At 44.4% G+C, this 288,358-nt stretch overlaps 1 protein-coding gene and 1 pseudogene across 5 annotated transcripts; one reads left to right on the top strand and one right to left on the bottom strand.

Moving 5' to 3' along the window:
• Window positions 1–50,080: 50,080 nt before the first annotated feature.
• On the top strand, window positions 50,081–255,739 carry LOC147430643 (uncharacterized protein At4g17910-like). Of its 5 annotated transcripts, none has more exons than XR_015185638.1 (18): window positions 50,081–50,270; window positions 50,672–50,714; window positions 94,743–94,806; window positions 140,773–140,818; window positions 141,028–141,108; window positions 141,718–141,806; window positions 141,894–141,967; window positions 144,467–144,560; window positions 144,712–144,801; window positions 191,739–191,812; window positions 192,562–192,652; window positions 217,228–217,354; window positions 217,432–217,536; window positions 217,688–217,814; window positions 217,903–217,954; window positions 218,039–218,074; window positions 236,099–236,143; window positions 236,987–237,080. XR_015185638.1 is itself a non-coding variant. In XM_086493231.1 (18 exons), exons 2-18 carry the CDS (start codon window positions 50,677–50,679, stop codon window positions 255,345–255,347), a joined length of 1,446 nt encoding a protein of 481 aa, XP_086349357.1. In that variant the 5' UTR covers window positions 50,083–50,270; window positions 50,672–50,676; the 3' UTR covers window positions 255,348–255,739. The 5 variants fall into 5 exon arrangements, 4 of the variants coding, with proteins under 4 accessions (XP_086349359.1, XP_086349357.1, XP_086349356.1 ...); XM_086493231.1 differs by lacking the exon at window positions 218,039–218,074 and adding an exon at window positions 255,198–255,739 and having other exon boundaries at window positions 50,083–50,270; window positions 217,432–217,532; window positions 217,684–217,814; window positions 236,987–237,085; XM_086493230.1 differs by lacking the exon at window positions 218,039–218,074 and adding an exon at window positions 255,198–255,739 and having other exon boundaries at window positions 50,083–50,270; window positions 236,987–237,085.
• A 1,376-nt stretch (window positions 255,740–257,115) lies between these two features.
• LOC147430642 (protein CHLORORESPIRATORY REDUCTION 6, chloroplastic-like) lies at window positions 257,116–257,594 on the bottom strand (annotated as a pseudogene).
• Window positions 257,595–288,358: the final 30,764 nt, after the last annotated feature.

The following is a 288,358-nucleotide window of genomic DNA, read 5'->3' as shown; positions in this document are numbered from 1 at the left end:
ATCACGCCTTTTCGACATCCAAACAAATCTGGAATGCAATGAAACTTAAGGAGAGGTATCACAACACCTAAGGGCACAATCCTACCAAGTTCTGTCACCATCTAGAAAGGTACATAAATCATGATCCATCACAAAAATGTGCAGAAAACTAAAACATAACTACTCGAAAGAGTCCTCCTTAGGCATAGAAACACTTATCCATGGTCAAACCATCAGAAAACAACCATTTTAATGTCCAAATCAATGCATTTAGATCATAAGGAAAGCGTTACAAACCATATCAGACTTAAAAATGATTACACTTAGATTGTAGACCAAGAGACAAGGAACACAATGTGCTATTTGGAAATGAATTCTGATTACTAGTCCAGGAGAAAAGAGGTCCATTACATTTTGTAGCAGCAAGAAGCTCCCACATTGTACGTTTTCAAATCTTCCAAGCTAATGATATCTCTTTAGTCCAAACTAAGGGTTTTGACTTAAAAGATAAGGGAGCTTCCCCATGGCTATTCGGCCACTTACAAGGGTGTAGACTCAGAGAGGTTGAGAGGGTATTGTCAAATTACATCACAATCACAAATCATCATAGGCTAATTACACGGCTTTCTTCAAACAAAATCAAGTGAGTGTTTACAGGGTTTGGTGTGCATACGTCTGTATCCACCAAACAATGATGTTGAGGAAACTGTGTCTTATGATGAAGCACAAAATTCAAAAAATTGAATGACTGCCATACAATAAGAATATGATGCATTTATAAAAAATGGCACATGGACTTTATGTGATTTGCCTCCTGGCAAAAAGGCCATTGGTATGAAGTGGGTTTACAAGTTGAAACCTAAGCCGGAGGGTGAGATTGATCGCTATAAGACTTGACTTGTTGCAAACGGTTATGCAAAGCAAAAAGGCATAGATTATGAAGAGACTTTTCCTCCCACTTGTTGTATATTTTCTATGTGTATTGGCAACTCCTTTTGGTTGGGATGTACATCAGTCAGACATTGTTACTGCTTTCTTGAATGGTGACATATTTGAGGAAGTTTATGTAACGCAACCTTGCGGTCTTGTCAAGAAAGGACAAGAGGATAAGGTGTGCAAATATAACAAAGTTTTGTATGATTTGATGATCACTGGACCAAATGAGAGACATATTACTGAATTTAATATTGATCTGAATGCTACTTTTAAGATGAAAGATATGGGGTTGTTGTATCATTACTTGGGTATGCAGTTTAAGCACTGTGATGGTGGTATTGCCTTGTGTCAGAAAAGTTACATAGAGACATCACTATGTAAGTTTGGACTTGAGGATTGCAAACACATTGCCACTCCCATGAAAACAGGTTTGAAACTGATTCTTCATGATGCTAGGGATCATGTAGATGTCACTCTTTACCAAAATATGGTTGGATGCCTCATTTATGTATGCAACACAAGGCCGGATATTCAGTTTACAGTCTCACAAGTCAACAGATTTATGCATAGCCCATGGTCTAAGCATTGGCAGGCTATCAAGATTATTTTTTTCTACTTAAGTGGCACTTAACATCTTGGATTGTTTTATCCCAAGGGGGGATCATTGTTGCCAGACTTATATGTTTTTTTGGACTCTCATATTGGGCTCGTTGTTTTGACACACGAGTGTCCATAAGTGGTTTCTATTTCATGATTGGCAGCTCATGCATACCATGGTTGATCAAGAAGCAACCTACTGTCGTCACTTCTAGTGTTGTGAGGTTGTGACGCCTTATGGATCATTTGGGTGTTGGACAGGACATTGCCAGCACTATCTACACTAACAATCAGAGTGCATTGGAAGTTGCAAGGAGCACATATTTTCATGCTTGCACAAATCATATTGAGGTGAATTACCACTATGTCATGGAGAGGCTCTTAATAGGAGAGATCAACTTGGCTTATGTCCCTGACAACCTTATAGATATTTTCACAAAGGTATTGTCTCATGAGAAGTTTGAAGATGTTCGTAAAGCTTTGGGATTGATCCCCTTTGTAAAATGATCATGTCCTCAGGGCATGGCACTTCTGTTTACTTTATGTGCCATCTCTCATTCACTACATCACTCTAGGGGGGATTTGTTACCATATACATGTGATAGTGATGTGTGTGAACACGCTTAGGACAACCGTTGAATTTTATCCCTATGTAGGAGGTTTTTTCCCCTATGCATTGTATATACGCCCATTATTCTAGGTCTATCTATTTTTCCATTGCACACTAAGTAGAACACTCTATGGTGTGTGCCTTGAGCTTCCTTCGTCTTCTCCAAGCCGTGTGTGTTTTCCTCAACCCTAATTCCAACCATTCCCCTAGGCCTCCCACATGACAACATGGTCTATAGTTATCTTCTAGCCTTTCCTTCCCCATGACAGCTACAAGTGTTTCCAACTTATTAGGAACTTTGACAATCCTTATCATTTGAGAGCGCATTGCCAAGTAGTGATACATGTTTTCTAGGCATAACCACATCCTAAGTTGAAGTAGCTTGAGGTTGGAAAACCAATCCCTTGGGCTTTCATCAGTGTAAATAAAGAATTGGCAAAAAAGTTCTTAATGTTGAGTAAGATAACTACTATTAACACTTTTCCAACAAGTTTTGTTTCTCAGCATTGCAAAGACTCTGGTTCTGATCTCAAAGTAAAAGAGATCCCTTGCATCTCTTGATAACCATGTTTCCATATTCTTGAATGCTATGGCCAAAACCGTTTCCCTTGCTAAAGCATTCATACGTCACCTTAGGATTCATTTGTTACTACAAAACAAACATTCAAAGAATTCCTTAATACACCTGTAGAACACTTCCATCACTTACTTATAAATCAAGACCACATAATCTCATACGAGAAGATAAGTCAAGTAGGTATCATGAATCAATATCACTCATAGCTGCATCATGAATATAGTGTTCTTTCTCAAGTAGCATGCACATATATGTGCATGATGCATGACTAACCCATCTAATATCAAGCTTCTAGCTATCTCCATAACCTTAGGCTCTCATACCAAGTGAGAGATACCTCCCCCAAGGGGTCTATGCACAAATCACAATTTCCAATTTGATACAATTTTTCAATGTACAACTTTTATACACAAATTTTAATATACATTAGAGGTGTTTGACATAGAATGGAGTTTAGGTCATGATCCGGATTGCATCTAGAGGCACCTAGTGTCTAGTGATACCTTTGAATGGGTGGTATGAATGAAAGCGTACAACTTTGTATTAATGAAATAACAAAATCTGGGTATTGTCAAAGTCGACAAAATGGGAGCGTAGAGACCAAGGAGAGAGAGAGAGAGAGAGAAAGAGAGAGAGAGAGAGAGAGAGAGAGAGAGAGAGAGAGAGTCTCCTGAACCAATCAACCTTGGAAATGAATAATTGAATGTGTATACAATGGAGGAAAGGGGTTGCTTGTATAGCAATCCCACTAAATTTCCCTACCAAAAATTTTGACAAATAAGTAAAATAAATACCTAAAAGACAAACTAAATAATGGGATCACGTTGTGCAGCTCATTTGAGATGCCTAAACGTGAACACCCTCTATGCAACTCATAATGGACATCATTAGTGACACCAAGTCGATGAAGAAGCTACCATATGGGCACGTAGTGGTCACCAGCTGGATACACCTTGGTGTTGCTCTCCTTAACTTTGTACTTGAAGTTAATGCCAATCTTGAGCATCGATTGCCTTTTTAGAAACTTTGAACTGTAGACCACACTACATCCAATAATCCCCATTTGTGAACTGTGAACACATTACGTCCAAAATATAAAACTCCAAGATAATGAACTATTGGAACACATCATGTCCATGATTTGACCAACAAGAATGAATTGGTGCACCCATCCATAGTGTTTTAGACTTCTGATTGGTTCCCTGCCAGATGCATGTGCATTGAACTCCGACCTACGGGTCCAAACACCAATAAATTGAACTTCAACACAAGGGTCCAAATTAATTATAGGGAGCATTCATTGCCCCTCTCTGCCACTCACAAGCCTCTCTCTAGTTGAAGCTAGTGGTGACACCTATCATTTGACTAGAAATCTGACGTGAAGGCCACTGTGGCCACCACCACGAGTGCCATGCTGATCTCCTCTGTCAAATATTTATTGATGTAATCTCTGTCTAGCTTGCCTTTGACATTATCTTTAAGTGACTTCTTGCTTTTGCCTTTGGCTGCCAACTACCGAGCCAAACAAAGCGTCGAATCAGAATCATGACAAATGTGGCCATGCATCATGGGTACCAAGGCAGCTAAGTGAGTACTGGTACATCCATCCTTGTCCAATCGACCTTTGCCGCTATCCTCTAGCGAACTCCTTCATTTTCTTTTGACTTCACAAACTCAAGTGAGACAAGTTGTCGGGTTCCTTTAGAGCTCTGCCAATGCATAGGCTGCTAAATGGATGGTTGACAATCTGCTATCCATAGACACTTGTTGCTTTTGGTTGTTTTTGTCACGGGCTCTCAAGCAAGGGGCGGCAGCTTGAAGTTGCAAGATTTGGTAATCTTACATCTTCTTGCACTCCAAGGATGGCTGCAACAAATTCCAAGCTGCAAGATATCCCCGAGTAGGTCACCTAATAAAAATTTAACCTATCACGTGAGTTCAACAGAAGGGTATTAAAAGTTCTTGAAACTAACAAAAATATATATACAAAAGGGCATTATTTTTTCAAATTTAAAAAAAACTTACAGATTTTAAAAGAAAAGGGAACGTTATATTCTTAACAAAATTCACAGATAAGGGGTTTTACAAACATGTCTTGAACGCACGTGATATGGTATTTTTACACATAGTGAACCCCTCGAGAAGATATGTGATCAACTTTTCCACTCGACAGCCTACGCCAAACTGCTCCTTACCCTTTGATATCCCGCTCTTAAGCTCCAAACTGGTCGCCTCTCCCAAGCCACAAGATTGGCACAAAGATGCTCCCATGTACAATGCTTGCCTCACCCTTTAATTCTATTGCCTTCTCCAAACTCCAAGCTGTCCCTCTCTTAAGGCCAAACTGCTCCACAATGCGCCTTTTCCAAGCTGCTCAGCAAGGCCTCTTTATGGGTTCCATTATTCTTGCTCCCAAATTGTTGCTCAAATCTTGCGTGTCCACTTTCACATCTCCCAAAGACGATCAAGAAATGAGAGGTTCCTGAGTGGCCTCCTTTGAGTGTCACCCTACAGCAATTTTTGGGTGCCTTGAGGGTTGTGTCGCCAAGAGGGGGAGAATGGGGGGTGAAAGTCGGCAATGAAGAGGAATAAAAAAGGAATGGCATTTTAAAATGCTATGCACTAATGGGAAGACCACTAGGACATTCTAAAAGCAATGTTTCAAAACGCAGTCACTGTGTAGGGTACTGCTAGAGCCCCCAAGAGAGACAAAGAGTCTTAAAACTCTCAGCGCGGGGGTTTTCCCAAGCGGGTAGCGTTGTAGGACTTTACCATCCGCAAAAGCATTTTAAAACACTATCAAGAGAGGGGAATTTATGACAAGGAGCTACCTCGAGCAGCGTACCAAAATGTAGGAAAAAGAGAGGGCAAACGGCACCATAGTATGTGCATTTTAGCAACTAGAACAGAGAGGGAGGGGGTGAACACCGGCAACAAGAGTACTCTTCTCCTCATCTTCTTGGGAGGCTACTCCTCCATGCCAAGGGCTTCTTCATGCACGAGCTACACCAAGCTCTAATACCATGTCAAATTTGATGATGCAGAAGCATAGAGACCAAGGGGAGTGAGTATGAGAGAGAGAGAGAGAGAGAGAGAGAGAGAGAGAGAGAGCGAGAGAGAGTCTCTTGAACCAATCAACCTTGGCAATGAATAAATGAATGTGTATACAATGGAGGCAAGGGGTTTCTTACATAGTAATCTCAGTAAATTGCCCTACCCAAGACTTTGACAAATAAGTAAAATAAATATCTAAAAGCCAATCTAAATAATGGGATCACATTGGACAGCTCACTTGAGATGCCTAAACTTTAACAGGTATCCATAATATCAAAGCATAGAATGACTAGCAAATCACTGGACCTTGTGTAGGGATCAACTTGTCCATCTATCTGCTTCCTCTCTACTATAAACAAAGAGAGTTTCACTTGCCGAGAGTGAGCCAGAACACCTCCAACCTACCTCCTCCCATGAACTCAAGCTCTAAAAGGATCCCAAAAAAGACTAGCAGGTGGTAGGGTAGCAACACCAACGATACCAGTTTACGTGCCACGTCTCTTTGATGTTGAGCATTGGGTGTTTAGGCAAAGGGAAGGAAAGATTCCCGATGCATTATCCGTATAGGTCATTCAACCCCCGATGCACTAACCATATAGATAAGCCTAACAAAAAAAAAAGACATACGCAACAAACTTGATTGAGTAAAGTCCCAGGTCATCGATCCTTTTGTCTAAGGCTAAGCAATGTAGATGATCCTAGTCTTGTAGTGATGCTTCCATGAGAAACATAACACATGAGTCCAATCACACTAGCATCTTCCATTATATGCACAAACAATATTTTTCAAGAAATCACATTGTACATGATTTCTACCCTTACACATCCACTATAAACCATCAAAACCACTTCAAAATCCAATCCAGAGCCATCGTCCATAGTCCAATTGCGTCACATGGGTGAGAACTCCATCCAACTCAGGGTGATGCACAACCAATCCTACAAAACCACTTCAGAACATACTATGGCTACAAAAATCTTGGCAGCATTTCGGCAGCACAACTATATCCCAAAAACAATATCCAAGAGCCACACTAGCTTCCAGAATCAAAAACTACAACCATAATTCATGAGGGATCTCTACCCTTGACCATAAACCATATTCCATAATAAACGAGCTCCCATACTTGGAGTTTGACATATCCACTGAAATCAAACTGAGCCCACACACATGGCTCTTAAAACATGAACCTTTTATGCTCAAAAAAGTATGACCAAAAAATAAACATGATATCAAAACCCAATTTTGACAATATCCAATTATGCAAAAGTGATGCACCATATATGTAGTTCATCCCCTAGCACATAGAGCTAGTTTTGATCTAGAAAGGTGGAAAACAATCATACACATACATGTGAGGCATCCAAATTGTGAGGTTCCATATACCATATCACATTAATCCATCAACATAAAAATTATGCAAAATAGCTCTGACACTTGGGTCGACCATAAACCATAATGTCACGTAGATGTAAAAGATAACTTTTTGTCATTTTCAAGTGCATGCATAACACAAAAGTGAAAGTATCTGACCTCAAACTAATGCATCAAGCCGAGGTCCATACTATATACTAACATTTTATCACATCATTTTGCCCATATTATACTCATGCAACAAAAGATATCACAAAAAGAAAGCCACTTTATTCATATCTACATATGCGGTTCAATACGACTAATATCATAACGCCATATAAGTTTATGGACATCAAAAACACATCAAAACAAAACCTAAATCATATATAAATAGATCGACCAACTCACGGTATCATATGGTACTGAAAAGAATATATTTTACAAAACTGAACCATAGCTTCCCGAGACTCGTAGATTTAGGATCCGACCTAGTTTTTTGCAAAAAAAAGCACCAAAATGCACAAAAAACATGAAAAAGCTAAAAAAAATCGGACTTTTCCAAAACTGAACCAAACGTTTGTCTGACCTACTAGAAGATGTAAACAACTTGGCTTTTCACTTTAGAACCTTACAACACTTCCAAATAAGCATTCTAAAGCAGAATTTTACAAGACACACACTAGAATCTATTTTCTTATTATTAAAAGAGATCCAAAATTTAGGGATTTTACATTTCCCATCTCTCTCTCTCTCTCTCTCTCTCTCTCTCTCTCTCTCTCTCTCTCTCTCTCTCTCTCTCTCACACACACACACACACACACAGACTATTCCAGATTGCATTTGAAGAAGCTCTTGTGGAGAAGGGCTTACCGCAAACGACAGAGGACGCACAATCTAATTGGAAACCTAACCTACAAGTCAAGGTAAGCACATAACACCCCCCCCCCCCCCCCCCCCCCCCCCCCCCCCCCCCCCCGCCCCTTTCGCTATTGTATTATATGATACACACACACACACACATATACATACACACAAAGATTAAAAAAAAAAAAAAAAAACTAGAGATGCACGTACCTCTTTCATTTGCTTGTAAGAGTGAATTAGATTTAGGGTTTAGGGTTTTTTCTTGAAAATCGATTGGTAGAGTAGATCTAGCTTAGGGAAATCATTGTAGAAGATGCACTTTGTTTCTAAATCAACTTTCTTGAAGATTAAGCTTGCTTAAAACTTTATCCATCACTTAAATTGAAACTTGAACAAAGGTTAAAGATAGAAATTTTGTAGAAAAAAGAATAAAAAAACTAATGAAGTGTTAATTAAAAGATAAAAGAGTAGAAATAAAAAATGTAAATAGAATATAGAAATGCAAGTAAAGAGAGAGAAAACTTAAGGGAGACAAAGAGAAAAGAGAGAGAGAGGGAGAGAGAGGAATTAAGAAAAAGAGAAAAAATAGGTATAAATAGAGATGTCTATTAGAGAGAGATAGACTAGAGAAATAGAAAGTAGAGATAGAAAATCAAAATTAGAGAGAGAAATCAAAAGTAGATTTAGGGTATAAAAATTAGAGAGAAATAAAAGCAGGTTTTAAAAAAGTACAGAAAGAAAATAGAAATTAGAGAGATAAAAATAGGACTTGTACAGAGCAAGGATTTCATAAACATGATCACAGACACACAAACATGTTAATAACATTGAGTGATCATTTTTTACAACATGTGATCACACTAAATATTCATGTGGCCTTCCTATTAACCTGTAAAAATCACCCAAATACGTAGTTTCGCCTACGGCTTGCTTGCAGGTTTTTTTCATATTCAAATAGACCCACCAAGTAAAGCTTATAGCTCGACAAGCTTTTTGTGGGCTATCAAATCAGCATTCATCGCCTTAAATGTAATCACATAAAGTGTAATTATGGTCATATGATAATAACATATGATAATCACAAAAAATTCACGTGATCATGTGATTACTAAATCCCTTGTAGAGAGAGTGTGTGAGAGAATAGCGAGAGAGAGAGAGAGAGAGAGAGAGAGAGAGAGAGAGAGAGAAGGAATATAGAGAAGATAAGAGAGAGGGAATGGAAACTAAATTATGTAATATATAAAGAAAAGTATCCAACAAAAATAAGACAGAGATAGAGGAAGAAAATAGAGAGAGTAGAGAGGGGAAGAGAAGAAGAAAAAGAAGAAGAGAGCGAGAGAGAGAGAGAGAGAGAGAGAGAGAGAGAGAGAGAGAGAGAGAGAGAGAATGAGAATTGAGAAAATTAGAGAGAGGGAGAGAATAGGGAGAGAAAGAGAATAGAGAGAAAGTAGAGAGAGAGGGAGATAATGATGGCGGGTTTTTAGAGCCGGGCCACGGGAACCAACCCCAAAGGGGGAGCTTCATAATGCAAGGAGCACAATAAAAAGAAAGTTTTTTTTCTCTCTTTTTTGTGTGCAAACGACCACCACCACCACTCTCTCCCCCTCTTTGCTCACGCGCATGCAGTGGGCCACCCGCTTCTCCTTGGCACCACCCTTACTCTCGTCCACTCCATTATCTCCCTCTCTCCCTCTCTCTTCCCTCATGCGTGGCACCACCCTTTGTTCTCTCCTCCTTATCACTATGAGCCAAACTTATATCTCTCCCCCCTTGTTCAACCCGTGCAGGGTGCAAAAAAAGTCACTCTCTCACTCTCTCTCTCTCTCTCTCTCTCATTCACACCTCTCATTCACACTTACACATAGTCCCTGGCCCGCACACTCTCACCCTCTCTCTCTCACCCCTGTTTTCTCCCTCGCTCTCTCTCCCCGTCCCTGAGTCGGCAGCCAGGCATAGAATATCATTCTCTCTCGCTCTTGTTTCCCCACCCATACACACACATACTCACTTTCACACCCACACACACACACACTCTCACCCTCAGCCTCTCTCCGCATCACCCGCTCACTCACACTCCCTCTCTCCATCTCCAACTCTCTCTCTCTCTCTCTCTCTCTCTCTCTCTCTCTCTCTCTCTCTCTCTCTCTCTCTCTCTCTCTCTCTCTCTCATCGTGAATCGACGCCGGCATGTAAAAATTCTCTCCTCTCTAGTTTCTACACAAACACACACTTGCTGACACCCATACACAATCACATGCACACACACCCACATGCTTTGTGCACACATAATAGCACCTACATATGTACACAATTACATACACACAAATGCACATATTCATACAAGTACACGCATGCCATACACACGTACAAGATCAAGGAAACCCAAAAGAAAACAACAAAGACAGACGACAAGCTTCGACAAAACACACTAAAATCACGCGAAGGCAACAACAAATCACTCTTCTCTAATAACCTAGACAATGGCTAGTGAATTGTAAACAACTCCCCACCCCACTCTTACCTTCCTTCTCTCTATCTCTACCTTCTCTCCCTCTCTAGCTCTCTCACTAGAGAGGCATCTAGACTCTCTGCACTAACCAATGGGTATTTTCAAGGACCATTGCTAAGGACCACCTCTCATGCCTATATAGAGAGGCCTCCGCTAAGCACATGGTAGACAGAGAAATAACACAGTGGAGGTACCACCCAGGCTTCATGCACTCTACATTCCACAAACCACTAAGCACATAATGCACCTGACAACTAGGGATCTCACGGTGTCATGCTTGTTGTAAACATGGGCGTTCCAGTATTGGCAACATCACCACCACCACCAGTCTCCATCCACACCATCGTTGACTTACTATGAAATTGCCACCCCATGCACATAAGGTACTTGTTATCACCTCACAAGGTAGCATATGACTAACTAGGATTGAGTGCATCGACACCATGCTACCCTAGGCCACTCTTGATGCCGGTGATCATTTTGCTGGTGGCTGCATCATTTTTGGTGTTTCCCTCAGCTAACCCCCCTGCTAATGTGTGCTAACATCGCTAACTCCAAAGTTCACCATGCACCATATGGCGCTTGCATCCCATCATGCATCTTTAGTGTCAGGAGCAAGGTTGGTATCAACCAAGATCATTGTTTGTAAGTATCATCATCATCAATAAAGTGTGCAATTCTATCACAATCTTTGAGTCCATTCTCTTTTCTCCTTAGCTTTGTTCTCCCCATATCCATGGGATGAATCTTCCCTTGTATATCATTCTATTTGTATTTCATAGGTATGCCATCACCAGTAGGTCATGCTCCATTCTGACGTTTGTCACATACCTCTCTTGTGCACACACTCTTGATTGTTGACTAGGAATTCTCTCTATCCGGACGTGGCTATCTGATCATTTTATGTTGGCTACCTAGATGGAATCTCACTCCTGCCACTCTAGATCATCTATGTCTACATCCTAGTGGCATACATGCTAGGTGGTGCCCCTTAGAGTTATAGGATAGCATACTTCAGGTGCTACCCCCCCTTGAGATGATGCTTGGGGATTTCAGGCTATGTGTGGTGTAGAGGCCACCCCACCTGGAACGTCATTTCCGACTATCATTTTCTTGGCACCCCCACCAAAGATCCTTTCATGAAACCCTTTAGTTTACAATACTAAAAACCCTAACCTTTTGTGGATGAATGAGTGGTTAGCACAGTTTGCTAACTGGACAATAGAAGAAGAAGAGCTCCAAGCACATCTAGACGAACTTTGCATCTCCATCGAGGCTCGAGTGCCAGGCGTAACGATGATAGATTTGCAGTGGGAAAGACAAATGGCACGTCAGACTCAGTGGATATACATAGCTTGTGTGCCAAGGAGAAGAAGGAGGAGGTTGAGACCATGTACGCAACCTATGACCAATGTGCAACAACCAGACGAAGGGAGCTCCACACAGTAGAGAGTGAACACTATTCTACTTTGAGAATCGTGTAACGCAAGTCATCGAGGTAATTATCACATTCAGTTTCCCAGTCGCACCTGATGTTGCAGCATAGATAACGAAGGCACATGCTCACGCTCTCACTAGAGAGACTAGGGATCTACTAAGTCTGTCTCTCCCACAAGTTCTGACAACGCCTAAGTACCTCTAAGATTCACATGTGTCAGTACAACCTACCTCAAGGCAGATCACACATTTCGATACGAGTATGATCAATCAAGGTAATACTAGATTGGAAGTCTCACAACCAACACATCATCAACACTATGCTAGGAGGGGAGCGCCTCTTTGAGGTTCTAGCATCAAATCAGCCATTTGTCCTACCTTTGGTACAAGGCAATGTACCATTTGAAAGTTTAATATATGCTCTAGTATAGAAAGGGTATGCATGCCCTCCTGTTTAAAAAAAATAAAAAATAAAACATCTTTTGGTTGTAAGCTTAGCAGTGTATCTTTCTAGCCCCCTCTCTCTCTCAGTAATCATGGCAAGTGTAGTATTTCTAACATTTAAAGGGAAGAAGGGGGAGGATTTGGTAGCAGATTTCTTAGATGACTTTGAAGTAGCATGTGTAATAAGCAACAAAGACACAGATGAGTCTCGGGTTTGAATCCTTAAGCATCTCATGAAGCTAGAAGCTAGTTTGTGGTACAACACACTCCCACAAGCAACTAAGGATAAATGGGAGCTCCTACAAACTGCTTTTAGGAGGCGTTTTGGGGGAGGTACCACTTCAGAGAAGCTCTGGGACAAGTTGAGAGACTTGAAGTAGGAGGGTCTTTTAGAGTATTCCACCTATGAGTCCAAGTTCGTGGATTTGTGGGAACAATGGGTTGAGTCACTCGCAAGAAGAGAAGCTGTACTCGATTTCCTCAAAAAGGACCGGTTCACGCATGGCTTATAGTTGCCGCTCAAGGAGAAGGTGAAGGGTAGATTCCCGGCTATGTATGAGCTAGCCGTGGAGATCGCTTGCCTTAAGGACAAGAAGGTGCGGATGAAAGCCAAAGAAGCCAAGTCAACAAAAGCAGGAATATCACATCAACCTCCAACCATGACAACCACCACTCCACCTCCACCATCACTGGCTCCCGGTGTCAGGGGATTAGTATTCGAAAGGTGAGCCAGGAAGGCAAGGGGCCTCTGGCTGTGAGAGGTGGGAGGAAGAGAGTTGCAACAGACACAATTAATGGAGATAGAGCTTAAAACAGACAGCTTGATCACTAAAACTTGAATACCCAAAACAGACAATGAATAATACCACTTCTTGAATTAAATGATAATTGTGGAGCTTTAAGCTCCTTACATCGGCATCACATGCCTTAATTGGCCTACCAGGATTATCTCATTGATTTTTCTCCCCTTCATCCGTCCTTTGCCGATTTAAAGTCGAGAAGAAGAGCCTGATCTTCTTTTTGGATATGGTTATGGGAGCCTATTGCATGAGAGTTGGTTCTGGAGTTTAGGATCGTCTCAGCGTTGGTTTAGCATAGGATTAGACTGGTTTAGGGGGTTTGAATGAGATTCAAAGAGTTTTTGGCTTATAGTGCTTAGACTTAAGATGGCTAATGAGTTTTCCTGGAGATTTAGAGAGCTTAGAGAGCTTATGGTTAAGATGACTTGAGACTCAAGGTTAGGATTATGGGAGCTTGTTGCATGAGAGGTGGTTCTGGAGTTTAGGATCTGCTTAGAGTTGGTTTAGCATAGGATTAAACTGGTTTAGGAGGGTTTGAATGAGATTCTAAGAGTTTTTGGCTTATAGTGTTTAGACTTAAGATGGCTAATGAGTTTTTGCAGAGATTTAGAGAGCTTAGAGAGCTTACGGTTAAAGATGGCTTGAGACTCGAGGTTACGATTATCATGGCTTGGAGATTCGAGGAGTTTTGGATTAGAGTCCTTAAACTTAAGATCATCTAGGTTAATGAGTTTTAGAGGCTTATGGCTTAGAGCTTGCTCTTCCGGAGAGAAAAGGATGAATCCCAAAGAAGAGAGCTTTGGCTTGACTTAAGGAGATAAAATTAGGCTCGGCTTATCAAGCTTATGAAGGTTAGCTTCGGCTATGAATTCCCTTCTCTCCGGAGACAGAGAGCTTATTAGCGATGTCGCTAAGGGGTAGCTGACATGGCGGGACCCATCCCTATGACGTGGCAGCTTGATTTTCTCACCACCACCAAACTACGCAGGACCGGCACCAAATGGTGCGCCCTGGCTTCCGGGTGGATTCCCGCTTCATGCGCACAGGCGTTTGAGCCATGCCAAGCCCAACGTGAGCTTATCTTCCTTGAAGCGCTGCCACCATGCCTGCTCGCGTTGTTTTCTTCATTTCTTTTATTTGGCTTCACACCCTTAGCAAATTAGGGTGCCTTTTTTTAGTTGCGGACGGCCTTTGGCCCTTGGGCGCGGTCTTAGGCCCTTGGCGGCCTTAGGTTAAGTGGGCCGTTGGCCATGGCTAGAAGGGCATCGAATTTGGCTCACATGTTGGCAAAGCATTGCCAAGCACGACAACTTCCTTCAGTAGTCCTTGACTAACAATATTGTCGAGAAGTTTAATGCCCTTATCACCTTCTTAGTGCAAGTACGCCTTCAAGATGCAAGCATAGGTGATTGCTTTGGCCTGAGAGCACTCCCTTCACACTCGCTGAAAATAGCCCGAAGCTACTTACTGCATCCATGTTGGGCACTCCCCGTAATCATTGCATTCCAAGAGATGACATTCCAAACATGAGACTCCTCAAAGAAATTACGGGTCATGCATTCCACAACCTGGATAAAGCTCAAAAATTCCCAGATAGCACTCCGACGGAGCCGACCAGACTGGTACGAAACCGACCACTAGTGCATCTTAAACGGCCAATAACTTGGCAACTGTAACTCCGATCAGTGATCTAAAAAGATTGATGTGCTCCACAAAGCGAGCACTTCAGACCGGTGCATTCACTTCATTTTTATTCCCTCAGCTGCAGTTTCCCAATCCGGTACAGATTTGCAATCAATTCAAACTTCAAGGTGCCATAACTTCTTATTCGTAGCTCTGATTGACAAGCCGTAAAGACGGGCTGGTAGAGCACTTTGAGTACTTCAAATTTAATTAATAAAATCCCAACTATGAGGACTTTAAGCATGTTCACTGTTTAGAATTACCAAGACATCTTTTGGCCCTTAGAGCCGCATCTGGCACACTTTTAGTTTAAAAATTGACTTGTTAGCAAGGCCTTCTAACTATTGAGTAATCATGTAGGATTCAAATACACCTGATTGGCATCCCTTTGCTCATTTTCTTGTCATGGAAGTGGAGTGGCACGACATCCACCCCCTCTGAACCTGCACAGCCTCCGGTATGTGCCAACTGGTCTTCAAGCTGCATCTGCTATAAACACCTTAAGCTACTTGTCATCAAGCTCACGTAGTTGGTAAAGGCAGGTAAAACAAAATAAGGTTTAAATCATAGCATCAATAGTCTAGCTCAATTATCTGGTAGCTGTCCCATCACAAATCTTTGAACCATAGTGTATCTTCAAAGCATTCAATTATGAAAAATCTGTTTAGTGAACCTCGCCAAACTCAAGTGCTCCAGTTGCTTATGCACACAGCTTGACCATCAGCTTGCTTTAGGGAACCCTGTCAAGCTCAAGTATGCCTTAATCTGTCTGCACACGAAATGGAAAGTCCTTTACTTCAAGTTCTGGTGGCAGAACCATCTCAAAAGATGTGAAGATACTATAACAATTGTCTAAGATGTCAACTGGAAGCTAGCCATGTAAGCTTATTGATCATATAACCAAAATAAATTTTGTCTTAGCATACATCCAAAACAAATCTACTGCCAAGTGACCAGCTATAGGAAAATAAATGATATCCTTAAATCTGCAAGTTGCTCTTCAATAGCTCCTAGGATCAAATGGGATAATAAGAAATTGCCCCAATAGTGGCCAACATAATATCCACGTGAGCATACATATTCTTAATTAATCAACTTTAATCATTCCTACTCCAAATATGCTATTCCACGATCTAGCAGAAAGAAACCACAATATATACTCAAAAATATCCATCCATAGTGAACCTGCTTTTGAAGATCTGTTGAATCACCTCGATCAAATACCATTAAGATCACATACACTTGATGGGCTCCCCAATATACTAGAGCTTCACCTGAAGCATATTGAAACACCCACATCTCATAAAATTTTGGTAACTTAAGGTCGTTACCAGCAAAAATCAAAGAATTATGACTCCCTTTTACTGGTAGCCAGGACATCAGTGACATAAGAATTAGGAATAATATCCAAACCCAGCCACATTTGGCACATTGTCCAAGAAAATGAAAAACCCTGTGCACTTTATTCTGTATCAAGGATGATTTAACATCATCACCCCCTCTAGCTTTATAGCCATCACAAAAAACCTTAGGACTTTCTGGACTTGTATCATTAGAGAGATTTTTACCTGGATTTCGAGTTTGATAATGGAGAATATTATCCTGAATATCTTCATCCATAGCATCCTTGGGAAAGTCACCCTTGGAAGTCTCAACATTAATCAAAGCTATAGGAGTTGGCTCCTCTTGCAGCCCACATGTAAGCATAGATGTAAAATCCATGTCAATATCCTGTCCACAATAAACATGATCTAGGTAATCTTCAATATCATCCTCTGCTTCCTCATCTGTATCCATGCTACTTAGCAAGCCATTATAACTTTGAAAAGGTTCATCAGGCACCCCTTCTGAAGGGGTACATGCATCACAAAGCTCTTCTATACTGCTATAATCGTCTTCTTCAAATTGGGCCAAAAAACCATCAATTATGAAATTTGCTTCTGTGATAATAGAATCAACAAGCATATTGCTAGGAGAAAACATAGGTTCTTTGGCATCTTCAAGCTCATCCTGTGTTAGGTCCACAATCTCGGCCTCTTCATCAGCTATTGTGTATATAATATCTTTGGTTATGCAATCATCTGTAGTAAACCTGCTGCCCTGCTCAGCTATAGTGCTGATAGATCCATTAGAAGCATGTAGTGGCTCATCTTCCTAATAGAATTTTTAAGAGCATCCCATGCCAAGGTTAGTAGCCTGTAAAATTTTTGTCGTACAGTCTAGCTCTTCACTAGAACCACTATTCGAGGTAACTTCCATGCGAGCAATCTTTGAAAAAAATTAATACGTTTGTGTTTCAGCATTAAATTCATTATGTACCTTTGCTCGGTTGCTCAAAATATGGTCCTTTGAAGTTGAATCTGCTTCTTCCAAAGCTGTATTTGCCTTGGCTTTACTTCTTGCAAAAATATGATCCCAAAATTGATCATAATTAAGGAACTACATATGATCCCCTTCTTCTTTATAGAAAACAATCTGGCTTCGTTCAGTAATCTCCTTCATTGTTAACTCGATAATTTTTTAGCTTTCATGAACAAATCCTTCTGCAAAATAGTCCCACTATGTGGGGTATGTCTCTGCCAGTTCTCGGACCTTATCTTTAAACTGAGAGGTTACCACTTCTTCAAAGGTCGAAATCATCCAATCTTCTGGAATTCCTCGACTCTTCATCTCCACTTTATAACATGCAAGGAGTCCATATGGATCATGTCCTTGAAAAATTCCATATTGTTCATGTACGGCATCAAGTGCCATCTCCACTGCATCATCAATCTGCTCTTTCATCTTCATAGCTTTTACTTCTTGCAAATATCTCTGAACTAAGCCCAACATTATTGGCAGATCTACAGCTGCTAGATTTTTATCAAATCTATTGAAATTGTAGTCTTCAATAACTTGCATTAACTCTGCTCGAATCTCCATCTTTACCTCCCACCCCGGCTTGTTTCACGTCGGGTTCACCAAGAATGTCGGGGGATTTGTATGCGAAAGGTGAGCCACGAAGGCAGCGGGTCCCTGGCTGTGAGAGGTGCGGGGAAAAGAGTTGCAGCAGACACAATTAACGGGAACAGAGCTTAAAACAGATAGTTTACCTTAAACCAAATAATCAACAGTATCCTTGTTTTAATCAAATATTAATGGAAGAGTTTATACTCCTTACAAGGATTGTCCCGGTTTAATCCAGGTGCTAATCAAGAAAACCACACTTGAATTGCCTTGTACTATCTTCAGCTTCTTCCCGCCATGGCCTAGGAGCTTCAGCTTCCAATGGCCTTGGGTGGTCCGACACGGTTTAAGATTACCAGCTTAATTTTGGTTTAAGGGGTTTAGGGATTTTGTTTAGAGCTTGTGATAATCCGGGTTATAGATTTGTTAGGTTCCGAGAACTCGTGAATATGGTTAACAAAGCTAATGAGATTCGAGATTAGGCTTAGAGCTCATTTCATCAAGGCTTAAGCTTGGCTTGATGAGATCGGAGCTTTGGCTTAGCTTGAGAAGATTGGAAATCCTAACTTAGGCTCAAGTTGATCCGACAAGGTTCGGCTTAAGAGGGCGAGATCAAGCTTGGCTAATGAGAGCGAGAGCTTTGGATGGAGATTAGAGATTAGGCTTCCTCAATGAGATCGAGATGTGGCTTGGCTAATGAGTGTTAAGAATTTTGGCTTGGTTTAAGGAGATTAAGATTAGCTCGGCTTAAGGAGAGCTTAAGAAATTCGGGTTTAGGATTTTCTCCCCGGAGAGAGAGTTCCTCAGAAGAGAAGACCCTCCCAAAAAAATGAGAGAGTTCAATGAAAAGAGGAGAGTGTCCAAGAGAGTCCAAGAGAGCCACCTCCTTTTGCTTTTGTATTAGCCCCCTTTTGGCTGCATGGGCATGCTTTACTAATTATGGCCAACCCATTAGCGATGTCGCTAATGGGTAACCCCTAGCTGACATGGTGGGACCGGCCTCTATGACGTGGCAATGCGGTTTCTCGTCTGCACCAAATCCGGTGCTTGTTGGCTCAAATGAAGGCGCCTAGACCTGCTGAGACAAAATCGTCTCATCGTCCAGCTCATCCGAGCCCGCGCTAGCAAGCACGGGCCCTCTTCCCCTTGCACAGTCTTGCTCCTCGACATCTCCACCTCTTGCTTCACACTACTTAACTTAAATTTACCGATTGGGCGGGCAATTCTCATTGCAGGCGGCCATGCCCCTTTTCTTTTTTCTTCGTTTCACACATAATGTGTGCTTTGCCTTAAAATGGGTGGCCCTATGCTCCTTATATTGGGTGGCCAGCATTTATTACAAGGCCCTTGTTTCATCGTAAGGTCACCACACTTGGCATACATGCCGGGCAAGCACCACCAAGCACAACATCTCATTAGGAGAAATATGAACCTTGCATGGGCCTTGTAAGGAATCCTAATTTTTAGGGATTAAGGCTAATGGTGTGTAGGGTTAAGGGGACAAGGGCATTCAAGAAGCTAGTTTTGAGTAGGCTTTTTTAGCCTTTTTTTTAGACACATGTAGGATGTGGACCTAGGAGGTCACCTTCTCTCTCTAGCTTTTTGAAAGTGAAGGGAGTACAGGGGTGTGGCCACATCATCAAAAACATGGATCACTAAGAGCCAAAATTTGACTTTTTTTTAAAAAAAGTTATTTTTACTTATTTTTGACTTAAAACTCCCCCCCAACATATATCCATATCAATAAAGTATTTTTTGACTTTTTTTTAAACTTACAAGCACTAAAAGTCCAATTTTTCAAAAAAAAAACTCCCCCCCAAATAAAAAACCTTTCTTCTCTCTTCCTCCTCCCTCCTTTCTCCCTCTCCTCTCCCTCCCTACCCCTTCTCTCCTCCTCCTCCCCTCTCTCCCTCTCCCCCACTGTCCCCTTCTCTCCTCCCATGTTCCTCCCTCTCCCTCCCTGCCCCCTTCTCTCCTCCTTCTCCACTCTCTCTCTCTCTCTCTCTCTCTCTCTCTCTCTCTCTCTCTCTCTCTCTCCCCCACTACCCCACTACCCCCTTGTCTGCTCCCATGTTCCTCTCTCTCCCTCCCCCCTCTCTCTTTTCATCCTTTGCTTCCTCATGCAACAGCTACCATGGTGCTCAAGGACATCACAAATCGTATGCATACATATTTGCTTGTTCGCAATGTTTGCACCGAAGGCCGCACGTGAGAGTGAGCAGAGGTCATCCCAGGAACGTCGTACCATCGGTGAGATGAATGTTGACGATTCTTCAATATCTTGCCAATACCATCACATATTTGAATAAAACATCCCTTTATGCAAGGTAACAATATACTTTTTACTTTTGATTGTGTTCTTCTTATCATAAACTTTGAAGTCTAAAGTGTTGCCTCTACTTGTTTTGTAGTGCTTGGCACAAAGGTTGCTTTTATGCACAAATAGTGAAAGGCTGCAGGTTAGAGAGGCCAAGTGTCACCACTTTTCCTCTAAAACAGTCTTCTTTGTTACATCTTGCAGTTAGGTGCTTCAAATCCATGCTTATTAGGGGTGGTAGTCTCATCCTAATGTATATTTTTGTATTGTTTATTCCCAGCTAGATAGAAATACTTGCAAATTTGTACAACATATACTTAACAAGTGTCTTCATTATATAGCTTGCAAATGTTGAATTCATACATGTTTTTGTTATAAGGTGACCTCTTTCTATGCTAATTGAGTGGCGTTGTTTGTAAGAATGGCTCAAGGAACTGGCATAACATGAAGCTTTTACGGTGGCACAAAGCTCTCCTCAGCGGCAATGTGGCTCCCACTACACCAAAAATCATTATGCTGACATGAAGAGATCCCTGGTAGGACAATGCAAAAACTTTTCATCAGCAGCAACACACTCTTTCCTAACATGAGGGCACTCCTACCAAAGATATTTTTATGTGATAGGTCACCCCTGGAGCATACCATGTCATGGAATGGATGTAAGAACTATGACCACACTACTCCTTGGAAAGTGTTCACAGATGTATGTTTATCAAAGTTAATGAGAAGAAATTTGGACTTTTTTGTTTGTTGATGTGTAAGAGCACTCTAGGTCTACCATATTTTAGATTGTTTGATAAGTTAAATAAAATTTGTAGTCATTTAAAGTGTAAGTTTGTTTTTGTTTGGTAAGATTGTACATGAGAAGACATAATAAAGTATAAGAGATCTTGACGGAATAAGCCTCGATTAGATTCCTACCATGCACTTGTGACACCAGACCTCTTCTTGAACCTTTTGATTTCTATCATTGCGGGAAGTCCAAGCGTGGTCTATTTTCAAATTTTTAGCAATAACTTTTTTTTAAAGGAAATTTTGGTTATTTTAAAGTTTGTACACAGTCTAGGAGTTCATTCTGATTGTTTTCCTTTAGTTTCAATTTTTGATCGAGGGCACTCCTTGGAAGCCACTTTTGAAGGTGTTAGGCTGAGATTTTGAGAAAGTTTTGTATGTAGGAGATGCAGTCCTTAACACAATAAAAAACATTGGTTCTCTGAGTATTTTCAGATTCCAGGGTTTTAATGCCCGTTCGAGCCCGTAGATTAAGGAAAAAGTAAGAAATTCTATTTTACATCATTTTTTAAGAAATTGCCAACTTGCACGTTGATTTTTGGAAAATCCGAGTAGGATATGATTTTTTTGCATCACATGATGGTCGAAGAGCGCGACGAGATGAACAAATTTGTGAAACAAGCCCAGACAGATTCGGAGCCAATTGAACACTAGAAGTTCTTGAAAACAGCCTAAAAGTTCAACACTTATTAAAAATAAAAAAAACTGACCACTTGAATTATGACCATGCATTAAAAAAAATCTTGTACTTGTCATTTTAGGGCCCCAGGGACCCTCAACATGAGGGGCCACAAGGGCGCGGAAATCGGCCATCCAAAATCTTGCATGCAAATTTTGGATGGCCGATTTCCGCGCCCTTGTGGCCCCTCATGTTGAGGGTCCCTGGGGCCCTAAAATGACAAGTATAGGCTTTTTTTGATGCATAGCCATGAGATAGAATTGGGCAAATTAATGTATTCATAGCACCCCCCCCCCCCCCCAATGGCAAATAGCTAAACATTGTATCATGCCATGCATTAACAAAAAGCTGGTACTTGTCATTTTAGGGGCCCAGGGACCCTCAACAAGAGGGGCCACAAGGGCGCGCAAACTGGCCATCCAAAAATTTTGGATGGCCAGTTTGCGCGCCCTTGTGGCCCCTCTTGTTGAGGGTCCTTGGGCCCCCAAAATGACAAGTACAAGCTTTTTTTAATGCATGGCCATGAGATAGAACTGGGCAGTTTAATGTGTTCATAGCAACCCCTCCCCCCCCCCCCCCAAATGGCAGATACCTAAACTTTGTATCATGCTTATCAACCATTTTTAACTTCCTTGTGTCCATCCCCTGTTCTTGGAAATATCTTGGTCCCTATTTGTGCCTGGATGGGCATTCTACGCGCCGTTGTGGTCCCTCTTGTTGAGGGTCCCTGGGGCTTCAAAATGACAAATAGGGGCTTTGTTTTAATGTATGGCCATGAGATAGAGATGTAGTGTTTGATGTTCGGAGTATTCACTATGTCAAATTTTCCCATTCACCACAATGGATTGAAAGTAGCCCTTATAGGCCTTACCTACACATGTTTCTGTAACTTTACAAGAATATAAATTCCCTTCTGTTGAACACATGTGCTATGTTACATATACTTTAGTGAAATCCCAAGGTCAAAGGCCTCACAAATTTTGTGCACTCAGAACATTTAGCACTAGAAATCAACCAAACAAGGAGCCAATTTTTACTTCCTTGTGTTCACCTCGTGTTCTTGGGAATGTTTTGGTTAAGCCATTTCTTTGGTATTTAAAACCACATGTGACCCATATTGTTATAGTATCCGACCAAAGGTTTCTTGATTAGCAGTTATATAGGTTCGAGTGATACATATCTTTTATGTTAACAATGCATGTATCTATAATTTTTGTTTACACTTTCTCTATCCAAATGAGCTACATAGTAAAAATCAAATCCGCAATTCAACAATTAAGTTCACAAGGTGATAGCTATTGGTATGATCTTTAGCAATACCAAATAAATAGCTACCAATAGCGAATGAATAGGGATATTTAAGAAGGTTTGATACCAAAAACTTGTCACCACTACTCAAAAAGGTGGAAACTCAAAGGCTTTATAATATATATGATGAAACAAGAATCAATAATAAGTCACCCCTATATATCTACACCTCCATCTCAAGTTGTCATTTCTCTAAGTCAAGCTTGGCATAGGCATAGTATGGAAACAATAACATTTTGGAAAGCAAGACTTTAGCTTTCTCAACTTTTGAAATGTTGCTATTGATATATATTCAACATCCCCAAATGAGGACATCTTGACAAAGGTTATGATCCACTTAATAAGAATAACCATTAGTGATTAAACTGAAATCAAAATATTGCATGAATTTCTTCATGGTGGAATGATTAAGACTTGAAACTTCAAACATCTTGCAGGCAAATCAGAATATCCAAAAAAATCAACATATCTGTATGAAACTCCAGTAATCTAAATATAATACTCTCACTCAGTGCGACACCATTTAACAAAAAGAAATATTTATATTGCATTTATAGAGGAATCCACCCTCATAAAAATAATTACAAATGGAGACAATGTTGTTGCTGTTAGGCTTCTCTTACAAGTATTTGTCTTTCTCATCTAGAGATTCATATACATGAGTATTTGTGTGTCTATGACACTAGGGAAGATAGTAGTACTATAGGGATGGCTTTTCTAAGAGATCCTAGAGAGTACCTATCGGTTCAAGATTCTACAAGAATCCTACTATTCTTATCAAAATCTTTTAACACGGTAGTGAAAGGTTCCTCACGGGACAAAAATAGGGTGATTTCCATCTCTGCACATGGTTGCTTGCTCATGTCCTCTCAAAACAAGTTGACTCTGTAAGTAAACAACAGATTATGTGAGCATAAAGTTATAAAGTAAAAAATGATATTACTCTAATAATCTAATGACAACTATACAAAGAATAAATTATAAGAAAAATCTTTGATAACTCTCCATAGATAACACAACTTACTTACATTGTGAGACTCAATCACATGCTACAAAACTATAGATGGCGCACCAAATCCATCAACAACATAGCACCACCCAATGTTATGAGGTGTGAAGCCTAAACATTGAAAGCCATAAAGAGGTTAATTCCCTCCAGCATGATAAACTTAAAGATGGAGATCGTATGAGAATGAACCGGTCCCCTCTACCTCCTACCAAAAGCACCTAACTATGTACACGTCTATAGAGAGCTGACACACCACTGATCCAAGTGTCTAAGAAACCCATCCTACATAGAGTGCCCTCCAAGAAGTCCCAGTCGAGTCCACCGTAAGCCTTCTCAAAATTGAGAAGAAAATCGCGAGATCCTCACCTCGGAGGTGCGTGAAGGTAGATGCCTCCCAGAAAGTGATGATATTGTCAAGGATATTGTGCTCCTTGATAAAACCTATCCCATGTATAATGCTCTCTAGAAGTGATTGAATCCTCAATCTCAGAGCCTTGGCTACAATTTTGTAAGTTGAGTTGAGGATGGTGATGGGCCGCCACTGTCAAGTATGGTCCAAGGAGCCTCCCTCCTTGAGAATGAGGTAGATCAAGCCCTCACTTATGTTGTCAAGGATCTCACTTGTGTGCAAGATGTACTACAATGCACTTAAAATATCTAAGCCAAGCATGTCCTAGAACTTCAAGAAAAAACTAGGATTCAAACCATCCTCCCCTAGAAAATTGTCTCGGGGAAGTGCTCTGAGGTCTTGACACTCTAACTGAGGCTCTACTGCCAACAAATCATGATAAAATTCAATAGCAACTGCACACATATCCTCTGGCTCTGAAGCACTGAGACGTCGGGTCTCCTCAAATGATTGACACTTGTGTGCACATGGCGGGTCCTCCTGTCTCAAAGAACACCCCGATCACTCTGTCACCCACCTAGGTCCACTTAAACGCTTGTTGATGGAAAGCAAACTCATGATGCCGCTTCTCTATGCTAGCCAGCTCCTGGTGAGCCTGATGCAACTTCTCCTCCAACCAAGGAGTGTCTAGGTGTTGCTTCTGCATCCTCTTCAAGGAAACAATGTCTTGTTGGAGATGCTTCTCCTCCTCCTCCCTCGCTGTAAAACAAGGTGAGCTGTAGACTCCTGGAGGAAGAAGCAGCTAAGCTCAGTAAGTCCAGAGGCCACTCTGTCAGAAGGGGAGTCTTGCATGTCCAAGCCCTTTGTCCAAAGATCCACCACATGCTCATTGAGCTTTGAGTCCAACAAGATCCTCTCAAAGATGCGTAGCATCATGCTCCTCATCCTCCTCCCTCGCTGTAAAACAAGGTGAGTTGTAGACTCCTGGAGGAAGAGGCAGCTAAGCTCAACAAGTCCAGAGGCCACTCTGTCAAAAGGGGAGTCTTGCATGTCCAAGCCCTTTTTCCAAAGAGCCACCACAGGCTCATCCTCTCAAAGATGCGTAGCATCATGCTCCTCATCCTCTATCTATCTATCACAATGAGGATCATTGGTGCATGGTCCAAAAAGGATGTCCAAGAAAAATGCAAATAGATCTAGCCATGTCATAGATGTGGTCACTTTCATAGAAGTGGTTTATTTGAGATAGATTCACTCCTTCTAATTCGTGGTTCGAGCCTGAATGCTACCTCACAAAGCCCGAATGTAACCAAACATCTGAAACTCTCAAGGTCATACATAGAATCTCTAAAGAGGCCCACTGATCCTCGTGCAGGCACAATAGCATGGCTACCTCCAATTATGTCAGAGGGGTCCTCCAGCATGTTGAAGTCACCCCCAATGCACCATTGTTTTGCTTGCGACAGAGACTCTACAATGTGAGACCAAAACTCTGTATGTGCACTTGCCACATTGGGCGCATAGATGTTCAGGTTGCCCATGAGGCAGCCGTGAACCTGCATAGTAATCTAGTGAGCCATGCTAGGCACAATAATACCTCTATCCACAATGGCCTGCTGTCAGGAGTCCCATTAGTCATACATACCGTGCCCTGGATACCACCATGTCCAAATGCATCTGACCAAAATGTCTCATATCGACCACGCAAAAGCTCACCACACCGTCTAATTCCCTCTCACAAAGATGATGCTCCTGCAACATAAGAAGATCAATCTCTCCGCCCATAAGGCATCATTGAAGCTCCTGACGCAATCAACCCTGTTGGCACTAAAACTGGGGTCCACCTAATCCCTACATGTTCCATGAGACGATCCTCATGGGGTACGAGAAAGAATCGATGCTGCAACAAGAACTAAACGCGTTATCTTCTAGACTGGCTTGGATGGGGAGTAATAACATACAAAATAATAAAATCCTTTAAAGCTCTTAGATGAAAGGACTCTTGTGCAAACTAAAATACCAAAGAAAATTTCAATTTCTTAATCCTTCATATCAGGGTGGATGCATGCATAGGTGGTACACTAGCTACCCATTTTTACGGGTGGTAGCAAGGGGGTGGATTGGTTGGTAGCTAGGTGAGTAAACATTGAGAATCTTTTATAAGGTTTTATTTGAAAATTGTTCATCAAAAGTCTTGAGGAGCGAGCTGGATTTAAAAACTTTAAAAATTATCTTTTCAGTGTGTGTGAAAGTAGTTGGGGGGGGGGGGGGGGGGGGGGGGGCACTTTACTCCACAAGCATGACGCCTCCTGCTCGTCGATGGTTGTAGAGGGGGGGCAACTCAGGTGGCCAAGCAGCTCCTGCAGGTGAAGCAAAATCAACCACAATTACTGGGAGGCGGAAGAGGGCCCGTCATTCATCTCCCTCGCCCGATCCACCCTCGGAATCCCTTGCTGGAAAGAGGAAGAAGAAGGTCTTGACTCCTTCACCAAAGCCCTGCACTCCTATAGCAAAGAAACATTCAAAAATGGAAGATGTTGTAACCCCCAACACTGAGGTACTACTGCATCTTAGTGTTGCTGGCTGTCTGCACAATTTATTGTTGTTGTAACTTGTTTCCAAGGTCTATGTAAGATCTCCTTAATCTTGATTTGAAGCAAACCTAAGTTAGAGGCTCGATGTTTGTAGATGCATTCAAGCTCCATAAGGTAATGTGCATGCATTCAAGCTTGCATTGAAAACCCGTGTAGAGGCATGCATGTATGCATTCAAGCTTGCATTGAGAACCTGTGCAGAGGCATGCATGCATGCATTCAAGCAGATATATTTGTGCACATTGCATTTTTTTACTGAACTTCAATTGGCTAGCCGCACATGCATTCATGTCTTGTGCATAGTTGGGACCGTACTCGTATGGATTGCAAATCATAGTGCTGTGAAGAAGCATGAATCAGTGATACTCTATCAGTGTGGTAGCTACCACCTGCAACACTCATTTAATATAGGGAAAGTGCATCAGAGATCATCAAGATTGTAGCTTCAGCATTCTGCAAAAAACATAACAAGTTGGTAGCATTATGTTAGCCAACTACCAATCAAAAAGTTCATTTCACAAAGAAATACCAATGTGGTAGTTATGTGGTAGGTATCTGTCTGGGACACAAGTAGTTGTACCACCTATTCATGCACATGCCCAGCCTGCTTTTGCTCCTACTCAATGCAGCAATTGATGTTTAATGTGAAAACTTCTGTAAAACTGTGATATTATAAATGCTCACCATGCATAATTTATCTAAGTTTTCAGTAAATTTATGTCCGTGTATGTTTCAAGATTAAGTGTTGAACCGTACGCCAATCAAACTTCCATACCCATATGCCTTTGCCGTATGGAAACAACTATGGTCTTATGTTTTTCCTTGTATTTTACAGGGCAAAGGCCGTTGGTGCACTCCATATGTGCCATTTGAAAGGAAGACAGTTTTTTGCATGACAAAGCGTCAAGCACATGAAGTATACAACCTCCCCAACTTTGGATTGGATGCTCGACTGCTGACTGAGGTAGATTTCACCAACAAATATTGGTTGAAATGCTTTAAGGAGGTGCCAAAGAGGGGCAGCAAAGTAAAATGTAGAGATGTGAAGCCAGAGCTCTGGAACGGGTTTTATGTATTGTTCACATCCGTGTATCAAGAACCTCCTCGCAATTATGGTATGGAGGTGACTAAAGGATTTGCTAGAGGCTTTCTATATGAGCAGTTGAAGGGATAGGTTGACTGGGCCTTGTTTTCAGAAAGTATTGTCACAAATATGGATCTAGGCAAATTACATGCAAGAAGCAACGATGGGCAGTTTTCCATTCCTCCTCTGCCCCTAACAGTTCACGGCGAATGATGAGGACTCCATATCATTTGGAGGCACCCCAGGAAACTCCGATCGATACAGTGGATGATGTGCAGAAAAAGAATTTATTTGGTCCACCGTCTCTTACAGAGTTAGATACTATTTACAACATGGTTGTAAGCAAGAATTCTTATACATTGTCAGAGTATAATGAAGCTTTTAAGAAGCTCGAATTGCTTCAGGCTGATGTGCATCGAAATGAAGGTGCCAACCTCCTAGTGGAAAATCTCATATGCCAGTTGAAAGATGCAGAGGCTGCATTACTAAAGACAGAAGGTAGCGTCAATGTTGTGGATGCAATGAAGGTGGAGCAGCTTAAAAATACTGTCGGTAGGTTGTCACTAACACTCCAAACATTGCAAGTGGTAGTTGAGGATAAGGCACCACTTGATGCTATGGATAGTGCTCTAAAGGAGAGACATTTTACACAGGAAGTGGAGGAGTGTGCATAGGCACGGATAGATTTTGTGAAGACCATGTAGGTCAAAAGAAGTACAGTTTTGTTGTCTACACCTCCGCCGAAAGTTCCACCTGTGGATATGGGCACCTTGCCTTTGGACAAAGTTGCAGTGCTTGTGGGTTGACGATGTACGATGACGATGCACTTGGCATGTTTTTGCTCCCCTGCAATCATGCCTTTCACATGCACTGTTTTGGCCATCTTGTTGCAAGCAAAGAAACATGCATGGAGATGGGATGCATGCAACCGATTTCGCATACCATGCGGTCTTTGGTAATCCTTGGCAGTACAAATGCCAATTTCCAAGGAGTGCAATCAGACACCAAACCCTCATCAGTGCCCTTAAGCATGGACCATGGTATACACCTTGCTGCATTTTGTAGCATTGAGCTTAAATTTATCTGTTTTTTTGTGTTTCTATTATCAAGGGAACCCTGCTAATTGTAGCTACTAATACAAGACTGGTAGCTACTAGTACAATACTGGTAGCTACCACTCTCATAGTGGCAGCAGCTGTCATGCTAATCCTGGAACAGCTAGCTACCAGTATGGCTGTGGCTACCATTCTTCCATGAGCTACTATTCTCCCATGGAAGTCTTGCTGGTGGCAAGGTAGCTACCATTCTTCCATTAGCTATTGTTTTACCATGGAGCCCCTACTGGTGACAAGGAAGTTCTCACTGTCAACCCTGGTAGCTACCAGTATAATAGTGGTAGCTACCATTCTGCCATGAGCTGCCATTCTACCAAGGAAGTCCTGCAATTGAGAAGGTGGCTACCAGGATTGCATTGGTAGCTGCCATCCTGCCATGAGCTTCCATTCTACCAAGGAAGTCCTGCAACAAGAGAGAAGAAACAATCAACAAGAATGAACTTTAAACAATATTATCTACCTTTAGGAAAAAACAAAACTAGAAATAACACCTGTCATCTTTCTCTTTCTTTCCCTTTGCATCATTTGTATGGTCTGAAAGATGGAGGGACTAGTGTCTCTAGCTGACACTTCATTGTTCTTCATTGATGAAGGAGCATTTTCTGCTTGATCTCCATTCTCAGGACTATACTTCTCTAACACACCTTCCTTCTCAACTGTAGTCTCTTGCTCAGCCTCTGCAGTCATGAAAAGTATTAAGGAATTAAGAACTTGCTGTTTCAAGTTACATGTAGCTACAACATGACAGTGGAAGCTACCAGGCATGATAGTGGAAGCTATCAGGCAAGCACTGATAGCTACTAGCACTATCTTGGTAGCTTCCAATGTCATCTTGGTAGGTGGCTGACTGAGAGCTACCAAGATGACATAGGGGCCACCAATGCTATCCTAGTAGTAAGCAGTCTAATAGTGGTGGTTAACAGAATAAAAGCCTGGCAACAACCTTTATCTAAAACATCTTCCTTCTCAGCATGTACCAACACCTTGAATTCTGTTCTTCACAATAAGAAATTAAGAACAAGTTTTCAAGTTACATGCAAGGTCAGCATGACAATAGAAGCTACCAGGCAAGCAGTAATAAGCTACCAATACTACCAAATGCTATCCTAGTAGCTACCTTGCCCCCTGCCATCATGGTAGCTACCAATGTTATCCTAGTAGCTACCTTGTCACTTGCAGGACTTCCTTGGCAAAATGGTAGTTCGTGGCAGAATGGCAGATACCAATACAATCCTGGTAGTCACCTTGTCAGATGGAGCTGCCAAAAAGCCTACAGAGAACGCAGAAGGGCAAACAAAGAGATCAAAGGACCAATTAGCCATAGAGACTGGAGAAAATAGTAACATGGAATCTGGAAGAAAAGGTGCTACAACAACCATAGTCAGAAAAAGACTCCAAACATAGTCTCGATATTTTTGCTTTGTAGCCTATCCCCATTTTTGGCTCTTTTCCTAAATCTTGTCGTTGTTTTTGGCTTTGTAACAATTGTCCATTCCCTATGAATTAAGAAAGCCAAAATCAAATTTTTTTTGTCTTGTCCATCATTGTTGTTATCTCATTATTGTTTTTATGTTCAGATGCTTCCACTAGCAACATTGACAATCTTGATCACATAATAAGTATGATAGCACAGTCTACTATGAAAGACCCTCCTGATGTAGATGGTTCATTTAGAGTTGAGGGCCAAGTCCCATGTGCTAGCAACATTGATGACCAAGAGGATAAAAACACGGAGTTTTTTGTCCTCAGTACAGGTGTGGACACATAGATTATCATGAAAAAGTCTGAACCAGGAAGGAAAAATGGTGATGCATCTGTGGATGCAAGTTGTGCAGTTGGTGCAGGTGGTGCAGGTGATGACACGGAGATTACAATTGATAAGTCTGAACCACCTCGGGAAGATGGTGATGCATCTGTGGATGCAGGTGGTGCAGGCAGTGCAGGTGAAGACACAAACATTATCATTGAAAAGTCTGAATCACCTTGGGAAGATGGTGATGCATCTGTAGATGTATGTGGTGAAGCAAGTTGGGCAGGTGGGGCAGTTGGTGCAGGTGAGGACATGGAGATTACCAATGAAAAGTCTGAACCACCTCAGGAAGATGGTGATGCATCTGTGGATGTAGGTGGTGATGCAGGTTGTGCAGCTGGTGCAGGTGGTACAGAATATGTAAGGCACGATGATGGGATGGTGTCTCGGCAAAGGGAGGATGGAGGAGGTGCAGGTGGTGTTGCAGATTATGTTAGGAACGATGATGGGATGGTGTCTCGTCCATGGGAGGATCCTTGGAACATATTGTTTGAGAGTAAGCCAACTCTAATCCTTGATATTAATGGTGTCCTGTTGACTTCATTAGACAAGAAGTACCGTTCACGAAAGCCTGCCTACTGGAATGATCTAGAAATTGTAAGCATAGGAGGGGTGTCTATTGGGTATAAAAGGGATGCACCTGCATTCTTGGACTGGTGCCTTGTGCACTTTGATGTATTTGTGTGGACCTGCTGCATGAAGACTAAAGCAAAAAACCTATTGAGTGCCTGCTTTCCTGATCAGTTTCCCCAATTCAAGGAAATTTTTGCATAACAGGATTGTGTAAGAGATGCTAGAATCAAGATAACTGGTGGAAAGCATGTATTTTACAAGAAGCTAAGTGACTTCTGGGAGAAAAGAGGTCAGTACACTGCTACGTCCACAATTCTAGTGGATGACACACAGTACAAGCAGCTGTCGAATCCTCCATGCACTTTTTGCATTGTGAAGAATATGGAAAATCAGAATCCCACTGAGATTCAAGGATATCTTACAACAACTGTAAGATCTTGGCTCACGGCTTGGCTTTGTGCGGAAGATCACCTCAAGTATGCCGAGGACTGTGCACTGCCGACACCGATCGATAACCTGAGCATTAGGATCTCAAAGCAATGGCGTCTAGAGTATTACGGCTAGATATATTATCCTGACATGTAACCATGATAAGCGATGTAAACAATCAACCATTACTGACTTATGGAGTATTTTTCTCACTTGTAATGATGACACAATGTAGTAAAGCAGCTTCCAATGCTCAATGTAGTAAAGCAGCTTTTGTTAACTTGTACACTTGTTTACATTTTTGCATTGTTCATCACTACACCTCCCCACTTTCACAATTACAAGTACTTAACACAGCTTCCGATACCAGGAAATGTTAAGGGCAGCTACAAGTCTCCATAGTAGCTACCCTTGCAGCTACTTAGCTACACTTGTTTAATTTTTCTATGTTTTTTGTGGAGATGATTTATTTCTTATGGCTTAATGTACATGCGGGAGTATTGGTGGGCACTTTGGTTGGTTTTAGTGGTCATGATCATTCATGCATTAGATGTATTCAACATTTACCAGAGTCACATGTCCATTGTCTCTTAGGACTCGCACATGCAACCTCAAACGTTCGAAAAGTGCTGCCATGTTTGCACGCCCATTTGCTTATTCTCAACAGCTCCTTATCACCCCAATGTGATGACCCCCCCCCCCCCCCCCAACGACGTTCAGCTATAACGGTGCCGATGGCGAAGGCGGGAGAGAAGCAGGAACCTGCAAAAGACTGCTAACACCTGCTGTTGTGGGACTGCAAAAGCTGACCTTATCCTCTGTCAACACAACCATTGAGCAACCGCCTACTGTGCATGTGAAGATCTGTCATCAGTCGGCTCTCCAATCAGGGGCATCGAACCCTTGAATGGCCGGCTGCATGTGCGAGTCTCATTTGGAGTTGCCCTCATCTCCTTTATAGGGAAAGGCTTTCGACAGAGTGTTCATGCTATCTGCCTCAAGATATCACCTAGGCATTTTAGACACGATTCAAGCAATTGCAAAACAAGGTGATGCTCAGCACAGAGATTACGGAGATTCCCCCAAAGAAAAAAAAAAGAGATGTTGAAGGGCCATCAAAAGCAGCTTAGATTAGAACTAGGAATGCTATACATCAAAAGGAGTGCTATTGTAAATAGCCTCATATTTTTCTGATGAAAGTAAGAATTTTCTTGTACGTCCCACTTTCTGCATTGGGAACTTCATAGCTCGTACAAGGTGGAATTGCAAGGTGGCTTCAGGCTCAGAATTTAATAGCTTGAACTCATAGGGATTTTCTTTTGCTTGTTTGTACCAAACTCCTTTGACAACAAATGAGCAGACATTGCAAACATCCCCCCATGCATCTCTTATCAAAGCTTTAGTTTGAGTCTTTTCTGTTGTACATTTCAAGACATAGAAATCCACAAGCTCCTTATTGTCATGAGGAGCTATAACAGCAAAATTGTCACCAACATGAAGTGCATCACTCAATGCATCATGGTGTCCTTCATATGCAAACTCTTCAATCTCATCATCATCTTCGACGTCACCTGTAGGTTCAAGGGTACCATATTTCCATGCAGAAACGTGTGATTTGTTCGAACACCTCCTCCAGCTGCCTTGCAAACAAGCACTACAAAAGCATGAGAATTGTTGATACCTAAGGAGTTTTCCATTTGTTAAGGAGTAGCCGCTGACACAATGTAACCCACATGCATTAGGCACATATTTACAATCCCGACGTTGGATTCTATCCACATCACCTACTTTGACCTCCCAGAACAGTCGAGTAACTGGTCGTACCTGCGAAGAATACGTGGTTGTAGCACCATTGGACATGGTTTCTCTCAAAAATGGCACCACATCTGCTGCACATTGTAATTTCACACAGTCTAGCTTTAGCTGCTCCTGAGTGAGATGCCTCTTAATAACAGCACCTGCACCATCATGTTCACCCTTCCCATGACCTAAACTTGAAAAGTGATGTGTCATTTTCAAACTTGTCAGAGTTCCATATCGAGCAACAAAATAAAAAGGCCTCTTTGCTTTGAATTGCAGGCTGCTCCATCTAACCATACCCAATGTTCTTTGAGCGATATGCCTAGCTCTTTCAACAAACCATAATGGAGCATAAAGCAATGTTGGACAAAAAGAGTATCATGGCTTTTATCATCAGATATATAGAAATGATAGTATTTTTGGACACTACCTACAATCCTCACATTGTAATGTGAACGAAGATTGTCACCTGGCTTAGAAAACCAATGCATCGATTGGATCTCGTTCTGTTCTTTGAAAGTGTAATTTTCAACGAAATCCACCATTGACACTACCACATCTTCAGGGAAGATACGTGGAAAATCTTTAAACTGCCCGGCCTACCATCTGTAAACAAAAGTGTGCTTTTATAAACTTACTCAGATGATCCTTAAACAGTATGAAAAGCTGCCCGCACTGCATCTCCTTGTGAGAAAGAACTTTTCTTTTCTTCTTTTTCCCTGAATCTCTTCGCCAACTTCAAGGTCTTCAAAAATCTTAACTGTTACCATGCGTGCACCATTTAACTCTTCAAACGGGCAAATTGGTAGCTTCTTTGAAGGCCCAAACGAAGAGCATTTGCCAATCAAACACTTCAGTGCAAAAAAAATTGACCCGCTAGCCTTCGAGCATAAAACTGACTCCCAAAGCTTTGTAAGGCTAGGGCACTGATTTGTCTGAGCACTACATTTCAAATCTGCACCACAAATATCACATTGACAACTACACTCTTTCCCATGCACACCATAAGAAATCTACCTTATATGGTTTACAGCATCCCTCAAGAATGACATCTGAATATGAGTGATGCAGCAGCAGTTGTAGCGATCTCAAAGCTTCCGTACAAAATAAGGTTTCATCTTTTCAAATGTCCTTTGGTGAATTTGTTTGAAGGCAAGAAAGAATTCTACCTGCGTTAAATAATGATATTCAGTACACTTATTCGCAAAATCATAACTTATTGTTGACATGCAAAACTGAGATCAATCTGATGGGAGCTAGTATAAGAATGGTAACTAATACTTTTGTGCTCATTGGAAGGAGAAAAGTTACAAGAGCCTGAGTCTAATAGTAGAAAGCACTCTAAGACCTAGTTGTTATCAGACTACCTAAGGGTAGCTTCCAGGTTAACAGTGGTAGCTACCAGGTTGACAGTGATAGCTACCAGGTTGACAAAGATAGCTACCAATCCACCAGGATTGCCATGGCAAAATGGTAGCTTCCACCAAGATTGCCATGGCAGACTGGTAGCTTCCACCAGAATTGCATGGCAAAGTGGAAGCTATTACTCTCAGAATGGTAACTAATATTTTGTGATAAGTGGAAGGAGAAAAGTTACAAGAGCCTGAGTCTAAGAGTAGGAAGCACTCTAAGACTTGTGGCTACCTTTACCATGAGTAGCATTGTAAGGGTGGTTGTTATCAAGCTACCTAAGGGTAGCTACCAGGTTGACATTGATAGCTACCATGTTGACAGTGATAGCTACCAATCCACCAGGATTGCCATGGCAAATTGGTAGCTTCCACCAAGATTGCCATGGCAGACTGGTAGCTTCCACCAGGATTGCATGGCAGATTGGAAGTTATTACTCTCAGAGTGATAGCTCCAGCTCTAGCACTAGGATACTAATAGCTACCAAGTTGACAATAATAGCTACCAATACACCAATACTACCATGGAAAACTGGTAGAAAGCACTATCAGACTGGTGGCTACCTTATCATGACTATGAGACTGGAAACTAGCAGGTTGAGCGTGGTAGCCAGCAAATTTACCAAGAACACCATGGCAGATTGGTAGCAATCCCTTCACTTCCTCTGTAATTACACTATTTTGTATGGTTGTCGCCCACACAAATGCAATGGCAGTTCTGTATGATTATGTTTCAATCGAGATCTAGCTACATAGAAGTTCCTTTAATGGATACCAAGAAGCCTCGATGCAGCTGCTATATTTGGTTTTATGCTTATGGAATTCATAACCATCATGATACTCGCCCATTTAATAAACAACTCTGCAGAGCTTTTTGGTCTCTTGATTACCTTGAGCGTGTTGTGCATTCCATTAAGCAATACCCTCTGCTCATCATTGGAAACCTCACCTCCTGTAGATTGAATTTTCATGTCTCTCAATGCTCGATGCTTAAGAATGCTCCTGATGATTTCCTCCTTTGCCTTGTTGTCAAGACCCTCTGTGCACTGCTTGAAAAACTTGATCACCTGTGCAGTAATTTTGCGGTGCTGAAATTCATTAATATCGACCTGTTTAATTCTAGCTTCCCTTTCTTTGATCCTCTCGTGATATGCGCGCTTTCGGTTTTCTTCATAATCCTTGATTACACTCTGTTTGCATGAGCTGCACTTGACTGAGTCACAACAAAGTCATGTGCTACTTGTTAAACTAACAACATGATGATGGTTGCTGAATGATGTTGTGAGACAAATACACGTATAATGTCTAAGTGTTCAAAACAGAGTGATATTTCACATAAGCACAACACTGATCATGTACTTTATGAATGTATGTATGGATTTCAATTTGGATGTTGTTTGGACAAGCTATGACCACTAGAACTCCATGCAGGCTTGAAACTGGATTTTGGCTTAGTTATGAGTATATGAGGCTTAAATGGGATGAAATTGGGTAGACACACTCATAATCTTATTGTGGAGGCTTATATTGGTCAAAGTTAACCTCCAGGTTGATCTTCAGAGCAGTGAGACTTTACACGCACATGAAGTCTACTGTGTTACAAATGACTCAGACTTGTAGTATAAGTAGTTATTAGCATGTGATACCCATATGTGACAATGGAATTGGATTTTAGATTCTTCTCATGTGCCTGGAGCCAGATTTCACTTATGGAGCTTGGGATTCCGATATTGGGGTTAAGATGGGTAAAGGCTAGAGAATTTGATGGGACTTGAGCTTTGGGTTAATATTGTTGGGATTTCTGTTGCTTCCTTTGGTGGCTGGGACTCCCCTTATCAACTTTGGTTCTCATTTGGATGTGGGCTAATTGGATAGAGTCTAGAATACTCCATAGGAGTAACTTTTTGCTTTTGTGCTTCAAGTGGTCATCATTTAGCCCAAACTCGTCCAAATTGAAGGTATGCATTGTATGCAACTATGCGCGTCTTTTGCTCGTGTCAATGCAAGGGACTTGCCGATACACTGTGTGCGAGCCACAAATGGATCCAAGCACACAACTATATTAATCTATCAAGCTCAAGCGAGCAAGGGTGTGTCACTCACTGCCCTACGCTCGCCTTCGTGGAGGATTCCTCGCTGTGAAGAAGAAGGAGCCGCTGTTGCGCCGCCCTCAACCGCTTCACCGCCGCCGTGCCGTCGTCGCAATGCTTAATCACCCTCTCTCTCTCTCTCTCTCTCTCTCTCTCTCTCTCTCTCTCTCTCTCTCTCTCTCTCTCTCTCTCTCTCTCTCTCTCTCTCTCACGCATACACACACACACACAAGGAGATGAAGAAGAAGAAGATGGAGATGGAGCAAGAGCACTCTTCAATTGCACAAATGAAAGAATGAGTGATTTTTAGGTTTATCTGACTTTTATATGAGCTTTCCCCATTCACACTTGGGCACCCATACTTAGACAACTAACCCTTGAATTTTCCTGTTAGAGTGCACCTCTCATCGATGATCACTCTTACCCTTTTCCTATTGGACCGACAAGCCCGGCCCATGACTACTAGAAGTGGACGTCAGTGGTTAACATGCCCCCCTTCCTGATGTAGATTTCATCCTCGGAATATAACAGTGCAGCATCGGATCCACGATAGAAGTAATTGTTTAGAAGAAAAACAACATTGTGAAAGCTCAAAGGCAGCATGTACAGGTGTGCAATAAGTGAGATGCATACAGGATATTCTAGGAAATGCAAAAACAAATTAATGAATTGTAACATTGCTAACTAGAACAAGCTTAGTACCTGAATAAAATGCAATTGAGTTAGGGTCTATTAGGTCGACTCTAAGAGACGCACACAAGAGCTAGGGCTAAAGTAAGTACTAGATTGACCAATGTTAATTAAAAAATGTCAAATTAAAGAGTATAACCTTAGGAATGCTCGTCAGGGTCTAAGGACTAGTGGTCTTGTCACTTATACCACTTAAGTGTGATCCAGATAAAATACAAGGAAGTTTGTGCTATTTGCTTTCTCTTTTCTTTTTCTCTCTCTTTTTTTTTCTTTGTTTTCTTTTTTGTTGTTGTCATAGTTGCTACAAGTAGTTGGGGGACTCGAGGTCTCAAATACCAACAGCTAGGAGACTCAAGGTCTCAAATACCAGCTTGAGCATAAACTAGCTGGGAGACTCGAGGTCTCAAATACCAGCTTAACACATGGGCTTCCATAGGACAAGTCACACTTAGGTGGAATAAACTAGAGAGAACTATATCCTCATAGCCTAAAACATTACTAAAGTTACTACAATTAATAGACTATTTAAGAATTAAAGTCAATAATTAAGTGGCTTAGTTTAGCCTAAGGTCCTGATACCTACTTAAAGCCAACTAATAGACCAAACTCAAAGACAAGAACAAGGTACTAGAAGTTTGAAAAAAATTATAGCATCTAAATTGGCAATGTCAACTTCATAAATTTTATGCATTTTAGAATTCAAATGACAAGATGCAAACATGTAAATGTGGAAGCATAGATAAAAGAAAGTAGTACACCTGATATAATGGAGAACATCCGTTGTAACATGTAAACATCCATTTTTGTTGTCTTTCAAAGGCATCCTTATGTAGTCACAAACTGCACAATAGTCACCACCAAACATCCACCTTCCAGAGGCACATCAGTGGAAAAAGGTACTAACACTTATTGAACACAATTAAAAAACATAAGGAACCCTAACCTAATTATTTGCACTCCCCCTAGAGAGTCAAGGGAATAGGATATTGTAGAGATCTGGGGGGAACCCTAAGGTTAAACCCCTATCCTTGTCGTCGACAAAAACAAAGCCATCATCCGTGAGACCATATGTACCATCCGTGTAATCATGTAAATCTTCTTCTTCATCAAAGGCACCAATGTTTACTAAGAAGGTCAGTAGACACCTATAGTCATCTTGGTCAAAAGGGTAGGCTTGTGCAATGAGAGAAACGCTCTCTACTAAGTATAGATCAATCGTGGTCAACAAGAGACGTATCATCCATTCTAACTCCTCGAAATTCCTCTCACATGATAGCGTACCTACCAAATCCCATTCACAAGCAAGCACTGGAAAGACCATGTGAAACACTTGTGAAAAGTAATGAGGGTACCTCTCACCCAAGGTAGGAGTGGATGACTCTAGCATACTAGCCATATCTATACACACAGATAGATGATGGTTAGAGTGCAAATATTACAGGGGTCATGTTCTTGTGCATAATGTGTTTTTATGATTTTGTGTTATGTATAGAACTTGTAAGTTTACACATTATTGTTTGGTAGCTCTTGCTCTTTTAATTTTTTATCTTGTTTTTGTGAGTATAAGGCTTTAAATATACATTCCCTAGGATTGGAGATTGAGAGGTCAGGGAGGAAGGTTGAGAGGGAAGCAAGTGAATGATGGATGTTAGCAAACACTCCCCCCTTCCTTGGGTAGATCATACTTTTTGGAAAGATGTCGTCACCTTTTGAAACCAATTGTTCCAAGTTGTTATGGGTGAAGGCTTTAACCAATAGTTTTTGATCGCCTATGCATTTCATCTAGTTGCAAGGGTGGTAAGGTACTCTCCCATGATTTTATTTGCAACGTTGTTGTAGGTGGTGAACTTAAAATGGGAGGTGAAAACTCTTCCTTGTTTGTATGGATATGTACAATGGTGGGTGGAGGTTGTGTCAAAGCTTCTATTTCCGTATAGGAACTACATGAAGAGCAAGAAGCTTCATTTGACTTCCCTATTCTTGAGCTAGGTGGAACAAATCATTCTTTCTTTGGTACCCAAACTAGCTCTAGAGCGGGTGTATAGCATTCCATGATTTTTTCCTTTCCACGATCTTCAATTCGTTTTGGAGCCACAGGATTGGGCTCACATGGGCAAGGTGACAAGTAAGAGCACGGTTTACATTTTGGCACCCAGATTTGATCATTTCCTTCATAGTAGCCTTGGGCTTCCAATAGTTTTTTAGGAATCCAACACAACGTTTCTTTACATTTCTTGGGGAAAGTGGGACGTCTCTTACCAAGCTCCTGTCTTTTAGCACTAGCTATGGACGCTAAAGAAGCTTTAGGGACCCACTTGTATGTTTTCTTTGTTATATTAGGATGAGTCTTGTCAGAAGCTATATGCATTGCTTGTAGCATATTTAAGGGTACGCGCATTTCATCCCCCTCAGGTGTTACCCAGGTCGTCCCCCTGTTTCCCCAAGTGTCTATGGTTGTTGCTAGGTGGACCCAATCCAGATTGTCCGACTCAGTCATTCCAGGTAGTACATCCATATAAGGAGAATTTTCCCCAACATCAATGTCCGCTTTACACATGTAACAATCATGCAATGGGGTCGAGTGAACTGTGGTGTTAGATCTATGATCAAATATAAACCTTTTTCTTAGAGGATTTGCTCTACTAGTTACAAGATCCACTCAAATGACAAAATCTTGGAACTACAAGTAGACATGGTTTTTAGACCAGTCATGCATCATTTTTGCTTCCCTCATAAAAGGACATCCTAAGATCATCTCAGATGCCATAGTATGCTTGGAGAAATCCATAACAATGAAGGTAACTCTTATTTTATGTCCAAAGACCTTGATCTAAAGATCTTCTAGCATCCAAGCAGGTTTAACAATAGACCCATTGGCCATCTTCACTACTATGGTTGTGGTCACAAGGTGAGGTCTTCCCATAATTTCCCAGCAATTTTTAGTCACAATGCTAACCCCGGTGCCACCATCAAGGATTTCCTTCACAGTTAATCCCTTAGTAGTGATTGGTATGGTCACATTGGATTCCTCACCCTCAAAGTATTGTCCCAACTTGTTAACTCGTATTTCTATAACAAGGTCCTCATCTAGGTTGGGTTGTGGATCTAAGTGTTCCTCCTCCATTGGCATCTCCCCAGCTCCATCCATCTGTGCAAATTGTGGTAGCCCAAACTTTAGTTCTCCATTGAGGAAGGCTCGAAGAGTTGAGACTAGCTCAGGGTCTTTATATAGTTTGGACATGATGGTGGTTCTAACTTCTGAAGACATGAAATCCATCAATTTGGCAATGTTTAACGGCACCTTTTGGGCTTTAGTCCCTTGACGTGGGGAAGATGGGATCTCCATTTCTTTGATAGGATCAGGTAGTCCCTCTGTAAACACTCTTTCCATCAAGAAGGCCCACTTTTCCATGACTTTAATTCACTTTCTTCTTGGATGACACTAGGTATGGCCTCGGGGGGTTCACTATGTGTAAAACTATCATATCACGTGCGTTCAAGACATGTTTGTAAAACCCCTTATCTGTTAACTTTGTTAAGAATATAATGTACCCTTTTCTTTTAAAATCTGTAAGTTTTTTTCAAATTTGGAAAAATAATGCCGTTTTGTATATATATTTTTGTAAGTTTCAAGAACTTTAAATACCCTTCTATTGAGCTCACGTGATAGGTTACATTTCTATTAGGTGACCTACCCGGGGGTATGGCTAAGGGTCTATGGACTTGGTGAGGTTGTTGTTGCGTAGGGAACATGGTGTCTGTAATCTGGATCTGCCTAGGTGTTGTTTCTAGATCCCTTTGGGTATCTTCTACCAAACTCCTTAATTGCTTGACTCGCTCGATCTCCTCTGTAGGGTTTGGATAAGTAACTATCTTCTTCTTGGATCCTAGCCATTGTGGCTCATGAAGATCTTTCTTGTTGGTTTCTATCTTAGTGATCGTTTTGGTCTCCATGGTTTCACCTGAATTAGAATCCTCTTAAGCATCGTTCATATATACGGGGTCGTCACCAGTCCCTATGTTGGTCTTTGAACTGGGGTCTGACTTCGTTGCTTTTTGCGATCTCTTCCTTCGTGTTTTCTTCTTTTTCTGAGATTGGTCAATTGATGCCGTGTCTCTTTCCTCAAGAATATAATTTTGTTTTTGGAGCATCGATTGTGTGAGTACATTTATCGTTACCATAGGTGTACTTTGTGATGGCTCCTCGATAACCTCAATTAAGTTTAATGGTGTGATCTTCGGTGCATTTGGATTATTTGGACATTGGGCAATCAAATGATCTATGCCACATCGATTACACATGAGTATCGGCATTGTAGACGTGCTTGCTTGATTGGTTTGCACTAGTGTGGTGTTCTTTTGTAGCCTAATAGGACACTCAGCCACACAATGTGGACCTCCACACTCATAGCATTGAAGAGCTGGTCTCTTAGCAATGTAATTGATATTTTGGCCTCTTACAGCAAGACCAACTACTTGATAGACAACTTTGACTTGTCCCCAATAGTCCTCCATGTAGTATCGTGGACTTTCTTCAAGCGCATCCATCCCATAGGCAATATTAAGGTCTATTTCTTCCTCACAGCCTTCCAAGCAAGCAATGGATGACTCACAACCCACTTGATTCACACAAGTGATTCTCGGATGTGGTTGTTGTGGTCCTAGAACTGGAGGTGGTAAGGGTGTTGTTTGAACAACATTTTGGGCCCTAGGGACCATGTGTTGTGACGTTTGTTCAAGAGGTGGGGCCAGCATCAATGCAGGCACTCGAGGTGTGTCTGTCCATGCTAAGGTTGGTCTATTGGCCATCGCACGCTTAAATACTATGCAATCCTTAGCTTGATGACCATACCTCCCATAGGCATTGCAGTTACCATTGAATTTTACTCTAAAAGTAGGGCATTCAATAGTACTATGTGGTCCATAGCATACTAAGCACCATTGTTGCTCCCTTCTTGGATACATATGATTGTTTTGCGGAGCACGATTGTCTCTAAGACTCTCTTGAATGGCCTTGGTGAGATCTGCTAAAGTCATCTCAGATATCTTTGGCTCCTTAACAATAGGCTTTAGGGTCATTGGTTGATGCCCCGATGCTTGCGAGCTAATAGATTTAGACTCAACAGACACTCTTTCTCCTTGAATCATTAAATTATCCTCCAATTGGATCGCATTGGTGGTGATTGCTTCCCAAGTGGTGATAGCTCTAATGAGTAGACCATTGTAGATATCCTCATGTCCTAATCCCATAATGAATCTATCAAGTGATTGATTATTATTGAAGCGCTCATTTGGATTACAACAAGAATTCAAATGCTTCAAGAAACTAATAAAGTCTCTCACCGACTCTCCTTCCGCTCATTGGGCTTTTTGGAGCTGAGAGGCTACAACCCAAAGCACTCCCTCTCGTATGTATTCTTTCAAGAACAGTCTCCTAAGAGTAGGAGATGAAGAAGAAGAAGATAAATATGGAGCAAGAGCACTCTTCAATTGCACAAATGTTAAGTAGCTACAAAAATAAAATAAAAAACATAGTTGTTTGCCACATCACCCTTGATGCCCTGCTGTTGAGTGAAATGTTTGACAGTGTGTGCTAAGAGGCTGCTGAGTACATTTACATAGTTTACTCCATTCCCCTCTCGACAACAAAAAAACAGTACACCCACGTGACACAATTAAGCAAAGACTCTATTTTTTTGGTAATTTTCTCAGCCGTCTTTGGGATGCTTTTAGAGGGTTGTCCTAATCTTGGGTTGTAGAGTTCATGATGAAGCAAAACACGTATCTCAAAGAGGGGAGAGAGAGAGAGAGAGAGAGAGAGAGAGAGAGAGAGAGAGAGAGAGGTCCTTGCAGGTAATTGTTAGAAGATGTTATGATAATCTCAGACAATATTCTAAGGAAGAATGTTCTTCAGATTGTATCTATTTGTGCCACATTACAATAAATACACACACACACACACACACACACACACACAAGGCTCAGGAACGTGATTTTATGGAGTTGGCATTGGATCCCTTTCACCCCTTTTGAAAAGGTCAAAACCATATTCGAAAAGGAAAATTCTATATAAAATTGAACTTTTCAACTAAACACCTTGAAATTTGAGCTGACCTCAAATCCTCCTTGTGAAAATTTGACGCTGCCAAATTGTGGATCAAGGGAACCTACCTTTCACAGATTATATACATGAGCGTAAGCCCAAATTTGGCGTACTTGCCCTTTTTTTTAAATTTTTTATTGCAAAACTCACAATTGTGAGTGAATTATATTGAGCAGCCCAAAAAAATTACAAGGTCATGCTCTTGTTGAACCATGACATCATCCAGAGATTATAATTACATCAGGGCAGCCACCCCCACCGATACACATGGTCCAAAAAATTGTCCTTTTGAGATCTTTACGCCGTCCTAGGCATTCCATCTGCTGACAACAATGCACAAGTAGTCCTAGACCAATCCTCTAAGTGTTGCTTGCACCCGAGTGTCCATATTAGCACTTTGCTTTCTTGAGTAATTTCTACGAAGCTTGCCACCTCAGAACCTCCTTCAAACACACGGCGGTTCCTTGTCTGCCATACATTATGTAAAAGGAAATATCTGGCGATTTGAGTGCTGGCGAGGAGGGCAGGACTTCCTGAATTCTTGCCTCCAAGGAATAGGTCAGCCTTGAAGAACCTAATTTTCCATGTTCTTTGGACCCACTTGCATATTTTCCCTGCGACGCCTTTAATAGTTTGGCAGTCCATGAATAGGTGGGACAGATCTTCTCTAGCCATCCTGCACCCCAAGCATCGATCTGATCCAATCCCTCTCTCTCTTGAATCTTCACCCCCGTCGGTAGAGCACCCCAAATTGCCTTCCATAGAAAGACCTTCATGTGCTGCGGAACCTTTGGCTTCCATATGTACTCCAATACTTGCTCCCACCTTTCCTCCGGCCATTGCTTTTTCCATAGCTTGTTTAGGGGACTAGACCAATTCTTCTTATGCATCATTGTCTGATAAATGCTTTTAGGATGGGGTTTCCCTAATAGACTGCTTCCGGGCCATTTCCAGGCATTCCAGTCAAACACCGAATCACAGATTGGCATCACTAAATTGTCAAGCTCCTTCATCACTTTGTGGACCAGCAAGACCTCCAAGCTATTGAGTTGGTACTGGGTAACCAGAAGGTCAATGGTTTTCCAACTCTTGTTGCCACTGTCCCAGAAGTGTCCAAGCCACTTCAGACCATTATTATTCAGTTTCCTGGCTGTCTCAATTCAATAAGGAGTTTGTGGCAGATCTACAACTTTGGACAGCCAGGGGGACCAATGCAAAATGGAGTTCTTGAAGTATCCGACTTCTTCCCCCCACTTTAAGACTCCTGCTGCTCTCTTGCATTTTCTTACCAATTCTCCTGAGCTACCTCCCAGTCTTAAGGTAGACCACTCCGGGGCTAACAGTTTGTCATGAACCTCCACCTCTCTCCACTTTCCACCATCCGAGCCAAGTTTAGATGTTTCTGTCATATCTTTGACCATGACAACCCAAACTTGATCCTATCTAGCCAAGGAGACAACAAACTTGGCGCAACAAGCTTCTGCATGGGCCACAGGGTTGAGAATTCCGAGGCCTCCTTGATTCACCGATCGAGGAACTAATTCCCACCGGGCCCATTGCCATGGCGTGGAGATTTCGTGTTGTTTTTCCATAAAAACTGGTTTTAAGAACTCTTTCTAGTGACACTTAGCCATCTTGAGGAGAGGGCTAGTGAAGGCAATGCAAGGAATCATAAAGGCATTCATCACTTTTATCCGACTTGGGAAAGGGAGAAGAGCATACTCCCACCTACTCATTTTTGTTTTTATTTTCTCAAGCACCCACTCAAATCTTTGCTTGTGAGTCATGTCCACCCCCAAGGGGGCTCCCAGATGCCGGAATATATTCCCTTTTGTGACAATCTACCCCAACCAGACTGAAGTGTCAAATGAGTCGTTTTCTGATAGGGAGATCAGCCTTGACTTCTCTATATTACAGTGGGACCCTGAAGCTTTTGAGAATATTTGCACAATCTCTAGAGCTTTTCTAATGACCTGGGGGCACGCCTTCAAGAAGAGGAGAGAATCGTCTGCAAAAAGTTTTGCTAGGAGTTGGTTATTTCCTGGCAAAGCGAGGTTTTGCAACTCCCCTCGTTCCGCACTAGCTTCAAGCGTCGTGATTAAAGGGTGTGTTCCTATGGCTAAAAGTAGGGGGGCCAAAGGGCATCCCTGCTTGATAGACCTTTTGACCTCAAAAGAGCCCACAATTCTATCGTTGAACAGGAGCTCTGACTGGCTTCCAGTCCCCAGTACGTGTACCAACCGACATAGGCGAGGCCCAAAGCCCAGAGCTTCCATGACGGCTTCTATATATGTCCATGTTATTCTGTCATAAGCCTTGTCTAGGTCCAACTGCAACAGAATGCACTCTTGCTTTGTGACAATTGCGTATTCGATGCCCACCATTGCTGCCAAGATGTTATCGTAAATGGACCTTCCTTTTATGAACCCATGTTGATGGGGAGAGATGATCTTGGTTAGTAAGGGGGCTAGTCTGAGGGCGACTGCTTTATCTATAATTTTGTAGGCCATCGACATCATTGTTATAGGGCGCCAATGTTTCAGTTGAGAACAACAGATCTGTTTCGGGATGGGTTTGATAAGCCCTCTCTTTACACTTACCTCCAACGACCCTTCGACCATGGCTTTATTGGCCAATCTTGTGATTGGGGCCTTGAGATCATCCCAAAATTCTCTATAGAGTTCCACCGTCATCCCATCCCAACCAGGGGACTTTTCCTTGCCAAGGGCTTGCAATGCTAGTGAACATTCGTCTTCGGAGAATGCCCGTTCCAAGCAATTAGCTATTGAGTGGGGAATTTCCTTCTTGACACTCTGCAGTAAGGTCCCTCTGGCGTCTTCCACTTCTTGGGACTGGATCTCTGGCCGTCCAATGATTTGACTAAGATAGCTCAACATCAGACCAGCCATCTCATCTTGGTTATGCACTACTGTCCCTTTCTCATCATAAAGCGAGCGGACGTGGCCCCGGCTCTTCTTGATTTTTAAAGCCCTAAAAAATTGAGTTTGATTAGAGGCTTCAGGTTGAAGGACATTCTCCCTCGAGAGAAGCCTTGCCTTTCTGATATCTTCTAACTGCTCATTAGCAAGGTTAGATTTGGCTTCAAGCCATCGTTTGTGCTCCTCCTCAGTAGCATGCCCATTGGCTTTTATGGAGGTAAGCACATGGACCTCCGCTGTAAGATGCATAAGGTGTACCTCCCTAGCTTTCTTGAACTGGGGGACCCGAGGTTTTAATTGCTTTCTGGATGCTCCGAGCAAAGAGGTCCCACGCATTGTGTTTGTAGAGGTCGACATCTTTTTTGAGCTTACCCAGTGCTTTATTAGTTAGATTCCTGAAGAGAGGGTCTTTAAATAGGTGTGCCCCTGTTACGAACAGTTTTTTCCCACCTCTTGGGGTCTCCTCCTCCCCTTTATTATTCTTAAAATGTATGTGCAGAGGAATGTGATCCGAAAGACTTTTTGTTGGGACTACCTTCATCTCCATCAACGACGGTATCCAGTCAGCTTGGTGTGAGCAATAGCATTTGTCCAGCCTTGAGGCAGTGCGGGCATACTGGAGGCTTGTGTAGGTGAAACCAGGCGTGCTGTTCCATGGGCCGACTTCCCATAAGTCAATCATGGCCCACTTTTCGCATAAACCATTTAGACCTTTCCGAACCAGCCAACATACTGGAGGATCCTATTCTATCCCTGCTCTTTTCTACCATATTGAAGTCGCCAACCAACAACCACTCGCCTTCAATAGAAGTATCTCTAAGATGCATCCACACTTTAGCTCTTTCTTTTGCATTGCAAGGGCCGTACACATTCACAACTGTGAAGGGATGCCCTTCCCATCTGATTCTAACCCCCAAGATTTTGCCGGATGGGTGGTTAAGAACCACCTTCGGCTCCAATTCTCTATCCGCAATGCTGAGGACGCCACTGAAACTGTTACTTCCTTCTTCATAGAATACCAGTTTCTTTCCTAGCACCTGTTTTCTCTTGGTAAGGGAATCTAAGTGGTGTTCTTGGATGGCCCAACAGTTGACTGTCTTCTCCTTTTTTACTTCCTCCCAGAAAAGGGTACTCTTCTTAAGGGTTTTCAACCCCTTTACGTTCCAAGATTGGATAGTGAGAGACTCCATCATTATTGGGATAGAGCATTATTGGGATAGAGGAAAAAATTCTTCAGCATCCGAATCATTCCTCCCCCCTCTCTCCTTGGTCATAGGAGAATCCGGGGGTTCCAAGTCAGAGGATTTCTTTTCTTGCAGTGTTGCAAATGGATTGTGCAGTGGGATAGTGAACCCCCCTCCTTTCGACGGGGTGGAGGATGAATTAGATCCTTTCACCTCAAGTGTTCTCACAACTTGAAGCACTTTGGAATCTCTTGCCATTGCCTTCACTCTTTTGGATCTTTTCAGACCAGGGACTTGGACAGCCGTCACCGTTGTCACTGTCATAAATTTGGGGGTAGCAGCGGAAGTACTGCTCCTATTATTATTTCCTGCACCTTCAGAAGCTCTCTGTATGGGAATCGATTCCTCCACAATCTTGTCCTGTATCTTGATATCCATTTTGTCACAAACCATACCTTCTTTATCCTTCTCTGCATTTACCCCTTCGTTACTGCCTCCTTGCTTCTCCAACCCTTCCACCGGGGAATCCATTTTACTAGTGGCTTGTGCTGCCGGAGCTGCAGTATCATTAGACTTCAAGGGGCAGTCCTTGGCGAAGTGTCCAAATTTGTTGCATTCAAAACATGCCTCAAAGTATGTTCTGAAGTTTAGCGGAATAGTAACTAGCCCTGCTCCAGCATTGATAACCATTCTCTTAGGTGGCGTTTTAGACACATCCCAGCCTATACAAACCCTATTTGAGGTTCTGCCAAACCCTCTCTTGCTAGGTATAAATAAGGGAGTGCCCAATTGGCTAGCAAACATCCCGAGATTTTCCCATAGCTAGCTAGGCAGACCCACAAGCTCAACCCAGACCGATTGAAACCCTTGTAAAGATTTAGCTAAGTCGAACACTGGCTCCCAAGGCACCACACAAACCGTAGTCCTATTAAAGACTAGGGGCCCTTTGTCAAGGATCTTTTCCACGTGTGAGGCCTCTTTGAATCTCACTGAACATAATCCTTTAGCTAGGTAGAAAGTACTTTCAACTGGCCAAGAATCTGAGGGCCTTGAAGCCATTGAATCATCTCAAACCTGTTCGGGATTCTTCCACTGAACCCAAACACAAGCGTTAGCTCAGCTTGCCTGGCTAACTGTTTTTTGATAATTGCTGGTGGTATCGCTACAGTAATAGCCTCGGCAACCTCCACCTGCTGGGGCAAAGACTTTTTTAAAGCGAAAACGACCCGATCTGCGAACCCGTCTTCCACCAGCCCACTGCAATATGCTTGGGAACTAGTTCTTTTGTTGTTGTTAGGGCCTGATTCAATCATTTTGTTGACTTCCTTAAGCTCTTGCTGAAGTCTAGCTCTTGTATTCTGCAGTTTTCCGAAATCTCCTTCACTCGACAACCCTTCTACTGAGCCTTTTCCACAATCCTTCCAGTTAGGCCCCTTGAGTATGCTAGCAAATGAGATGCCTGGCCTGCGAACTGCAGATGCACTTGACGCTTTATTTACGTTCGTACAGATGGGACCTTGAGGAGCCCCATCTTCGAGGGTTTTAACCTCGAATTTGAACCCTTGAGCTGAGCCCATTTTCTCTCGTGTTCTTCAGAAGGCACTTTTCCAATCGGTACCATTTTGTCCACTTCCATGGTTAAAGCCTTCGGCGAATCGGGCCTCGACATTTCCGCATCATATAACGGTTTCAAAACCGAGCCGTCGCCTTCATCCATCGACATTGCAAACTCCATTTCAAATAATTTACCCACCTCTAACATCTGTGAAAATTTTACAATATCTTCTCTTATTACTAACGTATCGGGTTCCATTATCGAGTGATGCGGTGAACGACCTCACCGACACCCCCCCCTATTCCAAACTTAACCCAAATTACCAAAAAGGTTGCTCACACAAGCCTCACCTTCGCTTTGCCAAAAAAGTCTCATAGAACGATTATTTACTTTATAAGGTCACTAGCATCCAAACGATTATTTACTTGAAGCGATTATTAACTAACTGGCTAAGCGAATAAATTATTATCTGCTCACTGAACCGAGAGATGCTACGCGAAGGGCAAACTGCACCGGGGCAGGCGCGCGTTGAAGACTCCAACTATGAGAGCCAGTGGCAGGTGAGGGAGCCCTTGGCAATCGACTGAGAGCTCTGCACACCCGCCTGTGTCTTTCGCAATCGATACAAGTTCACAGCCACCTCACAAGGTACAACCTAGACCACCAGTCCCCTTCAGCAAGACTGCTCATCATTTCTGCCCACAGGCGTAGACCTTCGCTTTACTCAGACTTCTAAGTCACTGCAAGATCATCGTAAACTATATATGTATACCGGGCAGCCTCTTGGGTGCATAGGCTTACACACAGTCCAATATTTCGCTCAGCAGCAGGTCATCAAGGCAAACAACAATAACGGGGCTCCCCATTTTTAAAATGTAGAGAGCCCCGTTATTGTTGTTTGCCTTGATGACCTGTTGCTGAGCGAAACGTTGGACAGTGTGAAAGCTTATGCGCCCAAGAGGCTGCCCGGTACACATACATAGTTTACTCCATCCCCTGTCCATGGTTGTTCTAATCTTGGGTTTCTACATATGTGAATGTGGATGCAGAGTTCATGATGAAGCAAAACACGTACAGGCATCTCAAAGAGGAGTAAGTTGTGTGTGTGAGAGAGAGAGAGAGAGAGAGAGAGAGAGAGAGAGAGAGAGAGAGAGAGAGAGAGAGAGAGAGAGAGAGAGAGAGAGAGAGAGAGATGAAAATGAAATGATATATTAACGTCTTCAAAAGGCCAAAGCGACCTAAGAGACCAAAAGGTTACAAAGTGATGAATCTGATACCATGTCTGGGTAAAAAAAAAGAGATACTAAAATGAATCTAGAAGTGCTACTAGCTGAATTGTGTGGGGCACGTTGACCAATGATACAATGGGTGCCCAATACAAGAGGGTGATATAATGGTTGATGAATCCATCCTCATCTGTCTTCTGGATGTGGAGATAGTATGGCTCGAATCCTCTATTGTAGTCTCCATCGATGCTGTGAAGCTCCTCTCCTTAGTTGTGGGCCTCTCGATCTTCCTAGCTCCAACGCTCTATCAATGAGAGTATCACGGGTGTGAGTACGAGCTGAGCTTTGCAGTGGTGGCTGCTCACTCTCTGTCTGTGTAACTCAAGTAGACATATCCAAGATATCTCTGGTCCTGATAGCTCATGACTCTGGAGAGGGGTCCGAAGCTCTCTCTAAATAGAGAATGGAAGCGACTCCGTATTTTGTAATACAATTTGAACTGGCGTAAATAATGCATCTCCATCTCTGGCTCTATATGGCATACACAACATATCCTGCTAGCTACCGGTATTCGTTTGAATCTACCAATCTCAAATCTCAAAGCTTGTGTGAAGATGTCCGTATGTGACCAATGGCACACCATAACCCATGAGATAGATGTGTATCCATTTAGCTGGGTTGAAGCACAAACCCATCTCCTGTAAGTTGGAGAAGATGGTCTCTATAGAAAGCAATCTTCGTGTCCAACACCTGTGTTGGTTCTATCCATGTCCTCCTAGTGTCCAATTGGGTCAGGTATTGGCGAATGAGTCTAGCAATCTCCACCCGTGTAAGAGACAACAACAGTGCATCAAGGGAGTATTGGAAGGAAGGCAAGCTGTCCATGCTGAAGCCATGTATCTGGAACCATGATGACATCTGTGCATACTAGCATGATGTGTCCCCTTGTAAAGCTAACTGTTTGGAGGATTCTGAGGCCAATCTGACATATCTGTCTCTGTAGTATCCCACAAGCTGTGCATAAAGGAGATTGATTTGGTAAGCGCCTCTATCTCCTTAGGGGGGCTGCTAACTCCACTCTAAAGATCTCGTGTGGCATGGAGGCCTTGGCTCTAATCAGCCTAGAGGTCATAGATACCAAGGGTCTCTCCATACCTCTCCACCCATCTTGACCCAGAGAGGGTCCCCAAACCTGAATCCCAGAGCATAGCTGAAGCTACTAAGGTATCAAAGAGCCAGAGCTTTGTTTGGGGTTCCTGGAACTGATCCTACGAACACATCCTCTCCAATCCTCCCAAGGATGCATACGCTCTAGTCAGTCTAGTCTCAGTTTCTCTCCTCAAAGAAAACCTTGGCCCAGTGAAGACTACCCCAAGATAAGTGTGCATCTGTGTACTCTACAGTCTCTTGACCGTAAGTGAACGTAGGCGCTGATCTCTTGATCCACTGTGATGTGGTGTTAAACACCATAACCTTGGTTTTACCAAGGTTTACAGACAATCCACTATCCTCTCCAAAGCTATGTAATAGTTACCTGGAACGCGGAACAGGAACGGCGACGGGCCTCCCCCGGAACGGAGGAATGGCAAGGGGTCCGGAACGGGAGGCATAAAAAACGCCCAAATAATGCAATTTTTAGCGTTATGTGTTTGAATACAAGTAAAATTAGAGTCCTTTGACTTTTATACTCACAAAAAACATGATTTGCAGACCATTCCACCTTATTATGGCTTGATTGCATCGTGTGGTGATGCGTGGTCATAGTACATTCACAACAAACACAATGCATGCTTGAGATAAGAGAGCTTGAGAGAGGCTTCACTTCTTGAGACCAAGGGAGAGAGAGCTTGAAGCCTTGAAAGTTGAGGGCAAGCCAGAGAGAGAGAGAGCTTGAGAGCTTGAGAGCTTGAGGCCCGAGCGCAAGGGTAGAGCTTGAGAGCAAGGAAGAGAGAGAGAGCCTTGAGGCTTGTTGCATTTGTGAAGGAAAGGGGTGAGGGGGAAGCAATTTATAAGGAAACACACACCCAAAATCTACCCCTTTATGCTTTCTTATCATTGCTGCCGTTCCGGGACGTCCCAGGCCGTTCCCCCTTGCTGTTCCGGTGATGCCTGGTCTGTTGTTCTGGGCACCTGCAGCCGGCCGGAATGTCGTTCCGGCGTTCCAAGCCTTGGTAGGGGCATTCCCCGGTAACTCTGATCCAAATGTCGCCGCTACCCTCCGGTGAGTCAGAGATCAACACAAAATCACTGGCCCATGCTTGTGTGGAAAGCATGTGAAACCGGCCGCTCTAGGAAAACGCTGTAGGCCATTAAGTATGGCCAAACCATGTGTAGCCGTCATCTCCGTGAGATGTCTCCCATACTTTGTCTGCTCTCTGTCCTGTGAATGTCTGTCAAAATCATCATCTCCTCTATTGGTCCTGGACGGCAATGCCACGTCATCACTTTGCGACACGGGACCCCTATGCCTAGGACTTTACGGGGTCAGAGTTTGTACAATGTGTTAGCACTTGTGTGTCTCACAATGATGGTGTGTCATAAGTATGTCTTTTGGCATATTTTTGTGAGGTATCATTTTTATCCCAAGTGTCCCCCGTTCATTGGGTCGTGGGGTATAACTAGGACGTTGAGTAGATGGAGGTGGTCCCTATATAGGGACCAGCCTTCCCTCTTGTATTTCTCAATTGTATACAGTGACAGCCAACATTTTTGGGTGTGTCTCTCTCTCTCTCTCGGATAGATCTTTGAGGTCTCTTGGGATTGTTCATACCACGTTAAAATCTCTACTCTCTTCATCTCTTCTCTCTGTAGCACTTTTCAAAGTTCTTTCCACGCTCCAACGATCTCATCTTTGGCAGCATTTTCTCTCTCTAGATCGCCTACAATCCACTCTCTCATCACCCTCGTATGCCCTTGCTGTGTGTTGTGCTTCTGCAGGTTGTACGCAAGGATAGGGCTACCCACAGCTTGGGCTGATGAGGAGAATTCATTGTGGCATCTTCGAGGTTTGGTGGATGCCAATTGATCAAGAGGGTCCTAGGCACATGCTATGGGCTCGATTCTCATCCATCACTTTTTTTGCTGCCACTTGGATACCCTGGTAGAGAAAAAGAGAGAAGAAGTTCTAGAGAGAGAACCACTATTCTAGGGGGAGAGAGTTTTGACAAAATTCTGGAAAGAAAGTTCAGCAAACTTTTTTTGAGAGGATGAGAGAAAACAGAATTGGAGAGAAAACATATTAGAGAGAGAAAAGAAGAGAGGGAGAGAGAAGAGAATTTAGAAAGAGAATGTAAGTGCACGCTAGGAGGGTTCTTTTTGTGACAGACAGACCAACATCCTAGAGAGAGAATATTTGTGATGGGTTTTAGGGTTAGGGTTTTTGCATAGAGGTCATAAATGCATTGGATCAATGTGTTCGTTTGGTTTGTCCCAAATTCACTCTCTCTAGGAAGGTGGTCCATGCCAATCTGTTGGTCAAAGCCGGAATCCTATTGTGCAATGATTAGTTTCTCTATGTGCAATGTGCATCTAAAGACATCTGCATGGTGCTAGGAATATCTGTGTGACCTTTAGGTCTTGAACTAACTTATCTAAGTTTTGCAGGAACCAGCCGAGAGGCCTCAAGACTACTAGAGCAGAAGAAACAAAAGAAATTCCCATTTTAAAAGTTTTGCCGAGTGGCCTAAAGTGAATAGGGGGGTTAGGGATTAAAAATCCTAACCCATACCAACTTATGGAGCACTGGCTGAGGGGCCGAAAACCCAAAAGTCAAAAACTTGGACTCTGGAGCTGATTTTTGTAAATCGTGTTGACATATTGCTGTACGGATTTCCGCGTTCTCTTTTTGCTGGCTGATGATGTGGCACTGCAATACAGAATTTCGTTTTTGGCGCTGGCGGATTTTGGCAAGTTTTGGTGGTAACTTTTGAGAGCAGTTGGTTTTGGGATTAAGTGATTTTTGATCTGATGCTTTTGGGGCTCTGCTTTTGGCATCCCTTGTACTCTCTATAAGCGCGTAGAGGGCCACTTCTCAGGGAGCATTTGGACACAGAGTCTCGAAGAGAGTCGTACCCTCGGGAGTTGTACTTTGGAACAAAAATAATAAATAATTACCGAAAGGGGCGCCAGTCTTTGGGGCCAGTGTGTCTTGGCTCAGAACTCTGCCGCGTCATGTCGTCCTCTCTAAATTATTCAAGTGTTTTGAAGTGTTAAAATATTGCCAATTGTTTAGTTTGCAGTTAACTCTTTGTTTCCGTCCGGTCCCTCATCAGAAGTGATTGCAGTTGTATTAGAGCTCAGCTTGCTCCCCTACCCTTTGCAAACCGGAGCACAATCCTATCGACATGGGCGGAGCACCGGGAGATCATACCGCCGAAGGATAAAATCCATCGAGCCCATCCACTCAAAAGCACCCTAACGAGACAGGTACCCAATACATGGTACAACAATTGATATATTCAACATAACAACAAAAACAGAGATCGACGGATGACAAGATTGACTTGGAAGCTTTGCACATCTATTGAGCACTTTGAATCCCCCTGCTAACCCTACTACGCTACCCCTACCTTCTCAGTGTAAGGTGCAGCGGAAGTGAATGTTGAACTTTGCTCAAGATGAGTGCTCCGAAGTGTGCTCAAGGTTTGTTTTACTTACGGAAGGAAGAGCCTTCCGTTCCTTTAGTGAGAGAGTGCAATGGACACAAACAAAGTGGTGAACAATGTGAATGAAGGTGCATGAGACTGAGAGATAGAGAGAGAAGAATACGACAACAGAATATTGTCAAACCCTTCTCCGAAGGCCCCACTCTCTATGGCGAGAGCGGTCTACTTATGATTGCACAAATCTCTACAATGCTTGGACTTGCCGATGATGTCGTGACGATGAGGACGACGACGAGACGGGCTGAAATCTACAAATCTTTATCTGCTGAATTCTGACTCTGTCGGTGACGATGCCGATGACGACGGTACAACGACGATGCTGAAAACGCAGATGCTGCAAAATGTGCTGGCTCCGACCGTGCGGCGAGGATATGCTGCGGAAAGGTGAGATTTGCGAGGTTCGGGGGTTCTACTGTGGAGTCTGACTGCTGAAAACTGAAAACGCTGGTCCTTCATGAGTCCTTGTCGCGACAGAATTGCAGAACGCTGGCTGTTATGTTGCTCCAAAAACGCTAGGCTGATTTGAGGTCTTGCGGGAAGAATCTGCTAACGCTAGGGCTGATGTGTTGTACTGCTGTTGCCGGGGCTACTCTGCTGTGCAAAAACGCCAGGGCTTATGTCTTGCTGAAAAACGCTAGCTCTGCATGTGCAAAAACTCTAGGTCTTCTGCCTTGGGGAATCTTGCTGAGAAGTTGCCTGATGAACACAGGTTCGTGCTGCCTCTTCTGCCAGAATTGCTAGCGCTAGGTTTCTTTATATACTTGCTTGTGAAAATTGCCCTGCCCAGTTTCCAACAAAAGTCACTTAAAATAATAAGCGAAAAAAGTCAAAAATAGGGAAAATAGGTCTATGCATTGTAAAAATGCTCTTGATGGGTTATGATGGAAATCTGATGGTCATGCTGTGTGCAACCTGAGGATATGCATCTAATCTAAGTGTCTGGACATGCACGGTCTGTGAACAGACTCACAAAAGTGCGAGATCACTTCCTATTCTAGACTGACTTGACTGAATTGAACCCTGGTCATGCTGTAGCTTGTCCACGGACACATAGGGTTGGATGTGTCACGTGACACTCAGATTTACTCCTCTCTTCCACCTGACCCTTCTCGAAATCAATCGATTACCTCTTCACGACAGAACTTTGGAGATGTTTCTGCGGGGCATTTTCAAGAATATGGCTTTAGGAGAACGATCGCATGTGGCCCCCCAATTAGCACTACCGTTGCAACCAAGTTGCTACGAGTCACCTATTTTGTGCTTTGACATGGTGGGCTGCCCCAACGAAGAAACCTGACAGTCCAAAGACTTGGGATGATTTTAAGCTCGCTTTCTATCCAAGCTTCCTTGAGGAGACGTTTGAAGTAGATATAATCGCAGCATGGCTTGTGTTACATCCCCAGACATCAGGATGGGCGCCTGTAGTATGACCGGCTAGTGTGAACTTGGCCCTTTGGTTATGAAGTCCTATAAATAAGACTCGAGTCTCATTTGTGAGACATCTGATGTGATCACCACACTTGGACTCTTGGCCCTTGGGGTATGGGGCTCCGTGGTATGGGACACCGACCCTTGTGGTAGAGGCTTGCGTGCTTGGCTACCGGCTCTGAGGCTCGAGGGTGAGCCCGTATTGGCTCTATGGCTACGAGGTGAGACTGATGTCCGCTCACTACGTGTGTCTAGGTGTGAGTTTGGCTTGTGTCATGCATGTGTGCAGGATGGATCTGGCGAGGGACTAATATTGGTATCAGAGCCCCTTCTTGCTCGTATGCATGACATGGCGACATGCACAAAACCACTAGAGATCATGGGGCCGTGATGGCTCTGGCTTGACAGTTTTTCTCGCATAGGGTGGTATGGGACACTACTAGCGAGAGAGGAGCGCAATGGGGGCACCTGCCAATTAGTGGTGGGAATCTGGTGAGTTTTTTTTCATGGGTTCTTGTGTGTGGAATGTTGATTTGCTATGGATAGTCACATGGATGCTTGGTATGTCTTTGCTTTGCCTCTCCGTCGCCACTTATTGCATGAGGGTGTCCTTGAGAGCTGCCACTCTTAAGGACATGGCAGCCCCTCCGCATGAAATTGGTGAGAGGAACTGATGGCTTGGAGTATGTTTTGTAGATATGGAGGAGAAGAGACTTTTGTTTTCATCTTGTGTGCGGTATGTGCTGGTACATGGAGAAGAGGAAACTTTTGTTTTCATCTTGTGTGCAGTGGCAGCATTAGGTGCAGCACGTCATTCCGGGGAATCAACTTGCGACCCTGCCACGCTATCGTGGCACGCGTAGGGCTGGCTACACTCAGGCGCACAAGCCGCGGGGTAGAGGTAGTAATGTACCACTTTTCAAGTAAGGCAAAGTGTGTGTGTAAGGTGCAGCGGAAGTGAATGTTGATAGTGCTCAGGATGAGTGCTCCGAACTGTGCTCAAGGGTTCCTTTTTATTACGGAAGGGAGAGCCTTCCGTTCTCCTTAGAGAGAGAGTGCAAGTGCAATGATCACAATCAAAGTGAATGCTACTGTGAATGGAAGTGCTGAGAATGAGAGAGAGAGAGAGAGAGACGACACCAGACAGTTCTCAAACCCCCCTCCAAGGGCTCCCCCTCTCTATGGCGAGAGAGGTCTATGCTATAGATTGCAGAAATCTGGTACAATGGTCTAGATGTTGTGAACATGAGGATGACAATGTCGACAACGATGTGGACGACGACGATGGAGACTATGACGATGACGACTATGGTGTCGTTGTCAAGTCCGGGATCTGTGATGATGGCGACGAAGGTGTCGTCGACAAGATAGGGATCTGTGATGATGACGAAGGTGTCGTCGTCAAGATAGGGATGCGATGATGATGACGATGTTGACGATGACAATGGTGTCAATGAAGATGGCTTCAAGGTTGAAAACTGAAAACGCTAGATGCTTTGCTATTGATCTGCTACTATGGCGGTAATGCGGGGCTGATTTGCAACGGTCGTGTCGTGCAAGGGCTGAAAAGAAAAAACGCTGGCTGATCTGGCTGAAATCTGGGAACGCCAGGTTGATATGCTGAATTTTGAAAACGCTAGGCTGATCTGGTACTAGATGGGGAATCTGGCGAGGATCTGCAAGCAAAGGATGTGGGTTCTTGCAAGGCTAAGGCTCGAAACTGAAAACACTGGCAGAACTTTCTGAATGTGCAAACGCTAGGCTGATCTGCTGAGAAAACATTGGGCAAGCTGTTTGTTGCACTCTGCACTTATGCACTGAGCCTGTCTTCTGTTTTCTCCTTCTACTGAGTGCCCACTGGGTTTCTTTTATAATTCCTTAGCAATATGCCCTACCTTCTTTTCCAACAAAAGTCACTTATTAATAAATAAGTGAAAAATGTGTACTTTGACAAAAAGGGTTCTATGCTCTGGAAAATGCTCATGATGGGTACTGCATGTCGTGCTAATGATCATGCTGTGTGCAATCAGAGGGTATGCAACTCTTCTACATGCACGGCCTGCGCACAGGCTCACGAGGGTGCCAGAACACTTCCTAGGCTAACTTGAACCCTAGACTTGCGATAGCTTGTCCACATACACATAGGGTTAGATGTGCACGTGACATCCCCTCCTTTTTTAAGTAAGGTACTGGTACCGAGTTGTATGGCGTCCAGGGAGTGCGCCAACAACTCCTGGAATCCTGCGAAGAACGCTTCGCCGGCCCACTCTTATGCGTGGATCGTGCGATACTTGAACTTCATGAGGTCTGCAATGCTTGCTTCTTTGGGATGTGCCGAGTGCGACACAAAATGATCTGTTGCGGCTTCAATGCTCGAACTTCGTCTATGGTCGTGGGTCCACCTTCAAGAATCTCCAAGGAGGAAAATTTCTGAAACCATTTCCAACACAAAACCATAAACATACCCATTTCATGTAGAGTGATTGGAAAAATACTATTCTCCCTAAATGACTGTGCATGCAATGCACATGAACAAAGTGACGGAGTACCAAACCGTTCACCAAACACATGCAAAAAGTGGGATCGAAACTTGACTTTTCGACCTAAACCTATCAACTATGGAAAATCACAACGGAAATGCCGATGCTTGATGGACAATTTTCCTCGTGCTCTTTCTGAGATCGTGTCATACCAAGGAAGAAACATGTAAAAGCGATTGACAAAACGGACAATCGGAAAACAGTGTGAATTCCTTAAATACAAACTTTTTTTCTTTTCGAGAGTGATCCGCATACATCCGTGCTTATCCATGAGTGAATCATGTGCATCGTACAATACGACATGCCTGTGAAAAGCGAACACATAAAGACACTGACGAAATACAAGAAACCGTCACGAATAAGAAACTCGAACAATGCGTGCTAACTAATCATGCGAACACAAAATACTTTCTGAATGGGTTCTTTGGACCTCAACTCGAGAGCCAAGATTAGTCTTGCGTGACTGATCGTATCTGCAATGAGGTTAGCTTCACTAGAAAAATCATCATCTAAACCATCATCCTTGCGAACAATCACATCTTTATCATGCAAAAAATGCGTGTCGTGCTTCGGAGAAGAAAGGATTGAGAGAGTCTCCTTCTCATGTTTCTTTTCAAGCTTCGCCTGCACATGTGTCACAAATTGGTGACGTGGCTGCCCAGTACACACACACACACGCCTTCCCTTTGGCATGGAATAGTTCCGGGTAGACAGACTGGAGTGATGACATGGCACTGTCGTATGGTTAGCACCCCCGGAATCAGCTCCGCATTTTGCGGTGGGAAAAGCGGAAAAGCCAGCTTATGGCACTGCTGTACGGAAATCTGCTTTTTGTGGAGCTGTTTACTGCAGACAGTAACAGCCTTTGACTTGCTTTATTTTACGCAAGAGAAAGAGAGAGAGAGAGAGAGCCTTGATGCTTTATTTTTACAAGGCTTTTGATTTTCAGCTTTCGGCATCCCTTGTAAAACCTTTATAAGTGCAGTTGGGCTCCCACTTCTTAGAGCATCTGGATGCAAAGTCTGAGAGTGAGACCCAACCACTCTGTGTACTTTGTGCAACTGATTAATACAAAAAGAAATACCGAAAGGGGCGCCAGTCTTTGGGGCCATTATCTCTAGCCACGGAACTTCGCCGAGCCATTGTCGAGTCAAGTTGTGAACTGTTTTGAAGCGAATTCCTGTCGTGTCGTGGATGTCACGTGACACATCCCAACCCTATGTGTTCGTGGACAAGCTACACCACAGCAGGGTTCAGTCCGTTCAGTCAGTCTAGATTAGCAGTGATCTGGCACTTTTGTGAGTCTATTCGTAGACCGTGCATGCCCAGTCACTTAGCATAGATGCATATCCTCCGGTTGCACACAGCATGATCATCGGAATTCCCATCAGAATCCATTCGCATCAGTTAGGGGAATTTTCCAGTGCATTTAGCCTATTTTCCTATTTATTGGGATTTTCACTTATTATTTTTAAGTGACTTTCCTACAAAAGTAGGTAGGGCAATTTTGCTAAGTTTCTATATAAGCAAACCCAAGTTAGCACTTTCTGGCAGAAGAGGTAGCAGGAGCACCTTGCTCAACATGCAACTTCTCAGCAAGACCAACCCCCGCGACTACTCTGGCGTTTTCTCCACAGAAGACCTAGCATTTTTGCATCAGATCAGCCTTGGCGATTTGTGCACAGCAGATCAGCCCCGGCGTCATCACGACACAGCAGATCAGCCTAGCGTTTTTGCATTTGCAGAACCCCTGCGGCAGAAGGACCAATTTCAACCCTCGCGTTTTTGGATTTCAGCAGCAAATTAAGACCGGCATTATTCACCTAAAGTGTAGCAGATTCAGCCCGTAAAGACCATCAGTTTTCAGCCCTAAGAAACCTCATTTTTCAGCCAAGAAAACGCAGCCAAAACAGTCATTTTCAGCCACCGAAACAGTCCCGAAATTCAGCGATTAGAAGATCTCAGATTTCAGCCATCGTCCTCGTCGTTGTCATTGGCATAGACCAAGTTGCATAGTCCATTGCATACGCATTGTACACCTTTGTGCAATCAAAGAATAGACCACTCTCGTCGACGAGAGTGGGGCCTTCGGAGGAGGGTTTTACAACCTCTCGGGTGTCGTATCTCTTCTCTCTCCTTCTCTGTCTCATTCACTTGCACGCACAATCCACTCACTTTGTTTGTGATCATAGCACTCTCCATAAGACGGAAAGCTCTCTCTTTCCCTAAGAACTAAAAGGAACCTTGAGCAAATAAAGATCACCTTGAGCAAATAAAGATCACTAATCTTGAGAAAAAACAACATTCATTCCGCTGCACCTAACATTGGTATCAGAGCTTTGGAAGTGTTCTGCATTACTCAAGGAAAGAACCACAAGAACCACAATTTTTTTTTTGCTTGTTGCGATCGTACGAACCCAAGTTTACTTGGGCGTGGTGTCACAAAGTGATGACATGGCGGACAACAGAAACCCTAATTTCCGGAAATCGCGTAGGCTGGATTTTTTTTTTGGTAAAATGATGAGCGACGCGAATTTGGCTTTTCTTTATAAAAAAAGAGAAAAGACTCTCTAAGAGAGAGAGAGAACTGATGCTTTTTTATTTTAAAAGCTTTTGGGGCTCTGCTTTTGGGCATCCCTTGTAATCTTTAAATTAGTGGTGAGGGCCTCACTTCTCAGAGCATCTGGACGTTGAGTCTGAGAGTGAAACCCTAACCGCTCTCTTGTACTTTGATGATTGATTAATACAAAAAGAAATACCGAAAGGGGCGCCAGTCTTTGGGGCCAATATCTCTAGGCACGGAACTACACTGGGCCAATAAAATCTATTGTGATCTGTGAATTGTTTTGAAGTGGTTATTTGGTGCTGTCGCGGTTGATTCTTGACTTGGAGTGTCCAAGTCTGCTACAGTGGTATCAGAGCACGGCCCATTTCTCTTCTACGGGAAATCCGATCCCCGAATATTTTTTTCCGCGGCACCTATGGCTTCAGGCAATGATCAGTCGACTCCTCTGCATCTGGAGATGCGGGCTGGGATCACAACGAAGATTCAGATACAGAGTATGGCCCGCCTCGCCTTACTTAGGCGGAGCAAAGAGAGATGGAGCGTTGTCAATTGATTGGCGATGCAACAAAGATGATGCTCAATTTTGCCAAGGACCCGAAGATGGAAAAATATATGAACCAGACCTCTTTGGAAGAGGTACAGATGGAGTGGCAAAGAACCACAACACCACTGCCGAAACCCGCTCTCAAGAAACCTTCTGCCTCCAAGAAATATACGGAGAAGGAACTAGAGAACGTGGTTGATGCACGGATTGCTCAGCTTTTCGACGTGCAAAAGAAAGGCAAAAAGCACGTCAAAAAGCAGAAGAAAGGCACTGACTTCCCGGGATATTTGGGTCGTCGATTGACATTTGACAAGGCAAAGAAACAGAAGAAGCGTGTTCGATTTGAAGGAGTACCCAATTCTTCTTCTTCTTCTTCTTCTATTGACAGTTCTTCTAGCTCTTCAGATTCGAGCGAAGAAGACAGAAAAGGTTAAAAGCGAAGCAAGAAACAAAGCTTCAGAAAGGGCAAGAAGAAGGCTACATCTCGCCCAGAGACTGACAGTTCTACTGAGGACTTGTCTATAGACAGCTCAGATTCTGATCATGGAAACTTTTATGCAAACAAGAAGAATTTTTTACAAAGCCAACCAGTATGACTTTCTCGAAGATGAAAGCAAGAAAGTCCGAGAGATTAAGGAAGGTGGCCACTCGATCAAGTTTGATACTTTTCAGGATACTTAGATGCTTCGAAGGCTTTGTCTTTTATACAGCAATTTGACATCGCTTTCGCGGGAGGACGCTATTCAGAGCACTCCAAGATTCGGAGAGCTACCTCTTACCTTAAGGGGAATGCTCGTACATGGTGGTCCACGCTTCTTTGAAACAGGAGTGCGCCAGTTAAATGGCTGAAATTTGAAAAGCTTTTTGTTTCTTCTTGGTTGACGCAAGAATATGAACGAGGTATATGAGCTGCTTGGAACCATCTTCGGATGACCAAGAAAGACACAATCAATGCTTATTGTGAAAGATTCTGGAGCTCTTTTCTACCCGCCTCTTCATTCAAGAAGATTTTATTCAGAGAACAGATTGAGCGGTTTACCTTGGGTCTACCTATACAGAGATCTGAGATCACTGCTTGGAACAGAAGTCAGCTTCTATAGGAGGTAGTTCGACTATATTACACCGAGCATTGGCAAACTTCGTTTGCAATGACAGGGGTGTTCAGGGCACGCGAGTTACGTTCTACTCAGGATCCGTTGGTACCACAAGAACTACGCCGTGGTTGACTATCGGGCCGAGAAAGCGACTTTGATAAATGAAGGGCTTAAAGATTGTACTTGATGAACTTCAGTTTCTTACTCATTCTTTTGGGAGAGAACTGAATGCTGGATAAAGGTTGAATATGTTTTGACTTGATCAAAAGAACGCCAAGATTTTTCTCCACACTCATGCCGATTGCTTTTCAGAGGGCTTGAAGATCAAACCATTGATCTGATACCTGGAAGCACGCCACTGAATCGGCCACCTTACTGTGTGAGCCGAGTACAGAATGAAAAGATTATGAACCAAGTGAAAGACCTCTTGGAGAAAGGTCTTGTCCAGCCTAGTACTTCACCGCATTGCTCTCCAGTGTTGTTGGTTTTGAAGAAAGACGGATCTTGGAGAATGTGCATCGATTATAGCGCTCTCAACAAAATCACCATCAAGAACAGATTTCCGATTCCTAGGATCGATGATATACTTGATAGGTTACAGGAATCCTCGTGCTTTAGCAGGATTGACTTGAAGAGTGGATATCATCAGATCAGGATAGCGCCAGGAGATGTCTACAAGACAGCTTTTCGGACGACTTTTGGGTTATTTGAGTTTTTGGTGATGCCTTTTGGCTTAACCAATGCTCCTGCGACATTTAACCGGATGATGGACAGGATTTTTCGAGAGTACATGCTATTTGTTGGCATTTTCTTTGACGACATCATTGTTTTCTCCAAGAATGAGGCAGAACACAGAGATCATCTGCTTCAAGTCTTTCAGGCATTACGAGATCACACGTTAGTGATTAATGCAAAGAGAAGTGAATTTTTCCTACCAGAGATACACTTTTTGGGACACATTGTGTCAGCAACAGCAGGAGTGCAAATGGACCCGGCCAAGATAGAGACTATCTGTGATTGGCCCGATTCGAGGAATGTCCATGAAGTTAGAAGCTTCTTGGGACTGTGTTCGTACTATAGGCGGTTCATACGAAAGTTTGTAGAGGTTGCTTCTCCTTTGTTTACCTTGACACACAAAGGAGTACCTTTTTCGTGGGGACCCATAGAGGTGACTGCCTTTCGGACATTGAAAGAGAAATTGACTACGGGACCTATTTTGACTTTGTCGAACTTGTAGAAGTCATTTGAAGTATATTGTGATGCTTGTGGTCGTAGTCTGGTTGCGGTCTTGATGCAAGAAGGAGGCCATGTCATTGCTTACGAGAGCCGTTTGTTCTCTAGGTCGGAGATGACAGCATAGATCTATGAGAAAGAGCTTTTGGCGCTTATCCATGCTCTTACTCAGTGGCGGCATTACCTACTCGGAGCGGATTTTACTGTCTTTACAGACCATCAGAGTTTGCGCTACTTCTTGTCACAGAAGCAGCTTTCGGAAAAGCAGATGCGGTGGGCGAACATCTTGTCACAGTTCCACTTCCAGATTGTCCATGTGCAGGGACAAAAGAATGTGGTGGCAGATGCTTTGTCTCGGAAACCGTTGGTTCTGGCTGTTTCCACGATACATCATAGGAGCTTCGAGGATATGGTCGATCAGTATGCCACAGATATAGATTTTGCAGATATTTTCACACGGATACGGGATGGGGAGACTATGTTGTGCGTTACACAGCCGTTGAGGGATAAGGTTATGACTGAATGCCACTGTCCACCTTTTACGGGTCACCGCGGCATTGCTACCACCATGAAGGGGGTAGAGAGATACTTCTTTGGGCCGAGACTCAAAAAGGATGTGGAAGAGTTTGTGCGCAGTTGCTTGGTATGCCAGAAGGTCAAGTTTGACAGGCATAAGGCACAGGGATTGTTACAGCCTTTACCCATACCCACCCACCCCTGGGAAAGTATTGCAATGGATTTCATTTTTGATCTCCCAAGAACACAGAATGATCACGATGATTTTTCGATTACACGGCACGTCTGAGACGATTGTCTCCGACAGAGACCCTAGATTTATGAGTTTGTTTTGGAAGGCAATTTGAGAGAGACATTGGCACGCAGTTGCAGTTCTCGTCATCGTTCCACTTGCAGACTGACGGGCAACTTGAGATTGCCAATTCAGTGATTTTAGATTTATTGAAGTCTTGTATCTCGGATCAGAAGACTCAATGGGAAAAGAACTTACCTTTGGGGGAATTTGCCTACAATAACACGATACACTCTTCGACGGGGAAGACGCCATGTGAGATTGTTGAAAGTGCTGCGAAGGTTCCATCCTTCGTGAGCACGAAAGATTAGATATTTGTAGCGGATGAATATTCGCGAGATTTGGATACGGCTTTTGCCAAGGTTCGCGAGACTTTGCAGGAGTCTCAAGAATGACAGAAAAAGGCAGCGGATCGCCATCGTCGCGACTTGAAATTGAAGGAGGATGATTGGGTGCTCTTACTTTTGAGAAGGCACGCCTGCGAAAGAAAAAGGGAAAGGAGAGGCTTTTTCCAAAGCTTAGTATGCGATACTACGGACCTTTCCAAATCACTGACAAGATAAATGATGTCTCCTGTCGATTGAAACTGCTAGATACTTGGAGGATTCATAATGCATTGCATGTGAGTCTCTTGAACCCTGTTAAGGGTGATGTGCCTGATGATGGGGAGCCTCATGAGCAACCCGAAGTGGAAGAAAACGAGGAGATCCTTGTTCGTGAACAGATTTTGGCACATAACGATACGAAGAAAGGTAAAGTCCGAAGGCGGTTCTTGGTTTAGTTCAAGAACTTTCCTGCATTTGATGGGAAGTGGATGGAGGAGGAGGACCTAACAGATACTCCTCGGATTGTGAAACTTTACCTCGATGTTTTGGTTTAGCATAGTCTACTCCAAATGGAACCTAGAAACCCAGCTTGGCCGAAGATCTGGTGCAGTGGGATGCACAAGAGGGGAGTTACTCCGCTCCTTTGTCAACAGATGCCTCGATTTTGATACTAAAGTCACTGATGTCTCTTTGAGTTTCAGGGATACTGGTAGCTGATAGTATTCTGCTGGATGACTTTATGAAATGGAATTCCTGATAATGATACTGATTTGTTCTCGACTTCTTGTGAGTGTAGGAACTGATAGCTGAAATGACTGCAACATTTTGGTCTGATTGACCTCGAATAGACATGGTTGCAATAGGGGTTAGTCAATCGGACATCGTTGAGGTCCCGATTGGACCTAGATGTGATTGCTAGCTACATTGCCGATAAATCATGGTCTAAGATCCGAATGAATGTTGAATGTCATGTGATGTCTGGTGATGTCCTGTGATGTCGTGTGATGTGACTGTCGATTTTGTACATGTGCTAGATGTGTGTTCCTAGTACGTAGGTACTAACAGTCAGTGTCTGCTAAGATGGTTTATGGCTTCTGTTGGTTTTGCAGGCATACTCGCAGTCGATTACAATGCTTTCAAGAGGGGGGTATGTCACAAAGTGATGACGTGGCGGACAGTAGAAACGCTAATTTCCGAAAATCGCGGATACTGGATTTTTTTTTTTTTGAAAAATGATGAGCGACGCGAATTTTGCTTTTCTTTATAAAAAAAGAGAAAAGACTCTCTAAGAGAGAGAGAACTGATGCTTTTTATTTTAAAAGCTTTTGGGGCTCTGCTTTTAGGCATCCCTTGTAATCTTTAAATTAGTGGTGAGGGCCTCACTTCTCAGAGCATCTGGATGCCGAGTCTGAGAGTGAAACCCTAACCGCTCTCTTGTACTTTGATGATTGATTAATACAAAAAGAAATACCGAAAGGGGCGCCGGTCTTTGGGGCCAATATCTCTAGGCACGGAACTCCGCTGGGCCATTGCAAATCTATTCTGATCTGTGAATTGTTTTGAAGTGGTTATTTGGTGCTGTCGCGGTTGATTCTTGACTTGGAGTGTCCAAGTCTATTACACGTGGCGATTCCTAATCGTGTTTTGTTGAAGAGTGACAGGTTTCCCAAGAAAGAAGGGCTTGTCAAGCCTCCCCTTGTGTCTCTTTTCACTCATTGAGAGCGGACCGTGCACTTAGCGGCCGGCCAATCGACATGAGGTGGGAAAAAGCAACCTTGGTGTGAGCGCAAGGCCGTCAAGGGGTGCGCCGGCAGAAAAGAATAGAACTCGAGTGAAGAGGAGATCCTTCTCCAACGCGATTTGCAAGCGAAAGAACACCTCAAGAACCCAAGATTCCCATCAATCAAGGACCTGAAGAACCTCAAGACCCCCAAGAACCTAAGTTCCTCGTGAACTTAAAAACCCAAGAACCCACACGAACCCACGACTTCAGAATGATCATCACTCGTAGCGGAATGGATACTTTGCTTGGAGGTGATGAGCATGAGAGAGGCGAAGAAGAATTTTCCCCACCAGGAGGTTTTTCTGACCCTCCTCCTTTTCCATCTACGACAAGGATTGCACTAACTCCTATGGAGGCTTTCGACAAAAGGATAATGGCAGGAAGTTAGAAAGCGAAGAAAGAATCGCAGCCATCGAGCGTAAGTACCAAGAAAGAATGGCAGCCATAGCGGGTGAGAACGAGCAAGCACGCTTGGAAGCCAAAGCAAGAGAAGCAGAATTTGATCGAGAGAACAAAGCAAGACAAGCATAATTTTATCGCGAGAACAAAGCACGACTGCAAGAGATGTTGCGACTCTTTTCTCAAGTGCCGACACCGATGCAAGAGATTCGGGAAAAGGAGACTCTCCTAGTCTCTTCTTCTCCAAAGCATGATACACAGGATTTGCATGATTGTGTGAAGCATGATGATGATTTGATTGACAATGACTTGCATGATGATTTGGATGACAAAGATAAGCATGATGATTTGAATGATAATGATTTGCATGATGATTTGGATGAAAAAGACAAGCATGATGAATTGCAGAACAAGATGTGATTGTTCACAAGGATGATGTGTTAGTTGATGCTTTTTCTAGCGAAGCTAACCTCATTGTAGATTCGATCAATCACCAAGAATCGATCTTGGCTTTCGAGTCAAGGTCCATAGATCCCCCACAAGAAGATTCGATAGATCCCGAAGAACCGATCTTGGCTCTCGAGCCTTGGTCCAAAGAACCCTCACAGGAAGTATTATGTGTTCGCATGATTGATACGCACTCATTGTTCGAATGTTTCATTCGTGAAGGTTTCCTGTATTTTAGTCAGCATCGTTATGTGATCCCTTTTCCTAGGCATGACATATTGTATGTTTAGCACGTTTCTCTCATGGATGGGCACGAATGTATGCGGATTGTTCATGAAAAGCTGAAAAGTTTGTATGTAAGGAAGTCGCATTGCATGTCTCTTCCTTGGCATGACACAGTTCCCGAAAGATCACATGATTGTATGAGCATCAAGCATGGGCATTTCCATTGTGATTTGCCACAGTTGATTGATTTCGATCAAACAGAAAAGATTCGACCGCATTGTTTGCATGTGTTTGATGAACAGGTTGTCACTCCGTTTCTATGTTCATCTACATTGCATACACAGTCTTTAGAGAAGAGAAGATTTTTTCCCTTCACTTTACATGGAATGGGTATGTTCATGGTTTTGTGTTGGAGATGGTTTCAGGAATTTTCAGCCATGGAGATTCTTGAAGACGAAAGAAGCAGGACTCTAGACGAAGTTGAATCATGGAAGGAGCCACAAAAGACTTTGAGTCGCTTTCGGCGCGGCCCAAAGAAGCAGGCGTTGCAGACCTTTATGAAGTTCAAGTACCGCTCGACCCACACAGCAGAGTGGGCAGGTGAAGAGTCCCTTCCAGGATTCCGGATGCTGTTGGCGATCTCCCTCGACGCCATACAGTTCGGTATCAGTACCTCACTTTGAAAAGGAGGGGATGTCACGTGACACATCCCAACCCTGTGTCCGTGGACAAGCTACACCACAGCAGGGTTCAGTCCGTTTAGTCAGTCTAGATTAGGAGTGATCTGGCACTTTTGTGAGTCTATTCGTAGACCGTGCATGCCCAGTCACTTAGCATAGATGAATATCCTCCGGTTGCACACAGCATGATCATCGGAATTCCCATCAGAATCCATTTGCATCAGTTAGGGGAACTTTCCAGTGCATTTAGCCTATTTTCCTATTTATTGGGATTTTCACTTATTATTTTTAAGTGACTTTCCTACAAAAGTAGGTAGGGTAATTTTGCTAAGTTAACATATAAGCAAACCGAAGTTAGCACTTTCTGGCAGAAGAGGCAGTAGGAGCACCTTGCTCAACATGCAACTTCTCAGCAAGACCAACCCCCGCGACTACTCTGGCGTTTTCTCCACAGAAGACCTAGCGTTTTTGCATCAGATCAGCCTTGGCGATTTGTGCACAGCAGATCAGCCCCGGCGTCATCACGACACAGCAGATCAGCCTAGCGTTTTTGCATTTGTAGAACCCCGGCGACAAAAGGACCAATTTCAGCCCTGGCGTTTTTGGATTTCAGCAGCAAATTAAGACCGGCATTATTCACCTAAAGTGTAGCAGATTCAGCTCATAAAGACCATCAGTTTTCAGCCCTAAGAAACCTCATTTTTCAGCCAAGAAAACGCAGCCAAAACAGTCATTTTCAGCCACCGAAACAGTCCCAAAATTCAGCGATTAGAAGCTCTCAGATTTCAGCCATCGTCGTCGTCGTCGTCGTCATCGTCATCGGCATAGACCAAGTTGCATAGTCCATTGCATACGCATTGTACACCTTTGTGCAATCAAAGAATAGACCACTCTCGCCGACGAGAGTGGGGCCTTCGGAGGAGGGTTACAACCTCTTGGGTGTCGTATCTCTTCTCTCTCCTTCTCTCAGTCTCATTCACTTGCACGCACAATCCACTCACTTTGTTCGTGATCATAGCACTCTCCATAAGACGGAAAGCTCTCTCTTTCCCTAAGAACTAAAAGGAACCTTGACGATTTCTCTGCTACCGGGAAATCCGATTGTTTTTATGCGACACTTATGGATTCAAGCAAAGAACAATTGACTTCCTCTGCATCCGGAGATGTGGGAAGAGATCACGACAAAGATTCTGGTGAGGAGTACGGCCCGCCTCGACCTACTCAGGCGGAGCTTGAAGAGATGGAGCGTCGACGATTGATTGACGATGCAACAAAGATGATGCTAAATTTTGCGAAGGACTTGAGATTTGTAAAATTTATGACCCAGACCGCCTTCGACGAGGTGCACTCATAGTGGTGGCAAACCACAGAACCACCCTTCAAGCCGGCACTCAAGAAACCTCCTACTCCAAGGATGTTTACAAAGCAAGAATTAGAAGAGGTGGTTGATACACGGATTTCTCAGCTTTTTGACGCGCATAACAAAGCCTAAAAGCATGACATAACGCAGAAGAAAGGCACTGACTTCCCGGGTTATTTGGGTCGTCAGTCTACATTTGCCTCGGCAAGAAAGCAGAAGAAGCATGTGCGATTTGGAGGAGTACCCAGTTCTTCTTCTTCTTCTTCTTCTTCTTCTGACAGTTCTTAAAGCTCTTCTGACTCGAGCGAAGAAGACAGAAAAGGGAAAAAGCGAAGCAAAAAGCAAAGCTTCGGAAAGGGCAAGAAAAAGGCAAAGAAGCCTAGGTTTCGCTCTGTTTCTGATAGTTCTATAGAGGACTCGCCTTCAGACAATTCGGACTCCGATGATCACAAAATCTAAGCAAAGAAGAAGAATTTCTATAAAGCCAACCATGACTTTCTGGAGGATAAAAGCAAGAAAGTCCGATAGTTAAAAGAAGGTGGAGAATCAATTAAATTTGACACGTTTTTTGGATATCGAGATGCTTCGAAGGCTTTGGCCTTCTTACAGCAGTTTGACATAGCTTTCTCTGGAGGGCGTTACTCAGAGCACTCCAAGTTTCGGAGGGCTACCTCTTACTTCAAGGGAAATGCTCGAACTTGGTGGTCCACGCTTCTATTGAACAAGGGAGCGCCAGTTAAATGGCTGAAATTTAAAGGCTTTTTATTTCTTCTTGGTTGACTCGGGAGTACGAACGCGACATACGAACTGCTTGGAACCATCTTCGGATGACCAAGAAAGATACTTTGGACGCTTATTGCGAGAGATTCTGGAGCTCTTTTCTACTAGCCTCTTCATATAAGAAGATTTCGTTCAAAGAACAGATTGAGCGGTTTACCTTGGGTCTTCCTACAGAGATTCGAGATCACTGCTTAGAGCAAAAGTCAGATTCCATTCAGGAACTGATGAGTCATGCGAAACGGGGATTTTCCATTCATTCAGGCAGTTTGACCTACCCCTTAGATGAAATCATGACGCAAAAAACAAAACAGACTTCGAACAATGAAAGTAGAAAGAAGAAGAGCAACCCAGAAAAGAAAGAAAAAAAAGCACGACCCAAGCTCACTCCTCAAGAGAGAGCTCTTTACATCAAAGAGGGGAAGTGCTTTGGATGCGGGGAAACTGGGTATATCTCCGCGAAGTGCTCTAAGAAGGCACCGAAGGATCAGAACGACAATGATGAAGACAGGCCCGAGGGTTCGAAAGCAGCTGAGGAACGTGGACGAAAAGGCAAGATGAAAGCAGGATTGGTTCTAGATTGCATGGCTACTGACCCTAGCACCATTGATGAGAGTACAGAACTTCGTCGAGCTTGGGGCAAAGTGAAAGACCAAGAAGTCCTGATTTTCTTTGATGGAAGAGCCAAGTCCAGCTTCATTTCACTTGAATCGGCGGCACGGCTCTAGATCAATAAAGCAATTGGTTCAAAAGCTACCAAAATCAGCCTATGTAGAATCAGCCAGCTGCTTTTCCGCACGCTCTACCACGTCAGCAGCTCAGCGCAAAAAGCAGGATTTCTGTACAGCAGTCAGTGTGAAAAGCGGAAATCCGTACGGTATTGCCATGTCAACCTGCTGTCACGTTTTCTAGGCCGGTACCCTGTTGGGAATGTGTCCGGGCATGCCACGTCACCAGTTTGTGACAAATGCTCATACAATGGCTGAATGCTGATGCTAATGGGTACTGATGCTGTGGTACTTGACGGCGAGGACGACGACAATGACGATGACGATGTTGACGACGACGACGATGACGATGTGAAGGCTAAAATTTGAAAACGCTAGGTACTTTTGTTGTGTATCTGCAATCTGCGGCGAGGATCTGCAACCGCCCATGCATGCAAAGCTGAAAAGCAAAAATGCTACCAGATCTGGGTTGAATCTGCAAAGCACTGGCTGCTTTGAGCTAAAACCAAAAACGCTAGGCTGATATGGGTGTTGACGTTCGATGCGGCGAGGATCTGCAACCTTGAAGGGTGCGGTATGGCGAGGTTCATGGTTGATCTGAAAACGCTGGTTTTATGGGCTGAAATGCTGATCTTCTAATGCTGAAAACACTGGGCTGGTCTTGAGAGAAATCCTTGAGCACAGTTCCGAGCACATCTTGAGCAAAGTCAACATTCACTTCCGCTGCACCTTACATTGGTATCAGAGCTTTGGCAGTGTTTTGTATCACTCAACGAAAAAACCATAAGATTTTTTTTTTTGGCTTCTTGCTGTCGCACGTAACCCAAGTCCAATTGGGTTGTCGATTCCTAATCGTGTTTTTGAAGAGTGACAGGTAACGCAAGAAGGGCTTGTCCAGCCTCCCCTTGTTCCTCTTTTTACTCATCGAGAGCGGACCGTTCTTAGCGGCCGGCCAATCGACGTGAGGTGGGAAAAAGCAACTTTGGTGTGAGCGCAAGGCCGCCAAGGGGCGCGCCCGTAGGGAAGAGTTGAGCTTGGGTAAGAGAAAAGCCTTCTCAAACATCGATTACAAGCTAAGGAACTCAAGAACCTCAAGACCTCAAGAACCTCAAGAACTCAAGAACTCAAGAACCTCAAGAACCAAAGAACCTCAAGAACCCAAGTTCCTTGAGAATTTAAGTACCCAAGATCTCAGTGTATGGTCATCACCCGAAGCCGAATAGATACTTTGCGTGAAGGTGATGAGCATGGAGGTGGCGAAGAAGAATTTTCCTCACAGGAGGATTTTTTTCCGAACCTCCTCCTTCCCCATCTACGCCACGGGTTGTACCAAATCCTATGGAGGCTTTGGTCAAGCGATGATGGACATGATGTTTCAACAAGAGGCGCAGCGCGCAACCTTGGATCGCGAGCGTGAACAAGTGCGCTTGGCGTGTCACGTGACACATCCCAACCCTATGTGTCCGTGGACAAGCTATACCACAACAAGGCTCAATCCGTTCAGTCAAGTCTAGATTAGCAGTGATCTGGCACTTTTGTGAGTCTATTTGTAGACCGTGCATGCCCAGTCACTTAGCATAGATGCATATCCTCCGGTTGCACAAAGCATGATCATCGGAATTCCCATCAGAATCCATTAGCATCACTTAGGGGAATTTTCCAGTGCATTTAGCCTATTTTCCTATTTTTGGTTATTTTCACTTATTATTTTCAAGCGACTTTCCAACAAAAGTAGGTAGGGTAATTTTGCTAAGTTAACATATAAGCAAACCTAAGTTAGCACTTTTTGGCAGAAGAGGCAGCAGGAGCTTCCCGCTCAACAGGCAACTTCTCAACAGAACCCCCCTCCTTAGCACCCTCAGCATTTAGCCTCGCCATCAAGCCTCCCACTTCCTTGGCGTTTTCTTCACAGATTCAGCCATCGCCTACAAGCTCTCTCTCTGGCGCTTGTCCCCCTTCAGGCAGCCCTAAAAGCCAGCGTTTTTGGGATTGCAACCACCAGCAGCCATAGCGTTTTTTCCTCAGTTTTTCAGCCTTTAAAACGCAGCCTTATCTGCAGGGTTTCAGCGTTTTTACAGCAAAATTTTAGCAAGGTAAAACTCAGCCTCTGCAGCGTTTTCAGCAGATGCAAATCAGCCTGAAAACGCAGCCAACAAGTACATCAGTCCAGCGTTTTTTGACCTCAGCAGGAACCCCGTCAGATCCATTATTTTCAGCCCTTAAGGACAGCCATAAACAGTCATTTCCAGCCCTAGAATCAACCACGAAATTCAGCAGTTAGAAGACCACAGATTTCAGCCATCAAGCCGTCGTCGTCATCGGCATAGTCCCATTGCATCAGTCCATTGCATACACATTGTACTCCTTTGTGCAATCAAAGTAGACCACTCTCGCCGACGAGAGTGGGGCCTTCGGAGGAGGGTTTTACAACCTCTCGGTGTCGTATCTCTTCTCTCTCCTTCTCTCAATCTCATTCACTTGTACGCACAATATCCACTCACTTTGCTCGTGATCATAGCACTCTCCATAAGACGGAAGGCTCTCTCCTTCCCTAAGAACTAAAAGGAACCTTGAGCAATAAAGATCACTAATCTTGAGAAAAAACAACATTCATTCCGCTGCACCCTACATTGGTATCAGAGCTTTGGAAGCGTTCTGCATTACTCAAGGAAAGAACCACAAGATTTTTTTTTTGCTTGTTGAGGTCGCACGAACCCAGGTTTACTTTGGCGTGGCGATTCCTAATCGTGTTTTGTTGAAGAGTGACAGGAATCCCAAGAAAGAAGGGCTTGTCCAGCCTCCCCTTGTGTCTCTTTTCACTCATTGAGAGCGGACCGTGCACTTAGCGGCCGGCCAATCGACGTGAGGTGGGAAAAAGCAACCTTGGTGTGAGCGCAAGGCTGCCAAGGGGTGTGCTCGCAGAAAAGGGTAGAACTCGGGTGAAGAGAAGATCCTTCTCAAACGCGATTTGCAAGCGAAAGAAAACCTCAAGACTCTCAAGAACTCAAGAACCTCAAGAACCCAAGACCCTCAAGACTCAAGAACCTCAAGACCCTCAAGAACCCAAGTTCCTCGCGAGCTTAAGAACCCAAGATCATAGTGCATGGTCGTCACCCGAAGCGGAATGGATACTTCGCATATAGGTGATGAGCATGAGAGAGGCGACGAAGACTCGTCCCCACCCGGAGATGTTTTCTCCCCCTTCGCCATCTACGCCACCAAGTGCTATGGAGGCAATGGTCAAGCAGATGATGGCCATGATGGATAGACAAGAAGCAAGTCGCCTTGCTCAGGAACGTGAGCGCGTTGCTCAGGAATGTGAGCGCATTGCTCTTGCCGCAAAACAAGAAGAAAATCGACTTGCTCAGGAACGTGAGTGCATTGCTTTTGCCGCAAAACAAGAACATCGACTTGCTTTCGAACGCGAGCGCGATGAACGAGAGGCTCAAAGTGAGATTCGTCATCATGAATTTATTTCCCACATCCTAGCCTCAAAGACCGAACCACCCAAAGATCGTGGGAGTTTGTCAAGTGGCGCAAGCCACGACGCGGATTCCAACCATCCAGTCATAGAAAAGTTGACTTTTAGTAAGTATGACGGTAAGATGGATGCTACGGTTATTCATTCTTGGTTGCATCAATTTAATGCTTATTTTGCGACAACTAAGAAGACAGGAAATAGCAAAGTTTTGACGGCAGCTATGTACCTTGCCGATGATGCCATCAATTGGTACCACGCATGGCAAAAGGCACAGCTAGCCGCGCACCTAGAGGCAGCCGACGATTTCATGCTCCTCTCTTTTAGTTGGGCTGATTTCCAAGACAAGCTCAAGGCGTGGTTTATGCCACTTCAGTACCTCGCACGATTGAAGGACGATTGGCGAGCTCTCAAGCAAAATGATATGCCGGTTATGTCTTTTTCTAATCGTGTTTTGCAGCTAGGTACCCAACTATGCATTTCAGATGATGAGCGCAAAGAGGCTTTTCTCTTTGGATTGGACGAGTATATCAAGTACGATGTCCAGGTAGTCGATCCAATCAATCTCAACAAGGCGGTAGCGATTGCTCTCGCACAGGAGATGAAGGACAACAAGGGAAACCTAAGGAGAACAAGACTTCCACAAGTACCTCGCAGACTTCTCAGAACCCGCAGAACGGTAAGAACGGTAAGAATGATAACTCTTCTAACCAACCTTCCAACAGTCTCTCATCAAAGAATTCTTCCAATGAATCTAAGGGTAAGGCTAACACAACTGCTAAACCTAAGCTTACTCCAGATGAAAAGATAGCACAAGGAATTGTAGGAGGATACATCACGTCGGAAGAACAAAGCACTTATTCTAAGGAAGGTCGTTGTTTTCATTGTCATATAAGGGTCACATAAAAAGAACATATCCTAAGCTTGAATTGAATGAATCTAAAGAACCCACAACACCCACTACATCTGTCAATGCAATGAATGATAACACGATTTTGCCCAAAGTTTCTCAGGACCCTCCCATTGATGAATCTCTCATTAAATGTTATGGTCATATATCGGGGCACCGTTTTGTCATATTGTTTGACCCAGGTAGTATGCATGATGTGATCAGTTCCTCTCTTGTTGAGAGAGCCCGCCTCGAGGTTAGTCCGAGATCTCCTATCGAGGTCTCTGGCTTTCGTCCCGGTATGGACGCTCTCATCACCGAGGAATGCCTTGATGTGTTGTTTGCAATTCAACAGACTGCCTTCACTAGAAGATTTGTTGTTTCTCCTCTCTCAGGATGTGATATGATTTTAGGCATTAAATGGTTTCTTGAAACTGATGCTTTCATAAATTTTGCGGCTAACACTATAACTCATAATGCCGACAATGATTCTCCTATTGTCTTTCATGGAGTGGACACTGTTCCTTCTCCATCTCTCATTGCTAATATACAGGACAAGGTTGAAAGGATTCAGGAGAAGGAGACTCCCTCAGTCTCTTTTTCTCCAAAGCATGACACACAGGATTTGCATGATTATGAGAAGCATGATGATTTGAATGATGATTTGGATGACAAAGACAAGCATGATGACTTGCATGAAGAAGATGTGATTGTTCACCAGGATGAGGTGTTAGTGGATGCTTTTTCTAGCGAAGCTAACCTCGTTGCAGATTCGATCAATCATGAAGGATCGATCTTGGCTCTCGAGCCTAGGTCCCAAGAACCCCTTTAGGAAGAACCGATCTTGGCTCTCGAGCCTTGGTCCAAAGAACCCTCATAGGAAGTATTATGTGTTCGCATGATTGATACGCACGCATTGTTCGAGTGTTTCATTCGTGACGGTTTCCTGTATTTTAGTCAGCATCGTTATGTGATCCCTTTTCCTATGCATGACATATTGTATGTTGAGCATGTTTCTCTCATGGATGAGCACGAATGTATGCGGATTTTTTGTGAAAAGCTGAAAAGTATATGTGGAAGGAAGTCACATTCCATGTCTCTTCCTTGGCATGACACAGTTTCTGAACGCGCACATAATAGTATGAGCACCAAGCATGGGCATTTCCATTGTGATTTGCCACAGTTGATTGATTTCGATCACACAGAAAAGATTCGACCTCATTGTTTGCATGTGTTTGATGAACGGGTTGTCACTCCGTCTATTTGTTCATCTACATTACATGCATAGTCTTTAGAGAAGAAAATATTTTTTTCCTTCACTTTACATGGAATGGGTATGTTCATGGTTTTGTGTTGGAGTTGGTTTCATGAATTTTCAGCCATGGAGATTCTTGAAGATGAAGGAAGCAGGACTCTCGACGAAGTTGAAGCAAGAAAGGAGATTCAGAAGACTTTGTGTCGCTTTCGGCGCGGCCCAAAGAAGCAAGCATTGCAGACCTTTATGAAGTTCAAGTACCGCACGACCCACACATCAGAGTGGGCCGGCGAAGAGTCCCTTCCAGGATTTTGGATACTGTTGGCGATCTCCTTCGACGCCATACAGTTCGGTACCAATACCTCACTTTGAAAAGGAGGGGATGTCACATGACACATCCCAACCCTATGTGTCCGTGGACAAGCCATACCACAGCAAGGTTCAGTCCGTTCAGTCAAGTCTAGATTAGCAGTGATCTGGCACTTTTGTGAGTCTATTCGTAGACCGTGCATGCCCAGTCACTTAGCATAGATGCATATCTTCCGGTTGCACAAAGCATGATCATCGGAATTCCCATCAGAATCCATCAGCATCAGTTAGGGGAATTTTCCAGTGCATTTAGCCTATTTTCCTATTTTTGGTTATTTTCACTTATTATTTTTAAGCGACTTTCCAACAAAAGTAGGTAGGGTAATTTTGCTAAGTTAACATATAAGCAAACCTAAGTTAGCACTTTCTGGCGGAAGAGGCAGCAGGAGCTTCCCGCTCAACAGGCAACTTCTCAACAGAACCCCCCTCCTCAGCACCCTCAGCATTTAGCCTCGCTATCAAGCCTCCCACTTCCTTGGCGTTTTCTTCACAGATTCAGCCATCGCCTACAAGCTCTCTCTCCGGCGCTTGTCCCCCTTCAGGCAGCCCTAAAAGCCAACGTTTTTGGGATTGCAAGCACCAGCAGCCATAGCGTTTTTTCCTCAGTTTTTCAGCCTTTAAAACGCAGCCTTGTCTACAGGGTTTCAGCGTTTTTACAGCAGAATTTTAGCAAGGTAAAACTCAGCCTCTGCAGCGTTTTCAGCAGATGCAAATCAGCCTGAAAACGCAGCCAACAAGTACATCAGTCCAGCGTTTTTTGACCTCAGCAGGAACCCCATCAGATCCATTATTTTCAGCCCTTAAGGACAGCCATAAACAATCATTTCCAGCCCTAGAATCAACCACGAAATTCAGCAGTTAGAAGACCACAGATTTCAACCATCAAGCCGTCGTCGTCATCACCGTCGTCGTCATCGGCATAGTCCCATTGCATCAGTCCATTGCATACGCATTGTTTACCTTTGTGCAATCAAAGTAGACCACTCTCGCCGACGAGAGTGGGGCTTTCGGAGGAGGGTTTTACAACCTCTCGGTGTCATATCTCTTCTCTCTCCTTCTCTCAGTCTCATTCACTTGCACGCACAATATCCACTCACTTTGTTCGTGAGCATAGCACTCTCCATAAGACGGAAGGCTCTCTCCTTCCTTAAGAACTAAAAGGAACCTTGAGCAATAAAGATCACTAATCTTGAGAAAAAACAACATTCATTCCGCTGCACCCTACATGGCGGCCGAAGAAAGAAAGGCAGTCTTGGATCGCAAGTGCGAAGAAAGAAAGGTAGACTTGGATCGCGAGCTCGAAGAAAGATGTCACGTGCACATCTAACCCTATGTGTACGTGGACAAGCTACTTCATGACATGGGTTCAATTCAGTTAGATTAGGAATTGGTCTGGCACTTTTGTGATCTGTTCGCAGACCATGCATGTCCAGACACTTAAGAGTAGATGCATATCCTCTGGTTGCACACAGCATGATCATCGGATTTCCATCGGAACCCATCAAGAGCACTTTTACAGTGCATAGACCTATTTATCCTATTTTTGACATTTTTCACTTATTATTTTTAAGTGACTTTTGTTGGGACCTGGGTAGGGAAATTTTCACTAGTTTGTATATAAGAAACCTAGCGCTAGCATTCCACAACAGAAGAGGCAGCAGGAGCACTTGCTCAACATGCAACTTCTCAATAGGACCCCCAAGATGCTCTAGCATTTTTGCATCACAGCAGAGAAGCTAGCGTTTTTGGATCAAGACCACCCCTGGCGTTTTTGTTCAGCAAATCAGCCCTGGCGACAACAACACAGCAGGTTTCCTATTGTTAGCAGATTCCCACCGCAGCAGGCGATTTTCAGCCCTAGCGTTTTTGCATCAGCATAACACTTCAGCGTTTTGCAGACTTACCACGATGGAATCTGTTATGTCCCACTCACACAAGAGGGGATCTAGCCCAGGTGCTGTCGGGATGGGTGTCCAGTGTCCGGGTGGACGTAGTGTGAACACGGCCAGTGTGGTCGGCCATTATTATAAAAGGGAGGCCAAGGCCTCATTTACAGTTATCGACCCCCACTGGCAGAGTGCCAGTGGTTAGCCCGCGAGGCCAGGAGTGCGCGAGGTCACCTCGAGGAGGTGAGGCCGGGTGGTATGGGACGCCCGGTCTTGCACGACTACGTCCTCGGACATTGTCCCCAGCACGGCAGAGCTGCGGGATGGTGGCTATGGTCGGGTGGTTTTTCCGACGCGCGTCTGTAGGTGGTCTGTGTGGCCGGGAGATCCTATCTCCTCGTTCGTTTCATGGTATCAGAGCTGGCTTGACTGCACGAGGGACCGTGTGCACACCTATGGAACGGTTTGGGTCGGAAAACCTCAATTTTGCATAATTTTTAGTGATTAAATTGCTGAAATTACTTAATTTTTTTCTAGAAAGCATGTTTGCAGGTGAAATTTGATGTGCTTTTTGCTGATTTTTGATAAAATTCAGCAATTCGGCAGGCGGGAATGCTTAAAAAAGTGGAGTTTTTCAATGGATTCTATTGATTTTTGACAGGAATTGGAAGATTATCTGTTAAATTGCTGGTTTTAGATTAAAACTCAGCAAACTGTATCCTTTTGAATTCTCTCTCTGTGAGTCTCTCTGTGCGAAGCAGAGAGAGAGAGAGAGAGAGAGAGAGAGAGAGAGAGAGAGAGAGAGAGAGAGAGAGAGAGAGAGAGAGAGAGAGAGAGAGAGAGAGAACTACCTCTCTGTGAGCACCTGCACCTACAGAAGATTGCGTGGAGCCTGCTTTACTTTCCAGCGTGGATTTTTTTTCCCAAGCGCTGGCTCCAAGGTGGAGCCTCTGGTGTGTGTTGGGCAAGCTCCTTTCGTGTGTTAGCCACAAGCGGGCACAAGTCCCTTCCCTTTTTCTCCACGCGGCAGCACACTCCTCTCGCTCTTTCTTTTTGCGCCAGCAGTTTTGCGTTCGATTTTTCTTTCAGTTGCGCTTGGATTTTTTTAAGGCTCACTTATTTAAATGAGCTCTTTAAGTGGCCTTTTATTTTAAATGGCTAGGTATTTTTTTAAGGCCAAAGTTTGAAACCTGAGTTTATTAAAAACTTACTCTCACAACCCTGCAGAGTTTACAGAAACCTCAAATTTGGTTCTTCTGCTCCTCTCCAAAGCCTACTCTCTCTCACCTGCTCGCGCTCCTGCGCTCCCGCTATCACCTGCTCGCGTTCCAACGCTCACGCCGACACGTAGAGCTCTTCAAACTTCGACTTTTCGCGATCGAAAAGTACAGAAAAGGCTCGGTTTTGCGTGAATTTTCCAGTTTTTCACGCACTACCCCATGGATTCCTCCAGCTTTGATGTGCAGCGTGACGACGCGCCAGGTAACATCCAAATTTCCTTTACGCATGCTCTCTACACATGGATTACAAGCACTTTCCAGAGTTTCAACCAGCGTGTTACCGCTCTGGAAAACGCGAATGTTCAGACGAATTTCGCCTGGCCTCTCTCGAAGGGGTCGTACAGGGGCTCAGTTCCCGACTTTCTACTCTTGAAAATATGGCTCAGTCAACGACTGCGTGTATTTCTGAGGGCGAAACCCATCTCCAGCATTTGCGGATGCAGATTGCTGCTTTTGGGTGTTCGCAGGGTGGTTCGACTGCCACAATTCCGTACAAAACTACAACTTTTTGAGGTGAAGAGGAGTGTACGGAATTGGGTGTAAATAATTGGCTGCACCAGTGGACCACATACTTTGATCTCCATGGGGAGCATGATGAACGGAGGATTCAGACGATTCCTCTTTATCTGCGCAGTAAGGCGCTTACCTGGTGGCGTGCATGACAGAAAAGCCTACGACGTGCGTTGACTTTTGTGTGAAATTCAAGATGGATTTCGCCAAAATGGACCCTTTGAAAGCCTATGCCAAATTGCAGAGTCTTGGTGTTTTGATAAGTATACGACAGCTTTCAAAGAGGCGCTCATCTTCTGCAAGGTGGATTCTACGCACGCCGTGCTCATGTATCTGTTGGGATTGTACGAGGACTACCGTTGGGCCTTGATTAAGGATAAAGCCCCAACTGACGTCGAGGATGCAGTGGCAAAGGCTAGGACAGAATTATGAGAAGAAAAGAACTGCAGACCATCAATCCGGTGAGGATGCTTTGAGGAAGCGGCCCCAATTCCAGCATAAGTCCAAATCACCGCCGAGATCTTCTCAAGAAAAGAAGAAAGCCAGAAATGCTTCAGTTGCTGATGCAGTGAAGAAGGGGGCTTGCTTCGGATGTGGCCAGACGGGTCACCAAATCAAGGATTGTCCTAAGAAGAAAAAGATGCAGAAACCGCAAGGTCGTCCTTCGGTTCAGATTCACGAGATCTCAGGTAACTCTGATGTTGTTCAAGTTGAAATCCATCATTTAGCGCACAGTTCATGCACTAATTGTACTTTCAGCACCAAAGTGTTTTATAAGCACGATCTTCTCCGTTTCCCCGGGAAGATCAATGGTCACGACGTGACTGTACTCCTTGATAATGGAAGCTCACACAATTTTGTAGCAAAATTGGTGCAGGAACTGAACCCGCGGACACAGGACAGTGACCATGAGTATCGCGTGAAGATGGCTCGTGGCGTGGATACGGATGTATGGAATCAGATGGTTCCAGACTTGTCGCTCGAGCTGGCTGATTACAAAGAGAACCTGGATTTCCACATCATGTGCATGGAAAGAGCAGATGTTATTTTAGGAATTCCATGGTTTTATGATAAACAAGACTCATTGTATATAGACTATGTACATCACTCTCTTGTTTTTGTTAAGCAGAACATGCCTCATGTATCTGTGTTGCTTTGTAATCAGACGTCTGTAAATAACGGTTTTGCAATACCAGTTGTTACTGATTTCGAAATGTATAAAGAAATAAAGTCTTCTGATGTTGACTTTTATCAATGCGTACATCTGCTTGGTTTGATTCATTAGTGCTTGGTACTTCTGTCACTGAATTTCGTAATAATGTTTCATGTTCTTCTGTTGAACTTGGGGATTCCGATGAATCCAATCTAATCGAGCAATCATGACTGATTTCAAGGATGTTTTTCCAGATGATCTACCTCCTGGCTTGCCGCCTTCGAGAGGAGTAGATCATGGCATTGAGTTGGTGGCTGGTAGTCAGCCCTTCTCAAAGCAACCCTATCGGTTTAGTAAAACCGAGGAGGACGAGATTCGGCGACAGCTGAAGGATTATCTAGACAAGGTTTTTGTTCGGCCTAGCAAATTCCCGTGGGGAGCGCCAGTGCTACTTTTCTCGAAAGAAGGATAACACTATGCGCTTCTGCGTGGATTACAAGGGGTTGAATAAACTCACTGTCAAGAACAAGTATCCGCTCCCGCGCATGGACGATCTGATAGATCGGCTCCATGGAGCGTTGTATTTTACGAAGATAGACCTGCGATCAGGCTATCATCAAATACGGATCAAACTGGAAGATGTTCCTAAGACAGGCTTCCATACGCGTTATGGTCACTACGAGTTTTTGGTCTTGCCTTTTGGTTTGACCAATGCTCCAGCTACGTTCCAGCAAATGATGAATGATCTGCTGAGACCATTTTTAGGCAACTTCGTTGTTGTATTTGTCGATGATATCTTGATCTACAACCGAAGCTTGTCTGAGCACCTACTGCATATACGTACTGTTCTCGAAGTACTGAGAACTGAGAAGCTTTACACTAAGGCTTCTAAGTGTGAATTCTTTAAGAAAGCTTCTGTACTTGGGTCATCATTACTCGCGATGGAATTCGCGTCGACCTTGAAAAGTTGGATAAAGTGCGAAATTGGCCCATTCTGAAGAATGTGCGCCAAGTAAAGTCCTTTTCAGGCTTTACTGGATTCTTTCGCAAGTTTATCAAGGATTACTCTAAAGTGGCTGCTCCGCTTACGCAACTTTTAAAAGGAGGGGTGAAAGGACCGAAGACTTCGGGTCCTCGTCATAAAGGTAATCCCCCTGTTGTCTGGAATGAGCGTCTCGACGAGAGCTTTCGGACACTAAAGCACTTGGTGACTATCGTGCCAATATTGCACATTGTGGGTCCTAGCAAACTGTTTGTGGTTGAAACGGATGGTAGCAATTATGCTATTGGTGCGACATTATACCAGGATGGACGTCCTGTTGCGTTTGAAAGTAAGAAGCTTTCTGACGCTGAGATGTGTTATCCAACGTATGAAAAGGAGCTTTACGCCATAGTCCACGCCCTGAGGAAATGGCGGCACTACTTGTATGGCTCTACGTTTGTGGCATGGACAGATCATCACTCCTTGCGCTATATCTGTGATCAGGGTGATCTCAGAGGCCGGAAGGCTAGATGGGTTGAGCTTATGCAATAGTTTGAATTTGAGCTCCGTTATAGGAAAGGATCCAGCAATCGGGTTGGTGATGCGCTCAGCTGGATTCCTGAGGTTAATGCCTTGTCTATGGCTGAAATCTCGACGGATTTCTATCTCTCTTCGAGGGCTATGTCGTTCCGATGGCCATTTTGGCAAGATATGGAATGAGGTCGAAGCGGGGCATGACTCGCATACAGGCTTGGGTGGTCCGGAGACCCAAGTGAGTCGTGCTGGAGAGACGAGACAGCGACAATATTCCATTAGAGGTGGACTATTGTTTAGAAATGGTAAAGTCTGCGTGCCGGAAATCAATGAGATTCGACAAAGGATTTTGTGCGAATGCCACGATGTTCCTAGCGCTGGGTACCCAGGCATCCAAAGAACCTTGGCTTTGGCAAGCGATATTTCTATTGGCCAAGAATGCGTTCTTACATAGAGAACTATGTGAAGAGATGCGCTCAGTGTCAGGTTAATAAGGCAGAGCGCCTTAGGAAAGCTGGCCTGTTACATCCATTAGAAATCCCAGATGCCAAGTGGCAGAGTATCTCCATGGACTTCATCGTTGGTTTGCCTAATACTAGTCGGGGCAATGACGCTATTTGGGTTGTGGTCGATAGACTCACAAAAATGGCGAAGTTTATACCAACGAAGTCGACAGTAAAAAGCCATGAGTTGGCGGTTTTATTTGTCGATCAGCTTTATAAGCTGTATGGTCTCGCAGAAGATATCGTCAGTGATCGAGATACTAAGTTCACTCGCCGATTTTGGCGAGATGTCTTTGCTCACCTTCAGACGAAGTTGAGTATGTCGTCTTTTGACCATCCTGAGTCCGACGGATAAACTGAGAGGATGAATGAGACGTTAGAGGACATGTTGAGAGCCTATGTCTCTCATAGGCAGTCTGACTGGGAAAGGTATCTTCCACAGTTAGAGTTTGCCTATAATAGTAGCAAGCATTCTGCTACTGGATTTAGCCCGTTCATGCTGATGTATGGATTTGAGCCTAAATCCCCGATTGCTATTGGCTTAGAGAAAGTCAAGGAATGCCAAGCTCGTGATTTCCATTATGACATGCAGTAAATCTCGAATTGGCCAAGGATAGCATAAGAACGGCTCGTGATCAAGTCACTACTTATGCTAATCAAAAGAGATCTCCAAGGACTCTAGATGTGGGACAATGGGTCTATTTGAAGATACCCAAGGATTCCAAGACTATGCGCACAAGAAAGCATTATAAGCTTTCAACTAGATATTGTGGTCCGTTCTTGATCACAAAGAAAATTGGCCAAGTTGCCTACAAACTGGCTCTTCCTTCGGATGTTATTGTACATCCAGTGTTTCATGTCAGCTGCCTTAAAGTGAAATTGGGCGAAGTTGATATTGTCGTGCCTATCGAGGAAAATGTATGGCAAGATATGCAAATTGAGTATATTCCTCGAGAACCAGAAGCAGTTTTGGATCACAGTACCCGTCATTCGCGCCAAATGGCTTATGATGAGTACTTAATTAAATGGAAGGGTCAACCTGAAAGGTTTACTACTTGGGAACCTGTTAGAGCTTTGAAGGCTCAGTATCCCCACTTCTTTGATGAGAACATCAATGGTTCTTAAGGGGGGAAGTATGTTATGTCCCGTTCATAGAAGAGGGGATCTAGCCCAGGTGCCGTCGGGATGGGCGTCATGTGTCTGGGCGGACATAGTGTGAACACGGCTAGTGTGGCCGGCCATTATTATAAAAGGGAGGCCAAGATCTCATTTACAGTTATCGACCCCCACTGGCAGAGTGCCAGTGGTTAGCCCGCGAGGCTAGGAGTGCGCGAGGTCACGTCGAGGAGGTAAGGCCGGGTGGTATGGGATGCCCGGTCTTACAGGTGCACGCCTACGTCCTCGAACGCTGGCCCCAGCACGGGGGAGCTGTCGGATGGTGGCTATTGTCGGGTGGTTTTCCGACGCGCGTATGTAGGCGGTCTGTGTGGCCGGGAGATCCTATCTCCTAGTTTGTTTCAGAATCCTAAGAACCACCAGCGTTTTCAGTTTTCAGCACTTAGACACAGCAGAACAAGTCTCAAACCTCACAGATCTCACCTTCCCGCAGCAGATCCTCGCCGCACGGTCAGATCCCACGAAGTTTGCAGTTTTCAGCGTGTCGTCGTCGCATCGTCGCCATCGACGTCGTCACCGACATAGAGTCATAATTCAGCAGATAAAGATTTGCAGATTTCAGCCCTTAGCATTTTCAGATTTCAGCCCGTCTCGTCGTCCTCCTCATCGTCGTCGACATCGTCTGCAAGTCGAAGCATTGTAGAGATTTGTGCAATCAATAGTAGACCGCTCTCGCCATAGAGAGTGGGGCCTTTGGAGGAGGGTTTGACAACATTCTGGTGTCGTATTCTTCTCTTTTCATCTCTCAGTCTCAGCACCTTCATTCACAGTGCTTACCACTTTGTTTGTGATCATTTGCACTCTCTCACCAAAGGAACGGAAGGCTCTCCCTTCCGTAAGTAAAAGGAACCTTGAGCACAGTTCGGAGCACTCATCTTGAGCAAAGTTCAACATTCACTTCCGCTGCACCTTACATTGGTATCAAAGCTTTGGTAGTGTTCTGTATCACTTTAGGAAAGAACCATTTTGCTTGTTGCGGTCGCACGTAACCCAAGTCCTCTTGGGCGTGTCGATTCCTAATTGTGTTTTTGAAGAGTGACAGGAAACCCAAGAAAGAAGGGCTTGTCCAGCCTGCCCTTGTTTCTCTTTCCACTCATTGAGAGCGGACGTGCACTTAGCGGCCGGCCAATCAATGTGAGGTGGGAAAAAGCAACCTTGGTATGAGCGCAAGGCCGCCAAGGGATGCGCCCGCGGAAAAGAGAAGAACTCGGGTGAAGAGAAGATCCTTCTCTAACACAGATTGCAAGCGAAAAAAGAATCTCAAAAACCGCAAGACTCAAGAACCCAAGACCCACAAGCACCCAAGTTCCTCGTGAACTTAAGAACCCAAAACTTCAGTGGATGGTCATCACCCGAAGCGGAATGGATACTTCGCATGGAGGTGGTGAGCATGAAAGTGACGAAGAAGAATTTTCCCCACCAGGAGGTTTGTCCGACCTCCCCCTTCCCCATCTACGCCAAGGATTGCTCCTTTGGAGCTTTTCAACAAGACAATGATGGACTGGAAGTTTGAACGAGAAGCAAGGAAGTTAGAACGTGAAGAAAGAACAACAGAAAGAAAGGCAGAAATTGATCGTAAGTACCAAGAAAGAATGGCAGCCATAGTGCGTGAGCGCGAGCAAGCACGCTTGGAAGCCAAAGTAAGACTAGCCGAATTGGATCGTGAGCGCGAAGAAAGAGAAGTAGAATTTGATCGCTAGAACAAAGCAAGAAAAGCAATGAACGACCGACACATGAAAGAGATGTTGCGACTCTTTTCTCAAGTGCAGGCACAGATGCAAGAGATTCGGGAAAAGGAGACTCTCTCCGTCTCTTCTTCTCCCAAGCATGACACACATGAATTGCATGATAATGATAAGCATGATGATTTGCATGATCAAGATGTGATTATTCACGAGCACGATGATTTGCATGATCAAGACGTGATTATTACGACCATGATGATTTGCTGGATAATGATGTGATTGTTCACAAGGATGATGGTTTAGTTGATACTTTTTCTTGTGAAGCTAACCTCACTGCCGATTCGATAGATCACAAAGAGCCGATCTTGGCTCTCGAGTCGAGGTCCATAGAACCCCCACAGGACGTATTCTGTGTTTGAATGATTAGTCAGCACGCATTGTTCGAGTGTTTCATTCGTGATGCTTTCCTGTATTTTAGTCACCGTCCTTATGGATCCCTTTTTACAGGCATGACATATTGCACGATGAGCACGATTCACTCATGAATGAGCACGGATGTATGCGGATTACTCATGAAAAGATGAAATGTTTGCACCCAAGGAATTCACATTCTATGTCTCTTCCTTGGCATGACACAGTATCAGAAAGAGCACAAGAAAGATTGAGCATCAAGCATCGGGATTTCCATTGTGTTTTGCCACAGTTGATTGATTTAGATCAGAAAGTCAAGATTCGACCCCATTGTTTGCTTGTGTTTGATGAACGGTTTGGCACTCCGTCACTTTGTTCATCTTCATTGCATGCACAGTTTTCTTGAAGGGATAGTATTTTTCCAGTCACTTTACATGGAATGGGTATGTTCATGTTTTTGTGTTGGAGGTGGTTTCAGGAATTTTCAGCCTCGAAGATTCTTGAAGATGGTAGACGCATGACTATAGAGGAAGTTGAAGCATTGAAGGAGCCACAAATGACTGTCGCTTTCGGCGCTGCCCAAAGAAGCAAGCGTTGTAGACCTTTATGAAGTTCAAGTATCGCACGACCCACACACTGGTGTCGTATTCTTCTCTCTCTATCTCTTAGTCTCAGCACCTTCATTCACAGTGTTTATCACTTTCGTGAGCGTGGGCAAGCGCGCTTGGCGGCCGAAGAAAGACGAGCGGCCTTGGAATTAGAACTTGAGGTGAAGAGAGACCAACGCATGTAAGAGTTGGTCCTACTGGTACTCACCTCGAAGTCCGAGCCACTCAAGGACGTGGGCGAATCATCAGGGAGCACAAGTCGAGAAGCGGATTTCAACAACCCTGTCACTGAGAAGTTGACGTTCAGGAAGTATGACGGTAAGATGGATGCTACTATTATTCATTCTTGGTTGCATCAATTTAATGCTTACTTTGCGACAACTAAGAAAACAGGAAATAGCAGGGTTTTGACGGCAGCCATGTATCTTGTTGGTGATGCCATTAATTGGTATCATGCATGGCAAGAGGGACAGTTGACCGCGCACCTAGAGGAAGGAAGAAGGCGTGTCCTTGTCTTTCAATTGGGCCTACTTCCAAGACAAGCTCAAGGCGCGGTTTATGCCACCTCGGTACCTAGCGCGGTTGAAAGACTATTGAGGCAGTCTCAAGCAAAATGGTATGCCAGTTATGTCTTTCTCTGATCGTGTTTTACAGCTCGGCACCCAATTACACAAATCGAATGATGAGCGCAAAGAGGCATTCCTTTATGGGTTGAACGAGTATATCAAGTTTGATGTCGAAGTATTTGATCCGGTGGATCTCAACAAGGCGGTAGCGATTGCTCTCGCACGGGAGATGAAGCACAACAAAGGAAAGCCTAAGGAGAACAACCTTCTCACAGTACCTCTCAGACTCCTCAGAACCCACAGAACGGTAAGAATGGTAACTCTTCTAGCCAATCTTCCTCTAATCCTTTGGAAAAGAACTCTCAAAATGAATATAAGGGTAAAGCTAACACACTTGTTAAACCTAAGCTCACCCCATATGAAAAAGCTGCAAAAGGAATTATAGGAGGATAGAAGTCATTTATTCTAAGGAAGGTCGATGTTATCAATGTCACGTCAAGGGTCATATAAAGAAAACATGTCCTAAGAATGAATCTAACAAATCTGAAGAACCCATAGAACCCACATCCTCTGTTAATGCCATAAATGAGAACACTAGTGTGTCCCAAGTTTCTCATGATCATCCAGTTGATGAGTCTCTCATGAAGTGTTATGGTCATGTGAATGGTCAACACATGGTGGTCTTGTTTGATTTAGGCAGTATGCATGATGTAATTGGTCCCTCTCGTGTAGAAAGAGCCCGCTTGGAGGTTGGCTAGACATCTCCTCTCGAGTTGTCGGGTTTGGCTTCCGGTATGGACTCTCTTATTACACGAGCGTGCCTTGATGTGTTATTCACTGTTCAGCAAGCATCCTTCCGTTGGAAATTTGTAGTGTCTCCTCTCTCAAGATGTGATATGATTTTGGACATTAGATGGTTTCATGAGCATAACCCTCTCATTGATTGGCCAGACAATACTCTCACTCTAAATGCCAAAAGTGACTCTCCCATTATCATTCATGGTGAGGAAGTTATTCATTCTTTACCTCTCATTTCTAATGTGCAGGCGAAGCCTGAATTTACATAGTTACAGGGAATGGCCATTTTCAGGTCCTCGTTCCCCGTTCCCATCCCAATTTCCTGGTCCGTGTTTCATACATGAGTATCCGAAACAGGGAATGGCGTTTCATGCATGTTGCCATACCCCGTTTCCCGTTCCAATTTCTCGTTCCGGGTAACTATGGCTTGAAAAGAAACAAGAGAAGGAGACTCTCTCAGTCCTTTCTTCTCCAAAGCACGAGACACATGTTTTGCATGATAAAGATATGATTGTTCACAAGGATGATGGTTTAGATGATGCTTTTTCTAGTGAAACTACCCTCATTGCAGATACGATCAATCATGAAGAATCGACCTTGGCTCTCGAGCCGAGGTCCAAAGAACCACTCAGGAAGTATTGTGTGTTCGCATGATTAGTCAACACGCATTGTTCAAGTTTCTCATTCGTGACAATTTCCTGTATTTTTGTCACCGTCTTTATGTGTTCCCTTTTCATAGGCATGCCGTATTGTATGATGCATATAATTCACTCACGGATGAGCACGGATGTATGTGGATCTCTCTCGAAAAGAAAAACAGTTTGCATTCAAGGAATTCACATTGTTTACCGATTGTCCTTTTTGTCAATCGCTTTTACACATCTCTTCCTTGGCATACCACAGTCTTAGAAAGAGCACGAGAAAGATTGTCCATCAAGCGTCGACATTTCCATTGTGATTTGCCACAGTTGATAGGTTCAAGTCGAAAAGTCAAGTTTCGATCTTACTTTTTGCGTGTTTTTGGTGAACGGTTTGACACTCCGTCACTTTGTTTATCTGCATTGCATGCACAGTCCTTTAGGAAGAATAGTCTTTTTCCAATTCCTCTTCATGGAATGGGTATGATTATGATTTCATGTTGGCAATGGTTTCAGGAATTTTCCTACTCGGAGATTCTTGACGAAGGTGGACCCACGACCATAGCCGAAGTTAGAGCATTGAAGCCACAACAGATCCCTTGGTGTCGCTTTCGGTGCTGCCTAAAGAAGCAAGTATTGCAGACCTTCATGAAGTTCAAGTATCGCAGGACCCACGCATCAGAGTGGGCCGGCGAAGAGTTCTTCTCAAGATTCCCGGAGTTGTTGGCGCATTCCCTCGATGCCATATAGCTCGGTACCAGTACCTCACTTTGAAAAAGAGGGGATGTCACGCGCATATCTAACCCTATGTGCATGTGGACAAGCTACTTCAGGTCTAGGGTTCAAGTCAGCTTAGGAAGTGTTCTGGCACCTTTGTGAGCCTGTGAGCAAGCCGTGCATGTCCAGGCACTTAGAGTAGTTGCATATCCTTTGGTTGCACACAACATAATCATCAACATGACATTCAATACCCATCATGAGCATTTTACAGTGCACAAAACCCATTTTCCCAATTTATTAATTTTTCACTTATTATTTGATAAGTGACTTTTGTTCGAAAACTGAGTAGGGCAATTTTGCTAAGCTACTATTAAAGAAACCTAGCGCTAGCACTTTCTGGCAGAAGAGGTAGAAGAAGTTCTAGCAACTTGCAGTGCACCTTCTCAACAAGACCGGCAAGAGGCCTAGCGTTTCCAGCCAACAGAGCAAATAGCGTTTTTGGCTAAAGATTCAGACCAGCGGTTCTACTACAGATCAAGACCAGCGGTTTTGCTACAGATCATCTGGCGCTTTTCAGTTGCAGACCTTGCCTAGCGTTTTGCAGTTTCCGGCGTCAGATCAGTCTTAGTGCATCAGCGTTTTCAGTTTTCAGCACTTAGACACCGCAGATTCAGCCATTAGCCTCGTAGATCTCACCTACCCGTAGCAGATCCTTGTTGTGCCGTCAAATCAGCCAGTGTTTTCAGATTCAGCCCGTTGTCAGCAGTTTTCAGCATCTGCGTTTTCAGCGCATCGTTGTTGTGTCGCCGTCCTCGCCGACACTTGTCAGAATTCAACAGAAAGTCAGTGTTTGCAGATTTCAGCCCTAGTGTTTTCAGAATTCAGCCCATCCTCGTCGTCGTCATCATTGTCGTCGACATCGTCGGCATGTCCATTGCATCTAGACCATTGTACTAGATTTTTGCAATCAATAAGCAAAGACCTCTCGCCATAGAGAGGGGGGGCCCTTGGAGGAGGGTTTGAGAACCGTCTGGTATCGTATTCTTCTCTCTCTCTCTCTCTCTCTCTCTCTCTCTCTCTCTCTCTCTCAATCTCAACACCTTCATTCACAGTAGCATTCACTTTGTTTGTGATCATTGCACTCTCTCACTTAAAGAACGGAAGGCTCTCCCTTACGTAAGTAAAAGGAACCCTTGAGCACAGTTCGGAGCACTCATCTTGAGCAAAGTCAACATTCACTTCCGCTGCACCTTACACAATCAGCATAGCATGACATTAAAAATCTATTATCCCTTGGATCTCATGTCTTTGAATGAGAAACGTCCATCCAAAACCATGAGGGGAGCCAGGATAGTAAGCATCTATGACATAGTATGACTGAGGCATGCCATCGGCCATTCTATGTATGTAAAAACACTTCACATTTATATGCAAAAATTATTTTTAATTCAAATGGTCCAATCCTTATGATCAAAGAGTATTTTTAATTCAAAAGGTCCAATCCTTGTGATCAAATATTTCCTCTAGTATCTTGTTTGCGTTATTTTTTCGCATTTAGTAGGACTTGCTTGTTCAGTGTGTCAAAATGATTTGACGATCTTGAACTCAAAGAATAACACTATGTTTAGAGCATCACAACCTATGAGCTCCTCTGCCATGTTTTTTTTTTATGTTTAGTTGGATTTGCTTGTTTTGATGTGTTAAATAATTTGACGATCTTGAAGTCGGAGAATAGGATTATGTTTGTAGGACTAACGCATGCCTAGTACAGAATCGCAACCTGCGAACACACAATCCACTCGATCTTCCAATCCTTGAACATGCAGTTGAAGAGATCCAATGAATGGAGTTGATGGAACAAATGAACCATAAGCTCTCTGTGCTTCATTCTCACTCCTTTTAGCATATTTTCTCAATGCCCAGTTTCTCTGCTAGATATTGAGGGATCTGCGTGGATCCTGGGTCAAAGACGATAACTGCATCCTGGTTTCAAATTTTGTCCCAATATTTTGCAGGCAACTCATGATGCCTCACGAGCAGTCAAATCAGCAATCAGTCCAACTTAGGGCGAGGTTTTTCATGCAGTAGTATATTAAGTTCACAATTGTCATCAATTTTGAGTTGGAGACTTGGTGAAGTACTTGCATACTTCTTGTGGCAAAAATGAAATGATTTTTCTTGTCCTTCTTCTTGCTTCCCGTTATTAGAGGGCTCCCGGGAGTTTGAGTCTGCTTTTGCATACCTAGCCTCTCTCCTTGGCTGCATCCTAATTCCTTGATGACCAAGGTCCCATGTGCACCAGCATTGGTGTGGCTCTCTGTCTCATGAGCCTGAGAAGCACCTCTTTCCAAGTTGGTTTGGTTGCCTGACTAGATATAACCAGATTTTGCTAGTAAGAGTTGAATTGCTTCAGAGCTTGGATAGCAGCTTGAGAAGTTGTCAGCCTAGATGGAAGATTGCATAGCCATGGTGGAACTTATCTATTTCTTTTACATTCTTTTTTTTTTCCCCTTTTTTTTTGGGGCAGTTTAGCGCTTGCATGTTTTTGAGAAGAACCAGTCACACTTTCCTCACGAACAAATTTAATGTGTGCTCTAAACGAATAAAGGCAGGCTATGTGTCATTAGATAGATGCCTTCTTTCGAATTGCTAGTGGAGAAACAAGGTTAGGCTGTATGAATCAGTAATCTGTATTTGGTTCCACAGTAACCTGTGGAAATGTCTTATCAACAATGTAAAGAACCAAAATTAGCTCAATTTAATTTAGTTTTGTTACCTATTTAAGAATTTTGATTGCTATGTACTTCAGCTTCTATTGGTTTTTAACATGCCATATGCTTTCTCATGGCAGGTTTGTGAGTAACTTGTCAGGAACATCCATGCTAGAGATTGCAGCACTTTCTTTTCTGTTCCCGGTCAGTTTGTTATCTTCTTTGTACGCTGCATGTGATTATGCATGCATCCTGCTCACCATCAATTTTAGAAACTGCTGAGAAGATTGAAAAGAAACTTGAACCAGCAGTGTCATTAGTTTGACAGGCACGGAGGAATTCCCTAGGTTTTCAGAAAAACTGTTAGCATGCTTGCACCTTTGATTAGTTTCCAACCCTATATTAATAATGGGGTTCCATTTCATTTGTGGGTCATCAATAGCTGGGTTGATGGCATGGATGATTCTTGTGGAATCTTATATACATGTGTAATAGTCTTTGTTTGTGGGCTTGCTCATCTGGAGTAAAGTTGAAGTAAACTCCAACTATAATTCAAGAACTGGTTTAGTTACCATTTTCTTTGTGTGTTGTGCTGTCATTATCTACCTGTTTGACTTGTTTTGGACTTTATCATGTCTACTTTTAATATTTTGTCTTGTACTTGGCCTTTACACGATTGTTAAAGTTATGCATCTCAAGTGAAGGCCCATTGTGATCATAGTTCTTTACTGTCATTAAAAAAGAAAAAGACTTATTTGACATGAGAATTTTTCAGTCACATGGTTTCAGCATGGATAGATTGCCTCCGTTCCAGTACTCCTTGGATGCACTCTCCCTCTCTCTCACACGGACAGAGATCACTAGACTCATACGTCAGAATCTGATTCAGCTAGATACCAGGAGCACATGGATACAACTGACACAGGAGTTGGACATGAAGATGTCTTTCTATAGAGAGCATCTTCTCCAACTCACAGAGGATGGATATGTGATCAGACCTGCCTATATGGACACTCATTTATCCCATGGGATACGATGTGCTATTCATCAGATGCGCACATCATTGCATCAGTTAGAGATTGAGACTAACAGATTTAGGAGAGTACCAACAGAAGCCATAATTTGTCAGTTGTGCCATATAGAGCCAGAGACAGAGTCACATCACATATTTCATTGTCCGGTATGCTATGAGATACGAGTCCGCTTCCATTGTCTATTCAGAGAGGGCTTTGGACCATTGGCTAGAGTCGTGAGATATCAGGATCAGAGATGCCTCGGGTTGTTTTTGCTAGAGCTGTGCAGACATAGGGAGAGTTGCATGAGGAGATCAAACAGTGGGAGACATTCACAAAGGGCCATCACTGACTTCTTTAAAGCAGAAACTCGGCAGTCAGAAAAGCAAGCTTCACAGCAAACTTCAGAAACCACCTATACCAAAGGTGTATTAGTTAATAAACCCATTGAGCTCGGGAGAGCTAGACACCCATGTCTACGAGGGCGACCACGACATCGATGGAGGCTCCATCAAAGGATCAATGTCATGAGGACGTGGCAACTAAAAACTTTAGTTGTTGATTTCTTTCCAATGATTTTTGTTTTATTTTTGAGACCCTCCTTTTGAAGTTGCAAATGGTCCAACATTGTATAGCCAATGTGAACGGTAGTTTCAACGGCAGATGGGAAGTTGGTCGGCACTGGAATTTGTATAGTAAGAGGATGTCTAGGCTCATGTCAAGATCATGTAGGTCCCCGGTCGCACTTAGAGGCACGAAGCCAAGGTGGAACACCGAGGGAAAGTACCCTACAGCTGGGCCACATTGCATTTTTGGATGCGGTCCCAATGAGGATAGATGGTCAGATGACCACTACGAGTCCAACGGAAGCATCCCCTAAAATTTAGGGAACTGCTATTTTGGGCCACAAAATTTGTTCGCGTCATTACCTTCAAAATGACAAGGGGAACATTGTAGAACTTTGCCTTAAAGTCAATTGGCAAACCAGTCGGGAGATTTTAAAGCGACAACCCTGAAACGGGAAATTGCTTATAAACGTGCCAAGTGACACAAAATAGTGCACTTTCCTCTTGCAGAAAAATGGGCATTGATTTTTGTAGCTGAGAGGCCTCATTTTGAAGTCTGCCACCCCACAGGTTAAGAGCTATTGACTGCAAGCTTTCCCTCTCATGTACAGTGTGGTGCAAGAAGTCATGTCCTGCACACTAACAAAGCAGATAGAGAAGTACTGCTGTGGGCTATCTAAAGGGCTTCGGGACTACTGTACCAAGAACTGAGTGGCTACCCTCACCCAGCTCATGGAAGTTGCTAACATTGGTCTTGCCTTGTTGAGAGGAGAGGACAGTGGGTTTCTGAGCAACGAGAAAGGAGGGCAGCAAAAGAAAAATTCAGTGAAGAAGCCCTTTGTGAAAATGGCTCCTGAAGCGTCACAGGGGTCAGAAAAGGCCACCAAAAATAAGGATTCAGCCAGGGCTTCTGGAGCACAGGCAAAGAAACAGAAAAGGAAGCCTTTTGTGCGTAAGTCACTAGAGGAAAAGAAGCTTCTAATGGTTGAAAACAAATGCTTTATATGCGAGCAACGTGGTCACTTTGCTACCAATTGTTCACGAAGGAAAAGACCAGCTGACTTAGATGATAAAGAGGATTAGAAAGGCAAGAAGCTTAAACCCACGGTAGGTTTGGTGCCAGATATGGTGGGTGATAGGTCCAGTACAAATGCTAGCGAGTTATGCAGAGCATGTGGTAAAGTTAGAGATCAAACGGCACTCATCTTCTTTGGTCCAGGTGCCAAAGCAAACTTTATCTCACCAGAGTTAGCTATGAAGTTCTGCATCAAAGCTGAAGAGATGGGGTACACGGCAGAGGCAGGGTTGGCATGTCTTGGCCCTCAGAGTGTGTTACTCCCATTATTGGAAAGTTGCGTCTGCATATTCAGTTGTATGTGGTCACAAGAGAGTTCTATATCATGCCATTGGAAGGGTGCGATGTGCTACTTGGAATTCCGTGGATGTTCAGAGTACATGGCGTGCTGGATGCCTTCGGCAAGAGGATCACCCTTCAGCATAGGGGCAAAACTCATGTTTTGGATGTAAAGCTCAAAGGGGAGTTTGTCCCTATTGTATCTGCTTCTGCTATCACTTCTGTAATAAAGAATCATCTTTGTGTGCTTGATTTTTGCACATGATGTCTCATATAATTGTCAGTCAAATTTATCTGTGTTAGATAAAGAAAGGTCAATATTTTTGCAAGAGTTTAGTGATTGTTTTTCTGATTCATTACTATCGCAATTGCCACCAGAGAGACTTGAGGGCCATTAGATAGATTTGGTGCCAGGGTATAGCCCACCAAATAGACCTCCCTATAGGGTCAGTGCGGCGTAGCAAAAAGAGATTATGGGCCAGGTTGAGGAGTTATTAGAGAAGGAGCTGATTCATCCTAGTTCTTCACCCTTTTACTCCCCAGTGCTCCTAGTGCAGAAAAAGGATGGCTCATGGCGCATGTGTATTGATTACCGTGCGTTGAATAAGAATACCATCAAGAATAGGTTTCCTATTCCTAGAATTGATGATATTCTTGATCGTTTAGAGGGTACTGTAATTTTCAGCACGATAGACCCTAAGAGTGGGTACTATCAGATTCGTATAAGGCCAGAGGATGTGCACAAGACTGTGTTTAGAATGACATTTGGTCTTTATGAGTTTCTAGTGATGCCGTTTTGTCTAACAAATGCTCCTGCCACGTTCAACAAAATGATGGACCGGATTTTTCGCTCGCATCAACAATTTGTTGGGACGTTCTTCGATGACATGATAGTCTATTCGAGGAATGAAGAGGAGCACAGGCGTCACTTGATCAAAGAGCTACAGAGTCACATGCTACTTGTCAATCCTAAGAAAAGTGAATTCTTCCCGGAAGAGATCCACTTGCTTGGCCACATAGTCTCAAAGGATTGTGTCAGAATGGATCCCGCAAAAATCGAAGCTATTAAGACATGGCCAGACTTGAAGACTGTGCATGATGTCAGAAGCTTCTTGGGATTGTGTTCCTACTATAGAAGGTTTATCAGGAATTTTGCAGAGATAGCATCACCTCTTTACTCTTTGCAAAAGAAAGAGGTCACTTTCAGATGGACCCAAAAAGAGATTTCAAATTTTAGTCTCTTAAAGGACAAGTTGACTTCAGATCAAGTAATTGTTTTGCCAGATCTCAGGAAGTTATTTGTGGTCCAGTGTGACGCATGTGGCAATAGCATCGGAGCAGTGCTAATGCAAGATGGATGGGTAGTGGCTTATGAAAGCCGAATTTTGCAAGGGCCAGAGAAGTCTATGCAAGTCTATGAGAAAGAGCTCTGGCCGTGATTCGTGCACTTTCTAGTTGGAAGCACTATTTTTAGGTGCTGATTTTGTTGTCCAAACGGACCATCAGACCTTGCGATACTTCTTGACACAGTCAAAGTGTTACTAATTGGACTATTTTCTTATTTTTAATGATTAAATCTTTTTTTAGGATATTTGATTATGTGCACTAAGAACTGTTAAAAGATTGTAGCTACAGGAACTACCATTAGGAACGGACAACTCTGATGTGTCATTTGATGGGTGACGGTAAACATCGCAAAGGAGTTTCCGTAAGTTCGGTGGAAAGGGCCGGGTTACGGGTGTCCCTAATGCGTTGCATGATGGGTGACGGGTGCATCAGAAAGGGGGCATTCCGTAGGCTAAGGAGGAAATCCGAACTAAGTAAGAAAGTACGCGTAAGAACGCAAGCACAAGAATAAAGATGGGTTCAATGAAGCTTTTTACAAAAAGCAGGAACAATCGCGGGAAGGCAGACGCTTTCCCGCGAGGAATCTATGTTTGCATTGCACTCGTGCATGTGGTTGCATCGAGGGACGCCTGGGAAGTGTTGTTAAATGCATTGGTTTTAACTTATAAGGTTTTATTGAGTTTTTGGGTAGGTTCAGACCAGTTTTAAAATATGCCGGCCGCCCACTTAATAAGTGGGCAGCCAGTTAGAAGATAAAGCAACAAAACCAGCCAGCGAATTCTCTCTCCCTATTTCGGGTAGAACAACGCCAAAAAAAAAAAAAAAAAAAAAAAACGGCCGCGATTTGTACGCGAGCAGTTATTCGTGCCGTGGCCAAGGAGCTATAAAAGCACCACATGCCCTCACTCACGGGAGGTACCAACATCAGCAAGAGAAGACTCTGCCGCAAGAGATCGCGAGACTACGAAGCACGGAAGTCGGTTTTCCCGCGCAAGAACGACAGGTATCTATTGTGGATTCGCCATACGAGTTGTTGTCGCGTGTTTGTGTGGTTTGTTTTGCAGGAATCTCCCGTCTTATGGGAAGGCCCTTCACGGGAAGTACGGCTTCACGCCTAAGTCCCTTACGGGAAAGTACGGCTTCGTGCCTAAGTCCCTTACGGGACGGAACGGCCTTGTGCCCAAGCCCTTTACGGGAAAGCACGACCTTCGGGTTTAAGATTATAGAACGGAGGGGTTTCCTCTGGTTCTCGTGCTTGTATACGAATTCTCCCTGAATAAAAGAATACTCTTAACGAGGGGGGGGACCAGCCCATCTTCTGGTCCCCAACACTGTGTCGATCTTCTCCCTTCTCTCACATTTGCAAAGTATTTTAATTTTCAGATTTTCAAGTGCTCGTGTACGCTCCCGTTTTGTGACAATGGTATCAGAGCTCGGACTCCTCTCTTTCTCTGCAAAGAAGGACGATTCCGGGAAGAACGGGAAGAACCATGTCGAGCCAAGGGAGAAGCGTTGAAGAGGAGCTTCAACAAGTGCAAGCTCAGCTTGCGGAGTTGCAACAAATCTTACTGTTGCCAGACGTCCAAAAGCTTTTGGGCGGAATGAAGAAAACGAATGGAACTGATGCAGCCAAGCATCCAGACAACACTGTTGGCGTGAGACCACAGGAGGCAAGAGAAGAAGCACATGCCGAGGTGCACAAAGGATCTTCGGATCGGAATGAACGGCCTACTTCAAGGAAAGGCCAGGAAAAAGCGCTCTCTTTGCTAGACGAGAGCAAGGACATCTCTATCTCATCTCCATCTTACTCTCCTGATTATACTTCTACTTCTCGATCATCTCGTCAGAAGAAGGAAGCAACTACTACCGCCACTACCATACATCAACCTAAAGATAAGCCTCGATTCAAGAAGCAAGGTCGCAAGTCTCAACATCGCATGAGAGTCTTCAAATCAGGCGACAAGGACATCAAGTTCGAAACCTACAACGGACGGAGAGACATCTCCAAAGCACTGTCCTTCATCAGACAGTTTGAAGTCGCCTTTACCAATGGGCACTTCACAAAAAATTCCAAATTACGCCATGTGGGGATGCACCTCAAGGAAACGGCAAGTAATTGGTGGTTAGCCAAGATTCTGGAAGGTTCTCAGGCCAGAACTTGGGAGAGCTTTAAATCTGAATTTTATGAACAATTTCTTCCGCCTGACTTCGAGCAGGACATACGGAAGGAATGGGACTGGCTTGCCCAGAAGGAACATGAAAGAGTAACGACTTATGTGGACAAGTATTGGTCGGTTCTTCTGAAGGTCACTCCCTTCATGAAGATTGCCGACGAGGAAAAGAAACGAAAGTTCGAAGCGGGTCTCCAACGACAGCTTCGAAAGAGTATGAAGGTGTATCCGCATGATACTCTTCAGAGGATGATGGAGTCAGCAATCATTGCTGAGGATTTGCACTCAACTGGGACGCCCAGAAAGATGGAGCATAGCACTTACCGTGCAAGACAAAGAGGGGTCTACGATGACCAAGGGGGCCAAGGAAGAAAACGTCCTCCATCTAGAGACGATGATCATTCTAAGAAGCCAGAGGGCACTGGCAAGCGAACTAAGTACCTTTCTCCTACTCAACTTCAAACTTTCAGAGAGGAAGGAAGATGCTTCTACTGTGGTGAGAAAGGACATATGAAACCGGACTGCCCGCTAAAGCAGCAACGACAAGAACAAGCCTCTACGAGGCAAGAGAAAGCAAGGAAGGAACCCGCACCACCAAGCTCGAACTCAATTCCAGATGTTCAAGGAAACACTTCCTGATGAACTCCCTCCGGTACGCCCGGAAGATCACGGCATAGATCTCATACCGGGTAGCTCGCCTCCCAATCAACCCCCTTATCAGGTGAGTCTTGCTCAGCAAGAGGAAATTTTGAAGCAAGTCAACGAGCTTCTAGAGAAAGGGTTAGTACGGCCAAGTGCTTCACCCTATTGCTCTCCAGTTCTACTGGTGTAGAAGAAAGCTGGCACGTTTCGAATGTGCATAGACTATCGGTCTTTAAACAAGATCACAATCAAGAATCGCTTTCCGATCCCTCGGATTGATGATATACTTGATAAGTTGCAGGGTGCAAGTGTCTTTAGTCGCATAGACTTAAAGAGTGGGTATCACCAGATACGGATCACCCCTGAGGATGTCCACAAGACTGCTTTCCGCACAACCTTTGGCCTATATGAATTTTTGGTAATGTCTTTCGGCTTGACGAATGCTCTTGCGACGTTCAATCGCATGATGGACCGCATTTTCAGCCCGTATCGAGCTTTTACGGGAGTATTCTTTGACGACATACTCATCTTCTCTCAATTCCAGATGTTCAAGGAAACACTTCTTGATGAACTCCCTCCGGTACACCCGGAAGATCACGGCATAGATCTCATACCGGGTAGCTCGCCTCCCAATCAACCCCCTTATCAGGTGAGTCTTGCTCAGCAAGAGGAAATTTTGAAGCAAGTCAACGAGCTTCTAGAGAAAGGGTTAGTACGGCCAAGTGCTTCACCCTACTGCTCTCCAGTTCTACTGGTGCAGAAGAAAGCTGGCACGTTTCGAATGTGCATAGACTATCGGTCTTTAAACAAGATCACAATCAAGAATCGCTTTCCGATCCCTCGGATTGATGATATACTTGATAAGTTGCAGGGTGCAAGTGTCTTTAGTCGCATAGACTTAAAGAGTGGGTATCACCAGATACGGATCACCCCTGAGGATGTCCACAAGACTGCTTTCCGCACAACCTTTGGCCTATATGAATTTTTGGTAATGCCTTTCGGCTTGACGAATGCTCTTGCGACGTTCAATCGCATGATGGACCGCATTTTCAGCCCGTATCGAGCTTTTACGGGAGTATTCTTTGACGACATACTCATCTTCTCTAAGTCAGAAGAGGAACATCGGAAGCACTTGGACTTAGTGTTTCAAGAATTGCGAAAGCATGAGTTGCATGTGAATGCAAAGAAGAGCGAGTTCTTTCTCTCAGAGATACACTATCTCGGCTATATATACTCTCACAATCAAGTGAGTATGGATCCTGCCAAGATCCGAGTGGTAGAAGATTGGCCTATTCCCACTACGGTACATGATGTACGTAGTTTCCTGGGATTATGTTTGTATTATCGAAGGTTTGTTCGAGGATTTGCTCATGTAGCAGGACCACTTTATGACTTGACAAAGAAGAAGATTCCTTTCAGATGGGGATCGAGACAACAAGGAGCTTTTGATCGGCTCAAGTACTTGCTAAGCCATGGACCTATTTTGATAGTGCCTGACTTAAGAAAACCGTTTGAGGTTCACTGCGATGCTTCAGGCGATTGGATCGGAGCAGTGTTAAACCAAGAAGGCCATGCAGTGGCCTACGAAAGCAGACGGCTTAAGGATGCAGAGTTGCATGCATCAATCTATGAAAAGGAACTCACGGCTGTGATTCACGCCTTATCCAATTGGAAGGAACTCACGGCTGTGATTCACGCCTTATCCAATTGGAAGCACTATCTTCTAGGATCGGATTTTGTGATCAAGACTGATCACCAGAGTTTGCGGTATTTTCTTACGCAAAGGAAACTATCTGAAAAGCAGATGAGATGGGAAAACTTTTTGTCTATGTTTCACTTCCAGATCCTTCACACGGCTGGGAGTAAGAATGTAGTCGCAGACGCACTGTCTAGGCGGCCAAGGGTGCACGCTATCACTTCGGAGTATCACCAAGAATTAGAAGCACTACCGGATTTATATCCGAATGATCCAGACTTCTCCACCATCTGGGGAAAGCTACATCGTGGAGAGAATGAGTTTCCCTATTCCATTCGGGACGGTTATCTCTACCACCATCAGGCCATATGTGTGGCGGAACCATTAAGAAAGAAGATCATGGATGAAGCACACGCTTCGCCTTATGCGGGTCATCGGGGTATTCTCCCTACGACCTTAGCAATGGAAAGATATTTCTTTTGGCCTAGCCTTAAAGCAGACATTGATAAGTATGTCAGGGAATGTTTGGTTTGCTAAAAAGTGAAGTATGATCGGCATAAGACGCTTGGGTTGCTACAACCTTTGCCTGTGCCTAATGAACCTTGGGAAAGTATTGCCATGGACTTCATCATGGACCTCCCTAGAACTCAGACTGGAAATGACGCGATCTGGACCATTGTGGACAGGTTTAGCAAGCAAGCACACTTTATACCAGTCAAGAAAACGATAAAAGCAGATCATATGGCTAGGGTCTTTCTGGCACAGATCTTTAAGCATCATGGAATGCCTAAGCCTATTGTGAGTGATCGAGATCCTCGCATGACAGGAAATTTTTGGCGTGCCTTGATGGATAATCTTGGTACGAAGCTGAATTTTTCATCTGCCTACCATCCTCAAACGGACGGGCAAAGTGAGATAGCCAATTCCACAGTATTGGATATGTTAAAAGCTTATGTGTCAGACCGGCAATCTGACTGGGAGAAATATTTGCCTCTTGTCGAGTATGCGTATAACAATACCATACACTCATCGACAGGGAAAGCACCTTTTGAGATTCTATATGGTAAGCCTTTGCTTCCACCCATCCTTTTAACTAAGGATAAGATCTTTGCAGTAGATGAATTTTTTCGGGACTTGGACACAGCCTACGGGCAAGTTAGGAGAGCTATTCTACGCTCTCAGGAAAAGCATAAGAAAGCTGCAGACAAGCACAAAAGGAATCTAGACTTAACAGTTGGACAGTTATTCTTACTCAAGTTTGAGAAGGCAAGACTTAAGAAACAAGCGTCTCATAAGGGGAAGGTGGTAAAACTTTCTACCCGTTATTATGGGCCGTTTAAGATCACTTAGCGAGTAAATGATGTCACGTTCCGATTAGCGCTACCGCCTAATTGGAAGATCCATAATGCTTTCCATGTCAGTTTACTCCTGCCGTATGTGGGACCGCCTCCAAGCCAGCTTAGTGCTGAGGAACCTCCTGAGGTTGAGGAAACGGAAGAAATACTCCAACCGGAGCAGATAGTAAGTCATCAGGATCGGTCTCTCAAAATCCGGAAAGATAACACGAAAGTATTTGGTTAAGTTTAAGAACTATTCGAATCTAGATGCTCAGTGGATGACGCAGGAGGAATTAGCAGCTTATCCCGAGATACTGGAGGTATATGTCCAAGCACTACAATTGAGGTCAACTGTTTAGAAGCCAGAGGGATGTTGCTAATTGGACTATTTTCTTATTTTTAATGATTAAATCTTTTTTTTAGGATATTTGATTATGTGCACTAAGAACTGTTAAAAGATTGTAGCTATAGGAACTGTCATCAGGAACGGACAACTTTGATGTGTCATTTGATGGGTGACGGTAAACATCGCGAAGTAGTTTCCGTAAGTTCGGTGGAAAGGGCCGGGTTACGGGTGCCCCTGATGCGTCACATGATGGGTGACGGGTGCATCAAAAAGGGGGCATTCCGTAGGCTAAGGAGGAAATCCGAACTAAGTAAGAAAGTACGCGTAAGAACGCAAGCACAAGAATAAAGATGGGTTCAATGAAGCTTTTTACGAAAAGCAGGAACAATCGCGGGAAGGCAGACGCTTTCCCGCGAGGAATCTATGTTTGCATTGCATTCGTGCATGTGGTTGCATCCAGGGACGCATGGGAAGTGTTGTTAAATGCATTGGTTTTAACTTATAAGGTTTTATTGAGTTTTTGGGCAGGTTCAGACCAATTTTAAAATATGCCGGCTGCCCACTTAATAAGTGGGTAGCCACTTAGAAGATAAAGCAACAAAACCAGCCAGCGAATTCTCTCTCCCTATTTCGGGTAGAACGGCGCAAAAAAAAAGAAAAAAAGAAAAAAAAAAAAGAAAAAACGGCCGCGATCTCTACGCGAGCAGTTATTCGTGCCGTGGCCAGGGAGCTATAAAAGCACCACATGCCCTCACTCACGGGAGGTACCAACATCAGCAAGAGAAGACTCTGCCGCAAGAGATGCGTGATCCTCGCATGACAAGTTTGTTCTGGAGAGGATTGTTTGAGAACATGGGCACCACGCTCATGTTCTCGTCTTCGTTTCATCCACAAACTAGAGGCTAATTCTACTGTCTTAGATATGTTATGTGTCAGATAATAAGGGCAAATGGGAACAGTATTTGCCTATGCTTGAGTATACGTACAATAATACGATGCATTCCTCAACTGGCAAGGCACCTTCTGAGATTGTTGAAGGCGGGAAAAAAGTTCCTCCCATTTTGCATACAAAGAACAAGATCTTTGAGGCAGATCGATATGTTGAGAACATGGACGAAATGTATAAGAAAATTAAAAGTTTCCTTGGAGACTGCCTTGGAGAAGACTCAGGCAAAGCAGAAAAAGGCTGCTGATCGTTACCGTCATGAATTGTTGTTATCACCTGGTGATTGGGTTCTGTTAAGGTTCGAGAAGGCAAGGTTAAAGAAGATGAAGGGCAAGGCTTAAGCTCAGCATGCGTTATTATGGGCCTTTTCAAGTGCTTGACAAGATCAACGATGTGGCTTACATGCTGAAATTGCCTGATGCGTGGAAGATTCATAATGCGTTGCACGTGAGTCTTTTAAGACCCTTCGTGGGTGATGTGCCAGAAGATATGCCAGCCGAGGACCATTCAGAAGTTGAGGAACTTGATGAGATCCTGGTACCTGAGCAAATTTTGGCACATAAGGATAGAAAAGTTAAAGGACAGGTTACCTGGTGAAGTTCAAGAATTATCCACCTATGGATGCAAAGTGGATGGAAGTGCATGAACTGTCAGAGTCACCAAATGTATTGCAGCTTTACCTTGAAGCCTTTGGGTTACAACCTACTTATGCCCCAACCCAACATGTGCAAAGGAGGGGTAATGATAGAGCTAGCACATGAAATGTACATATGAATTGAGTGCAATAGATGGAAATGACAAAAGTATGAAGGTCCCATTAAGTCATTTGTATCTGTGTGCTACGACCTTTCTTGCGGATACATGCGATGATAAAAGAGTGCTAACAACACAAGATCATCAGTGGCATGTATTTATGGTATGCAATCGAGGACGTTTGCGATTTCAAGAGGGGGGTATGTCACGAGGACGTGGCAACTGTTAACTATGTCACAAGGACGTGGCAACTTCTAACTTTAGTTGTTGGTTTCTTTCCAATGATTTTTGTTTTATTTTTGAGACCCTCTTTTTAAAGTTGCAAATGGTCGAACATTGTATAGCCAATGTGAACGATAGTTTCACCTGCAGACGGGAAGTTGGTCGGCACTGGAATTCGTATAGTAAGAGGATGTCTAGGCTCAGGTCAAGATCATGTAGGTCCCCTCGTCGCACTTAGCAAGTTGGTAGATACTAGGTAGTGAACTCAATAAAGGCACAAAGCCAAGGTGGGATCAGCGAGGGAAAGTACCCTACTATTGGGCCACATTGCATTTTTGGATGCGATCCCTATGAGAATAGATGGTCAGATGACCACTGGGAGTCCAACGGAAGTATCCCCTAAAATTTAGAGAACTGCTATTTTGGGCCACCAAATTTGTTCGTGTCATTACCTTCGGAATGACAAGGGGAATATTTTAGAACTCTGCCGCAAACTCAACTGGGCAACCAATCGGGAGCTTTTAAGGCGGCCACCCCGAAACGGGAAATTGCTTATAAACGCGCCAAGTAACACAAAATGGTGCACTTTCCTCTTGCAGAAAAATGGGCGGTGATTTTTGTAGCTGAGAGGCTTCATGTTGAAGTCTGCTACCACAGGTTAAGAGCTATTGACTGCAAGCTTTCCCTCTCATGTACAGTGTGGTGCAAGAAGTCATGTCCTGCACACCTCACACTGCTCTCTCTCTTCCCTATGTGCAGTAATGTGATGCCCCACAAGAGGGCCCTTCATTTGACTCATGTAGAGGTATGTGGTTACATGCTTTTTTGCTGAGGCAAGAACATCTCTGAGCAGGAACAGGAGTAGCTAACTGCTGCTCCAAAAGCAAGCACTGGCGAGGGTGATAACCTCACCATATAGGTGCGATTTCAGCGCTGGTTATGCGCTGTATTTTGACTGTTTGTCAGCCATACGGACGCCAGAACCATTGGGAACAATGCCCCACTGCTAGAGGGTAGTTCAGAGACTGTTTAGGGCTGAAAACATGGCAAAAACTAGTAAATACAGCCTGTTGAACTGTTTTTGGGTAGGAATCAGATGGTTTATGTCAGTGGAAGCGAGTTCCAGCATGGGAATTGGTTTCGGGCAAGTTTTGGGATTGTTATGTTGCCAAAATTTTGCTAGAACAGGTGGTATCTAGCTGGATACAGTCAAAGGATTCCCAGGACTCTTCTTTGTATTTTACCCTCCTAAAGAATAAAGAAATACCGAAAGGGGCGCCAATCTTGGGGCCCACAGGTTGTCGGCGTCTGCTCGGAGTATTCTAGCTTCCGAGCCGTGTGTGCTTACGTGTTAATTCCCGTCTTACCTTTCTAAAGTGCTCTATCTGTGTGTCTAAAGTAAAGAATTTCGGGTGAAAGTCAAAGCCTACCGCCTATGCTTACGTGTTAATTCCCATCGCAAGTTACCTTTCTAAAGTGCTCTGTGTGTGTGTCTAAAGTAAAGAATTTCGGGTGAAAGTCAAGCCTACCGCCTGTGCTTACGTGTTAATTCCCATCGCAGGTTACCTTTCTAAAGTGCTCTGTGTGTGTGTCTAAAGTAAAGAATTTCGAGTGAAAGCCAAAGCCTACCGTCCTACGGGCCGGTTTCAATCAGGATTATTGTAGCATGACATGGGAGACGGACATCGACGATGCTCTTCTGTGACCGATACAATACATTCTCGGACAATGCCCGATGCTAGGTATCCTCGGCCATTGATGATGATTATTATTTTAGCTTTTACTTTATTTTTTTATTTTGTACCCAAACATTGTATTAGATCCACCAAGACTGTATTAGTTTGGTCTCATAGGCCTTTGAAGACGTTCAATATATAACATTTTATTTCATTTTCATCTCTCTCTCTCTCTCTCTCTCTCTCTCTCTCTCTCTCTCTCTGTGTGTGCATTCGGAGAGCTATGCGAAGGAGAAGAGGAGCAAGGAGTTGGATTTGAGTAGGTGATATGTGGTAGCATTCACATCCTGGTAGCATTGTTTTGGGAAACGGGCAACTGGACGGTTTAATCAAGCAACTGCACTATTTTAAATTGCTGGCCTTCGATCCCAATAAGCCCAAGCGAAGCGCCAATTTTTTCCCAAAAAGCTGCCCTGTCTGTGTAACAAGATGGGCACCACGTGCCAATGGAAAAGAACAGACTGAACAGACTTTTAAGTGTCACAAACTGCTGACGTGTCAAGCCACTAAAGATTGGAGCCAACCTGCAGATCCTGGCCGAGAGACCTAAACCCTAAGCAAAATAAGCATAAAAAGTTTTACCAACTTGCAATTTTTAAAGAAGAGTTCCCACCAACTTATGTGGGATGGGCCCAAGTGACTAAAGGCATTATAATAAAACACCTTGAAGATTTGCGTGGACAATTGATGACGTGGCAGAGGCTGTACGGATGCCCGCAATTGTAAGGTGCAACGGAAGTGAATGTTGAACTTTGCTCACGATGAGTGCTCCGAACCGTGCTCAAGGGTTCCTTTTACTTACGAAAGGGAGAGCCTTCCGTTCCTTTAGAGAGAGAGTGTAACAAACTTGGACACCCAAAGTCAAGATTCTACCGCGACACAATAGAGATTCACTCAAAAAGGTATACACTTAATAATTAATTCGACATGGCCCCGGCGGAGTTCCGTGCCAATAGGTATTGGCTCCAAAGACTGGCGCCCCTTTCGGTATTCTTTTTGTATTAATCTGTGTTCAAAGTACAAGAGAGTGGGTAGGTGCTCACTCTCAGACTCTGCGTCCAGATGCTTTGAGAAGGGAGGGCCTAACCACTTATTTATTGGTTACAAGGGATGCCCAAAAGCAAAGCCCCAAAAGCTGTCTACTTTAAAAGCTTGTAAAAATAACGCAACTGGCTAAAAAAGCTGCCAAATTCAGCCATCGTAATTTTCGGACGTCCGTACGCTTTGCCACGTCAACAAGTCAGCACAAAAAGCGGGATTTCTGTACGACAGGCCACATCAGCACTTTGAGCGTGAATTGCAAGATTTTCGTACAGCTGCCACGTGTCACTGTTGCGTATTTGGGTGTGTGTCCGGGTCTGCCACCCCACTCTATGAGCGTGTCTAGGGCCATGCCATGTTAGCCATTTGTGACATACCCCCCTCTTGAAAGCATTGTAATCGCCCTCGATTATGCTTGCAAAACACACAGAGGCCATAAATTATCTTAGTAGACATTGATTGTTAGGAACAACACATCTAGCATATGTACCAATCGATAGTCACATCACATCACCCTCTCTTGACATCACAAGACATCACATGACAAATCACATTCAAAATTCATTTTAATCTCAGACCATGATCAATCGACAATGTATTTTGCAATTGCATCTAGATCTAGTCGCGACCTCACAGATGCCCGATTAACTAATCCTTATTACAATCATGTCTATAGAGATCTATCAGACCAAAATGTTGTAATCATCTCGTCTATCAATTCTTGCACTTAAACAAGTCAAGTACAAATCAGTATCATTTTCATTATCGGGAATTCCAATTCATAAAGTGGGTTTCAGAGATACTGCTGGGCTGACAGTATTCTGCTGTAATGAATCGGGACATCGGTGACTATATAAAAAATTGGGGAAATTTGTTGACAAAGGAGCGGAGTGACTCCCCTCTTGCGCAAGCCCGTTGCACCAAATTCCGCCCATGCTAAAATCGGGGTTCTATCGGAGTGACTATGCTAAACCGAATGCTTTAAGGTAAAGTTTCACAATCTGAGGAGTATCTGCTAGGTCCTCCTCCATCCACTTTGCATCTAATGCGGGATAGTTCTTGAATTTAACCAAGAATTGCCTCATCACTTTACCTTTAATCTTTTTATCTTTATGTGCCAATATCTGTTTTGGAACGAGTATCTCCTCGCTTTCTGATGAGCGCGCGGCGGTGTGTGCAAGTGAAAGAGCATGCGAGGAAGTGCAGTGTCTGTGCAGAGAGGGGAGGCGAAGTCCAGCAGGAGAGGAAGCGCTAACAGAAGAGAGAGAGCTCACGTTTTTGGGGAAAACTCAATAAGTGAGTTTTGGGTTTTCCCACTTTTATTATAAGACCTTTAAAAAATGTGTCCAGGTTCGATATGATATCGAACCTAGACAAAGTATAAAAATGTTATTTAGGCCTTTAACCCAACAACCTCCCACTTAAAGGCATAAATGGCGCCTTTAAGCTACGTGACTCCCACCATCTCTATGCATAGATGATGTTGTGCTTTGGGTAAGCACTTAGTGAGAGCATCGGCTGGATTTTGTGATGTATGGACCTTAACCAATGTAATAAGGCCATCCTCAAGCACTTCTCGTATGAAGTGATACCGCACATCAATATGCTTTGTGCGTGCATGAAACATATCGTTCTTTACCAGACATATAGCACTCTAGCTATCACAACCAAGCATAGGTGCCTTGGGAGGCAAGCCAAACTCACTGCATAGGCGTGCTAACCAAATAAATTCTTTGGAAGCCTCAGTGGCTGAAATATATTCAGCCTCTGTAGTAGACAATGCAACAATCTTTTGCAATCTAGAAAACCATGAAACAACACCTCCCGCAAGAGTAAATACATAGCCACTTGTGGATTTCCGTGTATCTGTCACCAGCGTGTGACTACTATCTATCCTTTTTGTTGATTTCTTTCTTATTATCTATTTACTTTCACTTTTTGGAAACACCCCTCGGGAATCTAACTGCCCTGAATTGCATAGCTAGTGTGGAACTGTCCAGAGGGAGTCCAGGCCAAAGGGCAAGAGAGCACTAAAGTTGGACAAGGACTATGGTTAGCCAAGTGGGGTCATTGACTAGCCAAAGTGGAATCCTTTGCTACAGAGGCTACATTTCAGTTCTGGGTGTGGCTGCAGTGTACAAAGGGGGTCAGATGACCTAGAAAGATACAATGGCAGCATCTCCTAAAATTTAGGGAACTGCTATTTTGGGACTTGAAAATGTGTTTGCGTCATTACCTCCGGAATGACAAGGAGAACATTTTCTTACTCTGCCGTGAAGTCAACTGGGCGACCGGTTGGGAGATTTTTAGGCGGCAACCCCGAAACGGGAAAATGCTTGTAAATGTGCCAAGTGGAACCTTCTGGTGCACTTTCCTCATGCAACAAGAAGTGGCGCTGAATTTTAAGCTGGGAGAGGCTCATTTTCAGTTTTGTCACAGGTTAAGAGCTATGGAGTGCTTGCTTTCCCTCCTATGTACAGTGCGGTGCCAGGAGTGATGCCCTGCACGTTACGCACTTCCCTCTCTCTCCTCTATGGCAATATGTTATGCCCCTCTATTGGGCTTTTCAATTGACCAATGTACAGTTGTGTGGGTTCATGCGCGATTGCCGAGGCAAGAGCCTCTTGCACAGGTATTGGATTAGCTAGCGGCTAATCCCCCGTAGGTACAGGTGAATTCGGAGAGGTTTCACGCCAGAAATCTCGTCCGATTCAAAGGGCAAGTAGCCCTACAGGTGCGGGAGCTCGAGGACTTGCTACGGATGTGACTGGCACGCGAAACGGAGCCCGAAACAGTAAATTACAGCCTGCTGTGTATTTTTGCAGGTTTAGGGTTTTGGCCCTAAACGGTCCCTAATACCCCCAGGAGGTTCGGAGACGCGAGGGGACCGCTGTACAGGTTATTTGGCGCATTTTCGGGGCTGAAAACAGAGAATTCAGCGTGCTGCAGATTCTCACCATGTTTTGCAAAGTGGCCGTATGCGTTGGGAAAGTCATTCCATGCGTGGGAATACTGACTGTGAAGGGTCCTAGTACAGTTATGTTGTCAAAATCGGGCCGGAAGAGTTGAAATTCAGTCAAGATTGTGCGGGGCAGCTTGTAGGGGAACCACAACGTTTATTCCCTCTTTTGAACAATAAAGAAATACCGAAAGGGGCGCCTAAGTTAGGGGCCAATCTGGTGTCGGTCTACTCATACAGGTGCAATCTAGCAGCCTGTATCCCTCTCCCCTTTGTTGTGTCTTGAAAGTACAGGTAAAGTGGACGACAAATTAAATGGGTGAAAGCAAATAAGGTTTAAGTTTAAAGTCTACCGCCCTTTTTGGATTGAACAGGCGGGTTTCATGGTTCCATCCCTGGGATTAAATCACTTTTTCCCATAGAAGTGAGCCTTGGTCAGGTTGGGCTTGAAGACACAAGGGATCATAGACCAGACACAGGGAATTGCAATTATGGCCGACAGACCAGATGATGTGACTGAAGAGGTTTCCTCTTCACAGGGTCAACAGACACATGAAGTGGGTGAGTCTTCAAGACCACCACAGACGGATGATGATATATTCAGAACCCAGTTGGCTACTGCTGTGGCTATGTTCACACAAGTAATGCAGAACCCGAGGTTTTTAGCCTTTCTGCAACCTCCTCTTCCGTCTCAGCAAGTTGGGTCACTGGATCATATTCAAAAGGTTGTTAAGGCTCGAGCACAGGTGATTCATACTGCACAGTCAATGGAAACACCTGTACACTTGACGAAGAACATGTAGTTTTCCACAACTTGTGCCTAAGGTGCAAGAACAGGTGGCTGAGATGCCAGTCTTTCAAGCTGTACCAGTTCAGCCAGCCACTTTTCAGCAGCCTATAGCTGGTTCTAATGGGCAGGGAAGCAACCTATAGGCTATGCAACAGGTCTTCCCACCACCTTCAGTACACCCTGGCTATTTTGGAGGTGGATCGGTATTCCAGAGCATGGCTGGTCATGCACCTGGAAATCAGTTTTACACGCCAGGAACAGTGTTCGGGGGTGCTCAAACGATGATGCCTAACCCCATGTATGGTGTGACGGGCATGCTACTAGGGTTTCAGAGCACTCAGGGCCAATTAGGGATGCCACAGGCAAATTTTGGTATGGCTGGAATTACAAATCAGCAGTCAAATATGGCATTTCCAGGTCAACTTAATTGCGGTCAGGGAACACAAATGAACCCTAACAGTGTTCCTATGTTTCAGTCACTTCCATATGACAATTTAACGTCGTTGCAGAGGCCAACTCCGTACAAAGAAGGTGGCAAAGGTGTGACATTCACGACCTTTACAGGGTTTGATGACAGGAAGAAGGCTCTCTCATTCCTCCAGCAGTTTGACAAGGCCTATGCAGGGGGAAACTTTACAGAGGCTTCAAAGGTCTGTAAGGCAGCCACTTTCTTGACAGGAAATGTGGGACAATGGTGGACAAATTTATTGCTTCAAGGGCAAGCTCCGTCCACATGGATTTATTTCAAGAAGATTTTTGCAGCAGCATGTTAATCTGATGATTTCGAAGCAGATATCATCACAAAATGGCACCAGCTTAATGCTGCTACTTGCAAGAATCTGGATGATTGCAATCGGAAGTTTTTGAAAGCTCTACTTCCAATAACTTCCTATAGGTTTGTGCCACTGACAAAACAGATTGAAAAATACTGTTGTGGCCTACCCAATGGATTGAGAAAGTACTGCACGAAGACCAAAGTCACTACTTTGACGCAACTCATCGAGGTAGCAAACACTGGCAATGGTTTGCTCAAGGGAGAAGATTGTGAATTCAATACTGGCGTCAAGGAAGGATCAACGAAGAAAAATTCAGCGAAGAAGTATGTTCCCAAGGAGGCTCCGAAAGTGACTCAGGAGCCAGCCAACCCAGGGAAAGACAAAGCTACGGCTGAATCAGAAAAGGAACCAGCGAAGAAATGGAAAAGAGGTTTTCCTCGCAAGTCGGAAGAGCAAAAGAAGGTCCTGAGGTGAGAAAACAAATGCTTCATCTGTGAGCATCGTGACCACATTGCTTACAATTGTCCTACAAAGAAAAGGCCAGCTGATTCTGAAGACAAGGAGGACAGGAAAGGAAAGAAGCCCATGGCTTATTGTTAAGTATGGAGCCTGATTTACCCTTGTAATTTTCTGTGGTAAAAGCGCACATTTGTAAGGCCCCCATTATGAGGAGAAGGCATGGTTCGTGAAGGAAAATCACTCGCCGGAAACCAAAATTTTCATGGCCGAAAATCATGGGCAACTCACCGGAATATTCCTTTTCGCCGGAATATTATGGCCGCCCGACGGCCGGAAAGTGGTCGGAAAACAACCGTCGGCTGGCCGGTGGCCGGTAGTCAATGGCCGGTGGCCAGTGGCCGAATTCAAAAGCAGACTTGTCTTGTCAAGGGCGGCCACACATGGGCGGATTGGAGGGTCCGATTTGGACTTATCTACACAAGGGCGGCTACACATGGCTGCCTCTCATGAGAGAGGGCAGTCCTTTTGGCCTATAAAAGGAGGCCATTTCTACATACATTTCATAGTGTGAAGGTGAGGGAACAAGGTGGGTGTGAGGTGGTGAGAGTGAAGCAAGGCGGGAGCTCTTCTAAGGGTATAATCCCTTTGTAAATCACTTCTTGTTTTGAAGTACTAAAGCTAGTGAGTGGCTTCTTTCCCGTGGACGTAACCCACATTGGCCGAACCACGTATATCGTGTGTACTCTCTCTCTCTCTCTCTACTCTATAATCTCGTGTATGTAAATTTGTCTCTCTCCATTAACTAATATACTCAATTATCTATTTAGCTACGTCTTATTTCCTAACATGGTCTAGTCCCAGATATGGTGGGCGACAAGCCAAATCCAGATGCAAGTGAGCTTTGTAGAGCATGGGGAAAGGTCAGGGATCAAACAGTGCTTATCTTCTTTGATCCAGGTGCCAAAGCCAACTTCATTTCCCCAGAATTGGCTTCAAAGTTGGGAATCAGACCTGAAGAGATGGGGTATACAGCAGAGGCAGGTTCGGCATGTCCTGGCCATACAGAGGCTGTGACACCCATCATTGGAAAGTTGCGCCTACATATCCAGTCCTATGTAGATGCTGAAGAATTTTACATCATGCCACTGGACGGATGTGATGTGTTGTTAGGTATTCCTTGGTTGTTTCGTGTACAGGGAATCATGGATGCCTACAACAAAAAGATCATTGTACAGAGCAGGGGAAAGACTCACATTCTGGATGTAAAGCTTAAAGGGGAGTCTATTCCCACTGTATCAGCTTCTGCTATTACTTCTGTAATGAAAAAGCATCTTTCTGCATACTTGGTTTTTGCACGTGAAGTGTCAGAATGTGATGAATCAAATTTATCTGTGCTAGATAAAGAAAGGTCAATGTTTTTACAACAGTATAGTGACTGTTTTTCCGATTCATTACCGTCTCAATTACCGCCAGAGAGACCCGAGGACCATGCGATAGATTTGGTGCCAGGCAGTAGCCCACCAAATAAGCCCCCGTATAGGTTAGTGCGGCTCAGCAGAAAGAGATAATGGGCCAAGTACATGAGCTATTAGAAAGGGGCTGATTCAGCCCAGTTCATCTCCATTCTGTTCTCCAGTGTTGTTGGTGCAGAAAAAGGATGGCTCATGGCGTATGTGCATCGACTAGCGTGCACTGCACAAGAATACCATCAAGAATAGGTTCCCTATACCTAGAATTGATGATATTATGGACAAATTAGAAGGAGCAGCTATGTTTAGCAGGATAGATCTAAAGAGTGGGTACCATCAGATCTGCATTAGGTCAGAGGATGTGCACAAGACTGCTTTTAGAACAATGTTTGGCCTTTACGAATGTTTAGTGATGCGCTTTGTTCTCTCAAATGCTCTTGCTACGTTCAATCGGATGATGGACAGAATTTTCCGTCCACACCAGCAGTTTGTTGGTACATTCTTTGATGACATGATAGTCTACTCAAAGAATGAAGAGGAGCATAGGCATCACTTGGCCATTGTGTTCAAAGAGCTACGCAATCATAGGTTGCTCATCAATACAAAGAAAAGTGAATTTTTTCTGGAAGAGATCCACTTTCTGGGACACATTGTCTCAAAGGATGGTGTCAGAATGGATCCTGCAAAAGTTGAAGCGATCAAGTCATGGCCAGATTAGAAGACGGTGCATGATGTCCGAAGTTTCTTGGGACTATGCTCCTATTATAGAAGGTTTATCCGAAATTTCGCTGAGATTGCTTCACCTTTACATGCTCTTCAATAGAAGGCAGTCACCTTTAGATGGACACAGAAAGAGATTTCAGCTCTTAATCTCTTAAAGGAAAAGATGACTTCAGATTCACTCATTGTGTTGCCAGATCTTAGGAAGTCATTTGTGGTCCAGTGTGACGCCTGTGGTACTGGCATTGGTGCAGTGCTAATGCAAGATGGTAGGGTAGTAGCCTATGAGAGCAGAATTTTGCAAGGGCCAGAAATGACCATGCAGGTCTATGAGAAAGAGCTACTGGCTGTGATTCATGCGCTCTTAAGTTGGAAACACTACCTGCTAGGTGCAGTTTGCGTTGTCCAAATGGACCATCAGACCTTGCGATACTTCTTGACACAGACAAAGTTATCTGAGAAACATATGCGATGGGCAAATACCTTGTCCATGTTCCATTTTCAGATTGTGCATGTGGAAGGCAAGAAGAACGTTGTGGCTGATGCCTTGTCAAGGAAGCCACAAATTTCAGCTGTGTCAATTCCTTATCATCATGAACTTGATGATATGAGAGAACAGTGTGCAAATGATGAAGATTTTGCAAGGGTCTTCGAGCAACTAATGGATGGACAACGTCATGAACACTATCTTCTTAAAGACGGGTTCATGATGATGCATGGAAGATTGTGTGTCACAAAGCCATTGTGACGCAAAGTTATGGAAGAGAGTCATGTCCCACCGTATGCAGGGCATCGTGGTATCGATGCTACAGTTAAAGCGGTTGAGACATTCTTCTATTGGCCTACATTGAGAAGGGATGTGGATGCCTTTGTGCGAGAATGCCTAATTTGCCAGAAGGTCAAGTTTGACAGGCAAAAGGCACCAGGGTTATTGCAACCACTACCTATTCTAGATAAACCATGGGAAAGTATTGCTATGGATTTTATCTTTGATCTTTCGAGAACGCAGACAGGAAACGATGGTATTTGGACCATTATTTGCAGATTCAGCAAGCAGACTCATTTTATTCTTGTGAGGAAGAAGATAAAGCCAGATCAGATGGCACGTTTGTTTATGAGCAATATTTTCAAGTATCATGGCATGCCACAGTCGATTGTTAGCGACCGTGATCCACGCATGACAAGTCTGTTCTGGAGAGGCTTGTTTGAGAATATGGGCACAACGCTTAAATTCTCTTCGTCATTTTATCCTCAAACAGATGGGCAGTCAGAAGAGGCAAATTCTACTGTCCTAGATCTGCTGAAGTACTATGTGTCAGAGCATAAAGGAAAGTGGGAGCAATATTTGCCATTGGTGGAGTATGCATACAATAATACAGTGCATTCATCAACTGGCAAGGCATCTTTTGAGATAGTTGAAGGTGGCAAGAAAGTTCCTCCCATACTGCATACAAAGGACAAGATATTTGAAGCAGATAAGTATGTTCAGGACATGGATGAAATGTACAAGAAGGTCAAAGTGGCCTTAGAAAAGACTCAGGCAAAGCAAAAGAAAGCAGCTGATCGTCACCGTCGTGAAGTGGTATATTCACTTGGTGATTGGGTGCTTTTACGCTTTGAAAAGGCAAGGTTAAAGAAGATGAAGGGCAAGGAAAGACTGTTTCCAAAGCTCAGCATGCGTTACTATGGGCCTTTTCAAGTATGCGACATAATCAGTGATGTTGCATATAGGCTGAAATTGCCTGATAGTTGGAAGATTCACAATGCGTTTCATGTGAGTCTTCTCAGACCCTATGTGGGTGATGTGCCAAAAGATATGCCAGCTGAAGATCAGCCGGAAGTCGAGGAACTTGACGAGATCTTGGTCCTGGAACAGATTTTGGCACACAAAGAAAGGAAAGTGAAAGGCAAGGTTGCTAGGCGTTACTTGGTAAAGTTCAGAAACTATCCACCAATGGATGCTAAGTGGATAGAAGAAGGTGAACTTGCAACTGTGTTATCACTTTACCTTGAAGCCTTCCATTTGCAACCGACCTTGACCCCTTGAGTTTCAAAGCTACATGGATTGTCACTGTGACAATGGCTTCTGAAACAAATGATGTACATGGTATTTAAAGTGAGCTCAAATGAAATACCTGTTACATGAATGTTAGATCTGTATAGATTGTAGTTTGGCAATTGCTCTTATGGAATGTCGAAAAGTGTGCTTAGTGCTATAGAAGTGAGTATTTCTTGTCAGTTGGTCAAGGATACAGTAATTGCTTGTATTAAAGAGTACATGTGTAACTGCATTCGTAAACTGTCAGTTTGGGTATGCTCAAAAGTGTTACGGGATCCAACGTGTACTATAAGACAGTGGAAAAATGTGCAGCTACCATTTTGTCATTGGAAAGTTAGTGACTCAAAGCAATGGCGCAGTGTGAAGCTTCCACTATGTCATTGGGACAGGGTTCACACGCAGGCAATACATGTGTCGACAAGGTGTTGAATACACCAGGGTTGACAATGAGCATGTATGTGTCGTACATGTGTCGACATGTGTTGAATACATCAGTGTTGACCGTGAGCATGTACGACATAGATGCAAACGAGGACGTTTGAGATTTCAAGAGGGGGGTATGTCACCAGCGTGTGACTACTATCTATCCTTTTTGTTGATTTCTTTCTTATTATCTATTTACTTTCACTTTTTGGAAACACCCCTCGGGAAATCTAACTGCCCTGCATTGCATAGCTAGTGTGGAACTGTCCAGAGGGAGTCCAGGCCAAAGGGCAAGAGAGCACTAAAGTTGGACTAGGACTATGGTTAGCCAAGTGGGGTCATTGACTAGCCAAAGTGGAATCCTTTGCTACAGAGGCTACATTTCTGTTATGGGTGTGGCTGCAGTGTACAAAGGGGGTCAGATGACCTAGAAAGATACAATGGCAGCATCTCCTAAAATTTAGGGAACTGCTATTTTGGGACTTGAAAATGTGTTTGCGTCATTACCTCCGGACTGACAAGAAGAACATTTTCTTACTCTGCCGTGAAGTCAACTTGGCGACTCGTTGGGAGATTTTTAGGCGGCAACCCCGAAACGGGAAAATGCTTGTAAATGTGCCAAGTGGCACCTTCTGGTGCACTTTCCTCATGCAACAAGAAGTGGCGCTGAATTTTAAGCTGGGAGAGGCTCATTTTCAGTTTTGTCACAGGTTAAGAGCTATGGAGTGCCTGCGTTCCCTCCTATGTACAGTGCGGTGCCAGGAGTGATGCCCTGCACGTTACTCACTTGCCTCTCTCTCCTCTATGGCAGTATGTTATGCCCCTCTAGTGGGCTTTTCAATTGACCAATGTACAGTTGTGTGGGTTCATGCACGATTGCTGAGGCAAGAGCCTCTTGCACAGGTACTGGATTAGCTAGCGGCTAATCCCCCGCAGGTACAGGTGAATTCGGAGAGGTTTCACGCCAGAAATCTCGTTCGATTCAAAGGGCAAGTAGCCCTACATGTGCGGGAGCTTGAGGACTTGCTACGGATGCGACCGGCATGCGAAACAGAGCCCGAAACAGTAAATTACAGCCTGCTGTGTATTTTTGCAGGTTTAGGGTTTTGGCCCTAAACGGTCCCTAATACCCCCAGGAGGTTCGGGGACGCGAGGGGACCGCTGTACAGGTGATTTGGCGCATTTTGGGGCTGAAAACAGAGAATTCAGCGTGCTGCAGATTCTCGCCAGGTTTTGCAAAGTGCTCATATGCGTCGGGAAAGTCATTCCATGCGTGGGAATACTGACTGTGAAGGGTCCTAGTACAGTTATGTTGCCGAAATCGGGCCGGAACAGTTGAAATTCAGCCAAATTTGTGCAGAGCAGCTTGTAGGGAACCACAACGTTTATTCCCTCTTTTAAGCAATAAAGAAATACCGAAAGGGGTGCCTTAGTTAGGGGCCAATCTGGTGTCGGTCTACTCATACAGGTGCAATCTAGCAGCCTGTATCCCTCTCCCCTTTGTTGTGTCTTGAAAGTACAGGTAAAGTGGACGACAAATTAAATGGGTGAAAGCAAATAAGGTTTAAGTTTAAAGTCTACCGCCCTTTTAGGATTGAACAGGCCGGTTTCAGTATCCACATCACTAGCCATGTCAGAGTCACAAAATCCCTTCAACTCCATTGGTCCTTTCCGTGTATCCACATCACCAGCCATGTCAGAGTCACAAAATCCCTTCAACTCAATTGGTCCTTTACCATAGCAGAGACATTTTTTTTTTCGTCCCTTTCATGTACCTCATAATGGACTTCACTGCATCCCAATGCAACCTGTCTGGATTAGCCATAAACTGGCTCACAACTCCCACTGCATGGGCTATGTCAGGCGTAGTAGCAACCATAGCATACATAAGTGAACCACAAGCTGAAGCATAAGGCACACTTTGCATGTCATTGGCTTCTTCCTTTGACTTGGGACAGTCATCCTTGGAGATTTTAACGTATGGTTGTGATGGCACACCAAGAGGCTTTGCTTCAGCCATGTTGAATCTGTCCATCACCTTTCAATGTACTTTTCTTGCGACAAATACAATAGGCGCTTGTCTCTTTGCCGTGTAACACGGACTCCAAGTATATGTTCAGTTTCCCCAAGGTCTTTCATTGAAAACGCAGATTTCAGCTGCCCTTTAAGAGCATCTACAATGCTTCTTTTCTTTGCAGCGATCAACATATCGTCTACATAGAGCACAAGAATGATCGGGCTGCCATCCTGATCACGTTTGGAATACAAACAATGGTCTGCATGGCTTCTTTTGTAACCATGTTTAAGCATGAAGCGATCAAACTTCTTGTACCACTGTCTACATGATTGTTTCAGCCCATACAAGCTTCTATTGAGCATACATACCAAATGTTCCTTGCCAGGGATGACAAAACCCTCGGGTTGCTTCATGTAAAGCTCTTCTTCCACATCACCATGCAAGAAAGCGGTATGTACATCCATTTGGTCTATTTCCAAATCAAGAGCAGCCACAATGGCAAACAATACACGCAAAGTGGTCATCTTCACAACAGGAGAGAACACTTCCTGAAAGTCTATGCCCTTGGTTTGAACATATCCCATTGCCACAAGCCTTGCCTTATACTTGGGTTTTGCATCAATAGTTTTGATTTTCTACACCCATTTGTTAGGAATAGCCTTCCTTCCTTTGGGCAATTCAACCAAATTCCAAGTATGATTAGCATGCAAAGCTTTAATCTCTTAAGCTCCCACTTGTCGTTGTGCTCACATGTCTTTGCCTCTTTATACGTAAGAGGCTCTCCCTCATCTGTCAACATAATGTAATGCAAAGAGGGGTCATATCGACTCACAGGCCGTCTTTGACGAGTAGACCGCCTCACCCAATGATCCACATTATCCGGCAATGGGTTTACATTAGGTGGCACTACAAAATCATCAACAATGGGTTGCTGTACATCATTTTCAGCACCATTTTCAGCATTGTTTCTTGGCTGCAAATGCCCTTCAGGAGCCTCAATTTGCTGTCCAACATCATCTGGCTCAAACACCACTGGATCATCTACATTTTCAGCCATTTGTGGTGCATCGTGAGGGTCAAAAATAGGCCTAACAGGTGGCTGGTCATGCTGAAATTTCACCCTTTTATGGTCATGCTTTGAGGCACAATCGTTTTGAAGCAGCCTTGCTTCATTAAAAACAACATCCTGGCTGCGTAAAACCCTTTTGAGCTGAGGTAACCAAATCCTGTAACCCATTTCGCCTTCTTCACCATATCCCATGAAGAGACCTTTAATGGACTTCGCATCTAGTTTACTCCTCAACTTAGGTCTAACATGCACAAAAGCTTCGCAACCAAAAATGCGTAAGTGATCATATGAAGCAGGCTTGCCAAACCAAATCTCTTCAGGGATGTCACCTTTCAAAGACATGTGAGGGGATCGATTGCATATATGCACTGCATTTTTCAAAGCTTCTCCCCAAAATCCATGAGAGAGATTAGCTGTGGACAGCATCTCACCCTCTCACAAAGTGTCCTATTGAATCTTTCAGCCACACCATTAGAAGAGGGGTTGTATGGTACAGTTAGCTCCCTCTTAATGCCCAAATTTTCACAAAACTTGCTAAATTCAGCACTTGTGTACTCCCCCCCATTGTCTGTACGCAAGCATTTTAGCTTTCTACCTGTTTGGGTGGTCACAAATGCATGAAATCTCTTAAACACATCAAAGGCTTCATCCTTCGACTTAAGCAAATAAACCCAAATTTTCCTAGAATGATCATCAAAAAAGGAGACAAAATAACATGCACCACCCATAGACTTAGTAGGCATGCTACATGCATCGGAATGTACAAGATCAAGCACACAAGATTTACGAGAGACACCAGAGTAATAAGAACGTTTTACTTGCTTGCCATATTGACATTCATTACAAAAGTCAAGCTTTGTGCCTTTAGCATCAAGCTTGTTCAAAGTACAAAGCTTAGAAAGGCCCTTTTGGCTCATATGGCCAAGCCTCTTGTGCCACGACTCCATTTGAGAGTTAATTTCAGCCAATGCAATAAACTTGTCCAACACGGCCTTTCCATGCATGCAGTAAAGTGTCCCTTTCTTTGTGCCCTTTACAATCAGCCTTGAGCCTTTAGTCATTTTCCATGACCCTCTCTCAAACAAGATGCTGTAACCATGTATCTGACCAACAGAAAGCAGACTCTTCTTGATTCCCGGCACATATCGAACATCATGCAAGACAAGCTCATTTGTGCTATCTATGGAGAGATGCACAGTGCCAATACCTTCAATGGAACATGCATGTTTGTTTCCAAGGTATACATGGCCACGCTTGCCCGCATCAAAACTAGAGAAACACTCCTTGATAGGAGTCACATGAAATGAAGCACCGGAATCAACAATCCAAGTCTTGGACAATGCATCATTGACAGTCAACAAAGCATCAATAAGATCACTATCACTCTTGGTGATCTGCATGTCCTGTGAATGAACATTTAGAGAGGCATCAAAGTCATAAGCATCATCATCTGACAAAGTGGCACACAAGATGTCCTTTACATCTGACAGCTCCTCAATCACGACACTAGAAGCCACATTGGCCTTCTCTTTGTCCTTTGAGCTATCCTGTGCATCTGCCTTGACTTCCTTCTTCTCTTTCTTTTGGTCTCCACCATTCTTTTTCCTTTCTAACTCAGCTTTATAGTACCTGCAATCGGGTTTCTTGTGACCTTTCTTGCCACATTGATAGCAAGTCACATCACCCTTGCCGTTGCTTGCATTTCCCCTTTCTTTACTATTACTCTTACTCCTTTGTGCACAAGCATTCTTCTTTTTTGTCCTGCCTCTAACCATGTTGACAGAGCTGCCTCCCTCCCCACTTGCTTTCCTCTTGATTTCTTCATTTAAGATAGAACCCCTAACACCATCAAAGGTCAAATTGGGGTTATTGGACAATGAAACCACCAAAGTTTCCCATGACTCGGGTAAGGTCATAAGCAAGAAGATAGCTTTCAGCTTATCATCAAAAGGGGGCAAGCCAGAATCCTGTAATTGCGACAAAGTATCTGCGAATAATGACAAGTGCTCTGCCGTGCTCTTGGACTCATCTAGTTGCATGCCAACAAGTTTTCTCATCAAGTGCACCTGGTTGACAGGCGTTGTATTTTCATACATTCCCTTCAACTTCTCCCACACATCAAAAGCAGTTGTGAGACCTTTCACATCAATGACGGTCTCATCGGTCATGGCCATTTTAATGTATGTAATGGTCTTCTTGTTCATTTTAACCCATGCTTCATCCGTCATATTCTGTGGCTTCACGTGTTCAAGTGCCCCTTCGCAATCCTTAAGAAATAGGATTCCTTGAATCCTCTCTTTCCAAAGATCAAAACCTGTATCATCGAACCTCCTAATCTCGAAGAGGTTCTTCACATCCTAAGAAGATGAGGCCATAGTTGCACGAAATAAGAGGGACAATACGTTGATTTTTTGGGCAAAATGCGTAAAAATCGGAGTATAGCCTCACAGAGATGTGCACTACAACTCCAAATGGTCACAGGAGCAATTTGAGGCAAAATAGGTCGATTTGGGCACAACATTCAATTTCTGAAATTTATGTGCAGGAAATTTCAGCGAGCGAATTTGTGCTTGTTTTTAGCCTCAGAAGACATACATAAGGCTAATACACAACCTTTAGAAGCATGCAAGCGCAAAAGCCCAAATTTGTAGCATCAAAATTGCATGAAATTGAGCCACAAATGGTCATACATCGACAAAATTTATCAAATGTGCGTAGATTGCATCAATTTGCACTTTCCCCAATGTAATCGCACCATAAAAACACTTGCAAAAACCTGCGCAAATCTGAAATTTGCTTAAAACACCTGTTTTAGGGCTTGTTTTTCGGCAATTTCAGTGTTTTTGGGTAGCGGGGACTTGGCAAAAGTATTCCCACACCTTAATACATCATTTGCAAAACCTGTATTTTGCTGTCATAACCTGTAATTTCCTGTTTTTGACCTAATTTCAGTCTGTTTTGGGTCAATTTGGGTTTCCGGGAGCTCTCTATTGTCCGGGGACGAGTCCTTTGGCGACGAAATTGCAAAATCTCGCGTGAAAGTTGACCTTCTTGGCTGAAATTCAGCGTTTGCAGGTTTGGGGAAAACCTTAATCGAGACTGTGATACCAGTTGATGAGCGCGCGGCGGTGTGTGCAAGTGAAAGAGCACGCGAGGAAGTGCAGTGTGTGCAGAGAGGGGAGGCGAAGGTCAGCAGGAGAGGAAGCGCTAGCAGAAGAGAGATAGCTCACGTTTTTGGGGAAAACTCAATAAGTGAGTTTTGGGTTTTCTCACTTTTGTTTTAAGTGACCTTTAAAAAATGTGTCCAGGTTCAATATGAACCTAGACAAAGTATAAAAATGTACAAAAGGGGTTATTTAGGCCTTTAATCCAACACTTTCCTCCACTTCCCGTTGTTCATATGGGTCCCCATCACCAAGCACATTGCCTTTAAAAGGCTTCAAGAGACTCACATGAAAAGCATTGTGAATTCTCCAACTATTGGGCAGCTTCAGTCTAAAGGAGACATTATTTATCTTTTCTTTTATCTGGAAAGGTCCATAGTATCTCATGCTAAGCTTTGGAAAAAACCGCTCCTTTCCTTTTTTCTTTCTCAAGCATGCCTTCTCAAAACGTAAGAGCACCCAATCATCCTCCTTTAATTTCAAATCGCGACGGTGTCGATCTGTTGCCCTTTTGTGTCTTTCCTGAGATTTCTCTAAAGCCTCCCGGACCTTGGCAAAAGTAGTGTCCGTGTACTGGTCGGCTTCAAAAATCTTATCTTTCGTGCTAAGGAAGGGTGGAACCTTCGTAGCAGCTTCAATAATCTCAAATGGCACCTTCCCGGTCGAAGAGTGGATTGTGTTATTGTAGGCAAATTCCACCAAGGTCAAAAACTTTTCCCATGTAGTCTTGTGATTCAAAGAAGAAGACTTCAACAAATTCAGTACGACGAAATTTGCAATCTCAAATTGCTCATCTGTCTACGGGTGGAAAGATGATGAGAACTGTAACAGTGTGCCAATGTTCTCCCAAATAGCCTTCCAAAACAAACTCGTGAATCGGGGATCTCTGTCAGAGACTATTGTCTCAGGCATGCCACGTAATCTGAATATCTGGGCAATGAACAGTCTCGCTAAATGATCCAGCTTGACTGTTTTCTTCACTGGAATGAAATGAGCTTGCTTGCTAAATCTGTCAATAATAGTCCAGGTACCATCGTGCCTACTCTGTGTCTTGGGAGATCAAAAATGAAATCCATTTCAATACTTTCCCAAGGGCGGGTGGGAATGGGTAAAGGCTGTAACAATCCCTGTGCTTTATGCCTGTCAAACTTGACCTTCTGGCATACCAAGCAACTACGTACAAAATCGTCCACGTCCTTCTTGAGTCTTGGCCAAAAGAAGTATCGCTCCACACCTTTCAAGGTGGTATCAATGCCGTGGTGACCCATTAATGGTGGACAATGGCATTCGGTTAGAACCTTTTCCCTCAACGGCTATGTAACGCACAACATCGTTTTCTTCATCAAGTAGCCATCTTGAATGGAATATCCCGCTACTACCTCCGAATTCTGTATTCGACTGAATACATCTGAAAAATCTGTATCTGTGGTGTACTGATCGACCATGTCCTCGAAGCTTCTATGGTGTATCGCGGAAATAGCCAGAACCAACGGCTTCCGGGACAAAGCATTTGCCACCAAGTTCTTCTGTCCCTGCACATGGACAATCTGGAAATGAAACTGTGACAAGATGTTTGCCCACCGCATCTGCTTTTCCAAAAGCTGCTTCTATGACAAGAAGTAGCGTAAACTCCGATGGTCAGTGAAGACCGTAAAATTGGCTCCGAGTAGGTAATGTCTCCACTGAGTAAGAGCATGGATAACTGCCAAAAGATCTTTCTCATATATCTGTGCTGTCAATTCCGGCCTTGAAAACAATCGGGTCTCATAGGCAATGACATGGCCTTCTTGCATTAAGACCACCCCAGACTACGACCACAATCATCACAATATACTTCAAATGACTTTTGCAAATACGGCAAAGTCAAAACTGGTCCTTTAGTCATATTCTCTTTCAAACTATGAAAGGCAGTCATCTCTGTGGGTCCCCATGAGAAAGGGACTCCTTTCTGTGTCAAGAGATGCAAAGGGGAAGCAACCTCTCCTAAATTTCTAATGAACCGCCGGTAGTAGGAACATAAGCCCAAAAAGCTTCTAACTTCATGGACATTCTTCAAATCAGGCCAATCACGTATAATCTCAATCTTAGCCGGGTCCATCTGCACTCTTGCTGTTGAGACGATGTGTCTCAAAAAGTGTATCTCGGATAAGAAAAATTCACTCTTGTTTGCATTGATCACCAACTTGTGATCTCGCAATGCTTGAAAGACCTGTATCAGATGATGTCTATGTTCTGCCTCATCCTTGCCGCCTTGACAACGAACTCTCCCAGTTTCTCTCTCATAAAGAGCATAGATGGACCATATCATCTCCGATGGTATCCCGAGACTTTGAAGTCACCGAAAGAGCCTCTCAGGTGGAACTGTGTCAAATGCTTTGCGGAAGTCCACAAAGAAACAATAAAGCTTCTTCTTCCGCACCTTTTTCCCATCAATGAGGGAGCGCACAACGAAGATGTGGTTGATGGCGGAGAAGGTCCTCTTGAATCCTACCTGGCTAGGAGCCCATAGGCCCTCAATTTCTCCACATACAGTTTGGCCATTGTATGACTAATCATGATAGTCCTGTAATTTCCTCGATCCAAGGTGTCCCCAAATTTGTGGATTGGCACAATGGTGTGCCAAGTCCACGACTCTGAGAAGCTGTAGCAAGGCTACAGTCACTTCACAGGACAGACAGTTGGACAGTTAGCTACAGTTGGTCTGGTTCACACTGGACGGACCCTTTGGGCTGGGAGTGACACGTGGTAGGGTACCTACGGTGGTCTAGTGGACATCGTGGCCAGGTCACCACCACCACTCAGTTCGGAGATACACTTAGCTGGCTGGACATTTATGGGCCGTTGGTGGCTCTTATGGTTGTACATATGAGTAGTCGTGTTTTGGGGGGTAGTTCTATCTTATCTTGCACATCGTCGTCTAGAGGAGGTCTTACACAGAGCACTGCTTCACCATCCCTGCACATCTGAGCCTCGACACCCCATTTGTACCTGTGAGTCCTGGGCTGGAGCGGAGTGTGCTGCCACGCCAGAGTCTGTACATGGTTCTTTGAGCTAGTCGAGTCCACATGTTCTGGTCCACTGTTGTGTCTCTGTTGTTATCCATTGTTTCTGTGTTGTTATCCGTTGTTTCTGTGTTTCATTCTGTTTGAGAGAGTTTTCATTTGTTTGAGTGAGATTGTCACGCTCATTGCACTGAGGGGCACCCACACTGTAGAGAGCACGACGCATTATGCGCGCTACAGGTGCTCTCATTTTGGCGATCACGGTGGGACCTCAACTGAAGTCTCACTCTGTTGAGTAGCTGGTTTCTTCGCTTTGCCTGTGCAGTCTAAGTCTCTCGCCTTGTTGGTCTGGTCCCCTCTCGCCCTGGTCCAACTTGCCCTCGTCTCTGGTCTAGACCCCCTCGACCCTGGTCTAGCTGGTCTAGTCACTTGTCTGGTCTAGACCCTGGTCTAGTCCTCCTCGTCCCTGGTCCAGCTGATCTAGACACTCGTCTGGTCTAGTAGAGTCTAGACCAGTCTTCAGCCAGTTCAAGGTTTTCTTGCCCAAAGCTTGGTTGGTTTGGAGGTCACTGTATGACACATACAAGGAGGTCAGTTGAGCGTCAAAGCCCACTACTGAGCCGTCTGAAGTACTATCACAGAAGACGACCTTTGACACCTTGTAGAAATCCTTCAACCTCATCACCTATACCTCCACATATCACATCACCCATTCCTTCATCAGGTTCCCCATCTTCGCGATCACCTTCTCCAGAAAAGCTCTCTCCTATTCTTCTACAACAAGCTATTGTGCAACAGACTCAGCAAGGAATCATGGAGCCACTAGCTAGTGTTTTGGCCAAGGTGAACATCAAGTTCCCTACATTCAAAGGGCTGTCTTCAGAAGATGCTGACGACCATGCAAGAAGATTTGTATCTCTCTGTAGGGGACGTGGGCTGAACAGAGAAGATGCTTACTTGGTACTATTTCCATCCACCCTGGATGGCCTAGCAGATAAATGGTACAGCCAATTTGCAGAGAAACATTTTGCAACTTGGGCAGCCTTAAGACAGCAGTTCTGTGCAGCTTTCAGGCCAGGTGACTACCAGGAGAAGGTGTTGGATGAGTTGGCCAACATGGTGCTCAAACCTGAGGGGACTTTTGCGGAGCTTATGACGAAAACTAAGTCGCTGGTGGCCAAGCTTCCCCAACAACCCGGTGAATTCATGGTTAAAAAGTGGGTGGAGAAGGCGCTTCCCAAAACTTCTCAGCAAAAACTCCGAGAGAGTCTCCGACCCGACGCCACTCTCGACGAGTTCATCGCAGCTGCTACTAGAATAGAGGGAGCTAGGAAGCTCTTCAACAACTCTCCTCAAATAGATACTCCCTCTGTGTTCTCGGAAGGTAGTCCTACTGATCCTTTAACTTCTTTACGTAGGGAACTGGAAGCCCTAAAGCTACAACGAGCTCTTCAAGAGGAGAGGTCCTTCTCTCTTAGACAAGAGAAGCCTACACATAATGAGGCATTGGAACAGATTAAGCGCGAGTTAGAAGAGCTCAAGTGTCAGCAAGAGACTAAGGCTATGGTTTGGTGTAGCTCATGCCGCTCTCCAAGGCACCCACCACAGGAATGCCCCCTTCGGTTTTACTGCCACTTCTATGAAAAAGCTGGACATGAGGATAAGGATTGTTACTACCTCAAGGGATTGCGTCAAATACAACAAAATCTTGGTCCTTCTCTCCAACAAGGGCTAGCACCTGCATCCAACATGGTCTCACCCTACGGCCATCAAAACCAGTTGCCTCCTCTGCTGACAACACCCCCTATGCAGCAAGGTATGCACAACAACTTTGCACCCCATAGTTTTTATCATGCCAGTACTCCCTCAGTTCCCCAAAGTTTCTACACCTCAGCCTCCAATTCCATGCAGCAACCACCTCGTCCCCCGTTTCGTCCTTCCAATCGGCCCATACTCTGCTACAGATGCGGAGAATATGGGCATTATCAGAGCAAGTGTCCTTTACCCGAGGGGTCCCCTCCTTGTCGTCATTGCCCTGATTCGAAGGATCACTACAGTAAAGATTTTCCCAAGCAAAGGGCATCCACATCTTTAGGCTCGACTCAGAACCAGCCCGAATTCACCTTTGCGAAGATAAATTTGATTACTGTGAACACCGTGCCTCAACCTTCACCTGCTACTCATGTGGTTAAGCCTCTGCAAGTGGAGGAGCCTGCTGGTGTCCTTACTCGGGCACAAAGAGCAGCTCTTGGTCTCAGTCTACCCACAGGTCCACCTCGCCAGTCTCCACTTCCTCACTCTGGTCTACCTGACCCAAAGGACAAGTCCTTCCCAATTGCTCAGAGCAAACCAACTTGTTATCTGACATTGATGGAGCCTTCTTTGAAGCAGTGGCTGACTTGGAACAGATTAAGGTCACAAAAGGAGCCCAGTTCGAAGGCGCCAAGCCCACAGCAGAAGCCATCTTGAAAAATACTTTTCAGCAGGTGTCACTATACGACATGCTAAGGCTTGATGCAACACTTAGAAGTGACACCCTGTTAGTCATTCAGTCTCTGTACCCGGGGGCTGGGCCTAGTGGCGGGCACCTCCCTGTACAGCCCTCAGAGTCCTATTTGATTTCCTATCCATCTGCTCCCCTCACCGATTATAAAAGTCCTCGCCTCACTGTATCTATTCTTGGGCACCAGCTATCCGGCGTCATCGTTGATGGAGGATCTGGAATCAATTTGATGCCCGAGTTCACTATGATGGCCTTAGGTCTAAAGCCTACCCGACCTGCTCCTTTCACTGTTACATTGGCTGATCAGAGAACAGTCTACCCAGTGGGCATAGTCAACAAGGTGCCTCTGAAGGTACAAGATTTCACTTTTAACTTGGATTTTGTGGTAGTTAATCTTCCCCTGGTAGAGGGAGGTTATCCCTTCCTGATTGGTAGGCCATGGTTGCGACATACGAAAGCACTTCACGACTGGGGAACCGACGCCATGTGGATACATACTCCTAGCTCTCCAATGCAACAAATTCGTCTCGAAGGAGGTATGGATCCGGTCGTTCAGCATAGCTCTTTGTCAGTAGAGTCCAACCCTGACTTGGAGCAGTCGGTCCCTCCCGATGGGTCCGATGAAGACTTACTGCAGTGGTTAGAAGCCACCTCTTCGATGCAATGCTATGTAGTCTCTCTTCAACCTTTGCCAACAGATTCACCCTATCCCCCCGATCCTACATCTGAAGCTACACCTGAGACCAAGAATCCCAGTCAGCCAAGTGAGCCAGAACCAAGTGGACCAGTCTCAAGTGAGTCAGAACCAAGTAGACCAGTCTCTGGTGCCCATCCTTCAGAGGGTCCCTTGATGGAAACCGTTGGCCTGGGTGAGCCTATAACCCACCATAGAAGGGGAAAAAAGTCTCCCTTGCAAGAGTTGGCCAACACCCCAGCTCCCTCCTTAGCCTCTACTCCATCTGACTCTCCACCTATGCCGGAGCACTTTGAGGTATCTGAGGATTTACCATTTGCAGAGCTTCCATCAGGTTGGTTGCAGGAAGAGTATGCTGATTTCAACATTGATCAGACGCCAGCTCATAATGTCCAAAGGCTAACAGAGGCGGCACAATCTTCTCCACCTGACGCAGCCTCGACCACTGCACCGCCTGACCCAGTTAGAGAGGTCAACCTAGGAGGCCCTGACAGCCATCAGCCCATCTTATTAGCCACTTGGTTATGGGATCACCCCGCTCTACTCGACCTGGTAATCTCCTTCGTGCGCTCTTTCAAAGATGTGTTTGCCTGGTCTTACCACGATTTAGAAGGAATCCCGGCAGAGCTAGGAGTCCACACAATTCCTCTGGTTGAGGGGGCTAAGCCGGTCAGAGGACGTGCTTACAAACTGAATCCCAAGTATGCAGAAGCAGTCAAAATCGAGTTGGAAAAAATGCAAGAAGCAGGTATTATTGTACCAGTAGAGCACTCAGAATGGTTGTCTCCTATGGTTATTGCCCCAAAGAAGCAGTCCAACAAAATTCGAGTTTGTGTCGACTATCGGGCTCTGAATAAGGTCACAATCCCGGATGGATTTCTGACACCTTTTACTGAGAGAGTCCTCGAAGATGTCGCTGGCCATGTACTGTATAGTTTTATGGACAGGTTCAGCGGCTACAATCAGTTAGGAATACATCCTGACGACCAAATCAAAACAGCTTTTGTGACTCCCTGGGGTATTTTCATCTACACTAGAATGTCTTTTGGGCTTAAAAATGCACCGCCTTCTTTCAATCGCATAGTATATCTCATCTTTTGTCCTCTGCTTACTGATCACCTTCGCATATTCATGGATGACTTTTCCACCTTCTCGGGTGCTCAATGTTCGACCCCAGTAGAAAATCTAAAGGAGCATCTTGCTCAGCTCTCTGCAGTCTTCCTCAGGTGCAGAGAGGCACGTTTGAAGCTCAATCCGAACAAATGTCATTTTTTGGTCACAGAGGGCACACTGTTGGGCCATGTGGTGTCTGCTCAAGGTTTGGCACCGGACCCTGAGAAGATAGTGGTCATCTTGAAGTTACCTCCTCCCATAAATCCCAAAGGTGTTCAGAGCTTTGTGGGCCACACCGGCTATCATCGCAGGTTTATACGTATGTATGCACAGGTGGCTCAACCATTGACCCGGCTCACCGGTGCTGCTGTTCCCTTCCGGTGGTCAACACCTGAGGCCGAAGCATTTGCATACCTCAAAAAACGTCTCACTGAAGCGCCTATTCTAGTTGCCCCGGATTGGGCCCTACCTTTTCATGTGCATATAGATGCCAGTTTGCTGGCTGTGGGTGCTGTGCTGACTCAGCCTAGCAAAGAGTTCAACTTGGATCGCCCTGTACATTATGCAAGTCGCCTGCTCACCAAAGCAGAGCGAAACTATAGCACCACAGAGAGGGAAGGATTGGCTATAGTGTATGCTCTACACAAATTTCGTCACTATTTGCTAGGGGTCCACTTCACAGTTATCACTGATCACCATGCCTTGCGCTATCTGCTTAATAAGCCACAGGTTGCAGGTCGAGTATGGCGATGGCTCCTCCTATTCCAGGAGTTTGATTTTGCAGTGGTACTCCGTCCTGGTAAGCATCATGTAATGGCTGACCACCTCTCTCGCATTTACACAGGCGAAGAAGCTACCGGGATTGCGGATGACTTTCCAGATAGCAGTCTTTTTAAAATAGATACAACACCGGAATGGTACGGCGAGGTCCTACATTTTCTATCTACTGGGCTGTACCCAGAGAGGGCATCCCCACTGCAAAAGAGGAGATTGCTGTTGAAGTCCAGGCCTTTCACTCTGATCGGGGGCCAGCTCTACAAAGCGGGACCAGATGGTGTTCTGAAGCGTTGTGTCTCGCCTCATGAGGTGGAGCATATTCTGGAGGATGCCCACAATGGTCCCACTGGTGGCCATTACCCTGGTCACATCACTGCTCAGAAGATTCTACAGAGTGGTCTGTGGTGGCCCTACATTTTTAAGGATGCAATAGCATATTCTAAGGTTTGTGATGTGTGCCAGAGATGTGGGCCGAAGCCGAGTAAGCAATCCAACCGTCCTTTGCAGGTCTCGATGGCGTGGCTACCTTTTGAGAGATGGGGTTTGGACTTTGTGGGACCAATATATCCCCCAGCTCAACCAGGTAATCGCAAATATCTGCTAGTGGCTACAGACTATGCAACAAAGTGGGCAGAGGTACTAGTGACAGTAGATTGCACCGGCAATACAGTGGCCAAATTTTTATATGAAAATATTTTATGCAGATTTGGATGTCCCTTAGAGATCACCAGTGATAGAGGCAGTCATTTTGTCAATGACATTATCTCAAATTTGCTGGCCAATTACAAGATTTTTCATCGCAAGTCGTGCTCTTATTACTCTAGAGCCAATGGACAGGCCGAGAGCACCAACAAGGTTCTGATCGCTCTACTGAGGAAAGCATGTCATCTCCATCCAGCATCGTGGGCTCAGGTTGTGCACGGCACTCTTTGGGCATACCGCACATCTTTCAAAGCAACAACGAATCAAACGCCTTTTCAACTCGCTTTCGGTTTGGAAGCCATAGCTTCATTTGAGTTCAACTCCGGTTCCCCTAGGGTGGGCAGTCTGCGTGCAAGTTGGGGCATGGAATCTGCCTCTATCTCCCGTCTCACCTTATTGGATGAAAGCCGCCTTTTAGCTTCTCGTGCTCTGCAAGCGGAACAACTTCGTCGCAAAGCGTGGCATGATCGCCACCTCAGAAAGCCAAAAATAACGCAAGGCACATTGGTGCTACTCTATCATGCAAAATATTTGAAAAAAGCAAAGAAGCTGGTTCGAGCTTGGCAAGGGCCCTTTAGAGTACAGGAGGTTTTGCCACAGGGGGCTGTCCAGCTAGTCACTTTGGAAGGCGTTCCTTTGCCACTGGTAAATGGCTCCAGAATCAAGTGCTATTACTCCTCTGAGTAAAGGGTCTGCAACTATCCCGCCATCTGTAGGTTCTATGTCCCATCTCTCTCCTCCCCACTATCTTTCTATCAGAATGGGTGTTTTGTTACTGTCTCAGTTATGCTCTCCTCACGACTAGCTTTCCACCAATGGATGCTCTGTTACTGTCTCAATTTCTGCTATGTCTTGTTATTTGCGGTTAAGTATTAAGGTCCTTCCAGTTAAGCTTTCAGTCAAGCTTCTTGTCGGAGTGGTTTTGTTCAATTTGACAAGTGGAATCTGCTTGGGGACTCTTGGGGACTCTGCTTAGATGGCAATTGGGATAATGAACAAGGTGTAATCAAGGACTTGACTTGATGAGACTCCCAATGCCATACTGTCTAGGGGAAGAATATGGCAGAGTTTATGTCAAAGAACTTTGATTCCAATAGCAGAAAAAACCTTTGGTGCCATTAAACTTTCAGCTTTGCTGTAGAACCTTAATCTCCTAATGAGTCAAAATTACCCTCCCTTTTATCTGCTCGAGATTTGTAGCTGCTCAAAAATTAGCACTTTGTACCTTCTCTTTGCTTCTGCTATCACTTTTATCACTTTGTACCGAGTGTGATCGTTGCGCCCTTCCTATCCCAACCCCAAACGCCTCGTCCCTAACCTCTCCGCAAACACACTCATCCCTACTCTATACCAACCCCTCGCCCCTACCCTCCCTTACTTCCCTCGCCCTTACCTGCCCTCAACCCCCTAGCCCCTACCCACTATCTCCCCCCTCGCCCCTATCCACTTATTCCCCCTCGCCCCTATCCACTATTTTCCCCCTCGCCCCTACCCACCCTCAACCCCCTCGCCCCTATCCACTATTTTCCCCCTCGCCCTTACCTACCCTCAACCCCCTCGCCCCTATCCACTATTTTCCCCCTCGCCCATACCCACTCTCTCCCCCCTCGCCCCTACCCACCCTCAACCCCCTCGCCCATACCCACTCTCTCCCCCCTCGCCCCTATCCACTATTTACCCCCTCGCCCTTACCTACTCTCAACCCCCTTGCCCCTATCCACTATTTTCACCCTCGCCCATACCCACTCTCTCCCCCCTCGCCCCTATCCACTATTTTCCCCCTCGCGCCTACCCACCCTCAACCCCCTCGCCCATACCCACTCTCTCCCTCCCTCGCCCCTATCCACTATCTCCCCCTCGCCACTATCCACTTATTCCCCCTCGCCCTTACCTACCCTCAACCCCCTCGCCCCTATCCACTTATTTCCCCCTTGCCCCTACCCACCCTCAACCCCCTCGCCCTTACCCACTCTCTCCCCCCTCGCCCTTATCCTCTAAATATCCCTCGACCCTACCTCCCTTACTCCCTCGCCCCTATCCTATACACATCCCCTCGCCCTTAACCTACCTAAACCCCTCGCCTCCGCCTGCATCCATCGATTAGCAATCAGAACCCATCGTTTTCAACCCATCGCGTGCTTTAAAACAGCCATAGCTTTTTTTTAACTCCACATCCGCTGCCTTCATCGCTTTGAAAGGACAAGCTATTCGTTTCTTGCGTATTCAAGCTTTTTCAGAGTTAGCACTGCACACTGCAGATTGACACAACCAGGAATTCTCTTTACAACGGCTGGAACAAGCAAGCAAGTAAGAAAAAAAAAGCTCTCTCTCCAGAGAGGCCAACTGAGACATCCCAAAGTTCTGCAGAGGCAGAGGATGTGGATACATCGAGCCATGACCTCACTGATGTGTCCTCCACTGATCACAGTGATGAAAATTACAAGGAGTCCGAATCAAGCTCTGCTTCCGACTCCGAGTCTTCGAGCAACGAGGAAGAGGAAGAGGATGATGAAGAAGAAGCTGTAAAGAACCAAAAGAAGAGAAAAGCCATCATGCAGGTACTGGGTCATCCAATTCCTCGGCCTCCTTCTTCCAAGACCCAAACCAAGTTCACATTGAACTTCCATCTACAGCAGCTTCATCCGTCGCTTCGAGAAGTCCTATCAAAAGACCAGCTACACAAGCTAGGATTGTCAGCATTAGCAGACATCGATCTGCCTTCGGATATTCCCATGGATATGGTGCATGCACTCCTCAAGTTTTTTCCCCAAGTCAGAGGACACCCACTGAGTGCTACATGAATAGGTAACGCCTTGGGGATGACAACTTTTCCTGCAATGAAACCGGCTACAAGCACTTATTCCCAACTTTCGAAAGATGCGACAATCGAGGCATGCAAAGAACTACTTAGTACGAATCATGCTGGCTATGCAAGGAATAAACAGCTCTGGTCCATTTTCAAGTATTACTTTTTGGTTAGAGATCCTAAAGTCGGCAAGGGCAAGGGCAAGGCCAGATGTGACGTGCCTACTATATTCTCGCACTGCGAAGGCCTATACTGCCTCATCCACACCATCCCATGTGGCTTTCATCAAATTTTATTTACCTCTTTACAGTCTCGGGCTAAAAGATTCAGAGCTCAAGTGCAATCTGTGCAATCTAGCTTTCAATGCTTCGCAGCTCCGATGTTGGCCTGGGTGATTAATATACCTGTTAGTCCTATGGATGTGGATGCGGCGATGCAGCGTAAAAGCTCTAAGAAAAAAGGGAAAGATATTGAACAAACAAATGATCTATCTGAAAAGCCAAAGAAAAAGAGGGCAAAGGTAGTGAAGGACACAGTAGCATCTTTAGTATCCCTGCCAGTCTCCGAAAGCCAACAGCTTCGAGTGAAGCAACCAGTTCGACGTTCCTCGCATACGGTCACTACTGATTCGATGGTAAGTTCAGGTGGTCCAGATCACACTATGCATGTCACAGCTGTGACTTCTACAGTGTGTGTTCCTCTCTCTACTGCTGCTATTTTTACACCTACCACAGTGACTAGCTCCCATGTCCCAGTGGCAATTGCTTCTTCTCCTATGCCTAGTCCTGCGGCAACCACTCCTACCATCTCTACTTCGACAGAGAGGCATGCGCCTAGTCCAGAGAGGCATGCTCCTAGTCCACCGCGAGCAGTGCCACTTGTCACACCAATCCCACCAGCAGTCCCACCAGCTGTACCACTCTCCAGCTCTCTTCACCCTGACACTATTACAGGACCTTCTACAGGATCGGACTCTACATCATTTTTTCGGCTATCGAAGGATATATTGCACGAGTCTAGGCAAGCCATTGCCACCATTGAGCTGGGAGCAGAGCGTTTAGCAGCCACACACCAGCGTCACGCAGCTATTACGCAGCTATGGAGGGAGCTCTGAAGGTTGCTGAAAGCGCCATCGCGGATAGGGATGCCACTATTTTCACACTCCAGCAGGCCCTGAAATTAAAGTCTCAAGTGATTAGTGACCTTCTGAATCAACTCCAAGGATTTAGAGAATTGCTGTTACAGGAAAATAGGGCAACGCAGCCTACGATGATGGGTATGGGATATGGGTGGACTGGAGCAGGTACACCAGTGCAGCATGCAACAACGGGTCCTTCTCAACAGTTTATGGGACTTTACTCACAGACTCCAGTTCCTGTTCAGTACTACAACCAACAATAACAGTATCCTCCTCCTCAGGGGTTTCAGTCTTCACCATTGCATCAGATGCAAAATATGACTTGTGATGGAGTTGCTGGAGCACAGCGGCATGGCTGTGTTACTCGACGTCCTCAGTACACTACAGGACAGGTGCTACCATCGGCTCAGCAGCAGGTGGCTGGTCAATTCTCAGGAAACACACTTACTGACAGGAGAGCTCGCATACAGCAAGGCCCCACAATCGATTTGATGGCCCCACCTCCAGAAGCTGATCCTTCGGATGCAGCAGTAGCCACCACTCTATCTCTTGGATGACAGATCCAGGAACTCACCATTGTACATACTAGTAGTTTTCTTTCAAAGTTTCAGTCTTCCTCTCACCGAGACGGTGAGCGGTCTTGTGGCGGGCAACCTGTAGCAGGGCTACAGTCACTTCACAAGACAGGCAGTTGGACAGTTAGCTACAATTGGTCTGGTTCACACTGGACGGACCCTTTGGGCTGGGAGTGACACGTGGTAGGGTACCTACGGTGGTCTAGTGGACATCGTGGCCAGGTCACCACCACCACTCAGTTCGGAGATAGACTTAGCTGGCTGGACATTTATGGGCCGTTGGTGGCTCTTATGGTTGTACATATGAGTAGTCATGTTTAGGGGGGCAGTTCTATCTTATCTTGCACGTAGTCGTCTAGAGGAGGTCTTACACAGAGCATTGCTTCACCATCCCTGCACATTTGAGCCTCGACACCCCATTTGTACCTGTGAGTCCTGGGCTGGAGCGGAGTGTGCTGCCACGCCAGAGTCTGTACATGGTTCTTTGAGCTAGTCGAGTCCACATGTTCTGGTCCACTGTTGTGTCTCTGTTGTTATCCATTGTTTCTGTGTTGTTATCCGTTGTTTCTGTGTTTCATTCTGTTTGAGAGAGTTTTCATTTGTTTGAGTGAGATTGTCACGCTCATTGCACTGAGGGGCACCCACACTGTAGAGAGCACGACGCATTATCCGCGCTACAGAAGCTAGCTAGGATGTAGCTAGCTAGCTTGATGCATTTGCATGGTTATACTACCTTGAGCATATAGACATGCACACATCCCTACTAGAGCTCCATCCCCTCCCCCATAGATCCCATCATACACCAAGGTTTTCTCTTTATTTTGTACCAGTTTAAATTGTGTGGTCTTTTCCGATAGATGGAAGACATACACACATGTAGACTTGATTTGTCTCATAGGCAGACTTCGGCCTCACATAGACGTTAAAGAATCTCTCTCTCTCTCTCTCTCTCTCTCTCTCTCTCTCTCTCTCTCTCTCTCTCTCTCTCAGATGTCTCGTGTCTCTTTCCGCCTCAGAGATCTCTCTTCTCCACTGCCTTGGTTACAGAAGCATGCAATTTTTTTTTGGGAACTATTCAGATTTAGCTGTCGCTTGGAAACAAAAGGTGCCTAAATTATGGGTCAGTGAAGCTTGTGTTAAGGGGGAGATTGTTTCAATGGAGATTCAGCTTTCTCTTGGAAACAAAAAGTGCCTAAATTAGGGGCCAGTGAAGCTTCTGTTAAGTGGGAAATTGTTTTAATGGAGATGTTAAAATGTTATTCCCTCTAGAGAACTTCGTTCTAAAAGGTTGGATAGCTTCTGCCTCTTGTTCATGATGTAGAGCATTCCGTATATTTTTTTGGCTTTGCTCAAGCTGGAAGGATTTGAGTCATCGGGTGTCTGCTTTTCTTTGCTCCCATTTTCCCTCATTTGGCTTTGAGAAGAAGCTGTAGATTTTGGTTTGCTCCCTTCGTGCCCGAGGCCTTATATCACTTTCTTATTTGGGTTCAATTCTGGTTTCTTTGGACATTGTGGATCACACTCAGGAATGTTGTGACTTTTGAGCATTTTAGCTTTGATGCTTATACTTTCTTGGAGACTGTCTTGTCACTAAAGGATAGGTTAGTCCCCAATTGGACCCTTTTCAGCAGTTTTTTGAGTCCCTTAAAAGATAAACGTTTCTTCAAGCTCATCATTAACAAATTTCTTTTGCACAAAAATATGTGTGCACGTGGGCACGGGTGCATGCATGGTTTTTGGAAGCACACATTTGAGACTCATGTATAGCCATTTTTTGCTTTCCAGGCTTTCTTACTGCTCTGCAAGTGTTATCAAGTGCATTTAAAGGCTGGTAAGTTGTATCATCGTACGTTGAAAACTACAGCATCATAGGTATGATTAAGAAGTATTGCCTCTTCTATCATTATCTGCTTAAGAAGTATTGCGTGCTTAAGAAGTATTGCCTCTTCTATCATTATCTGCTATTTTGCATGTTATGAATGTGTCCTTGTGTTGGCAGCTTAGCTCCATTGTTTAACCTGACGTATTTGTGGGACGTAGCTCTATTATTGCAACAACAGGTATGGGCTCATATGGTTCTCATGAACATAAAATCGCAGCTGAATTGGGATAGACTAAAAGGTGTGTGAATGTGAGCTGGGAGGTACGGTGTTCTAACCCTAGCCCAATCCTGTGGCACCTAAAAACATATTCAGGAAAAAAAAGTGTCGCCTTGTCCTCAGCTTTTGTATTATTGAATGGTCAATTATCTAAGGTGCCAGATTTTCTGTTTCAAATAGCAGAGAGAAATGTTCATGTAGACAATTGACTTGCTGGTAGGATCACCTAGGAAGACAACCAAAAGAGAGCTTTGCTTCTGAAACCTCAGATGAAAGCTTCTCCAGATGTCAACTCCGTAAGATAGAGATAGAATGCATTTAGGAAAAAAATGACACTAAACAGTGACAACCATATTGCACACATGTGATCAAACCAGGTAGGTATTGTACATTGCCAGGTTCTTCGGTAATTCATTCCTTGTAAAGTGCAGTGTCGACCATGCTTTAACCAATTGCAACCGATGAAAACCTGTTGTCTGGAGGCTTTGACGGATGCAAATCTTTACTACTACTTGCTGGAAATTCTCTTGAGGATCATATTATTTCACTTTATGTTAGGACTCCAGCTTTTTTGTAATCAAGTCAGGGAAAATATTGATGGTTACTGTTTGAAAATTTTGTGAAAAAATAGATGCAAACAAAGGAGCAAGAACTTGCTGCGTATGGAGCCTCTTTGTTGAGTTCACATTTATTGTTATTCCTACTCTAAGCATACTTACTGTAAGCAGCAATTTACAATGCTTAAATCCACTTCCATTTTAAACTTCACCTGATTGACCTGTTTCATTTTATTATTATAATTGGCAGGTTCTTAATGGGAAAGTTTATCCACTAACAGCAGTTCTTGTTTGTGGTCTAGTATTAGCTTTTTTGATGAAAAGGTAAGCAATCACTCCTCTCAACATGCGCTTTGGTGAAAAAAATCTCAGTTTTCTTCATGTAGAGTATCCACGCTTATTATTTGATTAGTCTTTTGTTAAGTAATCAAATCAACAGCTCTTTTAAATTTGCATTCTTTGTGATTTTAAGGCCGGTAAATTATCTTGCTACAAAGAATCGGTTATTGCTCTTATGCCTGTGCTTACATCGAAAGTTTCAGTGTTTTGTTTGTATTAGGACTTTTTCTTAAAAGCGTAATGAAAGAGTCTTGTGTGCTAGCAATTGAACATATCTGGTGCCCCAGTAAGGTCAGATTGCGTAAGGATGGACTCACAGTGACCACGTTCGGTTACGTAACGCCTTTTTATAGATTTCTCGATATGTGATTCTCACTTGGTGGTGCCACTCTTCAAATCAATAGTAGAGAATACGTTTGGCCCATCAACCCACTATAAGATATAATCGATGCGAGGCACATGGAACTTACCCTCAACCATCGTCTTGTTGAGAGCCCTATAAACAAAAGGATAAGAATAGTGAAGGTGTTTACCGTGGGACATAAAAGCCTATTTCACAACTCATTTAGATTTTTCTTTAGGTCATCTTTATTTACTATGATGAAAATAATACGGAAACTTGGTTGTAGGCTATGATCCTCTACAAGGTCAAGACATGATCCCCTGGCCTTCCGAGAAAAAAGTAGAAGGAAAATTATCATGGAGAAACGAATAGTTAAGTTTTTCAAATAACTCCCCATACTTGTCAATGCCCAAGCTCTTGGAATTAAGATGGACCTCTTGAGCTCCACGTTGAACCTTTCTCTTAAGCGTGGATGTGAGAGATGAGATGAAGAGGGATAATGAAGGCTGATGTAGACAGATTCTTAGTGATAGTGAGAGTAAACGCTTTCTAGCTCACACTTGAATTAAATAGAGCAAAGCATTTAAAGCCCAAAATAAAATCACGTGTAACCAATTTAGAGATAATTGAGACAATTTTCGGGGAATGTGCTTATTGAATCAGGAATTTTATATCTTACATTTGTAAGTGTGAGAGGGGTCCATGCCAAGGTATTTTGAATGTAAAAAATAAACGGATTTGAAACATGATTTGAATGCTGGCTTGCATAAAGAATGTTTAAAAGTGAAACTAGAAGAGACATTATGATCTAGATGTGTATTTATATTCATCTAGATGAAGCCCATGTGACAGTTCATCTAAGGAATCCATCCTCTATTGAAGCGTCAAGAAAAGCCATAAATATGACTGAAGAAACATGGAAAGAAACCTCTCTGAAGACCGTTAAAAAACCAGAATCTTTACATACTTTCTTCGTCAACGCATTCAAAATACAACCTTGGTCCATGCCTTAAAAGAATCATTACATTGGAAATGTGTACAACTTACTAATAAAATCTTGTGAACTTCCAGAATGAAACAATACAACCGGTTGCTGCTGCTGATGCAGTCCTATAGGCAGGGGTTAGTACAATCATGAGAGATGCATTAGTCATCTAGCTCCATCAGGTACCATAGTGAGGGTGTAGTACATGATGCAAAAGCTTGAGCTCACCTCTTCTCTAAAGCTCTATAATGGCGCTCCCTGCCACACACACACATTGGCTAAGATGCTTTGCAGAGCCTAGTTAATTTGTAGCAAGATTCCAGTTCTGTTGTTTCAATTCGTCTGTGATACAAGTCTGTGTAGTGTTTCACGTCCTGTCTAGTGTTGCCAGCCAGTTTCACATCCTGGCCCATAGGGTATGGACCAACTGCAGTCATAGGTTTCTGATGGTCCAAGTAGGCTTTGGAAGGCACCAACCAAAGCAATGAGCTCTCCACATGAACCACATCGTGAGGCTGCTAATGGGTTCTTCTGCACCAGAATTGTGCTGCAAAGCCCGGCGATAGGGGCAATATATGAGACGCCCGTCTTGGATCCAAATTGCAAAACTATCAACCTTCGCCATGTAACCTAATGTAAGGCCAGACAAGCCAACCACACTGTTGCACTTCAATTTGAGGGTCATTTCGAAAACTATAGCAGGTAGATATTTGAAGGAAAATTTGCTGTGCTCTATGGCATTTACCCAGGCAGTCGCTTTATGTCTCCATTAGGAAGTTGGAGCTTAAACCTTGCACTCATGTGAGACACCCACCAATAGAAAGGGGTGGCTCTTGAGGGGTGTGGCTGCCTCTTGGAACATGAAATAACTTACGACCATGGAACTTCACACACAGATAGAAAGGGTTTGTAAGATCGACCCCAAATGAAGCTCATTAGTAAGTTCTTTGCAATTAAATTAAATACTTCTGAAACATTACTTGCAAACTGAAAGAGGTGACCTGATTAACTGTTAATTTGCACTCAATGTTTCCTTTTGCTGGATTCATGCATTTTGTTTTTGGGGCTTGTCCTGATTGATCTAAGGTACAACCAAATCTTCTTGATGAGTCTATTTGACTTTAAAGACACTTAATTTGGCAAAGTATCTTGGCAGGAGACAATTAGAAGCTGCTCAGATTTCAAACAAAGACAAGCATCAGGAAAAACTGCTAAGATTGCAGTTCCTATCGTCGTACAGATTTGTAGTAGTATGTTTCAAAGCTGTTTCTTGTACACAAGCTATTAGCATTAAAATAAAAGTTGTAAGCTTTTCTTGTAGGGGGGCTGTTACTTTTACAATGAACAAAGTATTTTATGAATTTTCACTGTTTACCATTGTCTTTTTGATGTGATTGCCAGATGTTGGTTACATGTTTAACAATCCTTGCTGTGGACTTCAAAATTTTTCCCAGGAGGTATGCGAAAACAGAGACATATGGAACAGGTTTGGTATGTGCTTTGCAAGTATATGGTTTTGTTTTCATAGTTTGGCTTGTACTTTAGGCATCTGGTTAATCCTTGAACAACATTTACAGTATACACCATGTCAACCCTAGGTAGTAGACTACTTTGTGTACATAGGGAACACTTTCACAGCCACCCTAGGCCACTTCTCCATGGAAAGTGGAGTTAGAGACAGACTTACTAGAGGATATGCAACATTGGTGATGCTAGAGCCAGGGGTGGCTATTCGACACCTTAGTCACTCCTGCTATGATGTATGTAGCAGGTGTTTAAGACTCATGGACTCTTGGTGGGCACAGACCGAGAGACCTCATATAATGATGTTGTCATATGCCAGCCGCAACACTCCTCAGTCTTGCATGATCGTCAAGTTAGAGATGGCTACACTGCCCATGCTAGTAGAGGCCCTTTTCTAGACAGAATGCTTTATCCAGCGGATGAGAGAGCTACCTCAGGATAAAATTGCAGAGCGCTTTTGAGGCATGCAAATAGCTAGCAGAGGCAGGAGAGAGTAGGTCCTTATAACCGGCGTGTACACAGTAGAGGCGGCACTAATTTAATTACCTGTTAATTTTCACAGAGAGGATTGAGAAGAAGAGAGACCACAGATGCGTCCAACAACTAGAATGTCACTACGGACACATAGACGGACACCTTGTAGGCCCCAAAGACTGGCACCCCTTTCGGTATTTCTTTATTTAATCGAAAACATACGATCCGAACACTTAGACCACACGCCCACCAAGCTGTCCAAATCTGTCAAGGGCTGAAATTGCAGGTTTCTGACCCAATTTTTACCGCATAACGGCGCCAAAACCGCTATAGGTCAAAAGTACAAGTCTATGACGGATCCCCTTGCATGTTAGAAGCTTTCCGGTGAGCTGTAGGTGAATTTCAGCATGCTGTAATTTTCTGTTTTGGTCACTGACTGGTGCCCAAACTGCTGTATAACCACCCCAAGGCTACATTTTGCTATCTTGCAATTTAGGTGCAAAACCTTGAACCTGCAAATAAACGTAGGAAGCTGTAATTCTCTGTTTTGGATCGTTTGAGCGGAGCAAACACGTCTATGAGTGTCTCAAGAGCTCCCGCACGCAATGGGTACTTCCCCTTGGATTTGGACGAGTTTTCACTCGAGAAAACTCTCCTGTTTTGCAATCTGTAGCGATGGAACTATGTGTACGTGTGGGGGATTAGTAATTAGCTAAACTGGCTCCTATTCAAAAGGCTCTTGCCTCGGCAAACGCGCATAAAATCCACTAATTATACACAGTCATCTGGGGGGCATTACTATATGTGTAAGGAGGAGAGAGATGCACGAGAGCAGAATCATCGCGCAACATAAGACGAGGGAAAAGGCAAGCTTTCCATTAAATCTGTGAGCCTGAAAATCCACTCACAAATGAGCAGGCCTTCTCTCTCTTCTGGGTGCCCCCAAGCTAGCCCTCAGCTTCCTAGAGTGTGAGTTGGCTCGCAGGTGACTCTCCTTCAACCATGTGTCCACTATGCCTCTTATGGTTCAGTTTCCTAACCCCTCCCAACTTATAAAGTTGTCAGTGACTTGCCGAGTGGCCCAAATTCAATTTAAGCGCACACATACTACCATACTCATCAAAATTTAGTGCTAACTGGGCCGACTAGTCTCTGACCGACCGACCTAGATTCTCGATGCCCCAAAAGTGGCCCTCAGCTCCCTAGAGTGTGAGTTGGCTGGCAGGTGACTCTCCTGCAACCATGTGTCCACTATGCCTCTTATGGTTTAATTTCCTAACCCCTCCCAACTTACAAAGTTGTCAGTGACTTGCCGAGTGGCCCAAATTCTATTTAAGCGCACACAACCCGTTTGGTTGCATCCATTTCACATTGGCCATGCAATGTTCAATTGCACCTTTCCAAGGGTTCTGGGGAAAACAAGCAAAAATAAAATAATTAAAATTGTATAATACATATGTACAGAAGGCAACAGGAAAAATACACCTCTTGGTGACATACCCCACCTTTGAAATACTGCATGTGACCTCGCTTGCATGCCAATAAAACATGCTGATATCTCCTGATATCACATATACTCTATGATGGGAATCAAAGATATACATGCTTTCGGAAATGTAGCATTGGACAATTAAACAATTCCTCCAACCTGGCTACCACACATATATCAAACATAGAAGTCTTTTCGTGTGCTCTCAAGTACAAACTTCTACACTCAAATTTTGTATGGAAAGAGTAGATAACAATTGCTTAACTACTCCTTTGAGCATCATGTGTCACAAGGCGGGCACCACGTGCCAATAGAAAAGAAGAGACTGAAACAGACTTTTAGCACTTCAATAACAACTGAAAGAGAGAGAAGACACGCGACACGGAGTGGCGGAATTCCACCCTAGAGAGTATTGGCCCCAAACCTTGGCGCCCCTTTCGGTATTTCTTTATATTGCATCAACACAGTACAAGCCGGTACTCCAGACTCTGCACCTTCTCCAGGAAGCATGCCAGAGAATGAGCCCTAACCTCATATTTAAAGGCCCTTGGCCTAAAAAGCAATTACAATTAAAAGCCTTCAAACTTAAAAGCATCTGATCCAAAAGCAAAGTCAAAAAGCTGCCAGCGTAAATCACGAAAATACGTACAGCCTGCCATGTCATCAGCCAACACAATTTTCGGAAATCTCCCTACTGCCCTTAGGGTTAGGGTTAGGGTTTGCAGGTTTTAGGGTTAGGGTTTGCAGGTTTTAGGGTTAGGGTTTCCAGAGTTAGGGTTTCAACAGTTAGGGTTTCTGGCAGAAATTAGGGTTACATCATGAACCATACTCTCACATTGCTTCATAGAGCTACATCAAGATACCGTGGGTTCCATTTGAAAGGCTTCAAGATATAGTTGCAATAATTGAGGTGAATCAACCAGTTCAGATTCTTCCATCCATTTGGCATCCAATGATGGATAGTTCTTGAACTTCACCAAGTAGCATCTTGCAACCTTTCCTCACCTTTCTTTCCTTATGTTGCAATATCCATTCAGGAACAAGAATCTTATCCAATTCTTTCACTTCGGGCTGTTCCTAAGCATATTCTCTAGCACATCACGAACAAAGTGCCTTAGAAGGTTGACATGAAAAGCATTATGTATTTACAGCCTTTTGGTAGCTTTAGCCTGTAAGCTACATCACTAATCTTATACAAAATCTTAAAAGGACCATAATATAGGATAGTGAGCTTTGGAAACAAGCGTCCCTTGCCTTTCCTTTTTCTTAACCTGGCCTTTTCTAAGCGCAAAAGTACCCAATCACCAAGTGAAAATACAAGTTCACGACGGTGACACAACTTGCTTTTGCTTAGCCTAAGTCTTCTCAAGGGCTATCTTTATCTTCGTGTATGTTTTATCTATATCTTACACATACTTGTTCGCCTCAAATATCTTGTCCGTAGTTTGCAAAATGGTGGGGCTTTCTTTTCTCCTACTATCTCAAATGGCGCCTTGCCTGTTGACGTATGCACAATGTTATTGTAAGCATATTCAACCAATGGTAGATGGTGTTCTCAAGTTGCCTTGTGCTGTAACACATAGCATTTGAGCAGATCTAGGATGGTAGAATTTGCCTCTTCTGACTGTCCGGATGAAACGAAGATGAGAACTTTAGCGTTGTGCCCATGTTCTCAAACAATGCTTTCCAAAAAAAACTCGTCATACGTGGATCCTTGTCACTGCCAATTGACTGAGGCATCCCATGATACTTAAGATATTGCTCATAAATATCTTAATCATATGTTTTGGCTTTATCTCTTCCTGACAAGAATGAAATGAGCCTGCTTACTGAACTTGCAAATGATAGCCCGTCCTTACCTGATTGCGTTCTTGGAAGATCAAAGATAAAGTCAATTTTATAGTTTCCCATGGCCTATCAGGCATCGGCAATGGTTGCAAGGATCTTGGTTGCTTTTGCCTGTCATTGTCAAATTTGACTTTCTAGCATACTAGGCATGGTCTTACAAATGTATCAACATCTTGGCTTAAAATTGGCCACTAAAAGAATGCCTCAACATATTTATCCACAATCCCAGCATATGGTGGAGCACGACTTTCCATCAAAACCTTTGGTCGTAATTGTTTAGTAATGCATAACTTTCCATGCATCATGAGAAAGTCACTTTTACGTGTATAGTGTTCATGATGTTGTCCACAACAAGTTGATCATAGATTCTTGCAAAATCTGAATCTTCAGCATATTGTGTCTTAATTTCGTCTAGTTCACAGCGGTACGGAATTGACACTACTAAAATATGGGGCTTGGCCACCACGTTCTTTTTCCCTTCCACATGCACAGTTTGAAAATGGAACATCGATAAGATGTTTGTTCATCGCATATGTTTCTCTGACAACTTCGTTTGTGTGAGAAAGTATTGCAAGGTTTGATGATCTGTTTGGACAGCCCCCAGCAGATAGTGTTTCTAACTCATGAGAGCATGAATTACTGCCAACAATTCTTTCTCATAAACTTAAGTTCTTTCGGGTCCTCAAGAGAATTCGGCTCTCATATGCCACATTCGACCATTTTGCATTAGAACTGCACAAAGACTGTGCCCACATGCATCACATTGAACCACGAAAGGTTTCGAAAGATTTGGCAAAATGATTACCAGATCTGAAGTCAACTTTTCTTTCAAGTGTTGAAAAGCTACAATTTCTTTGGGTTCCACTTGAAAGTAACTCCCTTCCCCTGTAGTGCATGGAGTGGGGAAGAAGCAATCTTAGCAAAGTTTCGGATAAACCTCTAGTAATAGGAACACAATCCTAGAAAGCTTCGTATGTCATGTACGGACTTCAAATCTAGCCATGACTTGATTGCTTCCATTTAGTAGGATCCTACGTACCCCATTCTTTGAAACAACGTGCCCAAGGAAGTGAATATCTTCTAGAAAGAATTCACTCTTCTTCGCATTAATGAGTAGCATGTTCCCGCGTAGCTCATTGAAAAGTGCGGGTAAATGATCCCTATGCTCCACTTCAAACTTTGAAGAGACAATCATGTCATCAAAGAATGTGCCCACAAAGTTTCTACGTGGTCTAAATATTCTGTCCATCATTCTATTGAACGTGGAAGGCATGACAAGAAACTCATAAAGACCAAGTTTTTGTGAAAGCAGTCTTATGGAAATCTTCTGGCCTAATGGGTATCTAATGGTATCTACACTTTAAATCTATCCTGCTAAACAAAGCTGATCAAGAATGTCATCTATCCTTGGTATGGGGAACCTGCTCTTGATGGTATTCTAATTCAACGCGTGGTAGTCAATGCACATGCACCATGAACCGTCCTTCTTCTGTGCTAGGTTGCTGCTTTTGGGGCAAAGTGAAAGATTAGGAAGCTCTTCTGAAGGAGCCAAGGCCAACTTCTTGAATTGGCGGCTCGATTTGAAATTACGCCCGATAGCCTGAGGCCATAGGCGGAGGTAGTTTGAGTGGCACTCGGACGGGATGTTGCCATTACACCGAGCATTGGCAAACTTTGTTTGCAATGACAGGGGTGTTTAGGGCACGAGGAGTTTTACGTATTTGCCTTTCAGAGATTGTGACGTTCTACTCGAAATCCCTTGGTACCACAACAACAATGCCGTGGGTGACTACCGGGCCGAGAAATCGACTTTGAGAAATGAAGGGCTCAGAGATTGTACTTGATGAATTTTAGTTTCTTTACTTATTTTTTTTGGGAGACAACTGAACGATAATAAAGGTCGAATATGTTTTGGACCTGAACAAAAGAACGCCAAGATTTTCTCCACACTCATGCCAATTGCTTTTCAGAGGGCATGTTAGGCGAGTTACCACCCGCTCGTCTTGAGGATTATACTGATGCCAAGAAGCACACCACCGAACCGGTCACCTTACCGTGTGAGCTGAGCCCAGAACGAAGAGATTATTAACCAACTGAAAGACCTCTTGGAAAAGGGTCTTGTCCAGCCTAGTGCTTCACCGTTTTGCTCTCTAGTGTTGTTGGTTTTGAAGAAAGACGGATCTTGGAGAATGTGCATCGATTATAGAGCTCTCAACAAAATCACCATCAAGAACAGATTTTCGATTCCTAGGATCGATGATATACTCGACAGGTTATAGCGATCCTCGTGTTTTAGCAGGATTGATTTGAAGAGTGGATATCATCAGATCCGAATCGTGCCGGAAGGCGTCTACAAGACATCCTTTCGGATGACTTTTGGGTTATTTGAGTTTTTGGTGATGCCTTTTGGTTTAACCAATGCTCCTGCGACATTTAACCGGATGATGGAGAGGATTTTTCGAGTGTACAAGCTATTTGTTGGCACTTTCTTTAACGATATCATTGTTTTCTCCAAGGATGAGGCAGAACACTGAGATCATGTGCTTCAAGTTTTTCAGGCATTATGAGATCACAAGCTAGTGATTAATGCAAAGAAAAGTGAATTTTTCCTACCAGAGATACACTTCTTAGGACACATTGTGTCAGCAGCAGGAGTGTAGATGGATCCGGCCAAGATAGAGACTATCCGTGATTGGCCCGATTTGAAGAATTTCATGAAGTTAGAAGCTTCTTGGGATTGTGTTCGTACTATAGGCGGTTCATTCGAAAGTTTGCAGAGGTTGCTTCCCCTTTACATATCTTGACATAGAGAGAAAGGGAAAGGAGTCCCTTTCTCGTGGGGACCCACAGAGGTGACTGCCTTTCAACTTTGAAAGAGAAATTGACTACGGGACCAGTTTTGACTTTGCCAGACTTGCAGAAGTCGTTTGTAGTATATTGTGATACTTGTGGTCGTAGTCTGGATGCGGTCTTAATGCAAGAAGGCCAATGTCATTGCCTAGGAGAGCCGATTGTTCTCAAGACCAGAATTGACAGCATAGATTTGTGAGAAAGAGCTTTTGGCGGCTATCCATGCTCTTATTCAGTGGCGACATTACCTACTTGGAGCCGATTTTACGGTTTTCACAGATGATGCGAGTTTACGCTATTTCTTGTTACGGAAGCAGCTATCGGAAAAAGCAGATGCAGTGGGCAAACATCTTGTCACGATTTACTTTCGGATTGTCCATGTGCAGGGATAGAAGAAATTGGTGGCAAACACTTTGTCCCGAAAGCCGTTGGTTTTGGCTATTTCCGCGATACATCATAGGAACTTCGAGGATATGGTCGGTCAATCCGCCACAAAACAAATTTTGCAGATGTATACAGTTTAATACAGAAAGGGGAGATAGTAGCGGATTATTCTATTCGGGATGGCTACTTGATGAAGAAAACCATGTTGTGCGTTACAGAGCCGTTGAAGGGAAAAGGTTCTAACCGAATGCCACTGTCCGCCTTTTACGGGTCGCCGATGCATTGCTACCACCTTGAAAGAGGTACAGGGATACTTTTTTTGGCCGAGACTCAAGAAGGATGTGGATGAGTTTGTGTGCAATTGCTTGATATGCCCGAAGGTCAAGTTTGACAGGCATAAAGCACAGGGATTGTTACAGCCTTTTACCCATACCCACCCGCCCTGGGAAAGTATTGCAATAAATTTCATCTCCCAAGAACGCAGCATGGGCACTATTGTTTGTTGCCCAGGTTTCAGATTACATGGCATGCCCGAGACGATTGTCTCCAACAGGACCTCAGGTTTACGAGTTTGTTTGGGACGGCTATTTGGGAGAACATAGGCACGCGGTTGCAGTTCTCGTTCCACATGCAGAGTGACGGGCAATCAAAGATTTCTAATTCAGTGGTACTGGCTTTGTTAAAGTCTTCTTGGTTGAATCAGAAGACTACTTGGGAAAGGTTTTTACCTTTGGTGGAATATGCCTACAGAAACACGTTCGACTCTTTGATGGGGAAGATGCCATTTGAGATTTTTTGAATTTGCTACGAAGGTTCTACCCTTCCTTACCGCGAAAGATACGAATTTTTCTTTGAAGCCGACCAGTTCACGAGGAACTTGGTCCGGAAGGCTTCGCAGAAATTTTAGGAAAGACAGAAAAAGGTAGCAGATCGCCATTGTCGCGATTTGAAATTGAAGGAGAAGGATTGGGTGAGAAAGAAAACAAAGGGGAAAGGAGCGACTTCTTTGTAAGCTTAGCATGACATAGTGTGGACCTTTGGAGTGAAGCTGCTAGAATACTTGGAGGATTCACAATGTTTTTCATGTGAGTCTCTTGAAGCCTTTTGAAGGCGATGTGCTTGATGATGAACAACCAGAAATGGACGAAAACGAGCAGATACTCGTTCGAGAACAGACATTAGCACAGGAAAAAAGTAAGAAGGTAAAGCGAACTGACGGTTCTTGGTTAAATTCAAGACCTACTTCGCATTGGATGCGAAGCGAATGGAGGAGGAAGACCTAGCATATATTCCTCGGAATGTGAATCTTTACCTTGAAGCTTTTGGTTTAGCATAGTCTATTCCAAATGGAACCCAGAATTCAGCTTGGCCGGAGATCTGGTGCAGTGGGTTCCACAAGAGGAGCTTCTTTGTCAACAGATGCCTCGACTATTGAATACTAGAGTCACTGATGTCTCTTTGAGCTTCAGGGATAGTGAGAGCTGATAGTATTCTGCTGGATGACTTTATGAAATGAAATTCCGGAATATGAAACTGATTTGTTCTTGACTTGTTTTTAAGTGCATGAACTGATAGACGAAATGACTGCAGCATTTTGGTCTAATTGATCTCGAATAGACATGATTGCAATAGGGGTTAGTCAATCGGACATCGATGAGGTCCCGACTGGATCTAGATGCGATTGCTAGCTACATTTCCGATAAATCATGGTCTAAGATTCGAATGAATGTTGAATGTCATGTGATGTTGTGTGATGTGACTGTCGATGGTACATGTGCTAGATGTGTGTTCCTAGTGTGTAGGTACTAACGATCAGTGTCTACTAAGACGGTTTATGGCCTCTGTCTATTTTGCAGGCATAATCGAGGGCGATCAATGCTTTCAAGAGGGGGGTATATCACAAAGTGATGACGTGGCTGCCCGCTCTGCTGAAACCCTAACCCTAAAAATAAAAAACCCTAATTTTGTTGAAACCCTAACCCTAAGCCTAAGCCTAACCCTAACCCTGATTTGCTGATGTGGCAGGTTGATAGGTGGCCTGCTGTACGGACACTAGCGCGATTCACGAAAAGCTTGGCAGATTTTTGGCATTGCTTTTGCTTTTGCGTGCGCTGTTTTTGGGGCTGTTTTGGACTTGCTTTTAGCCACGCAAGTTGACAAGAGAGAGCTCTTTTGTTTTGCTTTTTTTGCCCTCTTAAGAGAGAGAGAGAAATTGTAAAAAAAAAAAAGCAGAAAGCTTTTAGGCTTTTGATTTTCAGCTTTTGGGGCTCTGCTTTTGCATCCCTTGTAACTTTAAATATGTGAGCAAGCCTCCCACAACTTAGAGCATCTGGACGCAGAGTCTGAGTGTGAGCGCCTGCCCGCACTCTTGTACTTTGAACTCAGATTAATACAAAAAGAAATACCGAAGGGGGCGCCAGTCTTTGGGGCCAATATCTCTAGGCATGGAATTCCGCTGGGCTAGTGTCGAATAAATTGTGAACTGTGAATTGTTTTGAAGTGGTTATCTTGTGCTGTCGTGGTAGATTCTTGACTTGGAGTGTCCAAGTCTGTTACACATTTATATATGCATTCACCAAGATTTCAAATAAAGACTAGCAAATCAACAATAGACCATTACAAATGCCAAAACCTAGAGTCCACGACTCTAATCGAACAATGAAAACACAAAGCTGAGCTTAGCTAACCTATGTCTACAACCAAATAGTGTCAAATGTCTGCTGTCATGGTCACATAAAACTAAAAGCATCAAAATAAATACATAATGAATCATGATAATCCAAGACCGAAGTCTAAAGTCCTGACTCTAATAAGTAGTAAGTGACTCTAATAAGTAGTAAGGAGTACAAACCGCACACTGCACTCAAAGCTGGCACCTGCAAGAGAGGAGCACACACTGCACAGTACATGTATCTCTGTTAAAACGAGTTTCTCTCAGCCGCAGCAAGGCATTTTCGAAAAGAGGCCTAATTGATTGAAATAGAGTAGCCCATGGGAAAAAAACCCCCCCGTACGGATCCGTATTGTACGGCCGTACTGTTTGGATAGAATCCGTGCATACGTACGGATACAACCTTGAAAATCAGCCCCTAGCAGCCAATGTTTCCAACTAGTGAGAGCGTGAATTATTGCCAATAGTTCTTTCTCATAAACCTGCAAGTTCCTTTCGGTCTTCAAAAGAATTTTTATTTCATATGCGACTACTCGGCCATTCTGCATTAGAATTGCACCAAGGTTGTGGCCATAGGCAATTTGATTACCAAATCTGAAGTCAACTTTTTTTTCAAGTGTTTGAAGGCTAGAATTTCCTTGGCTGTCCACTTGAAAGTAACTCCTTTCCCTTGTAGTGCATGAAGTGGAGAAGCAGTCTCTTCGGATAAACCTCCTGTAGTAGGAACACAAGCCCATAAATCTTCAGATGTCATGTACAAACTTCAAGTCTAGCCATGACTTAATTCCTTCCACGGTTCCATGCGTACCCTATTCTCTTAAACAATGTGCCCAAGGAAGTGAATCTCTTCCAAAAAATTATTCACTCTTCTTCGCATTAATGAGTAGCTTGTTCTTGCGTAGCTCATTGAAAACTGCGGTCAAGTGATCCCAATGCTCCTCTTCACACTTTGAACAGACAATCGTGTCATCAAAGAATGTATCCATTCACAAGAAACTCATAGAGACCAAATGGCATGACAAGAAACTCATAGAGACCAAATCTTGTCTTGAACACAGTCTTATGGACATTTTCTGGCCTAATGCATATCTGCTGGTACCTACTCTTTAGATCTATCTTGGTAAACGACGACGCTCCCTCAAGTCGATCAAGGATGCCATCTATCCTCGGTATGGGGAACCTGTTCTTGATGGTATTTTTATTCAAAGCGCAGTAGTCAATGCACATGCGCCATGAACTATCCTTCTTCTGCACTAGGAGTACAAGCGAACTTAAAGGGGTTGAAGTCGGCTGAATCAGCCCCTTCTGTCACGAGGACGTGGCAGTTATTAACCATGTCACAAAGATGTGGCAACTGCTAACCTTGGTTGTTGGTTTCTTTCCAATGGGGTTTATTTTATTTGTTTTGAGACCCTCTTTTTGAAGTAGCAAACGGTCGGACATTGTATGGCCAATGTGAACGGTAGTTTCACCCGCAAACGGGAAGTGGTCGGCACTGGAATTCGTATGGTAAGAGAATGTCTAGGCTCAGAGCAAGATCAAATAGGTCCCCCTGTCGCACTTAGCAAGTTGGTGGATACTAGGAAGTGAACTCAATTAAGGCGTAAAGTCAAGGTGGGACTACCAACAAAAAGTATCGGACAGTTGGGCCACATTGCACTTTTGGATGCGGTCCCAATGAGGATAGATGGTCAGAAGACCAGTGGGAGCCCAACGGAAGCATCTCCTAAAATTTAGGGAACTGCTATTTTGGGCCGTGAAATGTGTTCGCGTCATTACCTCCGGTATGACTAGGGGAACATTTTACAACTCTGTCGCAAAGTCAACTGGGCAACCGGTCAGGATATTTTTAAGCGGCGAACCTGAAACAGGAAAATGCTTGTAAATGCGCCAAGTGGCACTTTTCTGTGCACTTGCCTCACAAGGAAGAAAGGGCGCTGAATTTTAAGATGGGAGAGGCTCTTTTTGCAAACTGTCACAGGTTAAGAGCTATGGAGTGCTTCCTTTCCCTCTCATGTACAATCTGGTGCTAGGAGTGATGCCCTGCACACTACACACTGCTCTCTCTCTCCCCTACGTGCAGTTATGTGATGCCCCACAAGAGGGCTCCTCATTTTACTGATGTACAACTGTGTGGGTTCATGCTTTTGTGCTGAGGCAAGAGCCTCCTTGAGCAGGAACAGGGGTAGCGAGCTGCTACTCCAAAGCAGGCACTGGTGAGGGTCATAACCTCACCATACAGGTGCAAAATCAGCGCTGTGTATGCGTTGTAATTTTACTGTTTTTCAGCCATACGGACGCCAGAACCTTTGGAATCGTACCCCACTGGCAAAGGACAGTTAGGGGACTGTTTGGGGCTGAAAACAGGGCAAAAACCAGTAAATACAACGTGCTGAATTTACTGTTTTTGGGCAGGAATCAGAGGGTATACGCCAGTAGAAGCGAGTTCCAGCAGGGGAATTGGTTTCGCGCAAGTTTTGGGGCTGTTATGTTGCCGAAATTTGGCCAAAACAGGCGGTATCTAGTGGGATACAGTCAAAGGATTCCCTGGACTCTTCTTTGTACTTTACCCTCCTAAAGAATAAAGAAATACCGAAAGGGGCGCCAATTTTGGGGCCTACAGGTTGTCGGTGTCTGCTCGGAGCATTCTAGCTTCTGAGCCGTGTGTGTGATTAAGTGTTAATTCCCGTTACAGGTCTCCTTTGCAAAGTGCTCTGTGTGTGTGTTTAAAGTAAAGAATTTCGGGTGAAAGCCAACGCCTACCGCCCTACGGGCCGGTTTCACCTTCTCTAAAAGCTCGTTAACTTGACCCATAATCTCTTTGTGCTGGGCTGCACTAACCTTGTACGGTGGTCTGTTCGGTGGACTAGAACATGGCACAAGATCTATGGAAGAGGTAACTTGCCTGGCAAAGAGTTCAAAAAATAATCATTGAAACCACTCATAAAAGTTGACCTATCTTACCTAAGGTAGACAAATTAGATATAACTTCAGGTACTTCTCTTGCAAAGATCAAGTATGCAGAAAGATGATTCTTTATTATAGATGAAATAGCAAAAGCAAAAACAACTGGAACAGACTCGCCTTTGAGCTTTACATCAAGGACATGAGTCTTTCTTCTATGTACAAGGGTAATCTTTTTGTTGTAAGTATACAAAATAGCATGTAACCTGTAACACCCAATAACACATCACAACCCTCAAGTGGCATAATATGGAATTCTTCTGCATCCACATAATTCCGAATATGCAAACAAAGTTTCCCCAAAATGGGATTAACAGGCTCTGAATGACCTGGGCATGGCAAACCTGCTTCACCTGTCATACCCATCTCCTCTGCACGAATGCCCAACTTTGATGCCAATTTTGGTGATATGAAATTTGCACGGGCTCTTGGATCAAAGAAAAACCAATACTGTCTGGTCTCTAACTTCGCCGCCCCCAGCTGTGCACCATTCTGCGGCATCTATGTTTGGCTGGTCACCAACCAAATTTGGGACAAGTCCTACACTCGGCTTTGGCTTCTTTCCTTTATGCTCTGACTTGTCATCCTTATTCTGTTTGACTTCTTTTGTGGGCATTCATTCGCAAAATGTCCCTTCTCTGCATAAATGAAGAATTTCTTGGCCTCTCATAGAGCTTTCCTTTCTTCAAAAGATTTGCTAGAAAATTGCCTTCTTTGTCCTTGTCCTCGCCCGAAAGAAGGTTTAGACTGCTTCTTGGACGTGTCAACTTCATCAGTGGAGGGTTTCTTTGTGGGAGGCACAGAAGGCTTTGCTGCAACATTACCTTTGGCTGAAAACTATTTGCCCTGGGACCCTCTCTTGTTGCTATTAAATCCATCGGAATCTCTTTTTGATTGATTGATGGCCACTCTTGCATTCTCAATTAACTGCTTCATATTCATGACAGTAGTCTTTGTGCAATAGTCTCTAATTTTCTTGGGCAATCCACAACAGTACTTCTCAATTTGTATAGACAATGGCACAACCTATAGGAGGTTACTTGCAACAATGTGGGCCACGACTGTTTATTGTACTCTTCAAGATTTGCACAATTTTTAACATTCAACTCATGCCATTCTGTCATCACATCCACTTCAAAAGTGTATAAGCCATGCAAGTGCAAAAAGCTGTTTGAATTGGACCCACGTTGTAGGGGCTTGACCCTGATTCAACAATGCGGTCCATCATTGAAGCGCATTCCCTTTCAAGAAATTGGTAGCCTTGTGTATCTTTGAAGGCTTTGTGAAGTTGCCTCCAACATAAGCTGCATCAAACTGTCGTATGAAGGTCAAAGCATTCAATTGATCCTCAGTTCCTCCTAAAGTTTCAAACTTCACTCCCTGCCCACCTTCTTTGTAATCCTTAGGCTGACCCAAATTGTCATAATCAGGTGCCTGTAAAAGTGGTGCTTCAGGATTGTCCATTCCATCACTTGCATCACCTATTTTACCTGTCATATCTGCATTTTGGGCATATGGCTGCGAAAAACCAGCCATACCAAATTGTGTTCTAGGCATTTGAAATTGACCATGGGCACCGTGGAAACTTGGTTGGACACCCATGTTCCCATACATAGGGTTAACCATGCTTGGTTGCATTGTCCCAAACACATTGCATTGTCCCAAACACATTCCCTGGCATTTAACCTGTGGTAGGTCCAGCCATAGCTTGAAACATTGAACCACCTCCAAAGTAAGGAGGATATGAAGTAGGCAACGGAAGGATCTGATTCATAGCCTGTTGATTACTCCCTTGATCATTCAAAAATGGTTCCTATCCAGGCAAAGAAAATTTCTTGGGATCAATGGACATGGCTGGTTGCTCAATCACATGGGCTTTCCCTCGAGCATCACGTGACCTCTGTGGATGGGAAATCTCCTTTTTTTGCAACGGCTCAGTTTTGTCCCTCACTTTGCCCCATGCTTGGTAGAGCTCTATAGACTCGTTGTCCTTTCTGCATCCCTAAAAGACGCGACACTAGTTCTTCCTTTGTCTTTGCTTTCTTAGTCTTCCTCTCCTGGCTACTTTGTTCTTCTCATGCCTTCCTCCCCTTGCTGCTTTGTTCTTCTCAAGCTTCACTTACTTTTGATTTTTGTGCTTGGACTTGCCATGTTAATCTTCATCCTTGAATGTCAACTCCCCTGTGAGCAAAAAGGGATATCCATCCTGTGCTTGGGCCATCATGGTAAAAGCTTTTTGCTCTAGGCAATGCCTCTTCAAGTCAAGAGGCAACCCCCAACATCCATTTACTCATCGAGGTTGACTGCTCATCAGTAAGAAGCCATTGGAAGAAAAGCGTCCTAAAAGTTTTTGTTGTAAGACTGAAGGGTATCATTTGTTTTGAACCGTAATGGTTTCAATGTTCATGCAGTCGAGATATCAAGATAATTATGGTGGTGTGAACCATAGGGAAGCAAACGGCTGTTTGGTACCCACCCAAGTCTTCAATGAAGCAATGAAGTTGACCACAACTGTAAAACATTTCCTTTGAGAAAGCTTGATACTTATTCGATTGTGGTGGCTTTGATGAAGTTGCCCCTTGTGGAAGCGGTATCAAATTTCTAGATAAAAGCTAATGTTTTCGTCTTGTCTCGAGGCCAGTGTCAAACTTGATGTTCTTCCCCCTTTGTTATCATTTTGACTCTCTATTGGAGTCAAGTGATCCTATGCGCTAGGTTGTAAAGTGCCAAAGATCGTGCCAAAAGTCAAAGGCATCCCTCCTTTTCCATGGTATTGGTCCCACCTTGATGGAATACAAAATGGTATCCTTGCATGCCAGACATCATGCATACATCCCTCCCAAGACCAGGCATCCCTGCTCCAGAGTTTTCACATGAAGAAGATGGCCTTGCTTAGCCGCCAACGTCCATTTTCCGACAAAAAAAATTATGTTGGGCGTCGAAACTTATGGCATTTTTAGGAAATTCTCCCATACAAGAAGCGTCCAAATGCGGACATAAACTTGGGCAGAAAATTCTGTATACATCTGAAAAAAACTAAGGAATCCCCCCCCCCCCCTCCCCTGCCCTCCTCCCAACAAAAAAATAAATGAAATGAGAGAGAGAGAGAGAGAGAGAGAGAGAGAGAGAGAGAGAGAGAGAGAGAGAGAGAGAGAGAGAGAGAGAGAGAGAGAGAGAGAGAAGCTGGGCGTACCCGCCAGCCTGCACCCGCGTACCCTTCTGCCTGCAGTCTGACGTAGCGTACCCGCCTGCCTGCAGCTTGCCGCCGCGTACCCTCCTGCCTGTAGCCTGTCGCCGCGCGATCTGCCTGCAGCCTGCTGCCGCGCACGCTCTGCCTGCCCTGCGTGTCACCGCCTGCGAGTACCTGCAGCCCACCTCTTCAAACCCTAATTCAGTGAAACCCTAACAGTCCCCATCTGCAAACCCTAATTCCGTGAAACCCTAATCTCCTGAAACCCTAATTCCCCGAAACCCTAACAGCCCGCAAACCCTAACTGTTTCAAACCTTACCTGTGTGCATCTTTCTACCGCCTGCAAGAGAAAGAGAGCAAGAGAGAAAGAGAGAGAGAGAGAAAGAGTCCAAGCTTCACTTCGGGTCTTACTTTTTTCGTTTGTCAGTCTCGCCCGTTCTTCATGGCAGCTTTGCCGGTCTTGAGTGCTACACACGACGCTCCATCACCACTTGCCTGTCGCGTGGATTGTACTGGTGACCTGTTGACACGCATTGACTCCAAAATTCAACACTTGGCACAGCATTCCTTGGTTGGCCGGCTGATTGGACAGTGTCCACCTCGCTCTTCTATACGTGATTGGTGTCAGACTGCATTGGGCACTACTCAGGGAAGGGTCTTGGAGCTTACATTCTTTGGTAGAGGCATATTTATGGTACGTCTTTCAGATCCCGCCACTGCCTCAGCTCTCCTGGCTCGCTCTCCGATACTCTCTGATCGCAGAATGATATACTTGACGAGGTGGTATCCCGAGTTTACTACTGAGGAGTTTGACAGTCGACACCTTATTCCCAGATTCCCTCTGACGCTCTCCTTCCCGGATATGCCTCTCCATTTTATTGATGAGCATCTCCTTCAGATGATTGCTGCTCATTTTGGCCCAGTAGTTCCAGGATCCCGCATCTTCTCATCTAGTCCACCTCGCATTCAGGTCCTGGTGTTTGGGGATACTTCATTACCAGATACAGTTACTGTGGCTGTGCGTGATCGAGACTACTCTGAAGGAGTACGAGCGGAAGTGCGACGCGAGAGAGAGTGCGAGAAGAAGAGCACGACGATATGGTGAACTCGCTCTACTGTAATGTGTAGAGCATAGTGAGTTCTTATTAGGTTTTTACAAAAGAATATGTGTACATACCTGGCGGCCCGCCCACTTACCTGGGCGACCACATTGGGCTTTATACCCCAACAACCTCCCACTTAAAGTCCAATGTGGTACTTTAAGTGTGAGAGAAGCTACTATACAAGAGATGTAGAGAAGTGATGTACTACCCAACACCTAACTGCTTGCGAAAATGCGCAAAGCTCTCTGAGGGAAGTCCTTTTGTAAGTAGATCAGCAGGATTTTCTGTGGTGTGAACTTTGACAAGCTGAAGTTGCTTATCCTGGAGCATTTCCCTGATGAAATGATACTTCACATCCACATGCTTTGTCTTTGAGTGATAAACTGGATTGCGAGCCAATTGTATAGCACTTTGACTATCACAATATAACACATGCATGTCTTCTTTGATTCCCAAATCTGTTACTAGTCGATTAAGCCAAATTGATTCTTTGCATGCCTCTGATGCTGCAACATATTCAGCCTCTGTAGTAGACTGAGTAACACAATCTTGTAATCTAGAACGCCATGATACTGCTCCACCAGCCAATGTAAAGACATACCCTGACGTAGACCTTCGGTTGTCTAAGTCACCTGCATAATCTGAGTCTGTAAAACCCTTTACACTTAGCTCCTGACTCCCATAGCATATACGCATACTCTTTGTAGCTTTCAGGTATCTCAATATTCCTTTCACTGCCTCCCAATGTTTCTTGCCTGGGTTTGACATGTATCGACTTACTACTCCCACTGCAAATGCAATGTCTGGGCGAGTAGCAATCATTGCATACATCAAACTACCCACTGCAGACGCATATGGAATCTTATCCATTTCAGCCTGTTCTTCCTCAGACACAGGACAATCTTGTTTGCTAAGTTTCACATATGGTGGCAATGGAACACTCAATGCCTTTCCCTTCTCCATATTGAAACGTTGCAAAACCTTGTCAATATACTCTGTTTGAGATAACCAAATCAACTTCTTTGATCTGTCTCTCTCAATGCGTATACCAAGTATATGACTTGCCTCACCCATGTCTTTCATGTCAAACGATTTTGCCATCTTTGACTTCAAAGCTGAAATTTCTTCCAAGTGCTTGCCAGCAATCAACATGTCATCCACATACAAAATAAGGATCAGCCAACTACCATCCTTAGCCTTCTTTGTATATAGACAGTGATCGAACTCACTTCGTTTGTAGCCTTGAGAAAGCATAAACTTGTGGAATTTATGGTACCATGCCCTCGGTGATTGTTTTAAGCCATAAAGACACTTTAACAACTGGCATACCCAATCTTCCTTGCCTTTCTCAACAAACCCTTTTGGCTGCTGCATATAAATTTCCACATCTAAATCACCATGCAAGAACACTGTCTTGACATCCATTTGGTGCAACACCAAATCTAATATGGCAACCAATGCAAGAAAGCATCTCAATGTAGTCATCTTGACCACCGGAGAGAAGACTTCATCAAAGTCAATGCCTTGTTCTTGCTTAAATCCCTTGGCAACAAGCCTTGCTTTGTACTTTGGCTCACTATCATGAGCGGTGATCTTATACCTGTAAACCCATTTACAAGGTAGAGACTTTTTGCCCTGTGGTAATTTAACTAGCTTCCATGTGTTGTTTTTATGCAGAGCTGTCATCTCTGGCTGCATGGCCAATTGCCAATTCCCGGAGTCCTTCATTTGCATCGCTTCCTTGTAACATGAAGGCTCATTGCAATCAGTCAACATGACATAGTTCATAGATGGAACAAACCTATCAGGAGGTGGCGTGACACGTCCAGATCTACGCACAATAGGTGGCTCAGGCTCAGCCACAACCTGTGGTTCCACTCTATCCTGTCGTTGCTCCTCTTGAGCCCTGACATTTTGTCTTGCACGTGCAGGTCCATCTTCTTGGAAGACAACTCTTCTAATCTCCCTAACCCTCTCTGGTTTAGAATGATATTTGGATTCATTAATGTGAACATCATTGCTGCGGACAACCTTTCTGGAATCGGGATCCCAAAGTCTGTACCCCATCTCACCAGAATTACCATAGCCTAGAAAGATGCACTTTCTACTCTTTGGCTCAAGTTTGTTCCTAAATGCCTTTGGAACGTGAGTATATGCCTCACAGCCAAAGACTCTGAGATGTTTGTATGAGGGCATTTTGCCTGACCATACCATCTCTGGCACTGAATCCTTCTGCAAAACCTTGCTAGGAGATCTATTTACAAGATGAACAGCTGTTGATACAACTTCAGCCCAAAACCCATTTGGCAGCTGTGCATTAGACAACATACTTTTGACCTTCTCTTGTATGGTCCTATTCATCCTCTCAGCAACACCATTTTGAGGAGGATTGTAAGGAGTAGTAAGTTCACGTTTTATACCTTTTGACTCACAAAAGTCCTGAAAGGCCTTTGAAACATACTCTCCACCATTGTCAGTGCGTAAGCATTTAAGCCTCTTGCCACTCTGATTCTCCACAGTGTCACAAACGTTTTGAAAACACTGAACGCTTCATCCTTGTGCTTGAGAAAGTAAACCCATACTTTCCTCGAGTAATCATCTATAAATGTCATAAAGTAAGAAGCTCCCCCTAGAGATAGGTTAGGCATAGGTCCACACAAATCACTATGAACAAGTGCCAAGTGTGTATCTCTTCTACTGCTTCTATGCTTATGTGGTTGCTGTGTTTGCTTACCATACAGACAATGTTCACAGAATTCAAAATCATTAAATGAAAAGCCAGGCAAATAACCAAAACGAGACAAGATTTCCATTCCCTTCTTAGACATATGTCCTAACCGGCTATACCACAAAGAAACGTTCGGATGCTCGGTTACATTGATTACATTTTTAGAGACATTTGATACATAAATCATGTAAAGTCCTCCAGACTTTAATCCATGTGCTACTGTCATAGAACCCTTAAATATCTTCCACATGTTCTGTCCGAAAGTGGTGACGTAGCCAGCATCATCAAGTAAACCTGTGCTGATCAAGCTCTTTGTAATTGCGGGAACATGTCTCACATTCTTCAGCGTGAAAGAAGAGCCATTCTGAAACTTCAATTGAACATCTCCAACACCTAAGATCTCACATGTCTGCCCATTGCCTAGCCGAACATGATCTTTAGTGGTCACATAAGGGGTAAACCACTCCTTGTTTGGAGACACATGAAGTGATGCCCCTGAGTCTATAATCCAATCACTCAGTGCATTTCCATCAGATGCTGTAAGAAGAGCCGAGTCCATTGTATTCTTCAAGAAGTAGATGTCTCCTGACACTAGACTGTCATCGTCTGCAACAGTGTTTGTCACATTTATTTCTTGAATCTTCACTGAGGACTTGTTCTTCTCACCATGGTCTTCAGCTTTCTCTTTGCCTTTTTCTGCTTTCCATTCTCTGCAATCTCTTTTCATGTGACCCTTCTTGCCACAATGGTAGCATTCTATGTCACTCTTGCCTTTAGCACTGCGGGACTTGCTACGAGACTGATTCCTCTTTCCACCTTTGTACTTTTCTTTGGTCCTTCCTCTGACAACTAAGGCTGTTCCTTTGCCTTTGTCCGTTGTCTTTCTATTGGTTTCTTCAGTAAGCTGACTTCCTTCTACACCTGCTATGTTCAAACTTTCTGGAGGTGCAGAATTACTCAAAGCTGTGCGAAAAGTGTCCCAACTTTCCGGCAATGTGATCAACAGGAACATAGCTCTAACAGGTTCATCAAACTTGACACCTTGAGCTGACAACTGACTGTAGATTGTGTTGAATTCATTCAGATGATTGGACATAGGTGTCCCTTCTTTCATCTTCAAGTCAACAAGCTTCTTAAGCGAGTATACCTGTGAAGCTGCACTCTACTTCTCATAAAGATCACTCAGCTTTAACCATGCTTGATAAGCCGACATCTCGTCTGCTACATTGAAGTAAACGCTTTCTGCCAAAGTCAGCATAATGGTAGAAAGTGCCAATTCATCCATTTCGCTCCATTCATCTTCGTCCATATCTTCTGGTTTTATCCCCTTGAGCTTTATAGGTTTTATCTGCTTCTTTTGTACCAACACGTGCCAAATCTGCTTCTTCCACAATGGGAAATTGGTTCCATCCAGCTTCTTGATATTGTAAAGAGCAGTGTCCTGTGATCCATCCATAGCTACGCTTCACAGTAGTTTACTTTCCTGGGAAAAATTCGGCAGAGTTTCCCCTGTAAACTAACCTCTGAACCAATATCAACTTGTCAAATGAACCAAGAAAGCTTCAGATTTTGCGGAAATTTTGGTAGAGTCTCCTTTGTAAAATGGCTCTGGTGTACTAAAAACAGACTAAAAAAACAGCTCAAAAAACCACTGTCTCTCTGACACTGTAAGCTGCGGGTAGACCTGTCCTGCACCTGTACTGTCTCTCCCTGTCCTGTAAGCATAGACTGCGACAATGCATCAACGGCAGTAATGCAAAGTTGCAATCCCAACTGTCTAACTCTTAGTGAATACATCCTAGCTGCCTATCTAAGGGTGCTCGAGGGATCGCTCCAAGACCTGTATCACCGAAAGGATCTCAACATTCGAGAATCCTGCAGCTCAATAAAACCTCACTCGACCCTCAACAAAGGTTGCAGTAAATCTGATAGTACATAGACTTCCCACAAAGTCATACATCCACAAATTTCCCACTGTATGCTGTAACCGCTGCGGCGGTTGTTTGCTGCGTGACTCACAGCAAGCAAACCCTCAACAAACATACATCATCTCTGACAATAGATCCCATGTGGAAGTACTTGCAATGTCAGGATGAAATCTGGAATATCAAGCAGCAAACACAAGCTACCTGATGAACTAGTGGATGTCGCGTACAGTCTGTGTGTAGATGCGCCCGTGTCGTATGTGACACGCCTCCAAGAACTGTGAGCCGTCCTTCGATGTGTAGACAGCCACAAATCAACACTCTGGGAGTGTCGATATCCTCAGCACCTGCAGTCGTAGGCGGAAAACCCCAAATTTGCAGAGTCGGATCTGCACCCGCCGAGACCACGTAGTCGAAAATGGCCTGCGCAGACCTTTGTCGAAGCCGAACGGTGACCGAGATGACCTCAGAATGAAATTCTGAGAACACCGAACCCTTCAGGCTTTCCCACAGGATTTGGGGTCGTGTCTTCGCCTATGGAATTTCACTCCAATCTGAGCTGGTGACTCTAGCCTCCTGCAGTGCTGCCCCGAGCCTCGATCTGAGCTCTGATACCAGTTGAAGGAGTACGAGCGGAAGTGCGACGCGAGAGAGAGTGTGAGAAGAAGAGCACGACGATATGGTGAACTCGCTCTACTGTAATGTGTAGAGCATAGTGAGTTCTTATTAGGTTTTTACAAAAGAATATGTGTACATATCTGGCGGCCCGCCCACTTACCTGGGCGACCACATTGGGCTTTATACCCCAACATACTCTTGCCGAATGGTAGTCACTGGCCGCCCAGGACAGTGCTTACGTTGTCACGAGATGGGACGCTTGGCACGAGATTGCTCCACCCAGCCACGCCATCGGCGACAACAACAACCGGCTCCTGGCACTCATGCTCAGCCACGTGGTCAGCGTCCACAGCCGGTTCCTCCCACTACTACTCGAGCACCTCAGCAGTCTACGGGTGCTCCCCGAGCTTCAACCCTCTATGTTCCTCCCTCTGCTTCAGCTCCTACTGAGACTGCATGGCAAATAGTGGGTCGTAATCATTCCTTCCGTCCTCTTCAGCAACCCACAATGCATGTAGCCCCCAGTGTTAACTCTCCTGCTCCCTCTCAAGTTTCCACCACTCCCTTACCCCCTGCTTCTCCTCGCCATTCTTCTTCTTCAGCACAGGATCACTTACCTCTGCTACGAGCTCCTCCTTCACTTGCCATTCCCCTGCCCTCTCCTTCCCCTCTTCCCGAGGTCCCTATTCCCATGCAGATGGATCATTCACCGCTATTACCTCTCCCTTTTCCTCCTCTCCCTCTCGCCCTTACTCCCCCCCCTCCCTCAGCCGCTCATACTTACGTCCCACGCAGTTTTCTCAGCTCTTGCCCTCTTTCCTGGGGCACTCATCGGGCTGAAATGTGCGGTGACTCAGAAGGACCATTGCGGGTGCAGCTCTACCTTATGCATCACAAGCCAGGTTGTGTTCCCTCTTTAATAGGCAGTCGCTCTCAGCCTACCCATTCCTTTTTCCTTCCCTTCCATGCAGCTCAGGAATGGTCCGAGGATCAGGTTCTGCATTTTGTGCATGCACAAACTATGGCTCAGCTTCATTTATGGTTGTGTACTTCCGCTCCGGATGTATTGTCTCCACACTTCCCTTCATGTATTGGTGCTATGGAATGGAGTGATGTTTATGCTTGCTATCATTGCCTATGATCATTCATGTATCCTCAGATGTGGTGCTTCCTATGTCTATGCGCATTTGGGGTGTCAAAGCTGCAGCATCGGTAATGCAATGTAAACAAGCTGAGGTCCGCAGTTGGTGCAATGAGACCATATTTTAGAGAGGGCTTGCGGGTTGCTTTCCTACCGCCCGAAGCTCACCCCTTGGATGGCCCAGCTACCTCCAAGAAGATGCGGAGTTAGTCAAATGCTTTACCAATTCTTTCATGCAGACTAGGGATTTACATGTAGTTTCTTGGAATGCTAATGGTTTACAGACTTCTCGGGTAAGAGGTTCAGGTAAGCTTTTTACTTCGCAGAGATTTACACGCTCATGTAGTAGGCACTGTGGATATATTACTAGTACAGGAGCATAAGATTGCCACTCCCTTTGGTAATCTCATGCCCTCGGGCGCTCACACTTTTTGGGAGCCTGCTCTGGGCATTCATGGACAGAGTTGCGGTGTATGCATTTCAGTGGGGCCACGTTACTTGGCATCAGTTCAGCAGCATGGCACCCTTGTCGCTGGCAGAGCAGTCTATGTTTCTATTCGGATTCGGGACTCTATTATTGGTTTTATGTCAGTCTATGCACCCACTACTCCTCGTGAGAGAGCTACTTTTTGGTCCTCCTTGGCTGCTGCTCTACCTGCTGTAGACTCTTGGGTTGTTGGAGGCGACTTCAACAACGTCGAGAGCGACTCTGACTGGCGATCCATCACACCTCCAGTTCTATCATCCATTTCTCCCGATGAGCAGCCAGCTTGGGATCGATTTCTTCTAGCTATTCAAGGTGTTGACGCTTGGCACATACCGTCTTTTGGTCACCACCCTGCTACACTTCATTACTTGTGGGGGTTTCAGAGACAGGAGGGAAGATTATTAGAGCGACTTGATTGTTTTTACATTGGCCCTTGGGCAGCAGCTCTAGGTGGATTTACTACTATTTGGCGAGGGACCAGCCTCTCAGATCATTTACCCATCTCATTGTTTATCTCTTTCACTAGATCCTCTGCACAGAGACGAGGCTGCTGCATCCTTGACAGTGTTCTCACCACTGAAGTTTTGCAGCAACAGATTCGTGACTTGTGGTCCACGGGTGCTTCTTATTGTGTTCCCCTTGGAGAGTTCCTTGCCCATTGCATTACTCAGTCTAGTATTTACTGCCGTGATCAGACTGCTACTATTCATCGTTAGTTGAGAATACGCGAGTCTGATCTCCACATTCCTCTTGGTTCCACACAGCGCTTGCTTGAGGAGTGGCCTCAGGATGCTTATCTCGCTGCTAGACAGACAGAGCTCACAGAGGAAATTCGTCGCGTACAGGAGGCTAGGTTTGAGCTCACTCATCATGCTTCAGTATCTCATTGGATAGCTAAAGCTGATCGAATGAATAAGGACTTCTTCGCTGCGCATAAAGAGCGCCCTCCTGGCACCACCCTTCGGACTTTGTGCGATGCTCAGGGAACACTACATATGCATCCTGATGTTATTCTTGATATGTCTGCAGATTATTTTGAGGCATTGTTCACTGCTGATGTATGCACTACTGAGGTTTTACTTGCCCGTGAGCAGATCTGGCATCACACCCGACGCCGTTGTACAGACACTATGACAGAGATCTTGTTGGCTCCATTCACACTTGCAGAACTTTATGCTGCTATCGAGAGTCTAGATCCATCTTCCTGTCCAGGAGAGGATGGCCTCACTAGAGCTTTCTTTTTGACTTATTGGGATGACTTATTGGGATGTATTGCATATACCACTGCTTCGCGGTTGTCAGGATATCTTTGCATCAGGATATATGCATCCGAATCTTTGTTCAGGTCTCATATCTCTTATTCCGAAAGGGGGTGACACCACTCAGCTCCGCCAGTGGAGACCTATTACCCTACTCCCTTTGGTCTATAAGATATTAGCGTTACTGATAAGCCATCGCTTGCGACCGTTCTTACCAGATATTATTCATACTTCTCAGACAGGCTTTGTCATGGATCGATGCATACTGGATAATATCTTCACTTTTTATGAGGCAGTAGAGTGGGCCAGATCATCTTCTAAACCTCTCGCTTTTTTCATCCTTGACTTCGAGAAAGCATATGATCGTGTTGAGTGGGAGTTTCTCGAATGATCATTAGCCAGGATGGGTTTCCCTTCGAGATGGATCTCAGGCATTTCCGCTCTCTTCAGGACTGCCAGCAGTGCTATTACTATTGGTGGTCGTGTCAGTCGCAGTTTTGAGCTCTCTCGATCTGTCCGTCAGGGATGTCCTTTAGCAGCATATCTGTATCTGTTTGTAGGAGAGACTATGTCCGACTTTCTTTGTACTAAGAGTCATGCATTTCGTAGCTTGACCATGCCAGTACCTTCAGCTCCGGACCTTATCGATCAGGAGTTTGGTGATGACACTATGGTGATGTTGCGCTATTTGCTAGCACCTCTTGATGCCATGTGGGAGGCCCTGGAGGTTTTTTGCATTGCCAGTGGTGCACGCATTAACTGGCATAAATCCTATGGGTTACTGGTTGGCAGTGATGACATACCTACTTGGGGGGTAACTGATGGTTTCACATGGCTGCAGCCGGGTCAGACATACAGATATATGGGCTTTCAGGTTGGATTTGACGTTTCCTCACAGCAGCAGTTTGCACCCGTACTACAGTCTGTTCGCAGGAAGCTATGTCATTGGTCTTCATGTCATCTGTCCTTGGCTGGCCGTGCATTGGTCGCCAACCAGGTCATTCTGGCTACAGTATGGTGTACGGCCTCTTGTTGGATGCTACATTCTGGTGTGATAGCTCAGCTCCGCAGACTAGTGTGGAACTTTTTATGGAGTGGCACAGATGGGACTACTGATACTCGTGCTCGAGTTCGCTGGTCCACGATTATTCGTCCTAGGTCAGCGGGCGGCCTTGGCATTATTGATCTAGAATTAGAGAGCCGCGCCCTTCTTACCAAGCTTATTGTTCGAGGTCTTTTTCCCGGCCAAGAACCTTGGAAGATGCTTCTTCAGGCCGCTCTTTCCACAACGACTCCACACCTCGGCACTAGAGATGGTCATACTTGGCATACAGGGTATCGTTTTCTCTTTACGGATGCTCCCTTGTTCACCAGCACTCTCTCACCCTTCATCCGATCGCTCCTTCAGATTTGGGTATCCATGCGACGGGCTATCATACGCTCACCTTCCTCATGCCGTGAGGAGATTGAGCGCTAGCCTCTCATTTGGAATGATGCAGTTCTTGATTCTTCGGTTAATCCATCTCGTCAGCTTGGAGAGAGGACTTACATTGATTGGGTTGCTTGGGACACTGGCCCTGCTGCCTCTATGCGGTTGTTTCATGAGACACGTATGCTGGATGCAGATTTTGTGGCAGAACATTATGACATTGGTCGCGGGGTAACAGACAGACTGCTTGAGATTGACTCCGCCATTCCTTCACAATGGGACGCAGTCATGCGAGGCACGGTTCAGATGCCTCCACATAGTGGCTAGGAAGGCCTCTTTGCTCAGAGCACTCTTTTATTAGTTCGTTTAGACACCATGTTGTTCACAGTTGATACTGACTACTCCCAGGGGATGCATGCTAGATTGACATATGCTACCTCCTCTCCGCACCTTGTCTACCCCGGCGCTAGCTGGGAGGCCATACGAGTAGTTGGCTCCCGCGGGAAGCGTCGTTGTGTTGACCCCCGTTTCGCTTCCGCTGATGCTGCACTTTGGAGGCTTTGGGCGTGGGAGGGTCGTGCCCTATCTTAGTTTTATTGGGACCCAGGAGAGTGGCATTGGCCTCAGTCTAACCCCACCGGTGCACCTGTATCATTCTTTGAGTACACTGTCAGAATTGGAAGATTAGCATTGATAAGACTGCACCCAGAGCAGCCCACTCGTATGCGTTTCTGGTTACATTCAGGTCTCTCCCATGCCTATCTACAGCAGTTCTAGTCAGCCATCTGGGATGAACATGCGGCTCGTGGTATTTCTTTTTTCATGTGGATGATTGCACATGCAGGACTTCCAGTTGGGACTTGGCTAGCTACTATGGGTCATGATCCGTTATGTACTCGCTGTCCTTTGCGACTACCCGAGTCACTTGCCCATTGTCTTTGGTCATGCTCGTCTTCTCGCGTAGTGTGGCTAGCAGTTTGCTTTTTACTTAGAAGAGCCGGTGTTCAGCATGGATTTCTCACTTGGGGATCTGTCTCCTGGTTGATGCCGATGCCCGGACCGCATCTTTTCTACGAGGGCTCAGACATAGATCAGTTCTTATGCTTACCTCGACTGGTTATCGGCGAGGACTTTGGCTATGTTACCACAGATTGCTTGGCAGGGGGATCCTCAGACACGTGATGAAATCTTTTCAGTCATCACTAGCATTGCACTATGGAATGTTTGGAGAGCTCGTTGTCTTCACATTCTCAGTGCGGCTCCACAGCTCCTTCCGGATACCCTCACTGCCATTTGGCTGGACATCATTCGCACCCTCATTTGGCAGTGGGATTCTTCCTCAGGTACATCTAGAGCAGCCGAGGCTCGTCGATTTGACTTCCTTCGGCATTGGAGAGAGAGAGATGAAATGTTATATTAACGTCTTCAAAAGGCCAAAATGACTTATGAGACCAGAGTGTTACAATGTGGTGGATCTGATACAAAGTCAAGAGTAACAAAATGAAATGACAAAATGAATACTATGAAATCCTAAGCTCGTAGGTGTGAACTAAGCAACTAGCCGGGATAGCTAAATCACAAGTCACAAGAGATCCAGCATTGGTTGTTGGCGGATCTCATCAATCTCCTCCATGGTCAGCAGTCTGACCGGGCGTCCTGCAGGTCGGGCCAACATGATCCGAATCCTCTCATGTAGCCTCCGTCTATGCTGTGTAGTCGTCCACAATCGTGGGCGTCTGGATCTCCCCAACTTAGTCGCTCGGTCAATCACTGTGCTTCTGGTGTGAGGCAACAAGATCTGCTATGGTAGTATCTCCTCTGGGTGTCCAGTGTCTGCTCTAAAGAAGTCTGTGATGTGTCTCTGAGACTGGTTGGCCTCTCCTCTCATCAGGCTCTCTCTGTGTCTGCGCAGCTCGTGTAACAGACTTTGGACACTCCAAGTCAAGAATCAACCGCGACAGCACCAAATAACCACTTCAAAACAAGTCACAGATCACAATAGATGTACACTGGCCTGGCGGAGTTCCGTGCCTAGAGATATTGGCCCCAAAGACTGGCGTCCCTTTCGGTATTTCTTTTTGTATTAATCAATCATCAAAGTACAAGAGAGCGGTTAGGTTTCACTCTCAGACTCTGCGTCCAGATGCTTTGAGAAGTGAGGCCCTCACCACTAATATAAAGGTTACAAGGGATGCCCAAAAGCAGAGCCCCAAGAGCCTCCGCGATTTCCATAAATTAGGGTTTCTGGCAGAAATTAGGGTTTTTGCTGTCCGCCACGTCATCACTTTGTGACATACTCCCCTCTTGAAAGCACTGTAATTGACCGCGATTACGCCTGCAAAACCGACAAAAGCCATAAACCATCTTAGCAGACACTGACTGTTAGTACCTACGTACTAGGAACACACATCTAGCAGATGTACAAAATCGACAGTCACATCACAGGACATCACATGACATTCAACATTCATTCGGATCTTAGACCATGATTAATCGGCAATGTAGCTAGCAATCACATCTAGGTCCAATCGGGACCTCATCGATGTCCGATTGACTAACCCCTATTGCAACCATGTCTATTCGAGATCAATCAGACCAAAATGCTGCAGTCATTTCGTCTGTTAGTTCCTGCACTCACAAGAAGTCAAGAACAAATCAGTATCATTATCAGGAATTCCATTTCATAAAGTCGTCCAGCAGAATACTCTCAGCTCTCAGTATCCTTGAAGCTCATAGAGACATCAATGACTTTAGTATCAAAATCGAGGCATCTATTGACAAGGGAGCGGAGTGACTCCCCTCTTGTGCATCCCACTGCACCAGATCTCCGGCCAAGCTGAATTTCTGGGTTGCCTTTGGAGTAGACTATGCTAAACCAAAACATCGAGGTAAAGTTTCACAATCCGAGGAGTATTTGCTAGGTCCTCCTCCTCCATCCACTTCGCATAAAATGCAGGAAAGCTCTTGAACTAAACCAAGAACCGCCTTTGGACTTTACCTTTCTTCGTATCGTTATGTGCCAAAATCTGTTCAGGAACAAGGATCTCCTCGTTTTCTTCCACTTCGGGTTGCTCATCAGGCTGCCCATCATCAGGCACATCACCCTTAACAGGGTTCAAGAGACTCACATGCAATGCATTATGAATCCTCCAAGTATCTGGCAGTTTCAATTGGAAGGAGACATCATTTATCTTTTCAGTTATCTGGAAAGGTCCGTAGTATCGCATACTAAGCTTTGGAAAAAGCCTCTCCTTTCCCTTTTTCTTTCGTAGGCGTGCCTTCTCAAAACGTAAGAACACCTAATCATCCTCCTTCAGATTCAAGTCGCGACGATGGCGATCCACTGCCTTTTTCTGTCGTTCTTCAGACTCCTGCAAAGTCTCGCGAACCTTGGCAGAAGCCGTATCCAAATCTCGCGAATATTCATCTGCTTCAAACATCTAATCATTCGTGCTCAGGAAGGATGAACCTTCGCAGCGCTTTCAACAATCTCACATGGCGTGTTCCCCGTCGAAGAGTGTATCGTGTTATTGTAGGCAAATTCCACCAAAGGTAAGTTCTTTTCTCATTGAGTCTTTTGATCCGAGATACAAGACTTCAATAAATCTAAAATCACTGAATTGGCAATCTAAAATTGCCCGTCAGTCTGCAAGTGGAACGATGACGAGAACTGCAACCGCGTGCCAATGTTCTCCCAAATTGCCTTCCAAAACAAACTCATAAATCTGGGGTCTCTGTCGGAGACAACCGTCTCAGACGTGCCATGTAATCGGAAAATCATCGTGATCATTCTGTGTTCTGCCTCATTCTTGGAGAAAACAATGATGTCGTCAAAGAAAGTGTCAACAAATAGCCTGTACTCTCGAAAAATCCTGTGCATCATCCGGTTAAATGTCGCAGGAGCATTGGTTAAGCAAAAAGGCATCACCAAAAACTTAAATAACCCAAAAGTGGTCCGAAAAGCTGTCTTGTAGACATCTCCTGTTGCTATCCTGATATGATGATATCCACTCTTCAAGTCAATCCTGCGAAAGCACGAGGATCCCTGTAACCTATCGAGTATATCATCGATCCTAGGAATCGGAAATCTGTTCTTGATGGTGATTTCCTTGAGACTGCTATAATCGATGCACATTCTCCAAGATCCGTCTTTCTTCAAAACGAACAACACTGGAGAGCAATACGGTGAAGTACTAGGCTGGACAAGACCCTTTTCCAAGAGGTCTTTGACTGGGTTCATTCTGTACTTGGCTCACACGGTAAGGTGGCCGATTCGGTTGCGTGTTTCCAGGTATCAGATCAATGGTTTGATCTGCAGGCCCTTTGAAAAGCAATCGGCATGAGTGTGGAGAAAATTCTTGGCGTTCTTTTGATCACGTCAAAATATATTCAACCTTTATCCATCGTTCAGTTCTCTCCCAAAAGAATGAGTAAGAAACTGAAGTCCATCAAGTACAATCTCTAAGCCCCTTATTTATGAAAGTCGCTTGCTCGGCCTGGTAGTCAACCACGGCGTAGTTCTTGTGAAACCAAGTGATCCTGAGTAGAACGTCACTCGCGTGCGCTGAACACCCCTGTCATTGCAAACGAAGTTTGCGAATGCTTGGTGTAATGGAAACATCCCATGCGGGTGCTAGTCGAACTACCTCCGCCTGTGGCGTCAGTCTGTCGGGCGTACTTCCAAATCGAGCCGCCAATTCCAAGTGAAAAGTAGTTGGCCTTGGCTCCTTTAAAAGAGCTTCTTGATCCTTCACTTTGCCCCAAAAGCGGCAAAGTTTGTACATTTATTCATTAGATTCGGTGCAGGTCCCACGCCATGTGGTACCAGTTCTGCTTTTCTATCTGCCTTTTCTGCCACATTCCTCAACTGCTCTCGAACTCTCAGGCCTGTTGTCGTCTTTATTATTGTGTTCTTTTTAGGCCTTTTTAGGGCACTTTGCGGAGATATATCCATGTTCCCCGCATCCAAAGCACTTCCCCTCTCTTATGAAGCGAGCTCTCTCCTCAGGAGTAAGCTTGGGTTGTGCATCCTTTTTCTCTGGGTTGCTCTTTTTTCTTTCTACTTTCATTTCCAGAAGTCTGTTCAGCTCGTTGTGTCATGGCCTTATCTGTGGGGTAGGTCAAACTGCTAGAGTGAATGGCAAAGCCCCGCTTCGCATGACTCATCAACTCCTGAATAGAAGCTGACTTCTGTTGCAAGCAGTGATCTCGGATCTCTGTAGGTAGACCCAAGGTAAACCGCTCAATCTGTTCTTTGAACGAGATCTTCTTGAATGAAGAGGCGGGTAGAAAAGAGCTCCAGAATCTTTCACAATAAGCATTGACTGTATCTTTCATGGTCATCTGAAGATGGTTCCAAGCAGCTCGTACATCTCGTTCATATTCTTGCGTCAACCAAGAAGAAATAAAAAGCTTTTGGAATTTCAGCCATTTAACTGGCGCAGTCTTGTTTAAAAGAAGCGTGGACCACCAAGTACGAGCATTCCTCATAAAGTAAAATGGAGCTCTCCGAATCTTGGAGTGCTCTGAATAGCGTCCTCCCGTGAAAGCGATGTCAAATTGCTGTATAAAAGACAAAGCCTTCGAAGCATCTGAGTATCCTGAAAAAGTATCAAACTTGATCGAGTGGCCACCTTCCTTAAACTCTCGGACTTTCTTGCTTTTATCTTCAAGAAAGTCATACTGGTTGGCTTTGTAAAAATTCTTCTTGTTCGCATAAAAGTTTCCGTTGTCAGAGTCTGAACTGTCCGTAGACGAGTGCTCTGTAGAAGTGTCACTCACTGGGCGAGACTTAAACTTCCTTGCCTTTTTCTTGCCCTTTCCGAAGCGTTGTTTCTTGCTTCACTTTTTGCTTTTCCTATCTTCTTCGCTCGAGGCTGAAGAGCTAGAAGAACTGTAAGAAGAAGAAGAAGAAGAACTGGGTAGGTCTTCAAACTTGACGCGCTTCTTCAATTTTTTTGCCTTGTCAAATGTCGACCGACGACCCAAATATCCCGGGAAGTCAATGCCTTTCTTCTGCTTTTTTTGCCGTGCTTTTTGGCTTTCTTTTGCACGTCGAAAAGTTGAGCAATCCGTGCATCAACCACGTTCTCCAGTTCCTTCTCCGTATATTTCTTGGAGGCAGAAGGTTTCTTGAGAGCGGGTTTTGGGAGTGGTGTTGTGGTTCTCTGCCACTCCATCTGTACCTCTTCCAAAGAGGTCTGGTTCATATATTTTTTCATCTTCGGGTCCTTGGCAAAATTGAGCATTAGCTTTGTTGCATCGCCGATCAACTGGCGACGCTCTATCTCTTGCCGCTCCGCCTAAGTAGGCCAAGGCGGGCTATACTCTCTGCCGGAATCTTCGTTGCGATCCCTGCCTGCATCTCCAGATGCAGAGAGAGTCGACTGATCATTGCCTGAAGCAATAGGTGCCGCGGAAAAAAAAAAAACGGGGATCGGATTTCCCGTAGAAGAGAAATCGGCCGTGCTATGATACCACTGATACAGACTTGGACACTCCAAGTCAAGAATCAACCGCAACAGCACCAAATAACCACTTCAAAACAAGTCGCAGATCACAATAGATGTACATTGGCCCGGCGGAGTTCCGTGCCTAGAGATATTGGCCCCAAAGACTGGCGTCCCTTTCGGTATTTCTTTTTGTATTAATCAATCATCAAGGTACAAGAGAGCGGTTAGGTTTCACTCTCAGACTCTGCGTCCAGATGCTCTGAGAAGTGAGGCCCTCACCACTAATATAAAGGTTACAAGGGATGCCCAAAAGCAGAGCCCCAAAAGCTTCAAATCAAAAGCAATTGCTCTCTCTCTCTCACAGAGAGTCAAAAAGCAAAATTTGCGTCGCTCATCATTTTCCAATTGTTTTTTTTTGTTTTAGTATCCTCCGCGATTTTCGGAAATTAGGGTTTTTGCTGTCCGCCACGTCATCACTTTGTGACAGCTCGAGCAGAAATAAACCCAGGCATCTCTAATCCCATACCTCATGATTGTGGAGAGTGGTCGAAAGCCCTCTTTGAACGAGCAGTGGAAGCGGTCTTTTATCTCGTAGTAGACGGGGCAGTAGCACGTGTAGTGTAACTCTGTCTCAGGCTCCATGTCACACATGGGGCATGTCTTGGCCTCTACTGGTACTCTGCTGTATCTCCCAGTCTGGATCCGTAGCTAGTGTGAAGATGTGCGTATCTGGCCAATAGCACACCATATCCCACGAGACATGTAAGAAACTGCTGAGGTGTCAAAGCCTAAAGAATGGAGTCTACTTACAGATGTGGCCGAGGGGCCTAAACCCTAATTTCTCGCAGAAACCCTAACTGTTGAAACCCTAATTGTGTAAACCCTAACCGTAAAACGTGGAAACCCTAATTCTGGAAACCCTAACCCTAAGGGCAGCAAGCAGATTTCCGCGTTTTGCATTGTCTAATGACGTTGTAATTGTACTGATTTTCGTGATTTACACTCGCAGCTTTTTGGCTTTGCTTTTGGACCAGATGCTTTTAAGTTTGAAGGCTTTTCACTGTAATTGCTTTTTAGGCCAAGGGCCTTTAAATATGAGGTTAGGGCTCATTCTCTGGCATGCTTCTTGGAGAAGGTGCAGAGTCTAGAGTTCCGGCTTGTACTGTGTTGATGCAATATAAAGAAATACCGAAAGGGACGCCAAGGTTTGGGGCGAATACTCTTTGGGGTGGAATTCCGCCACTCCGTGTCGCGTGTCGTCTCTCTCTCTTTCAGTTTAGTTGTTAATGAAGTTCTAAAAGTTTGTTAAGTCTGCTCTTTTCTATTGGCACGTGGGGCCCCTCTTGTGACAGTGGTATCAGAGCATCGGGCGTGTGCTTTTCTGAAAGCATACCGGTCCTCCCAAAGAGCAGACAGAGCTATTGGAATTTTATTTGAGGGATCTTCGTCCTCCAACACGGACTTATTAGCCACTCCCACCCTTACTTCATTGCGCATCGGGCGCGCTCCTGTCTTCACTGCAGTGTCTTATAGGGCATAAGGCAATTAAGAACTCAATACTTGGAATTCATGGATTTAGCAGAATATTTGCAGTTTCTGCTCAACGAGCTTCACGACATTCTTTCGCAGCAGCCTCAGCAGAATCTTCCGATGCTGCAAAGTTTTCAACAATTTTTGAACTACATGTTACCCCCTCTGATGCCCCAGGTGGTATCTCCTCCTCTGGCACCAGAAAGTACGAGAGCTTCCAACCGGCAACCTTCTTAGCCATCTGGTCCGATCGGGGGAGTCTTCGGGAATATGGTGCAGCCATCTGACCCTGATCTAGTGCAACCGCCTTTGCCACCGCCATTGCCCCCACCTCCACCACCACCGGTACGAGAGCTTCCAACCGGCAACCTTCTCAGCCATCTGTTCCGATCGGGGGAGTCTTCGGGAATATGGTGCAGCCATCTGACCCTGATCCAGTGCAACCGCCTTTGCCACCGCCATTGCCCCCACCTCCACCACCACCGCCACTAGGTTTGGAGCCCATATGGATACCCTTATTATCCATACTTGGGACATGTGCCTAACCAACCCAAAGATTTCAAAGATGGTGGCACGACAGTCAAATTTTTCACTTTTTGTGGGGTGAAAGATCGCAAGAAAGCATTGCAGTTCTGACAGCAATTCGACAACATCTATGCTTTGGGGAACTATACAAAAGAATCCAAGATTTGTCGAGGAGCTTGATTTCTTAAAGATAATGCTATGCAATGGTGGAGTTCAATTGTGACAGAACCGCATTCTCCAAGGACTTGGCAAGCTTTCAAGATAGTTTTTGCACATAGTTACTTGACTTCGATGTTTGAAGTCCGGATTTTGGCAGAGTGGTGCAACTTGAAAATGCTTGCCACCGAAACCATGGACGACCATAACCAAAGGTTTCTCGACGTGTGCCTTCCGGTGTCCTTTAAGTTTATTCCCTTGGAGGACCAGTGCGAGCGCTACACCATTGGACAACCATCACCATTGCAGGAATATTGTCTCTCGAAGCAAGTCTCTACCATGCAAGAGCTTATGGACCATGCTGCGGTCGGCTACAAGCTCATGAAAGGAAAGTTGGAGTTCACCACAAAAGAACCTCCGGCCACTAACCAGAACTCCTTGCAACAACGAACAAATTCTCGGGAATCCCGTGAAAACCAACCTGAATGGCCTCGTTTGACACAACGTCAACGAGACGTCTTGTTACAAGAAGGCTGATGCCTCGAATGTTTCCAAACAGGGCATAGTTCAATACATGTCTTGAGCGAGCCTCGACGTCCTCAGTGCAACCTTCTGCTCCCGCAACAGACAGATCCCCGCGGCCACCTCCGGCCAAGAAGGCTAGACCTGCTATTGGACTAGTACCCGATATTTATGGTATACACCTCGAGAGTCTTAATGAATTATGCAGAGCTTATGGAAAAGTCAATGGTTTGAAAGCCCTTATTTTCTTTGACCCCGGAGCTATGGAGAACTTCATCCATCCAAAATTCTTGAAGCAGATGTACTTTGATTATGATGCAGAGGGTGGAGAAATTGAAGCTGAGCTAGCCACGGGGCAAACTCAGAAAGTGGTACCGCTCATTGGTGCACTTCCAGTGACGATTATCATGGAAAAGCCGATTTCCACATTATGAAGTTGGGTAATTGCGACGTTCTCTTGGGCATGCCTTGGCACGACAAGAATGATGCAACTCTCCAGGTCCGGAACCGAACCATCACCGTGATGCAGAAGGGCAAGCCCGTTGTCCTCAAAGTTCGATTTGTTCCAACAAAACCCTGAATGAACTCTCTAGTTGTTTTCTAGTTAGATACTTTTGAACATTGTTTGAGAAAGTATTGTTTGAACTTTGTTAGAAATGGATGCTATCTGTTTTAAACCTGTCTTGGTGTCGATTTGAAATGTTTGACTCTGGTTTCAATACTGGTTTGATTGATTGGTGATTTTTACTCCCGGGTGCAGAAGTGAGAAATATTGTTTTGGTATTGTTTGAACCTTGGAACGACGCAGGCCGATGCTTGGGGAGCGTTTGGTTGTATGCTTGAACCTCCGAGCGACGCAGACTGCGGTCTGGGGAGCGTTTGGTTGTACAGTCCTCTGAGCTCATTGCCCGGACCTTTTTAGGTTATTTGTGGGGATAGTGACGAGGTAGTCATTGAGTAGTTTCATACCGCAGACCGTTTGTCTCGGGGGAGTGCTCAACGGGTTGTTTGTTGTGTCTTGTAACATGCATATGTGAGCATTTGTGTTGCATTGTGATGTGTCAATTACTGAATATTCGTAATTGGATGAGATTGCCTGGGCATGTAATTTTAGTTCATCAAGACACCCGTGGAAGATCAGTACGTCTGGGTGTGATGGGTAACTTTACTACGCCGGAATATCAAGAGTTCCGATCTGGACTAAAAGAAGAAGCTAACTCCTTGATCGAAAGAGCAGAAAGGAGAAGCTAACTCCTTGATGAAAACAACCGAAAGGAGAAGCTAACTCCTTGATCAAAAGAGCAGCAAGGAGAAGCTAACTCCTCGATCAAAACAGCCGAAAGGAGAAGCTAACTCCTTAATAAAAAGAGCAAATTGATTGTCCCTCTGAATGACCCTCGGAAATTTTTGAGCTAACTTGGATTGTTTTGCAGATATGCTGTAATCACGGATGATTACTCTCTTTCAAGAAGGGGAGATGTAACAAACTGCTGACGTGTCAAAGCCTAAAGAATGGAGTCAACTTATAGATGTGACCGAGGGGCCTAAACCCTAATTTCTGCCAGAAACCCTAACTGTTGAAACCCTAATTCTGGAAACCCTAACCCTAAAACCTGCAAACCCTGATTCTCGAAACCCTAACCCTAAAACCTGCAAACCTTAATTTTGGAAACCCTAACCCTTAGGGCAACAAGTAGATTTCTGCGTTTTGCGCTGGCTGATGACGTGGCAGCTGTACGGATTTCCATGATTTATGCTGGCAGCTTTTTGGCTTTGCTTTGGGACCAAATGCTTTTAAGTTTGAAGGCTTTTCACTGTAATTGCTTTTTAGGCCAAGGGCCTTTGAATATGATGTTAGGCCTTATTCTCTGGCATGCTTCCTGGAGAAGGTGCAGAGTCTGGAGTTCCGGCTTGTACTGTGTTGATGCAATATAAAGAAATACCGAAAGGGGCGCCAAGGTTTGGGGCCAATACTCTTTGGGGTGGAATTCCGCCACTCCGTGTCGCATGTCGTCTGTCTCTCTTTCAGTTCAGTTGTTAATGAAGTGCTAAAAGTCTGTTAAGTCTGCTCTTTTCTATTGGCACGTGGGGCGCGTCTTGTGACAGACAAGGGGGTGTCCATGTATCTGGGCCTCGTCACAAAACCGCCCGCCGTAAGCTAGAGAAGAGGGGGTGTCCATGTATCTGGGCCTCGTCTATAGAAAGCCATCTTCCTGCCCAGCGCCTGTGCTGGCTGTATCCATGTCCTCCTGGTGTCTAGATGAGTCAGGTCCTGGCGGATGAGCCTGGTGATCTCAGACTGTGTATTTGGAACCATGATGTTATCTCCCCATGCCAACATGCTGTATTTCCCTGCATGGCTAATTGTCGAGAGGACTCAAGTGCAAGGCAGGCGTATTTGTCTCTGGGAAATTTCCATATGCGGTGTATGAAAGGAGACAGACCTGGAGACCAGGGGCTTCTCCATGTACCCCCACCCATCAGTGCGACCTGTCCTCCCGTGATGATCCAATGAAGGCCCCCAGATCTCAGCTCCATAGAGCAATGCAGAAGCCACCAAACTGTCAAAGAGCTAGAGCTTCGACCGAGGCTCTTGAAACTGAACGTGTGAACACATCCTCTCCAATCTACCCAATGCCGAATGGGCTCTGGTCAATCTAGTCTCTGCTGCTCTCCTTAATGAAAATGCTGGTCCACTAAAACCACTCCAAGGTAAGTGTAAGCATCTGGATACTCCACTGTCTCCTAGCCGTATGTGAATGTGGGCGTTGACCTCCTGATCCATTGTGGGGTGGTATTAAATACAATGACCTTGGTTTTACCAACGTTGACAGACAAACCACTTCATGGGCAAACCTATGCAAAGCATCCAAGTGATGTTGCATCGCCTCCGGAGAGTCGGAGATGAACACAATATCATCAACATATAACAATAGCGGAATCCATGTCCCTGCCAACGGTGCACCTCTATCCCCATCTCTCTCGATATAGTCAGAATCCTCATCCACATACATACCAAATAGAGTAAGAGAGAGCGGGCAGCCCTGCTTCACCCCAATAATGGAGTGAACCGGTGTAGATAGACCCTCTGAGGTGCGTACATGCCCTACTACTGATCTGTACAATGCCATGATCCCCCAAATGAGCTCTGTGGGTACTCCCATCTCCTGTAATCTGCACATCAATCTAGCTCTGGGTACTGTGTCAAATGCTTTGAGGAAGTCCACAAAGCTACAATAGATCCGTCTCCCACGGGATCTGCCCTCCTCGATGATGGCCTTGAGTGTCAAGATATGGTCAAGAGTAGAAAAACCTCTCCTGAACCTTGCCTGCCCAGCTGCATGTACTCCCTCTCTCTCGCCTCATCTACTGAGCTGCTGCTCAAGAATGGATGCGTACAACCATGCCAATGTGTGTCCAATCATGATAGTGCGATTTTTCCCAGGCTCCATAGGGTCTCTTAATTTGAAGATAATTACAATCGTAGATAGGCTCCAAGTATCAGGCAAGCCCTCACACATGGCACGGTTAAACATGACTGCTAGAAGCTCTTCTAGTATACCTCCGGCATGCATGAAATGCTCAGCCACCAGGGCATCATGATCATATGCTCTCCCAGTCCTCATCTTGTCAATCAATGCATAGTTACAGGGGACGGGGGGGACGGGCCCTAGGGCCGGGGACGGACAAACGGGAAAAGTAAGACCCGAAGTGAAGCTTGGACTCTTTCTCTCTCTCTCTCTCTCTCTCTCTCTCTCTCTCTTTCTCTCTTGCTCTCTTTCTCTTGCAGGCGGTAGAAAGATGCACAAAGGTAAGGTTTGAAACAGTTAGGGTTTGTGGGCTGTTAGGGTTTCGGGGAATTAGGGTTTCACGGAATTAGGGTTTGGAGATGGGGACTGTTAGGGTTTCACTGAATTAGGGTTTGAAGAGGTGGGCTGCAGGTACTCGCAGGCGGTGACACGCAGGGCATGCAGAGCGTGCGCGGCAGCAGGCTGCAGGCAGATCGCGCGGCGACAGGCTACAGGTGGGAGGGTACGCGGCGGCAGGCTGCAGGCAGGCGGGTACGCTGCATCAGACTGCAGGCAGAAGGGTACGCGGGTGCAGGCTGGCGGGTACGCCCAGCTCCTCTCTCTCTCTCTCTCTCTCTCTCATTTCATTTATTTTTTTGTTGGGAGGAGGGCAGGGGAGGGGAGGGGGATTCCTTAGTTTTTTTCAGATGTATACAGAATTTTCTGCCCAAGTTTATGTCCGCATTTGGACGCTTCTTGTCTGGGAGGATTTCCCAAAAATGCCATAAGTTTCGACGCCCAACATAATTTTTTTTGTCGGAAAATGGACGTTGGCGGCTAAGCAAGGCCATCTTCTTCATGTGAAAACTCGGGAGCAGGGATGCCTGGTCTTGGGAGGGATGTATGCATGATGTCTGGCATGCAAGGATACCATTTTGTATTCCATCAAGGTGGGACCAATACCATGGAAAAGGAGGGATGCCTTTGACTTTTGGCACGATCTTTGGCACTTTACAACCTAGCGCATAGGATCACTTGACTCCAATAGAGAGTCAAAATGATAACAAAGGGGGAAGAACATCAAGTTTGACACTGGCCTCGAGACAAGACGAAAACATTAGCTTTTATCTAGAAATTTGATACCGCTTCCACAAGGGGCATCTTCATCAAAGCCACCACAATCGAATAAGTATCAAGCTTTCTCAAAGGAAATGTTTTACAGTTGTGGTCAACTTCATTGCTTCATTGAAGACTTGGGTGGGTACCAAACAGCCGTTTGCTTCCCTATGGTTCACACCACCATAATTATCTTGATATCTCGACTGCATGAAACCCATAGTTACAGGGGATGGGGGGGGACGGGCCCTAGGGCCGGGGAACGGCCGTAACCGGGCCGGGAACGGTTGGGAACGTCGAGGGACGGACGGAAAACGGGCCGGACGGGCGGGTCGCAGGGGGACGGACCGGGGTCGGACGGACCGGACGGGGACGGCAGGGGTCGGCCGGGGTCGGACTCAAAAAAGTGACCGTTTTTGACCGTTTGCAACGGCTCTGTGCAGCCCCAATTGCCATATTTTTTAAGCCTTGGCCCTTGGGAGGCTATAAAAGGCTCCCATGGGCCTCTTAATTTTCATAGTCTCGAGGCTCAAGCTCATTCCATTTCCCTCAAGCTCAAGGCTCAAGCTCATTCCATTTCCCTCAAGCTCAAGGCTCAAGTTTGAACTTTGAAGCTCTCCTCTCCCTCTTCTACCCACTTTGAAGCTCTCCTTTACTCTCTCTCCACACAAGCTCTCCTCTAACCCTTCTAACTTCTAAGCTCTACTCTCTCGAGTCTCTCCACCATGATGTCATCTCAAGCCAACTCCACTTCTCAAGCCGCTTCTTCTCGAAGGAGGCCCGCCGTGCAAACTTGGTCGTGGTGGGATGAAGTCGACTCTAGCTCGCGTGGGAAAGGTGGCGGTGCAAGACCATGGACGTGCAAGCTATGTCCATACAAGAGATCGGGTGGTTCAAACAAAGTGCGAGCCCATCTTCTTCATGAACCCGGTCACGAGGTGAAGTTTTGCCCTCATGTAGCTCCCGAGAAGAGGTTGGATCTTCTTGAGAAACTCACGGTGTATGAGGTTGTGGAAGCGGCCAAGAGGGGCCGTTTTGTTGCTGTTGATCCCTCCGCCACGGCGACACCGCGAGAGCAAAGGGAAGCCAACCTTGACGACATCTCTCGAACCTTCAAGAGCCATGGATCTACACCGTCCTCTTCCCTTCCGCATCGCCAAACCACTCTCAACGAAAATTGGAATCCTAAATTGAAGGAAGAGGTAGATAGGTCGGTTGCCCGATTCTTCTTCCACGACCACATTGCCTTCCATGCTTCGCGGTGAGTTTCCCTTGGCATATGCACATTGCAATCTTCCATTTTGTATTCATAATGGGTTATAATTTCTCGACTCTCCATACTAATGCAACATGCTCTATTTTGTGTGGATAGGTCTCCATACTTTCGAACCATGGTTACGAAAATAGGGGAATATGGCTCCTCTTATGTGCCACCTTCATTGGAGAGGCTTCGCACCACCATTCTTGACAAAGAGAAGCTTGCCGTGGAGCAAGCGGCCCAAGCAACAAAGGATTTGTGGGAGACCAATGGCGTCTCTCTTCTTGTAGATGGATGGAGCGACACCCGCAAGCGGTCCATCCACGGGGTGGTGGCCTACTCTCGGGGGGAGATGTACTTTGTGGAGTCACATGATGCATCCGATAGTGGCAAGGCCGCCGAGATGCTTGCTGCGGAGTGGACAAGCACCATAGAGATCACCGGCCTGGAGAATGTCCTTTGTATGGTTGCAGATGGAGAGGCGTCAAATAGGGCAGCCGGAGCTATCATTGAGGGCATGTATCCTAGCATCCATGTCACATTTTGCATGGCGCATTGCCTCAATAACCTCCTCAAGGACATAGGGAACTTGTCATGGATTTCACCCACCATTGGTGACGCCTCTCGAATTGTCTCCTTTGTGCTCAACCATCAAAAAGTACGCCATGAATTCTCAAAGAGGAGCCAGTTGTCTTTGCTCAAATATTCAGAGACAAGATTTGCACTCAATTGGCTTATGCTAGGCCGCTTGTCTACATGTGGCGGAGCCTTAAGGGGCATCTTTCTCAGTGATGAGTTCCAGGCCATGCCGGAGTCTACATCAGCAGTAGGATTGAAATGCCGAGAATGGGCCGACGACGCCGCTTGGTGGGAGGAGGTGAAGACTCTTGACGCCATGGTCAAGCCTATTCTACACCTACTTCGAGTGGTGGATGGCTTGCAACCATGCATTGGCAAAGTCTACGAAGCCATGGATCGGATGATAGAGGCACTTGAGAAGCTTGTGCCTGACCCTGTTCAGTATGCGGAGATTCATGGCTTGTGTGAGTCGAGGTGGAATGGATACTACTCTCCACTTCATGCGGCAGCTTATGTGCTTGACCCTGAGTTTCAAGGAAGGCGTCAAGAGATCGACAAGGAGGTGAGCAGAGGATGGCGGCTTGCATTGGAGCGCCTTGAGCCTAGCAGTGACATTAGACGCAAGATTAGAGACGAGCTACTCAACTACAGGCAAAAGAAGGGCTCCTATGGATGTGTAGATGCACAGCTTGATCGCAACAAGATTGGCTCGGTTTTGTGGTGGGAGGACTATGGAGGAGATGGCCCACATTTGCAGCGCTTGGCTGTTCGTGTCCTTAGCCAAGCATGTACCACTAGTTGCTTGGAGCAACTATGGAGTGTGTAGAGCCACATTGCCTCTAAGAAGAGGAATCGCCTTGGCGTTCAGAGGGCCAATGATTTGGTGTTTGTGAGCGCTAACTTGCGCATGCTTGCCAAGAGCATCACACACAAGGCAGATCCTTTCACTGAGTGGGAGATGGCACAAGAGAATCCATCTATGACCGATACTCTTTTGGAGGAGCTAGATGAGGATTTCGAGCCTCAATGCGAGCCTCCCGAGCCGGAGCCCTCATACGTTGCTGACGACCTCGACTACGACGACGATGTGGAGATTCAGCAGGCGAGCACTTCTTGAGTTTGATGATCATTGATCACTCGACTCTCGAGTCTAGACTCTTGAGTCTACGACTCTACCTACTACATAGCCCTTTGTACTTTTTGTTATCCTTGAGGCCTCAGGCTTGTCCTAAGTCCTTTAGGCTTTTTGACTCTTGAGCCCTTGTGGCATGCACTTCTCATTTTGTATCCATCGATCATCGATGTTTTATTAGCACATTTCAGCCTATATGACTCGTGTTCTTTGGTCTATTTAGTGTAAATTTATGGTCAAAGTGATGCTCTATGTGTGTAGGTCAAAAAATGCCAAAAAAACTCTCTTTTTTTTTTTGCCGTTCCGACCCCCGTCCCCGTTTCCTGACTTTTGCTGTCCCGACCCCGTTCCCGATCCCGTTCCCGACCCCGACCCGTCGTCCCATGTAACTATGTGTCAATGGCCTTTTTAACCATCTCAACGATGAAAAAAGTACATGTGTGTGGGCATGGATCGGGGGGGTCGGGAAGGGGCGGCTGTCCAGAAACTGTGTACAAAGATAATGCGTACTGACCCCAAGTCTCTGTAGAGGTAATGGCAGGGGGGGGAGATAGCTCATGCAAGAGCCGCCATGCCTCACGTGAGTCCTGACTCAAGAATAGTTGGTAGAGATCCTGCTCTAGTCGAGCCAAAAATGCCCTCTTCTGCCGCCGCACCAGGCGTCGGAAGTCAATCTGTGACTGTCTGTTGGTGATGTCCCCCAAAAGCACTTCCCTCTGAAGTCTAGCTCTAGTCTGGCGGCATTCCCCATCATATCAGTTGTTCTACGCATGCTCCTGGAACGGCGTCTATGCTCAGGCTGGGTGTGTGGGTATGCCTCTACTCTCAGTGCATAGGCGTTTGTAGATCCCGTCTATGTATACAAAATCCGTCTCCCGCGTGAAGGTGTAGCGAGTAGGAGCTGCTACCGGTGGACTCTGTGTTACACTGAACTGGAAAGAGATGGTCAGCGACACAATAGCATGATCCACTGCCACACAGAGATAAGGCTTGGTTTTGCCATGACATAATCCACTGTGCTGGCTCCGTGTCTGTGTGGAAAGCATGTAAAACCTCCCGCATCGGGAAATCTCTGTAGGCCATTCAAGATGACCAATCCATGTGCAATCCCCATGTCTATCAAGTGCCATCCATTACTCATTATGTTCCCCATCCTGTGATAGTATGGATAGGCCCATCTCTGCAACATCCAACTCTCTCAACATCTCCTCTGAAGTATCATAAAATACTGTTTGATGATGGGCAGTCCTAGCATTGAAATCCCCTAGAATGATAATGTCACCATCTCTAGAGAATTCCCATATGTCATTATCCAAAATAGAGAAGGGGGACTGTCCTTTGGGTGGTGCATATACTGACGTACTCGGGGGAAAGTAGCAAATAGCAATGTAAAGATATCTGCCAGTCTCTACTCTCAATCTCACCCACATGTACCTAGCTTGCTCATCCCTACGAGCTATATGTATCAATGGCTGCAACTCCTCTCTGATTAACACCGCCACTCCTCCTGAGCCCCGCCCTCTCTGCTCTGATCGTGTCTCCTGTCTGCAGGCTGCCTCCCATCTGTATCCATCAATGTGAGGCATAGACTGCCCGGGGGCCTAATGTGTCTCAGAGTAGAAGATGATGTCTCTCCCACTAGAACTCTCCTCAAAGGCACCCACATCAAGACTCATAGATCCATTACAATTCCAGGTAGCAACTTTGAGTGTGGCCCCATAGGTCTTACACCGTCATGTGGAGCGTGGCTCCAATATCACCACTCTTCCATCTCGGTACTAAGCAATCTTACGTTTTTCCCTTGCCGCTCTACTCTCTGGCATTACCTCTTGCATATGAACGACCTGTGAGAGAGATTTTTAAAATTATATTAGGATAAGTGGGACTGGGATCTATTATCGGTTTTTTTGAGCCCACTATGTGGGATGTGGTGCACACCTCGGGAGCTTTGGTCTTAATAATGGCGTATTCTTAAACTTGCTTATGGTAGTACCATTATTGAGCCATAAAAAGTCCGAATGGAGCTATCCCTTGGCAACTCTGCTATGTTAGACCCACTGTACTACTCTCTATAATTAAGCAATTGGAGCATTGGGTGTAGATACTTAAGTGCCTATTATCAAAGACTAAGAGGAGTTGCAACTAATGTTTTGAATTGCCAAAGGTCATCCCCAAGAAAGATGCCCGTCTGCTTAAGAGTTGGTCTCTTCTTCAGTCCTTCTTCGCTTCCATGGAGGAAAACGAAGGATAAGTGCCCTTTCTTTTGAGGTTCCCCCCTTGCTTCCACTTTTCTTGTTGCCCACTCTCCAAGCTCTTGAGTGCATCGGCTCATGAAGCCCCATCAAACCCATGAGTTCTTTTACCTCTTCGTCTATATCTTTGTCTTTTAGGCCGCAAATTCTCACATGTAGAGAGCGTACACGTCTTCTTTGCTCCTCTTCTAGTGTCAGGTTGATAATAGTGGGTGTGGACGTTGTTTCCTTATTTTTCCCTTTCTTGGCAACCTCAATCCATTTCTGAGCCTCATCTGCTTTCTATTGAGTCTTTGTGATGACCTCCACCCAAGAAGTCGTCATTTCTTTATGCTTCTCTTCCCCCTCTTTGATGGCTCGCACTTGCTCTTGGATTGTGTTGAGTTCTTCTATTACCGAGGGTTGCAATTCTCCCTCTTCAAGCGTGTTTCGTGATCGTGCCTCCGCGAGCTCCTTCTCGAGTGAGGCAATCTCTTCGCCTTGGGCCGTCACACGATCTCCCATTGCAGTGATCTTGCTTTCTTGGGCCAAAACGCGATCTTCGAGTAGTTTTATTTTTTCTAATAGGTGGCGGTTGATCTTGTTAATGGTCTCGACCATTTCTTCTACTTTTGGACTGCATCTTCCAAGGGGTCGGGCTTGTCATTTTGCTTCCTCATGGTTGGTCGTTGCTAACAAACGAGACGAAATTTGCGGCGGAAGGAGACCTATTCGCACCCGGCCTTCCACATTTGTATACATGTTCCCACATTAAGCATACATGGCCTACATTTCTGCAATTTCTGCAAATTACAACCAAGCCCCGTTCTATATTTTCTAAATTTCTGCAATTTCTGAATTCTGCTGTTTCTAAAATCTGCTATTTTCTGCAATTTCCTGAAAATCTGCAGTGTTTGAAATTTGCTCTGATCTGCTCTGATTTCTGCGCAGGAAAAAACTGTCTGCTTGCCGACTGCTGTAACCTGTTGGGGGGGGGGGGGGGGGGGGGGGGGGGGGGGGGGGGGGGGGGGGGGGGGGGGGGGGGGGGGGGGCTTGCAGTCAGCACGAGGCAGCGAGGGAGAGGCGCGAGTCTGCAGGGCAGCATGGAGGCGGGACTGCAGGACAGCACGAGGGCGGGATTGTAGGGCAGCGCGAGGGGGGGCGGGACGAGAGAGAGAGAGAGAAGAGAGAGAGAGAGAGAGAGAGAGAGAGAGAGAGAGAGAGAGAGAGAGAGAGAGAGAGCCTACACCCTCACAAAATTTCAGCTATTCCAGCTATGCATGTGCGCACGTCGAACATTTATACAACTTTCACTAGTGTTGTTTAATTGCAGATGGATGTAGGTGTTGGTTCATTCGTGGTGGTCAATGCAGTAGTGTCAAGAAAGGCACGTGGGCTTTCAATATTGTATGCTTCCTGTTTCTCACTCTTGTTCTGAAGCTTTCATATGTTCAATATTTGAAAGTTTTTAATGCAATTGAATCTGATGTGAGTGTGGCTTTTGTCAGTTCATATGTATCACACTGAAGGTTATAGTTTCTCTGCATCGTATTGAACCTGTTTTCACATTCTTGGTGGCAAAATAGTAACATTTTGTTCTTACAATTACTAGCACCCTGGTGATAGCATTCTCTTCAATAGGACTAGGTTATGTTAAAACGTACGATGACACAGGCATACATATCCATGGATTGGAAGGGTTGTATTTCAGGCACGAAGGTCCAACATTGAATGTTGATCATCTGTTAAGTTGATATGATATCTACTGATGAGCAAAGCAAGTTACGTAACGAGTGTGAGTGGCTTATCCAAGTTGGTGCCAGCTTAGCTGTCCGTGGTAGTCTGGTTGCTGCTCTATCATCTTATGATCATTGGTTTCTTACCATTGAAGTGGGCCTCCAGTGGTGGTTGTAGCCTTTTGTGGCAATTACATTATAAATAGTGGCATAGGCAGTGTGGGTTTGGAGACTCAAAGCGGAGGTAACATAAGTATGTCATGTGCAACTATGGAATTTCTGAAAGAGATATATTGGTACAGTACGTGCACTAAATGCAGTGCTTTAGCTCATGAGACCTGCATCCAAAGGTTAAATGTGTTTGAATGGAACCTGTGTTTTTCAATCTGATAATCTTGCAGCTTTCTTTGGTTTGTGTAGGAAAGGGAAATCCCGTGTCCTTCAAAATACTGGCCCATTACTTCTACTTGGATTTGCAAGGTTGCTGTTTACAAAACAAGCTGACTACCAGGCATGTCTATAACTGCTTATGTTTAGTCATCTCTTATGAAGATTCATGTTGAATCCGGCGGCTCTAGACATAATACATTTGATTTTTGAGTTGTGTTTGGATTTTGCACTTGGTGTTCCAAACATTGGTTTATCAAGGAAGCACCTTGGAATGTATCGTTCTCTGTATACATTATCTAAGTTCTCAAAGAATGTCTTGTGGCTGTTCCAAGGTGCAGGCTGGAATGTAGTACAAAGAATGTTTTGGCTGATGATTAACTTGAGGAAACCCCCCCCCCCCCCCCCCCCCCCCCCCCCCTTCCTTCCTTCCTTCTTGAGTACTTGAACTAGTACTCACTACTTCTGTGACAAAAAAATCACAAACTCCTAAACTTTGAACTAAGTAGGACTGTAGTTAATCTAATAATGTTTAAGTTTTGACATGGATAACAACCGATAGGCTCTTTGACACCTTTTATATGTATTCAAGGACGAAGTGTTAAAGGTAAACATATTGATCCTGCAAAATAGGGGCAGCAGTAGCAGCAAGTTTGAATAATAATGCTCTTGAAAGATTCATATGAGAAACCATAGATGTAGACAGCTTATACTCCAAATTGTCCAATTGAAGACGAAGAGGGTCTGGAGTTGTGGTGGAGCTGCATACTCAAGCAAAACCTGGCCGTGCGTGGCAGTGAGAACATACCCAAGAGCTCATTGACGATATCCACAACAAGGGCGGGGAGGAGCATAGCTAGAGGAGAAGGAACGAATGTGTAGCAGGTGAACATAGCACAGCCCTAGCTCTCTCTCTCTCTCTCTCTCTCTCCTCTACTTCACCACCACCCCCCCCCCCCCCCCCCCCCCCCCCCCCCCCCCCCCTACTCATATCCTACACAATTCCAGCTAGCGGCTTAGTTCACATCTAGCAGTTTAGGATTCTATAGTACCCCTTTTCAGTACCTTTTATTTTTGGTACTCTGACATTGTATCAGACTCACCGTGTTGTAACTTTTTGGTCTCATAGGTCAAAGAGAACCCGAAAGGATCATGGCGGAAAATGAAAGGGAAACGACAGGATATCATGGGAGATATCAGCCAAGAAGACATGTATGCTTATGTGGAACAACTTTATGTACACAAAGATGCTAAGGAAATGATTGGAAATCAACCCGAGTTGCAAACGAAAGAACCCTTGACTATAAAGGCAACTCTAAAAGGTATACAAAAGCTTGAGAATGGGAAAGCACTAGACACCAATAACATGAGCTCGGAAATGCTGAAATGGTCAGGCAAGGTGGCCAAGGAATGGATCCATAGACTCCTAAATCAAGCAGCCACGCAAGATCTACCCGCAGATTGGCAAGAAAACTGGATTAAGGCCTTATTCAAAAGTGGGGACAGAAATCAGCCAGAAAACTATTGCACTATTATGGTTGGTTCATGCATGGCAAAACTCTTGGGTAGCATTTTGGAAAAAGAGATCAGTGTATGGGCTGAATGTAATGACAAACGTGCAATTGGTCAAGCAGGCTTTAGATGTCAATACAGCACTATCGATCACCTCATGTCGCTCAGAGTATTGATGGAAGAAAGCCGATTGAAGGGCAAAACTTTGTATTGTTGTTTTATGGACTTCAAAAAAGCGTTCGACACAGTTTGCAGAGATGGTTTGTGGAAAAGAATGGAAAACATTGGAGTACCGATACACCTTAGAGCGGCGGTGGCTCGTCTCTACAAAAAGGTGAGATGCATGTTGAAAATGCAAACGGGTTTCTCCCAAGAGTTCGAAAGTAACATGGGAGTGAAACAAGGCTGCCCTCTGTCCCGAACACTTTTTGGATTACGCATAGATCAACTTGAGGACTTCATACAACAAGCACTCGCACAAGAAGAAGATAGACCAAGTATTGGAGCTTTCATACTTTGGCTTCTCATATATGCGGATGATGTAGTCCTTTTGCATATAAAACTCAGGTCATTACAAAGATCAATGGATGCCGTGCATGCTTTCTGTGAAGCTACGGGCTTAGCTGTCAATGTGAAAAAGACGAAGATTATGTCCATAAGAACACACAAAATAGAAAATCAGCCCAAGGTGATGTACCTAGACCAAGCAATCGAAGTGGTGGATAGTTTTAAATATTTGGGAATGGATATTCCTTCCAATCATGCATGGGGAAGTTGTGTAAGAAGCAGACTTGATGCGGGCAAGGCCAAATACTACCAATTTGAGAATATGTGTACACAAAGCAATATCCGAAGATGGGAGATCAAAGCAATGGTATTTGAAACATGCGTAGTACAGACCATACTATACGGGGTGGAAGTTTGGGGTGCTAGCATATCGGCCAGTACATGGAACGAAATAGAAAAGATACAAAAGAAGTTCTTATGTAGACATCTTGGGGTCAAAACGACGACACCATACTCCGTGATGATGTTGGAAATAGGCAACAGGCCATTAGAAATGAAAGCATTGCAGAGAATGTACAAATACATTATGAAAGTGAAGAAGATGTCTCCCAATAGAATACCACAAGTGGCATGGGGAGTCGGTTGTGCACCACAAAAAACCAACAAGAGAAAAATCCTCTCCTCAAGTTTGGTACAAGACATCAAGAGATGGTTTGCAAGATGGAATGTGGAAGCATATGTAGACATGCCTATCGAAGAAAGAGATTATATGCTGAATTTTGAGCTGACAGCGCTAGACAGTCTCCACAACAAATGGAAGACGGCTACACACAGATCTAAATTTGAATAATACTGCAAACATGTACACACAAAGTATTGGGAGGCATACAAAATGTCAGAAACACAAGTTCAGATAAGAACTCCTATGTGTCACCGAGCAAGAAGAGCCATCACTATGATGCGTTCTGACTCGTCAGATAGAGTCATGAGATATCAGGATCAGAGATGTCTCGGACTATTTCTACTTGAGATATAGAGACATAGAGACTCTCTATTGAGAGGGCATAGACAAAGACAGTCCCGGAGACGCATCTCAGATTTCTTCAGTCAGAGTACCACGGAGGCAGAGGGGCCACCACCACCACAGAGCTCGGTTCCCACCCATACACACACCAGTGGTACTCTCATTGACCGAGCTATAGAGTTGGGGAGATCGAGATGACCACGACGGAGGGGAACCACGCAGCACTGATGGAGATTGCGGCAAATGATCCACAGGATTCTAGCACGACACCCAGAGTGTCGATTAGGATAGATTTCATACTACTGCTATATTGTATCATGGTGACACTTATCCCCATTTTGTACCTTTGTGGCATTATACAGTTGCTCAGCTTACCAGCCACCCATAGGAGTCGGTAGCACTCCTATCTCAGTTTCTAGTTTGTAGTTTTCTTTGTTTGTACGCAGACTTGGTACTACACTCAGCATTGTAATCGTTTTGGTTTCATAGGTCATTTTGGCCTTTTGTAGACGTTAATATATCATTTCATTTCCTTTTTCTCTCTCTATCACCCAAGTGTGGTAGATTGGTTATGCCATTTCCCTCTTGAATAACAGATCTTGAGTTCAACTCTCCTCGTCGGCTAGATCTTTAAGGTCTCTTCAGATAGTTTCCTTCGGATCTTTAAGGTCTCTTCGGATAGTTTCCTGTACAGCGGTCCCCTCGCGTCCCCGAACCTCCTGGGGGTATTAGGGACCGTTTAGGGCCAAAACCCTAAACCTGCAAAAATACACAGCAGGCTGTAATTTACTGTTTCGGGCTCTGTTTCGCGTGCCGGTCGCATCCGTAGCAAGTCCTCGACCTCCCGCACCTGTAGGGCTACTTGCCCTTTGAATCGGACGAGATTCCTGGCGTGAAACCTCTCCAAATTCAACTGTACCTGCGGGGGATTAGTGGCTAGCTAATCCAGTACCTGTGCAAGAGGCTCTTGCCTCGGCAATCGCGCATGGACCCACACAATTGTACATTGGTCAAATGAAAAGCCCACTAGAGGGGCATAACATACTGCCATAGGGGAGAGAGAGGGCAGTGCGTAGCGTGCAAGGCATCACTCTTAACACCGCACTGTACATAGGAGGGAAAGCAAGCACTCCATAGCTCTTAACCTGTGACAGACTGAAAATGAGCCCTTCTCCTCTCTAAAATCAGCGGCCCCTTCTCTTGCATGAGGAAAGTGCACCAAAAGGTGCCACTTGGCACATTTATAAGCATTTTCCCGTTTCGGGGTTGCCGCCTAAAAATCTCCCAACCGGTCGCCCAATTGACTTCACGGCAGAGTAAGAAAATGTTCTCCTTGTCATTCCGGAGGTAATGACGCAAACACATTTACAGGTCCCAAAATAGCAGTTCCTTTAATTTTAGGAGATGCTGCCATTGTATCTTTCTAGGTCATCTAACACTGCAGCCACACCGAGAACTAAAATGTAGCCTCTGTAACAAAGGATTCCACTTTGGCTAGTCAATGACCCCACTTTGGCTAACCATAGTCCTTGTCCAACCTTAGTGCTCTCTTGCCCTCAGGCCTGGACTCCCTTTGGACAGTTCCACACTAGCTATGCGATGCAGGGCAGTTAGATTTCCCGAGGGGTGTTTCCAAGAAGTGAAAGTAAATCAATAATAAGAAAGAAATCAGCAAAAAGGATAGATAGTAGTCACATGCTGGTGACATACCCCCCTCTTGAAATCTCAAACGTCCTCGTTTGCATCTATGTCGTACATGCTTCCAGTCAACACTGATGTATTCAACACCTGTCGACACATGTACAACACAAACAAGCTCATTGTCAACCCTAGTATATTCAACACCTTGTCGACACATGTATTGCCTGCGTGTGAACCCTGTTCTAATGACATAGTGGTAGCTGCGCAGGCTGCCATTGCTTTGAGTCACTAACTTTCCAATGACAAAATGGTAGCTACACATTTTCCCACTGTCTTATAGTACACGTGGGATCCCGTAACACTTTCGACCATACTCAAACCGACAGTTTAAGAATGCAGTTACACATGTACTCTCTAATAGAAGCAAATATTGTATCCTTGACAAACTGACAAGAAATACTCACTTCTATAGCACTAAGCACACTTTTGGACATTCCATAAGAGCAATTGCCAAACTGACAATCTGTAGAGCTCTAACATTCATGTAACTGGTATTTCATTTGAGCTCACTTTAAATACCATGTACATCATTTGTTTCTGAAGCCATTGTCACACTGACAATCCATGTAGCTTTGAAACTCAAGGGGTCAAGGTAGGTTGCATATGGAAGGCGTCAAGGTAAAGTGATAACATAGTTGGTGACTCTGCAAGTTCACCTTCTTCCATCCACTTAGTATACATTGGTGGATAGTTTCCGAACTTTACCAAGTAACGCCTAGCAACCTTGCCTTTCACTTTCCTTTCTTTGTGTGCCAAAATTTGTTCGGAGACCAAGATCTCGTCAAGTTCCTCGAGTTCCGGCTGATCTTCAGCTAGCATATCTTCTGGCACATCACCCACATAGGGTCTGAGAAGACTCACATGAAATGCATTGTGAATCTTCCAACTGTCAGGCAATTTCAGCCTATATGCAACATCACTGATTATGTCGCATACTTGAAAAGGCCTATAGTAACGCATGCTGAGCTTTGGAAACAGTCTTTCCTTGCCCTTCATCTTCTTCAACCTTGCCTTTTCAAAGCGTAGAAGCACCCAATCACCAAGTGAATATACTACTTCACGTCGGTGACAATCAGTTGCTTTCTTTTGCTTTGCCTGAGTCTTTTCTAAGGCCACTTTGACCTTCTTATGCATTTCATCCATGTCCTGAACATACTTATCTACTTCAAATATCGGTTCCTTTGTATGCAGTATGGGAGGAACTTTCTTGCCACCTTCAACTATTTCAAAAGGTGCCTTGCCAGTGGATGAATGCACTGTATTATTGTATGCATACTCCACCAATGGCAAATACTGCTCCCACTTTCCTTTATGCTCTGACACATAGCACTTCAACAGATCTAGGATAGTAGAATTTGCCTCTTCTGACTGCCCATCTGTTTGAGGATGAAATGATGAAGAGAATTTGAGCGTTGTGCCCATATTCTCAAACAAGCGTGCCATCTGATCTGGCTTTATCTTCTTCCTAACAGGAATAAAATGAGTCTGCTTACTGAATCTGCAAATGATGGTCCAAATACCATCGTTTCCTGTCTACGTTCTCGGAAGATCAAAGATAAAATCCATAGCAATAGTTTCGCATGGTTTATCTGGAATAGGTAGTGGTTGCAATAACCCTGGTGCCTTTTGCTTGTCAAACTTGACCTTATGGCATATTAGGCATTCTCGCACAAAGGCATCCACATCTCTTCTCAATGTAGGCCAATAGAAGAATGTCTCAACCGCTTTAACTGTAGCATCGATACCACGATGCCCTGCATACGGTGGGACATGACTCTCTTCCATAACGTTGGGTCGCAATGGCTTTGTGACACACAATCTGCCATGCATCATCATGAACCCATCTCTGAGAAGATAGTATTCATGACGTTGTCCATTCATTAGCTGCTCGAAGACCCTTGCAAAATCTTCATCAGTTGCATACTGTTTCCTCATATCATCAAGTTCATGATGATAAGGAATTGACACAGCTGAAATTTGTGGCTTCCTTGACAAGGCATCAGCCACAACGTTCTTCTTGCCTTCCACATGCACAATCTAAAAATGGAACATGGACAAGGTATTTGGCCATCTCATATGCTTCTCAGATAACTTTGTCTGTGTCAAGAAGTATCGCAAGGTCTGATGGTCCGTTTGGACAACGAAATCTGCACCTAGCAGGTAGTGTTTCCAACTTAAGAGCGCATGAATCACAGCCAGTAACTCTTTCTCATATACCTGCATGGTCTTCTCTGGCCCTTGCAAAATTATGCTCTCATAGGCTACTACGCTGCCATCTTGCATTAGCACTGCACCAATGCTACTACCACAGGCGTCACACTGGACCAAAAATAACTTCCTAAGATCTCGCAACACAATGACTGGATCTGAAGTCATCTTTTCCTTTACGAGATTAAAAGTTGAAATCTCTTTCTGTGTCCATCTAAAGGTGACTGCGTTCTTTTGAAGAGCATGTAAAGGTGAAGCAATCTCAGAGAAATTTCGGATAAACCTTCTGTAATAGGAGCATTTTCCCTAGAAACCTCGCACATCGTGCACCGTCTTCAAATCTGGCCATGACTTGATCGCTTCAACTGTTGCAGGATCCATTCTGATACCATCCTTTGAGACAATGTGCCCCAAAATGTGAATCTCTTCCAGAAAAAACTCACTTTCCTTTGCATTGATGAGTAACATTTTCCATTTCTTCGCTGGTCCCTTTTCTGATTCAACCGTAGCTTTGTCTTTCCCTGCGTTGGTTGGCTCGTGAGTCCCTTTCGGAGCCTCCTTGGGAACATACTTCTTCGCTGAATTTTTCTTGGTTGATCCTTCCTTGACACCAGTATTGAATTCACAGTTTTCTCCCTTGAGCGAACCATTGCCAGTGTTTGCTACCTCAATGAGGTGCATCAAAGTAGTGACTTTGGTCTTCGTGCAGTATTTTCCTTATCCTTTGGGTAGGCCACAACAGTATTTTTCAATCTGTTCTGTCAATGGCACATACCTATAGGAAGTTACTGGAAGTAGAGCTTTCGAAAACTTCCAATTGTGATCATCCAGATTCTTGCAAGTAGCAGCATTAAGCTGGTGCCATTCTGTCATGACATCTGCTTCAAAGTCATCAGATAACCATGCTGCTGCAAAAATCTGCTTGAAGTAAATCCATGTGGACGGAGCTTGCACTTGCAGCAATAAAGTTATCCACCATTGTCCCGCATTCCCTGTCAACAAAGTGGCTGCCTTGCGGACCTTTGAAGCCTCTGTAAAGTTTCCCCCTGCATAGGCCTTGTCAAACTCCTGGAGGAATGAGAGAGCCTTCTTCCTGTCATCAAATTCTGTAAAGGTCGTGGAAGACACACCTTTGCCACCTTCTTTGTACGAAGTTGGCCTCTCCAGTGGCGTTAAATTGTCATATGGAAGTGACTGAAACATGGGAACACTGTTAGGGTTCATTTGTGTTCCCTGACCGCAGGTAAGTTGACCTGGAAATGCCATATTTGGCTGCTGATTTGTAATTCCAGCCATACCAAAATTTGCATGTGGCATCCCAAATTGGCCTTGAGTGCTTTGAAACCCTGGTAGCATGCCCATGACGCCATACATGGGGTTAGGCATCATCGTTTGAGCACCCCCAAACACTGTTCCTGGCGTGTAAAACTGATTTCCAGGTGCATGATCAGCCATGCTCTGGAATACCGATCCACCTCCAAAAAAGCCAGGGTGTACTGAAGGTGGTGAGAAGACTTGTTGCATAGCCTGTAGGTTGCTTCCCTGCCCATTAGAACCAGCTATAGGCTGCTGAAAGGTGACAGGCTGAACTGGTACAGCTTGAAAGACTGGCATCTTAGCCACCTGTTCTTGTACCTTAGGCACAGGTTGTGGAGACTGCATGTTCTCCGTCAAGTGTATACGTGTTTACATTGACTGTGCAGTATGAATCACCTATGCTTTAGCCTTAACAGGCTTTTGAATATGATCAAGTGACCCAACTTGCGGAGACGGAACAGGAGGTTGTAGAAAGGCTAAAAACCTCGGATTCTGCAGTACATGTGTGAACATAGCCACAGCAGTAGCCAACTGGGTCCTGAATATATCATCATCCGTCTGTGGTGGTCGAGAAGACTCACCCACTTCATGTGTGTGTTGACCCCGTGAAGAGGAAACCTCTTCAGTCACATCATCTGGTGTGTCAGCCATAATTGCAATTTCCTGTGTCTGGTCTATGATCCCCTGTGTCTTCAAGCCCAAACTGACCAAGGCTCACTTCTATGGGAAAAAGTGATTTTATCCCGTCGATGAAACCATGAAACCGGCCTGTTCAATCCGAAAAGGGCGGTAGACTTTAAAGTTAAACCTTATTTGCTTTCACCCATTTAATTTGTCGTCCACTTTACCTGTACTTTCAAGACACAACAAAGGGGAGAGGGATACAGGCTGCTAGATTGCACCTGTATGAGTAGAACGACACCAGATTGGCCCCTAACTTAGGCGCCCCTTTCGGTATTTCTTTATTCTTCAAAAGAGGGAATAAACGCTGTGGATCCCTACAGGCTGCCCCGCACAAACTTGGCTGAATTTCAACTGTTCCGGCCCGATTTCGGCAACATAACTGTACTAGGACCCTTCACAGTGAGTATTCCCACGCATTGACTGACTTTCCCGACGCATACGGGCACTTTGCAACACTTGGCGAGAATCTGCAGCACTCTGAATTCTCTGTTTTCAGCCCCGAAAATGCGCTAGATCACCTGTACAGCGGACCCCTCGCGTCCCTGAACCTCCTGGGGGTATTAGGGACCGTTTAGGGCCAAAACCCTAAACCTGCAAAAATACACAGCAGGCTGTAATTTACTGTTTCGGGCTCCGTTTCGCGTGCCGGTCGCATCCGTAGCAAGTCCTCGAGCTCCCGCACGTCTAGGGCTACTGGCCCTTTGAATCGGACGAGATTCCTGGCGTGAAACCTCTCCGAATTCAACTGTACCTGCGGGGGATTAGCGGCTAGCTAATCCAGTACCTGTGCAAGAGGCTCTTGCCTCGGCAATCGCGCATGGACCCACACAATTGTACATTAGTCAAATGAAAAGCCCACTAGAGGGGCATAACATACTGCCATAGGGGAGAGAGAGGGCAGTGCGTAGCGTGCAGGGCATCACTCTTGACACCGCACTGTACATAGGAGGGAAAGCAAGCACTCCATAGCTCTTAACCTGTGACAGACTGAAAATGAGCCCTTCTCCTTTCTAAAATCAGCGGCCCCTTCTCTTGCATGAGGAAAGTGCACCAAAAGGTGCCACTTGGCACATTTATAAGCATTTTCCCGTTTCGGGGTTGCCGCCTAAAAATCTCCCAACCAGTCGCCAAGTTGACTTCACGGCAGAGTAAGAAAATGTTCTCCTTGTCATTCCGGAGGTAATGACGCAAACACATTTTCAGGCCAAAATAGCAGTTCCCTAAATTTTAGGAGATGCTGCCATTGTATCTTTCTAGGTCATCTGGCCCTCTTTGTACACTGCAGCCGCACCCAGAACTGAAATGTAGCCTCTGTAACAAAGGATTCCACTTTGGCTAGTCAATGACCCCACTTTGGCTAACCATAGTCCTTGTCCAACCTTAGTGCTCTCTTGCGCTCAGGCCTCGACTCCCTCTGGACAGTTCCACACTAGCTATGCAATGCAGGGCAGTTAGATTTCCCGAGGGGTGTTTCTAAGAAGTGAAAGTAAATCAATAATAAGAAAGAAATCAGCAAAAAGGATAGATAGTAGTCACACGTTGGTGACAGACACTATACTGGGAAGAGCTAGAGAGAGACAGTTGCAAAGACGCATTACAGATTTCTTCACTAGATATGGGACAGCCCGAGGAGCAGCCATCACTGCAGAGCTCGACCCACACTCATTTGACCACTATCGGCACTCTCATCGATCGAGCACTGGAGCTACGGAAATCCAGACGGCCACGATTGAGGAGAGGGGCTACATAGCATCGATGAAGAGTACAACATAGGATTCGAGCCATACTCTCTCGACATCCTGGGTGTAGATGAGGATGGATTCTAGTAGTAGTAGTATTTTTGTTCTAGTCTTTTTGTACCCAGACATGGTATTAGATTCACAATTTTGTAACAGTTTCGTCTCATAGGTCATTTTGGCCTTTTGAAGACGTTAATATAACACTTCATTTCATCTCTCTCTCTCTCTCTCTCCCTCTCTCTCTCTCTCTCTCTCTCTCTCCTCTCTCTCTCTCTCTCTCTCTCTCTCTCTCTCTCTCTCTCTCTCTCTCTCTCTCTGTGTGCCTCTCACGCTGCACCTGCCCTTCGGGCTCCCTACCCGCCCCTGCCCCTCGCGCTTCCCCCCTGCTGCACCCGCACCTTCTATCTCTCGCGCGCTCTCCCGCACCCCCTACTGCTCCCTCGCTCCCTCTCTCTCTTGCGCTGCCCGCCCCGCTGCCTCTCTATCTCCCCCCCCCCCCCTCCTCTGCTTATCGCGGGCCCCGCCCCTCCTCAGTCTATCGCGCCCCGCCCCCCCGCCACTTTTTTAATTTTTGATTCAATGTTACTTATAACCCCCGTCCTCAGTCTATCGGCCCCCTCCTCCGTCTATCAACCCCCCCGCCCCCCCTATTTAACTAAATGTAACTTAAACTTTAATTTTTTTTTCGACTATTCCCCATCCGCCTATCTATCGCGCCCCCCCTCAGTATATCGCCCCCCCCCCCCCCCCCCCCACCCCTCTCTTCAACCTATCTATCCTCTCTCTCTCTCTCTCTCTCTCTCTCTCTCTCTCTCTCTCGCTCTCTCTCTCTCTCTGATTCTTTGGGCCTCACCGTAATGGATCCACTTGAAGAAGACCCTGCATAGGATACGGAAGCCGCCAATGTCTCACATGTTTGCAAGCCGCGAACAAAGGCAACCTTGATGCTCACGAATAAGCGGATGGCGCAGATGGAGAGGGAAATCGAGTGGAAATCAGAGATGGAAGGATGGTGGAAGGAGAAGGCCAACCTCCTTCAGATGGTCTTCAATGAGGGCGCACAAGGGAAGAAGGAGAAAGAGAGCCTTAACGCAGAAATATAGACACTCAAAGAAGAAGTCTCAGCCCTCAAACAGGAGAACCCAAACGCCGAGATACGAGTACTCAAAAAGAAGTCTCAGCCCTTAAACAGGAGCTTGCTGATAGAGTAAGCAATGGACGAGAGGAAGGCGAATTTCAACCCTTGGTAATAGATGAAATCAAGGAAATTAAGGAACGGGTAAGGATGATCACAAGGGAAGAGAAACTAAGTGTGGGAAAGACATCTTCATGGGTGGAGATGATAACAAGGACACAGAAAAAGACGGACGAGGCTGAAAAATGGATTGAGGTCGCCAAGAATGGGAAAGGTCAAGTGACTCCTTGTACACCGACGCGTATCAACATGACTCTCGAAGAGGAACAAAGAAGGCGGATGCGAGCACTGCATGTGAGAGTGACCGGTCTCAAGGACATAAACAATGTGGAGAAAGAGGTCACAAGCCTTTCATCCATGATGGGGATGGAAAAGCCTTTGCACACAAAGGCATGGAGGGTAGGTAAGAAAAGTGATGGCACGGGAGAGTCTTCAAAGGGAGAGCTCTCATACTACGCTTCCCCTCGTTGGAAGAGAAGAAGGAATTCTTGAGGAAGAGGCCCACTCGCAAAAAGACAGGTATTTTCCTCGGTGATGACCTGACTCTCTCACAGCTCGCACATATGAGAGAGGTAATGCCAGAGATTACAGCGGCAAGGGAGAAGGGAAAGATAGCCTTCTACAGAGATGGACGGGTGGTGATTTTAGAGCGGCGTACTGCATCACGGTGCGAGACCTATGGGACCACACTGAAGATGGCTACCTGGAACTGTAATGGGTCTATGAGGTTGGACGTGGGTGCATTTGAGGAGAGTTTCAAAGACAAGGATATTGTGTTCTTCTCAGAGACTCATCAGGCCCCTGGACAGGGAATGCCAGATGTGGTGGGATACAGATGGGAAACAGCTCACAGGACAAATGCGAGATCTGAGCACGGGAGTAGAGGTTCAGGAGGAGTAGCAGTGCTATTCAGAGAGGAACTACAACCATTACTGCATATTGTACGAAGAGATGATCATGCTAGATATATGTAGGTGAGACTGAGACCTGACACAAGTCGATTCCTATATATTGCCATATGTTACTTTCCTACCAGTACATCAATGTATGCCGCATCCAGAGGGCAGGCGCCTTTCTCTATCCTAGATGATGACATTTGGGAGTTTTCTAGGGATGGTGATATCATTATCCTAGGGGACTTCAATGCCCGAACGGGCAACTCGTAGACAATCTTCTACGACACTTCAGATGAGATGCTTAGAGAGTTGGATGTGGGTGAGTTGGGGCTTGACAGATGCTCAGATGACAGAGAGCAAATGGAGTATGGGAGATACCTCATGGAAATGACGACTACACATGGATTAGCCATACTTAATGGCTTACAGCGATTTCCTGGAGGAGCCGGTTTCACATGCTTTCCACATAGACATGGGGCCAGTACAGTGGATTATGTTATGACAACCGATCTTTATCTCCTGCATTCAGGATTTCACAGTGGGAGCCAGGCTAGTGGGCATAGCAGTAGATCATGCTCTCTCGACACTATCCGTTAAATTTCAGTATAGTACAACCGAGACATCAGGAGGCAGGTCACACACCCGCTATACATTTACTCCAGAGACTGATTTCGTTTATTCAGAGGAGATCTGGGACCGTCTATTGGAAAGCACAACTGGCACAAATGGTACAGGCCTCTCAGTGGAGGAGTGGACCACGCTACTGACTGAGACATTGCATGGGTCTGCATCAGTGGCAAACCCACACACTCAGCCGGGCAAGAGACGACATTCTGGGAGCATGCCCCAGAATAGTTGGTATGATGAAGAGTGCAGAGAGATGAGAGACCAGCTTCAGAGGGATCTTCTTTTAGGAGTCATCACTTACAGACAGTCTCGGATTGCTTTCCGACGCCCTGTGCGACGGAAGAAGCGAGCTTACCTAGCCCAAATGGAGCGAGACTTGTATCAGATGTTCTTGAGTAGGAACTTAGGAGAGGCATGGCGTCTCTTCCATGAGCACTCCCCTCCTCCAATGATTACTTCACCTGAGGTGTGGGGCCAATATGCGACATCATTATATACGGTTCGTGGACAGGTGCCCCTTCCAGACCCTACCAAGCCTTGCCCAGCTACGAGCACTTTCTTTACACCTGAGATGGTACAAAGGGCCATCGACAAAATGAAGACCGGGAAGGCATATGATCATGACGGTCTAGTATCGGAGCACTTTATACATGCCAGGGATATGCTGATGGAGGTTCTCGCAGTGTTGTTCAATCGTGCCATGTGTGAGGGATTACCTGAGACTTGGAGATTGTCTAATATTGTGCCCATCTTGAAGGCTGGTGACCCTACAGAGCCTAGGAACTACCGCACTATCATGGTTGGACACACATTGGCACGGTTGTATGCATCTATCCTGGAGCAACACTTGAGTAATTAGGCAGAGGGCGAGGGGGTACGAGCAAAGGGTCAAGCCGGCTTCAGGTATAACCGGCCTGTACAACGTAGAGGGCGGTACTATTTCAATTACCTGTTAACTTTAGACAGAGCACTGAGAAGGGAAGAATGCCACTGCGCACACGAGACCGACACCCTGTAGGCCCCAAAGACTGACGCCCCTTTCGGTATTTCTTTATTCAAATTAAAGTAGATGATCCGACCACTTTGCACAAGCTTTCACAAAGCTGTCCAAACGTGGCGAGGGCTGAAAACGCAGGTTTTCGACCTGATTTTGGCAGCATAACGGCGCAAAAACCCCTGTAGGTCAAAAGCACCTGTCTAGATCTGATTCCCTCGCTATCTGGAAGCTTTCTGGTGAGCTGTCACAGAAATTCAGCGGGCTGTAGTTCCCTGTTTTTCACTGTCGGGTGCGCAAAAGCCTGTACACGCATCCCAAGGCTCTCACGAGGCTCCCCCGGGGTTCCCTTGCAGTTTAGGTGCGAAACCCTAAACCTGCAGAAAAACACAGCAGGCTGTAATTCGCTGTTTCGGATCGTTTTTAGCGGAGCGCACCTACGCATGTCCCAAGGGCTCCCGCATGCAATGGGACAGTTCCCCTGTGAATTGGACGAGTTTTCACGCGAGAAAACTCTCCAAACTCGCAATCTTTCGCGATGGAACTGTGCGTACCTGTGGGGGATTAGCAATTAGCTAATCCGGTTCCTGTTCAGAAGGCTCTTGCCTTGGCAAACACGCATAAACCCCCGGAACTGTACATGTTCATCTGAGAAGCTCAACTAGTGGGGCATTATCATATGGGCCAAAGGGGAGAGAGAGATGCACGAGAGCAAATCATCGCGCTACATGAAACAGAGGAGAAGGCAAGCTTTCCATTAAAGCTGTAGACCTGCACCCACTACTCACACACACACACACTGTAGGTCACTTCTGTGTGAAAAATCAGCCCCCTCTCTCTCTTGGGCGCCTCCTCCAGCTGAGGTGTCCTGCAGACTGACCTCCTCCTGCCAAGTGTCCAGTTTGCCCCTTTGAGTTAATTCTCTAGTTCCCACTCACTTATAAAGTTGTAAGTGACTTTCCGAGTGGCCCAGATTTCGTTTGGCGGGCACAGGATTCCATACTCATCAGAATTCAGTGCTAACTGGCCCGACCAGTCCCAGACTGACCGACCCAGACTCCCGCTGTGAGAAACCTATTCGGCCGCAACCGTTTCACACTGGCCATGCAATGTCCACTTGCACCATTTCAAGGGTTCCGGGGAAAACAAGTAAAATTAAAATAAATAAAAATATCTAGTACTTATTTACGGAAGGTGACACACCCCACCCTTGAAATATTGCAAGCGACCTCGCTTGCATGCCAATAATACATGTAGTATCTCCTGATATCACATATATTCTATGATGGGAATCCAAGATATACATGCTTCCGGAAATGTAGCGTTGGACGATTAAACAATCCCACCAACCTGGCTACGATACATATATCAAGCATAGAAGTCTTCTAGTGTACTCTCAAGCACAAACTTCTCTAGCTAATTTTTTTTTTTTTCCGAGGAAAAGATCCTTCTATTAGTTAATGAAAACTGCCCATAGGGCTACATCCACCTGTGCAAGAGAGGGCTACAACAAACATGATGGGGAGACTCTCCCAATGAAAAAACAACATATATACAATGGGGCTAAATCAAGAGATGGGAGGAGGGAAGAGCCACACACGTGGACAGTAGTGCCATCTGAGCACCCCCTGGACCATGGTGTAGAAAGGCCCAGGGCGCCAGAGTCGAAGGAAAGCCTCGCGGCGCTCCCGCATGCGGTCAGAGCTGCCCTGTAGTCCCTCAAGCTGTCCTCTGAGAGTATGGATCAGCTCTAGCCAAAAGTCATGAACAGTCTCTGCTGGTGGCACAGGGTGAGCCTCATAGATGCGGAAACAACGGGCCCGCCAAATGAACCAGAGAGCTAGGCCGCTGATGAGCTCCCAACACTCCTCTCTCTCACTACACCACTCCTGTGGAGTAAGGTCTGTAATAAGGTCTGTAGCAGGCTGGAGTGTAGGTCGCCCCCCCTGTATCACTATCATCCTGCTGGTGGAAGATAGCTCAAACTGAAGTGCCGGGCCCGTGAGGGTGGACCAAGCCGCTGCCCCCTAAGTGTACTGTCGAGCCGTGGAGAGGGCAGGCATCAGCCGAAGAACTCGTAGCCATACCTGCTGGGCCGAGGGGCAGTCCCAAAGACAGTGTCGCTGACTCTCCACCAACTGGTCACAGGCTGTACATGCGGCCGAGAGACCACTATGCACAAGCCAGCTCCCTACTGCTGTGGCTCTGTGTGCAACCAACCACTGGAACAAAGTGAGGCGCCTCGGCTGTCTGGAGTCCCATAGCCTCTGCCAAAAAGCTACCAAGAACTCAACTGTGAGGCCCTCCTCCTGCCAATGACGTGCTGCAGCGGGGCGGGCCTCTCTCTGTGCTGCAAGTATATGACGTCCAAGCCGAACAGTGTACTGAAAGAAGGGGACTCCTGGGCGGTCTGCAGAAGAGTAGGGGTCCCTCCAAAGCCACTCACCAGGATCCCACTGTATTCGTGCCAGTGGACAGCACTCCCAAGCCCATAGCCTCCAGTGTCATGTCTAGCTAAATTCTATATGGAAAGAGTAGATACAATTGCTTAACTACTCTCTTGAGCATGATGAACCATGCTCTTGCCTTGCTCCAGAAAAGGCTACATCAAGTCATTGTGGGTTCCATCTGAAAGGCTTCAAGATACAATTGCAATAGCTGAGGTGAATCAACCAATTCAGACTCTTCCATCCATTTGGCATCCAACGATGGATAGTTCTTGAACTTCACCAAACAGCGTCTTGCAACCTTTCCTCTAACCTTTCTTTCTTTATGTGCCAATATTTGTTCAGGAACAAGGATTTCATCCAATTCTTCCACTTCGGGTTGTTCCTCATCAAGCATATTCTCTGGCACATCACCAACAAAGGGTCTTAGCAGGCTGACATGAAAAGCATTATGTATTTTCCAGCCTTTGGGTAGCTTCAACCTGTAAGCTACATCGCTGATCTTTTCTGAAATTTGAAAAGGACCATAATATCGCATACTGAGCTTAGGAAACAAGCGTTCCTTGCCTTTCCTTTTCCTGAACCTAGCCTTTTCAAAGCGCAAAAGCACCCAATCACCAAGTGAAAATACAACTTCACGACGGTGACGATCATCAGCTTTCGTTTGCTTAGTCTGAGTCTTCTCAAGAGCAATCTTTATCTTCCTGTATGTTTCATCCATATCTTGCACATACTTGTCTGCCTCAAAAATCTTGTCTTTATTCTGCAAAATGGGCGGGACTTTCTTCCCTCCTTCCACTATCTCAAATGGTGCCTTACCTGTTGACGTATGCACAGTGTTATTGTAAGCATATTCAACCAATGGAAGATGGTGTTCCCAAGTTGCCTTGTGCTTTGACACATAACATTTGAGCAGGTCCAAAACATTAGAATTTGCCTCTTCTGATTGTCCATCAGTTTTCGGATGAAACAAAGAAGAGAACTTTAGCGTAGTGCCCATGTTCTCAAACAATGCCTTCCAGAAAAGACTCGTCATACGTGGATCCCTATCACTGACAATTGACCGAGGCATTCGGTGATATTTAAAGATATTGCTCATGAATATCTTGACCATGTGTTTTGGCTTTATCTTCTTCCTCACAGGAATGAAATGGGCTTGCTTACTGAACCTACAAATGATAGTCCAAATCCCATCATTGCCTGTTTGCGTCCTTGGAAGATCAAAGATAAAGTCCATTGCTATGCTTTCCCATGGCCTATATGGGATCGGCAATGGCTGCAACAATCCCGGTTGCTTTTGTCTGTCAAATTTGACTTTTTGGCATACTAAGCATGATCTTACAAATGTGTCAACATCTTGACGCAAAGCTGGCGAATAGAAGAATGCCTCAACCCCTTGCACTGTCGCATCAATTCCATGATGCCCGGCATAAGGTGGAGCATGACTTACCATCAAAATCTTTGGCCGTAACTGTTTAGTAACGCATAACTTTCCATGCATCTTGAGAAAGTCATTCTTAAGCATATAGTGCTCATGATGTTGCCCATCAACAAGCTGGTCATAGATCCTTGCAAAATCTGAATCTTCAGCAAATTGTGTCTTCATTTCGTCTAGTTCACAATGGTACGGAATTGACACTGCTGAAATTTGGGGCTTTCGTGACAACGCATCAGCCACCACGTTCTTTTTCCCTTGCACATGCACAATCTGAAAATGGAACATTGACAAGATGTTTGCCCATCGCATGTGCTTCTCAAACAACTTCGTCTGTGTGAGAAAATATCGCAAGGTTTGATGATCCGTTTGGACAACAAAATCAGCCCCTAGCAGATAGTGTTTCCAACTAGTGAGAGCATGAATTACTGCCAGCAATTCTTTCTCATAGACTTGCAAGTTCCTTTCAGTCTTCAAAAGAATTATGCTCTCATATGCGACTACTCGGCCATTCTGCATTAGAACTGCACCAAGACTATGGCCACACACATCACACTGAACCACAAAAGGTTTTGAAAGATCTGACAAAATGATTACCGGATTTGAAGTCAGCTTCTCTTTCAAGTGTTTGAACGCTAAAATTTCCTTAGCTGTCCACTTGAAAGTAACTCCTTTTCCTTGTAGTGCATGGAGTGGAGAACCAATCTCAGCAAAATTTTGGATGAACCTCCTGTAGTAGGAACATAAGCCTAGAAAGCTTTGAATGTCGTGTACGGACTTCAAGTTTGGCCATGACCTAATTGCTTCCACTTTACTGGGATCCATGCGTACCCCATCCTTTGAAACAATGTGCCCAAGGAAGTGAATCTCTTGCAAAAAGAATTCACTCTTCTTCGCATTAATGAGTAGCTTGTTCTTACCTAACTCATTGAAAACTGTAGTCAAGTGATCCCAATGCTCCTCTTCAGACTTCGAATAGACAATCATGTCATCAAAGAAGGTACCCACGAAGTTTCTATGTGGTCTAAAAATTCCGTCCATCATTCTATTAAACGTGGCCGCAGCATTTGTGAGACCAAATGGCATAACAAGAAACTCATAGAGACAAAATGTTGTCCTGAACGCAGTCTTATGGACATCTTTTGGTCTAATGCGTATCTGATGGTACCCACTCTTTAGGTCTATTCTTGTAAACAATGACGCTCCCTCAAGCCGATCAAGAATGTCATCTATCCTCGGTATGGGGAACCTGTTCTTGATGGTATTCTTATTCAAGGCGCGATAGTCAATGCACATGCGCCATGAACCATGCTTCTTCTGCACTAAGAGTACAGGCGAACAAAAAGGGGATGAACTGGGTTGAATCAGCCCCTTCTCTAAAAGCTCGTTGACCTGACTCATAATCTCTTTCTGCTGGGCTGCACTAACCCTGTATGGTGGTCTATTCGGTGGACTAGAACCTGGCACAAGATCTATAGTATGATCCTCAGGTCTCTCAGGAGGTAACTCCCCTGGCAAAGAGTATGAAAAACAATCACTGAAACCACTCAAAAAGGTTGACCTGTCTTTATCTAAGGTAGACAAATTAGATACAACTTGAGGTACTTCTTTTGCAAAGATCAAGTACGCAGAAAGATGATTCTTTATCACAGATGAAATAGCAAAGGCAGAAACAACTGGAACAGACTCGCCTCTAAGCTTTACATCAAGGACATGAGTCTTTCCTCTATGTACAAGGGTAATCTTTTTGTTGTAAGTATCCACCATAGCATGCAACCTGTAACACCATGGGATACCCAGTAACACATCACAGTCCTCAAGTGGCATAATATGAAATTCTTCCACATCCAGATAGCTTTGAATGTGCAGACGAAGCTTTCCCAAAATGGGAGTAACGGGCTTTGAATGACCTGGGCATGCCAAACCTGCTTCCCTTGTCATACCCATCTCCTCTGCACGAATGCCCAACTTTGATGCCAATTCTGGTGATATGAAATTTGCACGGGCTCCTGGATCAAAGAAAGCAGCACTGTTTGGTCTCTAACTTTGCCCCAAGCTCTGCACAGCTCCGTGGCATCTGTATTTGGCTGGTCTCCAACCAAATCTGGAACAAGTCCTGCACTTGGCTTTGGCTTCTTCCCTTTATGGTCTGACTTGCCATCCTTATCCCGTGACTTCTTCTGTGGGCATTCATTTGCAAAATGTCCTTCTTGTTCACAAATGTAGCATTTCTTGGCCTCCCTAAGAGCTTTCCGTTCTTCAAAAGTTTTGCCAGAAAAATGCCTCTTTTGTCCTTGTCCTCGTCCGGAAGAAGACTTAGAATGCTTCTTAGACGTATCACCTTCTTCAGTGGAGGGCTTCTTTGTGGGAGGCTCAGAAGGCTTTGCTGCAACATTGCCCTTGGCTGAAAACCGTTTGCCCTGGGATCCTTTCTTGTGGCTATTAAATCCATCGGAATCTCCCTTCGACAGATTGCTGGTCACTCTTGCATTCTCTATCAACTGAAACATATTCATGACAGTAGTCTTTGTGCAGTAGTCCCTGATTTTCTTGGGCAATCCGCAACAGTACTTCTCAATCTGTTCTGACAATGGCACAAACCTGTAAGAGGTGACTGGCAACAGTGCGGCCCAAAACTGTTTATTGTACTCTTCCAAGTTCGAGATTAATAGACTCATTCGTCAGGATCTGATCCAGCTGGACACGAGGAGGACATGGATAGAGCCGATACAGGAGTTGGGCACAAAGATGGATTTTTATAGAGAGCATTTTCTCCACCTCACGCGGGATGGGTCTGTGATTAGACCTAGCTATATGGACAGGCATCTTTCTCGTGGTGTACGATGTGCCATTGGCCAGATACGAACGTCCACTCATCAGCTCGAGATTGAGACTGGTAGATTCAGAGGGACACCAGCAGATAGCTGGATATGCCGCTTATGCCATCTAGAGCCAGAGACAGAGGTACATTACATATGTCACTGCACAGTGTACTATGAGATACGAGGCCGTTTTCATTGTCTATTCAGAGAAGGTTTTGGGCCTCTATCTAGGGTCATGAGATACGAGGATCAGAGATGTCTTGTGCTATATCTACTTGAGCTACACAGGCATAGAGAAACTTTACTGAGGAGAGCTAGAGAGAGACAACCCCCGAGAAAAATCACAGATTTCTTTACACTAGATATTGTACACCCAGAAGAACAGACAGAGGAGCAACCAACAGTGGAGAGGTCTACCCGCACTACTAGCATTCTCATTGACCGAGCATTGGAGCTAGGGAGATCTAGACGACCCCGATGGAGAAGAGGAGCTACACAGTTTCGAAGGAGGCTACAGCAAAGGATTCGAGCCATACTTTTTCGTCGTCCAGAGTGCAGATGAAGATGGATCTCTATGAAGATAGATCTCTACTTCCCTCCCAAATTGTCCACACATTGTATAGCTCAGTTCACACATCTCATGCCTTTCGCCTTTCACACCTATCCGCTTAGTTTAGGATTCCGCAGTATTTATATCTTGTTATCCCTAGTTGGATTTATTTTGTTAATATTTTGTTAATCTGACTTGGTATCAGATACACCGCATTGTAACTTCCTGGTCTCTTTGGTCACTTTGGCCTTTTGAAGACGTTAATATAACATTTCTCTCTCTCTCTCTCTCTCTCTCTCTCTCTCTCTCTCTCTCTCTCTCTCTCTCTCTCTCTCTCTCTAGCAGGAGATTTATATCATGCTAGAGAGACCCATGAGAGAGTTCATGGGATGACAGAGGACAGAACCAGGCCCAAAAGGACACCCCTACACCAGCTGCTTGGAGCTCAGTAGGATGCTCCTATGCCAGCCATTCACCCCCCCTCCTTTTCAGATGTTTAACCTTTACTTCAGTACTTTATTTTTGTATTAGACACTTGGACACACTTGATGAGGATGTGATGTATTGGTCTCATAGGTCTATTAGGCCTTTTGTAGACGTTAATAAACATTCCATTTCATTGCATTTCATTTCTGTGTGTGTGTGTGTGTGTGTGCGTGCGCGCTCATGCGTGCGCGCGCGCGTACAGAGCTCGGCCCACACTCATTCGACCATTACCGGCACGCTAATCGACCGAGCACTAGAGCTACGGAGATCGAGACAGCCACGATTGGGGAGAGGGGCTACACAACATCGACAGAGACTACAGCAGAGGATTTGAGCCATACTCTCTCGACGTGGAGAGTGCAGATGAGGATGGATTCTAGTAGTAGTATCTTTGTTCTAGTTCTTTTGTACCCAGACATGGTATTAGATTCACCATTTTGTAACAGATTGGTCTCATAGGTCATTTTGGCCTTTCGAAGACGTTAATCTAACATTTCATTTCATTTTATTTTCCCCCCCCCCCCCCCCCCCCCCCCCCCCCCCCCCCCCCCCCCCCCAGCCAGCCACATGCACGACCCAATTTAACACCCAAACTGCGGTAAATTTACGCGCACCTGCAGCCCTTACGATTTTTTGATTCGGCAGGTAATACCAAACTCTTATCTCTGTACGATCTCCCTCACTTTAGACGCTAATGTAATGATTTAATCTTTTAAATTGTAACTAGAAGGTCTGATGGAAGCAGAGGAGCAGCTTCCAAGCAAAGGGGCAGCTTCCCTCCTTCGCAACATGTGGGCTACACTCCATAGCCATACAAAGCACCGCTCGCCGGTGGTTTTTTTGACAGGGAGGGTGCACTGCTCCATCCTTGGTATTGATCATAGTAACTGTAGTCTCTTTCTTTTGTAGACCCTAACCTTGCAGCCCTGATGAAGTAGAATGGGACCTCCCTTGGGGTTATGGCAGAATTCCCTTCATCTCTCTAGTAGCAACACGGAGAGGAGGAACTTCGCATCGGTAACCTCTCAAACATCATTGGTCCCCCTCCCGATACCAAGCAATCTCCATGAGAATCTTACTTCTTCAAGAAATGAAGAAACTTCCAAGTTGAGATGACAGCCATGAAGCAAGAGATGATCAAGAACGACGAGCTGATCCTGGAATCACAGGCTAGTATGAATTTATTCACAAAATGCTCTCAGCTAGACAAGTTTACCTTTAACAGTTGGTCATTAAAATTTTTGAGCATGCTTTAAACTTTACTAGGTGTCCATTCTTTTGTTTAATTTTAGTAAGTGGGTAAATAGTTAATCACCAAGGCATGCTTTCAGCTCTAGTATACATTGTACAATAACTGGGAGAGGGCAATGCAATGTAATTAGGATGGACCTCAATGACGAGGGGCTATGAATGCAAGCTATATGCGTCAGGAATACAAGGAGATATGTATAATCTGGCTAACTCTATCTGGTAAAATAGTGGGGGTTAAAAATGGTATATATAAACTGTGGTGGTGTGTGTGTGTGTGTGTGTGTGTGTGTGTGGGGGGGGGGGGGGGGGGGGGGGGTTGAGCTGAGCTAATCTACCCTCTTATCTCTGTGGTGTCGAGCTCTTATCTCTCTCTATGGTAGAGCCTAGGTATGCTGTAGCGTAGTGTTCTTTATCATTGGCTAACGCGAAGGCTCTTTGCCCATTGAAACATGGCTCCTAGTTGTGTGGACACGGGTGTAGGAGTAGACCTCTCAAAAAAGTCTAATTGCATCTGTTATCATCTCCCTTGTGTAGCGTGGGCAAGATCAAGAAAGATTGGGCTGGTTTCTATTCCATATATGTTACCATAGAGAGATCTCGTTACATCTACCTAGAAGCTGGCGTAGTGAGCGTGGCTTGCGAAATAGGGTATTGTATCTCTCTCCAATAGTAAAATTATACTCTAGCATATATAATGCTTCTCACTCCATCTCTTATCAGCATGGGCCACACACGAGTGGTTGCATCACATCTGACTCTCCCAATGGACTCAGCAGAGTTCTGGAGCCTGAGAGTGAGACTTCATAGAGGTCCTACCAGGTGTGCCAAAAATAAGAGGACTTGTAGCAGGAAACTCTCTTCACACCAGAAGACACTTTTTGACAGCTTGGGAGAAGAGGATAGAGCATTCAAAAGACTTGTCTACATGCTGTACCACAAGTAGGATGAGGGTTGGTCAGCCTAGAGGGGAGCATGAGCCACCACAGTGGCTCCTATTTGAAAACTTTCACCATTTCCAATTGACAGCTATGCCTAGTGCTCTGGCTCTTTTCTTGAATTTAGTCAGGTATTCCCACTTGTTTGGAGAAGCAATGATAGCAACCACCTGTATTTGAGAAAGTCCTGGTATGATGGCTACAAAGGAATAAGAAATAAGGATGCTTCTTTAAGTATCTTACTGTTGTGTACATAATATTGTTTGCTTACACATTAGCTGTCACTAAACATTCTTGACCATAAGACTAACATTAGAGTAAATATGTGAAACTTGTTATATTCCATGGTTTAAATTAAGATCACTACAGGTTCATGTAGGAGAATATGGTGTGCATTGGAATTTTTTCTTCACTCTGGCAGCAGTGGCTCTCTTGACAAATATAATAAATATCCCAGCGCACCTGAGTGGAATTTTTGGAGCGTCTATCCTATTTGGTACTCATTGGAATTGCTTCAAGCTTTGAACTAACACTTCCTACAAGTACACAGTTCATAATCTTTTTCTGGTGCAGTGTATCAGCTTTGCTTGCTTGGTGGCCTGAACAGTTATCTCAATACTACTCAAAGAGGAGCCAGCTTGATCAGCCAAAATAAAGAAGGAATATTCAGCTTGGTAGGTAGGTTATCTTTGTGCTTCTGAAACATAATGATATATGTTGATTTCTGCTGGAAAATTTAAATAATGCGAGAAATTAAACTGATCCTTTTGATGCCTCTTTGATTGTGTCCTATTATTCATTTGCTAAATGTATGCGAGTGTTGAGGCAGGATACTGGGGTCTATATTTACTAGGAGTGCAGCTAGGGTACTTATTCTTCCAGTCACGAAAATCTAAAAGCGGCCTTTTAACTCCATTGGGTGTTGCTGGTATCTGGGCTTTGGCTTTTCTATTCTGGTAATAATTTTACTGTGAGCCAGATAGTTTTTCATGCAGTTTTTAACAATATTCTAATTTCAGGTTGGTGCTTTTCAAATTTGATCAGGTCATTGACAGTTCTTTTTGATCGCTTTCTTGAGAGAACTTCCCGCCGTTCGGTAAGTTTGAGATGCTTTGCTTGGACCTTAGCAAATAGAAAAACTAGGTATAGAGCATACATTGTAACTCTAGAATCTTTGCAGGAAGAGTATGGCTATGGAGGCCTTTAGCTTCCTCATGTTAGTGCAACTAACCCTGCTTCTTTCCTTTCTATGATTTTGCAGTTCTGTTATGGTTGTATTTGTGTGTGTGTGGGGGGGGGGGGGGGGGGGGGGGGGGGGGGTGGGGAACAGCGGGCCAAACCCTGCGTACAATACTATTGGCCAGTCACACATGTTGCATGTGGAATGTCAGGCATGGGATTATATGATACGTTCTTGTAATAAATTGGACTAGTGGCCGCTTTACATGATGGAAATTCAAGATTCACATTCCAGCACAATTTTCGATCCTCCTACCGAGCTCACCTTGATCGCTTGTATCTCTTTCATAGACAGCAGTATGATGCCTGTGTGTGACATGAGGATTGACTATACTCTTTGCCTTTCGGATCACGTTCCTATATGTCTGACTTTACGGTTTGGTCCGTCTCCAAATGTTGCTTCTTTGCCCAAGAAACGGCTTTTGCATGTCAATAATGCATATCTGACACATGACGTTTTCCGTAATATGGTTATGGATATAATCCTGCCTTTGATCTTCAAGATGCATATTGATATGGATACCGCGTGGTTCCGCTTTGTTATGCGTGTCCAATGTGTTTTAAGTGACTATGGCAAGTACTATATGTCTCAGCTACGGGGCAATGTTTAGAAAGCAGGGATACATGTCAACGATTAATGCATATGGCTAATTCTCTCCCGCTTTCGGAGGTTGAACTTAATGCATTATTTTCAGCTTGTACAATTATACGACATAATGATGAGAGAAAATTGGCTAAATGGTAGATTCGTGCAAGGCAACACGCTTTTGATGATAAAGGTTGTGCCTCCAAATAGTCTGTCAAACATTTGCATCATTCTCGTCGATCTCAAGACATAAAACGATTCAAACTTCCGTCCGGTGAGTTGGACGATTTCCCTACAAGAGTTAGCAGAGGCTCTAGTTGCTCGCTTTGGGAAGATCTCCGACGCCCCACCCCCTCTTACACAAGAAGCTAGACAAGCATGCAATCTTTTTCTATCGCATGTTGCTCCAATCATTTTAGTACATCAGGCACAAGATTTGGAAGTTGCGTTCAGTGAAGCAGAGTTGCATACAAGTTTGCAGGACTCGGGTAGATTGAGATCTCCTAGTTGGGATGGGCTTACTATTGAATTCTTCTTGTCCTTTTGGGACGACCTTAAACAACCATTACTACTAATGATGAACACGGCATGGGAGAAGCAGGATGTCCCCCTTTCCTGGCAGGAAGGGTTGCTCAAGCTATTGCCAAAGCATGCATTCTATGAGCAGTTCTCTCACTGGCGACCCACCTCTCTTATGCTGGTGGTCTATAAATTGATGGCTAAAATGATAGTGAATCATATTAAAGATTACCTGCATCAAGGACTTCATCAATCTCAGTATGGTTTCATACCTTGTCGGCACATTATTGACAATATGGCAAATGTCATCATCGGCATAGATTATGCAAAACACACTCAACAAGATGTATTGGACATGCAAGTTGACATTGAAAAGGCCTTTGAACTGTGTTTTGGAATTATATTCACAGGTGGTCTTTCTCTTGTATGCTCAGAGCACTTTTGCACGTGGATAGATACAATGGATATGGTAATAATGACGACAATGATAAACGCAGAGGGGCTATGGGACGTTTTGTCAGACAAGGGTGTCCCCTTAGTGCTTTGCTTTATGCAATTGCTTCTCACTTCTTGTTGTTGCATCTTGAGGTCCTCACTTCCTCTGGCCGTTTGCACCGTCTAGCTCTACCTTTTGGGAAACAATTTATAGGACAGGCCTATGCTGATGACTCTCTGTTCATGCCCAAGAACCATAAGGAGGATGTACATCAGATTATGCATGCTTTGCATTTATTTGGTTTGGTAGCTTGATTGTAGGTCAACTTTTGTAAATCCAAGTTACTTCCTTTGATTGAATTGATTGGCACAAGCTTCTCTTGCCATAGGAGATTGTTCCTCCTCTCTAGAATGTGTCTTTTTTGCCTCTGGCGCAAAAACCTAATCGGGCACTCCAAAGATTGCATTGCAAGCTAAGCTATTTGAAATTATCAACCTGGCCATTACATGTGCGTCTTAGGATTGCATTATGATTGCTTATGTGCAGTTATATTTACCGCTTTTATCATGGCCTCAGTGATGCATTGAGCATAGTTACACGGAACGGGGGCATCCGGAATATTTCTGCAACTGGAGGGGCCCCGAAACAACGGAACAGGAATGGGGGCCGGAACAATGAACCTAAAATATGCCATGGGGGGGCGTGTTTTTGACTCTTGAGAGCTTTGTTGGAATTAGGGTTGCTGAAAAACACACACAGCGTGGAGAAGACGAAGGAAGCTGAAGGCACACAATAGAGAGTGAATTACGTACTGTGCAATGGAAAGATAAGTTAGCCCTAGAGTGATGGGCGTATATACAATGTACAGGGGAAAGAACCTCCTAGTGAGGGAAAATATGCCCGGGCGGTCCTAAGTGTGTTCACGCACATCACTACCACATGTATATGGTAACAACCCTCCCCTGGAGTGATGCGGTGAACGAGAGCTTGCACATAGAGTAAAGGGAAGTGCCATGCCCTGAGGACATGATTAGTCCACAAAGGGGAGTAAGCCCAAAGCTTTGTGAAAAGCTTCGAACTTCTCATGAGACAATGCCTTTGTGAAAAGATCTGCAAGGTTGTCGTGTGTTGGCACATAAGCCAAGCTGATCGCTCCTGTTGAGAGCCTCTCCCTGACATAGTGGTAATGCACCTCAATGTGCTTTGTGCGAGCATGAAAAACTGGGTTCCTCGCAACTGCCAATGAGTAGATTGTCAGTGTAGATAGTGTTGGTAGTGTCGTGTCCAACACCCAAATCTGCCATAAGGCATGTGAGCCATATACACTCAACCGTAGCTGTGAAGACAGCTCTGTACTCAGTCTCACAACTGGAAGTGGCCACAGTAGGTTGCTTCTTGCTCAACCATGATATGCATGAGCTGCCAAGCATGAAACAAAAACCACTTGTGGACACTCGTCTGTCAAAACAACCAGCCCAATCTGAGTCCGAAAAAGCATGCAAATCTGGCGGCAATGATCCCCTGGGATAAAAGAAGCCAAGATGAAAAGTGCCACTCAAGTAGCGAAAAATCCTCTTGACAGCTTGCCAATGCTTAGACGCTAGGCTATGCATGAATCTGGTAACCTGTGAGACTGCAAACTGAATATCCGGCCTCCTGTTGCATACATAAATGAGGCATCCAACAATAGTTTGGTAGAGAGTGACATCTGCAGGATCACCAACATCACGAAGATTCAATTTCAAACTTGTTTCCAAGGGCGTGGGAATAGGTTTGCAATCCTCGAGTCCAAACTTACATAGCAATGTCTCTATGTAACTTTTCTGACACAAGGCAATACGAGCATCACACTGCTTAAATTGTATACCTAGGTAATGATGCAACAACCCCAAATCTTTCATCTTGAAAGTAACATTCAAATCAGCCTTAAATTGAGCAATATGTCTCTGATATGGTCCAGTAATCAGCAAATCATCCACATAAAGAACCACAATGAGAAGTACATCACCCTCACGCTTTACATACAATGTGCTTTCTGCTGTTGGACTATTACGAAAGCCTCGTTTGACCAAATGAGTGTCAGCCTTCTCATACCAAGCACGAGGAGATTGCTTCAACCTATACAAAGCTTTGTTACATTTGCACACTTTATCCTCTTGTCCTTTCTTGACAAAACCGCGAGGTTGCGTTACATAAACTTCCTCAAATATGTCACCATTCAAGAAAGCAGTAACAATGTTTGATAGATGTACATTGTTGTGCATAACCCTTTGCAACAAGTCGAGTCTTATAGCGATCAATCACACCATCCGGCTTGCGTTTCAACTTGTAAACCCACTTCGTACCAATGGCCTTTTTGCCAGGAGGCAAATCATATAAAGTCCATGTGTCATTTTCTATAAGTGCATCTTTCTTGGTAGCCATCCAATTTTTTGAATTCTGTGCTTCATCAAAAGATAGAGGTTCCTCAACATCATGTAAGCTAGACATAGCCAAAGCCTAACAATCTGATGCATGGCTAGAGCGTGAACGAGTACAAATAGACAAAGTTGCATCCAATTTACTATCACGCAATGTATGCACCAGCCATTTTTGCATAGGTCTAGCCTGCTCATTCTCAGCCCTTTCCTCATCAAGTATATCATGTACATCTGCATTAGTAACAGGCTGATCTGCAACATTTTCAGAAACCCCCATAGGCTGTACATTTGCCTCATCAGAATTTACATTTGTTTTTCCACAACTGAAAAGAGGCAACAAAGTGTCATAAGTGTCCTTTGAGCTGACATTACTGTCTCTAGTACATGACAACAAGGGCTGAACAAAATCTTCCACAAACACAACATCCCGTAAGACCAAGATACGCTTTGTTTGCGAATGATAAACCTGTAACCTTTGCTTTCAGCACTAGAACCAACAAAAATACATTTGACAGCCTTATCGTCTAATTTTTTGCGCTGTGTTTGTGGCACCAAAGCATATGCCAAACAACCAAAAACATGCACGTGCTCAATAGAAGGCTTTCTATCATGCCATGCTTCATATGGAGTAAACACTACAGATCTTTCGTAGGACACTTGCTTAGTACATAAGTGGTACACATAATGGCCTCAAGCCAAAACGTATGTTGGATAACGCATCTCAGCGTCAGAAAGCTTCTTACTTTCAAACGCAACAGGACGTCCATCCTGGCATAATGCCGCACCAATAGCATAATCAGTAGCATCCGTTTCAACCACAAACGGTTTGCTAGGATCCACAATGTGCAATATTGGCGTAGTAGTCACCAAGTGATTTAGTGTCCGAATGCTCTCGTTGAGACGCTCATTCCAGACAATAGGGGTATTACCTTTATGATGAGGACCCGAAGTCTTCGGCCCTTTCACCCCTCCTTTTAAAAGTTACGTAAGCGGAGCAACAACTTTAAAGTAATGCTTGATAAATTTGCGAAAGAATCCAGTAAAGCCTAAAAAGTACTTTACTTTGTGTACATTCTTCAGAGTGGGCCAATTTCGTTGCCTAAAAATGGTCTCAGCAGATCAATCATCATCTGCTGAAATGTAGCCGGAGGATTGGTTAAACCAAAAGGCAAGACCAAAAACTCGTAGTGACCATAACGCGTATGGAAGCCTGTCTTAGGGATATCTTCCAGTTTGATCTTTATTTGATGATAGCCTGATCGCAGGTCTATCTTCGTAAAATACAACGCTCCATGGAGCCGATCTATCAGATCGTCCATGCGCGGAAGCGGATACTTGTTCTTGACAGTGAGCTTATTCAACCCCTTGTAATCTACGCAAAAGCGCATAGTGTTATCCTTCTTTCGAGAAAGTAACACTGGCGCTCCCCACGGGGATTTACTAGGCCAAACAAAACCCCTGTCGAGATATTCAGCTGGCGCTGCATCTCGTCCTCCTCGGTTTTACTAAACCGATAGGGTTGCTTTGAGAAGGGCTGACTACCAACCACCAACTCAATGCCATGATCTACTCCTCTCGAAGACGGCAAGCCAGGAGGTAGATCATCAGGAAAAACATCCTTGAAATCAGTCATGATTTCTCGGATAAGATTGGATTGATCGGAATCCCCAAGTTCAACAGAAGAACATGAAACATTATTACAAAATTCAGTGACAGAAGTACCAAGCACTAATGAGTCAAACCAAGCAGATGGTACACATTGATAAAAGTCAACATCAGAAGACTTTATTTCTTTATACATTTCGAAAGCAGTAACAACTCGTATTGCAAAACCATTATTTACAGTCTTTTGATTACAAAGCGACACAGATACATGAGGCATGTTCTGCTTAACAAAAACAAGAGAGTGATGTACATAGTCTATATACAATGAGTCCTGTTTATCATAAAACCATGGAATTCCTAAAATAACATCTACTCTGTCCATACGCATGATGTGGAAATCCAGGTTCTCTTTGTAATCAGTCAGCTCGAGCGACAAGTCTGGAACCATCTGATTCCATACATCCGTATCCACGCCACGAGCCATCTTCACGCGATACTCATGGTCACTGTCCTGCGTCTGCAGGTTCAGGTCCTGCACCAATTTTGCAGCCACAAAATTGTGTGAGCTTCCATTATCAAGGAGTACGGTCACGTCGTGACCATTGATCTTCCCGGGGAAACGGAGAAGATCGTGCTTACCAAACACTTTGGTGCTAAAAGTACACTTAGTGCATGAACTGTGCGCTAAATGATGGATTTCAACTTGAACAACATAAGAGCTACTTGAGATCTCGTGAATGTGAACCAAAGGACGGCCTTGCGGTTTCTGCGTCTTTTTCTTTTTAGGGCAATCCTTGATTTGGTGACCCGTCTGGCCACATCCGAAGCAAGCCCCTTTCTTCACTGCATCAGCAACTGAAGCGTTTCTGGCTTTCTTCTTTTCCTGAGAATATCTCGGCAATGATTTGGACTTATGCTGGAATCGGGGCCGCTTCCTCGAAGCACCCTCACCGGATTGATGGTCTGCAGTTCTTTTCTTCTCATAATTCGCTCAATTTATCAAATGGAACGTCCTGGCCTTTGCCACTGCATCCTCGACGTCAGTCGGGGATTTATCCTTGATCAAGGCCCAAGGGTAATCTTCATGTAACACCAGTAAGTACATGTGCACGGCGTGCGTAGAATCCACCTTGCAGAAGGTGAGCGCCTCTTTGAAAGTTGTCGTATATTTATGAAAAGACAGAGTTTTTATCGAAAGACTCTGCAGTTTGGTATACGCTTTCAAAGGGTCCATTTTAGCGAAATCTTTCTTGAATTTCACGCAAAAATGAGCCCACGTCGTAGGCTTTTCTATCATGTCACGCCACCAGGTAAGTGCCTTACTGCGCAGATAAAGAGGAATCGTCTGAATCCTCCGTTCATCATGCTCCCCATGGAGATCAAAGTATGTGGTCCACTGGTGTAGCCAGTTATTTACAGCCAATTCCGTACACTCCTCTTCATCGGAGAAATTGGTAGTTTTGTACGAAATTGTGGCAGTCGGACCACCCTGCGAACGCCAAAAAGTAGCAATTTGCATCCGCAATTGCTGGAGATGGGTTTCGCCCTCGGAAATACTTGCAGTCGTCGACTGAGCCATATTTTCGAGAGTAGAAAATCGGGAACTGAGCCCTTGTACGACCCCTTCAAGAGAGGCCAAGCGAAGGTTCTTCTGAACATTTGCTGTTTCCAGAGCGGTAACATGTTGGTCGAAACTTTGGAAAGTGCTTGTACTCCATGTGTAGAGAGCATGCGTGAATGGAATTTGGATGTTACCTGGTGCGTCGTCACGCTGCACATCTGAGCTGGACGAATCCATGGGGAAGATCGTGAAAAATTGGAATTTTCACGCAAAACCGAGCCTTTTGTTCACTTTTCGGTCGCGAAAAGTCGAAGTTTGAAGAGCTCTATGCGTCAGCGTGAGCGTCGGAATGCGAGCAGGTGATGGTGGGAGCGCGAGCAAGTGAGAGGGAGGAGCAGCAGAAAGAAGTAGAGAGCTCAAAAATAAGTTTCTTTGCAAACTTTGGAGTCTCTGTAAGTGAGTAACTCAGGTTTCAGACCGCTGGGAGGATTGAAGTGGGAGGCGTATGCCCACTAGTGGCCAGCACGCAACAACTGCTCAGCAGAGAGGGAACAAAAAGCCACGCTGGACTTCCTGCGCTGCCTCTCTCCTTCCACGCTGGACTTCTCCCTTCGATCACACCCTCTGTCTTCGACTGGTAGACAGGTTCGCCTGCTTCGTACTGTTGAGACTCTCTCTCTCTGTCTCTCTATGCTTCACACAGAGAGACTTACAGAGAGATTGAAAGAGGTACTATAGGCTGAATTTTAATATGAAATCAGCAGATTAAGGATAAATACACTGATTTTCATAGAAAACCAGTAAATTTAATAAAAATCTTCTGATTTTCAGCACTTCCCCCTATTATAGGCTAGGAGATCTCTTGGCAGTGCCTTTGCCACGAGTCGCCTAGCGAGAGAGGGTCAGCCCTTCTTGCGGCCCCCTCTGCAGATTCAGACATCTTCCCTTGCAACTATCCCTCGTGGTCTGACGAGCATTGACCTCCGACGCCGCTGGGATTTCTTCGATTACGGATTCACTCGCTTTCTCGGCAATTCTGCAGCAGACCACGAGGCAGCCTGCTTCAGGGTCCACTCTCTGTTTCTCGCAGCTAGGGGGACAGAGGCCTTGGACTCAGCAGTTGGTTTCTCCTTTCCCCTCTGTGATCGGACCGAGACAGAGTGGTCCCTAGACTCAGTGGTGGGATGGTTGCATACACAGGTTCTCGAGTTCTCTCACCACATGGGAGAACTTGGAGTTACAGATTTGCTGCAGACTTTGTGGCCACTGGCCAAGTTTGCGATGACACCCCCAGACTCAGCAGGATGTAGGCACATTGTGGTGTACTTTTTTGCTCATACGCAGTGTTTGCCTTGCTATGTATACATTCATGAGGACTCCTGGACAGAGGAAGATGCTTTGCGCATGGCTCGCTCTGCTTGGGCTTGGGCCAGGCACTCACTACAGGCTCGCCTATCTAGAGGATGCTCGGATGTGGATTCCTCCCCATCCAAGCCTGCCTCGAAGATAGCCCGTCTTGCTGCTGTGGCAGCATCTGTTCTCTCTCGATCCCCATGAGGATCGTCTCGTGGAACGTGCAGGGATTAGGTGGGTCCCAGTTTCAGCGACAGCGGAGCCGATTGCGTCAGGAGCTTCAGCATTGCCTTGTGGGAGGAGAGATTGATCTCCTTATGCTTCAGGAGCACCATTTGTCTGAGAGCCGCATTCGGCGATGTGGTCCGATTTTGCGGGGACGTTATGATACCTTTTGGTTAGTTGCTTTTGGACCGGGAGGCATCCAGGGTGGGGTATGTATGACTATTGCGGACTCATTGCAGCAGGCCATTGTGGGCAGAGGGATTATTGTGCCAGGTAGGGCTTAGTGGATTACTTTGCAGGTTCAGGGTGGCCTTGTGGGCTTCCTGAACATCTATGCGCCCAATGTGGCGAGTGCTCGTGCAGAGTTTTGGTCACAGATTGTTGAGTCGTTGCCACAGGTTGACCATTGGTGTGTAGGAGGGGACTTCAACATGTTGGAGGACCCCTCTGACAGGATCGGAGGCAGCCATGCTACTGTACATGGAGTCGAGTTAGCAGCTTGGGAGAGGTTGTGTATGACTTTGAGGGTCTCGGATACATGGCAGCATTCTGGCTTTGTGAGGCCTCCAGAGAGTCTTGCCTTCTCTAGATCGGACCACAGAGTGGGAGGAGTGAATCTATCGCGGATAGATCGCTTCTACACTAGTGACCACTTTAGTGACTTGGGGGGATCAGTGGGCATCCTGGCAGGGACATCCTTCTCGGACCATGCACCAATGATCCTCACAGTGGCAGACAGGCAGAGGAGTGGGAGCACGATGCTTCGCATCCCAGAGCGGGTCTTGTTGGACTCAGCACTCAGAGAGAGGGTAGAGGCTCTCTGGACAGAGGGCATGGACAGCCAGGCTCTTCCTGCAGACAGAGTGGCCTTAGGCCTAGCTCAGCTTAGCCACTTTTTTCTCCAGGAGTCTTTGACTCGACGGGCTGCAGCGAGAGAGGAGGAGCAGTGTCTCAGACGAGGCATTGCTTCACTACAGAGGATGCAGGAGCAGCATCCAGACAGTCCATGGTTGGAGGAGCAGTTACAGCAGACTCGACAGGAGCTTGCTTGCACAGAGGAGAGGCGCCATGAGTTTGCCTTTCACCGACAGGCATCTCCGTGGACTCAGGTGGGTGACAGAGTGACAGGTGCTTTTTTTGAGACAGTGGGACCTCGGCACTCGCATGCCAAGGTCAATCAGCTGAGGAGACCCGATAGGTCAGTTGTTTGTGAGCCTGAGGATATGCGTGCAGTTGCTACTGACTTTTACCGTGAGCTACTGTCGGCTGAGCCCCAGTCAGAGAGACAGGATGCATGCAGGGAGTAGGTTTGGGCGCAGATGCCTTGTCTTGTGACCGAGGAGATGCGCCAGAGGCTAGAGATACCTCTTCAACTTGAGGAGCTGCACACGGCTCTTAGGGCCCTCCCTCGTGGTAGCTATCCAGGTGAGGATGGGCTGACTCCCAGCTTCTTCTTGGAGTACTGGGACCTGCTTGGCCCAGATCTTTGTAGTGCCTTTCAGTACATTCTGCACACAGGACTGATGCCGGATAGCATGAGTGAGGGCCTGATTTACCTCATTTCGAAGGAGGGTGGCTCCTTGGATGAGATTCGACAGTGGCGCCCCATCACCATCCTCAACTCAGCCTACAAAATTCTTGCCATGGCTCTGATTTTGAGGATTCAGCCACTTTTGGAGAGCCTTATACATGGGACTCAGATAGGTTTTGTCAAGGAACGCAGTATCCTTGACAACATCTTCACTTTCTGGGAGGCTTCTGCCCTGGCACGTCTCCGTGGGGAGGACCTTGTGATTCTTCTTCTCGATTTTGAGAAGGCATACGACAGAGTTGACTGGGACTTTCTAGAGGGCACACTTCCAGGATGGGCTTCTCAGATGCTTGGATCAGAGGGGTGTCAGCTTTATACAGACAAGCTCACAGTCAGGTGCTTTTGGCAGGAGGTAGAGGTGAGCGCTTCATGCTCACACGATCGGTCAGACAGGGTTGTCCTCTTGCCCCCTTTCTCTTTCTATTCTATGCGGAGGCGATGAGCAGATTTTTGGTGTCACAGCAGGTTGGTTTGAGGGGCTTAGCACTCCCTATACGGGGAGATGAGCTCCTGGACGTTGAGTTCGCAAACGATTCAGCCTTGTACTTAGAGGGCCAGGAGGCATTTTTACACAGATGTGGGCAGGCTTTGGGACCTTCTGCTCTGCATCAGGCGCACTGATCAACTGGAGAAAGACAGTGGCTTTCTCGGTTGGTAGTGCCCCCGTGCCAGATTGGATGCCAGGAGAGGGTTTCAGATGGATTCCTCCAGGGACTGCAGTTCGGTACTTGGGTTGTGAGGTTGGTTTGGACTTGTCCCCCGAGCAACAGATTGCTCCTCTTCTCCTGTCCATCAGGAGAAAGCTGTTACATTGGAGCTCAGCACGACTTTCACTGGCTGGTAGAGTAGTAGTTGCCAACCAAGTGTTGTTGGCGACTACGTGGTACATCACTTCTTGCTGGATCTTCTCGAGTTCTTGCATCAGCCAGGTAGAGAGGCTGATCAGGAACTTCCTTTGGTCAGGTCGCGACACTCAGATTGCCCGAGCCAAGGTGGCTTGGTCGGTCATCACACTTCCTTGTTCGCAGGGAGGGCTTGGGATCATTGATCCAGCATAGCAGAGCAGAGCCCTTCTTGGGAAGTTCGTCGTCAGAGGACTTCTTCCAGGCGAGGAGCCCTGGAAGGAGTTCTTGCTGCAGAGGCTTCGTGCCAGGGTGCCTCAGTCAGGAGGCCCTTGGCAACCTTCGACCAGATGGATCTTTACAGAGTTGCGTCGAGTTGGTTTGAGCAGGAGACTTGAGGACCGATTCGTTGTGAGTTTGCTACGTTCTTGGGAGCTATTACGGCGTGGCCTAGAGCAGAGACAGGCGACGTGCACGGAGGAGCGCCGACGGCAGCCCCTCGTCTGGAACCCCATGGTTAGCACTCAGAGAGGCCACTTGGTTGGGAGTAGGCCTCATGTTTCTTGGGGTCCCATGGCAGCAGGTCCAGCGCGCTCTCTAGGTGACTGGCTAGAGTTCACAGGTTTGTCAGAGGAGGTGCAGGCTGTCCAGCTACAGGGCATGAGAGGGGTTCAGAGCATGTGTCAGGACATCTCAGAGTCAGTTCCAGCTGAGTGGCTCACACCTTTCGAGCCAGTAGCACCCCGGTGGATGGGAGCCTTCACTCGATTGGAGGTTCTCATTTCAGTCAGGGCTTGCTCTGAGACTGTCCCAGCCCTGTTCTTCGAGCTTCAGGGTGGGGGACGATTACTGCGAGTTGCAGTAGAGGCCCCGCAGGTAGCAGAGTGCTGTTACCAGAGGATCCGAGTTGTGGGCATCTGTGGGAGGACTTGCGTCATAGACCTTGACCCAACAGTTCTCGAGACACGACACTGGAGGCTATGGGCTTGGGAGTGCTGTCCACTGGCACGAATACAGTGGGATCCTGGTGAGTGGCTTTGGAGGGACCCCTTCTCTTCTGCAGACCGCCCAGGAGTCCCCTTCTTTCAGTACACTGTTCGGCTTGGACGTCATATACTTGCAGCACAGAGAGAGGCCTGCCCCGTTGCAGCACGTCATTGGCAGGAGGAGGGCCTCACAGTTGAGTTCTTGGTAGCTTTTTGGCAGAGGCTATGGGACTCCAGACAGCCGAGGCGCCTCACTTTGTTCCAGTGGTTGGTTGCACACAGAGCCACAGCAGTAGGGAGCTGGCTTGTGCATAGTGGTCTCTCGGCCGCATGTACAGCCTGTGACCAGTTGGTGGAGAGTCAGCGACACTGTCTTTGGGACTGCCCCTCGGCCCAGCAGGTATGGCTACGAGTTCTTCGGCTGATGCCTGCCCTCTCCACGGCTCGACAGTACACTTGGGGGGTAGCGGCTTGGTCCACCCTCACGGGCCCGGCACTTCAGTTTGAGCTATCTTCCACCAGCAGGATGATAGTGATACAAGGGGGGCGACCTACACTCCAGCCTACTACAGACCTTACTCCACATGAGTGGTGTAGTGAGAGAGAGGAGTGTTGGGAGCTCATCAGCGGCCTAGCTCTCTGGTTCATTTGGCGGGCCCGTTGTTTCCGCATCTTTGAGGCTCGCCCTGTGCCACCAGCAGAGACTGTTCGTGACTTTTGGCTAGAGCTGATCCATACTCTCAGAGGACAGCTTGAGGGACTATAGGGCAGCTCCGACCGCATGCGGGAGCGCCGCGAGGCTTTTCTTCGACTTTGGCGCCCTGGGCCTTTCTACACCATGGTCCAGGGGGTGCTCAGATGGCACTACTGTCCACGTGTGTGGCTCTTCCCTCCTCCCATCTCTTGATTTAGCCCCATTGTATATATGTTGTTTTTTCATTGGGAGAGTCTCCCCATCATGCTTGGTGTAGCCCTCTCTTGCAAAGGTGGATGTAGCCCTATGGGCAGTTTTCATTAACTAATAGAAGGATCTTTTTCTCGGAAAAAAAAAAAATCGCTGAATTTTATCAAAAATCAGCGAGCTGTCTGTTAAATTTCACCTGCAAATATGCTCAAGAGAAGAAAAATGATTTATTAAATAACCAAATCATCAAAAATTGCATGAAACAAATATTATCCGACTTAAATCAGTCTGTAGGTGTGTACACAGTCCCTCGTGGAGCCAAGCCGGCTCTGATACCATGAAACATACGAGGAGAGAGGATCTCCCGGCCACACAGACCGCCTACAGATACGCGTGGGATGAACCACCCGACCATAGCCACCATCCGGAAGCTCCCTCGTGCTGGGGCCAGCGTCCGAGGACGTAGGCGTACACCTGTAAGACCGAGCGTCCATACCACCTGGCCTCATCTCCTTGAGGTGACCTCGCGCACTCCTAGCCTCGCGGGCTAACCATTGGCACTTTGCTAGTGGGGTCGATAACTGCAAATGAGGCCTTGGCCTCCCTTTTATAATAATGGCCGGCCACACTGGCCGAGTTTACACTACGTCCGCGCGGACACTGGACGCCCATCCCGACGGCATCTGGGCTAGATCCCCTCTCCTGTGAGCGGGACATAACAAAAGGGAAGTGCCATGCCCAGAGGACATCATCAGTCCACAAAGGGGAGTAAGTCCAAAGTTTTGTGGAAAGCTTCAAGCTTCTCAGGAGACAATGCCTTTGTGAAAAGATCTTCAAGGTTGTCCTGTGTTGGCTTATAAGCCAAGTTAATCTCTTTTGCTGAGAGCCTCTCCCTGACATAGTGGTAATGCACCTCAATGTGCTTTGTGCGAGCATGAAAAACTGGGCTCCTCGCAACTGCCAATGCGCTCTGACTGTCAGTGTAGATAGTGTTGGCAGTGTTCTGCCCAACACCCAAATCAGCCATAAGGCGTCTAAGCCATACACACTCAACCGTAGCTGTGAAGATTGCCCTGTACTCGGCCTCACAACTCGAAGTGGCCACAGTAGGTTGCTTCTTGCTCAACCATGATATACATGAACTGCCAAGCATGAAACAAAAACCACTTGTGGACACTCGCCTGTCGAAACAACCAGCCCAATCTGAGTCCGAGAAAGGATGTAAGTCTGGCGGCAATGATCCCCCCTTGGGATAAAACAAGCCAAGATGTAAAGTGCCACTAAGACCATGCTTGGACCTTGGGCTATGCATAAATCTGTTTACTTGTGAGACTGCGAACTGAATATCTGGCCTCCTGTTGCATACATAAATGAGGCAGCCAACAGCAGTTTGATAAAGAGTGACATCAGCAGGATCGCCAGCATCATGTAGACTCAACTTCAAACCTGTTTTCATGGAAGTGGCAATAGGTTTGCAATCCTCTAAGTCCAAACTTACATAGCAATGTCTCTATGTAACTTTTCTGACACAAGGCAATATTACCATCACACTGCTTAAACTGTATACCCAAGTAATGATGCAACAACCCCAAATCTTTCATCTTGAAAGTAGCATTCAAATCAGCCTTAAATTCAACAATATGTCTCTCATTTGGTCGAGTGATCAACAAATCATCGACATAAAGAACCACAAGGAGAAGTACTTCACCCTCATGCTTTACATACAATGTGCTTTTTGTTGGACTATTACGAAAGCCTCGTTTCACCAAATGAGTGTTAGCTTTCTCATACCAAGCACGAGGAGATTGCTTCAACCCATACAAAGTCTTCTTACATCTCCACACTTTGTCCTCTTGTCCTTTTATGACAAAACCGCGAGGCTGCGTTACATAAACTTCCTTAAATATATCACCATTCAAGAAAGCAGTAACAATGTCTGATTGATGTACATCCCAACCAAAATGAGCTGCCAATGCACATAGAAAACGCACAGTAGTCATACGACAAGTGGGAGCAAAGGTCTCTTCATAATCTATGCCTTTTTGCTGTGCATAACCCTTTGCAACAAGTCGAGCCTTATGGCGATCGATCTCACCATCCGGCTTGCATTTCAACTTGTAAACCCACTTCGTACCAATGGCCTTTTTGCCAGGAGGCAAATGACATAAAGTCCATGTGTCATTTTCTATAAGTGCATCATATTCTGATTGCATGGCAGCGGTCCAATTTTCTGAATTCTGTGCTTCATCAAAAGAGAGAGGCTGCTCAAAATCATGTAAGCTAGACACAACCAAAGCATAACAGGTGCTTCAAGAGGCGGCAAAGAAGCAACCATATCAGATTTCTGCAAACGCAGCAAATTGACAAAATTCAGATGACCAAAACGTGCATGTCAATGTTTTGCATCTGAAATAGCCCTTGAATCTGCAACAGCATTTGCAAAATTTTGTCCACACTTGTCATACAAAGTGAGCTTATAGAGCTCACTGCACAAAAGGCCAGATGCAACAATTTCATCACCCAAACTGAGATCATGAACTGTACATCTGTCATCCACAAGTTTGACTACAAGTCCAAGTCTAGCAAGTGCGGATACAGACAAGAGATTCTTCTTGATCCCAGGTACATAAAGTGTATCAACAAGTATGAAGGAACTGCCATTTGCAGCAGTAAGCACAATCTTTCCAACTCTCTGAACCTGATAAGAGACATTGTTGGCACAAGTGATTGAATTCGCATGAGGGACAGACTTGAGAGAGGTGAACAATTCACGATGTGAGGTAATGTGCTTTGTAGCACCACTCTCGAAATACCACACATGTGAATCTGCAGCAACTGACAAGCATGCATCATGGACAGCAGGATTGTAAGTGCACTCTGCACTAAAAGCCCATTCTACATCAACATCAACAACACAGTCTCCTTTCACAAAAGACTCAGCAATGGCTGCATTTGTAGTGGAACCACCCTCTTTATTCTTAGCTCTTTGGTCTTCAACTTAGGACACGACTTGATCAAGTGATCATTAGCTTTACAATAATGGCAACGCATTTTCTTTTTGCCCTTATCACCAGAGTTTCCAGACGAATTGCTGCCAGCAGAAGCATTAGGAACAGAATTTTTGCCACTCGCAGCAGAACCATAAGAAGTGGCTGCATTGCTGTTACCACCCCTTCTTTGAGAAGCAATAAAAGCCTGTTCAACTACATGCTCTCTAGTGCTGTTTTTTCTGGAAAGTGACTTGCAACAGCAATGTGCATAACGCATCAACCTTGACAACTTCTGGATTTCCTTGGGTCATAAGTCTCCTAGTACTAGCAAAAGTCTGGTAAGAATCTGGTAAGGCATCAAGAACAGTCTCCACAAGGGAACTGTCTGAAATGACTTCACCTGCAGAAATAAGTTGCTCATTGATATCCTTGACACTAGCAAGGAAAGTGTCCACATCATCTTCCTCATGCATAACCTTCGACTCCAACTCTTTACGCAGCAAAGCAATTTTAGCCTCATTGCGACTTGCATAAAGACCACAGCCAAAATATCCCAAGCCTCTTTTGCAGATTTTGCTGAACGGATGTGAGGAACAATGGTGCGCTTCACAGACAACGCAATCAATGCATGAGCTTGCGCATCCTTTACATCCCAACGAGCTTGTTCTGCCGTAGGCAAAACAACTCTAATAGCAGCAATCCTTGCCGCAAGACCTGCAACATCCTCAACATCGCCTACATCCTCAGAACCAGGACGTACATCAATGCCTTGCACAGTATTCCAGACGCCCTTTGACACAAGAATGTGTTGCATCATATAAGTCCACATAGGGTAATTGTCCCCATCCAACCTTTGCTCAGTAGCAAACATCTTGATGACATTTGTGTTGTTGTCAGCCATGGTAAATGTTACACCTGATGTGAAAATTGCCCGAAAATAGGAGAAACGGAGCGGGAACAACACGTGCTATATAGCACAAACCGTAGAAGATTGTAAGGCACTTGTTATGCAAAAATTGGCACTGACAAAAATTCTGCACAAAATGACGAAATTGCTTGTGCAGACCTGCCTGTAGTGGAGACAGAGGCCAAAATGAGCCAGATTCAAAAATCTGAGCAGACCTGCGAATGCTCGCCAAACCTCATTGTAATTGGAGAAAGTGAGCAGGCGTGTGCTTGAGCAGCTGGCGACTAAGCCTGTTAGGACGTAACCTGCTCTGATACCAATTGTTGGAAGCAGGGTTGCAGATAAACGCACACAGCTTGGAGAAGTTGAAGGAAGCTCAAGGCACACAATAGAGAGTGTGTTACTTAGTGTGCAATGGAAAGATAGATAGCCCTAGAGTGATGGGCGTATATACAATGCTTTGGGGAAAAACCTCCTAAAGAGGGAAAAAATGCCCCGGCGGTCCTAGTGTGTTCACACACATCACTACCACATGTATATGGTAACAACAAGTCCCCATTTGAGGTCTTCTTCAATTGGGTTAGATTCTAGGTTATGTGGACCATATGGCACCAACGTTACTCTCAAATGTTTCATGTCTTGTAAATTAACCTTTTCCCTTCAAATTTTCGCTTGGACAAGCATTACACTTTGTTTATGATGTGGGAGACATCTCTCTTCAAGCTTATAGGATTTAATTTGATTGTTTCGAGTGTTTGTAGCATTCTGGTGCTTCGTCTTTTGTACCTCTTATTTGCTGTGGGTTCTCCTCACTTTGAGGTTTCCACTTGTAAATTCAATCAAGATTTACAAAAAAAAACTGTTTATTTATTATTTTTATTTTTTTTTGGGGGAGGGGGGGGGGGGGGGGGGGGTTTCTTGTGCATGTTGCTTGCACGCAAATGTTTGAGCATGCTCGTTCTCTTGCTCTGTGTATCTGTACCAAAGTGTCTCCAAGCATGTATTTATGTGTTGAATAGTTTATCTACCTTAGCTTCTGCTAACCAATCATATTAACTTTTGATGATCTTTTGCAGTGCAATGTGGCATATGCATCCTTTATTCTTGCTGTGAATCTTGAGGTAGCTTCTTGCCTACGTGGATAACAGTTACACCTCAAACCTACATAGTTGTGTTTAAATTAAATAAAGAGTACAGTCTTTTTGCACTTATGCCCACGAAGTATACATCTCACTTTAAACCTCATGGGTAATGTGTGCGCACTATTGCACTAGCTAGATTTATGTGGTTCATTTCTCACGTAGAGTTTTCTAACAAGAAGAACATATTTACAAAAAGTTAAGCAAATCTTACTGTTTCATGTGGATGCCATGTTTGAGCCTGGTTTTTGGAGGATTTTTGTGTCTTATATTGGATTTTATTGCATACAGTTGACGATTTATTAACATGATTTGAAACTAGTTTGCATTATTAAGATATTATATAGGTCAAAACATGAGGACTGCTCCAGCATAAATACATATCATTGGTAGTAACTGCTGGAAAGTGAGAAAAAGCGTACGTAGAAGGTGTCATGATGTTTGCCTGGAAAAGAAAGAGTTTACCCCCTTTTCTAACCTTTGGAGATGGCAGATTAATCAGGCTGCAATCCTCTACTTTCACATTCCCATTACCTGGCTTTATTTAGACGTGTGGTATGATTGCTAAATTGAGAATTTATGACAAATGTACTGCAACATCAAGACCAAGCGATTGTAATTTTGGCAACTTTGGGGCATTAGTATTCTTTATTTAACCGTCAGGAAACAATCATGATGGCCTCCTGTGTAGGATGAACCCCATATGCAACTCGATTTCCTTTTAATGATGACCCCTGTGGGTGTTGACAATATGCATGCTTTTGCACAATGATGTATACATGTGTATAGCAGAATTTGATGGGTGTCGCATCTTGTCTCTTGCAGGGGCTTGGAGTATTAGCATCATTAGAAGTCTTTCCAAATATGCAGCTGCTTCTATTAGAGAAGATCATCACTGAAAATTTGCTCGCAACTTTCCTCTTAGTAAGTTGCCTTGTAAACTACATAATTGACTACACTCAGATTTGTGTATACATTTCCTTTATAAATTATGTTAGAAGGGCTCATATGCAAGAGAGTACCACCAGAGGAGAGGATTTGTCAGGTATGCCAACATGAGCCAGAGGTAGAGGAAGAGGTAGAGGAGATTAGAGGACACTTCCACTGCCTGTTCAAATCTTTGGACCATTGGTCAGGGTCATGTTTACTGTGGTCAGGTCCTCCATAGTCAGGTTGTAACAAACTTGGACGCTCCAAGTCAAGATTCTACCGCGACACAGCAAAGATTCACTTCAAAACAGTTCACAAATTCACAATTGATACGACACGGCCCGGCGGAGTTCCGTGCCAAGAGGTATTGGCCCCAAAGACTAGCGCCCCTTTTGGTATTTCTTTTTATATTAATCTTTGAGCAAACTACAACTCCCGTGGGTGCTCACTCTTAGACTCTGCGTCCAGATGCTCTGTAGTGGGAGCCCCCTTGGGTTCTTAATAAAGGTTACAAGGGTTGCCAAAAGCAGAGCCCCAAAAGCAGTCAATTTTAAAATCTTTTAAAATAAATCAAATAGCCCCAAAAGCTTCAAAAACTGCCAATTTTCAGCTTGCGTAAATTCTGACCTGCTTTTGTGTAGAACTGCCGCACAGCCAGCTCAAAAAGCGGACGTCCGTACACTCAGTCACGTCAGCAGATCAGCGCCGCAATTCACGGGTCTGTACAGGCCATGCCACGTCAGCAATAAAGCGTGAAACTCGGAAATTTGCCACGTCAGCCTGCATTTTCGTGGGTGTGTGTGTGTCGGGGTTTGCTGCTACATGCCCAGGGCCATACGACGTCACCTAATTTGTGACATAGGTCATATGTCCAGGTGAATGGTGTGTTGGTAGTCGTCGTGACACCTGGAGCAGGTGTGGTAGCCGCTTTGGAGCAAGAACTGACCAAGGGGAACAGTTGAATAAGTGGAAGTCTCTCTCTCTCTCTCTCTCTCTCTCTCTCTCTCTCTCACACACACACACACACACACACACACATAGATACGCACATCCTCACGTCAGATACGCACATCCGGTTGATGTGAGGATGTGCGTATTCTCTCCTGTGGTATACTATGAGATACGAGGCCGCTTGGATTGTCTATTCAAAGAGGGCTTTGGATCACTGGCTAGAGTCATGAGATATCAGGATCAGAGAGATGCCTTGGGTTGTTTCTGCTAGAGCTGCGTAGACACAAGGAGAATCTCTTGAGGAGATCGGACAATGGGAGACATTCACAGAGGGAGATGCCCATGACATCGACGGAGGCTCCATCAGAGGATCATGACTATTCTAGCACGATATGGGAGACATCTAATACGACTATTTACGGAGGCGGACATTGACGATGCTCTTCAGCGACCGATGTAATACATTCTCGGACGATGCCCCGTGCCAGGCATCCTCGGCCATTGATGATGATAATGATTTTATTTTTTACTTTATTTTAATTTTGGACCTGGACATTGTATTAGATCCACGAGGATTGTATCGGTTTGGTCTCATAGGTCATTTTGTCCTTTTAAAGACGTTAAATATAACATTACATTTCATCTCTCTCTCTCTCTCTCTCTCTCTCTCTCTCTCTCTCTCTCTCTCTCTCTCTCTCTCTCTCTCTCAAAAGCTCAACTGTCACAAACCGGTCACTTGGCCAGTGGCCAGTAGGCAGCAGACTCACACACACATACCTTGGCTGGCGGCAGAGCCTGAAAAATGCGGGGAGAAGCTGACGTGGCATTGCCGTACAGACAGCTCCGGAGTTCAGGGCGCGTTTTGCAAAATATTGACGTGGCGGCATCGTACGGAAATACGCAAGGGCTGGAAACTTTCTAGGCTGGAGCTTTTTGGGAGTTACTTTAATTCCCCAAGAGGGCTTGTGAGAGGAAATTGCTTTATTTTTGAAGACTTTTGATATTCAACTTTTAGGGCTCTGCTTTTGGCGTCCCTTGTTATAGATTCTTGACTTGGAGTGTCTAAGTCTGTTATAGTGATATTAGAGCGCGGCCGATTTCTCTTCTACCGGGAAATCCAATCCTTTTTACGCAGCACTTATGGATTCAAGCAAAGGACAGTCGACTTCCCCTGCAACCGGAGATGCGAGAAGAGATCACGACGAAGATTCCAGCGAGGAGTATGGCCCACTTGGGCCTACTCAGGCGACGGAGCTTGAAGAGATGGAGCGTGGACGATTGACTGACGATGCAACAAAGATGATGCTAAATTTTGCGAAAGACCCGAAATTTGCAAAATTTATGACCCAGACTTCCTTTGACAAGGTGCACTCATAGTGGCGGAAAACCACGGAACCAGCCCTCAAACCGGCACTCAAGAAACCTCCTACTGCAAGGATGTTTACAGAGCATGAATTAGAAGAGGTGGTTGATACACTGATTTCTCAGCTTTTCGACGCGCAAGACAAAGCCAAAAAGCACGACAAAAGGTAGAAGAAAGACACTGACTTCCCGGGTTATTTGGGTCGTCAGTCTACATTTGCCTCGGCAAGAAAGCAGAAGAAGCATGTGCGATTTGAAGGAGTACCCAGCTCTTCTTCTTCTTCTTCTGACAATTCTTCTAGCTCCTCTGACTCGAGCGAAGAAGACAGAGAAGGAAAAAAGCGAAGCAAAAAGCAAAGCTTTGGAAAGGGCAAGAAAAAGGCAAAGAAGTCTAAATCTTGCCTAGTTGTTGACAGTTCTACAGAGGACTTGTTCGGACTCTGACGATAGTAGCTTTTATGCAAAGAAGAAGAATTTCTGTAAAGCCAACCAGTATGACTTTCTGGAGGATAAAAGCAAGAAAGTCCGAGAGTTTAAAGGTGGACAGTCAATTAAGTTTGACACGTTTTCTAAATATCGAGATGCTTCGAAGGCTTTGGCCTTCATATAACAGTTTGACATAGCTTCTTAGGAGGGCGCTACTCAGAGCACTCCAAGATTCGGAGGGCTGCCTCTTACTTCAAGGGAAATGCTTGAACTTGGTGGTCCACACTTCTATTGAACTAGACAGTGCCAATTAAATGGCTGAAATTTAAAAGACTTTTTTTTCCTTCTTGGTTGACTCGGGAGTACGTACGCGACATACGAACTGCTTGGAACCATCTTCGGATGACCAAGAAAGATACATTAGACGCTTATTGCGAGAGATTCTGGAGCTCTTTTCTACCACCAGCCTCTTCATTTAAGAAGATCTCGTTCAAAGAACAGATTGAGCGGTTTACCTTGGGTCTTCCTATTGAGATCCGAGATCACTGTCTAGAGCAAAAGTCAGATTCCATTCAGGAACTGATGAGTCATGCGAAAGGGGGATTTGGCATTCATTCAAGCAGTTTGACCTACCCTTTATATGAAATCATGACGCAAAGGACCGAACAAACTTCGAACAATGAAAATAGAAAGAAAAAGAGCAACCCAGAAAAGAAAGAAAAGAATGTACGACCCAAGCTCACTCTTCGAGAGAGAGCTCTTTACATCAAAGAAGGAAAGTGCTTTGGATGCGGGGAAATTGGGCATATCTCCTCAAAGTGCCCTAAAAAGGCATCGAAAGATCAGAACAACAAAGATGAAGACAGGCCTGAGGGTTCGAAAGCAGCTGAAAAACGTGGACGAAAAGGCAAGATGAAAGCAGGACTAGTTCCAGATTGCATGGGTACTAACCCAAGCACGATTGATGAGAGTACAGAACTTTATTGAGCTTGGGGCAAAGTGAAAGATCAAGAAGCCCTGATTTTCTTTGATGGAGGAGCCAAGGACAACTTCATTTTACCTGAATTGGCGGTGCGGCTCGAGATCACACCCAATCGGATGGGATCACTAGCAGAGGCAGTTCTAGCGGCACGCGGCAGGGACATAGCCATTACACCTGTCAATGGCAAGCTTCGATTGCATTGTCATGGGTATTTGGGGCATGAGGACTTCTACATAATGCCCTTGGAAGGTTGTAATGTCCTCTTGGGAATTCCCTGGTACCATAAGAACAACGCCATAGTGGACTATCGGGCGAGAAAAGCGACTTTGACTACAGAAAAGGGCCGAACCATTGTACTTGATGTGAAACTTAAGGGCGAGTCTGTTCCTATTGTATCGGCTTCGGCTGTTTCAAAATAAATGAAATCCAGTGTGTTTGTTTACTCGATCTTTTTGAAGAGTTGAATGATGAGCATAGGACAAATATGTCTAAACATGATAAAGAACGCAAAGATTTTCTCCACACTCAAGACGATTGCTTTTTAGAGGGCCTGCTAGGCAAGGATCATACCATTGATCTGATACCCGGAAGCACATCACGGAACCGGCCATCCTACCGTGTGAGCCGAGCCCCGAATGAAGAAATTATGAACCAAGTGAAAGACCTCTTGGAAAAGGGTCTTGTCTAGCCGAGTACTTCACTGTATTGCTCTCGAGTATTGTTGGTTTTGAAGAAAGACAGATCTTGGATAATGTGTCACAAAGTGATGACGTGGCGGACAACAAAAACCCTAATTTCTGTCAGAAACTCTAAAATTCCTGCAAACCCTAATTTTTGCCGAAAACCCTAATTTTCGGAAATCGCGAAGCCGGATTATAAAAAATAAAAAATAAAAAAAATTTGAAAAATGATGAGCGACGCGAATTTTGCTTTTGCTTTTTTTTTTTAAAAAAAAAGAGAAAAGACTCTAAGAGAGAGACAGAACTGATGCTTTTGATTTTAAAAGCTTTTGGGGCTCTGCTTTTGGGCATCCCTTGTAACCTTTAAATTAGTGGTGAGGGCCTCACTTCTCACAGCATCTGGACGCAGAGTCTGAGAGTGAAACCCTAACCGCTCTCTTGTACTTTGATGATTGATTAATATAAAAAGAAATACCGAAAGGGGCGCCAGTCTTTGGGGCCAATATCTCTAGGCACGGAACTCGGCCAGGCCAGTGCAAATCTATTGTGATCTGTGAATTGTTTTGAAGTGGTTATTTGGTGCTGTCGCGGTTGATTCTTGACTTGGAGTGTCTAAGTCTGTTACAGTGGTATCAGAGCACGGCCGATTTCTCTTCTACGGGAAATCCGATCCCCGAATTTTTTTTCCGTGGCACCTATGGCTTCAGGCAATGATCAGTCGACTCCCTCTGCATCTGGAGATGCGGGCTGGGATCACAACGAAGATTCAGGCAGAGAGTATGGCCCGCCTTGGCCTACTTAGGCGGAGCGGCGAGAGATAGAGCGTCGCCAGTTGATCGGCGATGCAACAAAGATGATGCTCAATTTTGCCAAGGACCCGAAGATGGCAAAATATATGAACCAGACCTCTTTGAAAGAGGTACAGATGGAGTGGCAGAGAACCACAACACCACTCCCGAAACCCGCTCTCAAGAAACCTTCTGCCTCCAAGAAATATACGGAGAAGGAACTGGAGAACGTGGTTGATGCACGGATTGCTCAGCTTTTTGACACGCAAAAGAAAGCCAAAAAGCACGGCAAAAAGCAGAAGAAAGGCACTGACTTCCCGGGATATTTGGGTCGTCGGTCGACATTTGACATGGCAAAGAAATTGAAGAACCGCGTCAAGTTTGAAGACCTACCCAGTTCTTCTACTTCTTCTTCTGACAATTCTTCTAGCTCCTCGGATTCGAGCGAAGAAGACAGAAAAGATAAAAAGCGAAGCAAGAAGCAACGCTTTGGAAAGGGCAAGAGAAAGGCAAAGAAGGCTAAATCTCGCCCAGAGACTGACAGTTCTACTGAGGACTCGTCTACAGACAGCTCAGATTCCGATGACGGAAAGTTTTATGCGAACAAGAAGAATTTTTACAAAGCCAACCAGTATGACTTTCTCGAAGATAAAAGCAAGAAAGTCCGAGAGTTTAAGGAAGGTGGCCACTCGATCAAGTTTGATACTTTTCAGGATACTCAGATGCTTCGAAGGCTTTGTCTTTTATACAGCAGTTTGACATCGCTTTCGCGGGAGGACGCTATTCAGAGCACTCCAAGATTCGGAGAGCTGCCTCTTACTTTAAGGAGAATGCTCGTACTTGGTGGTCCACGCTTCTATTAAGCAAGACTGTGCCAGTTACATGGCTGAAATTCAAGAGGCTTTTTATTTCTTATGGGTTGACTCAAGAGTTTGAGCGAGATATATAAGCTGCTTGGAACCATCTCCGGATGACCAAGAGCGAAACAGTGAATTCTTATTGTGAAAGATTCTGGAGCTCTTTTCTACCCGCCTCTTCATTCAAGAAGATCTCGTTCAGAGAACAGATTGAGCGGTTTACCTTGGGTCTACCTACAGAAATCCGAAATCACTGCTTGGAACAGAAGTCAGCTTCTATTCAGGAGTTGATGACTCATGCGAAGCGGGGCTTTGCCATTCACTCTGGCAGTTTGACCTACCCCACAGATAAGGCCATGACACAATCAACCGAACAGACTTCTGGGAATGAAAGTAGAATGAAAAAGAGCAACCCAGAGAAAAAAAAAGGATGCACAACCCAAGCTTACTCCTGAGGAGAGAGCTCGCTTCATCAGAGAGGGGAAGTGCTTTGGATGCGGGGAACATGGACATATCTCCGCAGAGTGCCCTGATAAGGCACAGAAAGAAGAGAATGATAAAGACGACGACAGGCCTAAGAGTTTGAGAGCAGCTGAGGAATGTGGCAGAAAAGGTAGATAGAAAAGTAGACCTAGTACCACATGGCGTGGGACTTGCACCGAATCAAATGAATGAAAGTACAAACTTTGCCGCTTTTTTTTTGGGGCAAAGTGAAGGATCAAGAAGCTCTTTTGAAGGAGCCAAGGCCAACTTCTTTTCACTTGGAATTAGCGGCTCGATTTGGAACTACGCCCGACAGACTGACGCGACAGACGGAGGTAGTTCGACTGGCACCCGGATGGGATGTTGCCATTACAAAAAGCATTGGCAAACTTCGTTTGCAATGATAGGGGTGTTCAGGGCACGCGAGTGACGTTCTACTCGGGATCCCTTGGTACCACAAGAACTACGCCGTGGTTGACTACCGGGCCGAGAAAGCGACTTTGATAAATGAAGGGCTTAGAGATTGTACTTGATGAACTTCAGTTTTCTTACTCATTCTTTTGGGAGAACTGAACGATGGATAAAGGTTGAATATGTTTTGACCTGAAGAAAAGAACGCCAATATTTTTTTTTCTCCACGCTCATGCCGATTGCTTTTGAGAGGGCCTGAAGATCATGAATAAAAAGATTATGAACTCAGTGAAAGACCTCTTGGAAAAGGGTCTTGTCCAGCCTAGTACTTCACCGTATTGCTCTCCAGTGTTGTTGGTTTTGAAGAAAGACGGATCTTGGAGAATGTGCATCGATTATAGCACTCTCAACGAAATCACCATCAAGAACAGATTTCCGATTCCTAGGATCGATGATATACTCGACAGGTTACTGGGATCCTCGTGCTTTAGCAGGATTGACTTGAAGAGTGGATATCATCAAATCGGGATAGTGACAGGAGATGTCTACAAGACAGCTTTTCGGACGACTTTTGGGTTATTTGAGTTTTTGGTGATGCCTTTTGGCTTAACCAATGCTCCTGCGACATTTAACCGGATGATGGATAGGATTTTTCGAGAGTACAGGCTATTTGTTGGCACTTTCTTTGACGACATCATTGTTTTCTCGAAGAATGAGGCAGAACACAGAGATCATCTGCTTCAAGTCTTTCAGGCATTACGAGATCACACATTAGTGATTAATGCTAAGAAAAGTGAATTTTTTCCTACCGGAGATACACTTTTTGGGACACATTGTGTCAACAACAGGAGTGCAAATGAACCCGGCCAAGATAGAGACTATCCGTGATTGGCCCGATTTGAGGAATGTCCATGAAGTTAGAAGCTTCTTGGGACTGTGTTCGTACTACAGGCAGTTCATACGAAAGTTTGCAGAGGTTGCTTCCCCTTTGCATACCTTGACACAGAAAGGAGTACCTTTTTCGTGGGGACCCACAGAGGTGACTGCCTTTCAGACGTTGAAAGAGAAATTGACTACGGGACCTATTTTGACTTTGCCGGACTTGGAGAAGTCATTTGAAGTATTTTGTGATGCTTGTGGTCGTAGTTTGGGTGCGGTCTTGATGCAAGAAGGCCATGTCATAGCTTACGAGAGCCGTTTGTTCTCTAGGCCGGAGGTGACAGCACAGATCTATGAGAAAGAGCTATTGGCGGTTATCCATGCTCTTACTCAGTGGCGGCATTACCTACTCGGAGCGGATTTTACTGTCTTTACAGACCATCAGCGTTTGCGCTACTTCTTGTCACAGAAGCAGCTTTCAGAAAAGCAGATGCGGTGGGTGAACATCTTGTCCATGTGCAGGGACAGAAGAATGTGGTGGCAGATGCTTTGTCTCGGAAACCGCTGGTTCTGGCTATTTCCGCGATACATCATAGGAGCTTCGAGGATATGGTCGATCAGTATGCCGCAGATATAGATTTTGCAAATATTTTCACACGGATACGGGTTGGGGAGATAGTAGCTGGATACTCCCTTCGGGAAGGCTACTTGATGAAAAAGACTATGTTGTGCGTTACACAGCCGTTGAGGGAAAAGGTTATGATTGATTGCCACTGTCCACCTTTTACGGGTCACCGCGGCATTGCTACCACCATGAAAGGGGTAGAGAGAGATTTCTTTTGGCGGAGATTGAAGAAGGATGTGGAAGAGTTTGTGCGCAGTTGCTTGGTATGCCAGAAGGTCAAGTTTGACAGGCATAAGGCACAGGGATTGTTACAGCCTTTACCCATACCCACCTGCCCCTGGGAAAATATTGAAATGGATTTCATTTTTTTTTAATCTCCCGAGAATACAGAATGATCACGATGATTTTCCGATTACATGGCACGTCTGAGACGATTCTCTCCGACATAGACCCCAGATTTATGAGTTGGTTTTGGAAGGCAATTTGGGAGAACATTGGCACGTAGTTGCAGTTCTCGTCATCGTTCCACTTGCAGACTGACAGGCAATTTGAGATTGCCAATTAAGTGATTTTAGATTTATTGAAGTCTTGTATCTCGGATCAGAAGACTCAATGGGAAAAGAACTTACCTTTGGTGGAATTTGCCTACAATAACACGATACACTCTTCGACGGGGAAGACGCCATGAGAGATTGTTGAAACTGCTGCGAAGGTTCCATCCTTCTTGAGCACGAAAGATTAGAAATTTGAAGCGGATGAATATTCGCGAGATTTGGATACGGCTTTTGCCAAGGTTCGCGAGACTTTGCAGGAGTCTCAAGAACGACAGAAGAAGGCAGCGGATTGCCATCGTCGCGACTGGAAACTGAAGGAGGATGATTGGGTGCTCTTAATTTTGAGAAGGCACGCCTAAGAAAGAAAAAGGAAAAGGAGAGGCTTTTTCCAAAGCTTAGTATGTGATACTACGGACCTTTCCCGATTACTGAAAAGATAAATGAAGTCTCCTTCCTACTGAAACTGCCAGATACTTGGAGGATTCACAATGCATTGCATGTGAGTCTCTTGAAACCTGTTAAGGGTGATGTGCCTGATGATGGGGAGCCTGATGAGCAACCCAAAGTGGAAGAAAACGAGGAGATCCTTGTTCCTGAACAGATTTTGGCACATAATGATACGAAGAAAGGTAAAGTCCGAAGGCGGTTCTTGGTTAAGTTCAAGAACTTTCCTGCATTTGATGCGAAGTGGATGGAGGAGGAGGACCTAGCAGATACTCCTCGGATTGTGAAACTTTACCTCGATGTTTTGGTTTAGCATAGTCTACTCCAAACGGAACCCAGAAACTCAGCTTGGCCGAAGATCTGGTGCAGTGGGATGCACAAGAGGGGAGTTACTCCGCTCCCTTGTCAACAGATGCCTCGATTTTGATACTAAAGTCACTGATGTCTCTTTGAGCTTCAGGGATACTGAGAGCTGACAGTATTCTGCTGGATGACTTTATGAAATGGAATTCCTGATTATGATATTGATTTGTTCTCGACTTCTTGTGAGTGCAGGAACTGATAGCCGAAATGGCTGCAGCATTTTGGTCTACTTGATCTCGAATAGACATGGTTGCAATAGGGGTTAGTCAATCGGACATCGATGAGGTCCCGATTGGACCTAGATGTGATTGCTAGCTACATTGCCGATAAATCATGGTCTAAGATCCGAATGAATGTTGAATGTCATGTGATGTCCTGTGATGTCGTGTGATGTGACTGTCGATTTTGTACATGTGCTAGATGTGTGTTCCTAGTACGTAGGTACTAATAGTCAGTGTCTGCTAAGACGGTTTATGGCTTCTGTTGGTTTTGCAGGCATAATCGCGGTCGATTACAATGCTTTCAAGAGGGGGGTATGTCACAAAGTGATGACGTGGCGGACAGTAGAAACCCTAATTTTTGCCAGAAACCCTAAAATTCCTGCAAACCCTAATTTTTGCCAAAAACCCTAATTTCCGGAAATCGCGGAGGCGGATTATAAAAAATAAAAAAAATAAAATTTTTTTGGAAAATGATGAGCGATGCGAATTTTGCTTTTGCTTTTAAAAAAAAAAAAAGAGAAAAGACTCTCTAAGAGAGAGAGAACTGATGCTTTTGATTTTAAAAGCTTTTGGGGCTCTACTTTTGGGCATCCCTTGTAACCTTTAAATTAGTGGTGAGGGCCTCACTTCTCAGAGCATCTGGACGCAGAGTGTGAGAGTGAAACCCTAACCGCTCTCTTGTACTTTGATGATTGATTAATATAAAAAGAAATACCGAAAGGGGCGCCAGTCTTTGGGGCCAATATCTCTAGGCACGGAACTCCGCCAGGCGAGTGCAAATCTATTGTGATCTGTGAATTGTTTTGAAGTGGTTATTTGGTGCTGTCGCGGTTGATTCTTGACTTGGAGTGTCCAAGTCTGTTACATAATGTGCATCGATTATAGAGCTCTCAATAAAATCACCATCAAGAACAGATTTCTGATTCATAGGATCGATGACCGACTACAGGGATCCTCGTGTTTCAGCAGGATTGATTTGAAGAGCGTATATCATCATATCCGAATCGTGTCGGAAGATGTCTATAAGACAGCTTTTTGGACGACTTTTGGTTGATTTGAGTTTTTGGTGATGCGTTTTGGCCTAACCAATGCTCCGGCGACATTTAACCGAATGATGGACATGATTTTTTTAGAGTACAGACTATTCGTTGGCACTTTCTTTGACGATATTATTGTCTTCTCCAAGGATGAGAGAGAACATAGAGAACATCTGCTACAGGTCTTTCAGTCATTACGAGATCACAAATTCGTGGTTAATGCAAAGAAAAGTGAATTTTTCCTACTCGAGATACACTTTTTGGGACACATTGTCTCAGCAGCAAGAGTGCAAATGGACACGGCCAAGATAGAGACTATCCGTGATTGGCCCGATTTGAAGAATGTCCATGAAATTAGAAGCTTCTTGGGATTATGTTCTTACTACAGGTGGTTCATTTGAAAATTTGCAGAGGTTGCTTCCCCTTTGTATATGTTGACACAGAAAGGAGTCCCTTTCTCGTGGGGACCCACAGAGGTGACTGCCTTTCAAGCATTGAAAGAGAAATTGACTACGGGACCGGTTTTGACTTTGCAGGATTTATAGAAGTATTTTGAAGTATATTGTGATGCTTGTGGTCGTAGTCTAGGTGCGGTCTTAATGCAAGAAGGCCATGTCATTGCCTATGAGAGCCGATTGTTTTCAAGGCCGGAATTGACAGCAGAGATTTATGAGAAAGAGCTTCTGGCAGTTATCCATGCTCTTACTCAATGGCGACATTACCTACTCGGAGTGGATTTTATGGTCTTCACAGATCATCAGAGTTTACGCTACTTCTTGCCACAGAAGCAGCTATCGGAAAAGCAGATGCGGTGGGCGAACATCTTGTCACAGTTTCACTTCGAGATTGTCCATGTGCAAGGACATAAGAATTTGGTGGCAGATTTTTTGTCCTGGAAGCCGTTGGTTCTGGCTATTTCCGCGATACATCATAGGAGCTTCGAGGATATGGTCGATCAGTATGCCACAGATACAGATTTTGCAGATATTTTCACTCAGATATGGGATGGGGAGACAATAGAGGGATATTCCATTCGGGATGGCTACTTATGAAGAAAACCATGTTGTGCGTTACAGAGCCGTTGAAGGAAAAGGTTATGACCGAATGCCACTATCCACCTTTTACGGGTCACCGCGGCATTGCTACCACCTTGAAAGGGGTAGACAGATACTTCTTTTGGCCGAGACTCAAGAAGGACGTGGACAAGTTTGTGCATAGTTGCTTGGTATGCCAGAAGGTCTAGTTTGACAGGCATTAAGCACAGGGAGTGTTATAGCCTTTGCCCATACCTACGCGCCCCTGGGAAAGTATTGCAATGGATTTCATTTTTGATCTCCCCAGAACACAGAGTGGTCACGATGGTATCTGGAAAGTTATTGACAAATCTAGCAAGCAAGATCATTTCATTCCAGTGAAGAAAACAATCAAGTCGGATTACTTAGCGAGACTGTTTGTGGCGGAGAGCTTCAGATTACATGGCATGCCTGAGACGATTGTCTCGGACTGAGACCCCAGATTCACGAGTTTGTTTTGGAAGGCTATTTGGGAGAACATTGGCACGCGGTGGCAGTTCTTGTCATCTTGCCACCTGCAGACAGATGGCAATTTGAGATTGCAAATTCGGTGGTACTGGATTTATTGAAGTCTTATATTTCGGATCAGAAGACTCAATGGGAAAAGTATTTGCCTTTGGTGGAATTTGTCTACTACAACACGATACACTCTTTAACAAGGAAGGCACCATTTGAGATTATTGAAGGTGCTATGAAGGTTTCACCCTTCCTAAGCACGAAAGATAAGATTTTTGAAGCCGACGAGTACACGCGGGACTTGGACACGGCTTTTGCCAGGGTCCGGGAGGCTTTAAAGAAATCTCAAGAAAGACACAAAAAGACAGCAAATTGACATTGTCGCGATTTGAAATTAAAGGAGGACGATTGGGTGCTCTTACGTTTTGATAAGGCATGCCTGAGAAAGAAAAAGAGAAAGGAGCGGCTTTTTCCAAAGCTTAGCATGACATACTATGGACCTTTCCAGATTTCTGAAAAGATAATTGAGGTCTCCTTTAGACTGAAGCTGCCCGATACTTAGAGAATTCACAATGCTTTTCATGTGAGTCTCTTTAAGCCTTTTAAAGGCGATGTGCCTGATGATGGGAGCCTGATGAGCAACCCGAAGTGCAAGAAAACGAGGAGATACTCGTTCGAGAACAGATATCGGCACATAAAGATAGAAAGATAAAAGGTAAAGCGATAAGAGGAGGACGACCTTGAAGCATTTGGTTTAGCATAGTCTATTCCAAATCGAACCCCGAACTCAGCTTGGGGGGAATTTGGTGCAGCGGGTATGCACGAGAGGGAAGTCGCTCCGCTCCTTTGTCAACAGATTGCCCCGATTTTTGATACTAAAGTCACTGATGTCACTTATGAGTTTCAGGCATACTGTGGGCTGACAGTATTCTACTGTAATGACTTTATGAAGTGGAATTCTTGATAATACGATACTGATTTGTTCTTGACTTGTTTAAATGCAGGAACTGATAGACGAAATGACTGCAGCATTTCGGTCTGAAAGATCTCGGTAGACGTGATTGCAATAAGGATTAGTTAATCGGGCATCTATGAGGTCCCGAGTGGATCTAGATGCGATTGCTAAATACGTTGCCGGTAAATCATGGTCTGAGATCCGAATTAATTTTGAATGGGATTTGTCATGTGATGTCAAGTGATGTCCTGTGATGTCGTGTGATGTGACTGTTGATTGGTACATATGCTAGATGTGTGTTCCTAGTGCGTCGATACTAACAGTTTGTGTCTACTAAGACAGTTTATGGTTTCTGTCTGTTTTCAGGCGTAATCAAGGGCGATTACAATGCTTTCAAGAGGGGGGTATGTCACAAACCGGTGACGCGGCTAGTGGCCAGTGGGCAGCAGACTCACACACACATACCCTGGCTTGCGGTAGAGAGCGAAAAAAGTAGTGAGATGCTGACGTGGCACTGCCGTACGGATAGCTCCGAATTCACGGCGCGTTTTGCGGAATGCTAACGTGGCAGCAACGTATGGAAATTTCGTGCTTTTCTCTACGCAAGGGCTGGAAACTTTCTACGCTGGAGGTTTGTGGGAGTTGCTTTAACTCCCTAATAGGGCTTGTGAGAGCAAATTGCTTTATTTTTGAAGGCTTTTGATATTCAGCTGTTGGGGCTCTGCTTTTGGCATCCCTTGTAACTCTTTATAAGAGTAGTTGGGCTCCCACTTCTCAGAGCATCTGGACACAGAGTCTGAGAGTGAGACCCAACCACTCCTGTGTACTTTGTGCAACAGATTAATACAAAAAGAAATACCGAAAGGGGCGCCAGTCTAGGGGCCAATATCTCTAGGCACGGAACTCCGCCGGGCGAGTGTCAAATCAAATTGTGAACTGTTTGGAAGTGAATTCTTGTCGTGTCACAATAGATTCTTGACTTGGAGTGTCCAAGTCTGTTATGTCAGCTCATACTCACACCCGCAGTACACTCATTGACCGAGCATTAGAGCTAGGGAGATCGAGACGCCCACTACTGAGAAGTGGAGCTTCAACGCATTGACGAAGACTACAACAGAGGATTCGAGCCATACTATCTCGACATCTACAGCACAGATAATGATGGACTCATCACCCATTATATCACTGTCTTATATTGGCCACCCATTGTATCAGTGGTCAAACATACCCTACACAGTTCCAGCTAGTAGCACTTCTAAATTCATATCAGTATCTGTTTTTTTATAAAACCTAGACATGGTATCAGATTTACTAGTTTGTAACGAATTGGTCTTATAGGTCATTTCGGCCTTTTGAAGACGTTAATATATCATTTCACTTCTCTCTCTCTCTCCAACAAAGGAGGCTGATTTCTATTACTTGAAAATTCCCTCAGAATGCCCAAATGGTGTTGATTTTGAGGGCAATTACATCACTGATTACAAGGTGGCCCTAAGGCAATAATCTGGAACTTTAAACTGGAAATAACTAGCCACATGGCAAATGTAAAAATTGAAAGCTAGGGTGAAAATTTTCCCTAAAGAGAGTAAAAAGTGCCCTGGCATACTAAGTGGACAGAGGATGACAACAGTCTCTAAAAGATAGGCACTTCCACCAAGAGCAAACTCCTCTAATGCAAATAAAAAACCGGAACCTTCAGAAGCCACCAGTGGTGAAAGAACAAGGAACAACTGCAATGTCAAGAGCTCAAACGTTGGGCGTTACCCGCCAACGGGTAGAATCTGATAGCAATAGGCAATGAAAAGACAGAAGGAAGAGAGTTGTGGATGACGAAGATGAGAGAGAGGAGGAAATTGACCGCACCAAGAAACTACAAGAGGATGCCACAAGATGCGTAATAGAGCACTGCACTGGATCTGACAAGGAGCTATATAGAAACTAGTCCACTTGCTGAAGGTGGCTCTTGAAAGCGATAGCAGGAAGGGAACTCCAAGAAGATAGTGGAGGAGGCTCGAGGACAACAACTTTGGAAACCTCATGTAGAAACCTGGTAGAGCGAGTCAAGGGCAGAGCGGCAAGCCAACAAATATAAACCCAATCCGAAGAACACAAGGAGACAAGGAAGGCAAGAACACAAGGAAAATAATAGCAAACAAGAAACTGAGGAAATCAAACGAAAGAAACATACTCTAAAGATAAACTTTACTCACACCTATGCACCAACCCAAACACACACATCTATACGCACTCACTCACCCCAAAGTTGGTTGATAAGAGTATGAAGAAAACAGAGTATGCAAAACCAACTCTACACACACAACACCCAACTCACACATACTCACACACACACACAGAGCAGAGTAGGAATTGCAAGCTAAAAGAAAAGAAAACAAAAAACAAACAAGAAAGGAGACCTGGGTAGCAATTGTAACGGGACAGGCACTACGTGCCAACAAAAAAGATAAGACAGAATAACATTAAGCACTTCAAATAACAACTGAATTAAAAGAGATACATGACACACAAAGACGGGGAGTGACGGAGTTCCACCCCAAGAGAGCACTGCCCCCAAACCCTGGTGCTCCTTCCGGTATTTCTTTATATTGCATCAACAAGGTACAACTCCCATGGCTCTACTCTGCATCTCCAAAGGGTAGATTGCCAGAGTGAGTGCCCATGGGTCATATTTAAAGGCCCTTGGTCTCTAAAAGCGGTTACATGAAAAGCTTCAAGCCCTAAAAGAATTTGGCCTTCCAAATGCATGGAACAACTGAAAATGCGGAAATCCGTACACATGCCACGTCACCATCAGCAACATAAAACGTGGAAGTCCGTACAGGCTGCCATGTCATGAGCAATTTACGTATTGTGTGTGTGTGTGTGTGTGTGTGTGTGTGTGTGTGTGAGAGAGAGAGAGTAAGTGGGTCCTTGGGATTAATTACAAGTGGAAAATCTCAATGCGAGGAAAACCCACAGAAAAGATCATATACCAAAACAAGAACACATAAGTGTTCATCAGCAAAAGCTAGAAGCATTCATAGGAAAGCTGATGCATGTCTGAAGTGATATCACCAACCTCCCATGCAAAACGCAAAGATTGCCCGAGGGAAAGCTTGAAAAACTGAAAAGGATCTGCATCAGCTTGAGATGACGCCATAAGAGTCCAATAAGCCCGAAATCTGACCCACATAAGGAAAATCGCAAATTGTTGTAAAAGAGGCGAGAGAATGCCAAAAGCCTAGAACCTTTTGTGGAAAACCACAGAGGGGAATCAGAGGTCTTGCTTTATTTTTTGTCTTGAGGTCCCCTGGGCCCATCGGATGGGGTCCCATAAGTTGGTAAGATTTCTTCTTCTTTTGCTGCTTCTTCTTAGGGTTTAGGCCCCTCGGCCGGGATCTTCAAGATGGCTTGGGTCTTCATTGGCTTGACACGTCAGCAGTTTGTGACAACAGCTTTTACCATGGTTCTTCTGCCAGGGCAAGAAATTGCGACTCCTTCACAGATACTAACCACCGCGACTTGATGTAGGGCCCTGTGCTTGCAGAGTTCGTTGTAGGCCTATCTGAAGCAAGACCAGGGAGCCCCTCCAAGCGGTTTCCTCTACATTGCACGAGGGAGGCTGACGAAGCAACCTAATGCTCACATGTTTGGCAGCAAACAGGAGCACGTGTTGTGGGGTGAAGGTTTCTGACCAAGACAGAAGACATCTGGTGAAGGTGGCCAAGTAGGTTTCTGTAAACCTTAAGCAGCCACCGTGTAAGTACGGTGGTTGCTTAAGGTGGGGAGTTGTTTGTCGTAGTGGAAATCAATCCACTGCACCAAGGCCCACCATGTGGAGGTCTCTCTCTCTCTCTCTCTCTCTCTCTCTGTGGAAACATCTTCTATTAATAGCATCTTGAGAGCATATACCCCAAGATAGAAATTACAGAAAAAAATACCAGAGGAATAACAAATCATTGACAATCGTCTAGTCATAATCTACAGTCTGCAGTAGACCATCTTCTTGCACTGTGGTCTTCAAGTCTTGTCTCCATATCACTGTGCTCATTCTAAAGCTGAGATTGCTGTGAAGTCCAGTACGTTGTTTTATTTGATACACAGTATGGGGGTTCAACCACTTGCTCTCCTGCTACTTTCTACGGGATTATGCTATGTTTTTGTAGTTTCTTTCATTGCATTCTATTGTTAGACTATTGTCTTCTGTAGTCTGTTTTTATTGAAGTCTATTGTTACCCTATTTTCCCTTTGGCGGGGGAGGGGGAGTTGGTAACTACAATAAAAAATTCTATCACGTGGGTTCAACAGTAAAGATTATTACCTTCGTCTTGTGACGATTGACGCCATACTGCATAGACATGACCCATGACACCAAGAGTACAATACACATATTTCTGCCACAAATCTCAGTGGCTATTTCTTTGCTTTTGTATGTTAGTGAAGAGCATGTGTTATGTTAGCCGCTTGAACATGAAAGTGGGGACTAGTGGGCCTCTTTAAGTGTTTCATGATAGCAAAAACTCCTTTATTAACAATAACATGGATGGTGGTCTTTTTTGTAGGCAAATGTGCTAACAGGCTTGGTAAATCTCAGTGTGAACACCATCTTTGTTTCTGCAAGTGCTGCATATGGTATACTAGTACTCTATTCAGTGACTTTGGTGGTTGGTATGGCTCTCATAAGGATCCTTCACCTAAAGATCAAGCTTTGATGGCATTCACATTTGATTCCAAACGTCCTCTTCTACTCGGAAAGCAATTTAAGTTTTCAACGGCATTCTCTTCATGATTTCTCGGCTACTGGAAATGATCCCAGCATGATTATATATCACATGCATCGTTTGTTCATGGGCGAGATTTTGATGGCGAAGAATTCCAGCTGTCTCATTGTGTGCATCATGCCACAGAAGATTTGAACTGCCATTCTTTTTACTGTGTCTATTCTTTGTGCAGCTACAACGTCAAAGAATGTGCTGTAACCTTCAGATTTTCGCAAAGGCTGCTAATCTCGACTAAGATATAAGAAGTTGATGGGCGCTGGGCTTGCCCCAAAAATTATTATGATTGTTTGGGTGCTTCAAATTTTTTGTTTTGTTGTGAGATTTATAGAATTGCGTCTGCATGCACATTGGAGGTGTCTGCATGAACTGCTCATGCATGTGCATGGTTATGTTTACACTTGCATGTGAATGGCTTTTTGCTCATCCTTGTCATGATTGTACTTTTGACATGCGCCTATTTTGGTGTTTCTACGCAGGGTTATAGCATCTATGGCATCGTAAGGTTGAAAGCTATTGTTGCATCTGTTGGATGCTAGAGTTCTGGAAAATGTTACAGTATTGTTGTGAAAAAATTGCTCATTTAAATAGGTTAGCCAGGAAAATGTAAAGCAAGTCTACGTGTTTGAGCTGCAGATAGCTAAAGCTTTCAAGAGGCGCATTTCTGTAAACAGATTGATAGTTTGGTCTAGTGAAAATTTATAGGTTTATTCAGAAAATTCTAGCTAAACTAAAACTTTTGTAGTTATCCCAAAAGGTATATTTCTCAACACACCCAACCCATGTGAACGTTGTATCTTTTGGATTGAAGAAGTCGATGGACCTGATCTACATTGTTGTATAGCAGTATTTGGTATGTGATAATTTCAAGATATCACAGGAAGACAACCCAGTACACCTAGAGGACCATGCACTTATTTCCTCTACAGACCAAGGTCCCTCACTCGTCTAATTCTACACCTTTTGCTCTTGCTCAAGATGCCTCGTTTGTTGAGTTTAAACAAAGTTGCAAACTTGGCACGGCAATAGGCAAAGTAAACAGATTATCCAAGAGGGTTTAGCTCAAGTAAAGGTGTAATCTACAAGTCAACACATAACACCACCAGCTCTATTTGCACACTTTCCCCTTTTGAAAGCAAACAAATCAGCCCTCGTCTAGCCAAAAAACCATGTTATAATACTTACATCAATGCAATCGCGCAGAAAATATATTGAATGGACTTTATCTCCTCAAGAGTTAACATGCAATGGTACTAGTCACAAAACTTATCATTTCGAACCCATCAACGCAACTTTTAAAGTGCAATTCCTTAGTCGAGTTCCCCATTGATAGCTCTCCAGGCTGTTCAATCTTGACTGTCATACGCCATGACAGTTTAGTTAAATTAGACCAGTAAGTTTCAGAAAAGCCCAAGCCTGCAGCAGGATCCACTCTGAGCTCTCCCTGACATGCACCAGCCACACCATGACCATTGTCTCCACCTCATCACTCATGAATACTGAATACTAACCTTCATCAGCACCAAAAAGCTTTGTCCAATGCTAAAAGTGACCGAACTGCAGATAAATTTTCTTTCTTTCATTGCTCAGTTAAATGTTTTGATGACGGCAAATTCAACTTAAAATTTTTATAAGGGGCCCAAATCTTTTGAGAAAGAGCCAATAGAGATCACTTTCCTTTCATCACTGGTTTATCATGATTCTAGGAGCTGGAAAAGCTCTGCATCAATCTTGTAACCCAAAATTCGTAACATGTCATCCACCTTGGTATCAGGCTTTGCCACTTTAAGGTCTGTAGCCATGGATATACGGTAAACAGTTTGCTCGTCACAAAGAGTTCCAGTGCTTCTGGATTGAATGCCAAGCCCTCTCTCTCCTCTTCATTTGCAACATAATCACAATATACACTTAACCAAAATCGACTTCCACTCGGTGTAAAAGTAAGTTTTAATTGCAAACGAGCCTCTTTGCCACTGCGGGCATCAAGAGATGGGTGATAACGACAACCTGGTGTCCCACCAACATGGCAGTATACAGGGCTAGTTCATCAACTCTCCAATCCAGTACAATTGGGAGCCATGGGTACATAGCATCTAGGAGAACAAACCACAGCTTTACATCTGGCATTTTCGATAGCTCCTGCATATCGTCCCATTCGTAGTTAATCACAAATCCCACCATTCGACGAAGTAACTCTTTCGTAGGGTCTTATCACCTGCAAGTCAATGGTGTACCTGCAATGAGAACCTAAAAGAGACGGAATCCTACACCCTAAAACAATTGTCTGCACTTGACAAAAAGTTATTCAAAACCCATTAAATAAAACAGCATTCATCATAGATATCACTTTTCCGATGTGCATAGCCGCTCAACATTGAATGAGCGGGGTGATAAGTCGAATGCAAAAGAATGTACTTTCCTTTGTAACCGTAACTCAAAAGTGACTTGACATATATTGAGGCTTATAAAGAGCATGGAAAGCACCTTCATAGTCTCAAAAAGCAATATCGTGACAACAAAATGATGCAAAGTAATGCTATGGCCCAGCATGCACTCAATCAAGTTTGCAGCTTCACAAAGAAACATTTCAAGCTACAAGATAGGAAGTTGCTGTTTTCAGCTAGTTCCAATGACTAACATTTATGAGACAAAACCGCCAAGGGGAAGTCCGCGGTGGGGGTCACACAAACTTTTTTTTGTAAGTCTGCTTCGATTCATTTACAAATGGGAAACCTCAAAGCGAGGAAAACCCACGAAAAGAAAGGGATACAAAACACGAAGCACTATGACGCTCCGAAGGCTAGAAATAGTCAAAATAAATCCTGTAAGTATCAAGAGTGATGTCTCCAGCGTCATTGGCAAAATGCAGCGCTTGATCAAGAGATAAGTTGAAATAGGGAAACGGGTCAACAAAAATGCCCTGGAACATTACGGAGTTCCTATGATGCCAGATGGCCCACATAGTCCAAAATCTGACCCAGGTGAAGAACACCGCAAATTGAGATTGCAGTGATCGAAGCACCCCAAAAAGCCAAAATCGTATGTGAAAAGAGCCAAAAGGAAAACGCAGTCGAAGAGCAGTCGCCACTTGCCGAATGAAGGCTCTGGAGTGATGACAACACCACAGTAAGTGTGGCACAGTTTCCTCAGCTTCAAGGAATCTGGGCAGCGGGAAGGCGCAATATGATGAACATGCAACACACTGCCAACAGGTAGAGCTCCCACCAAGCACCGCCACAAAAAAATACGTTCCTTTAACGGCGGATGACTCTGCCAAATGCGAGACAATGTCTGTTGCCACCACAAGGATGACTCGAAAAGCCACCACAGGTGATTACCACGATGCACGATCCATACATCAGACTGAAGGATGGCATAGACACTGGCAGATGAGATGCAGTCCAATCTAGTAGTAGCCAAACTCCAATCGGAGAAGCAAGAGTCCACATCCAGAGGAGGAATGGGTGAATGAGCAGCAAGCATCCTTTGAATCTCCCGCCAGAGAGGAGAATAGTGAAGGCCCAACCGAAAGCGGGAGACGGCATCAGTAAAAGAAAGAATATAACCCGAGTCATCAACCACCTGATGCACCTGACAGATTCCTTTTCGGGAAAGAAAATACGCTTGGCGAGGAGACCGTTGAACCAAAGTCGAAGCAAAAACCCTGCTCCAATGCAGACTCTCCAAGTGAAGAGAGTTAACCCCAGAGGATTGTCGACCATCCCAAGCCAAATGCGAAGTGACAACCTTCCAATCAACAATTAGAGAAGAAGTAAAGGGACATCTAGGAATGTGTCCTTCAAGCTTTCCAAACACAACATCCCAATAAGTCGGTTTCCAACAACCAAAAGAAGGGGTGACAATGTGCGCACACAAATGTGTGACCATGAGAGCCTAGGGTTGCTGCTGCTCCACCAAGACTGGCAACAACATAGCTATCCGAGCCAGAAGATGACGTCTCAAGTCCAAAATATTTAACCCTCCCAAGGCGCTTGGGAGAACACAACTTGTCCATAGATAGAAGCCGAAGGCCCCTCTTGCTAGACGAGGTCTACCAAAAATGCTCTAAAATATTGGACATGAGAGACTGCAATAGCAATCGAGGCCAGGATAACAAAGGCAAGTAAAACTGCACATAAGCCACAAGGATGCATTGGACAATCCTAAGATGCACATGAAGTGGCCACGTGGACAATTTCCAATAATTCAACTTGGAATGCAAACGTTGGAGCACCCAATCAAGTTTCTGCATAGCCGATACATTCCAACCCAGCGGATAACCCAAATGGCGAACGAGAACATGTGGAGGAGCAATCTCCCCAGGCCACAATATCTTATGCTAGTCACACTCTTTCAGAGGCAATAGCTTGGATTTGCAAAAGTTAACTTTGAGACCTGCTGCCAATCCAAACAAGTGAAGAGTATGCATAATCTGTTGTACATCATCATGGTTATTACGAGGCATGAACAAAGAGTCATCCGCATAAGCCTGACCAGCAAACTGTCGACCAGAAGTCAAAGTCAGGCCATGTAGCCTACCAATGGAGGTCAAGGAATCCAAATACATAAACAAGGGATGAGTAGCGATCGCATAAAGCAAAGCACTCAGAGGGCAGCCCTGCCTTACCGACTATCCCAAAGGCCAAGATTCTATGAGAGAACCATCCAACAAGCTTGCATAAGTACTGTATGCATACAAGAAAAGCACGACACGGGATAGCCTAGGCCCAAAGCCCAAATGTTGCATGGTATCCGCAATGTTATCCCAAAGAACAGTATCAAATGCCTTTTCAATGTCGACCTGCATGACTAAGACTTCCTGTCGAGTATATTTTGCATATTCCATACCAATGATGACATTCGCGAGGTTATCAATAATTTGACGTCGTAGAATGAAGCCGTATTGAGATTGATACAAGCCTTCATGCAAAAAGCACTTGAGTCGGTTAGCAAGCATTTTTGCCATCAATTTATATACCACAGGCATAAGTGTAATAGGCCGCCAATGTGAGAATTATTCACATAGCTCAAGCTTAGGTATCAGCTTGAGCAAACCTTCTTTCCAAGAGGAGGACAATTCTTGTTGTTCCCAAGCTGTATTCATCATGAACAATAAAGACAACTTCAAATAATCCCAGAAAGACAAGAAGAATTCCATAGAGAGACCATCCCAACCAGGAGCTCTCCATCGACCCAAATCAAGCAAGCTGGCATACAATTCCGACTCAGTGAAAACAGCTTCCAAGTCTTGAGCCTATCGCATCGAAAGAATGGAAGTAACATGCGATAGAAACATGTGACACGCTTGGTGAGCTTCTCTTGTGGGAGAAGAAAGGGCCTCAAAAATCTTTGCCATAATGAGAGTGTAGGGCTAGTGCTAGCTCTCGGAAAGTGGAAGTCCACTCCCCTGACGGTAATTTAACTCTCCGTATAGCTTGAGACTGCCTCGAGTGATGCAAATGCTGAAAAAATTGTTTAGAAGCACATCCTTTATCTGCAAAAGCCTGTTGATGAGCACGAATCTGCCATTTGGCCAATTTCCTCTCATCATTGTGCCTTAATATTGCACGAGCAAAAAACAACTCAGTCATTTGAGCGTCAATAAGAGAAGAATGATTAGCCAAGTGCATTATTCGGCTACAAGCATCCTTTGCCTGGTTAACCTGTTCCCTTAATTGTGACAAATAATCCCTATCGTAATCCTGTATAACTGATTGAACACGCATAACAAAACCGAACCAGGCTATGTCCATGTGAACATACATCTGGAAGAGCAAAGGTGGGATGATATTCACAATCATAGTGCGAAAAGGCTCATGCTTGAGATAAGCATTATTGACATGCAAAAGTCTCTTCTTGGGTAGGCGATCATTGACATCAAAAGCGCCAAAATGAAGTTTCAAACATACGGGAAAATGATCCGAGAGACACATAGCATAATCAATCCTCATCTCACATACAAAGTCATCATACTGTTGCATGTGAAAAAGATACCAGCGATCCAGCCAAGCGCGATACATAGATTGAACATTGTACTGAAAAGTGAAGCTTGGATCAGTCGTATGCAAAAAGGGCCACAAATCAAGCCCATTATAGGTCGACATAAATTGGTCCCATGATTGCCGTTCCATATGAAGCATGTGAGAATGGCCAGTAGTATTATCCGCAAGGTTTGGTGCATTATTAAAATCCCCACAGAGAAAGGCATTGGAACGCCAACAATAAGAAGAGATAGCACTCCACAACCGTGCCCTATCTACAGAAGCTGTGTATGCATATAATCCTCCAAATTCAAAAACTTCCCCATTAACAATACATTGCATGACCATCCATCTCCCAGCCGGGTCATTAAAAACCAAGGTCGGGAAGAGTTCATGTCGAACAAGCATAAGCACTCCAGAATGGCCAGTTGATCCTGCATAAGCTATCCAGTAGTCCGCAAAGTAAGAAGTCTGTCCTGCAAATTGATGTTGGTTATGCTCTTGAAGAACCACAATGTTTGCTTTACATGTATGTACATAGTGCCAGGTAAGCCGCCACATGTCGTGATTGCATAATCCACGCACATTATAGGAGATGCAATTCAAAGAACTATGTATCCGATATGGTATATACATTGGACAAGGAAACAGGAGAAGAAAGGGGGGAGAAAACTCAAGTACCAGTGCCCATCGACACATCCTCCCCAACTGTAGGTGCCTGAGAAGGTGGGTCAAGACCTGGACCTGGATAATTGAAAGTAAATGCACCTTGCAATGAAGAAGCTTCTCCGGTAACAACTTCCTTGTAAGAACGAACCACCTTGTTCCAAGCTTCAGCCAAATAAGTGTTGTCATTACAAGGGAGTTTTTTCTGAGAAACATTCTTCAAAGGAGGCGCATACTTACGAGATGATGTGGGAGCACGAACTGTAGCAACTTTGGCAGGTTTCTTGGGCACTGTCCAAGTTTGAGAGGTCGAAACTTGTTCTTTTTCTTTGTCTTTAATATTTATAGAAGCAGAAAGTGCAGACAATTTTAATTGTTTCCCCTTGTCTTTAATCGCCCCAGTTGTGGGAGAGGAGGTTGAAACTCCTTTAGTTTGAACCTCAGTAGAAGATTTCGGAGGCAAGCGAGGTTGAGGAGCAGGGACAGCTGAAGGAGGTGGTTGCAGGTTTGGTTCTGAACATTCGGACTGCATATGACCAAATTTTCCACAGCAGAAGCAAGAATTTGAAAACTTGCCCCATTTAAGCTTAAATGGACGCTTTCCAACCACTGTATCCCCAAAATTGATTGAAATACCTGCTGGTGTGGGGATATCCGTGTCCCACAGAATACAAAAACGGTTTGTGTTTGCATCCAGCTTAGGAGGGAAAATGACTTTGCCCAGCTGAGCAGCCAACAAAGGAAGAAAATGACGCCAAGTGCGAGGAAAGTCGACCACCTCAACTTAGACAGGACACTTGTGACGAATGAGACTTTGATAGTCCTTAGTAAGAGCCCAGGGCAGCACATGAGTCATATGCGTATTGAAGAAAAGAGGAGACATTTCAAGCAGAGCATCCCGAGCATCCATGTCAGCCAGCAAGACTTCGTAGAACCCTCGCGTGCCAAAGTAAACCACTCGGACTGCTTGCCATTTGAGTGGGAAATCAACCCATTGGCCTACATCCTGCGCCGTAGGCATTCTACCCGGGAAAAAAAGAATCACCGCGTTAAGTGCATATTGAGCAACATGATCCATAAGCTCCTATATAGGGATTATAGGGATGCGCACCTCCATGACAGGAGCGGATCCTTCCCAGGCTTGACGTGCATTCTCAAAATCCTCATGCAAACATTCTTTGATAAGGCTCAAAGCATCCATCTCCGAAATTTCCATGGCTTTTCGATGCTTATATATACATTGATGAGTCGAATCCATGTGAAGCTCACACACATACACACTCTTTTTTTTTTTGGAGGTTTTCATATATGACTGCTATAGACACAGGCAGACACACACACACACACCGGTTAGCTATACAGAAACACACACCCCTCTCTCTTACACAAGACAACGGAAGGACCGTGTGCAGGAGAAATCAAACTTCAACCCTCGACGCGCTATGAAGGGCCTGCACAGGGTAGATGTTGTGCAGAACAAAGTCGCGCGACGGACAAGGCCGAAGGATTCACCACACACCCAAATCCCCCACGAGCATACACATACACGCACTCGACATAAACATACACACACATAGGCAGGTTGTGATGCTGTTGGCCTCTCACACACACCACTCACCACCGGGGGTCACATAAACAACTGCCTGTTTGTTGGCACTGCTTGCTTGCACAAGCAAGTAGTGATATAGGCGTGGTGCCTATCAAATCTTGTTCACATTTTTTAGGCTTCCTTTTAGGCTTTATAAGGCTATTTTTAAGGCTTAGTAATAAAAATAACTTTTCTCTCTCTCTCTCTCTCTCTCTCTCTCTCTCTCTCTCTCTCTCTCTCTCTCTCTCTCTTCAACAATAGGTAGTGCCGCCGTTTGCGCGTAAGTGTCGGCCTTGTTAAAAAAAAAGTTTAAGAGCGTTTAATTCTTGTACAAAGCTTCATTTGAATAGCTTTTCCCATTGCTCTGCCCAACCTTTTTCAGCTTTATCTAGGTGTTGTTTTGTTCACATGATTTTTTGACTCTTGGTTGTGTATTTGGGTAGCACATATAAGAAGAATAATGATGCTCTAAGCCTCACTCCTACACAGAGTTGTCTTTGGATTGGTTCACCAGCAATCATAATGGAAATCTCAATCCCCAGCTACAATAGGAGTTATGCAAGTGGACATAAGATAGTATAGACTACAAATCTGCCAAGTTGTCCTAGTTTTTCCTCGCAACCATTTTCGTTTTACATCATTACCACAACTATCATCAATTAAAACTTAACCTATTTGATAATTTTTAAAACATTCCCCTCCCACTTAACTTCTTGTAAGCGCTCCTCAACACAAGTGACTCCTCTCTAGGCATCCGTAGTCTTCTACTCCCCCTACCAATTTTCTTTCATTCGACTCCCTATGTGTGTCAACTATGCCATCTAATGGTGATCAATTCTTATTAATACATTTCACTCTCTTTGCTTAGCAAAGGAAAGTTCAAAGTTTTCCTTGGCATTACTTGTAAGTTCCTTGGGAACCTACCTTGTTTCTCACTTCTCATGATCAAAGAATGAATGTTAAGTTTGTCCTCAAGCATACTTGTGGTATACCTATACAATGTCATCACATTGACATTGACTCACATTTGCAACCTATGAAAAATGAGCAAAAAGAAATGAATAACCAAAACAAAAGCACCAACTCATTTTATATTTGCAAGCCATATGAAAGGAGCCTATACAAATTGAGCAAAAAGAAATGAATAACCAAAACAAAAGCACCAGTTCATTTTATATTTGCAAGCCATATGAAAGGAGCCTATACAAACTGAGCAAAAAGAAATGAATAACCAAAACAAAAGCACCAACTCATTTTATATTTGCAAGCCATACGAAAGGAGAAAAAAGAGAGAGGGGGGCTCAAACCTTAACAAAAAGACTGTTCAAGTGCTTCAAAGTGTTCTACTCCTAGGCACAACTTTCTTCACCATGTAGCTAAGCAAGTTAATAGAGGTATAGTATGGCTAAGACAAATTCAAAAACTTCTTTCAAAGGGATTTCTACTTGAGAAGGATGAAAACACACAGGCTCATATACATAGCAGGAGGAAAGTAAAAATTTGGGAGACTAGCTACTCAGTCAGATGTACCTTGTTGCTTGCCCATATGGGTGCACCTCATGTTGCCTATGTTGTATCAAACATATGGCTGCTCTCTTGCCTGGCTGCACTCACTCATGGTTTACACTACAAATTGTGACTAGTTTGCACCCGTCATTTGGCTCCACCACAACTGCATGTGCTTGACCTTGACCTACTTACCCTTGATGTCAACCCCTGCCATAGATGAGGTGAGAAAAAGATCAAAGGGGAGGCATGAGGATGAAAAGGGGAGGCTTCAATTTTCATAAATCTATTCATGAACATGTGAAACTTAGTGAAAATGAAATATCCATATTTAACAAAAGATTCAAGATGGACAAAAATTGTATTCTTTGAGTAGGATTTGAGGATAATGGCAGATTTTTGTGCTTCATTGGCTCTTGAGCTACTCTTCTTCTTTTCTTTCACCTCATGCTCTTTTGTCCTCCATGTGACTTGCTTTAAGACAACAATACTTCCTTCTTTGAATAGCTTCTCAACAATAATTTGAATAGTTTAGAGCATGTACATATCATTCTAGGCATGCCAGTGTTCTATAGAAGGATAGCTTCCCTATCCTAGATTATGCATCTCATTCTATTTTTGAACTTAATGGTGTGTATCATGTGGTCAAGGGTTTTCCATCCTTTGGAACCACTAAGTTTGAAATAAGATTGTGTGTATCATGTGGTCAAGGGTTTTCCATCCTTTGGAACCACTAATTTTGAAGTAAATCTTATTTCAGCAAAAGCGTTTGATACATGCTGTCATGATCCTAATGTTGAAGTCTTAGTTTGTTATATCAAGGATTCCAATGTTGATTTTTCTTTTCCTTATCATTAAATAAGTTCAATGTTGATGTGCTTTTGTCGAAGCAAGATGTTTCTTTGTCTCATGATGATACTACTATGAAGGATACATGGATTCTATTTTGAAAGAGTTTGTTGACGTGTTTCTGTCATATTTACCCTATTGATTTCCATCATCTCATGGGCCCGCCCTTGATCCTTGAGGCAGTCACTTTTCCAAATGTGTGCCATATCATGTGAATAAATTGGAGAATATCATTAATAGTTTAAAATGTGCTTTTATGTATGCATAGAGGGGGGTTAGGGTTGGGAGGCATGGGCAGTCACTTTTCAAAATGTACACCATGTCATGTGACTTAACTAGAGAGGATTTTTAATAGTCGAGAATATACTTTTATGTATGCATAGAGGGGGTTGGGGTTTTTTAAATAGGCCCACAAGGTAAATATAGCATGTATATTGGGGTATGATTAATAATCTCTTGAATGCACATGATATAAGGAGGTTCTGATGAGTGACTATCTTGGGCCTTGATTATGAGATAGAGATTTTACCTAGTAGCCATCCCATCCCTCATCAATTTTATAAGTTCACCCCCTAAAAGGAAGACGATATTGATAGGCGGCTCCAAGCCTATCTTGGCAAGGGTTTTATTGAGCCTAGTAAGTCTCCCTGGGGCCCTCCTATTCTTCTCGCACTAAAAAGAAGGATAGAGTGATGCATTTCTACATAGATTATAAGGATCTCAATAACGGCACCGTCAAGAATACGTTTTTGTTGCCTAGGATAGATGATCTTATGCATCAACTCTCGGGTGCAAATATTTCACCAGTATTGATCTTTGGTCTAGCTACCATCAAATACAGATACGAAATGGATACACCCAAGTGATGTCCCAGAAACCATGTTTCATACACTGAATGGACATTACCAATTTTTGGTCCTATCTTTTAGATTGACCATTGCTCCCACAAATTTCCAGTAGATGATTAAGATTTATTTTGTATGTATCTGGGAAAGTTGGTTGTAGTGTTTCTTGATGATGTACTTATTTATAGTTGGGGAGCATTTGCAAAACACCTTTATCCAATGACTTCCATGATGAGAAAGGTATATGAAGCAATTCAAATTCTTTTTTTCCACATTGATCCCAAAAAGGTATGAGTAGTCCTATAGTGGCCCGTTTTACAAACAATACAACAAGTAAAATCTTTTCTACTTTTCTCTAGATCTTTCAAGAAATTCATGAAAGAATACACCAAGATTGCCAAACCCTTTGCACATTTTCTAAAGGGAGTTAAAATAAATAATCATAGTGTTAGTCCATCTATCATGCAAAGATTGATGAACTCAATCATTGTTTACAAGCATTGAAGCAATTAGTTATATCTACATCAATATCGTAGATAAAGTGGATCCAAGAAACCCCTTTGTGGTGGAAACGGATGCCAACGATTATGCCATGGGTGTCTTTCTCTATCAAGACAACCAACCTAAAGCATTTGAAAGTTGTAAGCTCACGGACATGCAAGACCGTTTTTCCACATAGGAGAAAGAGTTGTTGGCAGTCATCCATGCTATGAAAATTTGGCATCATTAGCTCTATGGTGCTTGATTTGTAATATGGAATGCCCAATATTCATTGAAATATCTATGTGATTAGCCTTACCTTTGAGATTGGATGGCAAGATGGGTCGAGTTCATGGAGAAGTTTGACTTTGAGATACACTATCATAAGGGCACTACCAATGCGGTGGTCAATTCCCTTAGTAGGATATCAAAGGTAAATGTTCGTTTGTTCACTAAAGTCTCGATTCATTTCTATCTTTGTCCTATCAATGTGTTGGTCAATTCCCTTAGTAGGATCTCAAAGGAAATGTTCTTTTGTTCACTAAAGTCTCGATTGATTTCTATCTTTGTCTCAAAGGGCATTGCTAGATAGATCGTCACTTTGATGAGATTTGGTGGCGATTCAAAGAGATTATGTAGCATGAAGAGCAATGAAAATCTAGATGCCCGTTAGCTGGCTACTATGAAGAGAAATGTAATGGAGTGTTCCGGTCGCGGTGGTGGGTTCCTTTTCAAGAAAGGAAAATTTATGTGCTCTTTGATGAAGATATTGACAAAAAGATTTTGTTTGAGTGTCACAATGCTCCAAGCACAAGACACACTGACATACACTATAGTTTGGCCATAGTAAGCTGATATTTCTTTTCAAGGCTGCACATGAAAGTTTTCATTGAGACGTATGTGAAAAAATGCACACAGTGTCATCTTAATAAACCTAAATATCAAAAGTGTGTTGGGATCCTACTTCCTCGACAAATTCTTGAGAAGAAATGGACTAGCATTTCTATGGATTTTGTACTTGGATTGCCCCAGACCAATCATGGTCATGATTCCATTTGGGTCGTCGTTGACCAACTCACAAAAATGCCACATTTTATACCTATGCATAGCACCATAAAGAGCCATAAGTTAACTCAGCCCTTTGCGGAGCACTTGTATAAGTTGTATGGTTTGCCGAAGGAGCTTGTTGTGACTATGATCCTAAGTTTAGTGACAATTTTTGGCAATTTTTTTTCTAAATACTAGAGACCTGCTTGTGCATGTCATCCTCAAATCATGTTAATATTGATGAAAATGGAGGAAATATTTCGCACATATGTCTCCCAACATCACTTTGATTGTGAACATTATCTCCCACAGATTGGATTTTTGTATAAGACTACTAGGCACTCGTCTACAGGTTATAGCCTATTCATGCTCATGTATGGTTATGAGCTGAAACCACCGATTTCTACTGGACTCAAGGGGGTTAATATCCAATCCATATCCTATTTCTTATGCGGCATGCAAGAAATTCTCATGATCGCTAAGGAAAACATAAAGATTGCTCAAAGATGGAGATATTTTTTATGATGTCCATTGACAACCTCATGACCTCGTGAGGGGATGTGGGTGTACCACAAGGTACCAAAGGATTCTAACATGATCCGTACTAGTAATTCTTGAAATGATCTTCCCAATATTGTGGGAAATTCCGGATCATCAAGAAGATTAATGATGTGTTCTACAAGTTGGATCTAACCTCCGACACTACTATCCATCCCGTGTTCCATGAACTTAGTCACTTAGAGCTTTTGGAATATGAAGAACAACTTGTTCCTTTATCATGAGTTTGGAGGATACCACTTGTTACATTCCATTTCAACCCAAATCGGTCCTTGATCAGATGGTCTCAAAATACCTTTTATCCAGAGTATTTGATCAAGTGGAACCATAGAAATGAGCCATTGTTACTTGGGAATCGGTGCAATCATTGAAGAATCATTTCCTCAGCTTCATAACCAAAGATATTCGTGAGGATAACAATTGAAAATAAGGGGAGAAATGTTATGTTCCCATACATAAGGATGGGTGCATGAGCCCGGCCAAGTGTGAAGATAGCCCTATGGTCAGGGCGGTTAAGGAATCCTATAAATAGGACCTTGGGCGTTGTGATCCATTTGGTGTGATCACCACACTTGGACTCCATGCCCTTGGCATATCTACTAGCACATCCATATTGGTGTGGGCTTTGTGGTATGGAACACCACTCCTTTTGATAGAGGCTAGCCCATTGGCTATAGGCCTCTAGGCTTAGGGGTGAGCCTGTATTGTCTCTACGGTTGAGAGGTGATGGAATGAGATGGTCACTTGACAGCTATTCCAGGTTAGAACTTCAGAGTCAGATGTCAGATTAAATAAAATTAGATAAGATGAAAATAATTAAGGCTCTACCCAATTCTGGCATTGAACTACTGGACATGGCACTCTCACGCAGTCTATGAGAGAGGACTACCCCCCTTGAGCTGTGGGAGAAGGATGTTAACCCTCACGCACATTCCTATCACCTACGACAGACATTGTATTATTTATTTGGTAGAGTCAGGTACCGGGCTTGTTGGTCCAATAGGAAAAGGGTAAGAGTGATCACCGATGAGAGGCGCACTCTAATTGGAACATTCAAGGGATTAGTTGGCTAAGCATGTGTGCCCAAGTGTGAATGGGGCGAGCTCATATAAAAGTCAACTAAACCTAAAAATCACTCATTCTCTCATTTGTGCAATTGAAGAGTGCTCTTGCTCCATCTCCATCTTCTTCTTCTTCATCTCCTTGTGTGTGTGTGTGTATGCGTGAGAGAGAGAGAGAGAGAGAGAGGTAGCACGACGACAACGAGGCGGTTGAGTGCAGCGTAGCGGCGTCTCCCTCTTCTTCGTGGCAAGGAATCCTCCATGACAGCAAGCGTAGAGCGGTGAGTGACACCATCGCCATCTTTGAGCTTACTAGTTTAGGCTTGTTGTGTGCTTGGAGCCATTTGTGGCTCGTACACAGTGTATCGGCAAGTTCCTTGCATTGAGACGTGCGACATACACGCACATTTTTGGTGCCGTTGCCGGGGAATGCCATACACTAAGCTTGAATGACACTCTATGCTTCTTTTGTGGTGCAATTTCAATTGTAGGAAAGGTAAGGAAGGAGGGTGTGTGTGTTGAGAAGAAGGATTTGTGTTACTACTGTGTATTTTTTTTGTTAATGGAGTTTTCAAAGGTACTGTGTTTTTTCTCTGTGTAAGGTGTTAGTATTAAGGTTGTTAGTGTTAGGATTTCGATCGTGCTAGCTATGGTGGATGAAAGAGAAATATGGTGCAAGTGTGTGAGTGTGTGTAAGCAAGCTTATCACTCAAGTGAATTAGGTTCCAAGATAGGATTAGCTTGGACTCATAAACACAATCTTGAGTATTGACTTAGCTTAGCACAAGCTCACCATAGACAAGCATGTAGTGCAAAATGAGTTGTTGTTTACTGATTCAAGATACGAGCTTTAAGTAGCTCTACATCCTTGCTCCACAGTATGTGGGATAAATCCACTCTCCTCTCCTTGACTCACACCTTCACACCTTAGGACAAAGCTCACACTTTACAATCCTCCCCTTGAGGTTTGGACTAAGAGAAGATACCGAAGATGCATGATCCACACATGCTAACAAAATCCACACAAGATGGTGATATCCACATAAGAAAATAAAGTTCACAAAGGATGGTGATATCCACACAGGATGGTAAAAATCCACACAAGAACAATCCACAAAGGATGGTGATGTCCACACAGGATGATAAGCTGGTATCCACACAGGAAAAAGTCCTCCCCTACAAGTAGAGAGTCTGTATCTTCAAAATGGGTCTTCCCAAACGCTACCTTCGTCTTCGTCCTTTTTGCCTTCTACTATGTGAGATGATCCTCTGTCAGGTCTCTTGCCTTCGTTGCTTCTGCTGTTGCTTCTACTGTTGCTGCTTTCTCCACTGCTACTACCTCCACTTGAGTAACATCGAGAAGGAGGGTGTCCCTTCCTACCACATTTGTTGCAAGGTTTGTTTGTGTAGCAATATTTTGCTACATGTCCCATTCTTCCACATTCATAACACTTTCGTCCGTTTGTTGATGTTGATGGTGAATATCTTCCCCTTGAAGATGTTGCGATGAAAACTCCTCCTGATGGGGTGAGTGAACCTCTTTGCTTTCTTTCTTCTGCTTGGACTGAGTTGATAACATCTTGAAATGGTGGTGCTGGTTCTTTTTCTTCAAGAATTGTGACTAAGTGGTCATAAGAAGGTGGAAGTGCACTTAAATGTATGGCTACTTTGTCATCTTCTGGTACTTCAACTTGGATGTAAGTGAGCTGCGTGACAATGCTCTTAAGCCTATTCACTAGGCTAGCAATGTCCTCCCCTCGAAGCATAGTAACTTTGTAAAGGTGTCTTTTAAGAATAACTTTGCTTCTTTTGGCTCTAGCTCCAAAATTACTTTCTAGTACATGCCACGCTTTATGTGCATGCTTACATTCATCTATGAAATGCACATAGTTATCATGCAAAGAAGTGATGATAATTCCCAATGCTTGTTCATCTTTGGCCAGATTTTGTGCACTTGCTATGAGTGTAGATGCCCCAGTGTGCACTCCATTGGGTTCGGCTTGTTGCTCGAGGGCAGTGCTAATGACAGACCACAAACATTTTTTCATAAGGTAGCCTCTTAATTTCGTTTGCCAAGTGTGAAATCCCTCCCCATTGAATTTGTCTATTCCCTTTTCCCCCATTTGTGCCAATAGAGGGGTCTTAGCTTAGGAGACTCTCCTAGCCAGTGTATGCCTCTTTACACGAGCACAATCGATGATAAAAAATTTATTTGCAAAGTTTTGTGCTTGGTTGCAAGATTTGAAATTTTAATATCTGCTTAATGAAATGTGAAGTACCTCTTCACTCGAGGTGAATTCACCCTTCATAGCATTGAGTTCTTCTTTGATGATTGGAATTTACCTTCGAAGTTGGCTTTGGATTCCTTTGGAGGTCCCCTTTTTAAAAGCTTTGTACGCTCGAAGAAGCATCCTTTGAATGCTGGTGTAGAGGCTTTGCAAAAACTTTGTTGCAGCTTTGGTGGGAACAGGGCCTTGAGCTTGGAAGCTTTGGACCTCTTGGAGGTGCTTGGAGGCTTGAGGCTTTGGTGTGCTTGCCTTGGAGCTTTTGAGGTCGGGAGCAGCGCAGGAATGGGGTTCTTAAAAGCAATGGGCAAGGCCAAGGGCATGGACTGGACCACAGCAAGCGTGGGAAGAGCGTCTTACAAGAGCCTTGAAGCTTTATTTACCTTGGAGTCGTTGCATAGGGTGGGAGTGTGGGAAAGGGGGCTTATGAAATCTTGGCCAGGAGCAGGACCGTGGGAACAGGGGCTTAAAAAGCCCTAGGAGATTTGCCTTGGAGTAGCGCGGGAAGCGGGGCCCCACAAGGGGTCGGGTACGCTCCGGATAGCGCGGGCAGGCGTGCAGGAATGCGTGGCAGCGGGCAGCGCCGAAGGAAGAAGAAAACAGTGACTCGTGCGGGAATGTTCTCCTGCGGACCCACCAGGCTCAAAAACCATATTTGATGCGCCTTTTCAAGTCCGCGGGGCTTGCCCGATTCAAGTTGAACCTTGGACCCCACCAAGCCAAGAATAGCCTTCCCAATTTGAGCTAACCACCAAGCCAAAGTGCTTCCTTGTGAAGGTCTCCGAAAATTTAATTCTTAAGCAAAGCTCAGCAGGCTTTCAACACACACACACACACCCAAATATAGGCAATCTTGAAGATGGAGTTTGAGATGCTTTTGAGCTCGGATTGCAGGGCTTGAAGACTCCACGGAGAGTTGCGTCGAGCACTTCGAGATGAGGTTAATGTTGTTAAGCAATTGCGAAAATGGAGAGATTAATTGGAGGTGCAAATCACTAGAAAATTGACACAAAAGTGACTTAAAAATGCAAAAAATTGGATGCTAATCTTCTCCCTAATCAAACCTATCTAACCATGGAGGGTAGTGGCCTCTTGGGTGTGCCAAGGACATGCCCACACATAACTAGATTAAGGCCTAATTAGTGAGATGCAACTAGTCATGAAGAATGTTAATGGGCCATGATAATGAAATGTTAATCGATCTAATGGAGATGCTAATGAATAACACACACTAATGCATAATGAAAATCCTAGCTAGCACACCATGGCTCTGATACCAAACGTTAGGATTTGGATCGTGCTAGCTATGGTGGATGAAAGAGAAACATGGTGAAAGTGTGTGAGTGTGTGTAAGCAAGCTTATCACTCAAGTGAATTAGGTTCCAAGATAGGATTAGCTTGGACTCATAAATACAATCTTGAGTATTGACTTAGCTTAGCACAAGCTCACCATAGACAAGCATGTAGTGCAAAATGAGTTGTTGTTTATTGATTCAAGAGATGAGCTTTAAGTAGCTCTACATCCTTGCTCCACAGTATGTGGGATACATCCACTCTCCTCTCCTTGACTCACACCTTCACACCTTAGGACAAAGCTCACACTTTACAGTTAGTTCTATGTAATATAAAGTACAGTAAGTAGGAAGTAGATCTGTGAGAGCTAATAGAGTGTTTTAGTGTGTAGCAGTAGGTGTATTAGTTGGAAGTAGGTAGGTAGAGTGTGTGTGTGCTCGTGCGCAGGCCGCGGAGACCTTATCCAAAAAAAATGAAAAACATAAAAAATTTAAAGGTAGGACCAGGATCGGGAATATCTCCCAGACCCAAGCTCAAACCCAAGCCCAAGATCGCGCTCAGGCTCAGGCCTCAGTTGCCCTTTAAAATTACATATTTTAGCTTCACATGTAGCTAAAAATTGACTTTTTTGAGGACCAACGGAGCTTCAGGTGTTCGAATATTGTGCTGTAAAGCACACCGCAACCCTCTGAGTGCTACACTTGTTTTGAGCTATCACACACTTTAATAAAAAAATAGATCATTCAAAAATATTTAAAAACATAAAAAAAACAAGTGAAAACGGACGCCTAAAAAAGCAAGCGGTTAACCTTCGAGGTTATTCGCAGACGCTTGTAGGGTGCCAAAGGCACATGCATCTGCGCTCTGGTTGTGTGCTAGAGACGGAGTAACTAGAGAGAATTTCGACTTACGCGAGTTCTTATTATCCACTTACCTTAGGTTCCGGGCTCTCGGCGGGGACCCAAGGTAGTACAAACCAAGACCCGAACATAGCAGCTAGTGACTCTTCCTCTGACTATGACGTCATGGAGGGTTTCCCAATGCCTAATCCCGATAGCTCAAGCCAAGACATGCATGCCATGGGCCCACGGTTCGGGCCGAGCGTGCTTAGCTGCTTGAAGGAAACCTTTAGTATAGCCACTTGCTCCAAACATGGAGGTAATGATGTAAATGAGGGGGGTGGGGAAGTAAATTCTCCATTCACGACCAACGTAGAGCCTATGCCCTTAGAGAATGTGCACGTGAATACTTCATTCATTGCACCTCCTAACTCTTCAGAGTTATTTCCCTCCGAGGTTCTATTACCTGATGGTAGAAGCCTTGTTGAAGTGCAAGAGATTGAGCGTATATCCTTGCAGCGAGGGAAAAGGAAATTGAGAGCTTACCCAAGGCGGAGCAACGAAGAGAGTTAAAATCAAAAGCCCCTATGTAAATATCCTTGCTAAGAGAGCAATCGAGTGCTCCTGACTTAGCAACCGCTAAGGGCCAATCCCTAGAAAGCAACATTGCATCTAGCTCAAAGGACACCCCTAGCATCTCAATCTTAGATGGAGCGTTTTTAAATGAGAACTGGGAGTACGAACTACAAACGGAAACTCTAACCGACCTATACACAGGTCACACCTATCACGTGGGTTGGTCAGATGTCCTACAATCCACAATGGGTGCTACTAGTGTGGAGGATTAACAACAAAGAGTTTGTGAGGTCATCCATAGGGTCATTGAGTTAGAGAGACAGAACAAGGGGATCAACATGCCTTCAACGGGTCTCATGAGATTCTTAGATACAGGAAAGGCTAAACAACCTACCTTATCGCAAAAGGAGACTCCCTCGGTAAGTCCGATGGATCCTCCATATGTTGTTTCTCCAGGGGTCTCAGTGCAATCTGAGCCCACAAGTGATAGCTTCACCTTTCCAAGTCTAGCTCATCTTTTCCTTGATGACACCATGGCTACCATGCCTACCCCAATGATGAGCATGTCGAGAAACACGCCATGGATCTCATTTGTTAGTAAAGCACCACTACATGGTAGCTCAATGCCTGCAACAGTACCTACAAGTGTGTACCAATCGTATACACCTATGGGTCATCGCACTCATGTAGTCCCTACCCCTCCCATTGTTTCAACTACCTATGCTCCACAACCACAACACCCAAGTTCTTATTTCCATGGGACTATACCGGCTAGCATTATCATATCACATCCGACGTCTGCTATGCCTAGGGCCACACATATGAACTTTGGGCCACCACATGGCACAACATTGTACCAAGCGTGGAACCCAAGGGCTTCCTATGCATCAAGCCCGATGCCAATACCTACTCCACATGTAGTCTCTAGAGCACCTCCACCCACGGTGCCTGACTTGGCAACATTTGCTCAAGCTATTGGTCGATCTATTGCTGAGAATATGCGGAACACGCCTGATAGAGAGCCTAGAAGTAAGACATTACAAATAGCCAAGCTCACACAAAAATTTAGTGGAGACGGGGATGTGAGAAAGCATATCAAAGTGTTTGAACAAATATGCGATTCTCTAGGAGAACACAATGACCTGCATAAGAGTAATGCTTTAAGCCTAAACTTAAGTGGAAAGTCAGGGGATTGGTATAGAACCCTAAGGGTGGAAGAAAAAACGATTTGCCCTAGTCTTAGGAGACTATTCTTGAAAGAATACATACGAGAGGGAGTGCTTTGGGGTGTAGCCTCTCAGCTCTAGAAAGCCCAACGAGAGGAAGGAGAGTCAGTGAGAGACTTTATTAGTCGCTTGAAGCATTTGAATTCTCGTTGTAATCCAAATGAGCAGTTCAACAATAACCAATTGCTTGATAGATTCATTAGGGGGTTACGACATGAGGATATCTACAATGGCCTAGTCATTAGAGGTATCACCACTTGGGAAGCAGTCACCACCAATGCGATCCAATTGGAGGATAATTTAATGATTCAAGGAGAAAGAGTGTCTGTTGAGCCTAAATCTATTAGCTCGCAAGCATCAGGGTATCAACCAATGACCTTAAAGCCTATTTCTAAGGAGCCAAAGATATCTAAGATGACTTTAATAGATCTCACCAAGGCTATTCAAGAGAGTCTTAGAGACAATCGTGCTCCACAAAACAATCATATGTATCCAAGAAGGGAGCAACAATGGTGCTCATTATGCTATGGACTGCATAGTACCAGTAAATGTCCTACTTTTAGAGTAAAATTCAATGGGAATTGCAATGCATGTGGAAGGTATGGTCATCAAGCTAAGGATTGCATAGTATTTAAGCGTGCGATGGCCAATAGACTAACCTTAGCATGGACAGACACACTTCGAGTGTCTCCATTGATGCCGGCCCCACCTCTTGAACAAAAAACACAACACATGGTCCCTAGGGCCCAAAATGTTGTTTAAAAAAAACCTTTACCACCTCCAGTGCTAGGACCGCAACCACCACATTCGAGAATCACTTTTGTGAATCAAGTGGGTTGTGAGTCATCTATTGCTTGTTTGGAAGGCTGTGAGGAAGATATAGACCCTAATATTGCCTATGGGATGGATGTGCTTGAAGAAAGTACACAATACTACATGGAGGACTATTGGGGACAAGTCAAACCAGTCTATCAAGTAGCTGCTCTTACGGCAAGAGGCCAAAATATCAATTACACTGCTAAGAGACCACCTCTTCAATGCTAACATTGTGGAGGCCCACATCGTGTAGCCGAGTGTCCTATTAGGCTAGAAAAGAACGCCACACTAATGCAAACCAGTCAAGCGAGCACGTCTACAATGCGGATACTCATATGTAATCGATGTGGCATAGATCATTTGATTGCCCAATGTCCAAATAATCCAAATGCACTGAAGATCACGCCATTAAACTTGATTGAGGTTACCGAGGAGCCATCACAAATTACACCTATGGTACCAGTAAACATACTCACACGATCGATGATCCAAAAACAAAATTATATCCTTGAGGAAAGAGACACGGCATCAATTGCCCAATCTCAGAAAAAGAAGAAAACACGAAGGAAGAGATCTCAAAAAGCAGCGAAGTCAGACCCCAATTCAAAGACCAACATAGGGACTGGTGACGACATCGTATATATGAACGATGCTGAAGAGGATTCTGATTCAGGTGAAACCATGGAGACCAAAATGACCACTAAGATAGAAACGAACAAGGAAGATCTTCATGAGACACAATGGCTAGGATCCAAGAAGAAGATAGGACTTATCCAAACCCTACATAGGAGATTGAGCGAGTCAAGCAATTAAGGAGTTTGGTAGAAGATACCCAAAGGGATCTAGAACCAGCACCTAGGCAGATCCAGATTACAGACACAATGTTACCTACGCAACAACAACTTCACCAAGTCCATAGACCCTTTAGCCATACCTAATGTCATCCAAGAAGAAAGTGACTTAAAGTCATGGGAAAGTGGGAGTACTCACTTCTTGATGAAAAGAATGTTTATAGAGGGACTACTTGATCCTATCAAAGAAATGGAGATCCCATCTTCCCCACGTCAAGGGGCTGAAGTCCAAAAGGTGCCGTTAAACATTGCCAAATTGATGGATTTCATGTCTTCAGAAGTTAGAACCACCATCATGTCCAAACTATATAAAGACCCTGATCTAATCTCAACTCTTCGAGCCTTCCTCAATGGAGAACTAAAGTTTGGGCTACCACAATTTGCACAGATGGATGGAGCTGGGGAGATGCCAATAGAGGAGGAACACTTAGATCCACAACCCAACCTAGATGAGAACCTTGTTATAGAAATACCTGTTAACAAGTTGGGACAATACTTTTAGGGTGATGAATCCAATGCGACCATACCAATCACTACTAAGGGATTAACTGTGAAGGGAATCCTTGATGGTGGCGCTGGGGTTAGCATTGTGACTAAAAATTGCTGGGAAACTATGGGAAGACCTCACCTTGCGACCACAACCATAGCAGTGAAGATGGCCAATGGGTCTACTGTTAAACCTATTGGGATGCTAGAAGATCTCAAGATCAAGGTCTTTGGACATAAAATAAGAATTACCTTCATTGTTATGGATTTCTCCAAACACACTATGGCATCGGAGATGATCTTAGGACGTCCTTTCATGAGGGAAGCAAAAATGGTGGATGACGGGTCTAAAACCCATGTCTACTTGCAGTTCCAAGACTCTGTCATTCGAGCGGATCTTGTTACTGGTCGAGCACATCCTCTAGGAAACAGGTTTATAATTGACCATAGATCTGACACCACAGTTCACTCGGCCCCATTGCAATATTGTTACACGTGTAAAGCGGACACCGATGTTGGGGAAGATTCTCCTTATATGGATATACTACCTGGGATGACTGAGTCGGACAATGTGGATTGGGTTCACCTAGTAGTAATCATAGACACTTGGGGAAACAGGGGAACGACTTGGGTAACACATGAGGGGGATGAAATGCCACCACGTGTACCCTTAAATATGCTACAAGCAATGCATACAACTTCTCACAAGACTCATCCTAATATAACGAAGAAAACATACAAGTGGGTCTCTAAAGCTTCTTTAGCGACCATAGCTAGTGCTAAAAAACAGAAGCCTTGTAAGAAAGGTCCCACTCGCTCCAAGGAATGTAAGGAAATGTGGCATTGGATTCCTAAAAAACTATTGAAAGTCCAAGGCTACTATCAAGGAAATGATCAATTTGTGGTCTTACCTGTCACCTGACCCATGTGAGCCCAATCTTGTAGCTCCAAAACAAATTGACAATCGCGGAAAGAAAAAAATCACAGAATGCTACACACCCGCTCCAGAGTTAGTTTGGGTATCGAAGAAAGAACAATTTGTTCCATCCAACTCAGGAAGGGGGGAGTCCCATGAAGCTTCTAGCTCTTCATGTAATGCATCCATAGAGGTAAAAGCTTCTCCACAGCCTCCACCTACAATAGTGGACCTCCATAAAGCTACAAAAGAATCCACACCTCCCAGTGTTCAAGAATTACATTATGAACCGCTTCAAGTTCGATCCTGGGAGAGTACCTTACCACCCTTGCAAATCGACGAGGCACATAAGGTAATAGAAAACTACATGCAAAATTCATCACCTATTACCAACTAGAACAATTGGTTTCAAAGGGTGGCAAGCACATTTCAAACGGTATGATCTACCCAAGGAAGGGGGGAAGTCTTCATTCACGTCTGCGTATTGAATTATTTTCCTCTTACCCTTGTTTCCCTGACCTCTCAATCACCAATCTTAGAGAATGTATGTATATAGCCTTATACTCATATTAAAAAAAAAAAAAAAAGAGCAAGAGCAGTAAGCAAATGAGTATGCACAATAAAAGTCAAAACATTTGACCCAGACCTACACATTCACATTCGGTACACTGAAACAGAAACCTATGTCATAAAACACCTATGATCCTCATCACTCGAGTGATGGAGAGTAGGTAGGATTAGTGCGATATGAGTGTTTCTGTTTTAGAGTTGAGTGATTAGCAAAGTTCCTTTTTCCCACTGATGTGCTTCCTAGAGGTATTCTTTGTGTTTACTAGTGTGTACAGGAACGTGTTGCTGTTGTTAGGATTTGGACCTTCATGGAATCTTTCTCTCGTTCACACTTCAAATCAAGCACGACCATCAAGACAAACAGGTGTTTCTTGTCCATTAGCATTGCCCCTTATCTTTTTTGCATCCATGTTTGTCTGCTTTAATTGTGATTGGTAGCATAATATTCAGTGCCTTTGTTGAGTATCAAACATTAAATTCAATGTAATTTTTGTCATAATCACTTGTCTAGGCTTAAAAATCAAGTAGTCCGACTAAGCTAGTTTGACCAAGCTAGGCGTTAGAGATCTTCTCTTAATACCATGGGGAATGCCTTCCTAATAATTAATGGTCACTTAGGTTCTTAATGCGATTTAGACAGCATTGTGTGAAATGTACTAGGGCTTTCTAGTGGACTTAGTCCCTATTGACCTTTAGCTTAAGTATTATAAAGGGAGTTAGTGTGATGAGCCCCCAAAGTTACAAAATTAAAATGTTGAACATGAACAAACAAAAAATCAAAGTGCCACAATGTAAAATCTTAAGCTGGAAGAGAAACCTCAGCTTGATTTGGTACTCCACTCACATGTATCGCCTATGGTACTAGAGCCCTAGAGGTTCCCAGTGTGGGCGCTTTTCCTTGAAAAGCAAAAAACCCAAGGCATACAAAATAAACACACACATCAAAATTGTATCACTGTGAAAAGACTTTGGGGGGTCAAAGAAAAAGTAATCAGTCAGGCGATGATTTCATGAGAAATTCCTTTTATCGTAGCTTAACTACAAGGTCTTCTAGGTATAGCCTCTAGTCAGCCCTCGAACATGAAATACTTGGCTCTCGCAATTAAACAACTTAATTGATCAGAGAAAGCTTACCCATGGTATTAATAGTCAATCTTTAGTGCCTTTCAACCATTAAATTAGCGACCCCAGACTTGTTTAATTTTTTACCTTTACAATTGTTTATGCATTTGATTATATTGCAGTTTAATGTTTATTGTTGCTGACAAATGGTTTAAAATTTTGTTACCAATCAAATTGTCTGCCTACAACTGCATATGCTTTTTAATTGCTTATGAGAATGCAATTACTGTGCCAATGTTGTTTGATTTTGCAGTGACTAAAGGAGGCTAAGGACATTTATCTCAAAAGCTCTTTCACCTCGACGAACAAGCTTCAACTCAATAGCTTACGAGGACGGAATCTACATCAGGAAGGGGAGCATGTTAACCCTCACGCACATTCCTATCACCTACGACGGACATTGTATTATTTATTTGGTAGAGTCAGGTATCGGGCTTGTTGGTCCAATAGGAAAAGGGTAAGAGTGATCACCGATGAGAGGCGCACTCTAACTAGAACATTCAAGGGATTAGTTTGCTAAGCATGGGCGCCCAAGTGTGAATGGGGCGAGCTCATATAAAAATCAACTAAACCTAAAAATCACTCATTCTCTCATTTGTGCAATTGAAGACTTCTCTTGCTCCATCTCCATCTTCTTCTTCTTCATCTCCTTGTGTGTGTGTGTGTGTGTGTGTGTGTGTGTGTGTGTATGCGAGAGAGAGAGAGAGAGAGAGAGAGAGAGAGAGAGAGAGCATTGTGGCGGCACGACGGCAGTGAGGCGGTTGAGCTCGGCGTAGCAGCGTCTCCCTCTTCTTCGCGGCGAGGAATCCTCCACGACAGCAAGCGTAGAGCGGTGAGTGACACACCATCCCCATCTTTGAGATTACTAGTTTACGCTTGTTGTGTGCTTGGAGCCATTTGTGGCTTGCACACAGTGTATGGGCAAGTTCCTTGCATTGACACGTGCGACATACGCGCACAGGGGATAATTTTACACCCCACGTTTCTACCTCCCATATGCCTGCTACTCCCTCCATCTCGCCATCTTGCTACCCATAGCTCCATCGATCCTCTATTGATGGTGCACAATGTGGAAGGGATGCAAGGGCTGAGAGATTAGGGTTTTTTTAGAGAGAGAGAGAGAGAGAGATTTTGGTGAAGCTTCTTTTCACACTATGTGTGAGCTCCTGTTGTATATTATTAATAACAAAGCATGGGATTAAGGTTAGTGAGCGGTTAGATGATGATATTGGCTTAATGGCCTTTATCCCCACAAACCTCCCACTTAAAAGCCAATGTGCCAATAAGTAGAGAAAAGGGTAAGTAGAGTATATGGCTCTACCTAGTGCCCATCAAGTCACGAAAATATGCAAAACACTCAAGAGATAAACTCTTTGTGAGAAGGTCAACATGGTTATCATGTGTGCACCTTGACAAGTTGGATGCAGTTTTCCTCAAGCATCTCTTGAATGAAATGATACTTGGTCTTAATGTGCTTTGGCTTCACATGAAAAACAAGATTTTCTACTAGGTGAATAGAACTTTGATTGTCATAATGCAATATCAAAATTTCAGCATTAATGCCCAAATCTCCCACTAGACGAGCAAGCCAAGTAGCTTCTTTGCAAGCTTCAAAGGTGACCACATATTATGCCTCAGTGGTTGATTGAGAAATGCAATCTTGCAAACAAGATCTTCATGATATTGCACCTCCACCAAATGTGAAAACATAGGCACTAGTAAACCTTCTATTGTCAACATTCCCCACATAATCAACATCCATTTATCCTTTTACTGTTCTTGTAACACTCAAGTATCTCACCACTCCTTTCACTGCCTCCCAATGTTTCTTACCAAGATTGAACATGTACATACTAATTACTTCCACTACAAATGCAATGTTTGGACGTGTAGCAATTGTGGCATACATCAAGCTACCAACAACAGATGCATAAGGAAACTTATCCAATTCAGCCTTTTCCTCCTCTGATATAGGACAATCAATTTGTTTAAGTTTTACATAGGGAGGTAATGAGCTATTGGGTATATTCCCCTTCTCCATATTAAAACATTGAAGTACCTTGTAAATGTACTCAGTCTAAGATAAGTAAGGCATTTTCTTGCTCCTATCTCTGACAATCCTCATACCAAGCAAGTGATTGGCTTCTCCTAAATCCTTCATATCCAAGTTGCAACTTTGATTGCAATGCATCTATCTCACTAGTACTTTTTCCAACAATAAGCATGTCATCTACATATAAGATCAACATCAAAAGACTACCATTGATGGGATTTGTGTAGAGACAATGATCTTTGTTGCTCCTTTTGAAACCTTAAGACCTCATAGAAGCAATAAACTTATGATACCATTGACTGGATCCTTGTTTTGTTGCATACAGATCCTTTCTAAGTTTGTAGACCTTCTTTTCCTTGCCTTCAATAAAAACCCTTGTGGTTGTTGTATATAAACGTCTTCATGAAGATCCCCATGTAAGAATACCATTTTGACATCCATGTGAATAAGTTCGATATCCCCATTGGCTACCAATCCAAGCACTAAGTGAAGAGTAGTCATCTTCACAAGTGGTGAAAATATTTCATCAAAATCAACACCCTTTTGCTACTTAAAACACTTAGCAACTAGTCTAGCCTTGTACTTTGGCTTATCATCAATGGAAGTGATCCTCATTTTGTAGACCCATTTGCAAGGAAGACCATTCATGCCCTCTTTTAGAGATACCAACTCCCAAGTGTCATTTTTACTCAAAGAATTTATCTCAATTTGCATAGCCAACTGCCACGTAAGCTTATCATCTGCACACAGAGCTTCTTCATAGCATGAAAGCTCACCGCAATCTGTCAACATTACATAGTCAAGAGATGGAACAAAAAGTCCAAGAGGATGAGAAACCCGATTAGATCTCTTTAACTCAAGAACATTAGGTTGTTCCATTCTTTATTCTAACATAGGAGGGTTTTCCACATGTTGTAGTTGTTGTTCAGGTACATTATGCACTCTATTACACACTATCCCATCCTCTTGAATCACCACACGTCGAATCTCAACAGTAGGTATAAGTTTTGTATGCATCTTCTGCTCATTGAAGTACACATCATTACTTCAAACAATCATTTTGGATTTGGGATCCCAAAGATGATATCCCGTTTTGCCAAACTTGCCATAACCCAAGAATATACATTTCCTTGAGTTAAGATCAAGTTTTTTACACTTATTCTTAGAAATGTTACAAAATGCTTCACAACCAAAAACTCAAACATGTTCAGAAGAATGAGCCTTTTTAAACCAAGAATACACATTTCCTTTCTTGGGGTCAAGCTTGCTACACTTATTCTTAGGAACATGACAAAATGATTCACAACCAAAAACTCAAAGATATTCATAAGAATGAACCTTTTTAGACCAAAGCGTCTCTGAAACTTGCTTGTCTAGCACACAATTAGGTAGCCCATTGATGAGATCAATTGCGATAGCAACTTCTTAGACCCAAAACCCTTCGAGTAGATTGGCATTAGACAACATAGATCTGACTTTATCTATTATTGTTGTGTTCATCCTCTTTGTAATACCATTTTGTAGAGGATTGTATGGTGCAGTCAACTTGCATTTGATTTGCTTTGAATTACAAAAGTCTTGAAAAGATTTTGAAACATACTCCCCTCCATTGTTAGTGCATAAGAACTTGACCTTCTTTCCACTTTGGTTCTCAACTAAAGAGACAATTTTTTTGAATGCATCAAGCACTTGATCCTTGTGTTAAAAAGGATAAACCCAAACTTTGCAAGAATAGTGATCTATGAATGTGGAAAAATTAAGCACCCCCTAATGAGACAATAATCATAGGACCACAAATGTCACTATGTATCAACTCTAAGCGGTCACTTCTTCTATAGCCACTTGCTTTCAGATGACTGTGTTTGTTTACCATACAATCAATGCTCACAGACTTTAAAGGTAGAATAATCAAGACTCTATAAATAATGCAAATGGGACAATGCTTTCATTCCCTTTTCACTCATATGACCTAGCTAGCAATGCCTCAAAGAGGTATTTGGATACTCGGCTAGATAGCTAACATTGTTCTACACACTAGCAACATGTAGAGTGTAAAGGGTTCTTTGCCACAATCAAAGGACCCTTTCAAAACTTATAGGGAGCATCTCCAAAAGAGGTATGATAACCCTCATCATCAAGTTTCCTAGTGCTAATCAAACTTTTTGCCAACTACTCACCCCTAGCTCACCCATAACCAACCTCCCTCGCCCCTACCCACCCTCTCTCATCCCTCGCCCCTACCCAACCCCCTCGCCCCTTATCCCTACCCACCCCCTAGCTCGCCCCTACTCAACCCCCCTCACCCCTACCTACCTCCTCTCACCCTTTAGCGCTATCTAGCCTCCTTCCCTCCTCTTGCCCCTGTTCTATTGGTTTAGCATAAGAAGGTAAGAGAGTTTGATCTTTAAATTACGTCTGGTTAAGAATTTGGCTTGGCCTCGCAGATACTCCTCAGATACTAGAACTTTACCTTGAGGCTTTTGGTTTAGCTTCAACTATTTCGAGAGATCCTGGAGATCAACGGGTTGAATCTGGTGCAGACGGGATTGCACCAAAAGGGGAGCTACTCCACTTCTTTGTCACATAGTACCTAGATGGAATAAAGTCACTAATTTCCTTTGGATTTCAGGGATATTGATGGGGCTGACAATAATATTCTTCTGTATGACTTCATGAAAAAATTACTTCAAATAGGGAATTCCCAAAATGAATCTGTTACATGTGCTCTCTCATGTGAGTAGTGTTTGAGTGCATGTTTGAAAGATGAAATAATTGCAACATTTTGGTCTAGTTCTTCGAAGAGATGAGATGGACTGCATGACAGTAACAAGATCTAGTCAATCAAGACATCTACGACAGATGAGTGACAGATCTCGATGTGATTGCTAAATATGTTATCATAGATCATGATTCTCATCCAAGATCTTGATGGAGGTGTGATGTGCATGCGATTTGAATGTTCAGTGACTATCATCTTTGTGCAAATGCAAGATATGTGTTGTCTAGTGCATCGGTACTTAGAGTCAGTGTCTACTGAACTGGTGTTTTGGATTATGTTGGTTTTTGGAGGTGTAATTGAGGGCCATTTCAATTACTTCAAGAGGGGGGTATGTCACAAAGTGATGACATGGAATGTCCATCTGGACCAACCGTACAAAAATTGATAAGATTTTATAAGTGTTCCAACTTATGGGGTCCCGTTCGATGGGGCCCAAGGGACACTAGAAATTAAAAGGAAGACCAAATTGCTAATGTGGCCCCATTGTATGGATTTTCGTGATTTGTAACGACTTGTTGACGTGAAAGCGCTTTGTACGGACCCTTGCGATTTGCGATTCGTTTCACAGTAGGCAGCACTGGTAGCTTTTTGAAGACCAGTAGCTTTTAGAACCTGAAGCTTTTCATGTATTACTTTTGGGCGAGAGGCCTTTAAAAGAATTGCCAAGGTCTCTCTCCCTCAGATTGTCTTGGGAGCAATGCAGAGAGAGAGGACCCTCAGACATTGTACTTTGCCAGCATTAATATAAAAAGAAATACCAAAAGGAGCGCCAGACTCTGGGGCCAATCTCTCTGGGGACAGAACTAGGCCGGGCCGTGTCGTCTCTCTCAATTGTGATTAAGTTTATTAAGTTTTTTTCAGTTTCTCTCACGTGTGCTGTGTCAGATTCTCGACTTGGGGTGTCCAAGTATGTTACACACACACACACACACATTTTGTTGGTGGAAAAGAAATGTATTAAAGATCAATGTACAAAGTTGTTGAACGTTAAGAGTGGTTCAGTCATTAGCCAAAACATTCTGCCAACAAAACTAATTGAGGTCTATGCAATCCTCAAGTGACAAGGCTGGCAAACAAGGATTGATACAATTATCTTCAAAAGTAAGTGTAACCATCAAAAGACTCGAAAATCGTATTTTGTAATTTCCATGAAGTCAAGAGAAGCCAAAAGTGAGCCAAACATCCATAACGTTTTTCCGAAGCCAAAATATGGAAATCTAAACCGGAGAGAAGATGGCACCAGATGAATCAATTGCTTCACAAAAGAACAAAAACAGAGGATATGCCGACTCCAAAGAGATCTCAACTCCTGCTTGACAATGATGACAAAAATCTAAAGCTATTCTTCATCTTTATAGTAGCGAGCTCGAAGGAAGAATGCCAAAGAGACATCTCCATAGGAAGACCCTTTGTTTTAATGGCAGCTTGCTGGTCCATATTTTTGAGAGCCTACTTTTCCATATGGTGACATAATATATACAATGTCAAATAAAGTTGCAACAATAAATACATGCGTTTTGCTATCATATCAACATAGAATAGTTTTTATGCCGATGTTAGATGCGCTAGTCTCCCAATCTTTTTTCTGTTTGCAACAAAGGAAATGGTTGAAGAGACTATACCATTTTTTGAATTCTATGCCATAGATGCCGATAATGATGCCCCATTCCATAGTTTCTTTAGGCAAGAGGGAATGATATCACATTATCCTCAAGATCCAGAACATCATTCGCTCTAGATATACCTCTGGCAGCAAGCTAGAAATTGAGCTTTATGAGGCTAAGGGCAAGTTAAAGACAATTAGAATAGCTAAGGGCAAGTTAAAGACCTTGCTCTAATGTATATTTTCAGAATCTAACTCAAAAAGATTCGTTAAGATACACATTCACACAAAGATGACAATATTGAAATGAAATGTTATGCTGATGTGCTCAAAAGAGTAGATCCATGTGACCATAAAGATACACACACACACACACACACACACAAAGAGAGAGAGAGAGAGAGAGAGAGAGAGAGAGAGAGAGAGAGAGAGAGAGAGAGAGAGAGAGAGAGAGAGAGACAGAGAGAGAGAGAGAGAGCAATGACATAAACTGCTATGATAAATTAACCTAATTTAAAAAGATTTCATAAAGATATACACAAAGGTTATGGTGATGTGTTCAAAGGAGTAGATCCATGTGACCATAAAGATAGGTAGAGAGAGGGAGATGACATCATATCTAATTGTTGTGATGATGCTCAAAGAGTAGTTCCATGTGACCATAAAGAGAGAGAGAGAGAGAGAGAGAGAGAGAGAGAGAGAGAGAGCAATGACATAAACTGCTATGATAAATTAACCTAATTTAAAAAGATTATATAAAGATATACACAAAGGTTACGGTGATGTGTTCAAAGGAGTAGATCCATGTGACCATAAAGATAGGTAGAGAGAGGGAGATGAAATCATATCTAATTGTTGTGATGATGCTCAAAGAGTAGTTCCATGTGACCATAAAGAGAGAGAGAGAGTTAAGTGTGAGTGAGACAAGATGAAATATAGGGGAGAGAGA

This window comes from Adiantum capillus-veneris, chromosome 21, assembly GCF_014529385.1.
Source record: "Adiantum capillus-veneris isolate H3 chromosome 21, ASM1452938v2, whole genome shotgun sequence".
NCBI classification, from domain to species: Eukaryota; Viridiplantae; Streptophyta; class Polypodiopsida; order Polypodiales; family Pteridaceae; genus Adiantum; species Adiantum capillus-veneris.
Note: the sequence above shows the minus strand (reverse complement) of the source record. Positions and strands in the feature narration are given on the sequence as shown.

Coding starts and splice junctions, on each gene's coding strand:
- LOC147430643 (XM_086493231.1), top strand. CDS start 50,677: ATGATGAAGCAAAACACGTACAGGCATCTCAAAGAGGA. Junction 141,968..144,466: donor TTAGCTTTTTTGATGAAAAG/GTAAGCAATCAC, acceptor GTATCTTGGCAG/GAGACAATTAGAAGCTGCTC. Junction 236,144..236,986: donor TTCTTGCTGTGAATCTTGAG/GTAGCTTCTTGC, acceptor TGTCTCTTGCAG/GGGCTTGGAGTATTAGCATC.